Consider the following 277,675-nt stretch of genomic DNA (forward strand, 5'->3'; position numbering starts at 1 on the left):
AACAATATCTGGGAAAACATCACGACAAAACCCATTATTTTACACAAACAAAAAAATCATCTGATAAAAGAAAAATTTTTTAAAGATTTATTTATTTATTTTATGTGTAGGAGTACACTGTTGCTGTCCTCAGACACACCAGAAGAGGGCATCAGATCCCATTACAGATGGTTGTGAGCCACCATGTGGTTGCTGGGATTTGAACTCAGGACCTCTGGAAGAGCAGTCAATGCTCTTAACCACTGAGCCATCTCTCCAGCCCCTAAAAGAAATTTCTTAAAGTTTACATGTCAATGAAGAGACATGAAATGCCGGTTAGCCGGTTCAGCCTCTTCTGAGAGACCCCCCGGATGTTTGACGATGCCCCAAAGGCTGTTGCCATGGGCAGCAATCAAGACCCTTTCCCCCTCCTTGATCTGGGGGACAATTTCTTCATTCCAGAAGGGCAGTGCTCTGGCAATAGTATCCTTCAGGCTCTCACAGGAGGGTAGCGGGTCCTCAGTAAGGTCTGCGTACCAGCGATCCTTGCTGATGTTGCTGTGGAAGGGATGATCAGGCTCCATTGGAGGTGGCGGAACATTGTAAGATCGTCTCGGATCTTTACCTGTGCCTCACCACACTTAGCAACAGTCTCTGCTTGAGACCTGCTAGACCCCCATAGTGTCGCTCATTGAGGCACCAGGTCCTGACCACTGGCAACCACATCTGGTCAATGGCATCCAAGACTGTCCAGAAGGTCCGGATTGCTCTCTTCTGCACAGAGGTGAAGCAGATGTCAAACTCATAGCCAGCATCTCACAACGCCTGTCCGCTGCGCTTTGCCTCCTTGTGGCCGGCTGGGCTCAGGTTGGTGTACCAGCCACTGAAGTGGTTCTCCAGGTTCCAAGCGATCTCGCCATGCGGGACAGCATCAGCTTGTAGGCAGCCATGGCGACGGGGAGAGGATGCAGCAGCAACTCTGTTGTTGTTTTAGATGTTATAGATTCAGAATTAAATTACTTGAATGTATTTGGAGAAAGCAGGAAATAGAGTTCAGGCTTATAGATCTGATTAAATTTAAAGGTAAAGGGTTTAAGTGTCTGCACCCACTCACTTGGCCAAGGGCATGTGATATGGGCTGCAAGGAATGAAACCAGGGGCTACAGAAAGACTGAGGCTATAATAATTTTACTGAGAACAATCAGACTTCTTATACCTTTATCAGAAACAAAATATAATGGCAGTTGTCATGATCAATCCAGTTGTAATTGCCAGGATACAATGACATTTGCAAGTTACACAGGGTACACGAGGTTAATATCCAATTGTTCTGTCAAGCCTCCGTGCTTCCTTGACTTCCAAGGTGACAGACAAACACAAAGTGATCTGCATGCTTCACTGCATGAGGGAATGCAGCAGTCTCTTGGGAACTGGAAGGCACAGTGTGCCCCAGGAGCCCAGCCTCTAACCTGTAAAAACCGATGACACATGCCTCTCAAGGCAGCAAGGCCAAGCCAACTCCACCTGGAGTTGAGGAGAAGAGGCCCAAGAGATGACTTGCGCTCTTGCAGGGGGCTAGAATTTGGTCCTCATATTAGACAACTCATAACCAGCTATAAATGCATCTCTAAGGAATCCAGGCATTTCTAGCCTCCACAGGCATCTACAGTCATATATACATAATTTCCCTATACACGTAATTTTTAAAAATGATAATAAATCCTTAAAGATGTTGTTGGTTTGTTTATTGAGACAAGGTCTCTCTAATGAAGTTCTGGATGTCCTGGGGTTTGCTATGAAGACCAGGTTGGCCTTGAACTCACAAAGATCTGTCTCCTCTGCCTTCCAAATGCTGGGGTTAAAGGTTTGCACAACCACACGTGGCCTTGGGGGATTTTTAAAAATCACTATTGGGTTGCCATCCTAGGCAGTGAGCTTGTATAGATAAGAGTAGCATGTGGTTCTGAGGGTGAACTCTCGGGGCTAAATTGCCTGAATCGAATCCTGGCTTTTGGTGCCTGTTTCTCATTTCTAAAATGGGAAGAATGCCCACAAATTAATCTTGAGTTTTGAATCAGTCTATCTTTGTATCTATAGCAGATTAGGAGAATATCAGACGTATTCTAGGGGTGTTTTTTCTTTTATATAAAGACTATATGATAGGAGTTCTTTTTACAGTGTATTGAGTCTTAGAAGTCTCCATAGTTGGAAGGACCCAGTTTCTTGGTTTTTAACTCTTGATCCTTGTTGTCACTGTATAAGCCCTGTCTCAATGACTAGTTAAACCCAATAATGATCTAAGGAAAAATGGAAGCTGATGAAGTCATTCTAGGCCTCCAAGAGACCTCTGCAAGCAGGATCCAGGGACTCCGCCAAAAGACCCAGCTACTCCTCGTTCTCATCTGTCTGCATCTCTCCTTACCTGAAACTTTCCTCCTCACCTCTGTGCTCTCTTCCCTTCCTCGCAGTTCCTCCCTTTCCTTTGTGTGCTCATGGCCCATCCTGACTCTAGCAGACTTGCTATACCTCATGACTTTTAACCCTGGCATCACTGCCAACTGCCTCAGCTTCAGACTGTTCATGTAACCTCCTCAGGAGTATGAGTTATAAAAACAGAGCTTTGGGGCCTGGAAGCGTCATAGACCAGTGGTCATTTACCCCATCCTAACTACTGGGTAGGAAAGCCAAATGATACCTGCAAGATCACAGCCTGGGGCTTTATTTTCAGTAGGATACACTAGCTGATAGGAAGATGTGCTGTGAAATGTACGTATGCAATAGGCTACTACAGAAGGTGGGACCTGTGAAGAGTTTTCACGGAAGTAGAACCAATAGGAAACTGTAATCGACAGTGGATTTTCATAGTGGGCCCACAATAGGTCTGACTTTTGAGGCTCACAAATATAAATATAGAAGTCCCACTCTCTGTGGTTTGCAAACCACTGGGGGAACTAGCAAAGGAAGGGAATTTAGTTCAAGGCTGAGAACTGGGGATTGGGGTACTGAGAACTGGCAGCTTTAATGCCTCGGAGCAGGAAGACAGATGTTCCAGGATAAGAAGGGAGCTTGAATCTGTCCTTCTGTTGCCTTCTTTTCTATTAGGTCCTTGTCAAATATGATCCTTCCAACAATAGTAGAGGTGGGTCACCTCTACTCTGCCTACTTCATCAGACAATCTCTAAAACGCTAACAGATGTGACTACTCCGATGGCTAGAATGAGTTGTTCCCCCGGAGTCTCAGGCATTTAAACACTTGCTCTCCAGTTGGTGGCACTGTTTGTAGAAGCTTAGAAAGCATGGCCATGTTGGAGAAAGTGTATCACTGAGGGTAGGCTTTGACATAAAAAGCCTCCTCTGTAGCTAGTTTGTTCTTCATGTTTGCAGTACAAGACATGAGCTCTCAGCTGTCTGCACTACCACAGGAGCCTCTGCTCCAACATCATGGACTCTCACCCTCTGGAGCCATAAGTCCAAACTACTCTTATATAAATTGCCTCGAACCTTGTGTTTTACCCTGTTCCTTATAAGAAAGACCTGCCCTTTGACATTGTAGAGCTCATGGAGGAGACTGAAATAAAGGTGAGATGTGTCCTGCCAGTGGAGACTTGCATTGGCCTCAGGGTAATGGCCAGTACTGCTTGCCACAGTCTGTCTACGCTTACCACTGTGACTAGACCCTTCCTGGATCAGGTACCTTAGTCTGTGTGCTTTTAGGTGTAGCCTCCTGGCTTCTGTGGCTCTACTCTATCCCCTAGTCCTCTGACCACTGTGACTGAGGTGCACTCTGTATTTCTGTCTAGCACTATAGTGTAGTGTGGATATATATATATATATATATATATATATATGTATTTCCGTATAAAACTAATATACCACGAAGATGCATGCCAGCTGCTTAAGTGATAAGTAGCTTGCTCTTTCCTGTAAAAATCAAGCAGAAAATTAAAAATAATATGACTCTGTTGTATTCTGTGAGAATGTATACTTCTATATATTTTATTATGTTCCATTATTAATATTTTCATGCTTTCTTCCCTATTTTCTTTGTAAGACATTCATGTAAATTTCTTTAATGAAATTGCTACTTGAATATGTTTCTAGGTCAACACATAATTATTTTCAGTGGTGCCTCGTAGAAAGTGGAGGCCACTTGTATAAAGAGGCCGTAATTTATCTCAGCAGTCCACCAGAACTGTACCTGAGCCTGCGTGTATACGATACTGTGCATGCGTGTGTCTTTGTATGCGTATATATGCTTGTCCATGCATCTCTTTGTACATCCATGAATTGCTCTCTGATTATAGCTTAGTTCTGGTTGTTGTTACTCTTTTTTTCCCCCACTATAAATAGTTTTCCCGTTTGTAGAATAACATTGTAAAATCCACAGCATCAAATCAACTGCATTGCTCAAAACGATTCCTTAAAAATTTTGTAAAAGCATATTTTAATAAGACAACCAAAATAATGTATCTCTAAACATCCACGTAATGCCTTCTGTATAAATCAATACGCGATCTGATTTTCATCTTAAAGGCTTTCGACTCTGCATATATCCAAGACAGATTCAGTCAGTGCTTTAAGGTTCCACTGTAGAAACAGTTACGATCCTCGCAAACCAGAAACAGCAGAATATACATGGCGGGAGTCTGACCGTATAGCTCTGTAGCATTTGTGTGGTGAAGCTCTGAGAGTAGCTTTTAGTAGCCTGTGATTTATTTGGCCAAACTCTAAGCTCTTTCTTAAACATAGGCATTTGTTCTAAACTCATATTTTTCAAACTAATATTGCCTTAATAGGACCTGTTATATAAAGCTAACAACATGGCTGCCCTGGTAAAAAAAAAGCCCCCCTGCCCCAGCTCTTTCTTCCTCCCATCTGGTGTGAATGGTCTTCACTTGGGGTCTTGCAGACCGTTAGTGACTGTGTAGTGCGGAGTGTGTTAGCTGCTGTCAGCTGTGGGTTGTACAGGAAATCCAGGTCACTGGTCTAACAGCGGAATGGTGGTGTGCCTCATTTCCCTCAACTTCAGAGGTAGAATGATGTCCGGATTGTGGGGAGGGCATGCTGTTGTCATATCTCTGCTGGGGAGCCATACAGGCCCCCTTCATTTCTCATTAGTCACGTTAGTTTCTTTTCGCATGCTAGTCACTGACAAGTGAAATGCACTTATTACCAAGATTCACTTAGACCAGCCAGGATCCCTCCACTAGAGTTCCAGCGACAGTTTGGACTCTTTGAGAAACCATTTTCTGTGGTCAGAGGAGGAGAGAAGAAACTGAAAGTTGTCTGCATTCCGTTGTGTTAGAAAATATAGAGAAAAGCATAATGCCAAAACCTCTAGACTACTCTTCACTTCAAGAAATGGCCTTGAGGTAGCCACTCAACTGGCTCAGGACCTCTATGTCTTTATCTCTGGGGAATAATATTACCTGCCTTAGCTACTTTATAGGTTTATAGATACGGATGAGATTGAATGTATGAAAAGAAAAACTTTACAAAGTACTTTACCATATCAACCTTACCAAAGGGAGTTACTGATTTTTTTTAGGGTTGTTGTTGCTGCTGTTGTTGTTGTTGTTGTTGTTGTTGTTGTTGTCGTTGTTGTTCTTTCTCCTCCTCCTCCTCCTCCTCCTCCTCCTCTTCCTCTTCCTCCTCCTCCTCTTCCTCTTCCTCCTCCTCCTCCTCCTCCTCCTCCTCCTCCTCCTCCTCCTCTTCTTCTTCTTCTTCTTCTTCTTCTTCTTCTTCTTCTTCTTCTTCTTCTTCTTCTTCTTGATATAGTGGTTCACTATGTATCCCAGGCTAGCCTTACACTCACAGCAAGTTTCCTTCCTGGGACTGTAGCTATATGCCACTACCATTGGCCAGGACGAGTCATTTAATTCTAAGAAGATGATAAAGCGCACTAGCCCTTCTGTGAGATGGCAGGACCTATGCTGGGGAACCATTTGATCTGTGTTGCAGTCTCTAAATCTCAGAATGTGAATCACCAAACGCTATCATATACACTTGGGAAGTAACATGCATACACTGAAAGGTGAAGGATGTGTAGGAGGGGACTGTAGTCTCCCCGGGGCTACATCTGGCCTCTAACCAGTTAGGAGTGGTACCCAGTTACTGTTGCTTATTCTGCTTCCGGTTTTGGTTTTGTGTGACTCTGTCTTTTTTTCCCCTGCAGACGGGATTTTTAGCAAATGTATTTATAGTGCTGTCTTACTGGCCATCAGAATCCAGAGCTTTCTTTGCCTCTTTCAATGCCATGTGTAATAAAGAAACAGGTCACTGAAAACGTGGCGCTAACACATTCTTGATTGAAGCCCAGGTGCTTGGCTTCTGCTGCTAGCAGTTCTTTCCTGGTCCCGGGTCACTATGTCAGGGAGCAGCTCAGCTTCTGTGACATCTCTTGGTTCCTGTTTTCTAGTTTGTTTTGTTATTAATGGTAGTAGGGGGCAGAGGGGAGAGGGGTAGGAGGAAGGGAGGAGGAAAGAGAAAAACGAATGTGTGTGTGTGTGTGTGTGTGTGTGTGTGTGTGTGTGAGAGAGAGAGAGAGAGAGAGAGAGAGAGAGAGAGAGAGAATGATAATGAATATGAATGCCTAATTATATAGTCCTGCCTGGCCTGAACTCACTGTGTAGCCCAGGCTGGTCCTGAACGCATAGCTCTCCTTCTACATCAGCTTGCCAAATGCTGAGATTACAAGCATACACCACCACATCCAATGGCAACTCTAGATATTGAAGCCAATGTCTAAATGCAGCTTTATGACTAGTTGTCATAAATAAAGACATATTTTCTTTAATGTTTCTTAAATAAAGAAATATTTTTTCTTACTTAAGGAATAAAAGTTGTCCGTGGTTCTTTATAACCCCTGAATAAGGCCATGAGCCTGTAAGTCAAGGGCTTATTTCTTAGGATTCAGCTTGGCTTGCTACTACCCAGAGAGAAAGTATACATTGGTTTAAATAAGATTTTTCTCTTTCTCTCGTCTAATAGTTTCCATATGGGCTGCTGAGGGTTGATCTAGTATTTTTTTTTTTTAATGTTCGGAACTGCTCTAGCCTACAGGATAAATGTCACCAGCAAAAAGGAGTAGCAGTGGTGATCCCTTGTCCCTCGCCATAAGGTCAGGATGTAGGAGTTACACACATTGCTTTCACTTACATCTCAGGCCAGATTTTGCCCATTGCATTTAGCTACAAAGGAAAGTATGTGACCATGTGCTCAGCTGCGTTAGGAGATCCTAATTACTAAAGAAAAAGGGAATGGCAGCAATGGACTGTTTGGGTTTTGTCTGTCTGTCTGTCTGTCTGTCTGTCTGTCTGTCTGTCTGTCTGTCGAAACAGGTTCTCACTATGAGTCTTGGCTGGCCTGAAACTCACTACATAGACCAGGCTAGCATTACAGAGATCCCCATGCTTCTGCCTCCCTCATGCTAGGTTTAAATATGTGCACCATGGCGCCTGGCAATTAACCAATGAATAATGGATACTGGGAGACAGGCAGCAAGTGCGTCACTGTAGATCTTCATGGCTGTTCTCTAGACTCCCTTCCCAGCCATCTACAATCCCTGCTCTGTTCTGTTCGAGTCGGCAGAGGCTGCAGTTTATTCTCACAACGCAGCCTCTCATGGTTTGTCTTCCCGTTAACTGTGCTCACTTTGCTGTGACCCAGATGTCCCTTTGCTTATCCTTGCCTTTATGTTCCAGCTCTTTCCTCCAACGTCCACTTCCTTTGCTTCCAATGACAAGGGATCATTCCTCCCATGACCCATTACAGATGCCCGCTTTGCCTTCCCCGGGGCAGTGTAGCAGCTGCCTCACCTGTGTATCAGCAGCACAGCCGCTCTCTTTCCCTGGGAGAAGACCCATGTTTACTCAAATATGAATTTTGCTAAAAAAAAAAACAAAAAACAAAAAACAAACGAATGTTAGCAGGTTATTGTAATGGTTCACAGCCTTGCTTTTCTTCCTGGTGAAATGTTAAATACCATAAAGCTGGTGTGAAGAGAAAATGGGGTAGCATGTATAAAGCTCAGAACTGTGCCAGGGACACAAGTGGCTTTTCCTACTCTAAACTCTCCCTAGCCGTAGGTGGCAGGTTCGCTGAGGTTAGGAAGTAGTCTCTGTTCTTAAACGGTTAGCCCAGCAACTCATAAATTCACTTAGTACATCTTCTGAGGTAACTGCCATATATCAGTAGTCCTCTGGGATTAGAGTAGTTTTTTAAAGTCATAGAAGTATAGAGACTTTTACATAGTCTTTTTTCCAAGTGACTTTTTTTCACACAACATATTCTGATCATAGTTTCCTTTCCTCTGTTTCCTCCCAGACCCTTTCAACCTTCTTTCCCATCCAACGTCACGCTTTATTTCATTAGAAAACAAACAGGCAAATAAAGCCCAAACAGAATAAACAAACACAGGCAAAAAAAAAAAAAAGGAGAAATGCACATGCGTGCACGCACACACACACACACACACACACACACACACACACACACACTCATAAAAACACAAAATTATCAGAAACGATAATAAAGAAGCAAAAAACATGTAAGATGAAAAAACAAAAAACAAAACAAAAACCCAAACACTGCATTTGGAGACAAAAAGATCTCCAGAAGAACTGTTGAATTCACCTGGTGCTGGCCCTCTAAGGCTCAGCCTGGGGGCTATTCTTCAGTGTGATTTGTATACCCAGTGAGATTCCATTGGATAAAACCAACTCTACATTTGCGAGTGATTGACAGTTGGACCACGTCTGGCTTAGACCTGTGCAGGCTGTCTGCATTTTGCCATGCTCTCTGTGTGTTCATATATGTATCAGTCATGTTGTGTCTAGAAGTTTCCTTGTATTCCAGCCTTACTGGGTCTTAAAACCTTCATCTTCCACGTAGCTCCCTAAGCCCTGAGGGAAGGGGTTTGGTAAATATGTCTGACCCATTTAGGACTGAGTGTCCAAAGTTTCTCACTTGGCACATGGTCCAGCTGTGGGCCTCTCTATTAGTTCCCATCTACTGCAGAAGGAAGTTTCCGTAACGATGGCTGAATGAGACACAGTTCTATGGGTATAGCACAATATAGTCATTTCATTGTTATATTCCTTTAGCAGAACAATAGTATGTGTTTTGCCCTTGGTTCATGCCCTCTCTAGTCACATGTTCTTGGTTCCATGAGCAGTGCCAGGCATGAGTTCATCTCATGGGGCTTTAATCCAATTAGACAGTGGTTGGTTACTCTCACAACGTTTGTGCCGCTATTGTACCTGCGTATCATGCAGGTAGTCTCCATCGTAGCTGGAAGAGTTTGTGGCTGGGTTGGTTTTTTACCTTTCTCCTTTGATAGTATGCAAAGTACCTTCTAGTACCATGAACGCTAGTCAGTAGGGGTAAAAGCTTTAGCTAGGCACCAGTACAACTTTACCGAGTTCAATGCGAAATGTCGGTGTTTTCTTCAGTAGGGCCTTCCCAACAGTTTCACGTGCACTCTTGAGGGGAGAAAGAGGCAACAAAAGAACAAATTGACTTTAGAAAAAAAATCAGATGATACGAAGACAAGGAACTAGAATGAATGTGGGAGGGAGGTTAGGCAAGTAGGTAGATGGACAGATCTCTACAGATGGACACACCTGGGCTGGATAGGCTCTTACTAAGCTGCTGTCTGGGGTTGCTGGATGGGTCTCCTTTCTTCTCCAGGCTGGCTCAGCCAAGCTGACAAGGAACACATCGTCATAGTGACCTGCCTGGGTGAAAGGTACATATATAGCATGGTTGTCCACAGTGCCCTGTACTGGGTCTACTCAAAGATCCCAGTACTCTTTGACCAGGTTGGCACCCACCTCCCCTGTGTCAGTTTTAGGGCCTCTCTGTACCTAGGGAAGGCAAAGCTTAGGTCATTGTATGGCACAGGGCATACGCCTCAAGCTCTTCCCACTATCTGAGTTCCCTTCTGGATCCCAGCATTCTTCCTACCTGCTTATGTAGACAATGGATTTGGAGGTCGGGAGTGACCAAACCTCCCAGCTTTAAGCCAAGGGCACTGGTTGTTTGACCTTTATTCTCTTCTCTCTAAAGTGAGTCTTACTTTCATCATTCACACTCTCAGTGCAGGGGTGCACTGGACATGGAGTGTCCGACTTTAAGATGGCAAGGTATTGTCTCAAAGCTGTCCTTTTCTGGTGTGCTATACTGCGTGCATTTTCCAGGGTGGAATGGTGCATCCACTGATTATTCTTAGAGGCCCCAAGTCAGATGTCTTAGCTTTTATTTCTTAGTGCTGGCCAGACTTGGGTCCAAGCTGCCTATCTTTCTGGAATTGTCTCTGTCCTCTCTTATCACCAAGATTGATTATGAAATTGGCCCTGTTTCCCAGTAAACGACTCACTCTGCCCTTGATTCATCTCAGAGGTCATCCTAATTATTTGCAGAAAATGAGCTAAGGATGAAGACAGTGAATGAGGACTCGCCGAGAAGTTTCTCCAGGTCTGCTTTCTACAACAAAACCCCTTGTTTTTGGAGCTGGGGAACTGAAAACAGCAACAACAACAGCAACACCAACAACATCAACCCAAACCACTGAATTTATTCTAAGGTCGAAGTTTATCAGTCTCTCTACCCCTACAGTCTTCTTTCGTGACCTGACACGTCCTAGTCTACAGGTAACTTCAAGGTCAGCCCTCCCGCAGGGCCCCCGCCAGTCCTGGCTCCTCCTGGCTTTGCCAGGCAATGCCTCCTTGTTGCCATTAAGTAGGTTGCCATACTTCGTATGCTAAGTTGGTCTAATAGCTTTCATTTTTAAGTGCTTTTCAGTATTTTATCACCAGAGAAAATGGTTATTAGTGCAGTCTGTGGGACTTCATGTCCTTGGAACCTGACCTGGGCTCTGCAATGGCATAGCCACGTGACCTTAGGGAAGTTACTATGCTCCTCTGAGCCACAGTTTCTTCAATAAAATGGGGATAATAACAGTGCTGCTGCTTAGAGGACGAGACAATAAATGGGAAATGTCAGACACATTCTCAGTGCATCAGTGGCTAAGTGCGCGGGGGGTTTTGGTGTTATTCTTGGTTTTAGCTTCGTGAGACAGTATCTTGTGCTTGTAGCTCAGGATGGCTTAGGAGTCGTGTTGCTGAGGCAGAGTCAAATTCTCAGGGAACCTCGTGACTCAGCATGAGCCGACATACTTGGATACAATATAAACTACTAATTTCACAAATATTGTGTCCTGCTTGGGCTTCACTGGGGACAGAGGGGTAGCCTATGAGCTATATTATTGTCATCTGGAAAGCAAGATCTTCAAGGAAGATGAAGTCTCTGTTCTTGACTGTGAGATTATTCATCTATCTATCTATCTATCTATCTATCTATCTATCTATCTACCAACCCACCTACCTACCTGTTTGGTTTTCTGAGACAAGGTTTCTCTATGTAGCCCTAGCTGTCCTAGAATTCATTCTATAGACCAGGCTGGCCTTGAACTAGAGATCCACCTGCCTCTGCCTCCCAATTGCTGGGATTAAAGGCACCTGGCCCAACTCTGAGATAAATCATAGATGTTTAAAGGAAAAGGGAGACTTTGTTTTTAAGAGACAAAGTCTTGCTCTTTTGCCCAAACTGTTACTGAGGTGAATTAAGTAATCTTCATGTCTCAGGGTTGAGTAGAAGGGATAGCCACTTTGTCCAGGTGGAAAGAAGGAATTGTTTTCTTTTTTAAAGTTGTATGTATGTGAGCCTGCATATGTATATGTGCACCACGTGCATGCAGGGCTCATCAGAGGCTAGAAGAGGGTATTGGATCCCCTGGAACTGGGGTTACTGCAGGTGTGGGCCACTCTGTGGATGCAGAACACTGAACCTGGGTCCTGTGCAAGAACAGCAAATGCTCTTAACTCCAGGTCCATCTTTTTTTAAGTTTAGAATAAGCAAGACTCTTAAAAGTGTGTGTGTGTGTGTGTGTGTGTGTGTGTGTGTGTGTTTTGCCTGCATGCCTGTATCATGTGTATACTTGGTACCCTTGGAGGTTAGAAGAAGGTGTCAGACCCTCTGAAACTGGAGTTACAGATGATTGTGGACTCAATCTAGATCCTCTGCAAGAGCAAGTGCTCTTTTTTTTTTCTTTTTTCGTTTTTTCGGAGCTGGGGACCGAACCCAGGGCCTTGCGCTTGCTAGGCAGGCGCTCTACCACTGAGCTAAGTCCCCAACCCCGAGCAAGTGCTCTTTTTTTTTTTTTGGTTCTTTTTTTTGGAGCTGGGGACCGAACCCAGGGCCTTGCGCTTCCTAGGCAAGCGCTCTACCACTGAGCTAAATCCCCAACCCCACGAGCAAGTGCTCTTAACTGAGGTAGCTCTCTAGTCCTTCGGAAAGACTTCTTGGCAGACATGGTTTTGAACTAGATTTCCAAGTTTATATACCATTAGGCTTGACCAAGCTACTTATCTTTCTGGCCTACTTTGCTCCCTTTGTTCTAGAATAACCTTGAGGGCTTTTCCTCATTGATTTCATCAGACCTTGGATTTTATTACCCTTGTTATAATGGACCAAGATACTGATTGTGTGTTTCATTACAGGTCTGTAACAATCAGAGAAAGTCTGACCGCCCTGCTCGAGAAAAAGCAATGATAGAGTCTACACTTGCTGTTTCCCAATCTGATGGCATGACGGATAATCACCTCAAAAAGCTTGAAATGCAGGGTTTCAATAGAGAAGATGCCTGATGTCAGTGCTAACAGGGGATTTTATTCAGTGAACAGAAACAATGATAGTAAACAGACTGAGAATGAACTTACTGCTCTGAAAGCATCAAGGACTGACAGGAAAGGCCAGTGTTTATCATTTCAGTTACATTGCAGTAGAAGAAATCAGTTGCATAACAATTAAAAAGCACAAAACATCTAGTTATTGGATAGAGAAAAAAAAGTGTTCCCCACCTGCTTGATGAAATAGGTCTCGAGTGTCCACGGACATGAGATCACTGATGCTTGGGGACACATTCAGAAAATCATTTTGTCATTTACTTCCTTTGTGATTCAAAAAGACCAGAAAGCCATAGAGTTGCAATGATGCTTTAAACGTGAGCAGACATCTAACTGAATTTTGGCTACTAAGGTTGAAGATTCTTACGCTTTCCAAATGGCAATATTGTGTGGAAATTGGTCAATGTAGATTGATTTGAAGTTAATTCCTCATTAACATGGTTGTGAATAAACTCTCAAAGGTAGTGTGTCAACAGGAAGAGGTACGGCTGAATTTGGGTGTTATTTTTGGTGCCTTTTCATTTTGTTTTGTTTTAACTGATGTTATAGAATCATAGCCTTAATATGCTCTTATTTTAGGTCTCAGTAAAAAATACTTGGAATAAGTGAACAGTCACATACAAATACAGGCATTTTTAAAACCACATATTACTAAATGGCTTATTCTGAGCTACAACCATTGCCTTGAATTTATTTACATTTTAACGTTTTGAGAGTCATCATGACATGAACAGAGAACATGTAAACTTATAAACTCCTTCTCTACTCCCATTTTGTTTCCTTACATTATCAGTGAACATGATTGGCTTTTTTTTTTTCTGCAGTACTAGGGGTTGAAGTCAGGGCTTCACACATGTTAGACAAATGTTCCACCACTGAACCATATCCTCAGCCCAGTGAACAGCTCTTCAATAGCTTTGGGACCTTGGTATGCTTTTCATGTTGAATCCCCTGCATTGTGAAATCTGATTATGTGGAGCCAATACAAACCGAATGACAATTTCTTGATGTTCTGTTTAAAGTTCAACCATTGGATATCTAATTCCCTTTCTCCAGACATCTTCCAAGTCTATCACCATAGGCTGGATCATCCTTCAGGTTTTTATCAGTCACCAAATGTGAGCTCCCTACAATGCTACAGACCTAGAAAATTGATTAGTTCTTTTACCTATTTGCCTTTCCTTTTACCTCAAGCTATCCTGTTTGAGGACTAAACTTCCCTGCACTGAAAATCCCCATTCCCTGTCTATGCTTTCCCTGAAAATAGGTACTAGGAACACAAAGGAAAGTCCTCAGGGACCGTGCAGTGCTTGGCAGATGCAGTGTGAGCACGGCGGTGGACAGTGGGCTCTCGCTTTGTGGATTTGAATTGGTTCAGCTCTCCAGCTCCCCTCAGTTACTTCTAGCCGCATGTATGTTCTTTTTGCAGGGAAGAGAAGAAGGCTCTGGCCTTGATAAAAGATTTACCTTACTGCGCAGCAACCAAGATTTGGGCAGATATTTATGACGATAGGTTCCTTGAATCTAGGCCCTATACAGTCCAATGCTTTTGAAATTCGACTGCTTTCGAATCTTTAGACTTCGAGGTTGAGTAGGCAGTGTGCCAAGAGATTTAGTGTGTGACCTACATATAATACAGTAATCACCCTCCCTCCCAACCCAACTCAATCTCAGTGTAAGAACAGCAGGTAATCCGATCCAGTCTTGTCAGACTGGTCCGGCGCACAGCCAGCCAGTGCTCACTGACAGCTGAGGGCCGACTCTGCTGCTTGTAGTCGGGTCCTTTGCGTCTTATATTGCACGCAGAGGGTTAGTGGCTCCTGACTTCACAGTCCTCTGAGGTTGTGGCGCACACGGCGGTGGTGTCCCTGCTTTTACGTCCCCGGAGGAGGGCAGACTAGCGGCGGCGCGGGTTTCCCAGCCGGCGGGTTTAGGGCGCGACACCCGGAAGTGGCGGCTGGAGCGGGAGCGCTGAGTTGTCGGGCGGCGGGACAGCGGCCCGGAATAGGGGGCGGGGGCGTTGGTCATGTTTCCCTTCGGGCCCCACAGCCCGGGCGGGGACGGGGCGGCTGGAGCTGAGGAGCCGCCGCCTCTCGGAGGGCCGGCGGCAGCTTCCAGACCGCCCTCTCCAGCTCCGCGGCCGGCGTCTCCACAGCGAGGAGCTGACGCGGCCTCTCCCCCGCCGGCCACCGGGAGCCCTCGCCTCCGGGGCAGCCCGGCAGTGTCCCCAGCCGAGCGCGCCGGAGAGCTCGCGGCCCCCGAAGCTCTGGAGTTGTCCGCTGCCGCGTCGCAGGCAGAGCTGTCACCCTCCTCCTCGCCCCGCAGACGCTCGAGGCCAGACTGTAAGGCGGGCAGTTGGAGTCGGCAGGGCCTCAGCGCCGGCCTGGGCGGCCCTGGTGCCAGACTGTTCGGGTGGCTGAGAGAGCGAAGCCTCGGTCGCGGGCTGTTCGTGGACCCGGCTCGGGACAATTTCCGCACGATGACTAACCTGTATGGTTCCATCCATCCCGCAGACTCAGTGTACCTCAGCACCCGCACCCACGGTGCTGTCTTCAACCTCGAGTACTCGCCGGACGGGTAAGCTCCTACACCCCAGCGGGCTCCCTGCAGTCAGGTTGGCTGCAGCTGCTGGCCTTCGTGTCCCTGCTACTTTCAGAAGCACATTGTCTGTCGCCTGTGAGCCCTGTCCTGGCCTTTTGAGGTAGGCAGGCCCAGTGCTTTCCTTCGGGTTCCTGGAGGCTGGGTGAAAGAGAAATACTTTAAGCAGTCGCTGCAGGTCTGTCAGAGCAGTACATAACTAGGGCGTTCTAGTACACCGTAGGTCCCCAGCAATTATGCTTTAAATAAATGCCCATCATTTTACTGTTATCCTCGGTGGGCTTTTTTTCCCTGATCTTGAGTTTATGTTAAAAGGAGAAAGATTGGAGAATCTTTGGACCTTGTGCCAGATCATGCTGTGAGGAGACAAATGAAAGCTTTGGAAAGATACTAAGACTGCAGAAATACGTTTCTCAGTGTTTGGTCCATTTGTGGGATAGTCTGCATGCTTAAACTGATAAGATGTTTGCTCTCGGTTTACTTCAAGATATAGGGAATTTTCAAACTATCCCAGGTCTATTTGGTACTCTATCTTGTGAGTGCACAAGTTTAACAACAATCAGAGGGACATACTGGTTGTGGTTCCACCATAAGATGACATAATAACATCCTTATCACATCTGGCCTCTGGGTTACTAGTCTTCGTTTAGTTGCTGCATTCATTCATCCAATACCTCATTTACCAGATGCTCCTGGAACTCTTGATAGGTTGCAAAGGTACAGCTACCTGTGGTGAGTAACACTAGCTAATGACACACTCCTTTTACTGAGCCTGACCTTTGTTAATTCAACTGGATATGAGATTTTAAGTAATGCACAGTATATACCTACAAATTGAGATACCTACAAATTGAGATAAAGGCTTGAAGCCTGTTGAATGAGGGTATTTAAGGTTACCGTGAGAAAGTGACACTTGAATCAAGATCAGAAAAAAAAAATTGCAGGAGATAAAGGAATCAAGATTGCTGAGTAAAGAATAGAAGTATTTCATATGACTGTGAACTAATGCTGAAGGGTCATATTAGCATATCATGTTGGAGGAGGTGGAAACGATGAAATGAAACTTTTCAAAGAAGAAAGACCTAAGACATGCTGAGAGAGAAGCAAGGGAACAGTTACTGAGCGAGTAAGACCTGTTCTAGTTTATTGACGGAAATGCTTCTTCCTAATTAGACCTGGTACAAGGCTTCTCTTCACAGCAGTCAGCTGGGGTTTTAGCAGTGGGTGCATACTTGAATTTCTAAGAAAACTGATGAGCAGAGAAAGTTGAGTTAGCCAAAGCTTATTCACGAAACCTTTTTCCTTTATGCTCTATTCTTAAAGCTTTCTCGGGGCTGGGGATTTAGCTCAGTGGTAGAGCGCTTACCTAGGAAGCGCAAAGCCCTGGGTTCGGCCCCCAGCTCCGAAAAAAAGAACAAAAAAAAAAAAAAAAAAAAAAAAAGCTTTCTCCTCTCCCCAAATTCCGTCTGTGCCTCTCTTCTCTATAGTTCAGTCTTTTATCAGACTCCTATATATACTTTCAGGGTTTAAGAAGTAGTTGTGTGCATTCTCTAGGAGTAACTTTTTTAAATAGAGAATGATGATTTTAGAATTAATTATGAAAAATTTAATTCAGATTGTCCAGAGCTATTAGAATGAGAGATACATTGCACATAATTCTTATTTGAGTATGGACTGCATTCTCCCAGAGAAATTTATTTATTCTTCTTCTTTTTTTTTTTTTTTGTTCCTCATGATAGCCCTGGCTGCCCTGATACTTAATATGTAGACCAGGCTAGCCTCAAAGTCTCAGATCCACCTTCCTCTGCCTTCCAAGTGCTAGCATTAAAGGTATCACATTCATACAGGCTCATGTCATGTCATGGCTTACATGTGGAGGCACATGTGTCGTGTATGGAGATAAGAAGATAACCTGCAGGAGTCTTTTCTTTCCATCATGTGGGTCCCAAGGATGGAACTCAGGTAGTCAGCCTTGGTGACTTGCCTCTACCCAATAAGCCACTCCGCCAGGCCCCAGAAGCATTTTTAAAAAGTAATTATTCTGGTATTCAGCCAGTGAAATGGTTCAGCAAGTCAAGGTACTTTCTGTACAAGCCTGGTGATCTGAGTTCTGATCCCTGGAACCCATGTAAAGGTAAAGGAGAGAACTAACTCAGTACTAAGTTGTCTTCTGGCCTGCACATATACCCATACATATCACACACACACAGACACACACACACACACACACACACACACACACACACACACACCAATAATTTAAGAGACTTTAATAAGTATATATATCAAATTTTCAAGAAAGCAAAAGAAAGAATAATTTCCTTCAAAACTAGTAGAGAAAAAGTATGAAATAAAGGGGAAAGATTACAAAAGGAAGAATGTGATTATTCTCGGTGGGTAAAGAGCTTGCTGTGCAGTGAGGACCTGATTTTTGCATCCCTAGCACCCAAGTAAAGGCTGGGTATAGTATCTCATATCCCTAGCCCATGATTCCTGGGGTTCACTGAGTAGCTGTTCCAGCCCAGACAGTGAGCTCCATGCTCAGTTAGAGTAGAGAGGCTGGAGAGAGAGCTCTGTGGTTAAGCGCACTTGCTGTTCTTGCAGGAACCTGGGCCATAGCACCCACAAGGCAGCTCTCAACTGTCTGTAACTCTAGTTCCAAGGGGGTCCATCATGTACATGTGTAGTACATATACATACAGGCAATACACACACACATACACTGAATAAGTAAATTTTAAAATAACAAGGTAGAGAGCAATAGAGGAAGACACTTGATGAAAGCCTCTGGTCTACACACACACACACACACACACACACACACACACACACACACACACAGAGGTTTATCCACATATGCACAGATATGCAAAGGTAAGAAAGGAACAGAAGGAAAAAACTCTTGATACTAGTTGATATTGTTTAGTGGTAAAACATTTGCCTGACATGGGAGTTTAATCTCAGTACCCCCCACACAAAGAAAAAACATAGTTAAACTGCCAGGAGTTTGAGGGTAGGAGCACCACTTGGACCCATTAGCTTGAAACAGCTTTCGAATATATATATATATACACACATACATACATACATATGTATATATATATTATATAATGTAATATATATATATGTATATATATATATATATATACACACACACACACACACACACACACACACACACTATAAAATACCTGGTAAACTATATTAAAAGGAGAATAAAATAGGCTTGAAGGGGAAAACATGACTAAGTTACATCATAATGTGAGAACTCAGCTCTACTTGAATGGGTATCTACATAAAAATTAAACAAGTATTAGATTTAAAATATAACAGTGTTTAACACTTCTGGGAGAAAATGGCAGATTTATCACCATAGGGGAAAATTTAATATGCACAATATACCTCTGTTAATTAGACAGACCTAAACAGAAGAATACAGAAGGTAAGACCAAAGTTACCATTATTTTTTTTCAGTATCACTTCAGATCTTTACAGGGCAAGCACTCTGTACCCCCATGACATTCAGCCACTACACACTGATTCAGCCATATGAGTGGTTAAAATATTGAGTCAGTCCTGGTGACTGAAGTTCCCAGATCTGTCATCATTGCAGTGCTTCAACACATTCCGTGACATTCCTTGAGTTACCATTATATTAGCAATTACACAATTAATAACTAGCATAGTGAGAGGCTGTTAACAATAATCTATTTGGAGAATTAGAACCCTGCATCTATTCTAATTGACCCTCCCCCACGTATAGTATCCTCATGTGTGCCCACCATACACCTGAGGGTAGAGTTGTGTCCTAGGGTTTCTATCCAACAACACCACCAAAAAGCAAGTTGAGAGGAAAAGGTTTATTTGGCTTTCACTTCCAGATTATAGTTCATCATCGGAGAAAGGACAGGAACCCAAGCCAGGCAGAAACCTGGAGGCAGGAACTGATGCAGAGGCCAGGGAGAGTGTGTTTAGGGCTTGCTTCCCTTGGCTTGCTCAACTTGCTTTCTTCTAGAACCCAGGACCGTCAGCTCAGGGATGGCACCACCCACAGTGGGCTGGGCCCTCCCCCATTGATCACTGATTGAGAAAATCCCTTACAGCTGGATTTCATGGAGGCATTTCCTCAACTGAGGGTGATGACACACAAAACTTTGTCAAGTTGACACACAAAACCAGCCAGTACAGGCTGCCTAGTTTTCTTAGGCACATTCCTCCCATAACTTTCACAAGGTCATTTTGGGAACTACAGCTTATACCAAGCTTTTTACGTGGATAGTGGGCATCCAAGGTCAGGTACTCATACTTGGACAGCTGAACTATCTTCCCAGTGCCTATTTTGTTTTTAAAGCTAGCATCTCACTCTGCATTTTTAAGTTAGTAAAATGGAGTCAGTAAGATAGTTCAGTGAGTGAGTTGTCATTAAGTCTCACAACCTGAGATTGATCTCCAGGGTCCACATTCTGGGAAGAGAGAACTAACTCTTTCTAATGGTTCTCTGACCTCCACATGTGCACTGTGGCACACGTGTGCCCACAAACATTGCATGCATAAATAGATAAAAATAAATGTAAATTTATTAAATTAGCAAAGCAGAAAGGAATGGAAAATTATGAAACTATCACAAGGAAAAAGAGTTAACATTATTTATAAATAATATAAAAATAAATCTGAAGAAAGCAAAATGGTAGGAAATATAGCTTAAGGGTTTGATTTGGTTATATTTATTTATTTGTGAGTATGGAGGGTCAGAGGTCAATTTGAAGAAGTTGGTTCCCTCTCTCCTTACACCAGGGATGGAATTCAGGTCTCTAGGCTCAGGCCCAAGCACTGTTATCCACTGAACTATCTTACTGACCTGAAAATAAAGTTTTTTTACTTTATTTTGTTTCAATTTTTTTCTAGACAGGTCTCTCTGTGTAGCTGACTGTCCTGGAACTCATGGTAGACAAGGCTGGCCTTCAAATCAGAAATCCCTGCCTCAGCCTCCTAAATGCTGGGATTAAAGGTGTGCTCCACTGTCACCTGGCTTTGGAAATAAAGTTTTTTAAAATGTAGAAATTAATAAAATGAAATACAATAATGCAGACATGTGGCATTGATCAAGAGGTTACACCAACAGCATTCAGGATGAAAGGGGAGCATTTATCAATAATCCTTAACTAGGTCTGGTAGATATAAGAGGTAAAAAGTTTAACTTTCCAAATATAGTAGATGAAGTGGGTTGACAGCCTTCCAACAGAAAATAATCAGAAAAGTATATAGTAGTTAATGTAAAGTATGAAAAAGATTATTTTTGAAGAGATTGTAAAATTACCAGAATAGTAAAATTGCAGACCCAAAATCTAGAGAGGTGAGCTCTGTGTTTGAAATTAACTTTTCTCTGAGAGGCATCTGTAAATTCCAAGAGCAGCAGCAGAGAGACTAAAAGGGTTTGTAATGGACACATGGCTTAGAATGAATGGAATGAAATACAGTTTAAAATCTGGCAAGATGGGCTTGGATGAAACTGTATAAGAATATACCCTAGGACTAAGGCTTGATCAGGGGTAGTTTCCATAGCACTAAAGCCAACTTCAAATTATCTCATTCCTTAGTGGATTAAGAAGTTCTCAGCCAGGTATTGGCTCACTCCTGTAATCCCAACATTTGGGAAGCTGAAACAGGAGTATCATTGAGACTTCAAGACCAGGCTTGCCTAGTAAATTCTAGACTAGCAGGGACTACAGAATGAAACGCAAAATTTTAAAAAAGGTGGGAGTGGGAAAAAAGGGTGTGTGTGTGTGTGTGTGTGTCCAGGGCCGTAGGTTAGAAAGTGAGTTACAAAAACCCAACTCAGAATTTTTTTTCATTGAATTCACTTGCTGTAAGCCAGTGCTTTAAATTTTCTTTGGTATGTGTCTTTTCATGTTGGGGAAAATGTGCATGTATGTGGGGACCACAGGTCATTGAGTGTCTCTTTTCAATTTCTTTTACTTTATTTTTCTCTTAACCTGTAACTCACAATTTCAGCTAGATTGGCTGGTGAGAAAGCCCTGTCTGCTTCTTCAGTGCTCAGGCCCTCCTGCTTACCTGGCAAGCATTAGGTTAATGGAGCTGGCTGCCCAGCCCCAATTTAAATATAGAACATTATTATGTGCTAAGCAATATAGGAGGGTCCAGCCCACTTTGTGGGCCGTGTGTGTGTGTGTGTGTGTGTGTGTTTGTGCGCGCGTGTGCGTGTGCGCACGCGCGCGCCTGCCTGTATGAGTTGATGTGTACCACATGGGTTTAGCTGCCTGAGGAAGGACAGATGAGAGTTGGGAAGCCCCTGGAGCTATCATGTTGGTACTGGGAACTGAACTTAGATCCTCTTTGAGAGCAGTAAACTGCTAAGATCTGCTGCAGGATATATTTTTTAGAGCAAGCACACTTGTGTAAGTTGCACCACAATGTAACTGTTGAAACTGTTATTGTTGAAACTGTTATGTTTGATTATTAATCTTTTTTTTTTCTTTTTTCTTTTTTTTGGAGCTGGGGACTGAACCCAGGGTCTTGCGCTTGCTAGGCAAGCGCTCTACCACTGAGCTAAATCCCCAACCCTATTTGTTAATCTTTACTGAGTCTTGCAGAAAATCTGTAGAAGAACTTTATTGTAAGTATTTGTAGGAGGGAGGTAGTATGTATAGGACTCCTTACTAGTTGGAGTTTCAGACATCCACTTGGGGTTTGAGCTATTTCCCTCATGAATAGGACAATTACGGTGTTCCATGGTTTATGCAGTCCTCATTCTCTCATGTATACTTAGGTTGCTCGCTCCTCTTCACAGTGAAGCATGTCTTTACATGTTTCTCTATATTCACTAATCATTATTTCACTTTACTACATCCCAGAAAATGTTCCTGAGTCAGACAGTTCACATGTTTAAAATTCTAGTAAATACTTGAGAGGTGCTGCTTGAACATGAGCGGCATCAATTCACACACTTGTTTATGTGAGAACTGCACTCCCTAGGACTGCCAACATGAATAGTGCCAACCTTGTAATGTCTGCTACTGACATAAAAACCTGGGTAAAAAAAGCTTATAATATGTATGGTTATAGATAAGAGGGCATTGGAGAAGTAACCAGAGAGGTGTGTTCTTTCTTTCAGGTCAGTGCTGACAGTTGCTTGTGAACAGACTGAAGTTCTGCTTTTTGACCCTATATCTTCAAAGCACATAAAAACCCTTTCTGAAGCACATGAAGACTGTGTGAATAATATCAGGTGAGTGTGTTGGTGAATAGGTGAGCCTTTAATGTGACTCAGAATCTGGTTCTCCAGTTAGTGAAAATATGTCATGCATGATCCAGTTGTAAAACTTACCTTATAATTATAAATTTTACCATGAATGATTTTTAGATTGGAATCTTTCTGCAATCTGTTGTTCACTTCCATGTGATTTTTTTCTCCCCTCTGTATATCAAGGTCATCAGTATGAACCTTAGCCATGTGCTGTACTACCGCATTGGTCACATCTCTCACAGTCAGACCTCACCCACATCCACAGTAATGCGATGCATACAGAACATCTGTAACACCCTTGGGTACTTGCTCCTTCCTAGTGAATGATTTGAGAAGTAAATTACAAGTGAGCAGTTTAGTGGGTTAAAATGCAGTCCTTAAGACTGTAGAGCCTGTAGAGAGCCTAGACAAGGGTTAGGACTTTGTAAGTTAAAGTCATACAAAGTAAATAAATAGAAATGATGAAGAAGAAAAGACTAAACGATGTTTTTAACTCTTAGTAGCAGTTTAGAGTGGGTAATTTGCTGTTTTCTATTTTCTAACATGAAATTATGAATATAAAAACATGAAGTTGTGTTAGTTTTATAACTATTACTTTCAGTGTTACCTAAGAAAAAGGAATGTGGAAATTACTTGTAATTTAGGTGGTTTGCTATACTCTGCACCTCCACTGACCCACACAGACAGAAACAGAGATTAACAGTACAAAGGTGCAGACAGGTTCCAAAGCAAATATCGGAGAGGTTAGACTGAGATCTGGACAGGGCCGAAACCTGGTCCTGGTCTTTCCCTCTAGCATTGTCACCTGGTTATGGTCCTATTAGTTAAAAAGATCAAAGCACAGAGAAGTTTCATGTAAAGAAAGAACCCAGATCACCACAGAAAGCTAGGGCTCTAATTGAAATGTGTTTCATTTTTGAAAGGCTGAAAGAAGAAAAGGCTGTTTTGCTCTCTGGGCTGTAGGTTTTAGCTAAGTAAGAAAGACACAGTCTCATGAAAGGAACTGAGTGAAGGCACTTGCTGGTCAATGACTGAGTATGTGTGTCATTTCCAACATTATCATGAAACTGAAGCCCTGAAATATCATTATAAACCCCAGGAATAGACTAGGGGTTCAGATGGCCAAGCAGAGGCAATTTTAAAACCTTTAAATAGGAAGGAAGAGGAAAAATTTAACTTCTCCCACTCAAGCCTATCACCAAAATTTCAGACATCTAATATTAAGACAACAAATTCAAACCACCAGAAAAGGGATTTCTCTGGATGAAATTAACTTTATGGAGTAAGTAGTCCAACAAAGACTTTATTTTTAAAAATTATTTATTTTTTTTTTGACTAGGTAATACATGCACGTGGTACAAAATTCAAAGGTACAAAAGGGTAAACAGTGAAAAGTAAGTCTATTTCCACCTCTGTCGCCTAGCCACCCAGTTTCTCTCCCCAGAGGCAACCACTATTACTAATTTGCTATCTTTTCTGAGATAGTTTATGCATGTACAAGCATATAAATACACACCTATACCACACATACCCCACATATTCTTTTATATAAATGGTAGCATTCTACACATACTTTAGTATGCCTGGCCTTTTTAACTGAACATATTCCGAGATCATTTCATATTAGTATCCATGGGATGATCTTACTCCTTAATGGCTGCATAGTATTCCATTGACTGGGAGAGACTTTAAGACATTTTTAGGATGCTTAAGGAGGTAAAGAATACTCTCCCTCAACAAGAACAGAGAATATGAATTAAAATAGATTAGATGAAAGGAACAGGTTTATATAGTAAAGAACTAACTTGAACATATGAAATTAAAAATGTTGCTATATAAAATGTATTTTAAAGGGGATGGATAGGGCTTACTTAGCATGTGCAAGGTCCTGTGTTGGATCCTACAGCATTGCTAGGGAAGACCATGACATGTAAAGGGTATAGTTGCAGTTTGTGAACATAGCTTGATTGAGAGAGTTCTTGCTTAGCATATGTGAAGCCCTATAGTCAGTGCTACCCAGAATTGGATATGCTGACTCAGGCCTGTAATCTGAGTACTTGGGAGGGAAACAGGAAGACTGGGAAGGAAACAGGAAGACTGGGAGGGGTTATGCTGGGTCAGAGGTCAGCCTGGATTATGTGAAACACTATCTTAAAAACAATAAAAAATAAATAATATTACAAATTTTAAAAAATAGGCAAAAAATTTAAATTTAATTGATCAGATAAACTTTATTTCATCATTAATGAGTGAATTGGAAGTTGGAAAATAATAACAAAATATATACCCATTACATGCAAAAAGGGTTAAAAAGTATGAGTGTATAGTTAAATCACAGTATTAACTAGAATAGATAAAGTATTGCAAAATTCTAGACATTGGGCTGTACACTTAGAGCCCAAGTACCTGGGAGACTGGAAGATCTCAGGTTTAAGACCAGCCTGTCCCTCAAGTGGAATATTATTCCAAAATTAAGTTTATTAACTAATTATAAATAATAAATTGCAGAGATTTCTGGGAAATTGACTTGATAATTGCTCAGACTATCTAGTAATGAGAGAGAGCCACTTATATTCAGAGTGTGAAACAGGTTCAAGGTGGATCTATATCTGGACAGGTTGTAGTAAAACTCTAGATTGAAATCTTAAGAAGTAGAGGCTGTATAGATGGCTGAGTGTTTAAGAGCACTAGCTACTCTTCCAGATGGCCCGGGTTCAATTCCCAGCACCCACATGGGGGTTCAACCCTGTAACTCCACTTCCAGTGGATCCCACATTCTCTCCTGGCCTCTGTGGGTATCAGGCACATGTGGTGCACAGACATACATGCAGGCAAAATATCCATACACATATACTTAAACATATTAAAATTGTTAAAGAGCTAGTAATGCTAGAGGCCAGTTACATGTGGGAATATGATAAATAAGCTGTCACACGGGTTCTTCTCAGCTGATAATGGCTAAGGCAAGGCCATGCACCTCACTACGTCAGGTCAATAGAGTCTAGCCTGAAGCATTTTAATTAGGTGAAGTGTTTTTATTAGTTGAACACTGTGACTGTTAATAGTATAGAAAATGTAATGGTGAGGGTTGTTCCTTTGTTTTGCATTTGGTACGTTTAAAACAAATCTAAACTGAAAGCAGTAAGCTAGGTGCAGCGGTGTGTGCAGTGTTCCTATAGACTAGCTACTTAGGGAGCTAAGTAGAAAAGATCACTTGAAGCCCAAAGCTCTAGGGACCATACAAACCTCATCTACAAACAGATGAACAGTGCTAGATGTAGCCTAGTGGTCAGTGCTTGCCTAGTACCTAGCCTGTGGAAAGCCCTGGGTTTTACTGTTAGCATTGCATCCAAAACAAGAAAAGAACAAGACAGGAAGACCTGTGGATAAGCACTGTTCAGAAGAAGTGGAATGCTAGCCACACGTAATTTTTATTACTAAAGAAAGAAGCAATATTAATTTTAATATATTTAGCACAATATTCCCCAAAACTATAATTTTAACATATAATCAGTACAAAATTTTTGAGATATTTTACTTTCATTTTCTAATGTTGCCTTTCTAATGTTATACTTAAAACACTGTGATATTCTAAGTATAAAACTAGTCACATAGCAAGTGTTTGAAAGCCAAATGGGGCCTATATATACTACATTTGACAATGTGGCTTTATACAGTGGTAACAAATTTATGTTTCTATAGTGTGGGGTAGTGAAATATAATATAGGGCCCACCTCATGTTTAGAAAGTAGAAGTGTTGAGCAATTTTAGACATTTTTTAGATTGGTACATAGTTAAATGTGTGCATTTTTTTTAATTTAAAGGAACAATTAAAGTCTTGTAAATATAGTTTATAGCTTTCAGATCATCAGAAAGGAAGGACATATGACCAGTTCAGTATAAGTAGGAATCAGTACAAGTAGGAAAACTTAAATCATTTCTTTTTGTTGTTGTTGTATTTTAATTTAAACCAAAGGAAGGGTAAGAAATAGAAGTCCCAAATAAAGATTGTTCACAGAAAACATCCATAGATGGATATTAACTAAAAGACATTCTGGAGCTGAGCATGGTGGTGCACACCTCTACTCCTACCACACAGGAGGCAGAGGCAGAAGGATGTCAGAGTTCTAGACCAGCCTGGCCTGTATAGTGATTTCCAAGACAGTCATGGCTACACAATGAGATTCTGTCTCAAAGACACAAAGCAACAGCAAAAAAGACAATCTGCAATTTGAATGATAACAGGAATTATGACTTACATTTGTGTATATATGTATATATTTTAACAGTGGTATCACAAGAAAATAAATGAGAAAGCTAAGATTTAGACAGATAAAAGAGCAAAGGCATTAAGGGTAAAATGCAATAATATTTGTCTTAAAAGGGAAACTCAAGATAATCATAAACTTTGTATGTACCTTAAACCCAGCCCTGACATCACAAAGCAAAGCACAGGGCCAAGTCCATCATGATGATGACATTTGATAGCTGAGTACAAAACTAGACAGTGTAAGCCATGCTGTTGAAGAATTAAGACTGTATAGTTAAGGGGCTGGGGATTTAGCTCAGTGGTAGAGTGCTTGCCTAGGAAGCGTAAGGCCCTGGGTTCGGTCCCCAGCTCCGAAAAAAAGAAGCAAAAAAAAAAAAAAAAAAAAAAAAAAAAAGACTGTATAGTTAAAATGTCCTTAATAACATTTCTAATAAAACAGGTGCTGAATAAAGTAATTGTATACCTGTAGATATTTTAATACAGAGCTTAATGAACAGGAAAGGCAAGAACTTTGGCCTGCAAAGGAAGTAGAAGCAGGAACAATGAGAAGTAACAAATTTCACCTTTTACCATGTAAGATCTGTGTGACCCTAGTGACCCTGAGCTTTCGTTTTGATAGAAATGAGTACAGGGGAGAGGAGACTTGATTCTAGGGCCCATTTCATATAAAGGTTCTTTTAGAAGATTGTAAAATCTAAGATCCAAAAGATCTCACTTTCAGCATAAAGGTGACCTAGAGATAAATTACTCTAAATCTAGACTACCATCCAGGAAATGGTTAACCACAAACCACAAACCAGTCCTCATACATGCTAACACTGTAAGCCAACAACTGTAAGTTAAATGCAGATCAAAAGGACTTTCTAAATTATCTATAAAACAAAAACGTGTAAATCAGCCAGGTGTGGTGGCACATAGCTTTTAATCCCCACACTCCAAGGCAGAGTTAGTCAGATCTCTGAGTTGGAAGTCAGTCTGGTCTACATAGTGAGTTCCAGGCTGGCTGGGTCTTCAAAACAAAACCAAAAAGCAAATGCCAGTTGAAGTGGCACATGCCGATAGGATTTGCTGAAGGAGGTGGAGCCAGGAGGATCAGAAGTTTGAGGCTATGGTTGGGGATTTAGCTCAGTGGTAGAGCGCTTGCCTAGCAAGTGCAAGGCCCTGGGTTCGGTCCCCAGCTCCGAAGAAAAGAAAAAAAAAAGTTTGAGGCTAGCCTGGGCTACACATTTAAACAAAACAGTACCAGGCATGGTGGTGCACACCTTTGGTGCCAGCACTTGAGGCAGAGGCAGGAGCATCTCTTGAGTTCAAGGCCAGCCTGGTCTATAAAGTGAGTTCCAGGACAGCCAGGGATACACAAAAAAGCCCTGCTCAGGAAAAAAACAAAAATACCCACAAACTTGTAAGTCCTCCCTTAAATAAACTCAGTACCATACTCATCCCAAATTAGTCTTTTAATTCAGGAATTTTGACTAAGATGCATCCTATCAGAGGTTGTAAAACTAAATTTAAACGTTTGTGTTGGGCAGTCTGGCATTGACAGCTGAAGTTGTTTTGGAGAAGACTAAAGTATAGAAGTAGCAACCCTTCCCGAGATGGAATAGAGAAGAGTAAGTGACGTGTGGTGGAACAGGTCACTCGGAAGCAGCCCTGTGAAATAGGAACATTTCACAAAAGAACAAAGGCATTGCAAAGCAGTGCAAAGAATATGGACAAGATGAAATTGATCATGTACCTGAAAAATAAAACAAACTCAGATCCTTCTCACACCGTGACTGAAAATAACTTCCATTTAAAGACCTAACTATGAAAACAAACCTTTAAAGTTTTGGGAGAAAGTAGAGAATATTTATACCTTAGTGTGAGAAATTATTAAAGATGGGTGAAGCTCGACTGAGTAAAAGAGAACACCATTGCAGTTTTGTTATAGAAGCTCCAGCAATATGGGAAGATACAGGCTGACAGAAGAGACTTCCAGCCAGGACCAGAAGGATCTTGAATATATTAATCCTTCTAACAAAATGTGCAAAGAATCACAGTGAGCATTAAGTACGGAAAGGTTTTCAAACTAGTCAGTAGTCAGTGGAGAAATAAAAGCACCAGCAGTGAGGAGGAGTAGGGACCCGAGGTGTATTGATACAGTCTAAATAGGCAACAGTCTCAAACAGTTCAACAGTGTTTGGCAAATTAACTATCATTATAATTAAAAAACTTAATACATAACCACATGAATTAGATGCATGAAGAAGGAAGGATTCGTTATAGCATTAGAGTAATAAAAAGGAGACTTGAATGTCTATTAAGAGGAAGTAGATAAATTTTAGTCTCAATGGAATACTATACATCAGCTGAATGAATCAAAAATATCCCAGAAGTGTAAGAATGAGACAGAAAGGCAAATTGTAGAATGAGCTGTACGGTGTGATACCATTTATATAAAATTTTAAAATGTCACAAACACAAGCTCGATGAAGGCATGCACTTGCTCTGTTTTCTCTCAGCACCTGGAACTGTGCCTTATACATGGTGGGTGCTTGTTAAATATTTCCAGAGTAATTTGGATACAAACAGTATGAAAAAGTGGTGATGTACATATTATTAATTTATGGTATTAAACACGTGCATGGGGAAATGACAAATTCTGGATAGTGGTTCCCTCTGGAGAGGGAGGGAGGGGAAGGGGCTTGGGGAGGGACTCACAATATACTTCAAATATGTTTGTATTTTCAGACAATTCTGAAAGATAATGAAATGTTAAAATTTGATAAAGCTGGGTGGTGGGTATCACAGGTGTTTGTTATATTTGTTCTAATTGTCTCTATTTCTAATATTTTACAATTGAAATTTTTATATCTCAAAAAGAATAGACTTGTGTCAAGTTGTTTGCCCCTACTCAAATGACCTTTGACTAACCTGTTTGAATTCTTCATCAGTGTCAGCTCTCATGTGCTGCTGTCACTGTGCTGCCACAGCACCCAGGCCTACAAATTTGAGCCTCCTCCTTCCAATTTGTTGACTAGGACATGGATTCTGAAGTTTGTTTAGAAGCACAAGTAACCTAAGAGGTTAAGAATCCTAGGTGTCTGGGTGCATGAACTTAAGTATGCACTGCTTGGTAATACTAACTTCGTTTCTTGGGTTCTTACTGTGTGTCAAAAACATGTAAAACACTTTTCATATGATACATGGTTTAAGATTTTTTAAATTTTTTGGTGCATAGAGGACAAGGTACTTTGCTGCTGGACAACCTGGGTTTAAACCCTTGGACTCTGACCTTTACATGTGCATCACACACACACACACACACACACACACACACACACACACACACACACACACACACACACACAGGCCCAGCTGGCCTTAAACTCACTGTATCATACTGGCTGGTCTTGAACTTGTCCTTCTGCCCCAGCTTGTTTAATGATTATCATGTCTTTGTGTAAGATAGATGTCATATCTGTTTTAAGATTAAAGAAACTCACGCTTCCAAAGAGACTTTTTCCCAGGCTCATATATAGGAAGTAATAGAAATGGAGTCATATGTGGTTCCCCGAGACTGCCTCAAGCATGGCTGTCCAGAGGTGTGGACATACATTTTCTGGGTTCATTATTCTGGATAGTCATTTTGTACATTCTTGGTACTGTCTTTTAGTTTGTGTTTTAGTTTTGTGAATTGTAAAATAATAATAATAGCTGAGAATATTTTCTGTACATGTTTTAAGAAAGAAAAATGTTTAATTGAAATCCATCTATTTAATAGGCGTACTTCTTAAGATTTACTTATTTTTATTTTATGTGCATTGATGTTTTTGCCTACCATGTATGTCTGTGATGGTGTCAGAGCCCCTGGAATTGGAGCTACAGACAGTTGTGAGCTGTTATGTGGGTGCTGGGAATTGAACCTTGGTCCCCTGGAAGAGCAGCCAATTCTCTTAAACCGCTGAGCCATCTCTCCTGCCCCTAGGCTTACTTCTTATTCATGAGAACTTTATATTTAGATGTAAGAGTCCATGTAGCAGTCCAGGTCCCTATAGTTATAAGGTTGTAAGGAGAAAGCCCCTAGGTAACTATAAGAATATTCAGTTGGTGATACAACGAAATCAATGTGGTACCTCCTTACTAATTCACGTCTGTTTCTCCCTCTTTTGTCGTTTGTTGTTAGGTTATTTTGTATATTTCACACAATATAAGACAAGTACAGTATTTGCTAGTTATGGGGAAATACTATATATATATATATATTTGTATATGAATATATATGTGTATTTCTATTTTACATATATATAGTATTTCCCCATAACTGATACATATATATATATATATATATATATATATATATATATATGTATACACACACACACACATATATTTATGTATAGTTCCACAAAACCCTGAAAGTGATTTTGGAGAAGTGGTCAAGATACATATAAATCCTTGGCAATAGAGAATAGATAGAAAAAAATATCAGAAAAACAAGGTGATGGAAATACCAGTACAAGAGATGCTTTATTTTGTGAACCATCTTACCTGCTCTTGAGATAGTTGATGAGATCTGAGGATTTATGGAAAAGTGATTTTTCTTATTATAGTACAAAACTCAAATATAAAGTGAGAATATCATATTCTATTATAATTTCATTGCAAAGATTATACCAAAACAAAAACCAAAAAAAGATTTAGTCTATTCTAAGAATTTGCATATAGTTAAATACATGGAGAAGGGTTTCTTTTTTTTTTTTTTAAGATTTATTCATTTATTATATATAACTACACTGTAGCTGTCTTCAGATACACCAGAAGAGGGCATCAGATCTCATTACAGATGGTTGTGAACCACCATGTGGTTGCTGGGAATTGAACTCAGGACCTCTGGAAGAGCAGTCGGTGCTCTTAACCGCTGAGCCATCTCTCCAGCCCCCCGGAGAAGGGTTTCTTTTTGTGATTTTTTTTTTTTTTTAGTTTAAATCTTTAAAAATATACAACATTATTCTGACTTGGACGTGAAATGTAGATTCTGAAAGAATTCTCTTTCAGTTGCTTTTACACTTTACCAGTTTTCTTCCAGTAGAGAGCTTAGCTCCTCCAGACAGAGAGCCACCCAGAGCTTTTATACCAACTTAGAGTTGTGCGGAAACAGTTGAGGGGTTCTCATTCAGACACAGATGTCATTGTTTATGCAAGAGGACTCCTCTTTGTCAGAGAATATAGAGTTAGAAACATTTCACAACTATTGTTTCACTGTAGGCCTGGCTGGCTTGGAATTCACTGTATGGCCACAGACGACCTTGAACTGTTTCTCCTACTTCACATGACCCCTGCGTGCCAGGAATGCACTCCCGGGGCTTCCTGTGTACTAGGCTAGCACTCTACCAACTGAGCTACCCTAGTCCAGCAGCTTACACCCTTCTGAGTTGTCACTGGAGAGGAGTGGGCCACACAGCCAAGGACTTACCTAATGCTTTACATTCTGAATATATACATATTTTGGGATAAAAATTGCTATAGATGGTATCTTCTTCCACCTCCACTCTTACTATTGTATGGTTTAGTCTCTTTACCAATATAAAAAGTTTATCAGTTAAAACTTTGGGGGAAATGAATGAACTAAAGTGAAAGGATTGAATTTTTCATTAAACTAAATTCAAAATTATTAGCTTCTACTCCAAGATTCTTTGTATATTTTAGATATTAAAATATCCTTTATGCAATAATTTTTAGTTATTTTATTAACAAATACTGAAAAACTGATTTTCTTCATCTCATTTTAAAATAGAAACCCAAAATTTGGGGACCTGGCCATCTAAATGATGTTCCTAAAACACTATATAATCATCTTTCTTCCTTAAGCCTTGAGGTGGCTGGGAGTACTGATACATACTTTTTATTTATTTATTTATTTATTTATTTATTTATTTTTTGGAGCTGGGGACCAAACCCAGGGCCTTGCGCTTGCTAGGCAAGCGCTCTACCATTGACCTAAATCCCCAACCTGATACATACTTTTAATCCTAGCACTGTGTGAATTCCAGGCCAGCATGCTCTGCGTAATGAATTTGAAGTCAACCCAGGTACATAGTGAGATCCTATTTAGAGGAGGCAAGGTTGGAGGAAGAGAGGAGAAAACCATTGGGAATCACTGGAATAAGTCGATGACAGTTCCCCATTTGTCTCCTTGCGCACAACAGTCTTTTATATAGCTGTTTGTTTCTTAGGCTCTGGGAGCTCCTATTCATTCTCAGTCAGTGCTCACTGTATTCTTTCCTAGCCACTCCTGGCTTATTCCACATGGTTATTTTACATAACAGTATGTTTTTGTCTTCTGGGTAATGAACCCCTTTAATTCATTCATTTCATAAATATCTATGATGAAACTGGAGGTATGGCTTAGTTGGTAAAGTGTGTCCTTTGCATGCATCAAGCCCTGGGTTTGGTCTTCAAAACCACACAAACTGGGCATGGTGGCCCTCTCCTGCAGCAAGATGAGTTCAGTGTTGTCCTCAGCTCTGTCTCAAGTTTGGGGCCAACCTGAGCTCTATGATACCTTGTCTCTAAGTAAATAAGTACATAAAGAATGAATCAATCAATAAATAAGCAAGTGCATGTGCTCAGCACTGCCGCTCTAATCATGTGGTGATAGGTCCTTTCTCCTGTCTCCAAGGAGTGTATAGCTTTATAAAGTTGCTCCTTAGCAGCCTGGTCTACCAAGTGAGTTCCAGGACATAAACTGCCCTGGACTAGATAGCAAGGGAAGACTTCCTGGGGGAAATGACAGCTACATATTAAAAGTAAACAAAATAAAGGAAGAAAGTAGACCTAGAACTAAAGCATGATAAGTCTACGACCATACTGCCCTGAATGTGCTAGGCAAGTTCACATGTAGAGCTTCAGAGCACCAAGCCTGGGTGGGAGACAGCCTGGGGATACCCGGTGCTGTGTGCTTATGAAGAAGAAAAAAGCAAGCAATGATAAATCTTAGGAAGGTCATGATGTTGTTTGTGGATATCGGCATTTATTTTGGAAAGAATTATATATAATTTTATATTGGAAGAAGATCCAGTGTTTTTGTTCTACTGGAGACTAGGAAGTTATATGTAACCAAATTTGCTAAAGATTCTATTAAATTAGACAGAAACGAAAGTGTGAGTGGTCAGTTATAAGTGTTTGTATAAAATATATTGTTATTAAGGATTGGAAATTAGTAAAACTGGCAAAAAAAAAATCTGTATTCTAACCTGTCTGTCTTACAGTCATGACAAACTAGATGTTGTTGTGGGAGATTATTTGGGGGATGCTTTTGAATTAATAGACTTAAGTGATGGTGATTTTAATTGTAAGTTTTATATGTAAATCTGTTGTAAGTAGGAAGAGACACAACATGTAGCAGATCTCTTTTATTAGAATCCTTTATCTAATACAAAATCCCCTAAGCAGTCAAGCTCTTAAAATCTGTTGTCTATTCAACTTTCTCTTTTCAATTCCTGGGCAGTTTCTGGAGTTCTTTCCTTTCTACCAGCTGTACTCTAAACACCTATTAACAATTTCTAGTTTCAAATAAAATTAGCAGTGACATAGGCCAGTTACAGCATATCTAATTATTCGTCAGCAGCTTGGCAGTATGGCTGTATGGACAAGGGGCACTGTTTGTTGTGTCAGAATTGCTGGGGTTCTACAGGGAGGTTTCAGTCTTTTGTTTCCTGATGGTAATATAGAGATTGTTCTAAAGTCATATTGTCTTCCAGTAGAGATTAAGTGAACCAGTTTTTCTTTTCTGCTTTTGTAGATTTCTTGATAACCGGCTATTTGCTACCTGCTCTGATGATACCACAATAGCACTATGGGATCTGAGAAAATTGAACACCAAAGTATGCACTTTACATGGTCACACTAGCTGGGTGAAGAACATCGAATATGATACTAATACAAGACTCTTAGTAACATCAGGATTTGATGGAAATGTCATTATTTGGGACACTAACAGGTTTGTAAGTAGGAGACCATGTTAGGAATATAATACTGTAAAACTTTATTTTCTCTTTAAAAGATGGGGAACAAGTTCAGTGTTCTTGCTCTAGAGTTGGGGAGTGGGGTATCAAAAAATGAGCTTTTGGGGGGAAAACAATCAAAACAACCAAGTGATTCCCTAGGCTGAGGATGTGGCTCGACTGAGCCCTTACTTAGCAGGCATGAACCCAGGCATTTACTCATTACAGCATAAAACATGGAGATGTAAGTGGGTGATCCCAGCACTTGAGAGACAGACACAGAAAGATGAAGCAGTCAGGGTCATTCTCGGACTGACCAAACACCTGCGGGAGAGCCTGGGCTTGATGAGATGCTCTTATCTCAGAGGAAAAGACAGAAAAAAGCAGTGGTGGTGGTCCATGCCTTTAATCCCAACACTCAGGGAGGCAGGGGATCTCTGTGAGTTTGAGAGCATCCTGGTCTATCTACAGAGTGAGTTCCAGGGCAGACAGGGCTATGTAGAGAAACCCTGTCTTTTTTTTTTTTTTTTTTTTTTAGAAGAAGAAAAAGAAACAAAACAAACCCAAACAAACAAACCATGACTCCTTCTTCCATTACATTTAGTCATGTATTGGAACCAAGAGTGTGTATAACTCAGTGGTGGGATGCTTGGCTAGGCTCACTGCTGCAAAAGCAAAGAAGATGGAACATACATGGGCAGGAGACCAAGGCATCGATCTAAGAAGGAAAACTGGTTTATAAAATGAATATCCTAAGTATAAGGGAAATTTCCTATGGAAACAAAAATGTTTCTCATTCTTTGATCCTTTGATTCTAAATGTACCTATTTTGTAATTTTTAGATTTTATTTTCACGCATTAAAAGATCATGTCTCCTTTGGGATGATTCTAATCTAGAAGCAGTGTTTAGAAATAATGCATGGGGTCTTTTAGGTTGTCTGTGGGTTTGGATCATCTGTGGAAGAAAGAGGACAGCAGCTGCTGGTCGCAGATTGGCCTGGACCATAGTTTCTCAGCATCCTATGGTACACAGCACAGTTTACACAGTGACCTCAGCTGTGAAACATTGCAAGAAAATGTTGCCTTAGGGAGAAATTGTTTGCAGAGTTGAAGCTTGGAAAATACTTAAAGTGTGCCTTTTGCTAACTATGGTATGGTGAATTGTTAATATAGTTGACATATTAGAGCCTTCAGATGTTATATTAAAAAGGAGATACTCAGGGTTGGGGATTTAGCTCAGTGGTAGAGCGCTTATCTAGGAAGCGCAAGGCCCTGGGTTCGGTCCCCAGCTCCGAAAAAAAAAGAACCAAAAAAAAAAAAAAAAAAAAAAAGGAGATACTCTGAGTAGTTTAAAAAAAGATTCTAGGCACACCCAATCATTTGAGTAAAGAACAGACTTACTGTCTTTCAACAAATGCAAACAATACACCTTTTAAAATGTAGACCTAAACGCAAGGAGTGGGGCACGGTGTTAAGGAAGGAAGGAAATTGAGTAGAAATATAAGTAATAATCTCCAAGTTAGAAGAGTGAGAACTTAAGCAGTCAGCCAATGAGTCATTAAAAACAAACAAGCCATGGGCACATGCCTGTGATCCCAGGACTTGAGGATCCGAGTCAGGAGGAGTTGAAGGCCAGCCTGGGTTACACAGTAACCCTTTGTCTCAGAAAAACAAAAACAAGCTGTGTCTGTAATCCCAGCTACTTGGAATATTTAGACAAAAAAAGAGCTGTAAATTAAGGCTAATCTAGGCAATTTAGTAAGACCTTGTCTCAAAATACTGTAATAAAAGGGTCAGTGATGTGGCTCAGTGGCAGACTACCTGCCTGGCGTGTATGAAGACCTAGGTTTACTCTGTAAAGTAGCCAGTTAACAGATAGTGGTAGATTAAACAGTAAAATCAAACTGCGTGTTCTCTAGATAAACATACAAAGCCAGTCAATAGGATAGGGGAAAAAACAGATAACTGTTCATCAGAAGAAAACGTTGTAGACACATAAATAGCAGACAAAAAGAAATGTAAAGCAAGAAGCATTATAATTCAATAAAAAGGTACTATATTAAAAGGCTAGTTTTACTAGAATATAAGTGAATTCTTAAATGTACCTAAAAATAAAACTCATCATTGAAACAAAACTTGACAGAATTACAAGAAAAAAATTTGGAAGAATTACAAGGGGGAAAAAAAGCAAAAATTTGTAGAAAATATCAGGCCTACTCTTTCATTTTTCTAACAAATAAGGCAGACCTTTAAAAAAGGCCAGGGAGATAGATTAGTAGGTAAGGCATTTGCTCTGCATGCCTGGAGGCCTGAGTTCCATTCCCAGAACCCATATAATGAAGGAGAGAATAGACTATCTCACTCTCTTCTCTCTGTCTCTCTCTCTCTCTTTCTCTCTCTCTCTCTCTCTCTCTCTCTCTCTCTCTCACACACACACACACACACACACACACACACACACTCTTTTTTTTTTAAGGACTTTAAAATTGAGTAAGGTGCTTTGGAAGATTTAATAGTATTACTTTTTTAATAATAATTCTGCTCCTCCAAACAGTGTGTATGTGTATGTGTATATATCCCTTCAAACAGACCTAGAACCAATGAAAACAACAACAGCTTGTATTAAACAGCACAGTAGGTAAGAAATGCTATCACACAAACCATTTTCTCTGAACTCAGTCCAGTTGAGTTGGCACAGTTATTAGAAGTTTCCACATTTAGCTTAGCATTGTAATTCAAGCATTTGAGAAGTTGGGGCAGGGGGAGGATGAGACTGATGCTGGACTGTCTACATATAATGAGATTCCATCCAGGAGGGAGAAAGGGAGAGGCAGTCCCAGATGTAGGGAAATTATAAGACTGAAAGTTTAGGAATTTATTCAGAGAAATTGAAGGAAGTAGTGGAGAAACTCAGCAAAAGATGTATGGAAATAATAAAAAATAGAAATACAAAATCAGTATTGAAAATACAGAGCTAGAGAGATAACTCAGTGGTTAAGAGCACTGGCTGCTCTTCCAGAGGACCAGGGTTCAATTCCCAGCACCCACATGTCAGCTCACAACTGCCTAACTCCAACTCAAGGGAATCTGACACTCTCAGACATACCTGAAGGCAACACACCTCTGCACATTAAAAAGGAAGAGGAGGAGGAGGAAGACAATGATGATACAGACAGGCATAATACACAACTTTTATCTCAGCAATTGGGAGGCAGAGGCAGATGGAGCTCTGTGAGTTCAAGGCCAGCCTAGTCTATATATTGAGTTCCAGGACAGCCAGAGCTACGTAGTGAGAGCCTGTCTTAAAAACAAAACAAAAGTATAGTAAGATTTTTACAAGTCTATTCTTTGAAAAAGCTAATCAAACAGAGGAGGGGGTAAGATTTATCAAAGAAAGGAAAAAAGACAGTCCTAGCAATGAAAAGGGAGATATGATTAAAGAATGAGTCAGATGTAGTGATATGTACCTGCTATCCCAGCACTGAGCCTGAGATAGGAAGACTATAGATTCAGGGCCAGGTCAACTACATAGTGGGACTGTATCTCAACAGAGCAGCACTGTGGCCAGTGAAATGGCTCAGTAAATAAAGGCTCTTCCCACCAAACCTGACAACCTGGGGGAGTCTCTTACCACCAGAGCACCCCCAGGCTCACATTATAGAAAGTAAGAATTTACCTCTGAAAGTTGTCCTCTAACCTCTACATGTGCACATATACCCACACATTACATACATATAAAATAAATATAATTTAAAAGCTAAAAAATGTCAGCAACAACACATTTATACCAATATACTTAAAACTTTGATGAAATAGACATCTCATTCGATATACATTAGAAGCTAGGTCTATGGCACATTCTCCTGTAGTCCTAGCATTTGGAAGATTGAAACAGGAGGATTACAGAGTATTCTAGGCCAGCCTGGACAACATGGTGAGATTCCGTCTAAATCAAATAAACACAAGCAAACAAACAAGCTCCAACAATAACAACAACAACAAAAATCCAGCACCTCAGTAAAACGGACGAATGAAAATTGACCTCTTACCAAGTCTGATATTTGATCAACATGTCCTAGCTCAACAAAAGCTGCTGTGTTAGAAAATTGACCTTCCTTGCGCCTCAGATACATCGCTATACTGGGTTCTAGGTTTGATCCCACAGCACACACACACATAGTGAACTTCTGCCATACTAATTAACAAATATTCATGCTCTAAATCTTACTCTGTACCTTCTGGTACCCACTCTTCTTCCTCTGGATCATCCCATGACCTAGTATCTGAAGCCCCGTACAGTAGTGTCATCCAGAGACCCTGCTTCACTCATCAACTCTGACTATCCAGTGTTTAGTAATGAACACTGTAATGAACATTATTTTTGCTATGACCGTTACAAAACAAACATTGAGGCCTAGAGAAATGTCTCAGTGGTTAAGAGCTTTTACTCTTTCAGGAACAGTTTGACTTCCAGCACCTACAGTGGACAGCTTAAAATGGCTTGCAACCACAGCTTCAGGGGAGTCCAGAGCCAATCTCTTTAGGCCTTCTTGGGCACCTGTACTCACATGAGCATACCTACACGGGATAATGTGTATATACATAATTTTAAAATAAATCTTAATACAACTAAGTGATAAAAATCAATTAAGACTTAGCTACTAAAAATTTAAATAAATTAAAACTTATCTACTAATAAAAAAGCAGTACAGACTGTTTTATAGGTGACTTTTACCAAATATTCTAAATAACATTTAAATGAAATTGGTCAGGTTCTAGAAGGGGGGTTGGTACCTCATGTATAAGGCTATTATAGTATGATTTGAGTAGCCAAGCATAACAAAGATAATGTTAGAAGGAAAAAAGAAGATCTAGTATATAATATGAATGCTGATATAAATAATATTCTAAATAAAAATTAAATCCTAAAAGATATTACTCAAAAGTATCAAAATCAAGTTGGATGTATTCTAAAAAATAAATAGTTATTCTATTAATTATACTAACATAAGCTAGATATACTTATGATTCTGTTTTATAAAATTTAATATTTAGTCGTAATTAAAAAACAAAATAGTATAGAACCAACAACTTAACAGAAATTGAAATAGTGGCACCTACATGCCAGCTGAAGCAGGAGAATCATAAGTTTGAGGATAGTCTGTGCTACCCACAGCAAGGCATTGTCTCAAAAACACAAAAAATGGTTAAATAAAAGATACTTAGAAACTAACGGATCTAAGGGAGTAGTGTGAACATCTTTTGGCAACTAGACAGTTTACTCAGGTAAGCAGATACACACAAGAGCACAGACTACCAGAGTCAGCAGTAGACTTTTTAAATGTAGACATACAGACTTGTAGGAGGTAAAGACAGTATTTAAAAAGGACCAGGCCCAAGTGACTTTACTGATGAATTTTACCAGCTAGAAAATAGAACACTTCCCAAACCAAACCTTTGAAGAGCTCAGAGAGGGGAAGATAAAATCAAAATATATTATATGAAGCTCTCAATATCTCTCTCTCTCTCTCTCTCTCTCTCTCTCTCTCTATATATATATATATATATATATATATATATATACACATATAGTATATAATATGAATGCTGATATAAATAATATTCTAAATAAAAATTAAATCCTAAAAGATATTACTCAAAAGTATCAAAATCAAGTTGGATGTATTCTAAAAAATGAATAGTTATTCTATTAATTATACTAACATAAGCTAGATATACTTATGATTCTGTTTTATAAAATTTAATATTTAGTCGTAATTAAAAAACAAAATAGTATAGAACCAACAACTTAACAGAAATTGAAATAGTGGCACCTACATGGTGCCATGGTGGCATATACACCTCTCTCTCTCTCTCTCTCTCTCTCTCTATATATATATATATATATATATATATATATATATATATACACACACACACACACACACACACACACACACACACACACACACACACACGTACAAACATACATACCAGGGCTTGCCTAGGAAGCGCAAGGCCCTGGGTTCGGTCCCCAGCTCCAAAAAAAAAGAACCAAAAAAAAAAATAAAAATAAAAACTCATCAGTAAAGCAATAGAATATCAAATTTAGCAACATGTATAAAGATCAAATAGAACTTATTCTAGGAATGCAAATTGGCTTAATGTCCAAAAAATAAATATAATGTATCATATTCAATGAACTTCAAAACCCATCTACTCATGCTAGCGAAGACAGAATAGCACTTGATAAAACCTAACAGCTCTTTGTGGCATAAATAGGAATAAAAGGACCTTGATGTGATAACACCTGTGAAAAACCTGTGGCTTAAGTCACACACACCTAATGGTGAAAGCCTGGAGGCCCCATAAGATTGAGAACAGATCTAGCAGCACTTTTCTCCACAGTGTGGAGGAACAGCATAGCTTTGGAGGTGCGGACAGACAGAAAAAGTAAAATGCATCCAACTCGGAGAGAAGTGCTTCCATTGAAAAAGATCTGCACTCTGTGGAGGAAGTCCGATGAGGCCACAAAATCCCTAGAGCCAATTTCAGCAAGTCTTCAAGATAGAAGATTACACAAAGCCCAGTTGCATTTTTTTATAGATTTATTTATTTTATACATGTGAGTACACTGTAGCTGTCTTCAGACACCAGAAGAGGGCACTGGATCCCATTACAGATGGTTGTGAGCCACCATGTGGTTGCTGGGAATTGAATTCAGGACCTCTGGAAGAGCAGCCAGTGCTCTTAACCTCTGAGCCATCTCTCTAGCCTTCCCAGTTACATTTTTATATATGAGCAGATATACAAGATTAATTAATATACAAAATCCAATCACATTTCTACCGATGAGCAAATATACAAAATTAACACACAAAAACCAATTGTATTTCTACCCTTGACCGCATCCATAAGACGAACACACAAAATTCAATTATATTAGTAGAAACAATCCAAGGATGACTAAAAAAAATTTCCACCTCACAATGGAACCAGAAAAAATAAGATACTTAGGAATAAATTTAACAAAAGTAAAAGACTTAAGCAGAGAGTATAGGTCAGCAGAAGAGCACTTGCCTATTGTTCATGATACCTTGGGTTTGGTTCCCTAACATAGTAAAAATATATTATTTATATATGTGTACACATATGTGTGACATGTGTATGATTTTTTAATATATTTTTTAAAGATTTATTATATATAAGTACACTGTAGCTGTCTTCAGACACACCAGAAGAGGGCATCAGATCTCATTACAGATGGTTGTGAGCCACCATGTGGTTGCTGGGATTTGAACTCAGGACTTCTGGAAGAGCAATCAGTGCTCTTAACCGCTGAGCCATCTCTCCAGCCCATGTGTATGATTTTTAAGCTAGAACAGTGCTGAAAGAAATGAATAGCTACTACATGCTTATGGATGAAAAGGCTCAATATTATTAATAACAGTGACAAAGTGGGAAACTAGAACTCATTATTAGAAGCATCATTATTAGAATTCTTACTACTGGAATTAATAGTTTGCTAGCTTGTTTTTATTTCATGATTGTTTGTTTTTGTTTGTTGTTTTGTTTTCTTGAGACAGGATCTCTCTACATAGTCCTGGCTGTTCTGGAGCTCTCTATGTAGAAAAGCTGGCCCCTAACTCAAAGAGATCTGCCTGCTTCTGCCTCCAGAGCTGGTATTAAAGGTGTGCACTACCACACCTGGTTCAGTTTGCCAACTTTATAAGATATTAACCATAGTTAGTCTATGACACAGCAATTTTACCTCGTGGGTATGTCTACTCATGAAAGTGAACATTTATGTGCACACACAGAGACTTGTACATGAATGTTTACAGTAATATTCTTCATAATTGCCTCCAAAAGTAGAGCCGATATGATTTCTGTCAAGTGGTAAATAGGTTAACAAAAGGTAGCGTATCTTCTGGGCATGGTAGTACAGGCCTTTAATCCTAGCACTTGAGAGGCCAAGGCCTACCCGGTTTACACAATGAGTCCAGAACAGCCTGGGCTATGTAGAGAGACTGTCTTACAACCAAAAAAGACAAAAAGTACAGGGGTTGGAGAGACAGCTCAGCAGTTAAGAGCACTGGCTGCTCTTCTAGAGGTCCTGAGTTCAATTCCCAGCAACCACATGGTGGCTCACAACCATTTGTAGTGGAATCTGATGCCCTCTTCTGGTGTGTCTGAAGATAGCATCAGTGTATTCGCATATATAAAATAAATAAATCTTAAAAAAAGAAAAAAGTAAAATTCCTGAATGTAAATAAAGTAATGCATATTTCAAAACTTGTTGCCAGCTAGGAGTGTTAGCTTAGTGGTAGAGTACAGGGTTAGCATGTACAAGCCCTAGGTTTGATTCCTAGCACCACAAAAAAAGAAAAAGAAAAATATTGTATACCAGAAGTATGCACAATATGCAATTTAATACAATGTTATAATTAAAAGTAAATAAAGGTTAATATGTGTAAGATAATGTACAAATCAATCATGTTCCTATTTTGTTGTGAGTGTATCCTAACCAATAGTTAAAAGGTTTGTTTCTTTTCTTATTGTGAGACAAATCTCACTTTGTAGCTAATTTATCCTTGAACTTGTTATCTTTCTCCCAAAGTTCAGATTATAGGAATAGACAAGTACTTTTGAAATAACGTGTATATGTGTGTTTCATATATAGACTTAAAGTATTCACAAATATGAATACTCTCTTAAGGACTGAACTACAGGTGGGCTTCCACATATAGCTAAAGTATGTAATTTTAAAGAAAATATATAACCTTGATAGTAATTATGGGACCTACATTTAAGTCTTTACAAGATTTAAATAAAATCGATAAAAAAAGACTCAAAAACTACAGTAATCTCAGAAGCAGGAGAATCTCAATAAATTCTCTTCCAACTTGGCCTACATAAGAAGTTTCAGGTCAGTCGAGGTTACATAATGAGATCCTGTCACAAAAACCAAAGTGCGGGTAAGGACCAGAGATTAGACATAAACTTAAAAAGACAGGAAAAAAGAAGAAACTTGATAATAAAAGTTTAGAAGCTGGCAGTCAGGCAGATGAATGGCAACTGACTTCAGGCAGCTTCACTCCAGATGTTTAGAAAGCTAATTCCTGGTAGAGAGAGGTGATTTAGAGTTTATGGCACTCACTGCTCTTCCAGAAGACCCAAGTTCAGTTCCCAGCCCCTGTATCAGATGGTTTAAAGCCTCCCTCCTGTAATTCCAGCTTGAGGGGATCCAATGCCATCGTCTGGCCTCTCCAGGCACCTGGTCACATGTCATGTACACATGCACACATATAAACACAAGCAATTGAAAACAAACCGAAATCCTCAGTCGCAGAGGGAAAGTAGTAGCTAGAGGAGACTTGAGTGAGAGATATTTAAGAACTTTAGCTCTACTCTTCACCCCGTCCAGTGGGCAGTAGATCATTTTCCCAGAAGTTCCTAACTCTGTAAAGATGTAATATAGAAAATACTGCCATCTTGAAGGATGCCAGAAACAGTTGGAGGCTTCACTGCTCTGCCAAAACCAAGGGGCTGAGTAGTAAAATTCATACAGTTTTAGCTTCTTTCAGTAGTCACCTCACAGATATTAGCACTAAGGGGCTCTTCAGAAATGGCTTCATCCTCCTTGTACTCAAGAGTTCCCATTCAGCTTGAATTCCTTGCTCTCACCTAAATGAGCAAGCACACAATGATAGTCAGACAACTGAGAAAAACCTGACGGAGGACGCATACTACATAGGAAGATTGGGGGATAGAGAGACAACACAGGGAGAATAAATCATAGTAACCATTTACCCATGTTCTCTTAGATATAAACTTGAATGCTTGAAGCAAAATTAAGATCTAGTAGGATGAAGCCTTTAACTGGCTAATACTGTTCAACCTCTGGGTAATGAGTCACAGCTCTTCATTTATAAAGACTAACTATGTTTTATGGGCTGCCAAGATGGCTCAGTGGGTAAAGGTACTTGCTACCAACCCTGCAACCTGAGTTTAATCTCTTGTCTATAAAGTTGAGTTCCAGGACAGCCAGGGCTAAAAAGCATTGTAAAATATAAAATATGTGTGTGGCTCTCAGTTCTTTAAGAATAAAATAGTTTGACTGGTACTGGGAGTTGGTATATTTGTGGTAACACTGGGTTTGTTGGTCTGATTTCTGTAGGTGCACAGAAGATGGGTGTCCACACAAAAAATTCTTTCATACACGTTTTCTTATGCGAATGAGATTAACACCAGATTGTTCCAAAATGTTGATCTCAACGTCCTCTGGATATCTCTTGATTTTGCATGATCTGGACTTGACTAAGTCTTTAGAAGTAGGCAGCTATCCCATTCTGAGAGCAAGAAGAACTACTTCAAGTTCAGGTAAGGTTTTTTGGTTGAAAGCATCTGAGCCACGGAGGGGCAGGTGTTTCTGGTCTAAGTATGCTTTCAGAGACAGGAGGTGAAGCCATTCTCCAGAAGCTGACTCACAGCTTTCCACTGAGGTGTGATGATGACTTTCATGTATCTCTGACAATGTTAACTTGTGCCTCTGGAATGACTCTTAGCTCTAAAAGCTCTTTCGGATTTCTATTAGCCAGAGAATCATCATCCTTGCCTCAAGCTTAGTGATGGCCCAATATGATACCTGTCTTAGGGTATTAAATTATAGTCACTTCAACAGTTCTAAGTGTGTAGTCTGTACTACACTTCTGATGTCCACTCACAAGCTGATGCCATCTTGGAGCATCCTCTTGCTGGAGCCTTTTTTATTGTTCATTGCTGATTTCATTAAATGTAAATGAAGTTGGGCTATATTAATATTAGCTGATAGGCATCCTATTGCATCTACACATCGAAATTAAGAGACTGGCCTAGAAACATATTCATTATTGATATTATTTAAACAAGAGCCAAAGTGAAAAAAAGACCTTTGGTTAAAAAATAACTTCAAGGGGTTGGGGATTTAGCTCAGTGGTAGAGTGCTTGCCCAGCAAGCGCAAGGCCCCAGGGTTCAGTCCTCAGCTCCAAAAAAAAACCAAACAAAAAAAAAAAAAAAACTTCAAGTGGTTGGATTCTTTTATGTGCACAGGCTTCTGAAAATTCCTTTTGGTGCTGAAGTGATGGCTCAGTGGATTAAGCCACTTGCCACCAAGTATGACAACCCGAGTTCCATCCCTGGAACACACGCAGTTAGGAGACCCAACTTCCACATCTTCTAACCTCCCTATTTATGCAACAAATAGATAATATAGGTTTGGATTTGGTTTTTTGGTTGGCTGATTTTTTGGGTTCCCCCACACACAACCCTTCTGAGACCCCTGTGTAGCCCTGGCTGTCCTGGAACTCACTGTAGACCAGGCTGGCCTCGGGCTTAGAGATCCACCTCCTGCCTCTGCCCCACAAGTGCTAGGACAGAGGTGTGTGAATGATGGCTCTCAAGTTGTCCATTTTTGACTGAAAAGCCAAAAAGCTGTTCAGTCTCCTAAGGATGACTCAAGTTGTAGCCGATGTCTCAGGGGGTCCGGTGGCCAGGGTCCCTGTGTTAAGTTAGGCTGCCAAGGACTCCTACGGAAGTGTGCAGCTGCTAGAAATGCAGTGTGAAGCGTACTCTGTGGACTGACTTAGCCTGCTCGGGGTCTATCCTCATTTTCCCCAGACGTTAATTTGTCCCTTCTGTTTTAGACGGGAGGGGCAGAGGTGCCTATGTGTTTATTTGGCCTTTTCTCTTATTTCACATGAGACATTACTGTGGAAGGTTTAAGAATGTAGACCTGAAACAGCCAAGAGCTGTCCTGTCTTCATCTCCATTATCCAGTTTACATGAGATTTTGTGTACATGCTTTAGAAGTTTTAAAAGCTTAAGCAGATAATTAAAAAATTAAAAGAAGATGCAAGTGTTGTGTTAATTTTTCAATTTCCTTTTCAAGATTTGACCACTTCATCAAGTTCTTCTGGTTCTAGAGTTTCTGGTTCACCTTGTCATCACAATGATTCAAATTCAACTGAGAAACACGTGTCACGAGCCTCTCAACGAGAAGGTAGGTTAAAAGTTGGGTTTGTAGTCTTATAGCAATAAGTTCTACCAAATAGCTTTCTTTGGTCTAGTTTTAACTCATAAAAACAAGTGCTTAACAAGTGTTATCCTTGGATAACAAAAATCCAAAATCTTTCATTTATTTTTTGTATCTCAGGAGTTTCACCACGAAATAGTCTTGAAGTCTTAACCCCTGAAGTTCCTGGTGAGAGAGACCGGGGAAACTGCATCACATCCTTACAGCTGCATCCCAAAGGCTGGGCCACCCTCCTCCGGTGCTCAAGCAACACTGACGATCAGGAGGTACAGGCTGCAGGGCTTCACATTCAGCAGGGCTCATTGGACAAATTGCTGCTGCCCTGTGTGCAGGCCTTAGGCTGATAACCAGGCTCAGTCCCTGCCCTCGGGGCATTACTACCCAGCGCCTGCTTCTCAACTCCTCCACCCCTTCTGTTGCTTTATCCTTTGCAATCTGTTTTTCCTCTTTTGCCTTGGTACTGTGAGCTGGGAAGTACCCTAAAGACCACCATCAGCTCACAGTCTGCCTAGCTTCTTCATTCTTACCCATCACCTAAGGAAACAAACAAAACCATATATTAAACATTACACTGAGCTGTTCAGCTAAGCTAAGCTAATATGAGGTTTGGGGTTTAGTAAGACAATTATCACCACTGTCTCCTTAAAAGCCAGCAAAACTGAGAAGGAGGGGGCTAAACTGATGCCTGGGGGAGAGTTAAAAGACCTGAGGTCCCACCACTGTGCTAGGCAGAACTGCAAAGAGCTCACTGGCTCTGCAGACTGAAGGAAGGGTGAAGGACCTTTGAGGTGCAGAGACATATACTCTGGGTCCTGAATTGTCCTGCCCTCAAAAAAGTCATAGCTAGCCTCAGGAACAAGAGGTCTTAAAGCATCATAGCACACAGTGACCTTAGTTTATGGAGATGAAGTATGAGGGGTGCGTGTCTTGGTAGTTCAGAGAGGGCTGGTATTCTGATTGATACGCTGCAGCATTCCTGTGGCTCTGGCTCTCTGTTGAGCTTAGGATGAGGTGTGTCTCTGCAGTACTTACTATTTGGAAATCTAACCTCGCTTTGCCTCCTTTCTCCTCCAGTGGACTTGTGTCTATGAATTCCAAGAAGGAGCTCCAGTGCGACCTGTCTCACCTCGCTGTTCCCTGCGGTTGACTCATTACATCGAAGAAGCAAATGTTGGCAGGGGCTACATCAAAGAACTTTGCTTCAGCCCTGATGGACGAATGATTTCTTCCCCACATGGCTATGGGATTCGCTTGTTGGGATTTGACAAACAGTGCAGTGAGCTTGTTGACTGTTTACCCAAAGAAGCCAGTCCCCTGCGGGTGATTCGTTCTCTGTACTCTCACAATGACGTGGTTCTGACAACAAAGTTCTCTCCAACACATTGTCAGATCGCCTCAGGGTGCCTTAGTGGACGGGTCTCTTTGTATCAGCCAAAGTTTTAGGCACAACTTACATCAAATGAGGAACTCTTCTGGTGTTTGGCTTATAAATTACTTCAATTTAGGTGAAGTATTTTCTTTTTTAGAAGATCTTATAAGTTTGGATCAAGCTCTTGGTTCTTATGGGTCAGTGAACAGATGTGTGACCTGAGTACTTGGCCTTCCAGCATCATCCGGGCATCACCATTTCAACCACACGGCCCTGTCCTGTCAGCATTCCTTTGCCCTGGTCTGTGCCCCTGAGCTTGGGTTTTCTTGGTCGTTTTGCATGTGGCTTATTCTCCTACCCCCGTCTCCACTGTTCCCTGCCTCTTTCCTTCTCTTTGATTTTGAAATGAATTTTATGGACATTTGGCAGGAGCCTTGGTTGGGATGAGAAAACCCATGGCACTAGTATTAAATAAAACCCAGAAGTTGGATGTTGGCACACTGGTTATTGAGAAAGTTCATCTGCATCTATCAGTATACTTGGCCTTTAGAGTTACTGTCAGATACTGAGCACAGGGATGGCGTTACTCTCATAACTGTTAGGAACTCTTGCAACAAGGTATCTTTTTAAAGTTTCCTGTTAAAATTATACACGTTATCTCATGTGAGATTTGTTGTGAAATTCTAGAAAAACACTACAACCTTTCTGTATGATTTATGTCGCTGGTATGAATTTACAGTCTCCAGCATCATGTCTTTACTTGCTATTTTGTTCAGTCAGCAGCATTGGAGAGGAAAGGAGAAGCAATAAGCTTGGTCATTTCTGTTGTACAGAAGATTTATTCATTAGGTTGGCACAGTATCTGGCCAAAGAGTGAGGAGATTCATGTGACTTAGATTGGCTATGATTCTTTTAATCACACAGATGATGTGTTTATAGTCATGGGGTGGGAGGGAAATCAAGTAAAGATTTTATTGTGTTTGTTCCTTCAACCAGGAATCAGTTCTCAGTGTTAGTAAGAAGAGAGCTGCAATCCTCTTTAAGCTGCTGTCAGACCTAGAGTCAGGGACCTGACTGACACTGCTGTCTTGTGTTTGGTTATGGAAAGTCTGGGAGACAGTGTGTAAGCACAGGCTGCTCCTGTTTGAACAGACCATGTTCTGCCAGGCTCTGCTACGTTGGCTGGCTGGTTGGCTGGCTGGCTGGCTGGCTGGCTGGCTGGCTGGCTGGTTGGCTGGTTGGCTGGCTGGCTGGTTGGCTGGCTGGCTGGTTGATTGATACTGTGTTGAGATATATTAGAAGCTGGAATTTAGGCCATGCAGTAGCAACTTTGCTCTCTTTGGTTGCATGCCCTTTCCATTGTTTCTCTAGTATTAGGATGCAGATCCCAGAAGGACTTGTAAAAAATGCAGGAATCTGGGCCAGACCTTAAAACTGATTTAGGTAGGGAAAGGACAGGACTCTTTGTAATAAACGGAACCGCATATCTGCATCCAGGTGGTCTCTAGGTCATAGTTTAAAATACAACTTGAAATGGCAGTAGATATTTCATTATCCATTTGGTGCTTAACATAATTCCCACAAGATGTTTCATCTATTTAAATAGTAATAATATAGCAATTTTAGAGTAGAAAATAACTTGAAGTGATATCCAGTTCATTGTTGGACAAATGAAAGAGGTCACATGATTTGCCTATGGTCATACAAAGTTAGTGGTAAAGTCAGGGCTTTGATTCAAGTCTCTTAATTCCTTGCTCAGGGTAGCTTCTTCTGTATATGCTGGCTTTAAAAAAACATCAGTGCTTGTGGGCATTTTGTCTTTAGGTTATATATTATTGTAAATAAGATGGTAAGATTGAAGAAGGAAGAAGGCATGGGAGTAGATGCTGAGAGTTTGATCCATAGGAAAAAGTATTTCAGTACTTACAGAAATGCTTAAGCGATCCAAACATGATGAACACAACAGTTCTCTCTGGTTCACACACCTGTAAGAGCTTGAGTCTCACTGAGAACAATGCTAACTCTGGGACAATCTTTAACACTAAATCAACACTCCTTATCATAGATGTTGGAAAAGCTGGAAATTTTGTACTCATTGAAAAAAACCAAACAAGCACAATGAAAATCCTAGGCTTGCTTGCCATAGCTTTTGACAAAAGTTTTTTCCCCAAAGAGAATAGTTAGAGAGGAAATGCAGCAATTAAGACCTCACAATTAAAAACTATTTTGTATAAGGATTAAATTGATACTCAAAAGAGTCCATAAATGATATCAGTTTGGAAAGAGTTCTGTGTCAGATGTTATACCCACATGTCACCTAACTCAAGCCAGGGATCCTTGAATCAACTGTCTTTGAATACCTACTATGTGTCGAAGAATGTGTCTGCTTTAATATACCAAGGGGCCCCTACAAAGGCCCTTACAAGGTAGGTGGGATGAGCGTCAATCATGTTGAAAGTAGAAATGTGTCAAAAAAATGGAGTGTGACTGGCCTAGGGGCAGCACTGGATTCAGACTGACATTTGCCTGTTGATTTTACTGCTGAGTTCTGTAGTTCATGTTAGTCTATGTGCTTGCTATCATCTGCACATCTTTATTACAAGGCTGGCCTCCTTCCCTTCAGTACTGCATAAAAGATCATTTCAACACTGATGTTTCCATGAGATGGAGATTATAAACTCAGGCCATTTCTAACAGAAAAATTACTCAGATGAGCACCCATGGTGTAGAAAAGGTGCAGGGGAGTCAGCCTTGTAAGGACGCAAAACCACACAGATGAGGGCTGACAAGAGCCAGCAAACTTGGCAGGGAACCTTTGCCCTCTCTGAGGTCTAGTCAGGATCAAGACAAAATCAGACAGTACTAGCCAGGGAATTGAATGGCCGCCCTTTTTGGTTTTGGTTTTGGCTTTTTAAGACAGGGTTTCTTTGTATAGACCAGGCTGGCATCAAATTCACAGATGTCCACCTGCTTCTGACGTCCAAGTGCTGGGATTAAACACATGTGCACCCACAGCCTGGCCTTAGGGTCTCAGTCTAAAACTCTGGTGTTTTTTACTGTTTTATGTAGTCATTTTTATTATAATTGGTAGAAATATATTTTAATTGATAATGAAGCTATTACTGTTGGTAAACCTTGGTAAATAAATCATTCTCCTAAATAAAAGCTTCCTTTGGAAGAGTCAACAGGAATGCTATGTTGAATGACTTGTATAGATGTATCAAACACACAGTAGTTGCTTATTTTCAATCATGAAATGAAGAGCTAATGTAAGAGCTAGCCAGTTATACAGTGAAACCCTGTTATTAAAAACAAATTCTCAGAACCCAAAGCATATGTATATTTTGTTTTTTTCTCCCTATTGTATTCCCAAGAAGGCAGCACAGCAAAAAAATTTTAAGAAAACAACACAAGGAAAATATAAATTTCATATTCCCTACTCCTGCATCGAGGACCAGATCATGTCACAATTTTCAAGGCTGTGCCCTCTAGAAGGTGAGAATAAAGAAAACACATCAAGCATCTTAGAAGGTGGGTGTTTCTCACCCTGGAGGACAGAGCAGTGTCTATAAATGTCTGTTACACGTGGCTTTTATCTTCATTATTTATTTTTTTCTAGAAAAAGTTTCTCTATGACACCTTGGCTGTCTTAGAACTCACTTTGTAACCCAGGCTGGCCCACAATTCAGAGTTTCCCTTGCCTCTGCCTACCGAATGCTGGGATTAAGGGCATATGCCAGCACACCTGGCTTTCATTTGGCCTTTGAAAGCAGGAGACATGGCCTGATAACTTCCCGATGACAATCATCTTTATTCTGTGACCAGTGGTCTTGGAGTGCTGTATAAGTCCACTTAATAACACCTTCTGTTGGTCGTGAAGGAGTCCATATATATGACTTCTGTTTGGATAACTAATGTATATCTTTTAAATGCCAAACTTTTAAATTTTCAGTTATTTTTTTGATGCAAGTCTCCTTAGGGATGGTAGTCTACCTCCCTGCCTTTTTAAGCAGTGTGCTCAGTCTAGTTGACTTCATCATGAAGTTATATTCATGATGTTTTATTGCAAATCCCCAATGAGCTCTGATGCCCGTGAGACATTTCAGAGAACAAAAGGGCTATAACAAAAGGGAGGAATGGCTCAGTGAGGGATTCCTGCAGCTGTAACTGTTTGCCTCAGTTTTAGCGTTAAGACGAGTTTCATATCTGCAAAGTAATGTGTTCTATTGCTGTGCCTGTCTCTAACAGGTTCCCATTTTCTTCTGTGCTGTCTTCAAGTTATGGGCTGTGACATGAACTAACCAGTCCTGTAGGGCCTGCAAAGGAACTGCACAGAAAGCTCCCAGTTAAAGGTGGGGTTACTTCAGCTTCCGCCGAGTAAGGGAAGTAAAAACTGGCTGCTGCTGGATTAAGAACTAGCCGAACCGAAGTCGGGTATGCTGACACAAAGGCTCTGCCTCTTCAGGGACCCTTCATGCCTTTAAGAACACAGAACAAGAGGGAGGAAGGAAAAGGAAAATCTAGGTAGGCTAGAGAGGGAGGTGACACTGAGTAACCATGAAAAGGTACTCTAGATCATCACATTAAAAGACAGTTTAGTTGGGGCTGGGGATTTAGCTCAGTGGTAGAGCGCTTACCTAGGAAGCGCAAGGCCCTGGGTTCGGTCCCCAGCTCCGAAAAAAAGAACCAAAAAAAAAAAAAAAAAAAAGACAGTTTAGCGACACTGTAGAGTAAGACTGCACTAACATTACGTTCTCCAGGGAAGTCCAGACTGTGTATGTCCTGAGACCTGCTCCCCTCCAAATGGTAGTAGAAATCAACAAGAGAAGTCTCCAGTTTGCCTGTGTGAGTTGCTGTCTGGAGTTGTAAATGACCTGAGAGAGGTTTAATCACAAGTCCCAGGGGCCGGAGAGGTGGCTCAGCCTTTCAGAGCACTCTCTGCTCTTCCAGAGGTCCTGAGTTCAATTCCCAACAAGTACATGGTGGCTCACAACCATCTGTAGTGGGATCTGATGCCCTCTTCTGGTGTGTCTGAAGACAGCTACAGTGCATTGACAAACAAATAGTTCTTTAAAAAAAAAAAAAAAAGAAGTCCCAAGGAGCACATGTCATTCAGGTGTCTTTTGAATGTATGTATATATAAATGTCACTATAAGTGATGCTCACCCCCAGGAATAATAAAATAATATTCAGGATTTAGATCTGGTCACAATCTTTAAGATAGGCCAATCTGTACTTTCCCTTACACAAAGAGCATATTTGAATTTTCTTTTAGATTTGACTGTATTCTTTATTTCCAAACTCTGCTTTTTAGGGGGATAAGGGGGACCAAACTTTAGGTTTGTATTTTTGGCAAGTTTGGAATATTCTAGTTACTATGCTGGCAACCAGAACATACCCAGCAGGTTCTAAGGTGCTATTGGCCCTTCTGCTAGACTGTACGCTCCTCGAGGGCAGGGCTATCTTCTTTATTCTTGTATCCACGGTGCCTGGGATAAGATCTGACAGAGTAGTTGTTCAATAAATATCTGTTGAATGAATTAAACCTTCACTATGTGTGGCCTCAAGTTCTCATGAACCCAGAATGTGATGGAAAATGATTAAGCCCCAGAGGTAGCCTCGGCTTGTTTTTGTTGATAACTGACAGGCCATCATCATCTGGGTATTCCTTAGTGATTTTGAAAACTAAATTAGGACTGTACTTTTCATTGGCCATGGATTTGAGTCCCTGCTCTATGGTCAGTTTAGGTATCGGAGACAGAGATAAAACTAAGGTCTCTACCGAAGCTTACGAAATAGACGTAGATTCAGGATTGGTGATACCAGGGAGGAGGAGTTAGAGCGGCTCCACACTTGCATCATGCCCTCGTGTGAACACAGCTCTACGTTTTCACATGGCTCTGGGCTCACAAATTAAGTACCTCTTACCATGCTGTGTGACAACTGAAAAAGTAAGAATGAATCTCATTCAATTCAGAATATCTTGCCAAACTAGATGAACTAACTTAACAAACTTTAGCTCTAAAATTCACATTACCTCTTTTGCTGACATGTTTAAAAATACTTAAAAATAGAACGTTTTAGCTGGACATGGTGGTACATGCCTGTAATCTTAGCACTTGAGGGGTGGAGGCAAGAGGATCACAAACTGAAGGTCAGTTTGTGAGGGAAAGAAGAAGGCCAAGAGCTCTGCATTCCAGTGCTCATTAACGTATATTGTTGAGAGGCGGTCGCTTCCTATTAGTGCTGTAGCAGGCTCTCGTAACCTTCGTGGTTTCAGCCAACACGGAGATGAGGTTAGATAATCGTGGGCAGCATGTGTAGGGGATCATTATTCTTGCTGTGTGCTGAGTGTTAGTGTAATATCATGTGCCAGGCTCAGCATTCAATCCTTATGAAGCTGGTACTGTTATCTTTCACAGTCAAAGCTTTCTTTCCCTCAGTCACATCCTTAGTGGGATAGATGTAGATCTTCTGCCTTCATGACCTAATGGCTGTACTTTGATAGCGTTCACTGGATTCAACCTGCATGTCGTTTTCATACAGTAACAACTTCATTGCAGCTTTGCTGTACAATTAAAATTTTTCTAGTATCAGGACAAAAAATGTGGAAAGATCCGGATATTTGTTTAGGAGCAGCAATGTTTTTAGAATTGGTGCAAGTGCTTTTCCCTTGGAGATATTTTTCTACTCAGGGTGAACAGCTGCTTCTGCTTTTAAAACTAGGAACGTCTGGCTTCCATCTGACCGGGTGTTCACGTTCCTTTATTTGTGAAACACATTTGATGTGTACGTGGTTTCTGCATCCCAGAGACTACATCTCAGAGCTGAAAAGAACACAGTGGTGGTGCTCAGGGGGAGAGGAAAGTCACTGGACTTGGCACAAAGCACCTTCACCTGCTAACCATCTCGATGGCTCCACATTTTACCTTTATTTTGTTAAGTAATGGGAAACGTAGAGAGGCCTCCAACAGCTTTCCTGACTCTTCTCACGATTAGAAGTCTGTTAGGGTTGTGTTGATTAGCTCTGACTTTATTCTCAGCAATGTAATTCTCTTTTTAAAGAAGCTTCATTGGGGTTTGGGATTTAGCTCAGTGGTAGAGGAAGGTCTCGGTTCAGTCCTCAGCTCTGGGGAAAAAAAAAGTTTCATACTCTCTGGCCCATCCCCCATGCTGAAAAACTCTGATCTGAATACTGAGGTAGACCAGCTGCCTTTTCTGCCATGTCACTCCCATAAGCAGAGGGCTCTCACGTACAGTAGGACCATCCGGACAAGTTAAGCCACAGGTGTTAGCCACAGCCTCGTCATCTGCCTTTGCCTGAAAACCCCATCCTCTTTCCTTCCCAGTTTACTGTTGTTGCTGCTGCAGGTCTGAGGACCACAGGTTAAACACAGAGACAATTAGGACTAAAATGTGTGCGTGTGTGTGTGTTTGTGTATGTATGTGCGTATACACACATGCGTGGTGCGTGTATCATGGATAATCCCTGTATAAAGTCAGTTAGAAAACTTAAAAATTTTTGTGTGAGATTTTTATTATCATTATTTGTGTAGAGGTCAGAAGACAACTTTCAGGGGGTCAGTTTTCTTGTTCCACCTTTACATGGGTGTGTGTATGTATGTATGGGTCTATCTGTGTATGTGTGTATATATGTGTGCATGTATATATTTTCCAAGGTTGGGGATCTGTCTCCAGGCTAAGTAGGCTCTCTACTTAAGCCCTAAACAAATGTTTTGAATTATGTGTTCCTAGCTGTTTGCTTCCTTTCGTTGTTAAAAGCAACAGCAGCGACAGCTACTTAATTTCCTTGGAAGTCATTTACATTATGAGTATGATAAACTCTGTGTTTACATTAACTAAATCCAAATCTCATTGAGGACAGAATGTGTTTGAGACATTAAATACTAAGTAACAAGGGCGAAAAAAAGAAAAACAAAGTATCAGTTCTTGTGAATCACTGATACATTGTACTTATTCTTAAGAGGTTAGGCCTGTTACCCTTGCTGAGCCTTCAGAATTGCTGAGCCAGTACTCAATGTACTAGAAAGACTGGCGGGCTAATCACACACACACACACACACACACACACACACACACAAGATTGCTTGTGGTAAGAAAATACCCAACCACAAAACACATCCCCAAAGTTTAACATTACTCAAACTCAGTCACAACTCGAGAGAGCAACTGAAGCTTTCTGTTTAGCTACTTTTAATAATGAAAAGGGGAAATACATGTAGACCCACTCACCAATTTGGCAAGCAAGGAACATTAGATTTATACAAAGAGCATTAAAAATGGAAAAATCTTTAGAGAGAACATATTCGTTTTTGATATGCATTTATTTGTATATGAGAAAAAAATACATTTGACATAGGGAATCCAAGTATGAATGCCTTACTGCTAATAGTCTGATTCAGCTGTGACCGCACCAACTCGGCTCATACCACCCCGGAACCAGGGTTCATTCTCTGTTAACCACTTACGCGAGAGGCCAGTCCTCTAAACCTTACAAGTTTATCTACATTGTAATTGAGCTTAGGAATTTCAGGTACCCAAATAGAACTATGTATGTACAATTCTGCTTTATTGCACAGGGTCACAATATATAGCAAGTGATTATAAGACCAACCACGAGATAAATGCTGATAGGCACACACATCTGTCTCTAACCACAAAAGAAGCCGAACACCAATTTGCCACAATGCAGAGGCTGTGTTGACTCTGCTGCAGTCCTGAGGGTTCACGGCACTGACATGTGTTAAATGCAAAACTCGTAGGTTCCTGGTGACATCAGATAGGACACACGGATCACTCGTGTCCTGCACTCATGAGCCACCCATGCCACGCATGTAACACAAAGGCCACTTTAAAGCTTTTCGGAGAGTTCTTTAGTCTTTTTGCCTTTAAAAAATATCACTGTACTAGTTAAGACTCTATTAATTACAGTCTGACATAAAAGTTCAAAGTGGGTCACAAGTTCTGAATTTTGTCAAAGTTATCAGAGACAAAGCCACCTCTGTAATACACTGCAATCTTGTCTTCAAGAACTCTAAGGGTGACAAAGTGTTTAAAAGTTAAAAAGCATTAGGAACGCCACATAATTAGGACAGCAAAGCAAAAGCACTACCCTTAAATGCACGTCACAGAGTGCTTTACAACTAACACAACCACCTGCATGGAGTGTAAGAGAACAAGGCCTCTTCCTCTCTCTGAAGGCCAATGACACTCAGGGCCAAGCAAGTGTAGTCCCTGATTAACTCACCCCTCCTCCCCCTGTGCTGCACTTGGACAGGCCATGGGTGCACAATACTGCACGCGGACACGGGGGTCAGGAACCGAGGCGCTATCTCATTAGTGAGAGTTCTCACCAACCATAACTGAGACACAGTACTACTCAGATGGATCTCCGTCAAATGCTTGTCTGCTGAGTCCTCACATTTGCCCCTTAATGTCTGCACCACACCATACCGCACCAACTCTTCCATCAGTGTTGCTCCAAAACCACTGACCTCCGTTTCTGCCACCCCAATACTTACTGGGCTCCCAACCCTTACAGCCGGGCGATGTTAGCTTCCTTTAACCAGCTTTAGTGGAGTTAGAGGTAAAGAGCTGTTTTGGATTACCTTCCCCAGAAACTCCAGTTAAGGGTCTGGTTTCAGCCTGAAGGTGCACGCACATGTACACACATATACATACACACACATACACACACACACACACACACACACACATACACACACACACATTTGTATGCAATTACCTCAAGATGAAAAACTGTTAGTAAGAAACTTATCCTTAAGGACTGGGGATGCCTTTAATCCCAGCACTCAGAAGGCAGAATGTTGAGAACCGGTCTCAAAATAAAATCAAGTAAAACAAAAACTGGGGAGGCTGGAGTGTAGCTCAGCGGGACAGCAAGTGCCTAGGATGTGCAAGGCCCTGGGTTCAATCCCTAGCACCATTAAAAAAAACAAAGAAACTGACTTTCTTGTGTCAAATCCTGGGAAACAAGTTTACCTGTGGTGTTTACAGACAGCCTCTTTAAGATTCTAAGCTACTTCTCCAGACATGTTATTTCAGTTGAATTGTTAGTCTTTCACAATATTTACTCAGAAAATAACTGTGGCTCCTTGGCCTGGTTCCTGCTAGTTGAGTCCTACCTGAGTGAGCCCTAGAAGTCAGTGCTGTTACTTAGAACAGACACTCTTTTTTTTTTTTTTTTTCTTTTTTCTTTTTTTCGGAGCTGGGGACTGAACCCAGGGCCTTGTGCTTGCTAGGCAAGCGCTCTACCACTGAGCTAAATCCCCAACCCCTAGAGCAGACACTCTTAAGTGGCACAGTGGTAACCGGGCTCCTAGAGTGTCAGAACCCTGACATCTTTCTTTTCAGAGACAGAGGGGGCCGGATGGAGGGGAAGCAGCCTCTGCTCCTTACCTTACTCTGCAACACTGAGAAACCAGAAAAAAAGACCTGGGACTATATTAAGACTCCCAAAGTAAAACTATATGGAAGTGTTTATTTTTTAAAGTCTAGTACCAGAGAACAGGACAGACATGACAGTTACTACTCACAAGGGACAGTGTCCCCACTGGTCGGCTGTGTCCACACCAGTAGCACAAACAAGTCAAGCAGAACAGTAGAGCTTGCAGTGAACCGCTTACAGCGGTGAAGCACACAATGTGTTAACTAGGGCACCCGATCTTTTGGCAATGAATTCAGTAAAAACAGCACAAGGACATTCTGGAAGGGCTTAAAGTCATATTCAGAATTAAACAGAAAATGTTCAAAGCTAAACAGTAAAATGGAAGCTTTCACTAGCTGCTTAATTCTATCAAAACTGAACAGAAATAGTTTGGAGAATGGCTATCTTAACAGCACGTCATTTCAAAGCTAACCCCAACAATTCATCATGGAGCCACAGCCATGGCACTGAGCGCCACCTCTGCTCCAGTCCTCCATGCAGAGCTCGGGTTTAATGACGATGACTCTCCTACGAGCAGAGACAAAATACATGAGGTGAGAGTGAGCCTGAGAAGCCCTGGGCCAGGAGCATGTGCTCTGGCTGCTGACGCCACAGTTTCCACACAGAAGGCCTAGCAACCCTTCCGGGAGGATGAGATCTATCCCGGTGACAGCTGCCCTGAAAGGCCATCAGGTACAGGCTGGTTCCCAGGCAACAACCTGAGGCTCTGGAGAAATGACCAAACCCTAACCCTGACCCCTGCCCACTGAAATCTGCACTGTTTGTCAAGGCTTTGTCCGTAATTAGGGCTTGATCTTAATGACACCACCTTATTTAAGCCAATTAGGAACAAAGCTAAATTGCATTTTCCTTAGGTCTACTCAATTGAGAATAACATCTCAGGTAGTGACATTATCACACAATCTTTAACAAAAACTCATAAGTTGCATTGATTATTCCCCAGGAGATGAGCGAGCGGTGGTAATTCAGATGTGCACCTCTGAAAAGATTGATCAGTTTCCTGTCCCGTTCTATCCAGATTGTCTTGAAAACCATGGGGAGAGACTGGAACGGCCCACCAATCTGAGACTGTATTCGAGCTTTTACAACATTAACGGGGAAGCTTAAGAAGCCCAACATGGCTCCGAGCACACCTCCACAGATGAAGTCGTTGACCAGATGTTCACTATTTGTAGTGGCAGTAGGCAGATGCTCCTTAATGGGCCCACGAAGGCCAAAGAAAAGGATATTGCTGAATCCATTTCGGAAAAGGATGGGCACCAAGCCTCGGTAATACTCTGCAACCCCATGGCATCTGAGCGCCCGGAAGGCCTGGTAAGTGTTTGTGAACTTATCATGATGCTTGTGGTCCTGAAGCAAAGTCTGAACCCTTTCCAATGGAGTGAGAATGGCTTCTGTTGTCCCGGCAAGCAGTGCTGCCACACTTCGGGTGGCAAACTCAGGAGCGTTGCTCACGTGCTTGCGGAGCAGGCGCGACAGGTCCTCATACAGACCAAACATAAGCGCCAGCGTGGTCGTCTTCTGCATCAGTGGGGGGAGGATTCCCCGGTACAAGTTGCGGAACCCATCCTTCCTCAACTGCAGGATGGCGTCCCGGGTTTTGATGCCGTACAGCTGCTGCCGGAAGAGGATCTTCTGAACAGGGTAAGTGATGGCCACGTTGTTGAAAGCGGCGCAGCAGCCACAGAAGTAATGCTTTATTTGCCCCACGTCCGCGAGGTGAGGTGACAAGTCCTGGTTTGATGAGGTCAACATCGGAGGCCTCTTGTCATGAGCTTCTGAGCCCATCATGGTGCTTCCAGCCGCTCCTCTCTGGGGAAGACTTAGCCTGTAAGGAACAATTGAGGTATTACAGAGAGCATGGCTCATGCAGTCTGCCCCAGCCCACTCCAATGTCTACACTCTCTATCTTCCCTTTAAAACTGGATTAGTAATACTCTACCTTTAGACAAAAAACTACTTCTACTAATTGTCCATATTAATGCAATTCAGTCAGTATGCTGTTTCTACACTCACAGTAGGAGTTTGCTTTCTGTGGCATTTGTTGTTGCTACTCTTGTTTTATGACAGTCTTGAGAGAGAGACAGAGAGAAAGAGAGACAGACAGACACAGACAGGGAGAGAACGAGCATGCTCAGGCTAGCCTTCAACTCACAATCTCAAGTTCTAGAATCCTAGCCCTACTCTAATGACTAGCATTAGACCACTAGTTGTTTAGAAATATTTCAGAGGTGTACAAGAGAAATCCTGGGTTCTCCCTTTCTGCAATCACTTTTACCGAAACAACCCTTACAACAGACTGAAGAAGCAGGCAGAAGGCTCCACCTCTGTGTTAGCCACGCAGGAGTAGAGAAAGTTATAAAACACGTGGGAGGCACAGAATATGCAAATTACTTTTCATAAAAATGTGATATCAACAGGCCATAGTTCATCGCTGCTTTTTTAACAGTAATTACTATTTCAAACTTGTTTTAATCCCTGAAACTTGAATGTCAATCCATGTAAGTGAAAGCTTTCTGAAGCACTGAGGTCACTGACCCAGTTTCTAAACAATGGCTATTCTACAGAACCAGAGAGTGGCATCATCCTACTGAAACAGGACTCACAGCTCCCCTAGAGGGGCCAGGCTCAGAAGTCCAACACTGGAGAAGTGGAGGCGGAAGACCGCAGAAGTTAAAAGGTCAGCCTGCAATCTACCCAGTCAAGCTCCAGGCCAGCTAAGGCTTCAAGTGAGACCACAGGGGAAAAGCAAAGTCTTCCCAAGAGATACAACAGCAAATTACACCATGCATTCCACTTGTATTCACACTTATTTAGTGCCTGTGAACTTGGCCTTCTGCTAGGCATTGGATCCTCAAAGACAATAAAGACTAGTCTAGTCAGCACGGTCAAGTAAGCAAATTGGTCACAGAGTCTCAGCGTCTGTGACACTGAGTGCCTGTTAGCGCAGCTGTAGATGTGGGATGCGAAGGTCATGGAAGAATGGGGTTAAGGTGTCATATATATAATTCTTCAAACTATAAAGTTATCCTTCTAGTTTTATATGAGAAAAAGGAGTTCCAGTGACACAGGGCCAGCCCACTCTGACAGGGACCCTAGTGTCCCCCACTGCTACTGCGCCTGGCAATGACTCGGGACAGTTGCCTGGGTCACAGGCAGGACGGCAGATACTGAGATGGAGATGCGAAGATACACTCACAGTCTTGCTCTCCCTGAGGAAGCAAGGTCTTAGTTTTTTTTTTTTTTTTTAAAGATTTATTCATTTATTATATATAAGTACACTGTAGCTGTCTTCAGATACACCAGAAGAGGGCATCAGATCTCTTTACAGATGGTTGTGAGCCACCATGTGGTTGCTGGGAATTGAACTCAGGACCTCTGGAAGAGTAGTCGGGTGCTCTTAACTGCTGAGCCATCTCTCCAGCCCAAGGTCTTAGTTTTATGTGTTTCCACAACATGGCTCAGCAGTAAAGGTGTCTGCCACCAAGCCTGATGGCCTGAGTTTGATCTCTGGGACCCACATTTGGAAGAGAGAACCAACTCCTGCAAGTTCTCTTCTGACTGCAACACGTGAACCATCTCCACACAAGATAAATAAAAATGTAATTTCTAAAAACTTAAACTAACAATAAAAACAGTAAAATATCTGGCTCTAGTCAGGCCTGAAGCCTTCCTGTAATAACAGCACTCAGCCAGCGGAAGACAGACAACTGCAAGTTGGGGGCCTGTCTTAGTTACAGACACCATGACCAAGGCAACTCTTATAAGGACAACATTTAACTGAGGCTGGCTCACAGGTTCAGAGGTTCAGTCCATTATCATCAAGGCGGGAGTATGGCAGCATCCAGGCAGGCCTGGTGCAGGAGGAGCTGAGTTCTACATCTTCACCCAAAGGAAGCCAGGAACAGACTGAGCATCCTCAGGCAGCTAGGAGGAGGGTCTCCAAGCCCACCCCCACAGTGACACACTTCCTCCAACAAGGCCACACCTTCTAATAGTGCCACTCCCTGGGCCAAGCACATGCAAACCATCACAGGGTCAGACTGTTTATAAAGCAAGATTCCACCTCAAGACAATCCTTTCATCCCAAGGACCACTCCTGAAGCCACCTTTTATTTGGTGACAAAACAGTAATCTTACTATAGTTTAGATTTTTAGGCAGTTTTGCTTTATGGAAACAAGGTTTCTCTGTGTAGACCATGCTGTCCTGGAACTTGTTCTATAGACCAGGCTGGGCCAAAACCCAGATGTCCGCAGGTCTTGGCCGCTCAGCTTGATTTTAGTTATTTTTTTTATCTTTTTGGTTTTTCAAGACAGTTTCTCTGTGGCCTTAGCTGTCCCAGAACTCACTCTGTAAACCAGGATGGCCTTGAACTCAGATCCTCCTGCCTCTGCCTCCCGAGTGCAAGGATTAAAGGTGTCCACCACTACCATCCAGTGACTTTTAGTATTTGTAAAGTGATTTTGTTTGTTTGTTTGTTTTGCTTTCCAAGACAGGTTTTCTGTGTAGCCCTGGCTATCCTGGAACTTGCTCTGTAGACCAGGCTGGCCTCAAACTCACAGAGATCCACCTGCCTCTGCCTCCATAGTATATATAGTGCTGGGACTAAACGGATGTTGTTACCTACGTGCAAGTATGAGCAGTTGCTGGCAGGTCCTGTGGAGGCCAAGTGAGGGCAAGAGGGTGTTGGCTCATTCCCTGGAACTGCTTCCTGAAAGGGCACCAAGCACTCTTTTTTTTTTTTTTCCCCCGGAGCTGGGGACCGAACCCAGGGCCTTCTCTACCACTGAGCTAAATCCCCAACCCCGGCACCAAGCACTCTTAACCGTGGAGCCACATCTCAAGGTCCTTGCATTTGTCAATGGACTGATTCTTCCATAGTAAGAGACAACGTTTAACAACTCAGCAGCAAAAGAGTAAAAAAACCCAGTTAAAAAATGAGCAAAGGACTTGAATGAACATGTCACAATAAAGACTACATACAAAATGGTCAACAGGCACAAGAAAGATGGCCAACTTTATAAATCATGAGAGAAATACAAATCGAAATTATCACTTTCTACCCACTTGAATGTCTAGTATCAAAAACAACAATAAAACACCTTCACTCACAAACACAACAAATAAACCAGGTGCCAGGGAGACATCTTAGCAGGCTTTCCTGCTAAGACTAAAGACCCTAATTTGAGGCCTGGAACCTACATAAAGAGCTGGCAGGCAGAGGCTGTGGAACCTGTTAGAGCAGTGTGACCTTTAATACAGTTCCTCATGCTGACCCCCAAACCTTAAATCATTGCAGCTACTTCCTAACTGTGATTATGTTGTTATACATTGTGTTGTAAATATCTGATATGCAGGACATGTGATATTTGCCTCCTGTGAAAAGGCTGTTCTACCTCCAAAGATATGGAGAACCTTAGGTTGAGAGCCATTGCCATACAAGTTCACGCAGCCTAGAGTAGCCATGCTGAAACACTGACGAGCACAAGCCCGCCTCAGAAAGAGGCTGGGAGGCTTCCCAGAAGTGGCATCCTGACCTCCACTGCACGGCATCACATATGCATGCACATACATGCAATAAAGACCCAACAATGACAAAACACAGGCACCAGCAGGACTGTGACGAGGCTCTGTGCACTGGAAGGTCTATAATATAGTACAATGCTCTCTGGGAGACAGTGCAGCGCTCCTCATCGGCGAATACAGCTGTCGACTGATTAGCCTCTCAGCTGTGGATACGAAGCCAAAATCATCACATACCACAGCAGCAGCACCAAAGGGGTGGGAAGTTATCAAGCTAAGCCACACTGCAAGGCATTCAGTGGGAAATGAAACAGGTCAGACAAACTATCTAGGCCTTCAATTCGAATAAAAACAAAAGCCTGTTCAATTCTTCAAGATTTTCCTACATTACCACACTATGCTATTGCTAACTGTCAGGACGACAAATGCTGAAGAGAGGGAAGATGGCGGAGCCCAGGCCCAGAGAAGAATCAGAAACTGCAGACCTTTAACAGAATACAGCACTCACAACCAGAGTTTTCCTTCTAAACCAGCACAGGGGAATTATGCAGTCTCCTGCCACAGCACGAACTTTAAGCTCTTCTGCACCTACCATTGGAACCATCTTGAACTTTGGTCAAATGTTCTCAGGAAGCTCAGCAATGGCCACAGAGATCCTGGAATCAGAGCCTGAGTGACACAGGAGCCTTAGAACCTACTAATTGCCTGAGGTAAAATCCCAGCTCTCTCACAGGTACCTGTGAGCTTCAGCAAGTCACAGTTGCTTTGTTTACAAGACAGGGACATTAACTATCTCAGAGGCTGGCTCAGTTAAGAGTGAAGAGAGCGTGCCCTGCGAGTGGTGTGGTGTACAGAAGGTGCTCAAGACTGAACTGTTACTGTTCTCTGCTTTAGTACTTGGCCAATGTTTAGATGTCCCTCAGGTTGCATCCTGATAAATCCAGTATGGGTGAAAATATCGTGTGAGAAATGCATGTGTTTCTCTTTGGTACTGAGGACTGAACCCGGGGCTCCATGCATGTTAATAGTATTTGTTGATTACCTGAGTCCCTGAGGAGAGTTCAGACACCTGATATACACAGGAGCACTGCTCACTGTGGTGTCACATCAAAAGAGCACAGCGCCCCTTCTGTCTGTCACAAGACAGTGAAGATTACTTAAGGTGCAGTTCCTACCAAACACACCATCACGACAAAGTCAAAACCAGGCTGATGATGTCACTCACCGCACACAGAAGAGACAGGCACAGCACTACAAATGGAGCTATCTGAGTCAAAGCCCGTCCTGCTAGCCTTAGAGCACAGGGTGACGCCTGGCTTCACCTAAGTAGCATTTGCTAGGATCTCGGTTTTGGTTTTTGGTTCATGACAAGCCAGGACCCAGCCACTGAGCCACCCTTCCCACCTCCATTCGGTATCATTCTGTGGTCTGCTTCCTACCACTATTCCCGAGATCCCTGCTTCTGACTTTCAAATCAAGCTCCAGTGTCTGTTCAACTGGCTTTAGGAGAGCCAACCTGTGTGTCTTTCCTTATGCTGTGGAACAACTTCAATGCTACCAACATTATTTGGTCCTTTATTTTAATTTATTTTGGTTTTCTGAGATAGGGTTTCTCTGTGTAACCTTGGCTGTCCTGGAACTTGCTCTGTAGACCAGGCTGGCCTTGAACTACAGATATCCGCCTGCTTCTCTCTGCCTCCTGAGTGCTGGGATCAAAAGTGTGCAACACCACGGTAGGACTTCAACATTACCTGTTCCTTTAAGTTTAGAAGACTTTACCTGTGACATCAACTGGGCCTGGCACCGAGGACAGCTTTCTGGTCACTTTCCCAGTGTTTTCCATCGTTAGCCTTCTCTCTTCTGAAGTCAATTTTGATAAGTGCATTTCCTTTAAAAAAAAAAAGGAAAGAAAATCTGGTTTAATTTTTATATTCTTATAAAGTGGGGGCCAGAGAAATGGCTCAGAAATAAGAACACTGACTGCTCTTCCAGAGGTCCTGAGTTCAAATCCCAGCAACCACATGGCAGCTCACAGCCATCTGTAATGGGATCCAACACCCTTTCTGGTGTGTTTGAAGACAGCTACAGTGTATTCATATGTAATGAATAAATATTTAAAAAAAGAAACGACACGATGGAGTATTTGCTCCTTTTGAGCACAGTAGCCGGTTGTTTAGTGTCCCTCTAGGCCCAACAAGGTTCTTCAGTGACTGCCTACAGTCCTCAGGAAATTTCTTTTTTTTTTTATATTTTTTATTTTTTATTTTTTTCCGAGCTGGGGACCGAACCCAGGGCCTTGCGCCACTGAGCTAGATCCCCAACCCCAGGAAATTTCAACAGTATCTACTGTGGTTGCAAGCCTCGGTAAAATATCTGAGACGATAGTTTTTTTCCTTTTTCCTTGTTAAACTGTGTCTGTGTGGGTCTGGGCCTGCAGCCTGCAGATGTGCTCTTGAGTAACCGGGTATAGTGCTGGGTGTGGTCAGGACCTCTGGCTCCGCACCGGAGTCTCTGCCGCCACCTGTGAGAACACGGGACAATGCTCTATAGGCACTGCAGCTCGCCAGATACTGAGCTTGTTAACCATTAACTGTTCAGTCTTCAACCGCCAGGCTTTTACTGCCTCAGCTGATGGACATGAGGTCAAAACTTCTGTGAGTTTGAGACCAGGCCTTGCTTTAGTTTGGCCCAGACTGACCATAAACTCCTAAGTCTCCTGCCTCTGCCTCTAAATGCTATAATTATAGGTACTATCAGGCCTGTCTAAAAATTGGTTTGTTTTTTATCTTGGATTTTTTTGTTTTGAGACGGGGTTTGTCTGTATAGCCCTGGCTGTCCTGGAACTCTATGTAGACCAGGCTGGCCTCAAACTCACAGAGATCTACCTGTCTGCCTCCCAAGTGTTGGGATTAAAGGTGTGCATCCCATACCCAGCTAAACACTCTTATTAGTACTATACTCAACAATAGAAAATTAATGTTTACCAACTAAAATTAAGTAAGCTTTAAAAAATTAAAACCTGGCACAGAAATGGCTGATACTATATGTCTTGTTCTTTTTTACTGTCATAGTTACTGTTATAATCAACGAAAACCCCTGGGTGTGGCTGCTCAGGTCTTTAACTCAGCACTCAGGCAGGAGGATCTCTGTGAGTTTAAGGACAGCCTGGTCTACAGTTCTAGGACATCAAGGACTACATAGAGAGATCTGCCCCACCTCCCTAACCCCTCTCCCACAAATCCCAGGAATCAACAAAAACATTTAATGTCCACAACCATACACTAGTCTAACAATTTACAAATTCAAAGACTACTTCATCTTTACGCTGTGAACACTTATGTACGGGTCGAGTCATCTGGCCATGACTGGCCTCGAGTTCCGTAGGTGCAGAGGATGGTCAGCATTGGCCAGTGTGCCCAGCTGAGTATCCCACATTCTAAAGTTACCATCTAGCAGTTGGTTACAGCTGTGGTCCTGAAGAAACTCAAGTCATTAGGGCCCTTTAACAATCACCTTGCTCAGCTCAGGGACCCTCAACAGATTACTTCCCTGCTGGGCTCAGTCCCCAACACCACAAAACAAAGGCCACATTTGCTTTTCCCTTCTACTGGGCTAGTTCTTCAGTTATTTTCCAAAACTTTGCAAGTTAAAGTTGCTCCACTCTGTTATGACTGTAATAATGGACCTTGTTGGTAAACGAATAGCCCAGGTAGTCAGTTATTTACAGACCTCTCTGCAACTGACCATAAGAAATTTAGGAATATTCTTGACCACTTACATTACTAGGTATTAAAGAGTCCTATACAGAAAATTTTAAAAAAGTACCTTTTTTTTTGAGACAGGGTTTCTCTGTGTAGCCTTGGCTGTCCTGGAACTTGCTCTGTATACCAGGCTGGCTTTGAACTCAAGAGATCCACCTGCCTCTGCCCCCTAGAGTACTGGGATTAAAGGTGTGAACCACCATGCCTAGCAAAAAAAAAAAAAAGGAATGTTTTGCAAACCTCCCAGATTTCAGACTTAAAAACATTCCTGTCAGCTGCACTCCACCCACCAGAGTGGTGTGACTAGCTTCTCTCTCTCTCTCTCTCTTTTTTTTTTTTTTTTTTTTGGTTTTGAGCCTAGCCTCTAACAGCTGAGCCATCTCTGCAGCCTGTAACAAGTTTCTTAAGGCAGCAGCAAGAAGGAAAGACAGTGTGCAGTGTTCTGATAAGAGTCTGGAATATGGGAGTGGGCAAGATGGCTCATCAAGTAAGGAGTTTACCGCCAATCAGCTCAAACTTACTCCGGAGGTGGACGGAAAAAATCTGGAAAGTTGCCCTCTGACCTCCATTCAAGCACCTTGGCATAATTTTTTTTTTTTAAATTTTAAAACATGGCATGTTTTTGGCTACTACACTCTCATCACTGACTAAACTCCGATGAACTGGTTTCTATTTAAATTTCTCCTTTGCAATTTACTATAAATGCATTTACCATGACTGCACTAGTTTGCTATAAGCCACCAAACCTATCACAAGGGAGCAAAATCCACTTGGATCCAACAAGGGTCAAACTTCTGTGATGTAAGAAACAGTGTAAATTCTAAATATTCCATGTAACTTTCGGCCCACAGGGATATGCAAAAGCCAGATATGACCTTAGTACAAAGGTCTTTGTCCAAAAACAGGGCAAAGGGTAACTGTAATTCTCAAAAGATGTGAATTCCCACTAGTCAGCAGGTCTGAGTCAGCATTCAAAAACAGGGTTAGGCAGGATTCAAGTGCTAGTTACAGCGTGACTTTACCACTGCAAATATAAAGCTACACCTGTGATGAAAATCCACTAGCTTGGCTCCCTTCTACCTGACAAGGGTGACTAGAGTCAATTCTTGTCAGAAGTGTCTTGTCGCCATAAGGAGAAACACTAACGGTGACTCTGATTTGTTTCTCATGTGCCCTGGACCTAAGTCTTCAAATACTTTCAAAGCAAAGACGCCAGAGGTCCATTTTGGTATGATCACTCCACATACAGTTCATTCTTCTGTTCAACAGACTACAGGTAAAAACAAAACAGAAGGTGGGCACTAGGACCAGCTGGGCAGACTGTAAGGGCCAAAACAAAGGTTAAGCTAAAAGTCGTAAACATGGCTGAGGTGCTGACACCCTCTACCTAAGCTAGATACAACAATCCGCACAGAATGGAACAATTGACGCCCGCCCACCCGCCCGGCTTAGACTGTTTACTGCGCGATGAAACATGGTGTCTCAAAACGAGCATTCTCCAGGCTTCCATCTGCCCACTCCCTGAGGTCCGAGAGGCCCTGGGCGGAATCGCCAGCACCACGAGGTACCACGGACCACCGCGATCCCGCGGGGCGCAGACAAAGGGAACCACGAGCCACGGCGATCCCCTGGGCCTGCAGATTCCGAGCTGTGGGCGCCTCCCTGCCGGAGCGCGCCGCAGCACCACAGGCCCCTGGGCCGGAACCCGGCCGCAGCCGCCGGGCCCAGACGTAATGCGAGCGCAGGACCTGGAACTCGCCAGCCCACGACCCTGCTCTAAGCCTCTCTTCTCTATGGCCAGAAGCTGGAGCACACGGGCGGCCGTTCCCTACCCGACACAGGACTCACCCATGGCCCCCGGCGCCCGCCCGCAGGACGGCCGGCGAGCGAGCCCGCGCCCGCGCAAGCGCAGACAGGTTCGACCCAAGCAGGGCCGGGGCGGGGCGTTGTCGGATCACGTGAACAGGGCACCGCCCTGCTCTGGGTGTGGGTATCGTTGTGGCTTCCCTGTACAGCGTCGGATCTGCTAGTGACTCTTGTCACACCTTTTGCCATGCTCTAAGGGTGCCGCTGGTCCCCCCCACCCCGTCCTTAAGCTGAGGTTATACGGTGGCTTTATTGTACCATAAAACAGCAAACGCGTCCTCTAGCTTGTAGTGAGATCTAAGGCTATAGATGGCGCGTGCGTGAAGGCGCGAAAGCTTCTGATTAGGTGTTCTCAAAGCTTGGTGGAGAGCTCTTTGTCACCGCACTTCACAGGACACCTGTGTGCACATGCGGTCATACAGCTAGCCTCTTTTTCCTTAGATGCTCACACAGTTTGGGGGGTCTTGGAAGAAGCACTAGGCCAGGTCACAATTATAGCCGTGTCATCCCTTGAGTGACTTTTGGCAAGTTATTCCTCTTTTCCGTGCATGGGTTCCCCGGTGTTGTGACATTCGAACAATGGTTCTGATTTGCAGAACCACAGGCGACACATGTCAGTGGACAGAAGGGACAAGGTGAGCAGGCTCTTCAGCAGACTCCCGGATGTGCACGAAGTGTATGCTATTTAGAACTGGGATTAACCTAACATCCCATACCTTCTCTAGGTGGGTGACCCAGCCTGCTCAGTGTTTACAGGCTTCTAACCGTGTCGGAAACCACGCTTCCCCTCCTAGGTCAGCAAACAGGAGAGTCAATCTTGGTGTTGCAAAGCATCCTTAAAGGAAGTTTATCTAGAGATTCATTTAATCAAGTTCCTAAGAGGAAAAAATTTACAAAACATTCATTTTTAAAAGAAAATAGGGGTTGGGGATTTAGCTCAGTGGTAGAGTGCTTGCCTAGGAAGCGCAAGGCCCTGGGTTCGGTCCCCAGCTCCGAAAAAAAGAACCAAAGAAAAAAAAAAGATTTACTCTACTGTTAGCGCATGTGTATAAGTACCCAGAGAGACCAGAAATAGGGCTTCAGGCTCCTTGATCCTCGAATTACTAAAGGCTGTGAACCATCCCATGTGGGTGTCAGACTCAAGTCCTCTACAAGAGCAGTATATGTTCTTAACAACCGAGTGACCAAGCAGCCTCTCCAGCACCCAACCCTCAATTTTTAAAATAGGTTCATGATTTTGTGTTGGGCCACAATGATAGTGTCCTCTGCCACACACACAGTCGTGGCCCCTTGAGGAGGTACCTCCGAGGGAGTTCAGAGTCTGATGGACTCAAGCCTACAAATGTGGGAGTAGGAGAGGCTTTCCCCCTTAGGAAGGAACCAGGGGCAGATTCATAGGTAAGAGGTGTTTGAACTGGACCTCAGGATGAGCGGATGGAATTTGGGCCAGTAACGGAAGTCACCTCAGCAGTGGGAGGGGATAAGACAGTAAATGTCAGAGAGTGGGCCTGTTAGTGTGAACCTCCCCAGTCACAGGCACAAAGGGACAGTTTTTTTGGATCACAGAATGATGACAAGGCCACATTATGGTTTAGAACAAATCGGGCAACAATTGGAGAAAGGGCATTTACCTCAAAATTATGTTTGCCTTGGCTTCTGTGAATTTCTATTCCAATGTATTATTCAAAAAGCAAAGAAACCAGGCGGGTATCCAGTGTGTTCATCAGCATAAATAATTAATTCCAGACTAGAATGGAAAGGTTATATAAAGAGAAGGGAAAACTTGAAATTAAACATGCAGGCAGGGTGTAACTGACTCAGAAGAGTGCCAATCCCTCATCACCAGAACACTCGTGTCTGAAGCGGAGCCAGCACGTTCCTGCTACAGGCCACAGCGCAGACCTCCAGTTTCTTGTCAGAGGCTTCTGGGGACTTTAGTCACTGTTCTCGAGTATCTGTGGAGATGAGAACCACCTGTTTTTAAATCTAGAATTCATCATCAGGTTATCGTTACATTTCCAGCCCCATTCATTATCCTTCCGTCTTTCGTTTGGATCCTAAAACTATTCTTCGGACCTGAGACAGCGTCCTCTCACCCAGGTATATTCACGTCATTGCTCAGCCGGGGCCTTCCCAGGCAACCCATTTCTTAACTGGGCACACAGGAGGGCCCACAGTCTGGCTCCTCTGCCTTGCTGAGACTTTCTCCCTCGATAACCTCCTGAGGTGCAGCGCTGAGCAGTCGCTCACATCTTGCAAATCCTTGTATTCCATAAACCTTGTCCTTGTCACCGTCCAAGTTCACGGTAACCTGGCAAGGTCCCATTGTGTCTTCCACCTAAGGCTTTCCCTGGTCACCCTGGGCAGAATTCACTGCTCTCGCCTGTCTCTTCGCAGTCACAGAGTGGCCAGGGTGTTAAGGTTATCCTTAAAGGTGTCTTTTCCTCACAGACAGATCACAAGCACAGAATGTTCTGACTCGTTCTTCCACTCAAAAGTTTGGCTCAAAAGGGAGCATAAAGGTTTGCCAATAAGCTGGAGGTGATGATGGAGTGCTTCCTTGATCCCACTTGGGAGGCAGAGGCAGGCGGGTCTCTGTACGTTCAAGTTCCAGGACTCTGCTAGGGCTGAACAGAGAAACTCTATCTCAAAAAACAACAAAAACAAACAAACAAACAAAACAACAAAAAACAAAAGAAAAAGAAAGGAAGGAAGGGAGCTGGAGAGACGGCTCAGTGGTTAAGAACACTGACTGCTCTTCCAGAGGTCCTGAGTTCAATTCCCAGCAACCACATGGTGGCTCACAGCCATCTGTAATGGGATCCGATGCCCTCTTCTGGTGTGTCTGAAGACAGTGACAATGTAATCATATATATAAAATAAATAAATCTTTTTTTAAAAAAGGAAAGGAAGGAAGGAAGGAAAAAGGAAAGAAAGAACAGTTTGCCAAAATAAAACACAATAAAATGCCTGTGGAGAGAGAGGTTAAAGAGGGACTTCTAGAGGCTAGCTTAGTGGTAGCATGCTTTCCCAGTACACTTCGGACCATGCAGCTGAGGCTTTGGGAGAAGCACATGAAGGTGCCGCTCCCCTCATTGTTTTAAGCACCCTTTAACTGCCCCACCCCACCCCCATGCTTTCTAGGAATCTGCCAGGTGCCCCCAGGGCCCATTAGCCCAACTTAACTTCTGCAAACTGCCGTTACTGAGTAGCTCTGCTTAGATAAAGTCACCTCTGGTCATCCTCTATAGGGGGTCACTGACCTTCCTCTCTGTTCCTCTCTGTATTTCCCACTTCCCTATAATCTTTTGGGCCACTCTGCCACGCCCCTTCACACCCCTCGGCTCTGTCACTAGGCCCCGATCCCTTCCCTGAACTGCAAACCATGCACATTTTGCCCCCTCTGCCCAGAAGAAAATATCCTGTCCCTTCTTCACCCCTTAGTTCCAAAAGCCTCCCTGCTGTCCCTGACCTGACCTCACTACCTCAAGCTGCAGAGTCCTGTGCACTGGCAGCCCTTCCCTGGGAACCACGCGTCCCGGGCTCTACCGTCTGTCTGTCCAAATGCTGGGTGTGCCAGGTCTGAGACCTGCTCCTTTCCTTGGTTCATTTTCAACTTTTTATTTTCTTTTGAGGAGCCGGAGCCCAGGGCCTTACACAAGTTGGGCAAGTGGTTTCCCCTCGGAGCTGCACCCAGGGTGCCCTGGCACCTTTCCAAGCCTGTATCTGTAAACAGGGGCCAAGGTTAACTCCTCAGCAGAGAGGCTGTTCTGCCTACTCACTTCTATTCATGGGGATGAGAGCCCATCAGATCAATGAATGATGCCCCCCTCCCCGCAACTGTGAGCACATTTGACATCTCGTAAAAGAATAAAGTTAATAAAGTAAAGAGCAGGCATGCTGCACAGTTCCAGACCATTGGCTTAGTATGCGCTTAACTCTAGGCACCCTCCCCAGGCACTGCAAAACAAAGCCCGGCCCCACCCGGAGAATCAAATCTGACTGCTTTGCAGTGGTATGGCCTTGACTTCGGCTGGGATCTCCCGGCAACTCGACCTCTGGGAGCCAGGTTGGTACTTAGCAGGCTCCTGGGATGATTGCTTGCACAGCGGAGGCTGAAGAGACTCCCTAGATTCTAGGTCAGAGAGGTGGGACCGGATTTGTAATCCCAGCAGTGAAGAATCTGAGGCAGGGTGAGAACTCCTAGGCAGCCTTTACATTTACTACAGATCAGATTCAAGGTTACTAGGCAAAGAGACACACGCCAATGTAGCGTCCCAGTCTCAAAGCAGAGTTAGAATTTCCGAGGCAAAACCCAACCAGCTGGTCTATATATTTGACACGAGTCTCCAGTGATCTTCATGGGAAACGACAACTCCAGATTGACATCCTAACCCATGAAAACGACTGGAGGTCCCTTAGGAATCAGGAATGTGTACGTGAATGAGCTCAGGAGAGAAAGAGCCCAGAAGAGAAAGAGTCCTAAGGAGGCATGAGGTGGGGCTGCTGCCAAACGCTGAGAGTAAAAGAAGCAGGTCCAGCTGCAGTCAGGGAAGGCTACCTGGAAGTGTTTAAGGGACGAAAGGTCAAGCTGCACCTTTGGCTGACCTCGGTCCATCCTTCAATGTTGCTTCTCTCTCAGGTACACACCTAAATGTCAAGCTTTGTCCCAGAAAGTTTGGTGACCTCTGACCTCTGAGAAGTACCGTCAGGAGACACCTCATTTGGTATCCGAGTGACACAAACTTGTGAAATTCAAACACGTTTTTATCTAGTAAAAGGCCAATCAATGCACAGTAAACATTTGCACAATGCTCTAGGATTTCCAAGCAGTTACACAATGGCTATGCCCTCCGATTGTCACATGTTTTGTTTATCGGGAGAAATCCCTTGACCTGTGTTTACCTGGGAGAGGTGGGGCGGGGCTGCACCACCTCCAGGCCTGGGCAGATCACAGACATACAGTTCGTTAGCAGTGACTGATAGCTCCTCCTTCCCTGGCACGAAAGGTGAAGATAATTCCAGGGCAAACTGTCCTTTACCCCAGAGAATGTTACCCAAACTCTGATGCCCCAGGGAAGCTGTGGTTCCTGGGACCAACCTCAGATCTGAATGGAAATCGCCAAGCACAAGGACCCAGGGATTTTTTTTACAAGAACCACTCGGGGATCCTGTGATCAGGGAAGCTGGGAGAAAAACTTACATACCACATAGCCTTCCGTGAGACCAGGCGATGGGCCTGCAAGCTTAAAGCCAGGACCTTCTGGATGTATAGTCAGGGGAAACCTTTGTGTCTGCAGCAGGACATGAGGGGTCCTTCCTGAATGGGAGAAAGGAAGGAAGGAAGGAAGGAAGAAAGAAAGAAAAGAAGAAAGAAAGGAAGAAAGAGAGAGAGAGAGAAAGAAAGAAAGGGAGGCCATGACTGCTCCTAAGGGGTTGAGGTTTTTATTATAGATACAGAGAAGAACACAGCCAGACACAGAAGCATCTGGCAAATTCTAGAGCAAACAGGACCAGCAGACTGAACTGATGAACCCTGTGAGGATGTGGGTAGGGCAGGGTTGGGGGGAGTGAGAGAGGAGGAGAGAGGAACCTGGAGCCTAGAGGCCAGGAGTGAGCCAGAAGACCAGGAGATAAAACCAAGAAACTAAGAGAGCGAACGACTTGTAGCCAAAACGACTGAGGTTATTATGTCAGAAAGGGGAGCTGGGGGAAGGAAGGGCAGCCCTGGGTTGGAGAGCCTGGGATGGCTGGGCAGGTGTAACAGGGATGTTGGGAAAGGCAGGCAGTTGCACCAGCTTTGGTTTGAGATCTAACACTTCCTGGTGCTCAGATTTGGGGCGCCTGGGGAGACTCTCCTAGAGGCAGATTCTCCTCACTGCGTGCGCGCGCACACACACACACACACACCCGCTTTCCTTCTTCTTACTCTTGTGGAACAGCGTGGCCCTACAGTTCCCACCAGACTACCATCACTTCTAGACTGCGGCCTTCTTCTGAGTCTCCACTGTTGGCTCCAGCTTCTGGTTTTCCTTTGTCACCGGTCTTTTTGAGACTCCTACCTCGGCACCGCAGAGGTCCCTCTCACAGTGTGCAGTGTCGAGTGTGCACACAGCGAGCATGCCATACCCGGGACCCTTACTCTCAGTCGCTGACCATCCATTCTCCTGTCCCCTGTGTGTGGGCTTGACAATTCTAGTAAGGAGGGGAAGATAAACAGGTGAGAAACGTGATCAATGGATATGATTTTAATATCCGTACATTAAAGATGCAGGGACATTTATATAATAAAGTGTTGAGAAATAAAAATAATAACTCTGGGAATTATTTAAACTGTAAACACAGGTGCTTACTACTTAGATAATAGCCAGGCATGTGTGTGCTGTGATACGTGCAGAGGTCAGGGGACAGCTGAAGGAGTTGTTCCTCAACTTCCACCACGTGTATTCTGGGGATTGACTTAGGTTGTCAGGCTTGGTGGCAAGCACCCTTACCCACTGAGCCATCTTGCTAGCCTCTTTTGTTTTTGTTTTGTTTTGAGACAAGCAGGGTCTCATGTAGGCCAGGTAAACCTCAAATTGGCTCTGTAGCTGAGACTGACCCTGATGATCGCACCTCCACCTATGGAGTGCTGCGATTACAGGCATGCATTCCTGTGGTGTTGGGGATAGAATTCATTGCTTCGTGCATGCTAAGCAAACATTCTACCAACTGAACTATATCCCTGAGTCCCTCCCCTTTTCTTAAAGCATTGAGTCTAGTAACCCAGGCTGATTCAACTCAGTATGTAGTCAAGGATGACTTTTATGTATGTGAGAGCACTGTTGCTGTCTTCAGACACACCAGAAGAGGGCACCAGATCCCTAAACAGATGGTTGTGAGCCACTATGTAGTTGCTGGGATTTGAACTCAGGACCTCTGGAAGAGCAGGTGGTGCTCTTCACTGCTGAGCCATCTCTCCAGCCCAAGGATGTCTTTGAACTCCTCACGCTCCTCCATTCACCTCCCAAGTGCTAGGATTACAGGTGCGTGACACGACAAGTTGGCTAAGCAGAGTGGTTTCAAACAACAAAGATGGGGTGTTGGGGTGTGCTGCTCTGAGCCTACATCTCCAGGAGGGCCTAGGCTGTCCCTGTTTCAGCTTGTCAGACATCAGGTGAAAGCATCTTTGATCTGTGAAACAGATCCCATACTGGTGGTTTTGAAAGTCTCTGTGTCTTGTAAGCCTAGCCATTGAGGTGACATGGCTGCCATGGCCTCTGCTGTTTACCATACCTCATCCCTTTTCTTTTTGTTACCTGAAGGCTGATGAGGACATTCTTGCAAACTGCATGTGGAACACTCCTGACAACGCCGTGGGCTCTCTGACTGGCTCATGTAGCTGCAGGGGCAGAGTGAGCCACAGGTGCTGTGTTTCCCCAAGAATAAGGAAGTCGAGGGCCAAAGTGATGGTTCTGGTTCACCTCATATCTTCCTGTACTGAGCACTGTATTCTACCAACGCCTTAACTGGGGACAGTCAGTCACCTCCACAGCCTAAGCCCAGGCCACTCCCACTCAGCACCTGCCGGAACTTTAGTTCTCTTTGTTGGGAGGAAAATGCTAAGCCTGTTTTCTCATGCTTTAAGCAAGCCTGGGTTACTAAGGAAAAGGTCTCCAGATGTAACCATGAAGCTTTTGTTTGGGGGCATTTTCAAATATACAGTGGAGAACCAACTGATGCCTCCCAGGACAGAAACACCTGGGGATGGGTCTGCCCCCTGATCCATAATGGCCTTCTGTACATTTCTCTTGGAACCACCACCACCACCACCACCACCACCACCACCACCACCACCACCACCACAACAACAACAACAACAACAAAAAAAAAACCCAAGCAGAACTGTGGGTGGTAATTTCTGAATGAAGATATTCCTCACAGGGCTGGCTATAACCAAAACTTGGATATAAGTTAATAAAGTAAAACACTGTATCATAGGCCGATGGGAAAGAAGACCATACCTTCAGGGATTTAATAAAGAAAAGGACAGGTTTCTCTTAAGTGGAAAGTGAAGGGTGAAGCCAGTGATGGTTTGCCTGTGCTTGGCCCAGGGACTGGCACTATTAGGAAGTGTGGCCCTGTTGGAGTAGGTGTGTCACTGTGGGGGTGGGCTTTAATATCCTCCTCCTAGCTGCCTGAGGGTGCTCAGTCTGCTCCTGGCTTCCTTCCAGTGAAGATGTAGAACTCACCTCCTCCCGCACCAGGCCTGCCTGGACACTGCCATGCTCCTGCCTTGATGATAATGGAGAACCTCTGAACCTGTGAGCCAGCCCCAGTTAAATGTTGTCCTTTATGAAACCTGCACTGATCATGGTGTCTGTTCACAGCAGTTACGACCCTGACTAAGGCACAGCCAGAAGCACAGATGAGCCTCATTTTGCTTAGAGTAAAACAATTCTACTTGTGTCTGGAAGATGGAGGAGCTCCTTCAGAACAGGAAACTGCATCAGTGACGTAAGTGTTGTCTTCTTTACATGTTTCTGAAATACAAATTTAGTTTGGTGAGAACATTTGAGTTTTATCATCAGAAGATTGGGAACTTGGGGGAAGTGGCACATGAGGATGCTATGAGCTGAGCTGTTTCTCAGGCTGCTTGCTCTCTCTCAGCCCTGCTCTTCTCCCCCCAACCCTGCTTTCCCCCACTCAGTCCTGTTTCCCACCCCAGCCTTACTTTCTCCATCTCAGCCCTGCTTTTCACCTTCAACCCTGTTCTCATCACCTCAGCCCTGCTCCCCTCACCTCAACCCTGTTCTTCCCTCCCAACCCTGTTTCCTCTCAGCCCTGTTCTCCCCTCCCCCAGACCTGCTCTCCCCACTCAGCTCTGCTTTTCCCCTTTCAACCCTGCTCTCCCCATCAGCCCTGCTCTCCCCACCTCAGCCCTGCTCTCCCCTGCTTTTTTTTTTTCCTCAGCAAGTGAATCCTCACAGCTTTGTCAGGGTGCATCGAGGAGTGCGGGTTGTAGTGGGAGCCAGGCAGCCTGTCAGCTCCACTCAGGACTTCCTGTACTTGTACGACATCCTCCCTCCTATAAGAGCCGGCTCAGATGCCTCTTCTTGTCTCTCCAGCTAGAACACCCGTCAGCCACCTCTTCACACTGCCGGTCGGCCACTCATCTGTCCACTCTGCCACCTACCTCTTCTTCCTTCCAGGGGATTAGTCTCACCTCCATTTTGCTTTTTCTGAGGCTCAGCTGTAATGCAAACAAGAGGCACACGAGGGCACCAGAGCCATGCTAGTAATGGCCACCCACTTAGCCTTCTATGGAAACTGTCCTCCAAAGCAGAGGAGTGGTAGGGTGTGTGTGTGTGTGTGTGTGTGTGTGTGTGTGTGTGTGTGTGTGTGTGTAGAAAAGTTGTGAGGGAGAAGGGGGGCAGCATGGCAAGCCTGAGCGGTTCCCCCTCAATGGTGAGGGGAAAAACCAAACCAAACCAAACAACCATCACCAACATCACTACCATTACCAACAAATAGCTCGCAAACTCGCAATGAATCCTTCAGTCCCATCCCAGCTGCCAAGAATGGCACTGGTCAAAGTGAACCTCCAAGCTCTTGGCTCAAGGATCCTGGAGGATTGCCCTGAGGCTTTAGCAAGCCTCTGCCTCTCTGGTCCTCTATTTCTCTCTACCCAACGCTTCCTTGAGGAAGATGCTCATCCCCCTCCCCTGCTGGCCCCACTGATTTACGTCTGTTTCATGCTCCATGTCTGCTACACACACACACACACACACACACACAATGTTTATATATATATGTATACATATACATACAAACGACCCCCCCCAGAGGCTACAACACACACATATGTATACAAACAAAAACAAAAACAAACAAAAAACCCTTCAGATAAAAACAGTCAGTGAAGTACCTTCCTTCTTAGGACTTCCTGGTTGCACTTAGTAGCACTTGGGTCCCGGCTAAGCCCAAGTACATTTTCTGTCTCCAGGTCCTTGTGCCAGGATTTGCCCTTTCCAGACCAGCATTTCCTGTCTGTGTGCATGGGTGCATGCTTGGGGACCACTACTGTGCTAAGGGAGAATGAGTCCCAGGGAGGTTTATTTTGGAGGGAAGCAAGGCCACACCCTTGAGTAGGAAAAGAAGGTAGGTTCCTCCTCCCTGTGGAGGTGAGGCCCCATCACACTAGGATCCTCAGGGCTGCTCTGTATGTGATGGAGGGAGGGGCTTTCTTGCTTCAGAAAGATTCTAGGCTGCAGAGTGATGCTTAGCATGACCATAGTGTCAGGGCCGGCAGCAGAGCACTTGTCTAGCATGCTCAAAGCTCCGGGTTCCATCCCAGCAATGCGCGTGAGCGCGCGCGCGCGCGCGCGCGCACACACACACACACACACACACACACACACACACACACACACATAGACACACACACCAGCATCCCTAGCACTTCATAAGATCAACCGTTGATTCTGGGGGAAATGGTTCCGCCCCTCCACCCACCCCCCTCTGGTTATTTACCTCCAATGACGAAGCCCCAGGAGACCTGGAGTATTGCTACAACGGTGTAATGGCACCGAGAGGCCTGTCCAAATCTCCTGTTGGTTCTGACACCTGATACCTCTACCTGGAACAGCCACGCCCTTGTGAACTCTTGCTTCTTCTCCTGGGTCCACCATGCCCCTGTCTGTTGTAAATAGACCCAGTTACCCACATGTCCCTGCCTCTACACCCCGGCTATGTATATACGGCCTGTACTACATGGAGTTATTTCTTGTTTGCCCCCTCCACCCCCTACACACACACAGGAAACCCCCTGAGGCCAGAGGTGGGGTCCACTCACCTCAATATCCACTAGGGAGCAAGCACTCAGTGGATGTCTGCTGAGCCAACTCTCTTTTTCCCACGTTAGAAGCTCATAAGGGACCCAGCTTCCTCATCTAGAGGGAGCTGAAAAGTTCCTCCTCTCCTGGACCCAGCCCTTTGAGGGATGGCATAGCTCTGCTTTGGCAAGCAGGCAGCCGTCTGCAAAGATTCCTGGGGCCTATGGCTACATTTGAGAGAAACTAAACACGGACCATGAGCTTGGGGTGTCTGAACAAGGCACTTACTTGTACATTCAAAGTGTCACATTAAATGGACCTCACAACCAGAGGTAGTTTACCAACCACAGTCAAAACTCAACAGGGTACATTTCAGCCAGAAGGGAGCCACTAGGGTCCCAAAGGTCCGTGCCCTTGAGATTTCAACAGATTTGCTTAGGAAGTGCAGAGAGCAGATGTGACAGACTGCTGGACTGCGCTGTCACCTGGGGCCCCTCCCTTCAGGGGCATCCATGGGTTAACTCTAAAAGCCAGCCTGCTTTTCCCAGTATTTCTTTTCTTTTCTTTCTTTTTTTTTTTCTTTTTTTTTTTTTTTTTGGTTCTTTTTTTCGGAGCTGGGGACCGAACCCAGGGCCTTGCGCTTCCTAGGTAAGCGCTCTACCACTGAGCTAAATCCCCAGCTCCTTTCCCAGTATTTCTGATGAGCTGTCCCTAGGCCCCTTGGGAGCACTTGTCCTTAGCCCCCTGGTCAAGAGATACCGAACATCTAAATGTCTTGGTCCTCTGAGGACTGGTGCTGCAGAGCCTCAGGTGGAAGGGTGTCTCTGCTTTTGATGCGAGGCCTTCCTGCTCATGATCTGGACTCCAAACCCCACAACCGGTTGCTCAGAGAGCCTCTCCAGAACATGCCGGAAGACCAGCAAGTCAACCCCCGCCGGCCCCCGCAACCCACCCCTATCGCCCCTGCCCTCTGCCCCCCTGCAAGAAAGTCTTTCTTTCTGCAGAAGCCTTATTGCTTTGCCAAAAGAAGCCTTATTGGGCTGCCAAAAGGGCTCATGATTCTTTGATGCTCAAGGACAAGCTGCTGAAGTGGCCCGGACATTGTGGCCAACAATGAAGCCAGCAAAAAGAAAGAAGGAAAAGCAGCCCTGTACCTCGGAGCCGCGAGGGGCCGGTGGGTGGCTGAAGGTTGTGCTCTCACACAAAAAACTGAGGTCGTGTAACAGCAGCTGCTTTTTTTCCTCCTCAAAGAACTCCAGCTCATCCACCCACCCTCCCCCCCATTAATTGGCAGCAGATTTAAAAAAAAAACAAAACCCAAAACAAAAACCCAATCAAGCCACTACCCTGAATGTGAGGGTTTCTGAGATGGAAAAGCCCTTTCAATTGTTAGGTGTCCAAGAAAACATGAATACACGCTGACAGAGGAAGCCGGCCACAGTTAGAGGAAAAGGGAGGGGTTCATAAAATTAAGGGGAAAAATTCCTTTTAGCATCTCCCATCCTGTAGGCTGGCTCCTTTGTATGCCTCAGCTCTTAGGGAGAGCGAGAGGCTGGGTCTGGGGTAAGCTTCAGGAAGATGAAGGCAGAATTGGGAAGGAGGCCTGGAGTCACCCAACAGGGCAAAGGCAGAGGACGTAGAACCCCTTGCCCCACCCACAGGGCCTCGTCTGAGGCAGTTCTGGGATGCGCCTCCTCCGGGGAGGACCTTGTGGCTCAGCAGCTTCAAGAAATGCCCTGGAGGCCCAACTCTGAACTGGCCAATGTGAAGCAGCCACGTGGACCCCCAGGCCTGCCTGCCACATCCAACCACCAGCAGGCCCCAGGGTGCAGGTCCTAGCAGCTGCTTGCTCGGTTTCCTCTTCTTCCTCAATGAGGGGACACAGGCCACGTCAGGTGCATTTGGGAAAATGCAAATCAGGGAGAGTCAGCTGTGGAGGCTCCAGGCAGCATAGCAGTTATGAGGGGGCTGGGGACACTGTGGCACAGCAAAGGGACTAGGAAGATGAAGCAGGGGGTGGGGCATACCGGGAAGAAATCAAGGAAACTGCTTGGCCAATGGCAGCTGCCCAGCGGTGGCTTTTAGTTCTGTTCTGCCCCAACCTGAAAGGCAGCTTTGGCAAGTCCAGACCTGCCTCAGGCCTCTGAATACTGGGCTTGAATCCATTGCTGGAGATGACCAAACTGTCATCTACTGTGCCCTGCCCACATGGACTGGAGACAATGGTCACCAACCTTCAGACCATCCAGGTGGCTTAGGAAGGAATCTGGGAGAGGCATTAGAGCCTTGCTGGAACCAGTTCCCTTGCACCTTGGTCAGCCAAGGACAGCCATGCCTTTCCTGTTGCCCATGGATGCAACAGAGCCAGATGCGATGGTCAACCTTCCTGGCTATCTTGCCTGTATTTATAATCACCTAGGAGACATAGCTCCTGGTATGGCTGGGAGGTGGCTTCCAGAGCAGCTTAACTGTCGAGGGAACATGGCCATGAATTTGAAGCAGAGCCAGGTGGGGTATATGGGAGAGTTTGAAGGGAAGAAAGACAAGAAGTGATACAATTATAACCTCAAAAAATAAGATGATTGATGCATTTATAAAAAAAAAAAAAAGAGGGGGATATGTTCTATGGAGGTGTCGTGAGGTGTGGGGGAAGGGGGTTCCTCTGCAGGCCCATGCTGAGGCATCCCTTCCCCAGGGACCAACCACACAACAATAGTATAGTAGAATAGAGTTTATTCAGGGCATGGGGAGGGGATTGGGGGGACAGAGACAGAGAGACACGGGGAGGGGGAGGGTGGTTAGAGGCTGGCCATGAGCATATGGAGAGAAGGGGAGGGGGTAAGGGAATGGGGAGAGAGTGGGGGCAGGAAGGCAAGAGCAAGAGAGGAGTGAGAGAGAGAGGGGGGTGGGACAAGCAGCCCCTTTTATAGTGAGTCAGGTCTACCTGGCTGTTGTCAGGTAACTGTGGGGCAGAGCTTAGACAGAATGTTAATGATGATGATGATGATGATGGTGGTGATGATGGTGGTGGTGATGATGATGGTGGTAATGATGGTGATGGTGGTATACTTCAGTATCACCCTATGGGCTGAGGTCCCAGGATGAATACTGAAGGCCAGGTGAGCAGGAGCAGTCACACATCTGCTTTCTACTGAGGCCCAACACTCCCCCACTGTGAACTGAATCATGAACTGTGAGAAGCCTAACTCTCCTTTAATCGTCCATCTTGTCATACAGAGCAAGGTGACCAACACACCAGTCTGCACGTGTGTGTGCGCACACAGACTTTCATCCATGTGGTGACCAAGAGGGTTCTATGTCCCCTGACATATCAGGAATTCACCCTAAACAAGGTGACTGTGGGGCCATTCAGAGGGCTGCTCATGAGCTGTGCCCTTGGGAGGCCACTTCCGCTCTCCCCACATTAGACTCCTTTCAAGACAGTGCACTGGGAGAAAGTTAATGGGGAGAAAGCCCTTTGTAGGCTTCTGGGCACCATGTAACTGAGGGGTTAATTCGGATTCGCCATTAGCTGCCAAGCGTAGGAGGGGAGTCCGGAAGCTCGGTTGACTTCGAGGCCACATGGCCAGTCTGAATACAGGTCTGGCTGCATTCTCATGCTGACTCACTCCTTTGTTCACACTGCTCCTGCACAGTCCACAGTGACCCCTCAAGTGTCCAGAAAGTTGCCAAGGCCTGACTGGCCTGACTCTCCTTCACAGGGCCTGCTATACCAGCCAACAAAACCAGGAATCACATGTTGCTTGGGAATTAAACCAGCAGGCCGGCATTTCCCTCTGCAGAGAACATCTCACATATATATTTAATTAAAAATAAAATGGCTAGTAATATATATTAAATGACTATTTTATTTACACACCCTATCATATCCATAAATAATTGCGCCCTCTTTGTCTGCACAATGGTTCCTTGACATCTAACGATTACAGAGTGAACATCTAAAAGTAGATGGGGGCTTACTCCGGCTTAGGACATGGTCTCTTGTGTACACTCAATATGCACACCCAGTAACACAGACATAGACCAGAGAGGGTGGCTCCCAGGGCCTCCTGGGCTCCCAGCACCAATGGGAAAACCTTGCCCATACACAGGTGAGTTCCTGACAACTGGAGAACAGAGAGATGCAGGCCAGGGCTCCGCCCCACCCACCGCAGGGCCCCGCCCACCTCTGGAGCAGCTCCACCTTTGTTCACCCTGGAAGGCATCTCTTTGGATTGCAAATACTTTAATTCACAGAGGGGATGGGGTAGGGGCTGGGGTGGTGTGGCAGCAGGCTGCCCCCCTTCATCCAGGCCTTCTCCAACCCTGTAAGTGGCGACAGCATCCTAAGACATGCAGTGGTGTGCTTGTACCATACACACGACACACACTGGACACGGCTGGCAGCACAGAGGGCTGGTCGGTGGTTGGTCACAGAGCAGGGTGAGGCTGGTCTTTTCACAGAGTCCGCACAGCCACTGGGTAGAGGAGGGACAAGTGCTCGGCCCCCTTGATGGGTAGCTTCCTGGTGGTGTAGTAGTGGATGACTTCCGGGACACTGTCGAAAGGGGGGCTGTTCTGACCCAGAACATACTTGTCTTTGGTCTTGGCCAGTTTCATGTGCATGAAGCCCTGGTTGCTCCTGTGAACAAAACACAGAGGTCAGAGGATGTGCACAGTGCCTAAGGAGAGGAGGCACTGTTCGGGCACAGCTTCCATATGCACATGCTCTCCCCAGGAGCCAGCCCTGGCCACTGGGGCAAGGGTGCAAAGTCTCCCAGCTGTCTAGGACAAGGGGTCCTAGCCACACCCTGGAGCACCATGCATTGGGGTCCAGGCATAAACCAGATAATATAAAGACTTGCCACCCCAAAGCTGCTGGGAATTTCAGGGGTGGTGGTAAAAACCAGCCCTTCTTCCTGTAACAAGGCAGGGACCTGTTTAAACCTTGCAGGTATTGAAGATGCTCCAAACTGACAGGTGGCCTTGGGCCAGTGTGGTACGTGGCAATGGCAGGCGAGATATTCTCTTAGACAGAGGGTAACTCTGTCTCAGGGAAGGGGCGACGGGGTTAGGAACATTTCCCAGCTTCCCTGGAGTACAGCTGGCCACAAGACAAGCTATAGCCAACGGAATATGGGAAGACTTACGCTCGCTCTCCACCAAGCATGTCTTAGGGGGTGCTCTTTGCCAGCAGTCTCCCGGGAACCCCAAGGCAGAGTTCCTTCCTTCACATGGCTACCTTAAACACGAGGAGTCTACCTGCACTTTCTAAGCTGTGATTAACATGTGCCAACCCCACCCCTCACACTCAGCTTCCCCCAGAGTCTATGTAAGCCTGGCAGAGCAGGCCAGGTTTCTGTGTCCACTCTATCTGGTTTCAGATCCGTCCTGGAAGGAAGACTTTGGCAAAACCTGAAGGAAGGGCAGTGGCAGATCCCAACTGCTGGGAGCAGATGTGTCTGGGTCGTCATAGCACACATCAGCATGCCAGGTGGGCACAGGTCACGGATGATAAAGGCCAGCGTCTAAGTGTCAGCACTGCACGTCCCAGAGACCTCTCCCATGTGGTCCTAAGCTCCCGCCGCTCTCTGACTCACCCACGTTCCCATCACCCTGCCTTTGTACAGGCTGCCCCGTCTTGTTCACTCACCCAAACCTAAGGTTTCTGACAGAGTGTGCTACCATCTCAGAGCCCATCCCTGGAAATTTGTGAACAGCCCTAGGGGACCCAGCAGCCGGGGCTACCAAGGGAAGCCAGAGTCCTGTGTAGACTCTGAGAGCCGTGGTCTTCCTGAGCCCCAGTTCCTTTTCTGGTTTCTATGTTCCAATGGGGGGGTCTTAAATTTTACCTGTCCTCTGGGTGTAACGCCCCCACCCTCCAAAATCTGTTACGCTCTCTAAATGGGTAGGAAAAAATGCTAACTGTGTAGGAGCAATGTGTCTGCGCACAATAGCATACTTAGAGATATTACCCTGGGATTAAAAAGATACCATTCAGAGAGCAATTACATTTCAAGAGAGAATAATTCTTGTGAAGAACTAAAATTTAAATCAAGAGTTTTAAGGCTGTGCTGTTCTAATCACAGAGCCTGTGCAAGCTGCGCCCTGCAGCGGAGGGTCACTGCTCCCCAGAATCGCCTCTGTGTTGGGGGAGGAGTGCTTACTGAGGACCCAGCATGTCACAGAAAACAAAACCCAGTGAAGCCAAGGGCTCACCCTCAGCTTTCGAAAAGGACCTGGAGCTGTAGTGAGAGGACACCCAGGAGCTGTCCAGGAAGCTTGCTCAGCCTGTCTGGGACATTGAGCAGGCGTACGGGAACATGAGGTGTGACTGTGACGCACCCTCCTCCCTTCCCGCAGAGCACTGCCTGCAAGTGAAGTTGATGGAAACCAAGCAACCTAGCGCTATGAGGGCTCCACAGCTGCATCGGAGGGAGCAGAGGAGGGCACCACAGCTCTTATAGGCTGACATAACAGCTCCCATTACACCTCAAGGGGGTCTGGGCAAGGCACTTACAAGGTTACTGAGACTTCCACACTAGATTTTTATGCCATCCAGTAGGCAGCAAGGGTGGGGATGGCTCTAACAGCCATAGGTAGAGAAGGGTGAGTCTCTACTCCTGGGCAGTGGACAGGGAAATTGCCACCTACACTTTCTATGGACACAGGGGACTTGAAGTCGATGACAATCAGTAGCAAGGCCTAATCCTCTCCCAGAACACTCTTCAGAGCAGCGGTGCTCCATGTTAAGCCAGGTGGGGGTGGGGGTGGGGTGCCACTAAGCAGATGTCTCCTCTAAGCAGAGCCTTCCCACCCCTGACCATGCAGTGGCAGGTCAGAGACCAGAGGGGCAGGCTGGAAGGCCATACACGAAACTGTCCCAACCAGTGAAGTCCTAGCCATGAAGACAGAACGGTAACCCACCCCAAGAAGTTCAGTCAGGGTGATCTTGAACTCACAGAGATCTACCTGCCTTTGCCTCCCTGGTGGTGGGATCGAAGCCCAGGCTGGGTACAATTGCAGCAACTGAAACCAAACTAGAGTAGAAGGGAAATATTCAAATCTCCGTGGGCAAGAGGCAGATGCACCAGACAAGGGCATGCACGAGGAGGAGGTGGCGTGGTTTTGCAGTGACGAGTAGCCTGTGGCTGCTACATCTTCACCTCTTCCATATGCTGGAGGAGATAGGTCAGAGAGGCACCCGGCAAGGGGGCTGCGGATGCTATCAGAGCCCGGGGCTTACGTTCAAGGCCAGGCGGGTGGGCTCAGGCAGAGCCTGCTCCTGTGTTCTTCAAGGCATGGCATAGCAGCAAGGACGCCTCGGTGGTTCTGGGACAGCACCTTTGCCAGGGAGCTGACAGGCTCCTGCCAACGGTTTCTTTGTTGGCTCCATCTCCTTTGATAGGACATTTTGTGAGAGCAAAGTCACAATCAGGGGTCTCTGGCGGGTGACCTGTCTAATGAGTCTTGTGCGGCCCAGGGAGGCAGGGTGCTGGGGCTGACAGGGCACTTAGATCGCTCATTACCATCACAAAAAGTACCTCCTTGTCACTGCCCCCGATCACCAAGCAGGCCTGGTGCGAGCTGGCCTAATAACAGGCCCCACCTCGCCTCCTAATCATGAGCTTTAATAAAACATCACTCAACCCACAGCTGCCCGCCGCTGAGCTAGGGTGCGAGGCCTCACCTCTCGCTTTTAGACCTAATTGCTTGATGCATATTTCATGAAGAATCCTGGGTAATAGTTATGTTAAATCGTTTCTTTTCATGATGAAATGACTTAAAAACACTAGCATATAATATTTATGTGGGACGAAGGAGGGGGTAGCCCTATGGGACTAGCATAGAGAGACTAGCCACAGGAACCTGCACGAGGGGTTTCTGCATTGCCTTGACTGGAGAGGTGATGGGGAGATGCTCTCTTGAGCAAACACCTCACATCCTTCAGCTCTGGACCGCCCGTGATCCCCAATGGCTATTCGGAATTCAAACCCCACCAGGCAGAGCTAAGCTGACACAACTAGTATCACTTGCAGATGGGGAAACTGAGGCTCGGAACACCCTGGACCTTATTCCATGGGGAAAGCTGAGGCCAGGATTTGGACCTGAATTCCTCCTTTCTTTCTTCCTCCAGGGACATGGCCTAGGCTGGCCTCAAACCTGGACGACCTATGTCTCTTGGCTGCAGCAGCCTGAGCTCCCTTCTCAGTCCTCACTCAGGCCTGCAGCCACCATGGGGACCTCATATTCTCTGATCAGTCACCCAGTTGAATGGATTTAGGTGGGTCTTAGAACTCTCCTGCTTTGTGAGACTCCAAGGTCAGGGACCTATCTGTGGCTGTGATGCTTCCCCGATGAACATACTCCCTGCTCTGGGCTCATAGCACCTGCTAGCCTGTGTTCAGGCTATGCCGGGTTTAACTATCCTTTCTCATCAGCTGCCTAGACAGGGTCTGCCTAGCGCAGGGAACTGTCACCCTCTGACTCCTCCCCAGCTGTAAGCTCTCAAGCGTAAGCTGGAGAGTGAGCCCAGAAAGGCTCCTGAGGGGAGAGGGACCTCTGAGAGGAACAACCCTGTAAGCTGGATATAAAGACCCATGTTTTCCTTTCTTTTTTTTTTCTTTAAGATTTATTTAATGTGAGTACACTGTCACTATCTTCAGACACACCAAAAGAGGGCATTGGATCCCATTACAGATGGTTGTGAGCCACCATGTGGTTGCTGCTGGGAATTGAACTCAGGACCTCTGGAAGAGGAGCCAGTGCACTTAACTGCTGATCCATTTCTCCAGCCCAACCCATGTCTTTCAAACCACGAGATTTTCAACATGGTCAGACTCCTTCCTCGGAGTTCAGACTTCCTGTGTGGGATCCCTGAGCTAGCCTCTGCCCTCTGCATGGGTTCACACGAATGAACCAGTTTTTGCCCATCTTCCTAAAGGGCATAGGTTTAAGCCTCAGTCAGGGCACTCCTACCTATCCTTGGGTCCCAAGGGGCTGCATTTCTTCTTGTTAGGCCTCCGTTAAACATGTGATTCTGACCACGGAACTCAGATTCGGGAGCAGATTAGTGAAGGAAAAAGAACGAGGCCATGCATTTCAAATGAACTCGACAACCAAGGAAGGTGGAGGGCACAGAGGCCTGTCCTGCCCAGCAGAGCAAGGACTATGCTCTGAGGCCTGAGAGGACAGGCTCTATGTTCAGCATGCAGGACATACCACCTGCCCACGACAGACAGGGACATTTGTGCTAACTTGATGGGCAGCCATCCTGCCTCTGCTCCCCTTTCCCCTCTCCAGCAAGGGCTTGCTATATAGCCCAGGCTGGCACTGAACTCATGATTCTCTCAGTGCTTGGATCCACCTACTCTGACCTTGAGAAGCATCATGCTAGGACTGCTTTCTCTAGGGAAACACTCCTCATACCTGGGAACTAGGTGCTCTAGCAGTATCTATCACCAGTGTGGCTGCCCTGTAGGGCTTTATAAACCCTCACAGCAATCAAAAGACAGGCCTCCCTAGTCAGTTCAAGCTACCTGCCTAAGTGACACTGAAGGAGGGAGTCCTCTCTCCTGTGACACCTTAGATCAAAGCAGCCTCCGTGACAGGATAATCTGACAGCATTCAGTAGATAAGGCCTCGGTGTTTGGGAAGCAGAGGGAACGGCCCGATCACCGGAGATGCCTGGGAAGACCGTGACTATTCTCTCGATTCACGACAAACGCAGGAGACTGGCAGTAGACACAGATGCCTACTGCACAGATGTGAAAAGCTAGTGTCGAAGTGAGGGAGAAGCAATTTGCTGGGTCACGGGGCAAGGGCCCCGGAGCTTCCCAGGGGTCGTGGACAGACCAGCATCCTTCACTGCAGACTGCTCTCCAAGGGCCTCTTTCAGCAGAGCTGTGCTGAGTCCCAAGAGGTGGGTGGACAGAACAGGTTGACAGAGCCACAGGGTGAGCACCTGCATCCCGCCACCGCCACGGAGCATCAGAGCGATAACAAAAGCTCGTCCACGTGGTGACCGATGTCTAAAAGTTAAGCCCTGCTGAGCCAAGCAGCCTGATTTATAGCCAAATTATCACACTTTTGGTAGACACCAGCAGGAACCAGGCTCAGGCAGGTGCCTGGTGTTCCTTAAGTGACAGCCCAGGGCGAGGGCCTTCTGTAAATCACGACACAGTGCCATCTTCACAGAGACAAACGGGCGGGTGGACACAGAGTAAAAGGCTTGCTTTCACAGACCGAGAGGAGGCAGGGCAAGAGGAGACCATGAAGGGCCGTTTTCTTAGGGGAAAAACTTGTATGAAGTGTCATCCTAGACGCTGTTAATGACAAGACTCAGGGAGAAGGCACGAGACTCTCACTGGCTGAGATATGTACAGGGCGGTAGTGTACGATTTGGTGGTGTCCCTCCCCGCCAGAGTCAATGTTTCCATCCATCCTGATTCAAGGGTTAAGACATGAAACCTAGAGAAGTACAAGTGGCAGTGGCATTGGTGGCAGTGGCATTGGTGGCAGCGGCAGCTGTGACTGTCCCAAGTGCTGACCCAAGTCACAGATGCTGGTTCAGTGTGATCCTGACAATGCCACAGGACAGCCTCCCTCTGTCCCTAGGCTTCAAGGTCCCCTCTGCAAAAGGGGGAGATCCCTCCGCTGATGCAATTTTAATTTTTTCAAACCCTACTTTTAATGATGGTTCTTAAACACTTTAACCTCTCTTGTAGCCCACCACCCACCAGAGATGGTGGGAAAGAAAGGGTGGAGGGTGGGGTGGGGATGGACCTGTTTAGAAAGGTTCTTTGGAGCAACTCTAGTCTGTGCTGTCTGGAAATCAGAAGTTCAGTTCACAGGTGAGCGGGCACTGGCAGCTCGATCTGCTCGCAAACACCTCACGGATACGCCAGCAGTCCTGTTTGGTAGTAGGATCAGCAACAGCGGTGACATGACCTAGCAGAGACTGCCAGGCCTCAGCCTCCGCTTGAGTCAGCAGGAGGGACCAACAGGACACCAGGAGAAGTTCTCTCATCTGTGCCTCTCTCAGGGAAGTGAAGATCAGCGAAGACTTGGAGACTCACAACAGCTGCACAGCTAGCTGTACCAGCAAGCCAAGCTCTGTCTCCGTCACTCCATGGAGTCCTATTTATTCCCTCCAAACACCACGTGTCCTCCATGGCCTTGCCTCAGCACGAGCATCCAATCAGCCCGAGTCCTTGGAAGCTGTAACAACTGCAGCTCACCAGCAGAAGCTGTCTGGTGCATTTCTCTCCATGGCGTCCTGACAAATGCAGCTCAACTACAGTGTAAGGTGAACGAATGCATGCGTGTCCTTAGCAAACAATCTTTCATCATGTGTCCTTTCACGTGCTTGCTTTAGCAGATCCTCCTCTCCTGTGTCTGTTTCAGCGAGTCTGCTTTTAGTCTTTCACACTTGTGTCCACTTTAATGAAACGTTCCCTCATGTGTCTGCCCCAGCAAAACGCCATCCAAGCGACTTTCCAAAGTCACACTGATGTTCTCAGGCCAGTAAGAGACGCTGCTGCACGGGCTGGACAGGGAAGAATGGGGACACCTCTGTTGAGCGCCATCCATGTGGCTCTCTGGGCTTGGAGAGACAGACACAACCTCAGCCTGGGCCAAAGAGGATGGACAGAATCCATCCAGGACAAAAGGACAGGTCTCTCCCAGCCCACAGTGTCCTTAGGAGACCGAGGTTCTCGACTGGGCCCGATGACCTTCCTTCCCTGAGAGGGATCTGACAATGTTTGGAGAGTTCAGGGCTTAGTATCTAGTGAGGAGCCGAGGATGATTCTCAGTGGACGGCAACACACAAAACAACTCCTTAGCCCAGAATGTTGATAATGTCAGGGGAAAGCCATACTCCTTAGTCACCAGCACAGGGGTTACAGCCAGCTGCCCTCCCAGACACTTTCAGGATGAACACATGAGCCAGCCAGCCTGCCTGCCTGCCTACCACCTGGCTCCTTGGTAAGGGCTTATGACACGACAGAGGACCTGCTAAACAGCTTGCTCCCCAGGCTTCTGGACAACTTCAAGAATCAATCATGGCCCTTATCCCTCCTGTTTTCATAACCAGATTCCAGGGACTGCACTTCACAGGAGTGGGGCATTCCTGGGCCTGGGACCTATATACATGGGAGACAAGGAGCTATAACCCAGGTCACTAGGTCAGCCAGTCCTGGATCTGAGTGAGGCCCACGCTGCCCCTCTGAGCAAAGGGCTTCTCACTACCTGTTGTAAAGGTTGACCTGAGCTCTAGAGGTCTGAGCTGGCAATGAAGGGCAGGCAGGCTCTCTTCTGGTGCAAATGCAGAGCCCAGGGCTGGGTCCCCAATATGGGCCTCACTTCCCCTGCTGGGAGGAAGCTGCCACACAACTGCTGTCCATCTGGTCTGCTGGCTCTGGTCTATATGGGCCCAGAACCAGCATGGACTCCCAAGCCTGTCTGGTCTGCTGTTCATGGACAAACTGGCAACCTCAAACCCTTGATGGCCAAATTGCGCTCTGACTCCAGCCTCCCTCATTAGGCTGGGTGCTGGCCCCAGCTCTGCTGAGTATCACTGGGCAGAGCAGGTGAGACTGGCAGTGTGTTTGTTTATTGGCCTGAGAATCACTTCCCCACATCAAGTCCTGTCTCATGGCACCAGGAACGTACACTGTTTCTACCTGGCTGGCGGTGCAGACCTGTAATTGTAGCTGTTTGGTAGGCCGAGACAGGAGCCTGCAAGCTTAAGGGCAGCCTAGGTCACAGTAAGTCACCCTAGGTAACTTCACGAGCCTGTCGGAAAGTAAAAAGTAAACAGAAGGGTATAGTTCAGGGTTGGAGCATCTGCTTAGCATGCCTGAGGCCCAAGGTTCAGCGGGAGGCATCCTAGTATACAAAGATGAAAATTAACTCACACTGCTGTGTGAGGGATCCACCTGAGAAGGAGGGAAAGTAGGGAAATCCTAGAACCCCACCATTTGGGAGGCAGAGACAGGAGGATCAAGAGTTCGAGGCTAGCTTGGCTACTCAGTTGAGTTTAAGGCCAACCCAGGCCACCTGAGATCCTGTTTCTAAAAGCCAAATTAATGAGTTAATTAATGCAGTTATCAGTAAACGTGGCCTGTACCAGGTCCTGAGCGCTCGCTGGGAGTTATTACTGTACTCAGAGCTTCTGGGACAGAAGGCACCACTGAAGAGATGATGAAGAGAGTGGCAGAGAGATGCGGAAGGTGGTAGGGGCCGAATCCCTCTACTAAACCTGTGATCTGTCCAGGCCATCCGTGGGAAAGACCTGTGACTTATGACCTGTGACCTGTGACCTATCCCTATGAGATCAAGTAACAGGAGGGTAGGAGAGGAAGCAGCCATTTTCCCACTCTGTCTGCAGTCTGGGTTAGGTTAGGTTCAACAGTCCTCAACACCACCAGGAGATGGTTTTCTCCTCTCTGGAATTTCAAAGGCACATAGTGGCCTGTCAACAGGTCAGACACAGGAACGACAGTGATTCCCAGTGGGGAAAATGCCCCTCTGTCTTCAGGAACCAGGCAGCAGTTCCTGAGCCCAGTGTTGAGAGCTGAGAGTCCTGGCCTGCTACAGTTTCCTACAATGGGAACAGGGGACCAGATGACTATGGAGGGGGTCCTGCATATGCAAATTAGAAGCCTGATCAAACACACAACAGGTGCCCAGAGCCCCAGGGCCTTTCTTAGGGTGGCCCTGAAGACACTTCCCAGGCTTGCAGCTCCCTGGGCCTCCGGGGAACCAGGATCTGCCTTCAGTGTGTTTTTCGGCTCTGCAATGGTAAAGTCTTTCCCCACTCTGGGCCGAAATATTCCTACTACACCTATCTGGGGGCAGCTCCAGGCTCTGGTTCTAGCAGACCTTGGGCATTCTACCTGCCCTGGGAAGGAAGCACAGGAGGCGACCCCTCTCCAGATATCCTTATGGGGCACAATGGCTTCCCCCTCACAGTAGTCACTCCATGTTTACAACCCAGTTGGCCTGACTGGTGTCCCTGGTGGGTTTGCCTAGCTAGGCCACTGGTCCTGACATCTGGGCATAAACTCCATCATTAATGGTGGGTGCCTGTGACCTCCTGAGGGTACCTCTCTCCTCCTAGTCTCAAAGGAATTCTACTGACCCCCCACAACCATTAGGCGCAGAAAGCTCTCGCCTCCCAGCCCAAACCAAAGCACACACGCTCAAGACTGCTAACAAGCAAAAGCCACAGCTTATCCCACACTCAAAAGATTGACAAACTATTCCAGAAGGCCACGGTCACTTCTCAGTTGTCTCGGCTCTGGAGGGCAAAATCGCTCATGTTGGACATTCATTCCGGCAGCTGCCTGACAGCCTCTTTCCACAAGGTAGGGAATTTCCTCAAAATTAAATCTCTAGCTCTCTGCTCCCTAATGAAATTGATTTCTGCCTTGATACACAACAAAGCCTCCATTTTATTATTTGGCCAGGGTCTGGCCACATTAATTATGTTTTTCTTTTCCAGCATGGCTGCAAGTAATTAGCTACAGTTGCTCACCGTCAGAACTGACTGGCTGCCTGTTAGAACTCCAGTCCCACAAAGAGTCAAGCCTGGGTGGTGTTTGCGTTTGGAGCCATTCAGGACAGAAAAGATTACCTCCCCAGCCTGGAACTCGGAACTCGGAAGGGGCATGCTGCTCTGTGGAGGCAGAAGACGCTGGAAGCCCAGGTCACAGTCTAGGTCTGAGTGTCAGTCAGAACTCAGGCAGCATCAAGCCCGTAATCATGGTCACTGGCACCATTCCACCTCCCTCAGAGGACACCGTTCACAGCCTGTTCGAGTTGGTTCCCAACTCCAGTGACCAAGCACTGCACAGGCTCCAAGGTACACGGCAGGCACATCACTTCATGGAAGGCTATGTCTAGCACATTGCTTGGTCTTTGGCAAGCCGAGCTGTGGTGACAGTGCAAAGGCTGCAGGGCTATGAGTGCCAGAGGCCAGCACTGGCCAGTGAATAACCTGACTTTCCTGAGCTGATGACCTTGAAAGGCAAAGTGGGTGTGATGGGGGGGAATGGCTCTCACTGGGCGGGAGCATCGACTTCCCCATTTTCTCCTTTCAAATCTGTTATGGTTTGAGTCTGAAATCTGTTTCTCCCACAGGCACATGTTTTGAACACTTGTTCCCCAGCTGTGTTGGGATGCCATGAAAACCGTGTGTGTGTGTGTGTGTGTGTGTGTGTGTGTGTGGTGTGTATGTGTGTGTGTGGTGTGTGTGTGTGTGGTGTGTGTGTGTGGTGTGTGTGTGTGTGGTGTGTGTGTGTGTGTGTGTGTGTGTGTGTGTGTGTGTGTGGTGTACGTGTATGCTGAGCTGGAGAGGTATGTCGCTGGGAGTCAGTATTTGAAGCAGCACCTGCCTCAGATCTGCCTGGCTCTGTTTCCTCACCCTCAGTGGTGTGAGCAGCGTCCACCACACTCTCCAGCCAACACACACTGAGCTGCTCTGCTCTCTATGCCAGGACTGAAACCACGGAGACAAAATAAGCCACCCGTTCCTGCAGCTGTTTCTTTCTGACGCTGTGGTCATAGCGACAGGAAGGCTGACACAAGCTCTGTATAACCCACAAGGCCCTGTCCACACGCTATCACCTGCAGGAAGCCCCCTAACGCCCCCACCAGAATCCCTCTCTTCTGCCTGCTTGTTTGTACCCCCTATCCTAAGCATCTGGGCTGAGAACGTGGCATGAACCCCACACTTGGAGGCCATCAGCCACATGCGGATTTTCAAAAGGAAAACTCGCAAAAGGGGTGGGGAAAAATACTCTATTAAAAGGATTTTTAATAAGTCAGCTTTGCCAAACCCATCTGACTCTGAGTCCTCTTGGGTGAAGTCATCTTAGAAAGCAACGGGGGGGGGGGGGGGGAAGCTTGATTACAAGTGGCAAATGTTTTTTCGGGGCGGGACTGCCCACTGGGGGACCGACCTGGACATGAACAGGTTTGAGGGGAAGTGCCAGATGTGCACACATGCCAGGGACCCCACCTCACTTACACCCACACAAAGGCAAACGCAGCTTTTACAGCTCTGAGCTATGGCAGCAAAGATGAGGGCTGTAAAACCCGACGTGTGATTTTATAAATCTGCCTCAAATACCCAGAACATTTATCAGGAGAGCAGGAGAAGGAAACAGTGCTGGTGAGGCTCAGAAGGGTCATAACCTTGCAGAATCGGGAGGTGGGACAAGACGATGACAAGCTGCTGGCAGAGTCTGTGTGTCGCCTCCTGACTCTGCTCTCACTGACAGGGGCCCAGGGAACAGTTAAGCGCTGCCTATAACCTGGGGTCTTACAGTACGCAACTGTGGCTTTGAGATCCACCAGATGCCTCGAGTTAAGGCAGATGGGGTTTGTTGTGGGAGACCTGAATTGTTTACCACGGTCTAAGAGAAACAAACCCCTCCACCACACACCCCTCGCGGAGGTCAGAACCCAGGCTGCCGTGAACCCATGCATCTGTGTGGCATCTCCATGTGCACAAAGGTGGGAAGCCACTGGGGGCAGAGGGGTGCCTGACCCAGGGCTCTTCCTTCTCATGCAGACACGCTCTGCAGCTGTCCTCATGGATAGCATCCCAAGGGATGTCCTGAAGGCCCCAAGCAACCATTTCCTGGATGGCTCTGGCAAAATTTCATTAAATACATTATGTTAACAAACTGGTATGGGGTGATTAAAGGAAATGCTCTGGTTTGGAGAGATCGGCCAGCACCTCCAAAGGAAGTGTCCGGGCCATGGGATGTCCCTGGTGACGAATGGGCAGTTGGAATGCCTCCCCTGGTGGCTGAGCCACACAGGCAGATGAAGCAGGCTGATAGAGTATAATTAAAAGCCTGCTGGGAATGTAATCGGGGTAGGTCAGATGCTGGGAGGACCCAGGAGGAACAAAGGGAGGATGGAGCAGGCTGGGAGGAGACAGCCACCACCCCCCCCACCCCCCCCCCCCCCCCGCCCAGCACAAATCTTGCTGCTGGACAGTGCGAGGCAGAATCAGCATAGCACACACCGTTGGGGGGGGGGGGAGCTGCACGATCCAATCAGAGGGAAGCAGGGAGCCACGTCTGGTGTGTGTGTGTGGGGGGGGGGGGGCGGCGGCGGCGGCGGGTCATTTTCAAAGCCTGAAATGTATCTGATCCCCTAGCCACTCAGAAACCAGGCCTCAACTTTGCCCTTCTCTCCCCTTACTGTTTGTCACCCATCTACCAACTGTCCTTGTCCTTCCCTGAGCTGGTGCAGCTGCCTCCCTCCTGCCTAGCATCCATCCACGGGCAGAGGCCCATCTGCAAAGCTATGGAGGTACCCCACCCTGTGAGCTGCCTTGGGCTTCTGTCTGCTACCAGACACCACCCCAGGTTTCCATGACACACCCCGTGTGTGTGTGTGTGTGTGTGTGTGTGTGTGTCTGTCTGTCTGTCTGTCTGTCTATCTGTCTGTCTCCTGGGGTCAGGCAGAACGCCTTGCCTGCCCCTAGTCACACAGCCTAGCAGAACGGGTTCCTATGGAAGCTTGGCTTACTCACTGTAAAGAGGAAACAAGGAGGGTTGCATTTCCCCACTGGTAATGAGGACTGGACTCTGAGAAGAAAGCCAGACAGAGGAGCCCTGCCTTCAGGTCCATGTCTTCAGGCTTGTAACATGTCACAACTGCCTGGGAAAAGCTGCCAGAGGATGCCTGACCTGCGTCCTGTTAGGAACATCTGGAGAGTCCTGGTGGTAAGAAGGGGGTGCCTTCTGCTCTGATGGACCCGGCAGGGCAGAAAGAATGTCAGGCTGCATTAAAATCTGAGCTTCACCCACAGCTGTGGTGTCACATGACCTCTGCTAGCTGCAAGAATGAAAGCTTTCTGGTGGCGCTGTCACAGAGGGAGAGCTACACTCTAAGTGCCCACCCCCTTTGCTATCGGACATGTCCTCCCTGCTTCGCTGGGGAACTCAAACTGAGGTCTGTCTGAATCCCTTCCTAAAGGAAGGGCCAGGACTGCTATGTCCATCTACCCTGGAGTAGTGCAGGATTCAAACCCACTGTTCTGAACCTTCCTGAACCCTCTCTACCTACCACACTACCCAAAACTGTTGACATACAGGCTCTGGGGCCTGGAAGATGGCTGGCTGAATGCTGAGGGCAGTGGCAGGCAAATGTCTGCTGGCTGACCGGCACAGCTCAGCATCCTCTCACTCCGGAGGCCATCTGCACACTTCAAACTCACCATTCTCCCCCAACCCCTTCGAAAGAGCACTAGGGTCCCTTGGCCTAAAGCTGCACTCCTTAATTATCACACTTACTTTAACCTCCCAGAGTGGGGTGACACAAAGCACACTGGGTGAGCAGAAGGCCACCTTCTCCTTTAGCCGTCCTGAAAGCATAGGGATCCATTGGGTATCGAGAGCTGCATGATCTAGCCCTGCCCACGCTCACCTTCTCACATGCTGACTGAGGTTCAGGGTGAGCGTGGGGAACAACGTCCTGTTTCTGAGCCTTGGCTTCACCCACAGGGCCTCTTTCTGTCATCTGTGTCCCATGATTTCGATCACGGAATCATCAGCGTCCCGTCCACACACCCCACCCCCCACCCTCCCACCCCCCGACCCCCCGGGCATGCTACATGAGGGACCGGAATGAGACTCTGATAGGAAGGGACCTATGGTTCCAAGGCACAAGGGTATGATGGGAGGAGAGCTAGAGAGGAGGCGGGGCGGTGAGGAGGACAAGAGCCTCCTGAGATAGTCATGGCTACAGCCAGAGGAGCACAGGTCAGAGGCCAAATGATGTCTTGGAACAATCCAGAAGAGGGCAGTCTGAATGTGACCCCGGTTCTGTGAATCTCAAGTTCTCAGTCATGGGGGTGCAGGGTTTGCTCTAGTCACAGCCATATAACCCTTTTTTTTTCATGGAAAGGTTTACCTATTTTTATGTGTATGAATGGTTTACATTCATGCCTGCCTGTGAACCATGTGCATGCTCAGTGCCCAGAGAGACAAGCATCAGGTCCACCCGAACTGGGGTTACAGATGATTGTGAGCCACCACAGGGTACTCGGAACCAAACTCTCAACCACTGAGCCTTCTCCCCAGCCCCCACAGAATCCTGCCACCCTGTGACAGAGCGTGGGTATGGGCAGAGTCCTCTTTCCCTGTAACCTACGGCTTTCCAAGATTACAAAGACAGCTGTGCATTACACAGCAAGGCTCCGGCGCAAGTGTACATGTGTGAGACACTTCTAGATTCACTGTCTCTCCATTAACATGTCCATGAGACAGGTCACAGATGAGAGAAAACAGAAGCTCAGGCAGCCAGTCAGCTGTAAGGACCTGGGGACTAGGGCAACAGCCCTGAGCCAGGTTGAACCTGAGTTAGAGCACCTGGCCTGCACAGGGCCACCTCTTTCCTGGGGAGGGTGCTGGACACCGTGCATGGGGGAAGGGTGGTGCTTCCTCCCCTCCCAGGCTCCTGCCTGCTGCCCCTCACTCCTTTCCACCCTCGACTGTCTAATTCTCCTCATTAGGACAGAGTTTCCCTCCCTTCTCAGACAGGGCTATTGCTGCCGTCACCGGTATCCCCTACCCTCCAGCTTACATCCAGCTTAGCAGCTCAGAAGACAGCAAGGCATACAGAGACAAAGCCCAAGGTCCCACAGTCAGAGCTGGGTAGTGTGGGGTCCCCAGACAAGTAGTAGCTGTGTCTGAACCAGACACGGCACACATACCACCTTCCCTGGAAGGTCTGCCCTTACTGGGCCTCATCATACTCTCAGAGACCTGCTAGGGACCAGAGAGATGGACAGCTAGCCCGGATGAAGTTACTCTAGGGGACCATGAAGGGAATTCAACAGCTGCTGAGGAGCCCCGCTGTGACTGGGAGGGGGTGGCCTCAGTCAGAGCAGTGAAACTTCTGGAGCCTCCCACCTTTCTTTTTGGTTTTGTTTTAGGGCCCAGGGGACTAGAGTCTGGGCTTTGTACAAACCAAGTAGGCCCTACACCCCTGGAGCCCCCCATGTCAGCTCCACAGAAGGCAGTGAGACCTGGGCTCCCCGCTGTTGGATGCAGGGCTTCACTTCTCTCACCGCCCCCTCCCTTCCCTGCAAACATTTATTATTTCTTGCTCCTGGCTGTCAGCAGCAACAAACTAAGATTAATCACTCGCTCGCCTGGCTGGTCCCAGACATGCCTACTGTTTGAAAACTCTCTTTCACCGTACAAATCAATGAGGGGAGAGAAAAAAAAAAAATAATACCCCTAACTGAAATACATCTCCTAAGCTCTTCCTGGCTCACAACACATACCTACCCTCCTCTACAGCCCAGGGGGGATTTACTGGTTGATACTGGGCATCTAGCAGCTTGACACAACCCACTGCTCCAGGCGATGCAAAGGGACGTCCTTAAGCAATCAGAGGCCTTGCTTCATAAACTGCCCACCCCACAGCGCAGGAGGCAGTGGGCCCTCCTCCGTCCTCAGATCCAAAGGAAGCCTCTGGGGTCCACTGTAGGGCCACAGAGCTGGAAACAACAACCAAACCCCAGACCTTAATATCATTTGTTTGCAGTGTGGGAATTGGACCTAGGCCTTCATGTTTGCCACCCAGCGCTATGGCCGCCCACCCCTAGTCTAAGGACACTAATGTGAATGACACTAGCTCTAGTCTCTCTAAGAACAGGGAGGAATGGAAACTCAGCATCCTAAACGCCTACTGTGTGCCAGCGCCACAGTGGACCTCACCTGCCCAGCCTACTTCTTACCTATAGGCCTCGTCTTAAGGGAGGCCCGGGGGAACAACCCCTTGCCTGGCACCAGATGGTTGGTGAAAGATCTGGAACCAGAATTCCACCCAAGGTGCCCCTGGTTGAGCTTTAACCCCAGGGTGTTCTCATGTTGCCCCGAGTCCTCTCACAGCAGGTCCCCTGCCAGTGCAGGCTCAGGTGGCATGGGCGTGGAGGCCAGAGCTGTGGCCTTTCCCTTTGGCAACACTCACGTCTCTAGTTCACTGTTGATTGTAGGAGGCTCAGAGGTCACCACTGTACCATGTGTACACCCTGCAGGGCTCCCTCAACTCTCTGAGATAAAATCCCATACTTTAGCCAGATGACCTGGGATGGGTACACTCCTGGGCACAGCTCTCACCATGGGATTTGTTCTTCTAAGCGTACTTTGTGTCTGTCCCTCCCACCCACCACTGACCACCCTTTAAGGTCTATTGTCCCTCAAATCCCTCTCTGGTCCCTTCCCTCATGTCAGGCCCGGTGCGTTTCCAGCCTGTAAGCTCTAATGCCTTTAGTTTATTTCCTAGGTGTCTTCTCTTCCTTGCCAGGCTGTGAGGTCCTGCAGGGACGTAGCTCAGGAAGGAAGTGGGCCCAACTAGGACACAGCATGCAGGTCAAGGAAGGTGTCTAATGTTCAGGCTGAAGTTGGGGACATGATAGAAACAGGTCAATCCCCGGTGGTGGGCAATCTATCTCTGGGGATTTAAAAATGAAAGCTTATCTTGTGAGGGCTCTAAGGGGCCACTTGCCCTTGTGTAGTGGGAAGAAGTGGGACTGGGTCTTTGTTAGCTTCCTTAGGGCTTCAGAAGTGTGACTGTGTGTAACCCATCGCAGGCCCACAGGAATGGCCCTCACCTCCGCCCCCAATAGGACTCAGCCTACCTCTACTGCTCACTAGGACTCAGCCTACCCCTACTGCCCCACTAGGACTCACCCTACTGCCCCACTAGGACTCACCCCAGACCCAGGACCAAACATTGCAGTCGTTTAAGTCCTCTTTCCCCTCTCTTCTCCAGATCTTTTGCAAAATCTTTCAGAACTAAAACTCAGAGAGCCCTGACAGTCCAAAGTGCCTGAAGAATCCTGTTAAGGAGACTGCTCCTCACCCTTCCCCCTTCCCCTAGGCCTGACTGTCTTTCCGAGGGAAAGCAGAGTGTGTCTGCTTTTGATATTTTCTCACCAATGCCAAAGGCCCAACCTTTGCTTGCCTGGCGGAGACAGTGTGCCCTACACAACCAGGACCGGTGGGAGGTGGAAGGCTGGCTAGACACGTTGTCATGCTGACGGTGGCGAAAGAGACATCTGCAGCAAGATACTGTGAACGAGAATGCCATTTGGAGGCTCTCTGACTGGCTTCAAGGGTGGCTGTCGACCATGGGGGGGGGGGGGGGTGATGACACACCTGACTGTGATGGAGGATGCCATATAGACACTGATTTGGGTCACCAAAGACACAGGGAGCTGGAGGGGGCGGTATAGCCAGATCAAGCAAGTCACTGCCTCCATCGTAGTGGTCAAACATACCAGGGTCATGTCCACTGTGAGTCTCTACTGGGGCTGCTTCCTCACTTAGATAGATCCTTAATGTCACTTTTCACAGCTGATACACTAAGACCTCTGATCAAATATAAGGAAGAGAGTGTGTGTGTGTGTGTGTGTGTGTGTGTGTGTGTGTGTGTGTACGCAACATAGCTCTGCTGGTGGATGAGAGGACAGAACTCTGTATCTTGGCCTGGCTTCATCATCTACTGATGTCCTTGTTGCCAGGGAACACTTAATTCTCTTAAGAGTCATGTGTTGCTTCTGCCTTGCAGCTACTGGCTCTTGGTGATGGTGACTACCCACCCTCTGGGCTCCCAAAGCCCTTTGTACCACCCTGCAAGTAGCAAGGCAGTCAGAATGAGCAGGGTTGTGAGCCCTTGCAGCCTGGCCTGGCTGTCTGCCTTGTCTCTCTCTAGAGCCCAGTGCCAGGTACAGAGGGTTCCCACAAAACTCTTCCAAGGAATGGACCAAGAAGGCAGAGGGCCCTGTCTTAGGGGGATAGATAGGCTTCCCCAGGCACATTCTAGACTTGTCTCACAGAAGGACCCGAGGCCAACATGAAAATGGCCAGAGGCTGAGAAACAGCATAGCTGGGATTCCGATGTCAGCTTGCAACCTGAGTATGTGGGGGGCTGCCATCCCCCCGCCTGGCCACTGGCAGCAGGCCTGAGGATGTGAGAAACCACATCCTGCACACAGGCTGGCGAAGGTGGTGCTTCCCCGGGCAGCAGGGCTTGCAGTACCAAGGCTGCTCTGCTTGTGGGCAAGGGTCACAGAACGTGGTTGCTCTGGAAAGCGCTTCTCCCCAGTTCTCCTTTCTTCAAGCAAAGGCTACCTACGTGAGCGCACCCCTCTGACCATCAGGGGTGGCTCTAAACAAACACAAGTCCAACCCTTCAGCTCCAGTTCCTTGTGCTAGAAGAGTAGTCCATACACAGCAGTCCTGCATGATTAGATCAGACCGGACAGGTACAATGAACCAGACCTTTGGCTGGGCACAGAGTAGTTCATGTAGCCAGAGAATACACACCAAGCACTGAGTGGGGCTGGATCCACAGACAGGGATACATGCTGATGTGTACCCAGAAAAGGGAAGGGACTTGCAAAGTTAAGCTGCACAGTGAGCAGTGTGTAGAAGGGCAGGACAGTCTTGGACAAAGTCTCCTGACATACCCGAGCTGGCCTACAACTGCAGAGACCAGGTCGGCCTCAAACTCAAGACGCGCACTTGCCTCTGCTTCCCGAGTGTAGGGATTAAAGGGAAAGCCTGGCTAGGGCAACAGGTTCTGAACTGGACTAAAAGCAATCTTCAAGGTTATTGGCAGGAAACAGGGACAGGATGGGACTACATTAGGTCACACGGGCAAGGACCTGACTGGACTGATGCCTGTTGCTGAGGAACAGATCATCATCATCCCATTGCCCAGATAAAGACAGGGAGGCTCAGAGTGGTGAAGCCCACAAGCCAGGGAGGGCGGTGGACTCCCACTGGCGCCCACAGCATCTAGACCTGAATGATAAGCTATCGCCATAAAAGCAGAACCAAGGTACTTCCTCCCCTAGGAGCCCTAACCCAACAAGTACACAAGGCAGGGATAAAGGGGCCGAGCTTCTGGTGGAAACATGACCCTAGAGTCACTGGGTCAGTTCTGCAGCAACTGGCTGCAGACCCCTTCTGTCCTGTCTTGGTGCTCCAGCCCTGGCACATCACTGGCTCTCAGTAGACAGATTTCCACAGCCAGAGCTATGCTGAAGTTCCCAAGGGTCCCAGCACCCAGGAGACTGGTTTAGGGGAAGGCAAGTCTCCATGCGACAAACTGTAGGCTGATACCTGACAAGGCCCTGCCCTGGTACGCATGGCTTCTGTTCCTTCTACTGAACATTTAACCAGGTCTTTTACAGTGGCCTCTCCAAAGTCCCCAAACAACGGAGATTCTAGAGCAATATAATTCCTGAGGAAGTCAGAAAGAAAGATAAGGGGGAGTAACAAACCAGAGCCCCCGGTGCCCTTGATTGGCAGCAGGCTGTCTGGGACTTGGGGGATGGAAGGGGGAGGAGAAAGCTGGCCACGTGACAGGAAGTCCATTCTGCCAGCATGGGTGCAAGGTTTCCTGAAAGAAATTCGGCCAAGCCTACTCTCATCGTAAGCAATGACTAGGGAAGAGGGGAGGCAAGGTAGAGGTCTCCACTCCTACCCAGTATATCCAAATGCAGGATCTGGGTTTACACCCCAACTGTATCGCTAATTCTGTGCCCTTGGAGGATTCCCCTTTCCTCTGAGCCTTACGTCTCCTATCTCTACAATGGATTCTGGAAGATTTCTTGGATCCCATCATCTAGCAACAGCATCAAACAATGGAACACTCCAGCAGGAAAAAAAAAACAAACAAAAAAAAACCCAACAACAACAATAACAACAAAAAAAAACAAACAAAAAACCTCTTATTTCTAAACCTGTTCATTTTAACAGCTCATGGATCAGAAGGCCCTGAGCAGCTGCACAGCAGCTACGTCAGAGGGGGTCCTTCCGGTTCACAGCAGTCCCGCCCGAACTCTGTGGGGTTTATGAAAAGAAGATCAGTTCAGGAGACAACCTGGGGACTAGGAAAGGGTTCTCACAAGCAGCTACACAGCACCATGAAGGTCAGACAGATGGTCATCCAACACCTGCTCTCTGTGAGCCTCGGTTTCCCAGTCTGCAGGGTGGGACAACACATTCCTCACCAAAGGCCTGGTGTGAACCTGACGCTGGGCAAGATGCACCAAGAGCCAGGTACGAGCCTAGGCTCGCTGAACACGAGAGTTCTTCCGGCTAGTGGCTGTCCTTGTGAGGAAAGGCCTTGCCTCCCTGGGAGAGCAGCCGTGGAAGCCCCACCACTTCTGTGTTCCCAGAATGAGACCAAATTAGAAACCAAGGCTTGAAATAACTGGTAGGGACAATTTTCTCGGGGAACTGAGTGTAGCCTTTCTGTGGTAGACTCAGGCAGGCACGTTCCACTGGGCGGGGGGCAGGCAGAGAAAGTACAGTACTCACTTCAGGGAGAGGGAGTAGTCGTGTTTGCTGGTCTGGCTGTTCCGGACAAGGTAGCTGCACTCCTTACAGAGTCGCAGAAGGTTCTCGGCATCACTTCTGCTGATGGCTCCGTGATACCATCTGGGGAGGGAACAGGAGTGCAGTCAGAGATGAATGGGGACAGGGCCCCCAGGGTGACCTCTGAGGAGCCTCGGTGCCCTTACGGGACAGCTGCTAGCAGCAGTCTCCCGTGAGGAGGTTCAACAGATGCTCTGCCAGTGTCTGCCACATGTCAGATTCTGATGGAAACCCCTGGGTCCCTTCCCACGGAGGCTCACGTTCCCGCAGCCCAACACCAGATACTCCAAGCTCATCAAGTTTGCCCTGTGGTGACAGGTGCTAAGGGAGATGAAAGGGAAGCCAGGCCACAAGGCTGGGGCTATTTTAGGCACGGTGATCAGGAAAGCCTGTGGGGAGAGGGATTCATCAGTGCAGATCTGAGGAGGAGGGAAGAAGTTACAAAGAACAGTGGCTAGAAAGTACACGTGAGAGACTAGTCCGCACAGGGGAACAAGCTGCAAAGCATAGAGAGGTGGCAGGAGGGGGACAGGAGCAGGCGGCATGGCCCAGGGGTTCTTGAGCATTTCTCTCTACAAAATGGGTTCCTAGGACATGGGCAGGGCACAGGGCAGCTCTCTAATCCAGAACAGAGTGACTGAAACCTGTTCCTGCCAAATGGTCCTGACATTAGCTGGGCACACAAGAATCGCAGCATCCCGTTTCTGGATACTACGTGAGTCAGAGAGGAGGGAGAAGGAACATACAGCCCTGTTGGCCATGGGATGAGATGAAAACCATGTTTCTGTGACTGGGAAAGCTGGAGACGAAGTCTCAATGGGTCAGCAAGGGCCTTCACTGACAGGAGGAGGCAGTCAAAAAATGCCTTTGTGTTTACGCTGGGCACATGAAAGGAACACTGCAGCGGAAGCAACCGTAGGTAGGATGCCAGGCGTGTGTCTCTGTGTGGGGGTGGGGTGGGGGTAGGGCATGGGACACAGGGACATGGTCGCTTTGACTGCCTTTCTTTCTATGGTTACACTGACATAGAACCATGGATTGGGGCTGCCTAGGCTGTCATAGTGAGAACACTTTCAGAGATGCCAGGGCCCAAGGCAGTCACGGAGAGAACAGGCAAACTAAAACGAAGTTGGCGTCACAAACAAGTTATAACAGATCTGGTGAGAGCAGGCTCAGGAGGGGTGGCCTGGGTGACACACCCCCGGCAAGCTGACAAAAGCACTTTATTAAAAACACAATTTCCAGCCAGTTGACACTGCACAGTCCTCGGGGAAGGCAGTCAAGGGTCTCTAGGGAAGTGCTGCCCACTGTCCGCCCGCCCCCATACAGGGGCTGGAACAGAGACAGAGTAGGGCCTCCAGGGGTCTCCTTTAAAGGTAGTCCCTGGTGGCAAACAGGATGGCCTGCCAGGTTCTTTCCTGGCTACTTCATGATGAAGGAAAGGAGAGGCCTGGAGGGGAGGATCAAAAAAAGAGGGGCAAGGGGCACTGGCACAGGAGGCGGGAGGCCAGCAGGCAAGTGTAGAGCACAGGCTATCCTGGGTGGTCCTGTGGGGGTTGGGCCTACTGTGGCTGGGCCTGAGCAGGAGGTCATCCTGGGAACACGCTAAGGCCTGCAGAGACAGAGACTCAGGCCAGCCAGGTGGGACTCAGGGATCAGGGAGACTCAGTCACTGCCACTCTTCTCATTCAGTGGCAACTGCTCTCTCTAGTCTGTGCTCGCTGCACCCATGATCTCACGGGACTGACATGGAGAGGAAGGTCAGCAAAGAGCTACAAGGAGCTGATCCGGCAGGAATACAAGAGCAGTGAGGAGGCAGCGACAGGCGGGGCGAGAGATGCCTTCTCTGGCGTGAGTGGTCAGCGAAGCCCTGGAGAAGGACACTGCCTGCAAACCTGTGGAGCTGGTGAGAACTCACGGCACACAGAAGGAATGGTCCCGGTAAGTGCACAGAAGAGGGCAGAGCGGCCGGAGGAAGCGTCAGGGAACTTACATTTGTTTCTCCAGTGGGATGGTGGGATCCACTCTCTCTCCCAGAATCCCACAGAACTCAGGGCTGCCGTGTTTGATGGGCTTGAAGCCTCCTCCCGGGGCACGGAGCTGACGCCGTCGGTCTCGAGAAGGCGACGGGGAGGACTGCCGTTTCTCGTTGCCATTGAACTGGGCTAAGAACAGAGAGGAGAGGAGGCGTCGTCACCTGGGGCCCAGCCACACCTGGGGCAGCACACAGGGACACAATTTTCTGTTTGGCACTTGACACCGTTCAAGATTGAGAGGGGTTCCCAAAATGCTGGATTTTGCCATGGCTTAAGTGTGTCCCCCAAAGTTCCTATGCTGGATGAGTCAATGTTGGGTAGCAGGACACCCTGTAGTGTGGGCACCTCAAGAATGAATGCTAAGGAGGCTGGAGAGGTGGCTCAGGGGTTAAGGGCACTGACTGCTCTTCCAGAGGTCGTGAGTTCAAATCCCAGCAACCACATGGTGGCTCACAACTATCCGTAATGAGGTCTGATGCCCTCCTCTGGTGTGCCGGAAGACAGCCACAGTGTACTTATACGTAATAAATAAATAAATCTAGAAAGAAAGAAAAAAAGAATGAATGCTAAGTTCTCAAATTAGATTGGCTTCCATGAGCAAGATGAAACAAAATGACAGCTATGAAGTACCAACAAAATGCTTTTATGGTTGGGGGTCACCATACTCACTGCACCTTGTACTGAGGGTTGCAGCATTAGGAAGTTTGAGAAACACAAGCTCTAAAAAAAAGAAAAAAAGTGTGTGTGTGTGTGTGTGTGTGTGTGTGTGTGTGTGTGTGCGCGCGCGCGCGCACCATGCCTATGCATATACCCACGTGTGTGTATAGGTGCTGGATCCACTACAACCAGAGTTACAGTTGTGAGGCGCCCAGTGTGGGTGCTAGAACTGAACTCCAGCCCTCTAGAACAACAGCCAAGTGTCCTTAACCCCTGAGCCACCTCTCCAGCCCCGGGACTTAAGCTCTTAGGTACAGACACCCCAACACTTGGCTGCCTGCTCAGGTTCAGGTCTCGGGCAGCTCCATTACCCTTCAGAAGCCGCTTCTCCCAGGATGTCTTCTAAGAACTCCCTCAGCCATCCAAATCACCAGTCTCCCTCCTCGCCTGGCTCCCATGGGCCACTGAAAATGGGCCACAGCTTAGATTACCACTTGTCCCACACCTACACGGTACCTGCAGGGTAACAGGTCCCAACGCATGACTAAGCGAAAGCCTAATGAGCTGATATTTTGCTTTACTGGGGGGTGGGGGGATCGGTTTTCCTAGCAGATAAAACCTAAGACTGTCCTAGCCGACACTAATTCCTTACTGAATTAACTGATACATCCTCTGGCATGCTTAATACTGCGGCCAAGGATTTCAGGAAGAGCAGGTGGTGGTGAGTGACAAGCTTAATTAGGCAAATCATTTCACCTAAAACACAAATATACAAACTCCAAGTCCCCGAGATGAGATTCAGTACTGAGGGGAGGAGGGGGGACTCTGAACAAAACCTCCAAATTCGACTGCTTCCGTCTCTTCTAATTAAGTTTCTCTTTAATCTGCAATTTAAAATGGCAATTCTTTTAATTTAGTGATTTTTCTTCAAGAGATAAAGATGCAGTTCCTCCAAAGAATATCTGCATTCTGAGGAGAACACGCTGCCCCCGTGAGATGTCCAAAGGACAGAACTCTCTAAGTCCCACCGACAGGCGACTAAGAGCGAGTTAGGATTCTGAGATTGGGAGAGCGATCTAGCTATGTAGAACGAGGCAGGAGGGCGCGTCCACTTCGGGTCCCAGGGGGGAGACCAGCCCTGGGGGCAAGCAGAACAGGGTCAGCAAGTCTGCACCTTCGCTTGGTGGTAAAGGTCTACCCAGAGTCGAGGCCAGGGGACAGGGCTCATCACTCTAGTGCCCCACCTACTCTACTAGGCTTTCTACTGAAGCTTGGTCCCTTCTAATAACAGAAGAGTTATCTAAGGCACCTCGTGAGCGCTGAACTCCACAATACTACTGGTCATGATGTCCCTGGTAGGTAGGAAAAATACAGGGGCAGGGAGGTTGAGCCCGGGACTCTGGAACAGCAGGGGTCAGGCTTACCCCAATCTGCCTTCCTTCTTTACAAGCCTGAGCAGGCAGAAGCGGTGGTCTCCCTCACCTGGCCAGATGCTGCATCTGAATGGCATTGCAGATCCAACAGGCCTCCCAGCACTGGCACGAATGCTGCCCACAGCTCCCTATAGGAGCTCTAGTCCTTGGCAGTGTGTCTGCTGCTCCAGGACCTCTTTCTGTCCACTCCTGGCAGACTTCTAGTGTCCTATGGAGCAGCTCTTGGCAGGGTTTTCCTTCTGCCCTCTTCAAGTCTCATCTGCTCAACTATAGCCTGCCCTAGAGAGGACACTTAGAAAAGGCCACGGGCTGTTGCAGCTCACATAAGTACAATACACTCCATCAGTGTAATTTCCTTCCTGCTCAGAGCAGGCAGCCTCGCCAGCACTGTCCTTGACCACTGCCCCAGTGGCTCAGGTTCAAAGGCAAAAACCTCATCCTAGTGTTTAAGGTCCTCAGGAAGTTGGAGGCAGCTTGACCGCCTTCTTCACCTTATACTCTACTCACCAAGGCTGGCTGGCCCTAAACCCATCACCTGCTGCCCACCTTTGGGCATTTGCTTTGTCTTTGTACAGCCTTTGGAATGTATCTCCTGGATAGACCCCCAGGTAGAATTCCTTTAGCCTGCTCCAGCCCTAAAGTGCTTTGTCTACCATCCCAGCATCTGCCTCTAAGCCGGAAAGAATGCAGTAATTTCCACAGAACCAGATGGCCTCAGCCTAGTCCCTTTCGGCTGTGCATCTGGCTCCAAGGAGCGGCCCACAAACTGAAGCACGGTCAGGGAAGAAGAGCAGCTTGGTAGCCAAACTAGTGAGTCAGGGACACCTGGCTTTCACCCGTTGTTTTATCACTCACCATGACACCAGTATACTTCTCCAGGGTCGGCGGCCTCATCTGCTAATAACCACCGAGGTAGAGAAGGGCTGTAGTAAGTGGTTCAAGCAGGAGCCCGCCTGTGGCAGACGCCTCTTCACTGTCACACTCACCAGTGGGGAATGTGCCCTTCCATATAGCACAAAGATGAGATAACCCGTATCAGAACCGACTTCAGAATCTCAAGAAGTCTCATAGGACGGCCATCTGATTCTGTACTGTTACCTCTACATCACCAGTATCCAGAACGAGATCTGGTGGACAGGGATGGCTGAACTCGTTGAATCAGTAAGTCTCTGCCCAGCTCTGCAGGGCTTTTCCTCCGCCATCCCTTGAGAACGGACACCCAAGCTGGACTTTCTCCGATAGCTAGCTCTGTGCTGGGGTTCTGGGGCTGATCAGGTCTTCGGGCTTGGTGGCGTGAGTGCCCCTACCTACCAAACTGCTTCCCCAGTCCCAGTCAAGTGACTTAGAGTCCTCTTCGAAATGTTTTTATTCATTCTTATATCTTATGTTTCCCACAGATGGGAGGACACCACAGAAGGCCTGGGAGGCACATTTTCCTCGATGGCTCCAGAACCCCAACTACACACTATGCTTGGCCTGGGACGGGGAACGCAGGAGGTGCTCACCTCTGTTCTTTGATTTGTGACTGTGTCCCCAGAGAAAACATGGACAGCAGAGCTGAGTGCTGACTGCAGAGGACCCATGAAGCGCCAAGGGTTCCACAGCTGAGAGCAGCCATCTTTCCTACCACAACTCATTCTGCAGATGAGAACCATGGAGCTAGGACCAGGGTCTCCTCAGTCTGAGAGGTTCAGCACAGATCTCCTTACAAAGATGTCACAGCAGTAAGGGCAGGGTAACAGCTACCACCCACTGGGCACTCAAAGCCAACTTTAGTGCCTAATGTCACCCTCATCCTGCATGTGTGAAGACAAGGACAACTTGTCACACTGACAGCAAATGGCAGCTTTGACTGCAGACCCATGGCCCCAGCACCTGATCCCTCCCAGGGCTGAGGGCTGGGTTCACCTGTCACCTGTCACCAGGAATCGCTCAAGGCTAATAAGGCCCTTTCATCGACGAGACTCCTAGAGCCCGGGGAAAGTGATTACTCCTCCATCTGCTGGTCCAAAGAGCAGCCGCCCGGGCAGGACGCTGGAGGCTCCGCCCACTGTGTATGTCTACGTACTGCCCACTGTAGACAAAGAGGGAGGGAGAGGCACGCCGGTGCTGGCCACAAACACAGCTCTCACAAGGCTCTGGGCAGTGGCTTCCTCCGCAGACAGGAAGGACACACTTTCAGTTTCTTGGAGGGAATTCAGACATAGGCAGGAAGGGAGGAGGTCAGGCCAGTGGCCATGCGAAAGTGGTCTCATGTGGCCAGGAGACAGACATCCAGCACACAAGAGATGAGAGCACCAAGCATCTGTACCACACAGCCACGGGCAGAGCCTGGCCTGGAAGAGTGCATGGACTTCTGTGGCCAGGCCTGACCCAGTGACTACACAGACTTCCCGCACTCACTGGGCACCAGGCTCGGAGCTAGACGAGGACCCATCTGTGCACAGGGCAGGCAGAGCTTTGACCGCATGCAGTTTATAGTCCCCATCCCCAAGGCGATCTGACCTGCCAGGCACAAGGGCAAGGCCACTCACTGAACTCCACACAGGAAAAGAAGACATTTGCAGGGACCTCTCTAGCAGCACATACATGCTGATGCTCTCGGTTTCCTTTTTAAGATTAATAAATGAACTCATTAATATGTCAGATAGAAGAACCAACCACCTGTCCCTTAGTAATATTTAGCCAAAGGAGAAAGAGATCCCCACAGCACTCACTGACAGCCCCCCACCCCCAACACTTCCTTTGGTAGACCTGCACGTTAATCATTAATTATGGCTGTTACTCATTATACAGCAAAAAGCTCCCCGCGCAAACTCTATTGTTAATTTCCTCACAGGCCCAAGGCATTCTGGGAGGCCCTGAAGGAGACAGGGGGCATTCTGGGACTTGAGTGAGCCTGTTGAGAGGCAGCAGGCTGCTGGAGTGTGGGGAGAGCCCTGGCCAGGTCTGAGACTCCCCGTGGGACCTTCTGCAGACTCTGGGCCCCCAAGGAGGCACAAGGAGCAGCAAGTGAGAGCTGCGCTCAGAGCACACAGCACTAGAGTACTAACTTTAGCAGTGTCTGCACCTGTGGGGGCAATGACCTAAGGCCAAAGAGCAAGTGGTGCAATTGCTTAGGAGTCTCCCAAGCCACCCTGTATCAGGTTCAAATATACCCTTTCCAGGAGGCCAATGTGACGGTGGTGAAGGCAAGCACTTTTCATTCCGACGGGCCCAAGGTCACTGCTATGTGACCACAGGTGAGCCGATTGCTGTCTGAACTTCTGTATTACCATTTATGTGACCACGGTGAAACAACACCCACACGGCGGGGTTTGATAGGGTTAATTTAAACCAGGTTCGTAATTGCTATTCAATAAAAGCTAGCTTCCTGCCCATTCCTTCTTCCCCTCTTACCATACTGGAGTTCCTTTAAAAAGAGAAAAAAAATCACCTGAGTGAGCTGGCTCAGACGGCACTCAACTGTTAGGAAGCAGCCACACCTAAGACACCCCTTTCCCTTTCTCTGTCCTTCAAATGCCCTTGATAATGTTGAGAAGGTGTAACACTTCAAAGGGGCTACCAATGGGGCACAGCACCAGCACCCCATGAGATTACCATGACAACAGTGCATCTGGCTGTTCTTGAACAGACCACACACGGAATAGGACGGGAGTCTCAGGCCAATCCCGGAGGCTGAGAGGGGACTGTCATTAGGGAGGTTTTCGGGAAGGGCTAAGACTGGTGTCACCTGAGATGAGCTGTGACACCCTCCTGGGCTCCCTCAGCTCCTCACCTGATGCACACACAGCACGTCATGGGTGAACTGGAGGTTCTCCACGTGGAACCCTCCAGAGAACCTGTGACTTCTCACACCTCAACACAGTCAGGACCCCGGTGGCACCTGGGGCTGCTGTAACACTTTCTGCACCAACTTATTGGCTTATTGGCAGCTCAAGTTCAAAGTTCCTATTCTAGGAAGAGCAAACGTCACTTTTAACACAGGGAGGGCCTCTTTCACTCGGACTGCTGGCCCGAGCCTCAGGCAGGATGAACAGGAGTGAGGGCTGGGTAACGGAGGGACAGGGTCCCTACAGTAGAGCTGCTTTCCCCGGCCTGGTTTCCCACTGCCAGGCAAAGTTAGGGCCGAGCTTTGTAAACGAGGCCTCCAGGGCTGCTAAGCGCTTCTTCATGCAGTGCTGGTTTTTATATTAAATTAAACTTTATTTAATTTGGCAAGCCCTTCCAGAACTCCAGTAATAAACCTAATAGGCACAGCCCTTTAGGGCTCACAGTGTCTTTTCATCCGGAGATCTCTGCATGAAAATACATTGTATTTTACTGGGCTTTTCCAGGAGCCCATGCTACAAGACTTAAGACAGTCACTTTTCCGATGGGAAAACTGAGGCTGGGGAGGTGAGCAACCTGCCTGGGGTCTAAGCCGATGAGCTGTCGGGCAAGCATGGGAAAGCCTGCTTCCTGCCCACTGGTCTTAACAGATGAGACACACCGACCTAAACTTTCAAAGGCAGACCAACGTACCAAGGAGCCGGTATGGGGCACAGACAGGGGCCCCAAGTAACTGCCAAGTGATAAGCCCATCTGAGTCATGTGTCTGTTTTCCATCTCTGCCTCTGGCAGAGCCCAGGGCACTGTAAAGTACCTCAAAGGGAGACAACCGTGAGACAGTGAGTCACAAACAAAACAACTGTCTCTCCAGAGGCCCAGCGGGCCCCCTTCTTAGGCGTGCCCCCCACCCGGCGGCCGCTGCCAGACTCTACACTATCAGGTGCTTTGGTTATTTCTTAGTCCTAGCTGCAGATTTCTCTATCTGGGAGGTGAAAGGGTACCTGTCTCCCACATCCACAGACGGCCTGACTGGCTCTGTCACAGGGTCTTTTGTGGTTCTCTTCTCCTTTGCCTCAGTTTCTCCAGGACAAGGAGAGTGAGACCAAACAGCATACAAGGTTCTCCTTGTGTTGAAAGATGGAAACCTAGCCTGGGGCCACAGCAGGTCCCCAAACATAATTTATGTGACATTGCAGAGGCTCGGGTGCTTGCCCTGAAGTTAAGACTTAGTTTTGCTACTGACCAGGCAGAGGTGCCTCTACCTCCATTCCCCAAAAGAAGGAAATGAACCATGAAGAAGGTGGCCATGAGAATACAATGAGACAATGTATGCAGAAGGTGCATACTTGAGGCCAGCAACGAGACCATGCTTTCTGGATGGGAGGCTCTGCAAGCTCACCAAGGCTTCACAGGTCATATGCCAGCAAGGCAGTCAAAGTCCCCAGGCAGGTACAATCTCTTCAGAGGTGTGACAGCCTAGGGTGTCCGCCATCCACCCTGAGTGCGTCCTCGTCCCCATCCTTGGCCTTAGTCTCAGGCCACCTTCTGTGCAGGCCCTGCTCATCTTGCAAGGTGTCACGCCAGCCTCGCTATCTCAAAACGCTCAGAAGGAAAGGAGAGCCAAGGGCTCCCTAAACAACTGCTGGGATCCCGTCTAATTCCCCAAGTTCTAATCCTTAATGAGATGTGTGCCAGGCTGAGGGATGGGAAGACCCCCTGTTCCCTGGAGCTAGGGTCACCCCACCCTCTCAGAATTTTCTCTACACAGCTGCAGCACAACCATGGACTCCTCCTGTGGCTTAAGCTCCCAGTGAAACAGGGACAAGAGAGAGACGACAGACCGACTGTCCGACTGACACAGGGTATGTCTGCTGAGAGCTTGGCTGAAAAGGGCCTGTAGTCACCAGTTCAGAGTAGGGTGGCATCCTATAGGTTATAAAGCACCTCTGTTCCACAGACTGGGACCAACAGTCATCCTGCCTATACTCACTAGCATTGCTGGGGTTCCAGGGGCATGGTCATGTGCCCAGAACTGCCTACAATCCATGCTCCTGCGGTAGAGCGATTCTCTGCTCCCCACCTTCCTCACTGCAGCTATAGTGGCCTCTGAAGCTGAAAATTACGTCTCAACAGTCTGGTTCCTCCAGAATGCTGCCCAACCTCTGGGTCCTAACCTCAGTCTTTCCTCCTTCTAAGCCTTTTGGGAATTTGAAAACACAGAAAAGGGTCCCCACCAGGTTTCTCCACCAGGCCGAGCATGCGGAATCACAAACAGAGCAGTGGCAAGAAGACAGGGCGGTTTTGCTCAGCAAACTTCATCTTACATAGCTGTTCCCTAGCGAGCTCCTGAGACCTGAGAAAAACTGGGGTTATACAAGACACACAGTAACGGCAGGCCCTAGCAACACTGCCAGTCCCTGAACACCCCAGGGCCGCACCGAAGCACCAGTACACACTTGTACATGCATACCTGTACATGCACTCCCCGTGTGCATGCACACTGATACTACATATAACAGCCACTCAGTATGGAACTGTGCCCTTCATTCTATGCAGCCACACGTCAGGGCTGGCAACTGGAACCATGATGACACTCTCCCCCCCAACCAAGTTTCTGCAAAGCATCGTCTTCCTACTGGCCTCCACCCACTGCCGCCTGGATAGAGGAAACGGAGGGAGGCTGGTGTCACAGCACCCTCCTCCTTCATCCCACCAAGTAAGAAGGCACCCAAAGCTGCTTGGGACGGGCACAGATCTGCTCTGGCGTGGGACATGTAAAGCCAAGAGACTTGGTGGGAGACAGGCGGGACAAGAGTTCAAGTGACACTGACACCAACGATAGTAAGACAGTGACAAGAACCACGAACAGACTGGACAGTCGTGGGTCCTGAGACTTACTGCCAACTAGTGCTACCTGAGGCCAACCATACGGACAGTACTGTAACTGTCTCCAGGCATGAGTGGGCGGGCTCCAGACAGTAACCGGAGAGATGATGTCCTACTACGTAAGTGCTGCCCACTTGAACGTCAACACAGATCATGTAGGAGCTGGCAGAACGTGTTCCAACTGTGTGTGTGTGTGTGTGTGTGTGTGTGTGTGTGTGTGTGTGTGTGTGTGTGTGTATGTGAGAGAGAGAGAGAGAGAGAGAGAGAGAGAGAGACAGACAGACACACACACACACACACACACACACACACACACACACACACACACCCAAGGCCTATGTGTGGAGCTCAGAGGACAACTTGCGAGAAGAATTCTCTTCCTCCATCATGAGGGTACCCGCAGTTGAGCAGAGGTCAGCAGGCTTGGTGGCCATCACCCTCACTCACTAGCCCAAGGTGCTAGATTTCTGAGCAGCTCACAGGCAATCCAACTGCTGGTCTGAGACCAAGCTGAGGGAGGAGTGAGGTGCCAGACTAGCTCTCCCAGACACCATGAGCCCAAGCATGAGTCAGCACCGCAGGCAGGTGTTGGGGTTCCCCCGTCTTCGACTGCCTCCTCACAGGGGCCCTGAGGGCTGGGCAGGACCACAGAATGAGACTCCACGAGGCCCGAGGGAAGCAGCTCTGAAGGTGGTGAGATTGGACTGGAAACCCTCAATGCCAGACTGGAGTTTCACTTTGGCTTGGCCTCTTTTCTGTCACACTGCTCCTACCTGCCAGGGCGGGGATGGTGACCCGGTTCCATTCCCACGGCTGGTCGTACTCGTCGGCAGGCCTGTCGTCGTCCTGGGGTAGCTTGCTCTCCCGAAGCCGAAGGCTCACAGTGCTCTCTGAGTCTGAGTCCACGCTCTGGCCTTCCGGCTCATACGGGGTGTCATACAACTGGATGCCTTTGTGTTGTGACCGGACGCTCTCTTGCCTCTGGAATTCTGCAGGCAAAAAGGAGACAAGTTGTGGATGTGCGGTCCCCACCAGGAAACAGGCCTGAGGTCAGGGTCACCAGCCAGGGAGGTGGGTCCAGCAGAGATGACCTCTTCCTATTCCTGGCTGCCCTGCACTGAGTGCTTTCTCAGCTCTCTGGGCAAGAGCCGTCTTACCAAGACTGTACCGGTCAACCAAACAGCAGCTCAACCTAACAGACTAACCTTGCTCTCTCGCTGTCTTATATGTCTTCAAAGACTGGGCCAGCTGAGAGCAGGAAACAGCAAATGTGCTCTGGGTCTCAGACCTGACACACCTTACTGACCACTGCCATCTTTGAACCCCATTTGCACAGAGCCACATTGGGCCAAATGACCTTCCTGTTCCGGCCTGGCCCAGAGATTTACTTAGAGAGCCAACAAGCAAGGTCCTCCTGGAGAGGTCCTACCAAGCTCCTCTTCAACCCTGTGGAGCTGAGTGATGTTTCCCAGCACTCCACCCCAGAGCCCACTCACCCACGCAAGTGAACATGCGGGGATTTGGAGATGTGGGAACAGAGTTGGCTTCTTTTAGGGAGGGTGACAGGAGCCACCTGATCAGTCATCCCGGACCGCACACAGACATTACCAGTTGCTTTTTCTAGGAGATGACACAACTACAATCACCGTGATAGTGACTGGAGGGTAAGGGAAGCCAGGCACAGGGGCTGGGGAGGGCCAGAACAGGAGCAGAGAGCCTGCATTGCCAGCTCTGACAAGTGGAAGCAGAGGGGAATGTCACCAGTGTGAGCCAAGGCCTCATTACATACAAAATAAGCTGTTTGTTTGCCTTTCTTTTTAAGGGTCTCACAATGTAGCTCATGGAGCGTCTATGTGGTACAGACTAGCCTCGAACTCATGAACTGTATTAAAGGGTCCCAACTCCTCTGCCTCAACTTCCCCCAGGGCTAGGATTACAGGCAAGGGTCACCACACTCGTAAGTAGTGACAGAGGTAACAACTGTCCGTTCCCTTGTGCAGACATCGCTAGCATCCGTCTCTAAAACTCTCATCTTCCCAAACTAAAACTTGGTATCCTTTAAACACTGGCTCCCCACTACTCTCCCCAGCCCTTAGAAAAGTCTGCCCCACCTCTATCTCTGAGCTTGACTACTCTGGGCAGTACTTCTCATAAGTACACCGCCATTTGTCCTGCCATGGCTGGCTTATTGTATGTGGCATTGTGTTTTCAAAGTGGGATCATGGGGCAGAAATTCATTTGTTTTCAAGCTGAGTAACAACATGGACATTCCCCTTGTGCTATGGTCCCAGGTTCAAGGAGGGAGTGGCCGTTGGCTGCCTACAAAGGGGTGCGGGCAGAGGCAGGGATGTGCATACCCCAAACCGGAGGCTGGCTGTCAGAGCAGCTGCTAGAACACGTGAGTGACAGGGCCACTTCAGACCTCCGCTTTGCAGGCCAAGGCCCCTCACCCAGACGGCAAAGCCCCTGTCCATTGCCCTAATGAAAAATGTCAATGACTGTGCCCTGCTCTTCAGAACTGATTAGCCCGTATGCCAGTACTCACCAAGTCCCACCCCAACCTCATGGCTTTGGCTCTTTCTCGTACCACTGTGTATCTGTTGCTGGATTCATTTTAAAAGAGGAAGTTTCTGTAAGTACCCTAGAGGCCATTATCTTTCCAAAATAACAACTGTTACACACAGCAAGGCTGAACCCACTAGGCTGGCACCTCTCTGGTGCCCTGCGGAGGGGGCACGAGGCTAGCTTTCTCTCCGTGGAAAGGGGGTTTGTAAGTGTAGAGGAATGCAGGCACAAAGCACTAAAGGCAAGATTCTCATTCTCTAGGAAGGCAGAGAACAAGCAGAGAAACCTCTAACTGTGGACTGTAAGCCATGTAATGTTATCTCCCAAGAGACGACCCCACACGGGTAAAATGTGGCTTCTGAGGACTGTTAAGTTATGAGCACTATGCTTTCCTTTTTCACACACAAGAGGGGAGGGCACTGACCGTACAGCACCACAGTCAACTTTGAAATTATATCAGGAATCCACCACCTAGGCTACCCCTGCTCTGCGGGGTCCTTGACATCTCCCTATTGGCTCTGGGGAAGACGGAGCCTGGGGACACTGGGGACACTGGGGTGCAGCTGATAAAGCTGGCCCGGGAGGACCATTCTTCTTCACTCGCACCACCCACGTGAACCACCATTTACACTAAGGCAGCGGTCCCCAACCTTCCTAATGCCTTGATCCTGTGAGGTTCCTCATGCTATGGTGACTCCCCCAACCACAAAATTTCTTTTTATGAATCATATTATAAAATATCAGTTTATATTGGTCTTAGGCAACTCCTGTAAACAAGTCATCCGACCCCCAAAGGGGCTGTGACACACAAGTTGAGAACTGTTGCTTTAAGTGCACAGAGCAGCTTCTTGGGTTGCTCCTCCTAGAAACAACTGCAGGCGTTCCAGTGAACTGGAGGGCAGGGTGTGGGGGGTGGAGAACAAGAACTGACAGCCAGACACCACGCTGCACACCAAATTCCTGCTAACTTGTTAAAATTCCAGATTCCAGAGATGGCAGTGCCTGGCAATGCCACCATATAGTTAGTGAAGAAACAGGCACACTACCAGCCAATAGGGAGATGTGCCGAGGACGCATCGGCCATTCGGATAGAGGGGCTTGTGAGGCACATCTCCTGTAAGATTCTTCTTGAAGCATCTACTCCTTACCAAAGCTGGGTTCCTAATGGCATATAAGGCTGTTGGGCTGCCATTTTAAGCCACTGAAACCACGTTCCCTCTGTATTACAGGATGGGCTCACATTGTCATTAGGGCTCAACAATAGGGAACAGTTAAGTAAATCATCACATGTTAAGTGGATGGGATATTAAGCAACCATTAAAATGATTAATAGGAAGCGAACGCAGCTACATGGGAACGCGCATGTGAACTTATGTTGAGCTACAGAAACGTTTGTGTGTTGAGAAATTCCTAAACAATCCCTGGCAAGGTGAACACCCAGAACAGCCACAGAGGGAATTCCGCTCCCTGGTTGGGATTTACTCAAAACAGTTCAGCACACTGTGACCATAACATCTAAATTGAGATGACAGCAATGTCTCAGGCACAGACAGAGGAATGAAGAGATGAAAACCCCAGAAAGGAAGGCAAATAACTTCTGAGGAGAGAGGAGACCAGTGCTTAATTAGTCTTCAAAGTTGTTGTGAATAACGAAGATGTAATTAAGACAGGAACATGTGAAAGCCACACTGTGTGTTAAGTAGACTGGGGCTCTCTGGGGCTGGGCTGTCGTCTGTCTCAGAAGCAGCGACCAGTCCCAGCCCCCAGGAATGGACCCATGAGGAGCAGTCCCTCTTCTGAGAGGCTGCCAAGAGGACAAGTCAAGGGTCACCACACCAGGCCACATGGCAGGACATAGTGTTTCCTGACTAATGATCATGGTGCATCCCCCTTATTAGCCAGGCCCATTGGTGACAGTCCCCAGAAAGCTCTAGCAGGAGAATCAGTGCCCATATGTTCTAGGCCACAAGACATCTGACTCCTTCATCCACTCCTTCAAAGAAAATCATCTTCGACGCTGGGTGGCAGGCTGTGATTTCATGCCTTGTAGGCAGCAAACAGAAACATTAAAATTGACAGTGTGGGGATTTCTCTTGACCTCTGGAGTAGAAAGGTTTTCAAGTAGAACCAGAAAAAAAACAAAACAAATAAACAACAACAACAACAACAAAAAAAAAAACCAAATAGAAGCAAAACCAAACAGATCTTACATTCCGTAGAACCAGAGAATGTTAGACCTGGAAGAGACCCTAAGATAATTCACCTGCAGAGCTTACCAAGAGGGCTGAAGAAGCCAAGATCATAATTGGTGATCATGACAGGAAAGGAGAGGGGCAACCAGGACAGGCTGAGCTTGCTGCAAACCAGAAGCCTCTTGGAGTGGATGTGCTGAGGGTTAGACCTGAGAGCTGAAAAGAAGCAAGTTACACCTTGCTCTGAACTTACCAACTCTGCTTCCCTCTTTAAAATAAGAGCACATAGGCCAGGGGTGGGGGTGCACGCCTTTAATCCCAGCACTTGGGAGGCAGAGGCAGCTAGATCTCTGAGTTGGAGGCCAGCCTGGTCTACAGAGTATACTCCAGGACAGCCAGGGCTACACAGAGAAACACTGCCTTCAGAAAACAAAACAACAACAAAGGATTATGGTTTACACCAGTGCTAGGTTTCCACAGAACTGAACAGAAGGTGGAGAGATGCCCCGTGCATCCTGTCCCCAGTCACACAGCCTCCTCCATTACACTGATGGGCCTACACTGACACTGCACTACACTGGCACAGAGCACAGCTTATGTGAGGACTCCTGGTGTGGAACTGTGGACTTACACAGACATGTAATGGTAGCACCACAATACAGGTGGTATTTCCACTTTTCTCTGTCTGGTCTCCCCCAGCTTCTGGTAATCTCCTCCTATCTTTCCCTGTCTCCGTAACTTTCCCATTTCCAAGATGACACATGGCAGAATCAGGCAGTATGCAGACCCCTCGGATTAGCTTCTTTCTCTAAAACACATTTTCATTTCCTTTATGTCCCTTCTTTGATAGTTCAATTATAGCTTACACGTCCTTTTAAAAGAGATTTTGACAGAGAGAGAGAGGCGGGCACAGAGAGAAGGGCAGGGGTGGGGGGGCAGAGAGAACACATAAGTGTAGTTGCCTGTGGAGGTCAAATCCACAGCACCAGATCCCCTGAAGCTGGGGTTGCAGGCAGTTGTGAACTACCTGACATGGGTGCTGGGAACTAAACTCAGGCCCTCTTCAAACGCAGCAAGTGCGCTTTGCTACTGAGCTTCTCTCCAGCCCTCTTGTTTCTTTCTTTCTTTTTTTTTTTTTTTTAAGATTTATTTATTTATTTCATGTATGTGAGTACACTGTCGCTGACTTCAGACACACCAGAAGAGGGCATCAGATCCCATTACAGATGGTTGTGAGCCACCATGTGGTTGCTGGAAATTGAACTCAGGGTCTCTGGAAGATTAGTCAGTGCTCTTAACCACTGAGCCATCCCTCCAGCCCCCTCTTGTTTCTTAATTTTAAAAAAGCACTCTACTGCCTAGAGTTCATCCAGTTACCTACTAAAGGGTATCTTGCCTGCTTCCGGACTTTGGCAGTTATAAATAAAGTTGTTGTAAATATCCTTGTGCAACTTCTCTGGGTAATATGATTGTGTAAGGGAATGTTTACCTCTGGGGAAAAGTGCCAAAGTGTCTTCCAAAGTAGAGAGACCATTTTATACTTTCAAACTTCTGAGGAGAAGCTTCGGATGATCTGAAGGGCTAAGGAAGCCCAGGTCATAAGAGACAACCAAAGGGGAGGGGGGAGGGGGACAAGAGGAAAGAAGGCAGGACCAGGACAAGCCAAGCTAGGTGCAGACAGGACCTCCGTTAACCTTGGTGTGTAAATGTAGCCTCTGTTCCTTTAGGTGATTACGCCCATCTTTTCTATATAGATTTGATTTCTAGTATAGTCTTGACACATAACATTTCTTTCTAATACAGGCAGCCTTCAATATGTACTGAAAGTAGACACATAAAGAAAGAGAAAAACAAAGACAAAATAACAAAAAAAAAAAAAAAAACCACCCTATACAATACAGTTCGTAGTACGTTAGCAGAAGACCATAATAAAACAGTTTTGTTTGTGGGAGACAAGGTCTATGTAGCTCTGGCAGGCCTGGATCTCAGAGATCCACATGCCTCTGCCTCCCTAGTGCTGGGGGTAAGGACATGCACCATCACACCAGGCCTAAAATCATTTCACTTTTTCATTACCTCTTCCCTACCCTCCAGGGGTCTTTTCTCTTCAAAAGATTGAGTAGCTTCAATTTTGAGCTCCAGTCTCAGGTGCACCTCCTGCTCCAACAGTGCCAGCACACCCGCCTGTCCTCGGTGTCATCCTCGGTGTCTCTCGACCCCCAGTATGGGAGAACATGGTGTTCTTCAGCAAAGAGAGCAGAGGCCCTGTCTACAGAGGCAAAGCCCAGCTGAGGCTACAACCAAAGAGCAGAGAATCAGCTCTCGCCGGCCAAACTGTGAGAGCCTCAAAGAATTCAGATCATGCACAGTGGTATGGGAGAGAAAGTGGACACAGGGTAGAGACGAGCCCAGGGGGCTGGAGATCGACAGAAAAGCAAGGGTGGATGCAGAGAGGACATTGTCCTGGAGCCTCTGGGCAAGGTGGGCTGGATGGAGTGATGTAGGCTGCAGCCTCCCTGGAAACGGCAGTGCCGGCAAGAGCTCTCACCTCTAGCTTTTCCACCCAGGCCTGAGAATCCACAGCAATTCTCAAGTCACATGACGGCAGAGTTCAGTGGGGACGTGGTCCTGAGAGGCTTCCACTCCCAACCATTGCTGTCCCTTTGGCCTAAGAAGCTTTTCCTCTGCCAGAGATGGGTACAACCAGACCCTGTCACCCACATCTGACCTCTCTTCCAGGCTGTGTAGCCATGGCGACACCATGCCTGAGATGCTGGGGCTGCAGGTGCGTGAGACGGAGTCTCAGGTAAGGCCAGGAAAGGCTGCATTACTAGAATGATGTAGCTGCTATGAACCAAGCTGCCTCACATGGAGCTCTCGGAGACATCCAGAAGTAGGAAGACCGAGCGCCTAGGCCGGAAGACAAAACCAGTCAGACTGCTTGGTCTAACAGAGGCCTTGTTTCAGCACTTGCTCGACTTGGGGCAAGCTGCCTCAGCTTCCTCATCCTTGGGTGGGAGACAACCGCACAAACTTGTAAAGAGGCCAGGAGCGTGATGAAGCTACACACATTAAATGATGTCTGCTATAAAGAAAGTGCTTCAGGAGTGTGTGGTTTGAATAGGCTTGGTCCAGGGAGTGGCACGGTTAGGAGTCGTGGCCTTGGAGTGGGTGTGTCCTTGTTGGAGTGGGTGTGTCCTTGTTGGAGTGAGTGGGTGTGTCCTTGTTGGAGGAAGAGTATCACTTAGGGGTTGGGCAATGAGACGCTCCTCCTAACCACATGGAAGTCAGTCTTCTCCTAGCAGCCTTCAGATGAAGATGTAGAACTCTCGGCTCCTCCTGTACCAGGCCTGCCTGGACACTGCCATGCTCCCCCTTGATGATAATGGACTGAACCTCTGAACCTGTAAGCCAGACCCAATTAAGTGTAGCCTTGGTCATGGTGTCTGTTCATTGCAGTAAAACCATAATTAAGACAAGGAGTAACACTTTCTTCAGTTAGACCAGGCTCCTTTGGAGCCCCACTCCAAGATCCCTTCTGAGACTGCCCTTTGACCCCATAGCTCCATTGATCCACTTGCTGCAACTGGACATGTCAGTCCCACCACAGAACCTTGAAAGAAGAGCCTCAATACCAACCTCTCGACCGGTTTCTATTTCTGACTCCATCCTTCCAACTCCAGCTGCTGCTTCTTTGGCATTCTGAGGACCCTACCCTCTACCTGGGTGGCACTGCTCCGTGGCGCTGCAGTGAGTGGCCTGAGGTCCGGGTATGCCCAATCATCACAGTGCACACACACAGAATCTGAGGCCTGAAGAAGCAGGAACTGGACCAGGGTTCTTCCCGCCCCTCCCAGATGCTTTCTGACATCTCTTTCATCAGCCTGTCTTGTTCTAATCTCCGGGAAGCAGGGCAGGCCTCTGAGGTGTTAAAAGCACATCCAGCACCTCGACCAAGTGAACTCCAGGGGAGTGGCAGGCGGCTGCTTCTAATTAGACACACAGCTGAAACCCGGCCTGGTGCCAGGGTACAGCATCAGAGAGCTAGAAGGCCGCCTCCTCCTCCCCCCTTCCCCTCCCCTCCCTTCCCTTCCCCCCGCTCCTCCTCCCCCCTTCCCCTCCCCCTCCTCCCCCTCCTCATCTGAACTATGTAACACCTGCCAGAGAAAGACCCTCCCCATCAACTGAGGCACTTGCCCTGGCATTTAGAGTTCAGGTGCTCCTTGGAGGCTGCCGGTCAGAGAGCAGTCTGAGCTCTGGGGTGGTGATCAGATGGGACAGGCCAGCTCAGAGACAAAACCTGGAGGCAATCTAACCCTGCCCCAGGTCCCTTGTCCTCCTCCTTTACTGAGTTCCATTTCTAGAGCTGTACAGAGCCAGGAAGCTGACAACTAGGCTTCTTTCGGCCTCCTCTTCATAGGTGTGCACAGAAATACCCAAGCAGCAGAGCCTGGACTTTGTAAAGCAGGGGCGTGAACCAAACAGTGATCTCCGCGGTCAGCAAGCCCTCACTTGTTCTTCTGTGTTCATCCCGGGGGAGACAAAACAGCCCAGTCTGAAGTCAGGAGGAGGGCCAGTGTGCTGCCATTCCTTGGTTATTTGTCTGGTGACAGGGCCATCTTGTGAGCCCCTCTAGAGAGGGCCTGTGTCATGTGTACCAACATGCCTCCCCTGCGATTTACAAGTCCACATGATTCACCACAGAGCTTATAGGTGTCCTGTGTCATTTCTACCGTGTCCTCCAGCCCAGTCCACTGCTCTGCCTTGGAATGTCTATGCTCTGCATAATGACTGCCTTTATGTGTGGAGGCCTAGGGGAGATGCAGTGCTGAGAAGGGACACGAGGGATGGGTTTCCTAGGGACAAGTGTCGTTTTGTTTTGTTTTTCCAAGATATATATGTATGTGTGTGTGTGCGCGCGCGTGCGCATGCGTGCACATGCATGTCTAAGTGTCTGTGCCACGTGTGCATAAAGGTGCCGGTACCAAAAGAGGCTGTCGAATCCCTCTTGTACACACACCTCCTGTACTCCCTCCAACGCCTGTACTAAAAGAGCCCTTGGTGAACTCAAAGTTCAGCAGGAGAATCAAGACACCCCCATTGTGATGGCTATTCCGGGTAGTCAACTTGACTACATCTGGAATGAACTACAATCCAGAAATGGAGGGCTCAAATGTGATCTAGATCTTGAGGCTAGAAGACGACACAGGCTTCCTGACCCAGATCTTGAGGCACAGTGGCCATGAGAAACTTAAGGCTCAAGCAAGGTAGTACACCCCTTTAATCTCAGGAGACTGAAGCAAGCAGATCTCTGAGTTCAAGGCCAGCCTGGGACAAAGCAAGTCCCAGATCTAGGCCTGGAGGTACACACCTATAATCTGGACCACACCTTCTGCTGGAGAGCTATGTAAGGACACTGGAAGAAGGAAGACTCGCTCTTTTCTACCTGCTTGCACTTTCGTGCCAGCACGTCTGCTGGAACCCACTTCTACAGAAGCCCAGCTGAGACAGCTACGCTCGTGGGACTGAGTAACTACTAGATTCTTGGACCTCTTATCCACTGTTAGGTTAGTTAGACTACGATAAATTCCTTTCCTATACAGAGACATTTTATAAATTCTGTGACTCTAAAGAGCCCTAATACAACCATCTACCATCGATTTTATTTAATTAGTTACTTGCTTCTAGGCACTGTCCTGGGTTTTGGGTGAGTATTCCTTATCCCAAGACACAGACAAGAGTAATACATGTGCAAATCCAAAAATTCAAAGTCTAAAACCTTGTGAGTGCTGACATGAGTCCACAGCAGGCTTCATGTTACAGGCTACAGTCGAAATGCAGGCATGCTGAAGTTCCATATACAGCTAGGTTATTGCCATTAGGTGTGTATAATACATGTAACTTTCATGTTTATACTTGCATCCCAACACATGTAAATATCCCCCAAATCCAAAAAACATCATCCTCAGCCCAACCCTGAAAAGATGGGCCAGGCATCCCCGGGCTCCTGTGCAGCAGGAGGAGGCCGGAGCCCAGCAAGGACCCATCCGTCTCAGCAAAAGCACACAGAAGTCTCTCAGGACAGTCCTGGGGCAGGGCACTCTTCCAGTCTACTGAGCACAGTGAAGCCTGGCTTCCAGAGGAATCTAAGGCCATTCTCTAACGTGATAAAGCCATGGGGGATGGGCTACAGCCCTCACCCTCAGGAAGCAGGTCCTCACGGGTCCTCAAAGAGGCTCAGAGCCAGCTTTAGAAGAGCCACGGGATCATCCTGAGCTGACGAGAAGTCTATAGCTTACTGTTGTAAGGTAGGGTGTAGAAGACAGTATACAATTATACAGTATCGGGTACCAGGTCTGTTGATCACAGTACACCCAGTTTCTCTTAATTCCAACACAGACCTGCCCATCTGACCACTGCTACCAAGTGAGGGTAAGTAGAGACAGCCTGGCTCCAGAGCTCATGTTCCCAACCCTTGGTCATTGGTAGCTCCCTTTCAGCAGAAGTCAGTGTTCCCCCTGAATTCCACTAAGTGCAAAAAGAGCATGAACCGAAGTCAGCAGGAGCCACAAGCCCTGGAAGGACCAGGTCCTGCCTAGCTGAATGACCAGACACACTGCCTTCCTGCCAATCAGGACGATAGGATATCCCAGTGGGCCCTATCTGGCAAAGCCATATGGAGTGCCTACAGACATCATTAGGGTCGGTCTCTAAGGAAAGCAAGGACAGTGCCATGAGGCAGACCTGCCTACCAGGGAGCCATTCGGCCCATTCTAGATGCCACACAGACAGCCAACCCATGTGCCGGTCCTCAGTCCTGCAGCCCTAAGCTGGCAACTACAAACTGACAGCAGGCACAGAGGCCTCCTTCCAGAGTTGCCAAGATCCTCTTCTGGCTGCTGGTCCCTGTCACCTAACCGAGGCACCCTGCCAGGCTTCCCCGGCACACTGGTCAAACCCCAACTGTCCTTGGGCTCCTTATAGGGTCACGGACTCATGCTGAGAGAACGTGGCTGGCTTCATGCCCAGCACAGATGTCTGGTGGAAGCGACCTGGTGAGACCTGGCAAGAACTCTGCCTAGCCTTCCTCGTCAAAGAACTAATTCCTCCTGGGACTGACAGACAACCCCAACCTTCTGGACAGAAGCAGTGAGGCTGCTGGCCCAGGACCAGCCTGGCCCTCTTGTCTGCCAGTCCTTTGGAGCTGAGATTCCTCTTAGATGAGGGAAGAGTTTGGTTATGATGATCTTCCTCACTTTGGAGTCCCTCAGTCTGGTTTCTCGGGATACCCTGGAGGCTCACAGAGCACCTGTCGATCTAGAGCTGCAGCTTCAGCTCAGGAGACCACCGGCCTATCCAGTCAGGATCCTCACCTAGCTCAAGAATGATGGCCAGCCAAAGTCCAACCCAAACTTAGAAAAACAACAGGCTGAAGGGAGTCCCTTGTTCTACCCAACATCCCCCAGCTCAAAACACCCTCTGCACTGCTGGGTTCTTACAGCCACCAACCGCAGAATGGTCCTGGTGGGCAAAGCCACCTTGCCCACTTAGTGGATGAGGTCAGCTCCTGGGTGAGGGGTTTACTGTCCCTTACCTCAGCTCTTCCAGCTCTGTTGTTACCTCTTTTTAGTGTCACAGCACAACAGACCCAGTAAGGGGAGAGAGGCGTGGAACCAACCGCAAAGCTTCCATTGTCCAGGTTGGTTTCCACCAACAGCTCGCACAGACCACTCTGTGCACAGCCATCCCAAACTACGTCAGGGAAAGGGCTCGGCAGAAATGAAGCAGAAGAAACCAAATGACAGCCCTGCCTTAGGGTCCTGAAAAGGGGCACTGCAGAGACCTAACACGGAGAAGTATCGCCCATTTCTAGAACCCAAAGCAGGGAGGGGCTCTAGCAAATGGCAAGCAGGGGCGGACTTCTTCCCATACTTTCGATTCACTGGAGTGACTCCACCTGAAATGACCTGACCCTGGGACCAAGGGCAAGCGTCTGCTTAGTTTGGGATATGGAGAAGTGAACCCTATGTGTTACAGACAGTGAGGGACTCAAAGATGAATACACAAAGGCAGTGGAGTCTCTGTTACACCCACGGGGGGTGGGGGTGGGGTTGGGACTGTGACACCTAGCAATACAGAAGCTCAGATAGTACCCCTACCCCCTTCTGTTTCTGAGGACTGGGTTCAGTCTAATTCATCTTGATACACCCCTGAGATTCCTAACATAGAAATCCTGCTATGCAGTTGCTCCAAAAATACAAGTTGAGAGAACAACATTAAACAAACAAGTCTGCTACAAATTCAGAATTTAGCACAGGGGGAAAAAAAGATACTTTTAAGATGCTTGTCTAGAAAAGAAATAGTACTAAAAGACTGCTGGAGGGAAGATAAACTGAAGATGGCCTTTTCAGAGGCAAGCTTGATAGATTTAACAAGTTTTCAATAGCACATGGCCTGGAGTTTATTTCTGAAAATACCTACAGCCATAGGCAGAAATAAATGGACTTGGATGTTCACTGTGAACAGAATGGCAAAAAGCACTGTGCTCCAGTCACTTGATGGAGTCGTCCACAGGGGCTAATGACCCCAGACAAGATCTGGGACCAGCCAGCATGTCTGTAGAAAAGAATGCGTCTGCACATGTCAGTATGTGCAGATGCCTGTTGGAAGCACGTGAGGAAAAGCCAGAAGAATGTGTGAACTGGGCTGCTGAGGCAAAAGAGGATTGCCTCCGAGATTGACAACCGGGGTTTGAGTCCCAGGACCCAGGAAGTGGGAGAGAATCTCCTGCAGGCCGTCCTCTGACCTGCAAATGTGCACACGCTCTCTCTCTCTCTCTCTCTCTCTCTCTCTCTCTCTCTCTCTCTCTCTCTCACACACACACACACACACACACACACACACACACACACACACACACACAAAGCCATGCACCAAACACAGATGTCCAGACACGCACACACACAAATACTTTCTAAAAATAAAAGGAATAGGTTTTTTTTTTTTCTCTATTCTTTTTTTTGGAGCTGGGGACCGAACCCAGGGCCTTGAGCTTGCTAGGCAAGTGCTCTACCACTGAGCTAAATCCCCAACCCAGGAATAGGTTTTAAAAGAAGACACAGGGGCTGGAGAGATGGCTCAGTGGTTAAGAGCACTGACTGCTCTTCCAGAGGTTCTGAGTTCAAATCCCAGCAACCACATGGTGGCTCACAACCATCTGTAATGAGATCTGATGCCCTCTTCTGGTGTGTCTGAAGACAGTGAAAGTGTACTCACATACATAAAGTAAATAAATAAATCTTTAAAAAAAAAAGAAGACACAGATCACTGAACTGGGCAGAGAGGGAAGAGCATTCACTGTCCAAGTGTAAGGACCTGAATTAGAGCCCTCAGCACCCATGTGAAAACTGTGCGTGTAACCCTGGCATTAGGGGGCAGAGGAAGATGGACCCCAGCTTACTGACAACCCTCCCAGTCTCCAGGCTGAGTTTCAGTGACAGACCCTGTCTCCAAGGATTGAGGTAGAAGATGCCTGGGATCCTCCTCTGCTCTCTTCTTGTTACGCAGGAACGCATACACCATGCACAAAAGAGTATGCAATCATTAGCCATCCGTGTCCCAGGAGAGATGGTTTTCACTTTTCACTGTATGTTTGATTTTTTTTTTTTTTTTTAAACACCAGGCACACGCCATTCTTTGGCCCACCTTTCTCAGGGCCTCACTATGTAGTCCAACTAGCTTAGAATGTGCAATCCTCCTGCCTCAGCTTCTTGGTGCAGGAGTCTTTGCTTCTGGTCCTGCCGACACCTGCTCTTATCTATACTGAGATGGTATGATTAGTTTTTACCTTAGCCCTAGGGAAGAAGGAGAAACTGAGGTCAGGACAGGAAAAGATGTCTGGGATTGTCTGTGGGAGCGGGGATCTCCCAAATCTGCTTTCACCAGAGGACTCATTTCATCCTCAGCCACATTCTGCTGGGACAGAACAACAACTTCTGTCCTGGTATTCTTTCTAAGCGGTTCCTATTTCATGTGTTTACCCATTCGAAGCCTGAGATAAGAACCCTGAAGTAAACGGTTCTGTCTTTACTCACATTTTAGTTATTCTATGTGTATTGATGTATGGCCTAAATGCCTGTCTGTGCACCATGTGAGTGCAGAACCTGCAGATGGCAAAGATCCCTGGAACTGGAGCTACAAGCAGTTGTGAGCTGCCCCATGGGTGCTGGGAATCAAACCTGGGTCCTCTGCAAGAGTCTCAAGTGCCCTTAACCCGGATGTATTTTGGGAGACAGGCTCTCCCTGAACCTGCAGCTCAGTGATCTGGGCTGCCTGCCTGGCCAATGCACTCCAGGAGCCCACCTGTCTCCACCTTCCTCACTTCAGGACTGTAACAGACAAACCATGTCTGGTTACTCCATGAGTGTAGGGAATTCTAACTCAGGTCCTTATGACTGAGTGATAGGCATTTCAATGACCAAGCATCTCCCTGGCCCCTGTGCTTTATTTCATAGTCCAGGCTGGCCTATGTGAAGGTTCACTTTGACTGTCACCTTGACATAATGGTAGAAATGACCAGAAGAAAGAGAGTTCAAGGAGGGATTGTCTACACTGGTTTTGTATGTAGGAAACTGTTTTAATTGATGTGGGGAAATCCCAGCCTACTGTTGGTGGCACCATTCCTTAGGCAGGGTTTCTTTTCTGCATTGTGAGAGTGGAGAAATTACTGAGCAAAAGCAGGAGGGCAAGTCAGTAAGTGTGTGTATGTGTGTGTGTGTGTTCATTTCTCTCTGTTCTTTATTATAAATATCAAACAATTAGCTGTTTTAAGTTCCTGTCGCCTTGATTTGCTCGGGACTGACTATAACCTGGAATTAGGCTAAAATAAACATTTTCTACTCAAAGTTGTTTTCTGATCGGGGTATTTTATTACAGCAACAGAAACTACAACACTAATGCCTCAGCATCCCAGTACTAGGATGGCAGCACGGGCCACCACACCCAGCCCCACAACACAGACAAACTAAATGATACAATGTAATTAAGCCATCAACTGTGGTCTGATGGCAAATGTCATCTATGGAATGCCTTTCTGGCCAGAATCAAGTATCGTGAAACTGCAGACAGAATTAGGGCCCAGAAGCATCATCGATGCACATATGCACACACAGGCTCACATTCTCTAGGTTCTCTGGTGGCCTCGGTACACATTCCTAATCAGGTACGTGTACTAGTGTGAGTGTTGCAGACCCCCACCAGAGACAGGCGAGGGTCGAGTGAAGAGACTTTAATGAAAAGACCAGGAGTGTGTGCTACAAGCAGGTGCTCAAGATTAGCCGGAGCCACTGACGCCTCCTCTCTTCTGGTGTTGGATGGAGCTTAGCGCTTGCCTGGAGGATTGAATCGTGTGACCTAGTGAATAAGAACGAAGGGCGGGGTGGGGAGGAATGCCTATTTGAGTGTGTGTATGTGTGTGTGCTAAATTTGAAGAAAAGGAAAGTCAGGAAGGAAAACAAGCTATGCTAAAAATAAGGCGGCTACAGCACCATTGCCAGACAGAAAACATACGCTCAGCTTGGGGAGGGGGCAGAGCGGGACAGAACACAGAATAGGAAGTTCCCACCTAAAAATAACTAGGTGGCTGGATGTGGACTCAACACTGAGAAACAAGGCATTCGAGCTTCAAGCCTGAGGTGGAAGCCGTGCTAGCAGAAGGGAGCGCTCGCACTCTGGAAGCTCTGGTTCTCTTCCAGCTTCCTGATGACAGGGACCTGGGGTCAACTCTCAGTTCAGATCCCAAAACTTCAGGAACCTACAACACGAAGGCTTGTCTGAGGCTGAGAACTAGTGGGTGGAGGATGGGCTGGAGGTCAGGAGCCTGGCCAGCTCCACCAGCAGACTCCACACTACAGCACTGTCCCTTCTGGCAGCCTCCCTATCTGTCAACCTCGGGGCTCACTCTAATACTGAACCATCCTTTTATAAACTGCTCTCTGTGTCTCCGCTTATATGTGACTGTAGCAATCAATGCTATAACACAAGCAAGCAGAAGGCACCCTCGGCACACGGATCGGCCTTTTGGCCAGCTAGCTTCTAGCTGGTGACTTTGGCAGGCCCTCCAACCTCTCTGGGCTTCCAGTAGCTCTCAGAAAGATGACATCAGCAGGCCTCACTAAGCAAGCACTCCACCCCATCCCACCTCTCATCCAACCTCCGACCTTGCTCAAGACAGAACAGATTCAAGTGCAAATCAAACAACTAAGTTTTTTCAGCTACAGAATATGAAGGAGGCAACCCACATATCCGTGGGTACGCTCTGGAGCTGGATTCAACCCCTGGCTCTTCAAAATACCACCAGCTCATAACTCGAGGGGCCTGCCCCAGCGGAGTACTGCAGGCTCAGTTGTGGAGTGGGGAGAAAATTAATATCGACTTCATGGGGACTGTTATAAAATAAAACCAGACAAAGGATATAAAAGAGGCTTGTAAACCATCAAACCCCGTGCAGATGTTACACATTAGGGAGGGACAGACACACACGGGCAGAGTCCCACAACCTCGTTCCTAACTGACATCTGGTACACATGACTCACAGTCAGTTGGCTTGGTTCAAGTCCACAGGAGAAGGCCTGCCATTTTTTTTTTTTTTTTGGTTCTTTTTTTTTTCAGAGCTGGGGACCGAACCCAGGGCCTTGCGCTTCCTAGGTAAGCGCTCTACCACTGAGCTAAATCCCCAGCCCCAAGGCCTGCCATTTTATGTTGTTCAGAGCTCTTTTGATAAAGTCAACTTCAAGCCTACCAGTTGGCATATTCTATATCTGCCCTCCTAAAGGCAATCCCACTTGATCTTACCTAAGTTTTAAGTTTAAGAGGACACAATCTTGTCCCCCGGGTTCAAGAGCTTGACAGTTCTGCACTAAAGCAGCCCCCGAGCCCACGTGAAAGGAGCCCCTTGGCGTTGCATCTCAGACCTGCTGGTCTGGAGCCAAGCCTCTCTTCCTCAGTGCTTCGTTAAGTACATCATCTGCTGGCGCTTGGCATGTTTCCTGAGCTGGGAACCACAACCGCTGATGTGCTATGACAGCTGAGTGCTGCTGCCTGCTGCCAGACAAGTTTCCTCACTCCACACTGGGGGAGGCTGGGGCTGGCCAGAGCCTGAGGGGAGGGCAGTCGCTGTCATGGCACAGCTGCCGCCTCACAGACTCTCACAAGCTCACACTTTGGATTCCACTCACATCCCCCTGACAAGGAGGCCCCGCTCATCTTCCTCCTGCTGCAGAGACAAAGAGGTGAGGGAACCCCCCACCCAAACACACACCTCTGTCACCAAGAACCTTTAAATTCCTGGGTGCAAGGTGCCTTTTACCATGGATGCCTACTGCCACCAGACAGAACAGCTCAACCTGCCCTTGACTAAGTACCACCTCTGCTTTTCCAAATCTTACCTCCAGCCCTGTCAGAAAGCTGGCTGGGCACCTGCAAGCTGGCAGAAAGGCAGCGGTCAGTCACACCAGGTGCCAAGCTTTGAGGAATGACAGAGCCTCAGAGATCTTGCTGGGGAGTCTCCCACTGTCCTTCCTCCACTGGGGAAGGCTCTTGTCTAGTCTGCTTTTATCATGGACAATGTCAAATACATTAATAAACGAGAGCGTCACATGAGAAGCCAGGGAGCCAAGAAAAAGGGGAGAAGGAATTTAGAAACCTCACAAACCCCTGCAAGGGGCCCACGTTACAGGCTGACTGAACTGGCCTGTGCTATGCCACTCCTACACACCCCACAGGGGTCACAGCCATCACGAGCCTTGAGTATACTCCGCTCTACCTTCCAGAAGAACAGCGTAGGACAAATGACTCCAAGACCCAAATCTTCCTCTCAGGCAGATGTCTCTCAACATTTGCTTGGTCCCCATCTAGCAGTTCCATACACTAGGTCAGACCATTCTGGTTCCTGGGGCTTTAATTTGCAACTAATTCCTCTTACAGGTTCAGCAGGAAACTCCTGCTGTTTAGAACAGAGCCTACGCCCCTGCTACTTGCAGACCCTCTATAAGTCAGAGGACCTGAAATGTCTGCTTGTTAAAGTGTCCAAGCTGACGTGCAGTGTGCCCCATGCCCTACGTTAGTTAGGGGCCACAGGTGGGAGCAAGGCAGAGAGTCCGTCCACACCGCCTGACTGAACACCTGAGCTTCCAGGGGACTGAGCTTCATCTGATACCCCAAGTGAAGCTTTCTCAGTGTTGTAGGTTCAGCTGGGATCATGCTAAAGTCTGTTCATGGGGGGAAATCAGTTCCTACGCACTGTGCTCTTGAAGATTGCCTGATTCATACATGGAGGCTGTCCCAGATTCCAAGCCTCAAAGCATGCAGACTCCATGATCAGACTCCATGGGCCTGTGTAACTTCAAGGGCAATACTTATATAAAGTGAAAATAAACGTTAAGTCAGTAAACACTTGCATGTGGATCTACAGCCCTTATCTCCAGGACACTGGCTGGCGTCCCCAGCCCTTGAACCCTGGACAGATCCAGAGTGACAACCTCAGGGGAGGGTGTCCACTGATGGGTCTGCTCTAAGTCAAGGTTAGCACTCCCATCCAACACTGACATTCCCTCTTTCTCAACCTGTCAAGCTTCCAAGGCTAGCTTAGACTTCACCTCCAAGTGCCATCCCTGACCCTCCTGGAGAGGCCAACTGTCCCTTTGGTTCCAGAGCTAGCACTGAGCGCCGCTCCATTCTGTTATCACCGTACTCACTCACCCAAGGTTCTAAGATGTTTGAGGTGCTGGCTTTAAAAACTGCCACGTGACTGACTGTGGATGCAACTTCTAAGACTATTTCCGGAGAAGAGGCTCTGTGGTGATCCTGCCATGTGGCCCAGTGCCCACCTGCTATCACAGCAGGATTCCAATGAGCTTAATAATGCAATCCGGGGAAAGATGGGTTGAGTGAGTTTGGGGGGTGGGGTGCAGAAAGGTAAAGGTTCAGCAATTTCAGGTCACCTCAGGGTAAAGCCCAAACTCCTGTAAGTGGGATTAGGAAGTCCTGGTCACTGGGCATGTTGGCAGCCACAAGTCCTCATAAACTGTGGCTATGGCCACACTGGCTCCCAGGATAGGTGGCTTACTCCTCCTTTGGCTAGACTGTTGTCACTCTCTATACATCTGTCATTCTTCTTTTTTTTTTTTTTTTTTTTTTTTTTTGGTTCTTTTTTTCGGAGCTGGGGACCGAACCCAGGGCCTTGTGCTTCCTAGGTAAGCGCTCTACCACTGAGCTAAATCCCCAGCCCCTGTCATTCTTCTTAATACAATGCCCATATCCACATGACCTCCAAGACCCAGCTCTGAGGTCGGTTCAGTGCCTGTAAAGGCACTGGTAAATCCCAAGGGCCGACATGATGGTCCACTCCTTTGTTCCCCAAAAGACCCCTTCCCTTTGACCTGCTCACCTTCTGGGGTTTAACTCAAATTCTGACCACTTTTGTCTTTCATGTTCCCTCTTTCCTGAAACATTGGTAACCACACAACATCTCCACTGACCTCCATGTCCAGGAAACCAAACCAAGGGGCCAAGCTTGCCCACCTCCTCCTTCTACAGTGGCCTGAGTGTCATTTATACCAGTCCCTGGCGGCCTAGTACTGAGTGCAGTATTCACTGCTGAATGAATAACACCCAGCTTTAAGAGCTGCCAACCCCACCCCAAATCCTCTCTGTGGCCTCCCCAGGCCCCTGCAGTCCACTCCTCCATCCCAGGCCAGGCAGCCAGGCAATCAGAGAGCAGCATCCAACGGCGAGACAAAGGGGGTGAGGAAGGACAACAGACTGTGGGGTCTGAGTCCCACACAGAGATCCTTCCTAGAGAAAAGGTTTTGGAACAAACAGGATGGAGACGGAGAGGAGCCGGGCTCATAGCACCACTGGGGACAATGAAGCAGGTAGAGGCCCGGGTGACTTCTTTGTTGGCCTATAAAGCAGTTGTCTGGCTCATGTGCCCTCGTAACAGGGAGCGCAGTGGAGATCCGAGCATCCCTGTTGGTCAGAGCTTTTACTACTACAATTCCAAGGCCACAGGAGCAGTAGTGACCACCACCACCACCACCACCAGTAGCAGCAGCAGCAGCAGCAGCAGGGCAGCTCTCTCTGTGGGAGAGGTGATGGGAACCAGGAGCCCTGATGGTCAGACCATGATCCTGCTGGCCTGGGGTTTCTCACCACAGCTGTCTCCATCAGTGTAAACTCCCCAGAACCGCAGACGCCCCAGAGACTCAGGACATCCCTCAGAGCCAGAGGGATGGTCTCAGCATGGCCTGTCTTCAACCTCAGAAGAGCACATGCTTGGGCAGTCCCCCAACAGTGTGGGGATGCTTGTTTTTCCAGGACAGAGAGAGAGATCACACAGTTCACCTAGTTACTCTATTGGTAGCAGTGAAACAGAGTTCAGAGATAAAAGACACACATTCATCACGACTCAGGGAGAGCTAGGCCCTGTGCTGCGCTGTTGGGAGAGCTGAGGGTGGGAGGGTGACTGGAGAAGACCTGAAGTCTGTGGATCCATGGGACTGAACTTCTGAGTAACACACGATCGTGGAGATCAGCCAGACCTGGGAAACTCATCAGAGGACAATGAGAACCTGGAAGCCCAAGCTAGCAATGTGAGCCCCGCCCTCACTGCCTCCTTCCCAAAATCTCTCCTTGACAACAGGGGTGGGAGACAGCCCAGGGCAGCCAAACTCAGTGCCTTCACCCTTCACCTCCTCAGACGCTGTGTGTGCAATTAAATACAATTAAGTACAATTAAGGGACTCTTTAAAAAGCAGCTGGGCATAGCACATGTCTTAATTCCAGCAGTGGGGAGGGAGAGGAGGAGGAGGCAGAGAGATCTCTGTGCGTTCCAGGCTAGCCATGGCTAAGTGATGAAACTCAAAGGGGGAGGGGGTGTCTTTTTTTTTTTTTCTTAAGTAGGCTTCCATAGAAGAATATCTATGGTAAGCAAGCCTGTGTTTTTGTCACAAACTGGTTTCTGAGGTGTTGAGGGAAACCGCTGGAATCAAGCATCACATGTTGGTCGAAGAGCAGCCGGGCACCCTGGAGACCAAGAGCCAGCACGAGGAAGAAGGTATTTGGGAAACGGTGTTTCTGAGCTTGGTAGGACCTGCCTGTGTCAGGTATGTCCACTGCTACTACCATCAGCACAAGTCTCCTAATACTCAAGTCCCCTCAGGGTCAGACCAGATCAGACTGGAGACAGGGAAAACTGAGACCCAGAGATAAGGGATGTACTGTCCAAGTCAGACCAGAAGGGGGAGGGACCGGCCCGCCTGTCCTCCACTCATAATTCAACCCCCAATCTACTGCAGTCCTGCTCCCTTCACAGACTGGCAAGGTTCTCCTTGTCAGAACCACAACCCTGCAAGGCCCATGCACGGCTGGACCGCCCCACTACAACAGGTGACTTCCATTGTTCTCTCAGCTCAACTACGTCCTTGGGACATGCTTGGGGATAGTAATGGAGACATCAAAACAGATACACGCTCTCACCTGCAACAGACAGAAAACCAGAAAGGAAGACAAGGAAGGAGTCAGGGAGGAGAACTCCGAAGTTGCTGGCAGACCACAGCAGAGCCTGAGACCCTCTAAACATGGAATCCTGGCCTCAGAACCAGAGTCATGCTCTACCACATAGATGCTTGGGTACCAAGGGGTCTCTGAGGGACAGGGCCTCAAGGTAGCTTGTTCCTCACTATGACCTGGGGTGGTGATGGGCAGAGAACCTGGTCAGCCTTCCCCAGAGTGCCCTTCGTAATGTGCGAGTGAGTCCCTTGATGGAACTATTCCTAAGCCTACAGAGTCTCCGTGCTCCCTACCACCAGCGCCCAGCCCTCAGCAGCTTGGGGCCCAGGGGCTTTATTTGCCACAAGGCGGCCAGAGCTCAGAACGCTACTCAGCAAACCCAGCCTAGACCTCAGAGGTTCTGTCCTGGGGCTGGGCTCCAGTCTTGTTGGTTCTTTTTTTCTTCCCTCGTGTGACTTCCAGAAAGTCCTTTACTTTCTCAGACCCTTCAGGCCCTCACTATACAGAGGAGACGGCATCCCTGAGGAGGGGCTTTCTGCTGCTCCCCTCCCCATTTCTTTCTTTTCTTTTCTTTTTTTTTAAGAATTGGGAGGAAACGTTTCGCCCTGTTCTCATCACCTCTTAGACTGAGTCAGCTCACAGGTACAGCAGCACCAGCAGCAAGAGAGCACTTGCTTGGCTATGCAGCTCACCCTTTCTCCTAGCAAAGAAGGCGGGAGAGCCCTGGGGAGCAACTCTGAATGGCCCTTTTTATAACAGCAGCACCTCAAGAGAGCATGTGTTTCCATCAGTGCTCACACAGGGAGCTGGAGCCACCCTGGCAGGAGAAGTCACTGCCAAACCTGTCTCCCTGGCACGGCAATGCCGAGTAATTAAAGACGGTAATTACAGCCCTGTGTCTGGTGTCAAAGCCAGGGCTCTTTCCAGTCGGACTGTGATTCTCCTCTCCCTGAGTGCACAAGCATACAGGTCCTAGGGGCTGGGGAGCCCAGCTACTCTAAGCTATGGCTTCTGTTCTCCGGCTGCTCTCAGTAATTCATCCAGATGGACTGGGCTGCATGCTCCTGAACTGGGTCCTCGGCAGTCCCGCCTGATACATCCACAGGCAGCCCTGACAGTGGGAAAGTGGCCGCAGGCTCTGGGGGGGTTCCAGTACACGCCAGTGGAAGCTACACATTCCTGGGCCTACACACTGGGCCCAGCCTGCTGATTCCAGAGCTTTGCCTGCCCGTGCTTTATGCTGCGGCCTTGCAGACAGGAGGTGGGAGGAAAATGAATAGAAAAACCAACTGTCTCCCAGCGGCCTGAAGTGCTGGAGGACAGGAGTGGTGACAGGCGAGCCCTTAGCACAGAACCTGAGTACAGGCTTTTCTCAATTGTCCAAGGAGAAGCCATGGGGACTGGTGTGATACAGCACAAAGCCGCCCTAGTCAGGCTCCTTCTCATCTGGATACGTTGGCTTTCAGCACCTCTTAGAAAGGATCAAGGATGGTTTTAAGGACAAAATGAGATAGGTCTTCAAAGTGTTTAGCACTCAGGAAAAGGAAAATGATGACCCTCCCTCTCCCCCCAAAAAACTGGGTGCTGAGCTGCTGGAAGAAATTAGAGAATGGCCAAGCTGAGGGGTTTCCCCAAATCCACAGACTTCCTGAGACAAGCAGTTTCCCCCTCATACCCTTAGCCATGAGAGGAAAATGAATCCCTGGATGCAGAGTTGGGGGCTAGGTGGGCCTCTGGAGGGCCCCACAATGCACAAGGACAGAGGTGAGAAGCCCCAGGGTATCAATGAAGGACTGAGGTATGTATCATGGTAGTCATCCGTCACTCACAGAGAACTCGTTCCGACACCAGGAGGCATCAGCTGCAGGAGGCCTGAGTTACAATCATCCAAGTGCACCGGGAGGGGCTGGAGCTTGGCCTGGAGCCACACCCCACCTGAGGGGTGAGTGGGGCATTCCTGCCTTCCGTCTTCACCTTGAAAGCAGGGACCAGTCAGCAAGTGTACCAGACTAGTCAGCTCTGGCACGCTCACGCTGTGAAGGAAGATCTCCAGAGAGGGTGAGCTGCAGCTGCCAGTGACTCAAAGCAGCTCAGGTCCCAGTCAGCTGAACTGCACTGTGGCCCAGCACGAGGGCCCCACGACTCCTGGGCAATATGCCAAGTCCCCCACGGCAGAGATTACAAGGGCTCCAGGTTTTAAAAGCGAGGTTCTGCCCTGAGATATCACGAACATCCTCCAACTGAGCCCAGAGCATGGGGCTGGGGACTAACAAGGCAGCCAGAAGCACTAGAGGCTCAGTACCACAGTGAGTGTTAAATCTAGATGAAAAGGAACTCAGGGAGCAAACAGGCTGACTCTATTAAAACAAACAAACCTCTCTTAACATCTGGAAATAAATTATGAGAATAAAAAAACACACCACTTAGTTTGCTCTGGTGGGACAGCCTGCGGTGTGCTGGGATAAGGGTGAGGCCCTGGGGATGATGGTGAGGTGCTAGGATGAGAGTGAGTCTTGGGGGAGACAGACACTGTATAAGACTGAGGTCCTGTAGCATAACACAAGGGTTTCTGGGGTTGCTTTGCAGGACAGCCCCTCTGGTGGTCCTTCCAACTCTAGCTAGCATTACTACCTGCTCTGTCTGAGGCCAACATTTCTCATCGGGCACCAGAGTCTACCAGTATTCCTTCCACCACCAAGTAGAATGTATCACGTCAGGCCCTGCAGGCCCCATCCAGGTGAGGCAGAAGCCTATGTAGACAACTCTAGGTCAGTCATCCACTAATGGATCAGTTCCCTTCAGGCAGAGGGCCCAGGTAGGCTCCATCTTGCACCCCTGTGCTACAATTCTTGGACCTGGAGGATGGACACTCCAGAAAACTTCCTCAGCACTCCTGTGATGAACAGGCCAGGGGCTGCCAGCAGAGAGCCCTTCCTCTGTCTTACTTTACTGACACTGGCCCACTCCTGTCCCAACCGCAAGCTCTTGGAAGAAGCTCTCAGCTCCTGTCCTCAGCCCCAAGGGTCCACTCAGGCTGACCTCATAGTTGCCCAGCCCTGTCACCCCCACCCCCAGCACCATTAGCTTCCCTCAGCTCACTGCAGCCCCAGTGACTTGCTTCTGCACAACCCCTGGAACTTAACTCCCTGAGGCCTCTCTGGAACCCCAGCAGCCATGGCAGCCCGAACTCCTGGGAGACAAAGGAGGGAAGCTGGAAGGTTAACTCAGTGAGCACCTCAGGGCAGAAAATAGGGCAGCAGCTGCCATCAAACTTGAAAGACGAGGGAGTCTAGGGAAAGCTGCAGTTTAGCAGGCAGAGGGTTTCAAGTAAGCTGAGCTAGCTGAGCCAGGAATGTTGCCCCAAAACTCATGTTCAGAGTCAGGTAGAGTTTCTGCATATTTGCATATCTGCCAAGGCAGCGAATTCTCCCCCAGATTTCCCCCCCCCCTGGGGGGGGGCTGCAAAGGAGAGTTGCTTGGAAAGCCAAGACTGTCCATGTGGGGAAGGTAAGGACCAGGGAGAAAGGGTGGGGCTCACCAAGGACTGAAATACTAGATAGGTGGCTTCATGAAGGGGACACATAACTAGGGGAATGGGGACAGGAAGACATGTGCCAGTCCGTGCGTGCCTGCGTGCGTGCGTGCATGTGTGTATGTGCACTCGAGTGCACCCATACACTTAAAGTCTTGTAGATTAGAGGCCCCTCCAGAGCCACAAGCCAGCATCAGGAAGGCTCGAGTGAACACTAGGGGAGGGTGAGGTGGCGGGGAGACCAGAGGCCTCTTTTCAGGATAGTCTACTTTCCCATCATTCCCATGGAATTCCCCCTAAACCAGCAGGTTTTTACCAGGAGACATTTGTCACAGGAAAGCCCAGCCAGTATCTCAAACCCGGGTGCTGCCAGTCTGTGGAGGAAATGGGGTACGGGGTTGGGGAAATGGCTCAAGGTTAGTGTGCACTGTACCAAGCATGAGGGCTAAAGTTCAGATCCCCGGAACTCCCATAAATGCTGAGTGGGCATGGTAACTGCCCTGTAATTTTAGCCTCTGAAGGGGGAGATGGTACCTCATAAAGCAAGCTGGCTTAAAAAACGGCCATATTGAATCTGGCCAGGAGAGCGGCAGACTCTGGGTTTGACTGAGATCCTGCTTCACTGAATAAAGTGTAAAGACCAATTTTAGGACAGCATCAATCCCTGGCCTCTCCATGCACTCAGGTGTGTGTGTGAGCACATGAAAGTGGAAAGGGGTGGGCAGGTGACATTTAAGTGCCATTAAAACCTGCAGGGGTGCAGGAACGGTGACTCAGCAGACAGAGATCTTGCTAGTCAAAGGGTGTCAACCTGAGCTCAAGTCTCAGAACCCACCACATGAAAGTGGAAGGTGAGAACCGACTCCAAAGATGTCCTCTGACCTCCATCTGTGTGGTACAAACATGCCCACCACAGGGTCATACACACATATTTCAAACAAACAACAACAAAAAACAAAACCACCTGCAATGTAACTGAGCGGTAGGGAGACTCCCCAGCCTCCAAGTCCCTGAGGGAGACAAGCTGTCAGGTAAGTCCAAACAAAACAAAACAAAACAAAACAAACAAACAAACAAACAAACATCGTACTTATGTGTTCATGCCCAGGCTGACTGACTCAGAAAGAACCAGAGGCAGTGTGCCTCAGTGAAACACACTGATGGGGAGAGCCAGTACCAGAGTTTGCCAGTGTATCAAAACAGCCAAACTTACTGCCCTCGATTATCCACCCTCCACCAGACAAAGGGTCTCTCCATGAAAGGGGCCCAGAGGGAGGTAAGTAAGAGTCCCTGTGACCTGGCTTTCTCATCTATAAGACGGAAATGATCCTCCCAGCTTCCTCCCTTCCTAGGGACGTTCTTGGATAAATCTATAAAACACACCCTGCAAATAGAACTGTCACCTCTTAAGTTTTCAGAAAGACTACTTGAGCCCCTACTTTGGGGGTTGGAGGGAGCAATTAATTAGTCAAATGACAGGGTTCAGAGCAGCCACTGACCCCTTCCCCAGGCTTCAGAGGGGCAGAGGCAGACACTGGTGTTCTTGGTGAGCCCTGTGGGCCCACCTTCTCTCCTCAAACCAGGAACACCGTCCTCTCTGTTGGCCTAGGCTTCTGGGACCTGCCCTGAACTGAGCCTACCTCCTTCTCTAATACACCAACACAATCTGGTGTCTCTAATCCCCAAAGTCTCCTGTCAGGAGCCTCCCTCCCTCCTCTGTAGCCAGGATATTCCTAACAGGTAACTGACAGTTGCTTAGGGTCCCGCTGACGGTCATCAGGCTCCTCCTGTCCCTTAGACACTGTGCTGTCATGGCTGGTAATCTCTCTCAAGCCATCCTCCAGCAGTATCTGCACAGCCTCTGCCAGGCTCCTGCCTCAACTCTCTGACCTAGAAAACTGACTGTCCTGGCTGCAGAGCCACAGAACCAGTCTGCCAGCCACTCTTCCTTGCTGCTCTAACCTGTCCTGGTACCCAGGCAGACACCCTATGCTAAACAACTTCCGAAACGCGTCTCTCGGGGTGTGCTCAGGAGAGCAGGAACTGGGTTGCAATGAGCCTGACTTCCCGAGCCTATTTGAGAGCAGGACAAGTTTCCACTCTGCTCTCGATGAAGAAAAACCCTAAGTATCAGGCCTCAGGGACCATGGCCAGATGACAGTGCCCGTCCTTGGTCCTGAGGTGACTTCAAGCTCCCTGAGGTACAGGAGCTCTGCTCACCCATAAGCCCTAGGACTCAGAACAGTGGCAGCACACAGCAGTATTTAAAACTCCCAGTTGCTAAACTGAAGCCCTGTGGTTAAGGACAAGCAAGTCTTTACCAAATGGAGAAAGTTGTTCAGTATGTTTTTGTTTGTTTTATATTCTTTCATTTATTCTCCATACAGACTTGCATTCCAACCCTCAATCGCTCGTTTAAATCAGTGACTGTTTACCGAATCCAGATGAGAAATAAAGACAGGTTCAGACCAGCCCCAGCCTCTTCCTCAGAGGGGCTTTCAGTGCAGGGAGAGAAAGTCAGGGAGAAGAGATTAATCAAACCTTCTACACAATCTGCCAGATACAGAGACTAAATTGGCCAGGAGGTACCAAGGGATTCTGCTCTCTTCCTGTCTAGGAAGCTGAAGCCACCCCTGACCCTCAGACTTGGTAGACCTGGCAAGGTAGGTCCCACAGCGCCTGAGCGACACCCAGCACTTTGTAGAACAGCCCTGGGTCTCTTAGGTTAAGTTAGCACACACGTTCATTCAGCCAAGGAGGCAAACACCTACTTCAAGTCATACAATGTATTTGTACTGAGGCCCCTGCAGGGAACACAGATAAAATGTAAGTAAAAAGTCAGAAAATGCTCGATAATGCCAAGTGCGAGACAAAACCAAACAGAGAAAAAGATGGGTGAAATATCAGACAAGAAGCCCCACCGAGATCATAGCTTCCCCCAGCTCCACTCTCTCAGCCCACACCCTTTCTTTCAAGGGCCCATATCACCTACCCCTGGGTCCTTCCAAGACCACATTATCTCTCCAGTGTCATTTTTGGCCTGTTTCATACTAAAGACAGTCATGTGCTTGCAGGCATAGATACTTGCTGCCCACAGAAAGATAGGATCTTGCTATGTAACCCAGGCTGGCCTCAAAGTTGTGATTCTTCTGTCTTGACCTCCGGAAGCTGGGGTTACAAGCATACACATCTGGTTCTGCTGCGGCCTTGCTGCATCTGTCCTGAAAACCCCGGATGTCCTCAGAGTGAGGGGTTCCAGGGGAGAGGCAGGTATGGGAGGGAACAAACAACTCTGGAGGGCCCCATCACCATGGCAACCTAGCTTCCCACCTCCCTACCCACCCTGACTGTAGCTGGGTGGGTAAGTAGTACAAGCTGGGTGTGTAAGCTCCATTCTTTCTCAAGACCAGGGAAGTCATCGCTGACTAATACAGAATCTATTTACCCTTGATTATCTCCTTCCTATCCAGTAGGTAAGTTATTCCAGCAAACGACAGACCAACCTGGGGACTCTGTACTGTCCCTGATAGAGCTCTCTTGCCTGCCAGATGGGGGGAGGTCAGGACAGGCTTCAAAACATTTCAACACAAGGCCCAGGGGCTCTGGGTTGCAAGCCTCTGCTCTGATGCTTGTTCCAGTGTGACCTTGGCCAGCGCCTGCCCATCTGGGTCTCAGGCAGAAAGAATGCTAAGCCCAAAGGGCTGTTCTTCATCCTGTCACTACTGAGGGAACACTGTGACCACCAGGGCAGGCTAAAGCATGAACCACCTCCTGGAGCTGGAGACAGAGGGATATGAGGGACATGAGAGGCAAGTGTAAGGACATGTTGGGAGCCTGGGGGAGGGAGGAGGCCTATCCTCTGTACAGAAAGGGCTCTGTGCTCTCCAGAAACCAGACATGCTGCCCAGGATGTCAACGAACACAGAGACAGGAGTCTCAGGCAAGACCAAAGGCCCTTCTCTCAGAAATATTTCCTGGACTCTAGACTAGAAGTAGAGAACAGAACAGCAAGGCCAGAGAGTGCTGTCTGCCACCCACTAAGAGACTCGGGTTTTACGCAGGGAAGGTCAGGAGATTCAGGACTCCTCAGGGCACTCCCTAGAGATGACTCCAGAAACAGTACCCTAAAAATTTAGTCAAATCAGATCTGTTACTTTGTTTGGATCCTTCTTATACCTGGTCATAAAAAGCAGAATCTAGCTTTACAGATGAGGAGATCAAGACTGGGAGGGGAAGCAACCTATCCGGGGCTGCACAGCAAATCAGGGATAGAGCCAAGACCTGAAGCCCCATCACTTCCTCTTCCTTTTCCCTCACAGAGAGCACTGCTTTCAATACACTTGCTACTGTTTTGGGAAAGTATACTGCCACCAGAAGAGGCCACACAAGAGGAGACAACACATGGGGCATCCCTTCAGACCTCCGGACAGCACAACAGCCAGGTAGAGTTTCAAAGGGAGGAAGAGGAAGGTAATGGAGTCAGTCACATCAGGGCGGCCGGGCTGTGTGGAAGGACCTCTCTTAATCTCTCTTATTATGCTATAAAGCCGATTTAGTAACAACAGGCTAAGGAGCTTCTAATGTGTAATTGCTTACATATTAAAAAGTACGGGAAAATGCTTTCAATTAAACCCTGAGTGAGTCATCTCGACACTGAGTGCTTCTGTAAAGAACTCTGAAGGCAAAGGTTAGAAACGTCAGAAACCATGTGCTCTTCACATGGGTTTGGAGACCTAGCCTGCCTTCAGTGACTCAGTGCCAGCAGCGGCAGCATCACCAGCTGCCAAATGTGACACACATACCCTCCTCTACCATGGCCACTGTCTCTCTCTTGCCCATTTGCATCCCCCACCCCCACCCCGAGATCTGTTGCATGATGTGATGTCTGCAGCTTTTCTTGACTCCTAGGGTACTTCCATAGAAACCCTAACGAGAAACCCTGAGAGGGGGCCCAGGCCACAGTGATCTTCCCTTACTCCCTCAGTCCCCCTGGGAAGAGCTATGAGCTGAAGTTTTGAGTTAGGTGCAGTCTGCAAACACTCGAGGACTTCAGGGCGGGATCCTGGCTCTGCTGCTTCCTTCACTGGCCCAAGCTTGAGTATTCTCTACAAATGGAGAGTGCTCGTACCCTCCAGGCTCCCCCAAAGACGAGTGAGTGCAGGAAGTCCTCTGAAAAGCTGGTGGACAACTGTCACCCATCCAAGTCTTTTCTCCCACCAACAGGCGCCGCCCATCAGGCTCCCCATACCTGATTTAAGCTGAGCCACAGCCTTTTGCACTCTCATTTTTAAAAATACTTTATTCTCATTATTTTTATTAGGTAAGTAGGTATGTATAGGATTGGGGGGGCAGGGTAGTGCATGTGAGTACATGTGTCCACAGAGACCAGAAGAGGGTATCAGGTTCCCTGGAGCTGCAGTTACAGACAGTGGCGCCAAGGGCTTGCAGCCTGGGACAGAGACTTGAGGAAAGGAAGAGACTGAGCTGCAGCTGGCCTGGTGGCACCTTCCTGTCCTCCTCACTACTCAGGAGACTGAAACCTACCTGAGCTGCAGGGTGAGTTTAAAGCCAGCCTGGGCAACTTAACCAGACCACCATAAAATAAAATATAGAAGGAGAGCCTGGGATACAGCTGCTCACATAGACGGATGTCTAAACTGGTATGAGGTCCTAGGTTCAGTGCCATAGTAATTGGGCTCTGAAGCTCTCTGACCATTGGCCCAATAGGAGATCTGGTCTAAGGACATCAAATGTGTATGGGGGGCAGGAAGGAAACCCAGAAATATTTTAGTCTTTTTTTTTTGAGACGGAGGCCCAGACAGGCAGCAGAGCAGTGAAGGAGCCAATATGAGATCTGAAAGATGAGCCAAGGAGATTTGTCCTTGATGGTTCCCTTCTTTGAGCCAGTCCTAGAGAGCATATGAGAGAGAGATTGGGGGGAGGGGAGCAGATAGAGAGACAACAGAGAGACACGTACACACAGAGAGAGAAAGAGAGCGGGAGAGTGAGATCGAGACAGAAAGAGAGCGAGAAAGGGCAAGAGAGCGAGAGCGAGAGTGAGAGCGAGAGAGAGAGAGAGAGAGAGAGAGAGAGAGCGCATACTAGGCAGTCACAATGAAGCCTGGCACGCTAAGGCTTCAGTTGAGGGTTAACATGAACCTCAGGTCATCTGAGCCAATCACACATCTGAAATGTAACAACCCTGAACATTGTCTCCCCATGTACCACAGGGCATGGGTGGTTGGGGACTCATCAGATATCTTCCCATTTAATCACTGGGTTAAAAAATAAGTCTCAAAAGGGATTAACTTAGTCTCAATTTCCCAATTCAAAGGAAGGGTTGGACTGGTCTCTGGCTCTCCAGTTGAGTCTTCTGTTTTGAGGAACCGGGTGGGAGGGTGAAGCAGGCTAGGGTTCCCTGCACTGAGCGGCATCCTTTGACTCAATGTAAGGTTTTTAAGGAGGTGGTTCTGGAATTGGCTTGGGGAGGGTGGTAAACAAGACTCAGACGTCTAGAAGGCACTAGAACACAGAGCCCGTGGAGTTGAGCACTTATCTTGGGTCCAGGCACGGTTCTCACAGGTGAGGTAAGTATGGTGTCTGAGAGAGTCAGAGGATGCCAAAAGCGCTCACTTCTCCACAGGGCTGGGACCAGTTGCTCACAAAAGCTCCCCATCACCTGGAGTTATGACTGCAGAGGGGTGAACACCATCGATGGTGCCTGAGTTGGCAGCCAGCCCGGGGGAGAAAGTGCTAGATGGTCCTGACACAGGAAGCTGCCCTCACACCCAAGCAGCTGACTTGCCTGGGGCTTCAGTTCTCTACTGGTAACAAACAGTTGACTCCCACATCAACTACTGCATATGAGGACTGGAGAATTGGCAACCTCCACTGTGACTGTTTCTGTCACTGACACAGGGAAAACCAGAGGCACAGAACTTGGGCACAGCAGCCTTGAACACTGTAACTGCCTGATTTAAGGTTCTTGCTACATAGGGAAACTAAATCCCAGAGACTGCATGGGTGGTGTGTGTCCATTCCAGATGTGCTTGGCTCCAGCCTGGGCCCCTTGCAGGCCACAGACACTGCCCTGGTACTTGGTGCTGTACACACAGCACAGAAATTCCAACAGTACCCGGTAGGGATCACTCTCAAGGCTTACTTTGACAGTCTAGGAATGCAGCCAGGTTGGATCGTTTGCCTAGTCCAAGAGCTGACTCTCAGTACCACAGAAACTGAATATGGTGACTCAAGTTAGAGCCAGGAGGATTAGAAGTTCAAGACCATCCTTATCTACACACTTCCTGTGCTATCCTGTTCCATGGCTATCTTTAGCATTAACAAGTTTTGGGTCTGCTCATGGATTTGAATCCCTTCTTGGAGTGCTTACACTGACAGCTCACCCTGGGCCACGTCCACACTATCAGTCGCCATGGTGTCGGTACACACAAAGACGTCAAGAGTCACAAGAAGCCTTGGCAAGATCCTCACAACCAGAAATTGCCCTTTAGCTGCCCGTATTCTAAAAAAGGAAATGATGTGAGGTAACATGAGGAAGAGGAGGGGGCAACGAACACTGGGCTCTTTGCAAAGATACCACAGAATCGTTTTCTGTGAAAAATGGTTTCTTCTACTGGTTAACAAGTAGCATGAACTGGTCTGTTCCCACTTCTGTGCCAACTGGTAGATGGCTCCAAATAAGGCTTTATGCCTCCGTCTCTGCATTCAGGAGTGTCCGAACAAACCCTCCTCTAGCCCTTGGCATCTCTGGTTATCTATAGCTGTGTTCTAATCTAAAAGCGCCTCCCCCAACCCGATGTTGGTGATAGACAAACCAATAAAATGTGCGGAAGGGGCAAGCAAAGTGACTCCCCGGGTAAAGGCTGTTGCCACAGAGCCTACTGACCTGAGTTCAAAACTTGAGACTCACAGGGTAAAAGAATCGATTCCTTCCAATCTGCCCTCTATCCGCCACATGTGCATGTAGCATATAAGTTTTGCATGCAGGTTACACACACACACACCCTACTCAACCATGGGGGAGATAGGGGAGGGGACAGCTCAGTAACCCACAGCTATCACTGTGAACAAGCACACTTCTACAGAGAAGGTGGCAACATGTCCAGCAGACCCTTCTCGTTGAGCTGTAAGTCCAGGGTATTGTGGCTTGAATGTGCTTTGTACCCCCAGAACTGGTATGGTGCTCACTAGGTGCTCCACACAGCAGTGTCGGGGGTGGGATTTAATGGGAGGAGTACCTACCTATAGTAGAATCACAAAAACACGCCTCTTTCTGATACACACTTGTTATAAATCGCCCACTCCCAGGTATTCTGTCACAGTAACAGAGAACGAACCGAAACTCTGTGCCTGTGCCCTGCTCACCTGTCATGATCCTTTGGGCTTCGTAGGGCTCCATGTAGCCAGCGCTCTCACCCTTTCCTGCTTTGCTCTTGAGGTCGTTCTTGGCATCAAAGGGATCAGAGTAGTCATCTGCTATGGTCACCTGCAGGGGAGGGAGAGAGTGTGAGGCCATCTCTGGCTTTGTTTCACCACTGTGCACAGCCAGACATGACTCCAGCCAATAGAAACTGCTCCTGGGCTAGCAAGGCATGGGAACCGTGAGCCCACCCCGGGGGGAAGTCAGTGCAGAGGTGAGGTGGGAACAGTTACTGAGTTTAGGTGGATGGAGCAATGGGGAGAAGAAAGTTGGGAGATCACAGAAAGCGTAGAAACGCTGGCAGGCCCTTGGCTGCTGGCTGAGACCCAAGACCTCAGACAAGAATAGTTGCGTTCAGCACCCTGTTTTTCTCCAAATCTGGAACATAATCATGTTGTGGGTCATCACACAACAATTTGGTGAGATCAACACACTATAAAAGATGAGTGCGGCCCTAGACAGGCCTGATGAAAACACCAGACTGGGCAATGTACAGATGCCAGGGTCGAAGCAGGACAGGTCAGGAGTCTGAGGGGGTCCAGGGTGGACATCGGTGCCCCCAACATCCTCACTCACAAGGCCTATTCTGGTGCTCTCGCTTGGCAGTCAGCCAGAGCCCTGCCAGCCCACTGACTAACAACAGAGGAAGAGTGAGTCACCGGGCAGGTCTCAGGCTTTGTGAGGAGTGTGCATATCTGGAATTCTACCGCTCCACAGGAGAAGCACCACATTTCCTGGTAAAAAAGATGACAATTTCTAATTGAAAGATTTAGAACACAGCACCTCCTCTCTCATTTCTGACTGCCTACTCCTCACAGAGAAGAAAAGAACATAAGCCCTCTCAACCCAAACCTTTATTACAAATCTGCCTCACCCCAAACTCCCACCACCCTCCCTGCTCACCCTTCGGGTCAGGTGTCTAACAATGAGCAAATAAACCCTCAATCTCCCAGCTGCTGCCCCGGGGAGGGCGGAGGTTAGCATCCCCTTTGCTGGATTGTTATTTAAATTGTAGGTTTAATTAGAAACCACAGGAGCCGCTCTTCTCTCCCCGTTCCTGGAATGTAAGGCATTTGCAAGGCCTGTAAACTCAGGAAGAAATGGAGAAGACCCCAGTCTCTCTCTGCCCGGTGAATGGCAGCCGATGGCAGCAGCCTTGGCATGGTCGCACGAGAGACCACCGGCTACCTGGATGTAGTGCCTGAAAAGGGACAGCAGGCATTCCCTGGTCACTTAACTGCAGCACACGGATCAGGGAAGACCCAGGCCTAGAGCACCCAGCAATCAAGCAGACGAGGCTGGGTTAGGCTCCGGTCCCAGGGGCTCCTGCACATGGTGACGTGGTAATCAGTGCCTTTCAGTGAGCTCAAATGACACCAGGCCAGGAGAGGAGGGGCTGGGGAGAGCTGGGCTTGCTTTGTCTTTCATTTGATATTTGCACTCTACCATCTGCAGACTACATTAAGAGTCGTGTATGGGAAGCACCGTGGGTCAGAACAGTTCAGATGTGGGTCCTGGCGGGCAGGGCTGTGAGTTCCAGGGACCAGGTGTCCCCTCGGAGATCGTGAAGTACATAGCTAGCTGCTTCAGGTGACTTGCTAACAAGCTGCTCCTGCCCCACAGTCCCCCACCGTCTTAGCAATGTGAAAATCTCCTAGTCTTCAGTGAAAAGGGGAAGAAGAATTATTTGGGGTTTCTACTGGAGACCTTAGGTAAGGTGGCGCCTAGCCTAACTGTAGTCTACAAGGTAATTCAGCAATCAGCATTCCAGTTCCCTCTCAGAAGTGCTCTGCAATTTGCAAACACAGAGGCTTTCGGGATATAAACGAAATCTTTGTTCACCTTCCGATGGGAGCACTGGGAGGCCTGTGATAAAGCAGGCGTTGTCTATATTTTCTAATTAAAATGAGATCTGAGCAGGGGCCGTCGGCCCCACGGCTGCCTCCGCTGTTCGCTTCCTTTTTCAATAAGAACTTACAAACCCTAAAACCAGGAAAACCTCTGGTCTCGGATGACGCACGGTTCCAGTTATTCCTGCTGACAGCTGAAAATCCTTCCGTTTAAAAAAAAAAAGTTTAGATTCTGTTAGTTTAAGAAGCAAATCGGAAGGTTCCTAAAATGTATATTTAGTCAATTTGCTTTTGAACTTCAAAGTGAGGCTGGTGTGGGGGGAGGGAAACGGAGGTTCACGAAACCTGAAACTCGGCAAACACTGCACTGAACGGTCCAACCTTACGCAAATCACGTCGTAGTTGGAGGTAAAATTTTAACCAGGTGTTGGGGGGGGGGGCAGGGAGGCACAGAGCCCCCTTGTGAACAGCCATAGGCCCCTGGCCCCAGAGACTGAGTGGTGGGACAGCTTACCATAACTGTCCTGGTTACCTGGGGTTCGTGGGCAGGAGTTGTGCCTGAAGGCTGCCATGCATTCAAATAAAATGAGTAGTTTCCCACAGCCGTGGGCCTGCTGGGGTTGCTTGCTTGAGGATGCTCCAGTTAGCAGAAAAGTCCTGTACGTCTAAATGAACTGTTCAACCATGGGGACCAGCCAAGACTTCTGTGCTGGCTGCCTGATAGCACAGCGGCCTTACGCGGAAGCAAGGCCCCCCCCTGGTCCTCTGCAATAAGGGGTCCAATATAACAAAAGGGTATGGATCCAGACCACCTCTTCCTTGGCTCTCCCCTATGACTAAAGGGTTTTCACTGGCTCATAAATCAGCCACGGAGCAGCCCTGAGGCAGGGCCAGGTCAAGTCACCAAGCATCCAGCAGGGGGGCCCTGGGACCAGCCCACAGAGCCTAACTCCCACTCTAGGATTGGGAATCCACCATTCCCCAACACTCTTCTTCATCTTGGTTCTATGGGCTGCCTGCAGTTGGGAGGTGGCCCTACAGGCAACTCTATAGTACACAAGCTGTGGGTAGAGCTCGGTCACTCTCAGCAGCCAGAGGCGTGCAGTGGTTACCATGGTGATTAGCTGTGAGATAGGAAGCAGCCTTCCTGTCCATCCATCCCAAGGGAAGTGGGTGTGGCTACAAGGCTACCCTTCCATTGGTCTGGATGAGTGTTTTAGTTGCCTTTGTAAAATAGCAGCCCTAGTACAAAGAACTGGGACCTCTTGTGGGAAGTGCAGTGACTTTCACCAGAATCAATGGAATCCTCAAGTGTACACAGTCTGACCCAGCAATTTTACATCTCAGTATTTACTCCTGAATGTGTGCATGGAAGCATGGGCAAAAATGCTCACTGAAGTACGCCATAATGGGAAACCCCATACCACTTCTATACTCGCCGACAGGGGAACCACTGAGCATGCCATCCCACCCTGGGGTGTTAACCTGGAAGTCAATTCACGGAGCTAACAGCCTTCTCCATGAGCTGCCCGCTCTAAAAGGGAAGGTCATGAAGGGATGCTAAAAAAAAACAGCATGCCTGCTTATGAGAAACAAAACAGGATCCTGAGGTGATCAGCTGGAGAAAAGGTCTGCACAGAGCTAGTCCCTAGACTGATGGGAGTGGAGAGTCAGAGCTGCAGACAAGGAGGACCCATTACTTCCTGTGTGCCCTGCAAGCCCAAGAAGCGCCACAAACTCGTCTACCACAGGCTATTTTTGGAACAGCAGACAGACTGCTTCCCAAACCTGTCTAAGAAAGAAGCGGCCTGGAATGACTGTTAAGACAACAGACTCCTTGCCTCAACTGTGTATTTAACAAGCAGCCCAGGTGATTCTTATCGGGGATCAAAAGCGAGAGCCGGCCCCCTCCGTCCCTAGTCTGAAGGCAAACCTCCAGTCACTCTTCTGGAATTTCACTTTTTCCAGGAGATTTCTCAGCCCTGCTCACGAGGTCAAGCAACTACAGTGGCTCCTGCTGCCCTGAGGGTCAGCAGGCGTGAGAGCTGACCTAACGTGCCTTCGGCCTATCGTCTGAGACTCTGCTCTAGATGCAGAAGACATCCTCTGCAACCCTGAGGGCAACATGGACTGTGCGGGAGGAGAGGATTCACAGGTACATCCCCTTCCCTGTCCCCTCCCCACTTGCAGGAATCACAAGGCTCACCGACCAGGTGCTTTCAGGCCTACCAAGCTCTCAACACACAGATGTGCACCCCTAGGTCCAACCTGACAACAGAGAGAGAAGGGCAGGGCAGCTGCCACCTTCTAAGAAGGGGACACAGGCACCTCCCACCTATCAGCCACTGTGAGGTACCTGCTGCTTCTGGGAACTGGTGGCACAGAGGTTCCAGTTCAGCTGTGGGCTTGAAGGGCGGGGGTTGGGGGTGGGGAGTCCTCTATGCTGCTTTCCCATCCGTCCCTAGGAAGTGAGGGGACGGTACCCCATGAGGCTCCATGAGGCCCCAGACTTGGCATGCCATTTGGTTTCTTTACTCCAGGTGAAGGCCCCGAGTGTCTGCCTGCAAGGTCCAGCTGGATCATTTATTAACTCACCTCCAACACCAACCTTAGCTTCACTAACAGTTTGAGGCCATGGATCTCTAGATGCTGGGGAACCCCCCACCCACCCCGAGTTTACACATTCGAATAGTATACCATAGGTACAGGTGAAGCCCGGATTCATTCCACCCCAGACTTCTCCCATCAGAACCACTTTAACCAATGGTGAAAACAGACAGGTTTTTTGCTGTAATGAGGTAGCAGGTGAACAGCCACCAGGAGCTGGCCTTCATGGTAATTCACCTGTCTGAAGAGGCACAGTATTGTGTGACAGGGCCTGTCATTCACTGACAGATGGCGGGGGTGGGGAGGCAGCAGCACAAGCATTTTGGCCTTGGGCTCTTTAATCTTGCTTGCTAGCTTTAAGGTCAGGGGCCATGACCCCTTCTGTCACTGGGGGCCCAGAAGGGCTCCGCTGAAGGTGGACACAAACCTGTTAGAGTATTACGTTCTTACTGCAGTGAAAGGGCTCTGTGACAGTCCCCTGAGGAGGCCTAGACCCGCTTAGGGACCCACTCGGACACAGGACCTGGCATCCACTGGATGGAGGCTCCGTTGCCATACCAACAAAGGAACAGGGGTGTGGGAAGTACAGAGAGGACTGTGGGGAAGCAGCAGTGGGGAAGCAGCAGTGGGAAGGCGTTCTGTGTCCACCGAGAAGCTGTGCAGCAATGAAGGAGCAAGCTCTGCTACCGGTGCCGTCCAGACGGAGGCTCTGGGACTTCTGCTCTGGGTGGAAGGCTGGCTAACTGGAGGCCACAGGCCACAGCTCCTGGTGTGTTTTTTGACTTGGACATGCAGCTCTTGGGCAACTCCCAAGACACAAGCAGCCCAGCTTTTTTTTTTGGGGGGGGGGGGCGTTCTGCAACTTTATTTGACAATCAGCAGTTAGTTCTCATGCACATGGACCGTCTGTAGATTTCGGAATGTGGTAACAGGCACATAAGTTACCAATGTGTAGAGCCTGTTTGGTGAATCCTCATCCTCGTTACGCTTCCTGGACAGACGTACTTGGATGCGCCCTTGGCCCGCATGGCTTTCTTGAGCCTGGTGTAAACGCACACACCTGGAGTCCTCATCTTCTTCATGGCCAATTTCTGAATTTCTTTGAGTGCCAGAGGAGCACACTTCTTGACGCCCACTCCATGGATGAGCTTGTGAAAGTTGATGGTGAATTCTCGGGTCACCACCTTGTTGATGGCAGAACGACCCTTCTTCTCTCCGCCACCCTTCTTTGCGGGAGCCATTCTGCTGGGCCCACGTTGGAAAGGCCAAACAGCTCAGCTTTAGGGGCTGATCAAACGGGTGGGCTGTCCTTGGAGCCCCCAACCAGGGCTCCGGGGCTGAAAAGCACCTGCTTGGGACATTGAGAGGGGAAGGCATTGCTCCCAGGACACGGTTGGGCAGTGACAGTTCAGACACGCAGCACTCTGGAACAGGCTCTGCTAACCAGCTCTGGGCAACCTGCTTTATTTCTCTGTGCTCTGAGTTCCCCTGGGATCTGGGGCAGAGTGCTTGTAAGGAGCAAATAAGATGATTCTGGGATGTGTCAGTATTTATGAAGAACAGGCTGAGTGCTTGTTTCAAAGCAGGAGGCACCCTTCTGTGTGCTCAGCACCCATGAATGCTGGGGTGCAAAAAACCTCAAATGTGACCTTGGCCTAAGAGAAGCCGAAACCTAAAGGTGAAAACTGACTCAGGAACCCCCTCACCCTGCCTCGCTCCAAGCCCCAGTAATTACACACAGGAAATAACCACAATTATACAGGACAGCAGCTCTCATAGATCTCAGTCCCCCAAAGGGAAAGCCTTAAGGAATAACCCTTTCTTCCCCACTCTGCACATCCCTACGACTGGAGCAAACATGCAGAGGTTCAGGCCCAGCCTTGCCTGTGCAGCGTGCACCCCACGCCAGCCAGTGTGCAAGGCTCAGTGGTGCCCACAGATCCAGTTGTGACACCTACATAGATATACAAGTGAGTGTCCTTATTGGCCTCTCTCTGTCCTCTGGGGTTTTGACCAGCATAGACCAACCCCCCAGTACAGGCACGCAAATAAATCATTTCTGACACAGTAAGGAAATTAATTTGGGAAAGATTAATTAGCTGCATCCATGCAATCAGCCTCAGCTTCTGGAAATGAGAGGGTGAAAGAGCACTTGGACTTAGAATGGGCTCCCTTTTTCTCCCTCTCAAGATTTGGCTCAGTCTTGAGCACTCCAAGTCTGAGCCCCCAACCCCACCCCTTCCTCACATAAGGGTACCTGCTAAATGTTTGGCCCCGAAACTCCAGCAAAAGGAGTTCAGGACCTGGTGATTCTGATCTGCAGGACACCGTCACTATTGAAGTGATCTACCATCTACATTGAGCTGAGTTCTGCCTCCCCTGTGCCCTGTGTGTGACCTTTGAGCTGGCGTCCCACCAAGCTGTCCCTTTACTGACTGTCCATACCTGTTCCACATCAGGAGGCCAGGGCAACAAATGCAACACCCCCACCACACACGCTTTCTAGTCCCGCCTCTGGGATAGCCACAGCTGCTTGCCTAAATACTTGCAGGTTCCAGCTTGTCAGGAGAGACATTCCAAACCAGCCTCTGCTGGCTCCTGTCGGGCCCACTCACAGCCCTCTTTTTCTCTCTCACACACCCACCGCACTCTTTCTGCTTAGCACCCTCCACCCAGGCTGTTAATCTGGGTAGGAAGCTGGGCTATAGCCTGGCCCAACCCTGTTTACCCAGAAACTTGCTGTCAAATGCTAGGGACAGGCCTGTCAGCATCTCTCTAGAAGTGAGAGGTTCTACTTGAACTCAGAAATAACCCAGTCCTAGAGCTTCCCATCTGCTTGCTGTCTGCCAGGATCTCTGTCAGGACAGAGTCAGCCAACACCAGCAGTGTTCCGCACTACAGAGAGGGCCGGAGGAGGTGGCCGTGTGTAAGATTTGCACAAGGGAAACCGTACAGTGTTTACATATGCCACTACCTGAAGAAAGAAGGCGGTCATCCAGTTTGGAAACCCGGAATCCACTGAGCACAGGAGGCCCAGGGAGGGGATGAACTAAGTCAATGCCAGAGACAGGAGCCAAACACCTTTCCTAACTTCTGAGTCCACACCGCTCCATTTCTGCAATTCCAATAGATCAAAATAGTGCTTTAAAAAAAACCATCAATAAATATTTCACAGAACTCTCACCATAACCACCTTTTAGAAGCCCACTGCCACACATCCACCTCCACGCCTCCACTTTAGCTTCTCCCACAAATAGCTCTCTGTGGGAAGGGACGCCAGGCTGGGCTGGGTCTGTGTTCTGTCTGACTACTGCTCCCTTGTTCTCCCTAGCAGCCTCCATCATGCTGGGCCAACCTATCAACCAGACAATCCTTCCTCCCGGGCTCTTTGCAGGGGTGAGGTGGGGGTTGTGGAGGTGTTGGATAGGGTAGCAAGCACAGGGCCATACCCTGGTCCACAAAACCAAAGTGAGTGATGTCACAGAGCTGAAGCTGGGAAGGGAGGGATGGAGGCGCTGGGAACCCTCTGTCACGTTTTGTAATTAGACAATTGGCAGAACTAACAGCTTTGCCAAGGTCACCTGAACACCAGAGCAGGCCTTCTCTGTACTGACCAGGAGCAATGAGAGAAGTTTCCAGGCAGCCAGAGGGAGACAAAAGCAGAACCCCTAACCCTGAAGGACAAGAGGCATGGCTAAAGTCGGCTGTTAGTGTGGGTATCTATAAACCGTCTGGACTTCTAAAATGCAGTTGACACTTCCGGTTTTCTGAGCATTTCCCCGGTCTTGATAGGCATGGTCCATCCACCACCACTCCCTTCACAAGGAAACACCAGGACTGCAGTGTGGCGCGGCTTTCTTGTGGCTCCGAGAGCAGTCCTAGGAAGCCCTCTGGGACAAGGAGGCTGTGGGCCTAGTGCAGCTCCTGGGCGCACGGTGCATTTCAATAAGCAGCAGCAGCAAACTACCGAGTGAAGGGTCATTTCTCTCCGAATGGGGTCCATTAGGATGATTCATGCACAGTTCCTCTCCGAGCCCAGAGGCAGACCAGGGCATCGTTAGGCACGAGCAGCAATAAAGAGCTGCCCTCCCCCAACAGACACTTTCTTTTTATGGACGACACACAGCATCAGCCACAACTACGCCACCGAGAGACTCCCAGTTATGTTCAGCTTAATGCTGGGTGCTTGGTGATGGCTGATTCACTCTATAATAGTGCTGTCTTCTCGTCATGCCCAGCAGCCAACCCCGGACAAACTTCTTCATGTACAGCTGTAGTTAACAAATTGTCCTTACACCCAAAATGCTGTGTCCCACACGCCCTTGGTACATTGCACAGGCCCGGGCTGCCTGCCGTTCGAGCCTCCCTCTGCTCACAGGTTCTGGCCCACAACCTCTAATAGGCTTGTCTTTTCCTACTTCCCCTAGGATAGAGGTTCTGAAGAGTGCCCCTTATTTAACCTTGTCACAGCTCGGTGGACAGCAGGGTTCCAGCACAGTATTCTGGGCTAGAGCCAGGGGAATGACAGAGATGGCCAGTGGTGCCGGTCTGAGCCCTAAGTGCCACTGATTACAGGCTGCTGTCAGCTGTGGGCTCTGGGCAAGCAGCAACCCTTCTCTCAGCCTGAGCTTCTAACTCTCTGGGAAGCCACCTTCCTCCTGTGTATGAAGGAGACAGGGTAAAGGAACCAGAGATCAACACCGTGCTCAGCGCACTGCACTGGCAGAGCAAGGGCCCTCCCTGGAGGATACATAAAGGATGCCACCATCTTCCTTTCAGCCCACAGTCCGCAGGCCGGTGTGAACTTCCCCAGACACAGATCTTCATCTGGGACTGCCATTCAAGCGGCTTACTTGGGAGAGGACACCTCTGAGAAGACAGAGCGTGAGAAGGGAAGGTAGAGAAACTGGGCTGCAGGGTCAGCTGTGTGGATGTGTTCTAAGAAAGCAACAAGAAGAACCCTCAATCGGAGAAGGAGAAGGAAATCACCAGAGGGGAGGCAGGAAGGGCCCCCTGGAGAGAGACTGACTGGACCCAAGGTCAGTTGATCCCGGCTGACCCAGAAGAACACCAAACATACCATGCTGGGCCCTGGAGTCATTAGCTGGGCTCTTGCTTCTCCTACAATAAATACCTCCTGCCCCTTCACCCTCAAAATAAGTGCCTGGACAAAAATCACATGGGACCTGGTGGGCCCCTTCAGTCCCTGCAGAGACCTGCACAGCCTGCACAATGCATGACAGTCGTCCCCAGGGAGGTAGGGACAGAGGGGCAGGCACTGCTGGCTACATGAACATGGAGAGAGCCCGTCATCTCCTCCCCGGGGGCCTCACCTCTACAGCTTCCCTGCTTTGGCTTCTTTCTCACTTCAAGCATGAAGAGGTCTACAGGGAGCAGAGAAAGTGCTCTCTTGGGGATCTGGGGCGTCTAAAAGGCCTGGCACAACGAACTTCTTTTCTTGGGTTAAGTACTATGGGATTTTATTTATCAGGGATTTTGACGTTTATGGTCCCCAGGGCCAACTACGTGACACGTGGCTTGTGCAGTCACATAGGCCAGGGCTTGATTTAATGTCTTGCTGTCACCGATTTGAAAGTTCTTTTCCTCTAGTGTAAAGGATTGAACCCAGGGCTACACCTCTCAGCTACATTCCCAGCTCCCGGGAAATTTAATGAAGTGATTTACATTACTCTGGGAGAGGGCGGCCCTGCAAACGAAGTCGCTGATTCTGATTTGGCTTCCACACCCAGAAGTTCACACCCTTGAGGCTTGTCCTGGAACTTGACTGTGTAGACCAGGCTGGCCTCAAACTCAGAAATCTGCCTCTGCCTCCCAAGTGCTGGGATTAAATGTGTGTGCTGCCACCACTGAGAGGTTCAAATTCCCAAGGACCACCTCACCCCCACAGCATTTGCTAAATTGCATACTCAGTGCCTCGGTTTCCCCAGCAGGGGGGCAGGTGTCATTAAAAAATGAACAAAACCAAAACACAAATCAAAGTAAACCTCTCGAACCTCTCATTTCTGTGGCTCCACTAACACCGCCAAGCCTTGGGGAAGCATTGTAACAAATCCACCTGTGTGGATTCCACAGTGACAGTATCTGTGTGATTGCCTAAGGTCCTCTTCTGTGCCAGCCCTCTCCTCGGGGCCCGTCCCCCAGGGCTTCTCCTAGACTACCTGTGGCCCATCTCTAGAAACACCATCCCAATGTTCAGAGAGGAGTTCCCCATTCAGGCCTGAACAGCCTGTATTTATTAATGCACATCGTAAAATCTCCTTCCAAAGAGGTCACAGTTCACCAGCCACGGGGAACGTCTCATCCTTAAAGAGGGGCAAAGGCGTGCTGAACTGAATACCAGACTTATCAATTTAAGAAAACAATGCAGTCTTTGAAAGTGGTCTTGCTAGGTGAACTGAGCTGGGGAAGGGATGGCCTCTTGTTGATAAGTCAACTATCCTAATATGTCCCTAACCCAACACCTACTTCCTCTCTGCTGAGACCAGGCCTGACTCACAGGGTTCGAGTCCTGGAAAACATAAAACACTAGTGCGAGGACACGGGAACCTCAGAGCAGACCTTTGAGGCACAAACAGGATGGGAAGCGGCCATGGGGGAGCACCTAACACGGGCCAGGCTGTTGGCTCTGGGCTTCCGATATCATCTCAGTTTACCAACCTGACCTCAGAGCGGATGCGTCATCCCCAGTACTGGCTCTCCCATGCCACCTACTTCTTCCCAGCAACAGGAAATCTCCAAAGGAAGGTTTGACAGGAAGAGGAGGAAGCTTTGCCAATTTGGCTCACATGTGCCAACCCTAGGCAAGGGCCGCCCTGACACTCCCTAGTCAGCCAGTACTGGAAGTCTCTCTTCCTCAGACAACAGCCCTTGTGACTTACTTCACACACCTGCCACCTGCCGGGGCCACACCTGGGGAAGCAGGGCTTCCTCCTGTGGCCTGTGCTAACAGGCTGCTGGCTTCTAGCTCTCACCTCCCTCCATCTCTACCCTAGGGGCCCCATAGCTCCACCCAAAGCAGCACAGGGACAAAGTCCTCATCCTTCAAGGGATGGATACTATCACTGTTATGACACCACTCACAGCACTCACAGCCACTCACAGGAGAGGCCTCCTCTCCTGATCCCACACCTTTCATAGAAAAGTCCCCTGAACAGAGGAGGGGAAGAAAGCTAGAAGGAAACAGGGAACGGCCTCCCTCCCTGTGTGCGGAGTACGGAGGATAAAGTCCTGAGTGGATGTGTGTGTTTCAGACACACAGCCACACCCAATGCCTCAGGCCTATGGAGATGGCCAAGCCTTCCCCGTACAGGCCAGGTGAAGCAGAATGGCGAAGCTCTCCTCTGGTTCAAGCACTAATATCAGCAGTGTGGACAACAAAAATTAATAACCCCAGCTTCTTCCTCCTAGGACTGCTCCCCTACAAGAACCAACGCCCTCCCCTAGTGCTGTACAAAATGAAAGCACAGAGGTCCCTGGTTGTTGTGGGGTTGGTGCTACTCATCCAGGGCCAGGATGCCCAGCAGATCTCAGTCTTTCTACTCATGCGTCTACTTACTTCATTCCTGGCTGCCAAGTCCCAGGCAGGAGACATGGTGAACTGCTCTGCAACAGATGTCATCCACTCCCTACACATTCACTTAGGGCATCCTCCACCCCAGCCTGCTGAGAAGGTGTTCCTAGGAAGTGGCCGGTACCCACTGAACACACTAGCTTTTGGTATTTCGGCAACACCTAAACTCCATGGAAGCTCTATGCTCTTCCTGAGAGGGAAGATGTTACGTTTTCTAGTTAGAACTACCAAGAAAAGGGGTCAACAGTAAGGCAGAGTCAACTCACTTTTTTTTGGAGCCAAGAGTTGAACCCCAGCTGGGTTAAAAAGCCAAGGAATCGTGTATTTGTGGTGGGGGACTGTTAGATTTGAAAGGTGCCAGCCCCCCAGCCAAGGGGGGGAAATGGGCCTGTGAGAGCCAAGCAATGACTCAAAGCAGCATTCTCCAAAGAGGTGAATGAGCCCCGACATCCTGATGAATAGCCTGCTAGACCATTTACTGGGTATGGTGCAGGTGACCTGGAAGAGCCACGGGTCTTCTTGTAGACATGTCAGCCATTTTGGAGGGGTTTGGCCAACAGAGTGTGGCTCAGTGACAAATCTCTCTGCACCACTTTTGTCAGCCACCTCCAGCTCGAAATGCCTAATCGCAGCTGTGCCTCTTGGCCTATGGACTGGCTTGGATGGGCTTGCTTGCTAAGTAAAGCAGGAAGGGCCTTTTCCCCCTCTGAAGAATCACCTGTAAAGTCCAGACAACCCCTCCTGCACTTAGGGAGCAGGGGTTCCGGTTTAAAGAGAAAACTGGCTTCCCATTCACCATCTCCATTCAGGACAGCAAGATGCTAACAGGCAGAACAAGTTCTGCTGCTGCTGCTGCTGCTGCTGAATGAGCTCCAGTAATAACAGGGCTCACCCTTCGCCATTAAATATTAACCTTGTTCCCAATGATGTCATAAAGGCAAGGCCCAGGAAGCTCTCTCATGGCCACACTCCCCATCTGCTATGGGAGGGAGTCAAGTACTCACCCCTTCCCTGGTAGCAGGCCAGGAGGACCCAGGGCCCTTTGGTGGACACCCGGTGCCCTGGCTACCTGGGACCTTCATTAAAGTGACACTGCACCCACATGGTCTAACAGATGTGCCCAAAGCTGACCTAATCTCAGGCCGTGCTCACTTGGGGACTTTTCACCCACAGGGTAGTATCCCCATCAATTCTGTTCACAGAACTGGGGAGGGGGATCCCTGGAAGGAGCACTCTCTGCTCTGGACCCAACTCTTTTGGGAGCCATCACAATGATATGGTGTCTGGATTCTGTCTCATGGGCATCGGTGCGGGAGGAGCCATGGAATGTGTTCTGAGAGGACTTGATGTGTGGGGGTTGCCGGAGGAGCAGCTAATCCCCGACAGCAAAATGTTCTGTGGGGTCAGAGAGGGTAGCGTGAGCATCAGTAAGCAGAAGTTATGAGAAACATTCTGACTCAATTTCAGGATGGCCTGGCAGCTGTTCCACACAGAGCAGGATGCTTTGGGAGGCAGTGGGCTCTCTGCCAGAGGACTCCAAGCAGACAGTGGTCAGGACTGGCCCACAGCAACACCTAAACTGCTATCTCCCGACAAGGGAAGCTCTATGCTCTTCCTGAGACCTCCACAGCACTGCAGAGCATGGTACTGGGGACAAGAGAGCTGTCCAGGTTAAGGAGAGATGAAAGGCAGGGGTCTAGGCCCGATGTCTCTAGGGAGGCTTCAGGGAGAGTCCCAGCAGCATCAGAAAGGTTGGGTGATGTGGGAGATCCATAATCCCCCTCAAATCTGGAATTTTGCTATGTCCATGGTACACAGAGAAACCAGCCAGCTCAGTGTCTCCTCCAGGAGGGACAGACCTAGGAAGTAAGCAAACCTGTTCTCTGAAGAAAAGTAAAGCTTTGGGCTTCCTGTGGGGCATTAAAGGTGTGAGGTTCCCACATATTCTGCTAACCTACTCAAGTTCTTAGTCAGGACTGGACCACATTTGACCTACTCCTCCTGGTCCAGTCCAACGTTGGATTAGCACAACACGGCTATCCCCTGAAGCTTTCCACCAGATCTTCTGACTTAACTGCTACCAGGAAGGACCCGGGGCCCATGTTTTCTAAAAGCTCTCTGGGAGCTTTGGCACAAAGACTTGAGATTGAGAATCCCCAGTAGTAACAGATGTGAGCCAACACCTCACTATTAATCCCATGATTTCACAAACCCAGGGGAAGTGATTTGCTCAAGGTCCCACGGTTGAGTCAAGAGGCAGGGAATCTGAGCTTGCAGAATGGCAGCCCAAACCTTCACCTTGTACAGGGCAGAGCTTGAAACAACAGCCTTCCTGGCTTTGGGGTCCCTTCACCCCAGGAAGCGGAGGACCACAGAAAACACCAGCTATGTTTACTCCACCCCACCCCAATACAGGAGACTCCCCTGTCCCGGACTAAACCTTGATGACCTAGAAATACCATGGGAACAGAATTCTCCCAAACATCCCTCTTTCTTTCCAGAAGCAGCATTTAACCAAAGTTTGTAACTGTTTATTAGCATCTGGGAGGAACAAAAGGAGGCTGTAAAAACTGGGTCTCTTCAGTCCTAATGAGCACACAGCCACAGGAAGCTTTTCTCCAATGACACCACCAGAGACCTGCCAAAACGTGCTGCCTGCCCAGAGCTCTGCCCACACAGGACTCAGCACAAGGAACCTCCAGGGCCTTGGAAAGGTTGCAAGAGCTTGGCCGGGCGGTCTCTCAGAGCGATGACCTAAATGTCTGCAGAGCAAGGAGTTCCAGCAGACAGGAAAACCCTGGTGTCCTACTCTTGAGGGGACTCTACCGTGGCCAGAGAGCCTGATTCTACTCATTCTGGCTGGCAGAAGAGGGTAAAGAGCCGTGTGAACCCACAGCTCAGGGATAGGAACTGCTCACTGTCCCGGCCAGGCCAAACTCTACCCTGCAAACAAATCCCGAATCCTCAACGACATCTGCCAATGGGCTTGAACAAGAGGCCAAGAGCCTGCTGAACAGAAGAAGCCAGCTCCTAGGACTCTTGTCAGGCTGCATCATGTACCCACTGCTAAGGGACTAGTGCCACTTGTAGTGTACTCTCCTGGGGTCTTGGAACAGTATCCCCCTCTTGCTACTATGTCTTACTTACTTGGACTGCTCCTATTACTACACGTTCATTATCTACTAGGAACCCCAGAAAAACACCAGCCATGTTCATTCCACCCCACCCCAATACAGGAGTCTGTCCAGCACGATCCAGGAACAAACGCTTCTCGTGGGTGTATCACTGAGCACTTAAGTCATTTCTATACCTAGGTCCTCACGGCAGAACCCTGAAGATGTGCTAAGTTGAAATCCTTGTGTGCTGCCTTGAGAAGATCCCTTAACCTCTCAGGGCTTCAGTTTCTTCACCCACCAAGCCAGGATGAGAAGAGTGCCCAGCTCCAGTGCTGAGTAACAGCAAGGGCTTGACTGGGGTTGCCACCATTCCAGACTCTGAGACCCATTAATACGGTTTTCTGAGGACCCTCCAGCACACATAGAAGTGAGCCCATAGTTCCATTTGCTACTCCACATGGCCTCCCTAGCGCAGGGCTCATGCTGGGCTCCAGACACGAAGCAGAATGAGACAGAACTGTGGGCCCACAGGAGTTCACAGGCTAACCAGGGCACAGACAAGGATCCACAAGTGGGAGTGACCAAAGTGATCTTCCATGCTGTCATATGACTTTTTTTTTTTTTTTTAAAGTCTGGCTCTACTGTCACTAACTCCCAACAAGCTGTATGTCTTTTTAAAGAAGCAAATAAACGACTTTTAGAAATCCCTGTACAGCTCCCAGAATCCTCTTCTTTCTCTACGGCCTGAGCCAGGCTGTTTGCCTTGTGTTGCCCAACTCCAGTGTCAGAGATGCAGGCCTTGCCCTAGGTGTTCTACTTGCCAGAGGCTAATGGCCACATGACAGGGTGTGCACACGGGCACAATACTTGAGGGGGCCACTAGGCTTGAATGCCAACAAGGCAGACCTTGTTATACCAAAAAACAATGGTCCAGCAAGATCCAGGAACAACTGCTTCTCATGGGTATACACCACTGAGCACTTAAGTCATTTCTATATCTAAGTGTCATGTGCTCGTTCTCAAACACCCACCGAGTCACTAATAAGAGTCCTTGAAGTAACTATTCCAGGCAGAGTTTCATTCATCTGAATGGTTTCTGTCTGTGTCTAATGCAGGGCCTGACATAGAGAATATGGAAAACTGAATTCTGTAAGGAAGGAAATGGACTCAGAATCGCACCCAGGGTCACAAAGAAAAGCAGCAGGCACGCCTGACTCTTAGACTCCTTCTTGCCTCAGGCTGCTGCCTGTCATTTGAGACAGGGGCCACTGTCCCCATTGTTACCCACTCAGCAATTCACTAGCCAGCCCCTGCCAACCTGTGGCCAGCCTGGGCATGGGAAGACCAGAGACCAAGACTACCCACCAGGGAGGTGGCTGGAAAGTGACAAGGAGGGTGGGAAAGAACAGATAGGACTTAGAGGGGGGTGTCTGCTAAAGACAGAACAAAGGCAGGGATGGGACGGGCAGGATGGGAGGCTGAGGAAGTGGGGATGGACGCTTCTGAGCTGACCTGGCAACTGTGGAGAGCCCAGAGCTTATCAGACGTGGGCGGCAGGGCAGTCGGCGCCCGGGACATCACAGCTAGGGAAAGGGTCCATCCCAGGCTTCTTTCCTTTCCTGAAAACAGTGGGCATGCTGCCGGGGTGGCAAGGAGCATTCTTAAGTCCTCTGTCAGATACTGCTGCCTGGCCTTCCAGTCTCCAACACTTTCCCTGCCATGGACTGAAATCTTTAACAATCACAGCCCTTTCCTGATTCACCACTGCAGCTCCTTCTGAAGAAAGCAGATAAACTGGGCTTTTATAAACCACTGCTTTGGGAAACTCTAAGGGCAGGAACAGGGTGGGCACGGCTGTCTCCAGCTGGCTTCTCCTGCTGAAGGAGCAAGGAATGAAAAAACAAAAGAAAGGGGTGGGTGTGAGGGTTGTGGCTCCTGGTGGCACACCTTTACATGGGAATGGATCCCATGATTCCTGGGTTTTACTATCCTCTCCTTCTACCTGCTCACCCTGATCACCAACTACAGGACAGAAGCCAATTACAGAATAGAGAACTTGCCCCTGCAGCTTCCCCCTGCCATCCTATTTTCTGAAGGACCCTCCTAACCATACAACCAGCTTAATAATGGAGCAAATGGGTGACCCAGATGCAGCTCAGATTTAAGCAATGCTTCCTCCTGGAGGCTCAGCTCCCTCCCATGTCCACCAAGTGTCATTCCTGGCACTGCTGTCCTTGATTTCCTGGGGGAGTGGTTGCACACCACCCCAAGGACAACAAGGCCTCTCCAGGAAAAGTCAGCACCGAAAGGTGAGAGGAAGTTTCCTCTGGGCAGTCCGATGGGAGTCTGGCAGCCCAGGCTCTGGGCTCCACAAATCCCTAGACCAGAGCTTTATCAGACATAGGATCACAGCTTGGGACATTTCAGAGCTGAGGAGTTCACAGAGGCTTAATTCTCACAGCTCGGCTATTCTCAAAGGACAAGCCTTGTTATACTTCTCAGAAATGCACAGGCTACCCCGTTGCAGGGTGTGGCAGACCCTGGCTGCAAGGAAAAGCCACTTACTCAGAGCCCCGACCCCCCCACCCCCAACTGGCTCTGGGGGAGGGGCAATCAGGCTGAAAGAGGTACAAAGACAAGCCTAGATGAGGTAAGGCCACTTATGGTCCTGCCTGAGCCACCAGCTGGAATGTGTCTAATCTAGGCAAGTCTCAGCTGCCTCATGGTAAAACAGGTGACGTCCACTGAGGACACGGAGAGGAGGAATTGAGAACATGTGTGCAAAGTGATCTCACAGGGATCAGCTGGAGCCAATAAAGCCAGGCTCTTCGCCTGCACTCGAGGCACAGGATGGGATGCAGAGGGGACATGGGACCAACCTACAGGCTGTGCCACACTAATGGAGGTCAAGAGCCCCTGCTAGACCCAATGCCGAACACCAACGCTAGACTGTGCTACAGTGGTCCAAGGCCTCCCTGGAGGAGATGGCTCAGGGCGCTTCTCTCTCTTCTGGATTGAAGAGACTAGTCTGTGATGCCTGAGGGTTTACTATAGGTCCTAGGACCCTGCATACCAGGGCCTTTCAGGCTTGTTTTTAGCTCACTGGTTAGGCTAGCCAGTGAGCTCTAGGCACCCTCTGGGTCTCCACCCCCTAGCACTGGGATCACAAACGTGCAAGCCACCATGTCTGGCTTTTCTTTCTAGGGTTTGGAACAGATGCAGTGCAAGAGCTGAAGCGAGGGCCCACAGCCAATCTGTGGAGAGGAAGCAAGCAGGTAGAAAATACCGTCCTGGGGTTCTCAGCAAGGAGGTCGCTTCAGGTAGCTTGGTACCTAGGGGAGGGCATTTGTTTGCCTAAGGTCACTTTTCTTTAGGTGGAAAAAGTACAGTCTCCACCCAGCCAGCCTTTGTTCTTTGCAGAAACTGAAGAGAGTCCTCTGGCCGATGACTCTCGCAGCCCTCTTTCCTAACATAGAACCTTTCTTTGACTTCTTGCCCATTTGCTCTAGGTACTAGGCCCAGAACCAGCCCACACTGAGTCCACACAGTGGAAACAGCCATACGGGCATTGTAAAACTGTTAAGGCACAGGACGGGCTGGAGTCACCAGCAAGGCACACAGGCACACTACACACACGTGAGAGGGTGAGGGGGGCCAGTGTTACTAAGGGGCCTGAGTGAGGGGCAGGATTCACTAGGTGGCTGGGAGGACAGGCTGCCTCAGTCCAGAATGGGCACGGGTGGAAAGGCCAAAACCCATTTCTTCAGAGGAGAGTTGTTCTTTAGTGAGGCAGCAGAGTTCGAAAGAGAACGTGTGGGGCGGCGTGGGCCTTGAAAGTCAGATTAAAGGAACTCCCTGACAGTCCAAAGCACGGGCAGCTCCCAGGATTTGTGGCTGCTGTAGTACTGTGCTTTTACAGGAGGGATGCGATCTGTGCTGTCCTCGATAAGGGCTTCATGGCAAGGAGGACCAAACGCACAACAGAAGCAGCAGTACCTACAGTGGGAGCCTTCGAACAACCAAAGTCAGTCAAAGTCAGCTTTCATGCACTCCTCCTAATTAGGCCTTGAGCTCTGGCACACAGCTCCTCAGTCTCTGCCTTTTCTTCTTCAATTTCCTCCTGAGTTTCTGAATATTAATCTCGCAGTGATGTCATGAGCAGAGCTGCAGTCTGTTCTAATTATAAAGCATACTGGTGCGGCAAGACTGATGAGAGGCTGTGCAGCCACCAGGCACTCAGACAAGAGCTCAGGCCCTGGGGAAGAACCAGACAGGGGTCTGTCCCTGAGCAAGATTTCTGAGCAACTTCCTCAAACCTCCATGCTTGGGTCTCATGAGAACAAAATAACCTGCCTACAAAGGTTGTCCCAAGAAAGAAGAGACATTCTTATCATGGTCCCGGGCAGGCTTAGGATGTTTTAGAAAACCCAGCAGTGGGGTTGGGGATGTGGCTCAGTGTTGGGAGTACGCACTGCCCTAGGTTCTGCATACACCAAGCCTAGAGATGCATAACTGTGATCCAGTGATGGGGGCAGAAGGATCAGGTGTTCAAGGTCATTCTCAGCTATGCACAGAGCTGCAGGCAGGCCTGTGTTACCTGAGACCTTGTATTAAAAGGGGAGGAAGTAGAATCCAGATACCATCCAGTGTCTTCAGTTGTCCTTTAATTACAAACCTTACCTCCAAAGTGTGCTCACACCCTCTTAATTACCGAGGGGCAGTGCTCTATGAGTAATATACTGGGAGGGGGGGGGTCACAGCCTTGCTTGGAGTTTCCCTGACTTTGGGGTGACTTGAACCATCACTTCTCCATCCATAAAACAAATGGGAGGGGGAGGGAGGAGATCCCCTTCTGAGGCAGCTGAGTTGAACTGCTGGCTCAGGGCACATTAAAGTGCCCACCTGGGGCCAGCGAGCCCGGCCTCCACAAGAGAGCCATCTCCATTCTGCCCATATGTCAGCTTCCCTCAGAGTTCACTCGTGAGGGCTCTTGGAAGGCCAAGCCAGAGGAACAGCAAGGCAGCAGCAGGAACAACAAGGGCCCAAGCACTAGTTCTGCCAGCCTCTCTCAGTAGCTGAATTCCTGTTAGCTCTTGCCAAATGCCCCCAATGCTGTGTTTTCCTTGAGTCCCTGCAGAGACCACTCGCACCCACTTCTTACCACATGGTTGACCAGCTTTAGAAGCCACTCACGCTTCTCCCGGCCAGACGCCGGACTCAACCTGTCTTTGCCAATTTTCATGATGACAGGCTGTGCTCTGTGCCTGGCATATTTTATTGTCCCCCTAGTCACTTTCCAGAGTCAGACTGAAACTATCCCAATTCTTCCAAGGGGGTTGCTCACCCCACTGCAGTTCCCAGCCTGGATTTCCCTCCCAGAATCTGATTTCCATCTAACACTCCATGTTCCTTGGCACCACCCCACTGCCTGCCTCCATCTTCTCTCTTCCTGGTCCACATGGTCTGTCCCCATCCTCTACCTCAGCACCAAAACAGATGAGCGGCTGACTTAGCTCCTCCCCCAGTGACTTCCCCTCACACTTAGATCCTGGGACTGAAAACAGCAAACCATTATCGTTAGTTGGGAAAAGCCTGGGGTGAACAGGGTTCTGAGGAAAAGAAGCCAAGGGTCAGTGGAACCTGCCCTCCACGTGCTACAGGAACTACCAACTGTGTCAGCCAGTCCTGGGAAGGCCAGTGCTGCCTTCAACCCTGCAGAGTACATGGACAGCAAGGAAAACTCAGAAGCCCAGGCCTGAGTCAGGGCCACATCCCCAGGGCTGGAGCCAGCAAGCTGAGTGGTATTCAGCAGAGGCGGGGCCTGGCTCTGCCAGGCGGCCCACTCCAACCTGCCACAGCACATAAATTACAGGGAGGAGGCTGGTGGCCAACTGGCTTCAGGACTGGCCCAGCCTCTCTCCAGCACAAGGAAGCACTTTATGTAGTCCAACGCCTCATTATCTGGCATCTCGGTCACACCGGAAAGGGCAAATAATGGGCTAAGAGCAGCACATGTTGCGTTACGAAGCCCCTCCCTGCACAAACCTGTCCTTGAGTCCCCACTGCCTGCGTGGCAAAGGCTCAATTAACTCCTTACTGTGATATCTGCAGCCCTTCAGTCCGACCACAACAAAGCTTCCCCACCTCCCAAAAAAAAAAAAAAAAAAAATCTCTATTTAGCTTGGTTCATTCACAAAATATTTGCTGAATACCTCTGATGTGCCGGGCACTATGCTAGAACAACTGAAGGGTCTGTGTGTCCCACCCACTTGGAACTCTGAGTGGATCACAGCCAAGTCCCTAGACAATGCTTTTTCCCCCATTCAGGGCTACTCGGTAACTGGCAGATGTTACCTTCTCTCCCGCTTGCCACTGAGGAAGCTGCTTTCCCCAGATGCCTACCCGACACACTCACCCAAGTGTCTCTGCGCCATACCAGAAAAGCAGGCAGCTCAAGCCGGCCGGCTCCTCAGCCTGTGGAGCCACAGGTGCTTACAATGGGGCGTGTCTTGGCTCTTCCACAGGACCCTGGGTTTTTAGGTGTTTTCCCATGTTGGAGTTACAGGAAGACTGAGCACTGTCAAAATCACAGAGCACTCTGAGTCTGAAGACATTTATTTAACTGACAGGCAACCCTAGGTCCACTCTGGGGGAGGTAGGGGTCACCTTGCATAAGGTGTAGAGCTCTCACTGTCTCCTGCCAGAAACCCAGGAGTGACAATAGACTTAGGCGTAGTGACATGCTGTGACCTCTCCTACCAGGTCAGCAGATGTGTGCACAGAGAAAGGAAAGGAGGTGGAGGGTGGGTGGCAGGGCAGCTGAGCGCTGCAACTCTAGGCAAGGCCAGAGGTTTCTAGCTGGCTGGCTGGCTGGCCCAGAAGCAATGAGGCAACAGGAAGACTTTCTAAGAGGCAAGGGGCAGTTAGATGTCAAGCTAGGAGGCTGGGTGTAACAGAAACCATGGAGAATTTTAAGCAACGGCATTATCTACAGCCACGTTCAGAGGACAGGAGGTCTCACCAGAAGAATCAACAAGATGGCTCAGTGGGTCAGGCACTTTGCTGGGTAAGACTGCTGACCCCAATTCAATTCCTGGATCCCAATGGAAGGAGAGAGAACCAAGTTCCGAAAAGTGTCCTTCGACTCCCACATGTGTGCCACGGCATGCAGCGTGCACCTGCATACATGGACACACACGTGTACATTTGTGCATGCCAATGGGATTTGATTTGGGGTTTTTGTTTTGTTTTCCGAGACAGGGTTTCTCTGTGTAACCCCGGCTGTCCTCAAACTCAAAAGATCCGCCTGCCTCTGCCTCCCGAGGGCTGGGATTAAAGTCATGCACCACCGACTGCCCAGCTAATGGTGACTTTTTTATGAAGGCAGCAAGGGCCATCAGGAATAGGGCTTTTCTTCTCTAATATGTTAATGGTGCATCTGTTAATGCACCCGACTGTACAATGAGAGCTCTTACCCAGGACAACAGAGTTGCAAGAGGCCCAAAAGATGGTAGTTTAAAAAAACGTACTTTTGACATGAGAATGTGGGTAACCTACGTGCAACTTAGGAGAGATCAAAGACCTTCTGCATGCCTGGGCCAGAGGTGGCTTGCAAGAAGCTAAGGGGGTGGAGTGGGTGGAGTTCTCCATGAACTCAGAAGGTCAAAATGGGCTTGGCCAAAACCCAGCAAGAACAAGTCAATATGGGCCTTGATTCCAAAGAGGAGCAGTTCTTCTGTCTGTGTCAACGGTGTGTTACTGGAGCCCAGCCCCTCCTACTCGTTTAGTTATAGTCCACGGCCCCTTCTGCAGGGTCAGGGCAGAGCAGAGTAGCTACAAAAGAAACCGGGCTGCCAAAAGCCTAGAAGCCTGAAATTCTCCATTGTTAGCTTTGTACAGAAAGCCTGCTGACCCCCGTGTTACACAAATGAAAAACTAACACAGGCTAACAACATGTTGTCACCCTTGGGGCAACAACAGACTCATGCCTAAACACCCTGTTGGTCCCTCTTACCTGAGCAATTCCCCAAGGGGGCCCCACATTTCTTTGAAGCTCTTAGCCAGGTAAATTTTCCACCCTCTGCAGTTTTAGATATTAAGTGCCTAAGGCTTTTCCAAAGCCACTCAGGTGAGGAGGTGGGTGATCTACCAAAGAATGAGCACACAGGCCTTCCAAGAGCAGGCCGAGTGTCATCCACACAACACAGGAGGACTGGAGATCATAGTGAGAAATGTCGTTTCCTTATGAGGCTGCGAGACCTTACTTCTTGTATCTCCTTAGCTGGGGACAACAGTCACCTGATGACAGGGCCGTGGCCTGAGACTAAGAAACTCTCCCTCACTCGTGGTTTCTGAGTCCTTCCTTCTGCATCCACGGGAACCTGTCTGTGGTCTGGAGATGGCCTTTGGGAAAAGACTTCTGAATAAGAGTGACGCCTGGCCATCTAACAAATGTAGGCCCAGTGGCTCAGACAGGATGGGGCCAGGGCACTTGACTCTGGTGGATACTCAAAGTTCAACTCACCCCGAGTGGTTCCAGGTTCTGTGCCGGCTGCAAGGGGTCAATGAAAAATAAGTACGTGTTCTCAAGGAGCCCAATCCCTGGTGTTCAGATAACAGAGGAATGTCAATAAAAACAGAAGCTTGGCAGGCCTCGGGCATGGCCCTTGACCTCCAACATACCTCCCTTAGATGAAAAAGGGTTGGTTCCTTTCACATCCATACGGATCGCAGTGGGGCAATGCGTTAGTTAGTCCCTACCTAACTAACGCATGGGACAGAGTACAGCATGCCCCAGAGACCATAGAAAGCAGCAAATAAACAAATAAGTAAGTAAATAAATAAACAGAGACACACTTGCAGCAAGGAAAACACGGAGGCTCTGAAACCTCATTAGGCACCTGTCATGTGTGTCTGCCTGCCTCTCCTGAGAAGTTAAGAGGGGAAAACTGTTCCCCTCTCTAGTGCAGCAACATTCCACAGTTTGTTCACAGAGGTCACAGCAAGACAGACAGACAGGACAAGAGAAACAGAAGAGATCAAAAGGCAGGCCTCTTGCTTTGGCAGGTAGCCAAGAAAGTGCCTGCCCCTTCCTGGGCTAGGGATGCAGCCAGTCAGGGCCTCGGTGGTGGCTTCCCTTCACTGGAGGCCCGCGGTGCCTGAGGGAGTTAGGGAAGAGAGGGTGTGAACTTCACCTTCCTGGGCCTGACAGTGGGCCTCCCATACAGTGCTGAGCACAGGCTGTGCCACTCGTACAGACAGATGTGGGTAGGTCGTCCGGCACTGGCTAGCACGGAGGAGCAAGCCTGGCAGGCTTATGTAACAAAGGGTTTGTCACCACTTCCTGTGATCGCCAGCATTCCAGCACAATGAGACACCCTCAGCCCTGGCTTTGAAGTTCAGCAACTCATTCAGATGGCCCCAGTGCAAACTTCAGCTGGTCGCTGCCTAACTTCCTTAACCTTCCCATTCCCCTCACAGGGAGCTTTGAGACAGCACTGCTGTGGACACTGTTGCTTTGTCTTGTGTAAATTCACTTTTAAATTTGCTTTGGTGATGAAATAATCTGCCTTTATTTTTGAAATTGTAAAATAACCCAACCTTCCTGGGACAACCACAGTGAAGAGTCTGGGTCTGTTCCCTCCCAGCCCTTTTTCTGCAAACCTGTGTGAGAGTCGGGGAGGAGCAGGGACTACAAGCACAGGCTTTTCCTATCCTAGGCATTCTGTCCACAGTCTCTGTCTCTCTGTCTCTCTCTCCACACAGCCCCGCGGCAGTCACTGAACTGTCTGTTGGCTGCTCCTTCTCACTACGGGCTTGTGCCTCACATTAGCCATTTCCCGTGGTAGGATGCATGGGGAATTACCAGTGCTTTGTTTTTTTCCAATGCTTTAAAGTGACCTGTAACTAAATTCCTCAGATTCTTACAGCACCTCTCAACTGTGTCACCATGTTCTTCCCTCACTGTTTCTGGTCACTCTTTCTGACCCAAAGCAAGCCAACGACTAACATTATTTGTTTGTTTCCGGCAAGGTCTTGCCTAGAACTCCATGCCGTTGTGCGTCACCATACCACGCCCTGCTAGAGAGCAAAGCCAGGGCTTTATACCATGTGTATGTGTTGTTCAGATGTGTGCAGGGAACGTGGGTGGAGGCCAAAGGTCAATTCCTGGTGTCTTCCTTCTTTTGCTGCCTACCTTGTTTTCGAGACAGGAACTTGTCAAGTAAACTAGGCTGGCCGGCCAGAGAGCCCCAGGGGTGTGCCCATCTCTGCCTCCCTAGTGCTGGGACTGCAAGCACATACCACCACACCACACAAGTTCTGGGGATCAAAATCGGCACCCTCCTGCAGGAGCATTTTAAAATCAAGTACATGACACTCAACAATCTACAACACAGACTGCTACGATGTAATCTCTCAATTTTTAGGATTTGGAGTCTACCCACATACACCAGGTCAATGTTTGAACATCTCTGGATCGAGGCTGGTAAATGCCATTAGTCCTTACAGAACAGTGGTCTTTTATTACACAGGTAATTGTCACTCAACAGTTACAGAGGCAAGCTAAATATGACAATCTTACTTAGGGGGGGGGGCTGTCCAACTTCTAGACTGACTTCCAGGTTACTTGTCATGCCCCATTCATACAAGCCTTTGAAATTCAAATTCCTCCTAGGAAGGTAGGCCTCTACCAGGGGAGCTCTGGCTCCTATTTGAATTTTTTAAAAGAAAAGTCTGGGGAAGACACAAGAATGTATGAATCTGGTGTTCTCTTTCACTGTCTTTTCACCACAAAGTATAAAATAACTCTAAAAAGGAGAGACAGCATACCCACCGAAATTTACCTTCGTGGTACAAAAACTAAAACCAAGGGAAGCTCAAGTTGCTAAACTTTAAAGCAATCCGGGAGACGGGAGGCGATGCAGAAGACAGCACTCAGAAAGCGAAAAGGTTCCTTCCGTCCATGGACAACAAACTGACCACCAATCTACTTCATCAGCAGCCCACGGAGAGCTGACACGGTCAGCAGTTTCTGCTGCCAACCAGAAGCGTCATGGCTAAAACCTTTCAGTGATGCCTCCAAACAGAAAGCCTGCCTGAACTGAAGGTTCCTGTCTCAGAATCAGACCCACAGCCACCTTTCCCGCACAGGGACCCTGTCTGCTGTGAGGTAAGGGCACCGTGACAAGACTCAGTCACACCCCCAGTGTTCACTGTCTGCACTTGAACAATCTCCAGGCCCAAGTTCTGGCAACGTGATCCAAGCCATCCCAGCATTCTCAGCTGTCCTGCAGGTGACTGGCAAGTGATGACACTCACTGCCACCATCCTGTCACTGCACAATCACGCCACAGATGGGTTACAAATATATCCAGGCCCTCTGGAAGCCTACTGTGAGGTAGTGTAATTCCTCGATCTGTGAAGTCTTCCTTCTGGCTCCCTGGCTGGACAGAGTGGCCAGCTGTAGAACTACGAAGGCAAAAAGAACAGGCTGGGGACTCCTCAGGATCCCCCAGACCAGCAAGCATCTCCCAGGCTGCTGCTTTGCTCTGGTAACCCAAAGTGCTCTGAGCCTTACTGTTTTTCAAAGATCTTGTCCCTTGGGGGGGGGGGGGGCATAGGCAACAGGTCAGTATGAGCTCAGAATCCCATGTTCCGTTTAGAAGGCATTAAGGGCCACCTGCTTCACTGTGGCTGCTTCCTAGCAGACACCATTGGTCCTGACACCTGGGAATGCCTCCAACTCCATGTGATGTCAGATGAGACAGCAAAGCCTCAATCCAAGCCTCGGTGGCTAGCTCTGTCCACCTTCCGAACACATGTGGTCATCCCCACCAGCTCCTGAGCCCCATGCTGCTCCACCCTTCCTTGCTTCAGAGAAGCAAGGCCTTTACTTGCCCTGTGTTCTTTCGGAGGTGAACAGTTAAATTTGCTAGGCTTCTTCTGCCTGCTGCTTACCACCAGCAGTATCAAGGTATGATACACTCCCCCCTCTACCCAGACCTTGGGTCCCTGAGAGAACGTGGACAGCTAAAGTAACTTACAGACACCCACAGGGGGCATCTGGGCTATCAACAACAGCGATCTTGAAAAAACTACACCTTGAGACAAGTGCTTGGTCAATTTCCCTCCATTGACCTGTGTTGTTCGGAGAGCTGCCTGAATGGCCAGCCATGTGCTTCCCAGCTTAAGGGTGCATATTTGGGTCAGAACCTTGCTGCCCCTGCCTACAGACATAGCTTATGGACTTAGCTGAGGCCCCCACCTCTGGGTGGACTCAACTGAGGCCTCCCCACTTTAGGCTTCTGTGGCTCCCCTTAGGCTGCACAGGTTTTCCGAGAGCACAGATTTGACCCCGTCACTTCTTTGCTCCAGTGTCTTACTTTTGTCTCCCACAACATAAGGACTAAAAGTGCCCTGGTGGCCTCACAGCTCTGAGACCGGATGATACAGTGCTTTCCTCTCAACACCCCTGTATCTGTGCAGACAGGAGGTTAAGGGCAGACACAGGGACAAGGCTGGACTCAAGGCCCCGTCCACCTCTGCCTATCACTGGCTGCATCATCTGTATGCTTCAGTTTCTTCCTCAAAGGGGGATGGGGAGGGGCCTCCTAAGGAATGTGTGGGGCCCTGTGAGGTGCACACACACAGTTCTAGAACTCAGGTGGGTCCCAGGGAAAGTGTCTCCTTCTGCTCTTCCCTGACAGAGTAGGAAAAGGACATGTGAAAGCCCAAATGCTGAGCCTTGAGTCTAAAGCTGGGCTAAGGGCCGGGGAAAGGCATTGTCAAAGTCATGCAAAAGTCATCGGGCCCTTCCCACAGCTCTGTGCTCCGCAAGACAGCAATGGCTTTCTTTAACCCTTATAGTGATTGACACACTTCCCCTGAACAGCATCTCATCTGCCATCTGTAAAGTGAGACCCTCATATGGGTGTCCCTGTCAAAGACCCACTGTGAAGCCCACACACGCAAGTCACCTGCGGTGAGGGGTCAGGAAACCATCCTCATCAACCCCACGTGACAGACAGGACACTCTCAGCCCCGGGAAAGATAAACTAATTACTTACACAGCTTCCAAGCCCAGGGACAGCATTAAGATTACGCCTTCTGTTCCCAGTACCAATGCTTGTTTCTTGCCACAACCAGTGAACTGCCACTAGGGTCCTACAGTGTTTGGATCGACAGTGTTGAACCCCAAGGTATGGCCTTGCTGACTAGCCCCAAAGACAGGGAGAGAGAATGCCCAGCCCCTAACACCATGTCACTCAGCCAGGCAGCCTCTGCCTCCCATGTTGTCCACTAAGTGCCGAAGCCTCGTGGTTCCTCTGGATTCTAGTCCTGCCTGCTGCCCCCCTCTACCTTTGAGTCCTCTCCAAACCTTTGTCTTTTCTGAAAACTTCTTAGCACTTACCTTGGCCCGCCTACTCTGAACTTGCTGTGGCCAGTCCCCTCTTTATAGCAAGCACCTGAGTTTGAACTTCATCAAAGCCCTCCATTGTGATCCCAAAGGGTCCCTGTCCTTAGCTCTTGGTGCCTGGCTGGGAACCTGGCCCTGTAAGACAGTGTTAGAGCTTGCTTTGAGGAGAGACCGTCACACATCCACAGGTGGTGCAGAAGAACCAAGGTCAGACTGCTTGACCTCAGGAGTTTTACCAAGATGTACAAAACAGGAAGATCACCGACTGCAGCAGAAGTGAGCAGGCAGAAGACGGAGGTATTTCGGACAGCTAAAGCGCATATACACCAGTAAATCCAAAAAACCGCAAACTAAACCAAAATCCCAGTTCTCGACAAGAGCAAACAGGTCTGAAAACAAAAGTGCCTTTCTAGGGCACACTCTGAAAGCAGGTATCAAACACTTTAACCATCATACCCAACAACTCTCCTTCTCCTAAGCCAGGGACATAATCGCAGGAACTTCTGCTAAGAACTTAGTTAAGAAGGTGCTCATTCCTCAGAATCCTGCTAAGTTGGTGAAGACCAGTAAGCAAGAGAGATGCAAACAACACGTTGCAAGCACTAACCCCTGCTGTTGCATGTTTGAGACAACGTAGTAGGCACCATTCTGTGTCTTTGGGCAGAAAGAAACAATTTATGTGGGAAAAATAGATGTGCACACTGAAGATGTTGAGACATAAGAACACTAATAGGGGGCTGGAGAGATGGCTCAATGGTTAAGAGCACTGACTGCTCTACCAGAGGTCCTGAGTTCAAATCCCAGCAACCACATGGTGGCTCTCACAACCATCTGTAATGAAATCCAATGTTTTTTTCTGGTGTGTCTGAAGAGAGAAGCAATGTGTTCATACATAAAATAAATGAGAAGTAGCCATTTGGAAGCTAGTCTAATGACTTCTTTAAAAACAAAACAAAACACTAATAGGTTAATAATGGTGATTTTCTCTGAATTACTTGTTGGGGTCCAGGTCTGTGTTACTTTTCTTTGTATCTTCTGTATCTAACTCCAATCCTGTTGTAACAGGTAAAGTTACCACTGAGACTGATAGATAATACACTTCCTAATTCCTGCCTCTTTCTGAGAACTGGCTCGGGGCACACAATAGAAGGCAGGTAGGGGCTGCACCATCCCTGGAATGCCATGCATTCCCTAAATCACATGCTGTGGCTTAGAGTTTACCAGAAGGATTGTGGGGCTGTCTGGCTTTCTGAAGCGCAAGACACTGAGAAGGTGAAGTTTCACCTTTAGGAACGTTCTGGTCATTTTTATGTTTGGGTTTGATTGATCCTCAGTACTTCAAAAAGATTGCTTTGACTGACTCGGAGAACAGAGTAGAAGGAATGGACTGGAAGCCATTGGAACTTGGGTGCCCACAGACAGCTGATGAGAAGACATCCAGCCTGGAATGTTCTCAAGTAGGGACCAAGGCAAGAAAGAAAGGCCAACATGTCTGGTAGGTTTTGGCCTAAAAAGTAGGAAAGATGAGTGGTCACTGGCTTCTATAGAGAAGCTCTGCTAGGGTTCGTAAAGACACAGGAAACAGGGATGACCTGTCTGGGACTGCAAAAGAAACCAAGAATACTGGAACAAAAAGACTGCCAGATGAGGGATGGGTACAAAGACAGAGTAAGATGGCCTAGACAGAAGGGACCCATGCTCAGCCATGGGGCTGCAAGGTGAGCTTATAGCAAAATTCTAAAAGACGGCTCACTCAGTTCTCCACTAAGACAGATGTCAATCCTGACGCAATCTTTCTAAAACCTGCGTCCGTCCATGCAACAGCTCTGTTCAGAACGTCCTGCTGGCTTCCTACTTCAAGTCCTAGTGAAAGATCTCTCCTACACCCACAAGGCTCAACTTCTCTCCCTGTTCCACACCCCTCAGCGCCCACCTGCCCTGCCCAAACATGTGGCCCTCTACACTGTCCCTTGAGCAACGCTGCCAGCTCTTGCCTCCCTCCTCCTGCCTGGCCCTTCTCTGTGCTATTCTTTGAGAGATACAGCTCACACCACCTGGCCCTGTAGTTAAGTCCCTCCGATGAATCTCTTTAAAAGGGCATCCAGCCCAAACACAGCCACTTTAGGGTCCCTATCCTACATACCCCCAGGGGGAGTGAGGCATCCATGCTTGGTGCATGGCTCTGTTCCCACCATCTACACAGAGCAGTACCCAGCATGTAGCACCTCTAAGCAAGAGATGCTGAATGAATAAAAGAGGACACATCGACGAGGCCGTCATCATTCCAGTTGGAGACTTGGGGCTCAGCCAGCAAAGGTAGCTCAGAGGACTTTTCCACCTTCCAACACACACACAAACACACACACACACACACACACACACACACACACACACACACACACACCCCGTCATAGCTACCTCTTCCTTCTAAGCCTGGGGAAGCCACTATGTGACCATTAGTTACTGTAAGCACCTCCCCAGGGTCATGAATAACCCATCATCTCTGAGACCCACTCCCTAAGCTTCTCCTTTCCATCACGATGAGCAATCCAGAGCTCCCCTTGGAGAGAAGAGAAACTGAATGACCAAGAGGAAAAGTCAGTCCTTCCTGCCTCGGCATTGAGAAAGTTCACGCTTCTCAGGAAGTCAGCACCTCTGACTCTGAAAGTGAAACAGTAACAGAAATATTACTGGAAAATACCAAACAGGAAGCCAGGGAAAATTCCATTGTGGACACGAAGGCCCTCCGTCCATGTGCCTCAATCATCTCGGCAAAGTGTTTCAGAATCAAAACATAGGAAGAAACGGAGCTCAATCAGGCTGTCACCCTTCCTGCCGACTCAGGCTCTGGCCAAGCTGCCTCCACACCCTGACTCAGAGGGCACCGGACTCAGAGAGGCAGGGCAGGGCAGGGCAGGACAGAACTCCAGCACCTTCCAGCACCCCAAAGCAGATCTGAGAGGCCAGGGAGTTACAGGTATCAAAGCTGACTGTGGAATAATTACAAGAATGTAGAACCAGTCCTTGTGGGGGTCTGGGGAGATGGCAAAGGGCAAAACAAACTGCAACGCTATCAAAGCGGGCCCAACCAACAGGTGCCATCAACCAGCCTAGCTTTCAGCTGTAAAGCCATTAAGTCTCAGGCTTGGAGGTGGGATGGGTGCGGGGGGGGGGGGGGGGGTTGGGGGGATGTGCACTTGAGCACATACACACCTGAAAAAGTTGGTTTTTTTCCAGGGATCAAAATCAGGTTGCTGAGCCATCTCCCTGTTGTCCCCAAGTCCAGATTTATGTTGTTTTGTTTTGGTTGGTTTAGTTTGGTTGGTTGGTTTTTTAATGACCAAAGCTGACCTTTGCTTCAATGGTTCTGCAACACAACTTAAGCTCAGCAGGGGAGGGTTTGGCTGCAAGACCAGAGGAAGCCACACCTGCTTCAGATTTGCCTTTTAAAGCCAAGGTACAGCCCAGCAACACTTTAGGAGCAGGGAGAGGATGAGGATCAAGTCCTGAGGTTAAATCCTAAGGCCAAGTCCAAGGTTTAGTCCTGCTCCCTAGAGGGTCTAATCAGGGGAGGCAGTCACCCGATCTCCTTTTAGGAAACCTATGTTCTTTCTGGATATGGGCAGAGGTACCACTAGCTTTCATCTTAAAGCAGAGCACACACAGCCCAGCCGATCCCTTGGGGGAGGGAAGGTCTGGTGTTAGAATGAGAAGACATGACAGTTACAAGACACACATTCTTGTGCAGCTGTCCTGTGGGATGAGCCTCTTCTGTGTGCAGAATTTCTCTATAACTCAAGGGCAGCATTAACATCTCCTTCATGGAACTTGGCAGCAGACGGGAGAGAGTCCAGCTGTGGGTCAAAACAAGGAAGGAGCTAAGGAGAGCATTTGGTGGGGAGGGAGGGGAAACACGACAGCCATAGTTGTCAACAGCTGGGCCTTCTCATGGAGCAGCTAGTGGAAAGAAAGCACATGGGTGGCGGACTCAGAATGCACAGTGTGCACCTTGTCGTCATCCTTAAAAGCTCTGACATTAGGTTCATCACTAACGTCTCTAAACCTCAGTGTCTTTATCGGTAAGATGGGCTGACGGTCCCCACAGCAGATGAATAGCCCTGAATGCCAGGAATGTCTTGCCTACATCCCTTCCCCTTGCCCAATTCCGCCTTTCTTCCCGAATCTCGGCCTTGTGTTGTGACTTGCTGGGTCAACAGCATTCAAAGGAACAATGTCCTAGATTCAAACCTCAAGAATGCTCAAGGGCTCCTGCCTTTTCTTGGAACCCTGCCCTGCCATATAGGAGCACGTGCTGAAGAATGGGGGCCAATACTGAAACACAGCTGAACAGCACAGCTCAAGACCACCCTGGCCAGAGTGAGCTCCATCAAGACCAGAATGACACTGGGTGTTTGGTGCCTGGGTAGAAAACTATAACCCACAGGCAGGCCAGCCGCCTGGCTTTGAAAAATAAAGTTTTATCAGAATACAAGTATTCCTACTAAGACTGTCTTTAGATAAAATGGCAGAGCTAACCCGCTGTGATGGAGACCATCTCAAACCAGAAAAACATTTACTGCCTGGCTCTGGCCCTTTAAAAAAAAAAAGAGTTGGCTGACCTCTAAGGCTGGAGTGACATGACACCAAGCAACAGCTGATACAGTATCTGGACCTAGAACCTAGAACGGCTGTGAGGACTTTGTGACCAAGGAAGTGTTACAATGAAGCCTCCTGGGGAATTAACACTGGGAGCAGTTTTGACACATTTCTCTCACTCAAGGGTTGGGACATGGATGGGCAACCTGTCTTCCGCCATCAACTCTGGTCCTAACCTTTTCCAAAAAAGGACATTTTAAGGACTGGAGAAGATGGCTATCAATCAAATAGAAATGGCTGACACTTCGACCCAGGCTTCATTGATCCGGACTAGTGATTTTATGTGAAAAAGATCAATGACAGGTCAGCTCCCCTGCATCAAGCTTGCATCCCATTCTGACGAAGGTAAGGCCCTTGCACCTGCCTGTTGGGCCCAGCACTCAGCATGGGAGCCTTGCTCCTCAGTTCCCTGTGCAAGCAGTCAGGCCTTCCCTCACCAGTCAGCTCAAATGGCTCCCTCCTTCAACTGCCAGTTTTCAGGCTGGTCCAGCCTTCTGGATGCATGTCAGCCCTTCCTTAGGTTCTGATACTGCCTCAGGCTTGTTCATTTATTGATACCCAAGGGACGTTGTTTCCAGAACTTTTCTGGAATACCACAAACCAAGGGTGGTTATGTCTCCTATATAAAATAACACAGTAGACCAGGCACCGTGGCATACATCTTTAACCCAGACCTTAGAAGACAAAGACAGGAGGATCTCTGTGGGTTCAAGGCTGGCCTGGTCTACACAGTCAATCCCTGTCTCAAACTAGAATAAAAAGGGGAAAAGCACAAGGTTTTGGCTTTCACATACTTTAAATACTGTCTGGCTGACTTATAAGACCTAATACAAAGTAAAATACTACACAGTTACTCAATTGTTTCTGGCTTAGGAAATAAGAAAACACAAAACTCTGTATGGGTCAGTAATTTTGTTTCAATTTGGAGGCAAAGTTCTGGGGATTGCATTCAAGGCCTGGCAATTGTGTGTGCAAAACTTTCCTGTAAGATTGAAGCATTCTATCCTTCAGGACTCCTTATTTGAACTTGCTTCAGGAAGTCCCTGAAACAGACCAAACTCATTAGGCCCCTCCTCACCAGAGTAAGCTAAGAACCCCACCTCAGAAGAAAGCTAGCTTTAGCTGCAAAGGTTTTCAGAGAAGAAAAGCCTCAACGACTTGAGTTTTGAGTGTTGCGTATACCCGGGAAAGGTTTTGCCACGCAATATTAGAGTATACTAGACAAATAAATACTCTATCACTAAGCAACAACTCAGCCCTCTCTTTTTTCCTTTTTTTACTTTTTTTAATTTTCTGTGTTTGGCCTGTATGCTAACTATGCACTATGTATGTGCCTGAACCCCACAGAGGCCAAAAGAGGGCACTGAACCCCTTGAAAGTAGAGTGCAGATGTTCGTGAGCTGTGTGAGCTCTATATGGGTGCAGAGAATTGAACCTAGGTCCTCTGGAGAGCAGAGTACCCTAAACCACTGAGCCACATCTCCAGACCCAGTCTTCTTACATTTGACTTTGAGACAAGGTCTAAGTTGCCTGGACTGGCCTTGAACACGTTAGCCCAGGTAGGCTTTGAATTTATAAGTCTTCTGACTCAGCTTCCAGAGTAGCTGGGAAAACAGACCTGGCTTTCTCTGCCCCCATTTAAGTGGCAGGTGGTTATGGTTAAGACCACAGACAGCAGCAGAAACAGGGTATATAACCTGCTGTACCCTCCGTGGTCACACACTTGCTTTCCTCTGAATTCCCTGTGCCTAGCAAAGAACTCAGAAACTGCTAGGTGCTTTGTCGTGGTGGGTGTGTGTGAGTGTGTGTGTGTGTGTGTTGTTAAAAATTATTATTCACTCGGATTGGAAAATGTGTTATTTAACACAATTCTGTAGATGATGATAATATACCAAGTGTTGGTACACGTTAGCATGTATTAAAAACCTGGGAAAACTGAAGTCATGATGAATTCTTGACTTTCTCAGGTGTACTGGAAACACCACTTAATTATGACAAAAGAAACAAGACCAGCAGAAAACATAACTGGATGAGACCGGTTTGGCTGCCAAGGAGGGGTCAACTTTTTTCCCCCCAAACAGCATGTCTGAAGAAATATTAGCTCTACCTACAGAACCTACCTCTCCCAGGACTCGGGGGCTCCCCACCTCTCACCTGAAGTATATTACAATGGCCCTCTAACTGGGTCATTGCCCCCAGACTCCTAATTAAGGCTTTAAGTATCACCTTCCCTGGGTCAAAGTCTACATGGACTCCTCTGTTTAAAAACTCACTTGGAAGACCCAAACTGAAGCCCCCACCCACCTCTGCTATACACTGTTGCCTCTCCTTTCCCAAGCAAGACCCACTGCATATGAGCTCTGGCTTCCAAGGACACATCCCACAGTGAGGTTTTACCATCGTGAGCACAAGTACACACAGAAGTCCCCTTACAGCCTGAAGTCATCCCATCCTATTTAAATCCCACTTTGGTCTCTAGGTTCACCTTAAACCCCTACTTCCTAGGAAAAAACCTCCCCAAGTCCTCAGGACAAAAATCACCGTGTGGGGGTTGGGTGGGTGGGGTGTAGGAACGAAAACTCACATCCACTTCCTGCAGAATCTCAGACCTCCGCCTCCTCCCCAACTCCACTCACTCACGCCTTATCTCTGAGCACAGAGATGGTTACTAAGTTATATTAGGAGGAATCTGGAACAGTGAAAAGGCTCTTTTTCCAAGAACAACTGTAAAGGAAAACACCCCATTGGAGATGTTGCGGTGGTGGAGTGGGACGTGGCCAGGTGACATGTCCCTGGACTCTCACCTGGAAGAACAGGTGGATAACTTAAGTATGCAAGAGAGGAAAGGGTTCAAGTATACAGGGGCAGAAACGGGACCCCAAAGCTGAGTCATGGTATGAACAGCTCTGGAAGATGACTGCACTAGCCAGCAGCCACATTGCATGCCACAGGAACTCTCTCTCAGCTCAAGCCTGGGGTGAAAGCTAGACACTGGTGCTGGCCAATTCTCTGAGGGCTAGGCTGCCCCAGGGTAAGTGGGATTTTCCTGACGCTATTGTTGGGGACTGAAGACAGGTTCGGGATGTTCAGAGCTGGATCACAGTAGGTCTGGCTTCCCAAATGCTGTCTGCTAGAAATAATGTGAAAACCAGATTGCCATAGGACTGCCAGATGGGGAGGTACTGGCCACATACTGAGTTGGCAACGGGCACCTGCAGCCTGTATCCAAAGTGGTCTTGGCCAGAAGACCTGGGAATTAGGTGGAGAAGAGTGGGACCCAAGACCAGAAGGAGCAATCACCCAGACAGTTGTCAAAAGGCTAATTCTCAAGGCTCCCACCAGAACTGTGGGGAGTCACACGTTTCAGGGAATGAACGCATTAGGGTTGGAACAGTAAGAATTTAAGAGCTAGGATGGAGAAGCGCTGTGAAGTATTGCCTTCTAACCATGGGCGGCCATTGTACTCACAAACTCACAGCAACTACGGTCATCTACACAAGATCTACACAAGATCCATACAAGATCAAGCCTGTCAATAGTAATTCCGAGGGGAACCATGAGGCTCCACCCCTTGCTGGGGAGCTCTTGAGCTGGTAGTTTGCCCCATGCTATACAAGCAAACAGCATTAATTGGACACCAAAGGTGAATCTTACTTAAAAAAAAAAAAAAAAGATTAAGGTCAGAGCAGCAAGTGTTTGGGGGTGGGGCAGAGAGGGAGTGGGGAGCTAAGAGTGGACTCATCAAGATACATTGCATATATGTATGAAACTGTCCAAAAAATAGTCAATAAAACCAAATGTGCAGGGGTTTTTTGTTTTTTAAAGAAGTGGCAGAGGAGGGCTGAGGATGGAGCTCCCTTTGTAGAATTGCTTGCTTAGCATGTACAAAGAAAGCACTGGGTTCAATCTCCAGAAATGCATAAAACTAGACGTGGTCCATACTTGTAGTCCCCACAGTTGAGAGGTGGCAACACGTGCCTTTAGTCCCAGCTCTCAGGAAGCAGAGGCCAGCCTGGCCTATAAAGTGAGTTCCAGGCTAGCCAGGGCTACACAGAGGAATCCTGTCTCTAAAAACCAAATAGACAGTGAGAAGGGGGGGGGGGGGGCACAAACTCAAGCCCATCCTTGGCTACCTAGAGACTTTAAGGTCAGCCTTGTTTTCAGTCTTATCTCAGAAAATAAAGTACTGTCTCCACCAGCCTTCCAGGACACTTCGTGTCCCTCTCCCTTGCTGCCTCCCTTCCTCATGACAGAAGGAACATCTGGTAACTTCCTCCCTTGTCTCCCGGGAGAGACCACTTTTAAAAGATCAAAGCTTCAACATGAGAAAGGGAAACCAGCCCAGACAGTGTTTCTTTAAAACTGTATCCCCTTCCACCAGTCAACTCAGTTTACACATCCTTGGCCCAGGCCCTGCAACCCTTCTAGGGTCCAGTCCAACTCTAACATCTCAGTTCCAACCCCCAAAGCTTTATACCTGCAGGTCTCTCAAGCACCTTTCTCCAGTCTGAACACTACTGGCTCCAGCTCAACAATGGAGACCCCATTTAACACCAGGCCTCATCACAGGATGGCCTCTGTCACAGCACCCAACAGACATGTCCTGCACAGGATTCCCCTTCCAGCACCTGCTGGAGGAGAGCAAAGACCCATGGGAAATATGGTGTCAATGAAGCCAACTCTTGGGCACACTTGACATCCCAGCTACAAAATATGTTAACTAAGCACCTGTAAGTCTTAACTAACTGGGAAAAAAAAATGTTTACAACAATCTTGAAAGCAGCACAAAGACTTCAGAGAGAGCAGGCTGAACCACAAGCAGTAAACAAAGAAAGTCTGCCTGAGGGGCAGTGGTCTTGGGCAACAACAGGATGCTGAGTCAAGTGAGGTGGGCTGTAAACCTCTCTGGAAAGCTCTTTCCTCACTCTTACAGGTAAAAGCTGCAGGCTCTCCCAGTGAGCACACCAAACTCAGCCTGAGCCACATACAAAGCTGCAGGAGGCTTGCCTTCCGGAAACCATCAAACGGGAGCCCAATAGCGCAGCACTCATCAGGGACCTCTCTCTCCTATGGCCCCTATGGTGACTGTGTGAGTCACCAGGGCTTCTAGCTCACTGTTATCAGTATGCCATCTTGGGTACTTGGGAAGCTCGCAGAGTACGAGATTCCAAGGTGTGTGCCTACACCGTTACAGGGGACACACTAAGCTCCTTCAGGCTGCGCACACCATCCATCCTGGGTGGGCGACGCAGAATGACCCCAGGGAGAAGACCAGTCAGAAGACTTTCTCTGGAAGGCATCCTCCTCACCTCTCTCTCCCCCACCTCTCCCATAAAATAAAAAGAGCCCTTGCCAAGCACCCGCTGTGACAGGCAGAAAATGTCTCCCTGCTAGGATATCCAATCTCTATCAGTCCAGGCAAAAGTTTGAGCTCCCAAGGAGGGTGTGGGGGGAGAACACAGGCAGAGCAAAGGGGCCTGACAGCCAGGCAACCCTGCTCTAAAGCTCTCTCTCTCACACACACACTGGGCCTCAGATTTAATCAAAACACTGCCTCCAAAAGAAATAGGCAGAACAAGTATTTTTATGGGGGAAGGGATGCCAACTCCAGAGTGTGAAGGGAAGGAAGAGTAGAGGGGCCTGGCTGTAATTAACTCCCTTGTTATGAAGCAGGGAACAAGATGGTCTGGTAGATTGAGCAGGGGACTGTCACAAGGCTCCTTCTCTCCTGAAACAGTACTACAGGGATGGAATCAGGAAAGAAGTCTCTTAAGCAGACCGCCTGCGGAGCTGGGAGAGAGGGTAAATAGTCAGATGGCTAAGTTCTCTGGGAAGATGAACCTTTACACCGGAAAAGCCTGCGTGGGGGTTCCCAATACAAAAGGCCGCTTGGCTTCGGAAACCTGGCACGCAGAGTGGGACGTTTAGAAGCATTTACATACACACGGTCAGGGACTTCCAGTAAGGAAAACTATAACCCAGAGATTACCTTTCCGACTCTGGACTTCAATTCCCATCTGCATGTGGGAGGGGGGACCATTACTGGAACCCGGGGTAAACAAAAGTAAATGCTCTTTTAGGCCAGCCGCTGCTGACTTTACTAGGGGAGCTGGAAGGGCTGGCTGGGTATGTCTTCTGGGTAAAATTAGGCGGGGTGCTCTCGCTCTGGCTCTGGGATCCGTAAGGGTGCGTTTGGGGAGCAGAAACCAAAGAGACGGAGTCTAATTAACCATCTGGCAGAGTGAGCGCTGTAGCCTAGACCCCAGGATGCCAGAGCAAAGTTGGTGGAAGGGATGGGAAACGTGGCGGTGCCTCAGTTTCCCATGCGCACCAGTAGCTTTGGATCTTACCTTGTCTTTCTGACCAGCTCCGGTCTCCTCGGCGGCGCACTTGTTGAGCAATTTTTTGCCTCCGCAGGTCGTCGGGCTCCAGGTGCGGCCGCCAGAGCACACGCCTCCCGGAGGGTCCCCCGCAGCGCCCGCGCTCTCCACTTTGATGAGTCGGTGCTTAGGGGAGATGTAGCGCACCTCCGCCGGCGTGGCCGGCCGCCGCTCGCTGCTGCTCCGGTAGAGGTGCGGGGAGCCGGATGATGAGGATGAGGACGCGGCGGCGCCCGCTCCCGCCGCCGCACAGCAGCAGCCCGCAGCGCCTGCCGCCGCCGTGAAGGCGCGCTGGCCCCCGCCGGGGTCCCCGCCGCCGCCGCAGTAGTCCAGGCGGCACATGGCGCGCAGTTTGCGCAGCGACGAGCCCGGCCCGTTGTACGGGTCCTCGAAGTCGCGCTCCTTCTGCGCGCGGTAGGCGCGGATGAGGTCACTCGTGCTGCCGCTGTCGTCGGGCAAAGAGCCCGACGAGGCGGAGAAGCAGGCGGCGGCCGACCCACAGGACGCCGAGGACGCAGAGCAGGCCTGCGGCACGGCCTGCGGGGGCTGCTCGCGCCGCTCACCCCGGCGCCGCTGCTCGCGGTAGTCCGGCCTCGGCGGCTGCGGTGGACTCTTGGTCTTGCTGTTGCCTAAGCTGAAGTACTTGTTCAGCCACTTGGCCATGGCGAAGGGCCGCCTAGGGCCGCGGCGCGCGAGCCCCGTCCGCCGCCGCGGCCATTCGGGGGACAACACTGCCGCCCAGTCCCGCAGCGCCTCTGCCCCGGTGGGGGGCGTGCGGGGCACCGGTCGCCAAGTTCAAGTTCTCGCAGCCGCCGCCTCCTGCCGGCCGCCGCCCGGCTCTGGCCGCTGTTGCACAGCCCTCCGCCCCTGCTGCGCGCCGGCCGAGCTTCGGATCTCGCGCCCCTCACAGACGAGTCTCATAGGGCCCGGGGGCCGCCTAGAGCGGAAGGCCGGGCGCCCCCCGCCGTGCACACCCGCACCCAGCGCCCCCACCCTCGCGGAGCGCGCCCCTGCCCCGTGCGAGCCTCCGCCAGCTGCGGGCTTCTCGAGTGCACTGGGGCGAGCCCGGCCCCACCGCGGGTCAGAAAGCAAGAGAGCGAATGAGAGAGGCGGCCGGCGCCTGGCGGAGCCCGCGAGTCCCTGCCCGTCCCGGCGGCGCCTGGCGCTGCCGCTGCCTCTGCTGCCGCCTCCCGAGCCGCCGCGTGTGTGACACTCCGCCGCCAGAACCCGCCCTGCGCCGCGGTCCTGCCCCTTCCCGCAGGCCCCACCCCTCCACCAATGCCCCGCCTCCTCCTAGACCCCGCCTCCCGCGTGCGGTCAGGAACCTCCCCCCTGCTGCACGAGCCACCTCCTGCGGCCGCCTGGGCGCCAGCCCCTGGGTCGTGCCCGAGGGCGTCCTCGTCCTGCTGCTTGGCAGGCCCGGCCTCCCTCCAGCTGAGACTGCGGCTCCTGGAGGCCCGAACAGTCAGCACAGTCCTTGGGGGCCCGCGCGCCGTGCACTCTAGGAATGGATGCCCACCTTCGAGGTGATAGGCGGGCAGGACTAACGCACGACCTCTAGTTGACCGAGAGGACTGTGCAGGGGAGATACCCTTATTGAGAGAGTGCCTGTCTCTCTTCTCTTTAAAGGGACAGAGACTCCGGTTCAGCTTATCCGGTGCCGCGTCTTCGAAAAATTCTTTATGCTAATGAGTGTATTAGCAATCCAGATGACGGATGCGGACGCGATAGGTGGCTGGGACCAGGCGGGGCACCAATCCCGGAGCAAGGCTAAGGGGAGGTCGGAATGTTTGCTTACCTTTTCACCTTGTAGGAAGTGGGGCTTTAACCCTGTTCACTGCCAACTTAGTGGAACCAGCTATGTAAACATTTAACGCTTAAGGTTACCGGAGCTGGCGAGGCTCTATTTAATCCAGAGACAGTTTTACAGATGGAGAAACTGAGGCCCCGAGGTAAATTACATGAATAGACTTGGATACCCCCCTGTGATCTGGTGGCACTATAATGATGTACCTAAGACAATGTAGTTACTATTCCAAACGAGAAGAAACCCAGGCCAAAGAGGAGTGGCTTTCCTATGAATCTGCTCTCAGGGGGGTAGTGTGAGCCTTGTCAAGACCAAAATATTGCCTGAAAATGAGGTACTTGCCTTTTAGACCTAAGTTCTGTTTGGAACTTCTATTGGGCAACCCTCCCCCCTAACAACCCGCCACCGCCCGCTTTGAGTACCTCCTTTTGAGTACCTGGGAGCTGAACCATTCCTTTAGAATGCTGATTTGCGTAAAAAAGAGCACTGTGACCGTAATTTCACCTGTCACCTGTACATTATATATGAGTTTGGCACACTGGTTTTCCTGTGTCCTATAGGAGCAGTAACCTATTGAAATAGACAGTAAGTCCAGGAATCTGCTAGAGCTGGAGGTCAGGCTCTCATCCTGAGACTTCAGGACCTGGTGAGCCACAATGTACTTCTTCCAAGCTCCCCCTGGGGCCTACCAGGCTCAGGCCCCAGCAAGACTACACTGGAGAAAAACAGACCCAGGACTCTGAAGGCTCTGCTCTACCTACTCAGCCACGCACAGTCAGACTCCTTGCCTCTTGTGTTCCCTAAGGCCCCTTGAATGTTCCAAACCCCACTGTTAGCCCACACCCCAACAATCTCAGATAACAACATCACCACTTACTTCTACCCGAGACCTATTCATTTAGCATCCCTAGGAAACAGTCTTAAACTCTGCACACATGACAAAGCTGAACCTTTGGTGTCTGGAACACAGGGAGAGGCCCCAGAAGTCGATGCTAAGATGTTTATTTTGGGTATCCCTAGACTTAAATGTCTCAAATTACCCTTTAAATCCTCACTCTGCTGTACAAGCACTTAATCATCCTGCAGGGAGGGAGGCCCCAATTAAGAAAAAGAAAAAACCTGAAAGGCCAGGACATCCTTGTTTCAAGCCCCACCTCCAACCGGCTCCCTCCCTTCAGATTCTAGGCTCAGGAAGGAAAGGAGGCCAGATCCTGGCAGTAAGCCAGGCCACCTGGGCCAAGAACGCTGTCCCTAGGATCTGGAGGCCTGTTCCCCGTTCCCCACATGTGTGCTGCACATGGAAACATTATCTCGCTTTTCTGAAGGTTTAGGAAGAGAAGTTGTGTTTCACAACTTACTTTTCACATTCCGCTTTCAGCTGGCCACGGCGTCAAGAGTTGTCTCTCCTGTAATGCTTCTTCTGGGCTATAATTTGCAAGCCAGAATTATTGTAATGCTATAGTATTATGCCAAGAACTTCCAGAGTCCCTGGGTAACTGCCTGGCCCCTAAAACACTGTCTATAATTAACCCGAGTCAGTACCCCCGCAATCTGATCTTATTCCTGGCTTACAGATGGAGTGGCCGGCCTAAAGTGGTATTTACTTGATACAAGCAAGAAGTCTATGGGTGTTTTCCTCTGGGAACGTATAGAGACACACCTTCAGAGATGGAGTCAGAAATGGTAGTTCTGAAGAGAAACAGAGAATCTCCAGGAAGATGGTAAGGAAGCATCATGTCCAGTGTTTCGGGGGAGTCAGAATCTTGTGAGAAAATCATCGATACATCAGGGAGATGGACACACTCTCTCTCAATTCAGTCACAGCTTCTTGGGTTTACAGAGGGGAAACTGAGTCAAGAGGAACAGCTGCAATTGATAACCATTTTCAACCTATGTAATGCTGTAAATAAAGCCTCCCTTGCCCCCTCTCTTTGGTGTCAGAGATCCATAACAGGACTTCACATTTGGTGTACTACCGAGTTCTACTCCCCACCCCTGCTTTGACATTGTTGCTGTTCATGTCCCCCCTCCCTGCCCTGCCCCGGTTTTCATGGGGGCGGGGTGTGTAGATAGCAATGTTTCGGGTTCTGCCCTGTCTCAGCTTCCCCTATTAGACAGACCAAGGGCAACAGGCCAAACGTGGCAGCTGCTTTGTCTGTCCCTCCGTCTAGTACCAGGACAAAGAAATGGCATTTGTAGAGAGGCTCCAAATGATGTCACTAACTCCAGGGGTTCATCTACTCCTTATATAAAACACCATCCAGTCCACTGGAAGTCACCCCTCCAATCTTTGTGTTTGCAGCAGGGTCTCGGTTACCTCAAGCTGGACTCAGACTCATAAACTGAGTATGTTGGTGAGGCCAGCCTCAACTTCCTGTCCTCCTGCCTCCATCTCCCTGGCAGGGGGATAACAGGTGTGGACTATCACACCTGCCTTCTCTCTCTTTCTGGAGGGGAGCAGGGTCTTGCTATGTAGCCCTGGCTAATCTGGACTCCCTATAAGGATCAAGCTGGTTTTGAACTTGAAGCAGTCTCCCTGCTTTGGCCTCCCAAGTACTGGGTGTGCACCACCGTGCCTAGATAATGTATCAGATATTTCTGTCTATCTCCTGTCGGTATACCAGGCCTCAGAGGCACTGAGACAATTCAAATATCAGTTGTGTCTCTCCCTAGTAATTGATACAAGGCAAGACAAGGGCAGGGCAGGAGAATGGCTAAAGAAGACTGTGGTAGAAAGAACTTCTTTGAAAAGATACCTGGGATTACCTTGAATGAGTGGCATTTCATTTTTTTTCCCTTTAAGCAGGGCATCATGTAGTTCAGGCTGGCCTCAAACTTGCTATCTTGAGGAGGAGTCTGAATTGTTCTCTCTGCCTCCATTTCTCAAGCACTAGCACTAAAGGGATGCTGCTGTAGATGACCACTGTCTTGTAGGAATGGCTCTAGAGAACCCTCGCCCTTCCTTCACTTGGTCAGCGTGGAGCCTATTGTCTTTCCCTCTGTTTAGCTCATGTAGGCCTTCTACAATGGCTCTTGGCTGAGGAAGGCAGGAGGATTGAAAGCTCAAGGCAGTCCCTGGCTGCAAAGCGACCTTCAGGCCTATTTGAACCACGTGAGACTTCATCTCAAACAAAACAAAAGGACACCCAAAACGAAACCAGAAAGAGGCAGGGGGATTTAGGCAGAGGTCTCAGCTTCAGCAAGAGCAGACTCACGACGTGGGGGAAGCCCCTGGAGCAAATGGTGGGTGGTGTAGTGTGAGTTTCTGAGGACTCATGAGGGCTGGGATGTGGTGGGTAACAGGGCAAGGATGGGCTGCCCCTTAGAAAGAGCTCTGCTTCCAGACTAAGAAAAATGGAATTTCATCTTTAGGTAGCGTGTGTCATGGGGGTTGGGGGATTGCCACTTGTGATCTTTGCTAAAATAAGGAAATTCCTTAATTTTTTCTCCTTCATTGTATGATGATCATTTAGGGAGCTGCGTGCAGAATGATGCACTTTGTGGGGCGAGCCATTGCACAGCAGAGCAGTCTCTTAGCTGCTTCTCTTAGTCTGTTATTGCATTCGCTCATGCATTATTTTAAATATTTTAAAAAATGGCACCAGGATGACATCTAGTACACAGTAAGTGCTTCGTCTCTCTGGTTGAATGAATAATGTTGCAGTAATGGAAGAAAGTTAGGTAATGAACTCTGCATGACTCCCAAATGGCTGGCTTGGGCCACTTGTTAAACTCTGACCAGCCCTTGCCTGGTGACAGGTAATCCTGTAGCAAAAACAAAGGAGTTATTTGAAGGGAATGTGTGGCTAAGGCACAAATGAATTAGTTTCTTTTCTATGGCTGGGCTAAAACACCATGACCAAGGTAACTTATAAAAGGAATGAATTATTTCCTCTTATGATTCCAGAGGGGTGAGTCCCTGAGAAGGTGAGGAGGTGAGGGAATCCTTGAGGAGGTGAGGAGATGAGTCCTTGAGGAGGTGAGTCCTTGAGGAGGTACAACAGCAAGCAGCAGGCATGGCAGCCAAAATGGGAAGCCAAGAGCTCCTGTCCTGAACCACAAGCACAAAGCAGAGAGCAAAGTGCAAGGAGGCCTTTTATTCTCAAGCCCACCACCCATGATACTTCCGCCAGCAAGGCCTCATCACCTCCATCTCCCCAATAAACAAAACCAACTGCAGGCTAAGTGTTCAAATGCCTATGACTATGGAGGGTCGTACACTCACAACCTGCATAATAGACACAAGTTTAGGGCTGCAGTCTGGCTGGCTACATGGATCTCAGGCAACTGTTCAGCCTACCTGACCCTTTCCTTCCTACTTAGTTATCCCATCAGTTGGGAGTCTTTGGCCTGGATTACCGCATTGTTTTCCTACTTCTGTCTCAACACAAAAGCTGCCATCCTATAACATCAACCTAAGATTGTTTATGTCCCTCCTCTGTTCAAATCCCAGAGACTGAACCCCATCCCCCTAGTAGTAAACGCCAAAAATCTTTAAAGCGGGCCATGAGCTCTCACATGCCTGAGTTCCTGCCCTTACCATAGCCTCTCCTCTCTGCAGTAGCTTGCTCTGCTGCCTGGACCCTTCCTCTGCTTAGACTGTGTTCCCAGCACCACCCCTGCCCCCACCCCATGCTCACCCCTGGTGTCCTTCAGGTCTTTATTTAAATGTCATATGCTCAAGGAGGCCTTCCCTGAGAGCATTTTCTACAAGTGCAGTCCCAGCACTGGGTGTCCCCCCGACTCCTCGGTTAATTTGATTGTGGCTCACACCATCTCGCCCACTGCATATTTACCTAGTTTTCTTGTTTATATTTTCTCTTGCCCCACTATGGCTAGAGGATCATTGCCCTTCTGTTCATCTGCCATTTTCAGTGTCCAGAATAGTGTCTGACATTGCTATCTGTTGGATGAATGGGTGAATGTGTGCAGAAGAGGTATAGTTCAGTATTCCTGTCTGTGTCTGTCTTCTAGTGGCTGTTCTTAGCCTGGAGGTGGGGTGGGAACATGTCAAACTCAGGATGATACAGAAGATATATTTAAGATACATGACATGACGTCTCTAATTTCCCTCTACGACTGAGCTGTGTGCCTATTCCTTTTTTTTTTTTTTAATTTATATTTTAAGACAAGGTCTTACTAAGTTGTCCAGTCAGGGTTAGGATTTGTAATCCTCCTGCCTCACGTGAAACATTTCCTCCTTCAAGGAAGCTCCTTAAGCAGGAAGGTAAGCAGCTCAAAATAGCTTCAGGAAGTCCCTGAAACTGATCAGATTCACTAGGCCCCTCCCTGCCAGAATAAGCAATCAAACTTCAGACTGCCCCTCAGAGGAAGTGAAGATGAGCTGCTAAGAAGACTCTTATCCAGAAAAGTTGTGAAGACCCAGAGACCAGGCCAGCTGCCTGGAAGAAACAGAAACAGAAAGCAGTCGAGCCACCTAGAGGAGGCTTAGACCAATTGAGGCACCAAAAGGAAGCAAGCTGAGCTGCAAAGAAGACCCAGAGACCAGGCCAGCTGCCTGGAAGAAACAGAAACAGAAAGCAGTCGAGCCACCTAGAGGAGGCTTAGACCAATTGAGGCACTAAAAAGAAGCAAGCTGAGCTGCAAAGAAGACCCAGAGACCAGATCAGCGTCTGGAAGAAGCAGAAACCAACTAAGCTTCGTGGAAGAGGTTTAGACCAAAGCCACTTGGAAAGGACACTCTCCCCCCTGAAGAGCTGCCTGCAGGCTGTGTGGTGTGCTCCATGTTCCAGTTTCTGTGACCCGTCACCCATGCTAGGGTAGGCTTTGGTGATACAGCTGTCTTTGAGGTTTTTCTGCTCCTATAAGTAACCCCTTAGCCATGGTCCTGTAAATAATGCCAGTAGATCTTATTGGTTCACCAAATTGGGCTTTGGAGTTATCCAAACTTTGGTCTGTCATGCGTCCCCTTATCTGGAGTGTAGACATGTGTGTTGCACTTCCCTGGGGAGAGTTTTTTCACACAACATCCTTCCAAGTAACTTGGGTTACGGGTCTGCACCATTCAGCATCTCCAGCCTAGCTATTAGCTACCTTCAATATTAACCGTAATGCTCATACTGGACATTACATCTCCTGGACTTACTCTCCAAGGCAATTATAAATCCCCTCCGACAGCATCCTCCCACCACTATCTCCACCCTGCTTCCTGTCTCCATGGATTTTACTTAAAAAATTTTTTTCACATAAATGTGAGATCTTGTAATATTTGTATTTCTATGTTTTCCAGATTCATCTGTGTTGTGTTGTAACAGCTGGCACGATGAGTGTATTTCTCTGTATGTGTGTTCCTGTGTGTGGGCCCACATGTGTGTGGGATGTATGTGTGGTGCATTTGGAAGCAGGAGGTCCATATGGAGTGTCTTGTTCAATCACTCTCTGTTTTATCTTTGAGACAGGGTATCTCGTTGAGCCTGGAGCCAATCCAACTCCGTGTCTGGCCAGTGAGTCCCAGGGATCATCTGAGGTTTTGGGGATGTACTGCTAATGCCTGGCTTATTATGTGGATTGCAAGAATCCACAACTCAAGTCCTCAGTGTCTCCACAGCAAGCACTTTACAGACTGAGCTTCCTGTCCCCACACCTCTCTGAGACAGTCTTTTATGCACCCTCATATGTACCGTAAGCACCAGTGGCTGGTCTAGCTCTTACTATGTAGACCAGGTTAGGCTTCCAACTCCTAGACAATCCTGCCTCTGTCTCCTGGGTGCTCAGATTATAGGCGCATGTTATCACATCTAACTTTTGTTTTGTTTTTGAGACAGCATCTCATGTAGCCCGACCCAGCCTCAAACCTTGCTATGGAGCCAAAGTTGGCTTTGAACTCCTGATAGCTCCTGTGGCAGAGTATCTCACCCTGTGTCACAGTTTACTCATTGCCATCTTACTCGGGCTGCACCCACGCCACGGCTTGTTGTGAACAATACTGGAAATGGGCACTGGAGTGCAGATGTCTTTACAGAAAGACGATTTTATTGTGTTTGTGTATACACTGGCAGAGGAATTGCTTGGCCACATGATAGCCCTAATTATAATAAATTTGGAAGGACCCCTGTGTGTTTTTCCAGGATGGCTACACCAATGTCAATCCTATCTGCAGAGTCCCTTTTCTTCATAGCCTCTCCTATAGGATTTCTTATCTTTCTTATTATAGCCATCCAAACTGGTAGGAAGTGACAGCTCGCTTTGGTTTTAATCCGCATTTTCTTGTTGATTACTGACTTTAAGCACCTTTTCCTACTTACAATGGCCTTTCCCCCCTCGGTCTTTGAAGACACAGCGATTTGAGCCTTTTGCTCCTTTTTAATCGGGTTTCTTTTTTTGCTACTGAGTTGTGTCTGTTTTGTATACTAATCCCTTTACAGGTATATGGTTTGCCAACATTTTCACTGTGTGTGTGTGTGTGTGTGTGTGTGTGTGTGTGTGTGTTTGTGCAAGAGTGTCCACACGTGTATGTGGAAGCAGAGGTTGACAATGGGTATCTTTCTTGAATGGCCTCTACTTATTTATTTATCTATTTATTTATGGATTAAGTGATTTTGTTTATTTTTTATGTGCATGAGTACTGCCCTGCATGTAACTCTGAACACCACGTGCTTGTCTGGTGCCCTTGGAAACCAGAGAGGGCATCAGATCCTCTGAAACTGGAGTTGAAATTGTTCTGAGCTGCCATGTAGGTGCTCGGAACCAAACCCAGGTTCTCTACAAAGGCAACAGGACTCTTAACAGCTGAGCCATTTCCTCGGATCCCCACCTTTTTTTTTTTTTTTTTTTTTTTTGTTTGACAGAGTCTCACTGTGTTGATAAAGCTGGCCTTGACCAGTTTTAAGGGCCTTTGCTTCCCACCTTATATTCTGACACAAGGGTTCTCTTGAAGCCTGGAGCTCACTGACTGATTAAGCGGCTGGCCAGTGAGCTATGGAGAGCCACCTGCCTTTCCCCTCCCCCACCTCACGAACAGAGGAATTACAGAGGCAATCTGGTGGGCACCTGGCTTTTACTCTTGGGATTTGAGCTCAGGTCCTCCTGCTCACCAAGTGGGTCCTGCTGGCCGAGCCATCTCTCCAGCACTACCTTTTCATGGTGTTTCCCTCCCTGCACAATGGCTGAATTTTCAGTTTGATGTCATCCCTTTTGTTTATTTTTGCTTTTATGGTCTGAGCTTTTAGAGCAGTGGTTCTCAACCTTTCTGATGCTTCGACCCTTTAACACAGTTCCTCATGTTGTGGTGACCCCCCCAACCATAAAATTATTTTTGTTGCTACCTCATCGCTGTAATTTTGCTACTGTTATGAGTCATAATGTAAACGTTTCAGGAGATTGAGGGTTGTCAGAGGGGTCCCGAACCACAGGCTGAGAAATTGCTGCTTTGGAGTGGTATCCAAAAGCCTCATTACCAAGGTCAATGTCAATGACCTTCTCTCTTAAGCTTTTATAGTTTCTGGTCTTACATTTAAGCCTTTAATCTATTTTGAGGTGTGTGTGTGTGTGTGTGTGTGTGTGTGTGTGTGTGTGTGTGTCTAGTATAAGATAAGAGTTTAATTTCATTCTTTTGCCCATAGATATCTGGTTTTGCTAACACCATTTATAGAAGAAGCTGTCCTTTCTCCGTTCTGTATTCTCGATGCCCTTGTTGAAAGCTCCTAGAAATGCCTGGGTTTATTTCTGGGCTCTCCATCCTGTTCCCTGGTCGGATGTGTCTGTTTTTCTGCCAGTACCACACTGTTTTCACTTGCTGTGTTTCTGAAGCAGATGCGTCTGGGGTTCTGTTCCCAGACCCTGTCTCTTAAACAGAGAAAGCAGACTGTGAGTCATCCCTACCTCCCCAGCACTGGGAAGGGGCTCCAAGTAGCCCCTTCCATGGGACTCCAAGTCCTGCTGATTTGCAAGCCTGTCCCTGGTGATATCACTGAGCCAGCCACTTCTTCCACATCAGGTACAGCTAATCTTAGGAATCTCATTACGAGTCCGAAGATAATCCTCTATATCTAGATTAAAGGCTGTGTTTTGACCATTACTGTGCATCGAACATTGAGCCGACAGCTTAATTGAGCTGTTTATGCCGCTGCCTTGATCTCTTCCCAGAGAATTTACAACTAATTCCAAGTGTCTCTGTGAATTAAGTGGGCCTCTCCCAACATGCTTTGCCCGTTGCTTGCTTGTGCCAAATCCCACTTGTCCTTGTGTTACCTAATTATGGGCTCTGGCTCGCAGCTGGCTCTGGCCAGGGCCACTTCCAGCCGACTCCCTCCCTGAGATGACCATTAATGATACAGCCCCGCATAAGATCATGCCTCAAGACAGCGTAAAGGGGCGGAGGAAGTGAAGGCTGGGGTGTAGCAGAAAGGACATAAATCACACTGACCCCTTTGAAGTCACCTCCTGGCAACTAAATGACAGCAACCCTCCGTTGAAGAAGACTATGCAGCCCAGCACTGCTAAGTGTAATGAAGAAACGTATTCCAGGCTGGGTTAACACTCCCGAACCCTTAGCCCATATTCTGATTTCCTACGGGACTACTGGACCTTAGTTCTTCTATCTGTAAAGTAGAAGCTGACAGGCCATTGCCTCTGCCTCTCTCTCTTTCTCGCTCTCAGCCATGATTCCTTTTTTTTTCTTTTAAATATTTGTTTATTCATACGTATGAATGCTATTTGCATGTATGCCTGCATGACAGAAGAGAGCACCAGATCCCATTACAGATGGTTGTGAGCCGCCATGTGGTTGCTGGGAATTGAACTCAGGACCTCTGGAAGAGCAACCAGCATTCTTAACTGCTCAGCCATCTCTTCGGCCCCCATCGCCTCTTTCTTTCGACTTATTTTTACCTATGTGTGTGCATGTGTGCTTGTGCAGGTGTTCACAGCCCCAAAGAGGGCATCAGATCCCCTGGAGCTGGAGTTACAGCCAGTTGTTAGCCTAGCACTCAACATGGGTGCTAGGAACCAAACATGGGTCCCCTGCAAGAGCAGTATTTGCCCTTAAAAGCTGAGCCATCTCCCCAGTCCAGGTTTTTCATTCAGTAGTTGAGAGATGTCACAGAGTGAGGGGGAGGTAATCTAGAGAAGTAAGCAACAAAGAACTGCCATCAAGTGTTTGGGGCATGCTTAGGGTCACCAAGCATTTGCTGTTTGTCTGAACGTCAGGTTTTACTGGGTGTTTCTTAATTTTTCTTCTGACCCAACTCCAAGTCCACTTTGAGGGACAGAGAAGGCTCTGTCCCCCTTGACAGACTCTACTGAGGATGCAGACAATAGCAGAGATTCCCAGCGCTGGCTTAGGATCACCCACAGAGGGATTGGGGATTTAGCTCAGTGGTAGAGCGCTTGCCTAGCAAGCGCAAGGCCCTGGGTTCGGTCCCCAGCTCCGAGAAAAAAAGAAAAAAAGAAAAAAGAAAAAAGGATCACCCACAGAGCTTGTGAAACATCAAGAACCAGTTTTAATCCAGACCATGGGATCAGAGGTTGTATGGGCTACTTCAGGTGTGGTTTGTTTGGGTCAGATTAAGGTCTCATGTAGCCAAGACCACCCTCAAAATTACTATATAGCCAAGGATGACTTTATACTTGTCTATGTTCCATCTCCTGAATATTGAGATTACAAGCCTGTATCACCATGTCTGCTTGGCTTTGAGTGTATGTCTCTCTCTCTCTCTCTCTCTCTCTCTCTCTCTCTCTCTCTCTCTCTCTCTCCCCCTCCCTCCGTGTGTATGTGTGTCTGTCTGTCCTTGTTTTATACTTCCTAAGTGCATACAGTATATAGTCAAATTTGAAAAGAACAGATCAGATTGCATTATGGCTTCTGACTGAGGAGCTTGGACCAGCACATTCCCCAACCTGAGACAGATTAGAAAAGCAAATTCTTGAAGAGGTTTCCAGACCCCCTGAATTAGAATCTGGAGTCTCATGGTTCTGAAGAATCATTCTGATGTATGCCAAAGCCCGAAAGTCAGTGGGCCAAAATATATTGGAGGTTCCTTTTGCCAAAATGGAGTTCTTTACTTAAGGCTAGATCTTGAAGAGTTGGGGAAGCAAATGACTGACAGAGACTGTTGAGGGTGTGGGTCAGATAACCTAGAGGCTGGCACAAGTTGCTGTGGAGCCCATGGACCAGGAAGTGAGCATGCCCAGAAAAGAACCAGGGTTGACAGCGGTAGAAAGAATATAGTCCCAGGAAGTCGCAGGGCCAAGGAGGCAGACATCGCTCATTGTCCTGTTCCAGAGTGAGCCCAGTGGAGGCTGGCAACAAGCAGCAGTCAGAGCGGGGAGTAAACGGGAATGAAGGCTGTGCTTGCTAGATTTGTTTTAAGAAGTAAGTGGCAATCAGGAACAGAGCAGCTTTGTTCTGCGGCCGAGACTGACACCCACAACTACAGAGAGTGGTGCCATCAGATTTTCTTGTTCGGGGCCTCAGCCACAGATGGATTAGTCTGGGATACCAGGTGCCCAGACTAGGAGCCTTCTGTCCTCTAGAGCTGTCTGGAGGATAGACAGCGGGGGCTTCACGTGATTCATCTCCATCCACCCCAGGGATTCTCTCGTGCCTGCCAAATGCTAGGCCCTGAGCAATAGTGTGTGGGACTGAATCCCACCGAGAACCATCAAACTGCAGCTTCTAAATAGGAGCTCGCACCTTGGACCTCAATAAACCACACCGCCAAGAATCCAGATGTTCGGCATGTAGAAAAGTATTTTTTTTCCCTTGTAGAACCCTGCAGGCTTTCTCCCCTCTTCCTTCCCTCCCACATCCTCCTGCTGAACATCAAGAGTACCCCAGATATTAGGCCCTTACCACTTCCCACCCAAGGTTCCTCATGCATACTGTCAGAAACAAACGCAAAAGGACTCTAGGCATGATAGCGCACTCCTACAATGTCAGCACATGAGAGATAGAGTTAGGGGGATCCAAAAGTTCAAAGCTGGCCTGTGCTGCCCAGGCTGTCCCCAACTTGCTGGGTAGCACAGGCTAGCTTTGAACTTCCTTCAAAACATGGACTGTGACTCGAGACTTGTAAAATGTAATGAACCCTCTTCCTCCCCAAGCTGTTTTTGGTTAGTTTGGTTATCAGCCCCCGCTTCCCCAAAAGAAGCTAGAACAGATGACTCAGGAGTGAAAGTGATTGCCACCAGTGCCCATGGGCTGTTTTCAATCCCAGGGACCCACATTTGGGAAGGACCAGACCAACCTTCACAAACTGTCCTCTTGACCCCCACACTCATGTTGTGGCATGCCCATGCCCGCACTTATACGCTCACATGTACAAAATAAAAATAAAATATATTTAAAAATAAAAATAAGGATTGAGAGTGGTGGAGGAAAGACAGTGGCTGTCGACTTCCACACAAACATGCATGGATACCTGCACACACATGTGCGTGCACACACACACACACACACACACACACACACCCCTTTGGGAAAGTGATTTCTTCAATGTTTAACCATCTAAGTAAGTTCTTCTGGTGAGATTTCCATATTCTTTCTTTGGCCATAATTATTTAAAGACAATGTTTAAAAGTCACTTCTCATGCAGGATTTTATTCCACTGTTCTTTGCTATTTATTTATTTACTACTAAATTGAACTTTTTTAAAAACCATGTTACCATCCAAGGTATGGGATTGGAAAAAAAAAAAAAAACACTCAGAGCGAGTGAAAATTTCACGAGGCCGTCTGCTGGCCTTCTCAGTTGGGATGGGTAGAGATAGCCTAATTTATCTTCCTCCTTCTTTCTAGGGCTTGGTACTGGATACTGAGCCAGCCAGAATAGCTCATACCCTGGGGATAGGTGCCTCCTCTGAGTGAGAAGAAGCTAATCTGAAACTCACACTTTAGGATTCTGAGGGAACTCTCTGAGTCACATGGTCTGATGATGAGGGCTGGGACAGAGCGGAGCCTATCCACCTTCTGAACCAAACGTGCACTAAGAAGCTGGATGGTCTCCCTCAGCATCCCTCATCCAATGGCATCTGACATAGTGTTTATCCTGGGATCACTGTGAGGCTGCTGGACGCTGTGCAGAGGGTGGGGACCAGGAGCTATGCTAGGTGATCAGAGTTTCTGGTGCTGGGAACTTACGAGATGCTGTAGAGTGGTACTTGTTCCTCCCCAGAGAAGGCAGTTGCTATTTGTGTGTACTTGCTTGGATTTTGCTTTCCAGCCATGGTGGGTTGAGGGATTCCTTAGGCTCAGGCTTCAGTTTTTCAAAAGTTTATTAGAGAGAGAGAGACAGAGAGAGAGACAGACAGAGACAGAGGCAGAGACACAGAGAGACAGACATATGGACAGACATAGAGGCAGAGAGAGTGCAGATGTGCTGGGTTCCTACCACGATGCACAATGGAGATTAAAGAACAACTGTGCAGGGTCAGCTATGTCCTTTCACCTTCACGTGGGCTCCAAGAATCACACTGAGATCACCAGCCTTACAGGGCTCGTTGTTTATTTATTATGTTTTTAAAGATTCGTTTTTACATTATGTATTTTGTCTGCGTGTCTGTGTACCATGTGTGCGCGCAGTGCCCAGGGAGTCCAGAAGAAGTTCAGTGTCAGATCCCCTGGAATTAGAGTAGCATTGTTATGAGCTGCTGCGTGGGTGCTGAGAACTGAACCCGGGTTCTCTGCGACAGCAGCAGTGCTCTTAACCACTGAGCCATCTCTCCAGGACCGGTGCTTCAGACCCACTTCGATTCTCTGGTGTCCTAAGGTGCAGAAAGTAGCCGATCTTTAGATGTTGGGCATCTAGATGTTGGGTGACAAAACTTTTCCTAGAGAGACACTACACACAGATCTACTCACCCCAGGCAGGGAACCCATCACAGACCAAAGTATGGATGCAATCAAAATCCTGCTTGGCGGACCAATGAGTTTTACTGGGGATACTTCCTGGAATATGGATGAGGAGTTACTTACAGGAGCAGAAATGACTCAAAGACAACTGCATTATCAAAGCCTATCGCACCGCAGCAGGATGACAGCTCACAAAGCTGGGACCTGGAACACACGGCTCAGCCTACAGGCAGCTTAGCAGGCAGGAGAGTGTCCTTTCCAGGTACCTCAGTAAGTCTAAGCCTCATCCAGGCAGCTTGGTTGGTTTCTGTTTTTTCCAGGCTCCTCTCTGGGCATTGTAACTTTTTTGTAACTTTTCTCCCTGAGAGTCTTCTTTGCAGTTCAGCTTCACTCCCTCTGAGAGGGACTCAGCTTTTATTGCTTACTTTAGCAGGGAGGGGCCTAGTGAATCCGGTTGGTTTCAGGTACTTCCTGAAGCTATTTTGAGCTGTTTACCTTCCTTCCTTAGGGTCCTGCCTACAGGATAGAGCTTTCCAATCTCACAGGAAACTGTTACTCAACGAGTAAATGCCCTCTCTGGAAGCCTGGGCAGAATGTCTCTCTGTGCTTTGAATCTGAGTTCCCAAAGCACAGCTTGAAGCTCGGCTTTCTTGTTAAGTCCTAGTCTTTTATTAACATGTAAACTCCATGCTATTTCTACTTGCTCCCATTTGCAGACATTCTTGTGGTGGGTATAGTCGTTTTATGTTATTATTAGGCACTGACCTCAGGAATTTGCTTTCCCAATAGACCGATTTTGCTATTATATAAAGTGGCACATCTACCTCAGCCCACAATATAGGTCAGAGATGCCGAAACCACTCCAAGAAAGCTGGCTCAATGTAGCTCGAGGGGAACCTACATTTTCACATGATCCTGTCCCAGGTAATCTAGAGACAGAAGCCTGCTTCTCTCAGGCAACAAAAACAGATTCCATGAAGGAATCATTTGAAGCTAGATGCCTAGCTCATGTGGCCCCTCCCATTAATGGACAAGCAGCTCTCTGGTTGGGCCAGGAGAGCATGCATGAGATGTGTGGACTCCTTAGTGAATCCCTCAAGATGTTCACAAAACGCCCAACCCCAATAAAGAGCAATTTGGCATCCACCCTGTTCCCACCATAAGATCCATAAAAGCCCATGGGGCAGGGCTCCAAAGTTATTCTTCCCTTACAGCCACCTTGCTCTCTGCAAGTTCCTTTTCATCTTCTAACAAATCTGTGTTCATTCTGCTCTGTGTCCGTGTTGAATTATCTTACTCTTCTTGGGCATGATGCAACAATGTGGCCGGGATGATCTCTTAGTCATTGTTCTGCTGCTGGGAAAAGACCCTACAGCCAAGGCACTAGCTAGTTAGTTAGCTGTGTTTTTCAAGACAGGGTCTCTTTGTGTAGCCCTGGCTGTCCTGGAATTCAGTCTGTAGACGAGGCTGGCCTCAGGGATCTGCCTGCCTCTCGAGTGTGCGCCGCCACCACCACCACCGGCAACCAAGGCAACTGATATAAAAGAAAGTACATAATTGGGGGCTTACAGTTTCAGTGGGTTGGCCCATTATCATCGTGGTGGGGAGTGTCAGGTAGGGAGGCTATCTGAGAGAGAGAGAGAGAGAGAGAGAGAGAGAGAGAGAGAGAGAGAGAGAGAGAGCGAGCGCGAGCGTGCTGGAGCAAGAGCGCCTCTAAGCCTATTTCCAGTGACACACCTCCTCGAACAATGCCACACCATTAGGGGGTCATTCTTGTTAAAACTGCCACTAGCTTTGGTGTCTTTTGATTATCGGTCATCAGGACTTGAGCTTAGGTAAGCTCACTCACATTCGAAGGACCCATATCAAGTGGGCATGGGGTGTTGGTTCCTGCCTTCTACTTTCTTGTTTGAGGCAGGGTCTCTCACTGGGCATGGAACTTCAAGCTCCATAGCTGGTGAGCTTCTGACTACTCTCCACCTCTCCTTTCCCACAGGAGTTCTGGGGTTATAGATGTCAGTTCTGTCCCTTCCCCCCACCTCCCCACCCTCACCCCCACTCACTCCCAGTTATTCATGGCTTCTCGAGCCTCCTGGAAGAGGGATAATGTCTTTGCTTTTCTGATGTCCCAACTCTGCCTCACAGGTTTGGATTGGGTCTGGCCCTTCATACTGTTAAAAGGACCTGTTGTAGAAGAAGAGGGGTATGGGGCTGCAGTGAACGCAGGCTACAAAGCAACATTAAGTTCAAGCCCAGGCTCCCGTCTCTGGGCCGTTGAGCGTATCGATTACTGCTCCTAGGGCCTGGCTTTCTCCTTTGTTATTGTAGATGCTGTCAGCCTTGAAGGATCTTGCAGTAATGTAAGCCAAGGACCTCCCGATCACCTGACCAATAACCAGCATAATTTGGCAGCAGTTCTTGAGTCAAGGGCGATATACCAAAATGTCTTCCACTGCTCTCAGTCCCTGTTCCGGAAGGCTCTGCTGTCCCTGCCTCCCTTCGCTGCTTACCTTTGCCGCTGTTATTCATGCCCTCTGTGGAATGAGAGTTATCAAATTGTGGTTATCAATTTCTTTTGCATCTAAGCTAGTTGATGTTGGATTTCTGTCACTTGCAACAAAAAGGGCCTGAAGAATGGCAGGAAGAGGAAGAAGAGGAATAGGAAGAGGAGGAGAAGGAGGAGGAAGAGGAGGAAGAGGAGGAGGAGGGAGGAAAGAGGAGGAGGAAGAGGAGGAGGGGAGAGGAGGAAGAGGAGGAGGGAGGAAAGAGGAGGAGGAAGAGGAGGAGGGGAGAGGAGGAAGAGGAGGAGGGAGGAAAGAGGAGGAGGAAGAGGAGGAGGGGAGAGGAGGAAGAGGAGGAGGGGGGAAAGAGGAGGAGGAGGGGAAAGAGGAGGAAGAGGAGGAGGGGGAAAGAGGAGGAGGAAGAGGAGGAGGAGGGGAAAGAGGAGGAGGAGGGGAAAGAGGAGGAGGAGGGGAAAGAGGAGGAAGAGGAGGAGGGGAAAGAAGAGGAGGGGAAAGAGGAAGAAGAGGAGGAGGAGGAGGAGGAAGAGGAGGAGGAAGAGGAGAAGTGTGTAAGCCTTAGAGTCAAACTGAAGAGCAAATCATTGCAGAGAGGACTGACAAAGGGTTCAAATAGGCAGAGGGAAAAAAATCACAAGGAAGCCGTCTTCTTTTTATCTTCCATCTTGGGATGTTAGCTCCTTGGGGATGTGTAGCTTTAGCCATAATTGGTTTTGGTTTTTGTCATTCTGGGGAATAAACTCAGGGCCTGTGATGGTTTGTATATGCTTAGCCCAGGGACAGGCACTATTAGAAGGTGTGGCCCTTTGGAGTAGGTGTGGCCCTTTGGAGTAGGTGTGGCCCTGTTGGAGTGGGTGTGGCCCTGTTGGAGTAGGTGTGGCCCTGTGGGAGTGGGTGTGGCCCTGTTGGAGTGGGTGTGTCACTCTGGGTGTGGGCTTTAAAACCTTCATCCGAGCTGCCTGGAAGCCAGTGTTCCACTAGCAGCTTTCAGATAATGATGTAGAGTTCTCAACTCCTCCTGAGCCATGCCTGCCCGGACGCTGCCATGTTCCTGCCTCTACGATAATGAACTGAACCTCTGAACCTGTAAGCCAGCCCCAACTAAATGTTGTCCTTCTAAGGGGTGCCTTGGTCATGGTGTCTGCTCACAGCAGTGAAGCCCTGACTAAGACAGGGCCCTCCTCGTGCTCGGCAAATGCTCTGTTGCTGCGCTCCGTCCCTTAACCACCCCTTCTAACTGCCTATGGGTTTCCTTTCCTTCTCAAATGTGCTTTTATCGCCATTTGTTTTCACACTACTTCTTGCCCTGCAAAGACTGTAAAATATGTTCTCCCTAGGGGCCTACTGCCTTCACCCCCGCAACCCAGCTCTGAATTCTTAAAGTTCTTGGAACGGCACAGTCAAAGCTCACTCACACTAATTAATTTATTAACTTACTTATCTTTGACCCAAGTCTTGTGTAGCCCAAACTGGCTTCACATTTATCATGACCTTGAACTTCTGATCTTTCAGCCTCCACCTCCCCACTGTTGGAATCACAGGCGAGGGTCTTTGTGGTACGCTCATATAGTACTGGGGTTCCAACTCAGGGATTTGTACCCGTGGGAGTGTTACGATTTCTTATCGTGAACTATGACTTACACCCCCTCTGTGTTCCCGCTTCCTGAGTTTATCACCCTCGACTGGTGCTCACTGCTTAGGAATTGATGGATTGACTGCCCCATGGGGAGGCTGAAGTTGCCAGGGGCAATTAATAAGGAGGAGTAGGAGCGAGGAGAGGGATGCCACTCACATACCATCAACTGGAAATAAGGAAACCTTTCCAGCAAAAAAATAAACACGATAACTCTAAATGTGTCTGGCATAGGTGGGCCGGCCCAAATCACAGGCCATGCTGCTCTCTTGGACACAAGGGGGAGGCAGAGGGCATGTCCCAGTGCCAAGTGTCCTGTGACAGCTGTGAGGGTCATCCAGTAGGCTATCTGTGTCCTGGAAGACAGAGACTTTTGTTTGGGTGATTTACCCAGGACATAGGTAAACCTCTAGTCAGAGGCTTGGCCACGGGTGCCTGGTCAGTAGTTATCAAGAATGAGAGCTAGACTCTAATAACCAAGCAGCGTAGGGCGGTGGAGCCAGCTCAGTGGGTAACAATGTCACCTGTGGAAGCAAGAAGACATGAGTTCAAATCCCCAGCACCCGTGTAAAACGGATGCAAGACCATATTCGCCTGTAACCCTAGCACTACAGGAGACAGGAGAGTCCTAGGAGCTAGCTCTGCAAAACCAGTAAGCTTTGGGTTCAGCGAGAGACACCAACCCCCACGCCCCAAATAAGATGAGAGAAATAGAGAAAGGATGCCCAATGTCCTCTGACCTCTGTGTTCAAGACACCTGGGTATGCTTGCCAGCGCCTCATATGTGACTACATCACGTACCCCAAACTAGTTCTTAAAAAGCAGTAAGTGACCTTCAAAAGACTCAGCTAATCTTTAAAGGCAAAGGGATGATGCCTCCATGCCTTAGTAAAGCAGAGGGAAGACCTCTGTGTCTACAGTGGGGAGGCCAAAGCCTGAGGTGTAGGCATCTCGGAGTCTCATTCCTAAGCTTGAAGGTCCTGCACCCCATGTCCCTGCCCCTCGTTAGTGCCTTGAATGGGACCTAAGCACTGACCTCATCTTCTCTGAGCCTCAGGTGTCTTATCCCACTTACACGAAAAGGATTGGTGTCTGGAGACCCAGAGGCCCGCCCTACCTTTGCTTGGGACTCAGTGATAATCAGGGTCCTTCCAGCTTAAGTGGTCTCTGGGGTGGCTTGAATAAATCAATTCAGTTGCTCACAAAAGCCTTTTTTCATTACCCCTTCCTGGGTGCAGCTGCTCTCGTTAAAACTTCTTTTTTTTTTTTTTCCGGAGCTGGGGACCGAACCCAGGGTCTTGTGCTTGCTAGGCAAGTGCTCTACCACTGAGCTAAATCCCCAACCCCTTCGTTAAAACTTCTGATGGACCCTGACCCGTTGGCCCAGTGTTGTTCAAGAACCTTTGTGGCAGCCATGACAGTCCAACTTTTAGACACTCTGTAGCTCAGCAGTGCCCCACAGCCTGCTGCAAACGTGATTAATTTTTCTCTCACACAGGTTTGGGAGCATTTTTGTAGTTCACTTCGAGACACGTTTGCTAATTTAATTACCAGTGGATATGATTTCTGGGAAGTCATCGCGCATGCTTAGGAATTCCTTGATGCAGATGAGTCCACTAATTGTTTTCAAATATAACAGCTGCAAAAAAAAAAAAAAAAAAAAAAAAATGCTTGCTAAATCGAAGTTTCTAGAGCTGACACAAGGTGGAATTTCCCGGATTTTGGTTTCCATTTCATGTGGGAACTTCTGTTCTACAGAGTCAACGAAGGATGATTCTTGAGAGTCTTATATAGCCTCAGCCCTTAAAGGCAGCTGAAATGGGTTTTGGCGTGTGGGGTTAATCGTTTCCTTCAGCTATTGTGACTGGTGTTGTCTGGCCCGAGCCTGGAAGTTTTGAATGCACCAACAAGAAGAGAGTCCCCCTCCCTGCCTCCTTTAATCTCACAAAACCCATTTTAGGAGCGGTCACGCATGCAGGCATTTAGGTCCTTCCGCCTCTGGGATTTTTTTCCCAAAGTTACCTTGGCCTGGTGCTTTCAAGCATTCTACCGAGAGCCAAATATCAGCCCCATGGTCAGGGCTTCCACAGAAATAGATATCCCACAAAAGGCAGCGTCTCACCTGAGAGCTACTTTTCTCCTTCTGATGATGTTTCTCCACAAACGTTTCTTTCCCCATAAACATTTTTGAGAGAGATGAATAGGTGTACCTTTCTGGAACAGTGCACAGATGCTGGGGCATGAAATGACTTTGCCTGACATGTTTTATGGATGAAGGGAGGACCTTGAGCACCACCTTCTATTTCCCCAGCTTCTGACTTGGCTGTAGGTTGCCAGGTCCTTCTATAAGCGACTTAGCTTGCTGTGGCTGTCCTGGTCTTAATGGTCCAGTCCAGCCTGGGAGAAAGCTAGAGAAGGCCAACCAGTTGTCTGGTGGGTGGGTGGGGGGCAGGTAATGGGAGAGTGTAGCTCAGTGGTAGAGCACTTACCTATGAGGTATATGAGGCCCTGGCTTTGATCCCAGCACCACCCAAACCCACAACGACCAAAAGTAAACATGAAACGCTGACAGCCTGTAACCTCTCTGGGTCCACCCTTCAGGGCCTGCCACCTCAAGCATTCTTGTTTTTAGATATTTGATTAAGCTGGTGTTTCTCACACATACACACACCAAGCCTGTCTCCACTGAGGCCATGAAGAGAATGGATTCCTCTCATCCTGATGCTAATCAACGCCAGGGTTTGTGTGTATGGGGAGATTTGACCTCAAAAAGATAAAGAAGCCAATACAAAAATGGAAGACACTGTCACCTTCCAGAAAATGAACAAAGGAGAATTTCACTTTTCATCTCCGTCTGGGGGATGGGGAGGGCGATTGTTAGTAGCACAGTGGCACTTGACAACCTGCTGGCATTCCTAAGGTCCTTCTAAACCCAAAGTCAAGAATGCCAAACGATTCTTGAAGGTGACAACCCAGAAACTAGGTCAGAGGGGGCACAGAGTTTGGCCTACTGTCAGGCAAGGAATAGCCCTCACCTCCGGGGAGGGTGAACGTGTAGGAGCTCATATATGCTCAATTCCTTGTATGCAACTACTGTTTAGTGCATCTGGGAAACAGTAATGCTAAAAATGCACTTGGTGCTTACTTGAAACTCAAATCAAACTGTCCTCATCATGTATTTTCTCCAGGAATGTAGCCTAGGCACTCGGTGCCTCCTAATTCCCAAGGGCTCGATGACTTTGGCACCCCCTGGAGAAGGCATGTTCCAGCCTCAGTCTTACCTATTGGGATCTGGAGGCAGCCCATATTTCTGGGATGATTATTTTTTCCTCCCACAAATCCCTTCTGTTGTCATTCTCTGGGTCTTTCCATGTTGGTTTATGTTTAGTTACGCGAGGCTTGTTCCTCCTCCTAGACTGGTAACAACTCAAATCCACTAGCTATCCCAAATATCTATCTGTCTGTCTGTCTATCTGTCTATCTATCTATCTATCTATCTATCTATCTATCCATCTATCTATCTATCTATATTGAGGTCTCGGTTTGGATCCCGAGCACCTTGAAAACCCACAACAACCAAAAACAAACACGAAACACTTCCAGCCTGTGGCAGCTCTGGATTCACCCTGAAGTTTCCCTCAGAGACCATGCATGTGTGTGTGTGTGCGTGTGTGTAGTTGATAGGGGGTCTCATTAGCCCAGAATGGCCTTGCATTTCTATGTTTCAAGAATGACTGAACTTCTGATTCCCTTAACTCTGCTGCCCAAGTGAGGAGATTATAAACCCATGTAAGTACACCCAGTCTCCAGGCTCCTGCACCCTTGGCCTTCCTTTCTTCATCATGGACTGACCCCATCTTCCTCTGTATAAAACTTAGACCTCCAAAGCTCAGAGGCTACGGTTGTCTACTAGGGGCTTCCAGCCAGGAGTTAGAGAGTCTCCATGGGAGGCCACTTGGTGGGGGTCTCCTTGTCCAATGACTCCGTGGTCTTGCCATAGGTGTGACTGAAGTAACTGATGTGCCACTAAAGCCATTGGAGAACTGTAGTCCAAGTTCGTGGAACGAGTGTACAATGGCTGATCATTTATTCAACTTGAACTTGTTATGGGTGGAGATTAGAGAGGCCAAAGTCAACGCCAAGGCCTCTCACATGCCAGGCAAAAGCTGTACCCTGAGCTGCATCCTCAGCCTTCCTTTAACATTGTGATAGAAACTACATAATACAATTTCAAACCATTTTGGGTGTGTTTGTTTTTTGTTTGTTTGTTTGGGGGTGTTTTGTTTTGTTTGTTGAGACAGGGTCTCACCATGCAGTTTTGGTGAGAAACTCTTTCTGCGGGCCAGGCTGGCCTGGAACTCAGAGATTCTCCTGCCTCAGTCTTGAGAACACTGGAAACGAGGGCGTGCCCTACCACACCCCACCATCCCAAACCTTCTTTTTTTTTTTTTTGTTTTTTTGTTTTTTGTTTTTTTTTTTTTTGGAGCTGGGAACCGAACCCAGGGCCTTGCGCTTCCTAGGCAAGCGCTCTACCACTGAGCTAAATCCCCAACCCCCATCCCAAACCTTCTTAAATGTATGATACAGTGTTGCTAAATGCCCCTTCTTGTACCTTGCAAGGGTTTCTTCTTGCTAAGCTGCAATAGTGTATCCATTAAATGGCAGCTCCTTCTTCCTTTCCCCCAGGCCTCCCTGTAACTACCAGACCCCTCTGGAAACTACCACTCTAACTCTGCATCTATGGATTTGTCTACATAAGCAGAGCCATGTAGACAAATTTTTCTCTCAGCATAAAATGTTTACTATGTTACTGCCCCCAGTGTGAACCCGAATCTCATCCTTCCTCATTTTCCTTCTTTCCCTTTTCCCCTTTCTTTTGATTTTTGAGAACAGGCTACAGCTGGGAACTCAGTGCATAGCACAGGCTGGCCTGAACCGAGGGCAATTGTCCTACACAAGCCTTGCAGGCGCTGAGGTTACAGGTGTGCCCACCATGCCTAGCTTTGCTAGGGCTGAGTGACACTCCGGTGGGTGTCACCCTCAATAGACCTGTGGCTTGATCCCATCTCTGGGTGATTGTGAAAACAGCCTCTGTGAACATGGGTCCCATCTCTTGAGACCCTGCCCTCAGTTCTTTGGGAAATATACTTAGAAAAGATATCGCTGGATTTTTGCTATTTCTGGTTTTTAATTTTGGAGGGGAATTATGACATCGTTATTCACAAGGGCCAAAACATTTTACATTCTCTTCAGCAGAGCACAAAACTTTTTACATCAGAACCCTAACCCTTCCTTCTCTCTCCTCGTGTGTGTGTGTGTGTGTGTGTGTGTGTGTGTGTGTGTGCGCGCGCGCGCGCGCGTGCGTTCTTTTTTCTTCTTCTTCTTTCTCCTCCTCCTCCTCCTCCTCCTCCTCCTCCTCCTCCTCCTCCTCCTCCTCCTCCTTCTTTTTTCAGAGCTGGGGACCGAACCCAGGGCCTTGCGCTTGCTAGGCAAGCGCTCTACCACTGAGCTAAATCCCCAACCCCATGTGTGCATGTTCTAATAGCCATCTCAACATGGAATGTGAGGTTGTTGCCTTGCACTAATTTTTAAATCAGGAGGAGTGTTTCTAGAATGGCTCACAGAAGTCTCCAATTCATCATAACTGAGCAGTGTTTCCAGAGAACATTCTAAGGACAGAAAACCAGATATCCTAGAGCCACACACAACAGCTGTGGTTTTTGTCATGATTGTGACCACGGGCAAGTTGTGCAACTTCTGAACTCCCATCTGCTGATGGGGCCAGCACCTCAGGGACAACCCCCTCTTCCCTCTGCTCTGATGTCTTTTCCAGGGAAAGGGGAGGGGGTGGATAAGGTGTTAGATGTGGAGGAGGTGGATAAGGTGTTAGACGTGGCTCTTAACCCCATCATTCACCATCCTCTGTACTTTCCCCCTTTCTATATAAAAATAATACATGCTTATATTTTTAAAAATAGGATGTTTGCTGGGTTTGGTGCCAGATGTCTTTGATCCCAGCGTTTGGGAGGCAGAGGCAGGTGAATCTAAGTTTGAGGCCAGCCTGCTCAACATAGCAAGTTCCAGGCTTTTAAAAGACCCTGTCTTAAAAAGGAAAAGAAAAAAGTTCAGAAGAGTGTTAGTCCCAGGAGATATTTGCCCATAAATCCATCATCCAGAGGCATCCTGAGAACAGGGTCGCCCATTTATTGAATGGCTTTCTTTTTCAGTGAAGCAAACATCGTTCATCATGGAGACCAATGTTTTCTTTAAGATGAACTATGCGCTCCTTAGCAATCGGGAGCAAAGTTAACTGAGCTCGGTTCTTAAATATAATTTTCTTTGTATGACTTTATGTCTTCACCAGGTCATTTTGGGCAAAAAGCAATTAATTACAGTGAAAATGCTGCTTGGAGAATGCTGTATACAGTTATGTTAATATTTGGAGAGAGGGAGAAAGGAAGGGGACTGTCCTGCTGGGTACACAACTGATGAATAGTCCCCTGACAAATTTCTGAACAGTGGGTCTGTATACGGGGAGAGAACTGGAAGACTATGGTTCTGACCCAATTTGTCCAAATCAGTAAAACACAGCTCAAAAAGTGGAGCAAACAGAAGCAGGGAGAAAAAGCACTACTCCGGTAAATGTCACTTAATTCTTCTTATTTATTTATTTATTTATTTATTTATTTATTTATTTATTTAGACATGCTCTCATGAGGTGGGACTTTCTGCGATGTTTCCCTGTAAGCTGCCTTGTGAGAGGCCATGTGATGTTTCGCTGAAAACAGACACTTGAGAGGGCCTGCGATGTTTAGAAAAAAATAGTAGAACCCCACAAACAGTGAGAGGACTCTCTTGCATTGTTACACTGGGCAATGCTTTGCTGGTCTTTGCCAGTCTTCACTTTGTAGAAGAAACTCGCCAAAGAACTTCTCATGGTATTCCGGTTGACTCCGGCCGCTTCTGCTGACTCAGGCAGATTTGGAGGAGCCTTGCTGTTTCTGCTGGATCTTGCTACTGCTACTGATTTATGTTTGGTGTTTGCTATTGAGCTGAACTGCTGGTAACCTAACAAGTAAGAGTAGAATCGCCCTAAGAAATTTTTAAACAGGTCCGCAATACCCTTTGCCTGTTAACCTTCTTTCCCCCCCTACCTCTCTGGTCAGTGGGCTAGAAGGGAGGTTGAAGTGTTTAAGAGCCCTAAATAAAGTAGGTTTTTAAAAAAAGCCTACAGGGGGTTGGGGATTTAGCTCAGTGGTAGAGCGCTTGCCTAGCAAGCCCAAGGCCCTGGGTTCGGTCCCCAGCTCTGAACAAAAAGAAAAAAAAAAAAAAAGAAAGAAAGAAAAAAGAAAAGGAAAAAAAAATCCTACGGTCTCATGTAGCGCAGGATGACCCCATAGCTGCTTGATCGTTCTGTTTCCAGCTCCCAAGTGCTGGGCTTAAGGGGGAATGCTGCCATGTTCAGTAAACCATGTTCTACCAAATGACCTATAGCCCCCGGCTGCTATTTTCTTTTATGAATACTGCTACATCAGTGTGAAGGAACTAATATTATAATCCAAAGATTGAGAAACATGCTTTGTGGAAGAGTATTTGACATGAAGACAGGCTTAGAGGAAACAATTCTTGAGGTTCTTTGGGACTAGGATTCCCTAAGGGGTGGACTTTGGGGGCATAGGAGCCCCAAAAGGCTCCATCTTCTTCGCTTGGGCTGGTTGGGAACCCCTGAGTATGGCCTGACCACCTTCCAGGCTGGGGGCTGGTCTGAAGGCACTGAGCACAGGGCTCCAAGGAAGTGTTTGATGGTTATTTGGTTTATTTGTCATGTTCTGGAGCACGGGTGAGAAGGGCTTCTAGACTACTCTGGGGGTCTGGGGGACAGGCTTAAGGAAGGATCACATGTAGATAGAGAAACAGGACAAAGGGGATTTGTCTCTGAATCTGTTCTGTAATTCCTGTTTGATCTAAGCTTTCTGGGTCTTGGCTAGAAAAGGGGAGTGTGTGTGTGTGTGTGTGTGTGTGTGTGTGTGTGTGTGTGTATGTGTGAGAGAGAGAGAGAGAGAGAGTAGTGTGTGTAATATGTAGGGTGTGGGGAGTGTGTATGTGTGTGGTGTGTGTGTGGTCTGTGTATGTGTGTATGTAGTGCATGTAGTGCGGGTGTGTACTTGCAGGAATGGATATGTGTATGTATGTGTGAGTTATGTGTATGTGTTGTGTGTAGGGTAGGTAGGTGTATTTGTGTGGTGTGTTTGTGTGTAGTGTGTGTATGTGTGTCCATAGAACATGGGGAGATAGATGACTGCATTAAGAAGAGTCAACTAACGTATATTAAGCACCGACTGTAAACATTTAAGAAAAAAACTTGAGAGGGAAGATAGGTGCCCTCACTAGGTATACAGACCAGGCTCCCTGCCTGAGCCCCAGAGGTGAGTGGAGAACCTGTCCATCTCAGCAACCCCACAGGAAGATTTTTCCCCACCACTGTCCCTTAGAGCCAAAGGTCCAGCTTTGCCTTAGGCATGGTTTCAAGAGACAGTGTTTCCCAAACCATAAAACGCAGAGAGATTCCCTCTGGAGTCCTGCTGTGGCAAGACATCCTCCCCCCTCCCATGCTCCATTTGGGACTTTAGAAGGACACCCTGCAGGTGCTCAGCTGGCCTCGGCAGGCACTCTCCAGCCACTCATAAGTTCAGGAAGCCCCATGATTTCTGCCTGCTCTGACGTAAGTCCTGGGTAGGAGGGAAGCAAGCTCCAACCTGCAGGTTGACCCTGGCAAACAGTGGGGCTGAGGGCAGACTGCCATCCTTGGCACCAATGGGATTACATTGTCCAAATGGACTTGAGTTTGAGCACGTGGGAGAGCAGAGAAGCCTGTGAATATAAAGCAGCCATGCGGGCCAGAGGGGATCCCAGCGGCCAGCAGCCGAGCAGATGGGGAGATAAGCATGAATGCTGGGCCTAGGAAGGAGCACCCTGCGGAAAAGAGGGCATCCTGTCTAACACTGGGGGGCCAAGCTACAAGCAGGCACTGCACAGGCTGCCCAGGGTGTGGAGACGAGCCTTCATCGAGTCCTTCCCTCTGAGATCTCAGGACTTGGCTAGAGAGTTGCAGTCAGGGTCACCTACAGTAACCGACTCCTTTGACTAGATGGCAGAAGGATAGAAACAGGGGACTTTCCTGGAGTTCTGTGTCAGAGCCAGTGGTGGAACCAGACTAGAACCCAACGCATTACTCTTCCCATTGCCCATATTACTCCACTTTCTTGGACAACTACGAAAATTATGAAAGGTCTGTGGTACTAAGGGAATTGTTGTCAATGAATTCGAGCCTTTCGGGTTTTCTTTTTTTTTTTTTCCGGAGCTGAGGACCGAACCCAGGGCCTTGTGCTTGCTAGGCAAGCGTTCTACCACTGAGCTAAATCCCCAACCCCTCGGGTTTTCTATTAACCAGGGCGCTAATCAACCTTATAATCCTGAGAGTAAATAGACAAGGTCTGCTTTCCTTCCTGACCAAACCCTTTCTTACTTCTAGGAAGTTCCTTGAAACTGCCAGGAAGAGTGACTAGAACCGTATGAGCCAAACCCCCACTGTGCCCCAGAGCATCCCCACTTATCCTATGGCGTTTGTGTGCCAGGACCACCTTCTCCACGATGCTTCACATTTATTTCATCTTTCTGTCTCATACACGGGCCTTTCCTAAGTCATTACAGCCCCTCTGCTGTGTGCCACAGACTTCTCCATTGGAGGCACACTGAAGTTTAATTAGTAATCTCCAACAGGAGTCCTGAAATATTTCCATTCACGACCCCTTTCTGCCTAAGACAATGTGTGTGTTTAATTTGGTTTTTGGTCTTCTGAGGCCATATGACCCACACTAGTCTCAAACTCACTTGTCTAGATTTGACTAGCCTTGAGCTGCTGATCCTCCTGAGTGCCAGGATTATGTGTTTGCTGTCTTGCTCCGATTCACTTGAGAAAAAAAAATTATATTCTCCATATATAGTTACCTTTCTATTTTTGTGATAAGACACTATGACCAAGGCAACTTATAGAAGAAAGTATTTAAGCCAGGCATCTGCCTGATTCTACAAAGTGAGTTTTAAGCCAGCCACAGCTACGCAGTGAGACCCTCATGAGAGAGAGAGAGAGAGAGAGAGAGAGAGAGAGAGAGAGAGATATCAAGCTAGCAGCTCAAACAGCAATTTAAAAATCATTCTAGCACAATGTGATTCGAAGTTACCGTCATTGGACACGTGTGAAAGAATATGATGGTAGGAAATCCTGTCTTTGTTGTTTGTAATTAAACCATCATAATTTCATTACAAGTAGAGGACTTGGTCTGTATGGAGTAGACATTACAATTGACTGCATAGGATCATCTGAAAGCCGAGCTGAGTGTTTCTGGGAGCCTTCGTTGATGCTGCATGGAGGGAAAGCATTCCAAGAGCATCAGGCAGAATCAAGGCTATAGTCTCAGCATGCAGCATAGTAAGTCCGGCCAAAGATACTTCAGTCTGTGCATACTGGACTTTTAATTAAATTTTGCTTGCTGCAGGCCCAGAAACGTTTTACTGTTGCCAAGTTTTTCACAATCCCCAAATTCAGTTACGCGATCCCATATGGGGTTGCAACACAGAATCGAAGACGCTGAGATCTGGAGTCAGTTTCTTAGACTGTTTTGCAGTTGTTGGCTGCACTCAGTAGGTCCTCCAACCACAGTGTTGGCACACAGCAGAAAGTTTCCTGAGTGTAAATCTCAGCCCATAGTTTTATGGCTAAATTGAAGAAATGACATATCCCTTACCTCGTTAGCAGCTATCGGCAGAGCCATTGTCTGAGGGGCCAGAAGTGCCCGGCAACAGCTCTACAGTGAGAGGGGAGCTATACTCTGCCCATTACCTAACGTCCTGCTGGGCTTTGCTGGGTCAGCTCTTGAGCCCTGAGGATTCAAAACAGGGAATCTCTCCAGCAGGTGGACCCACGGTGGAAATGACTGTCAGGGTTTCTGAATGAGTTCCACATGCTCAAAGTTGTTCAAGGAAGTAGGAGGACTAGATTTTAAAAAAAAATCTGTAGTGTGGTGATTTTAACAAGAATGGCCCCTGTAGACTCATGTGTTTCAATGTTTGGCCCAAAGGCACTATCAGGAGGTGTGGTCTTGTTGGAGGGAGTGTGTCACTGTGGAGGTGGGCTTTGGGGTCTATGCTGAAGATACACCAGTGTGGTACACAGTCTCCTTCTGCCTGCAGCTCGAGATAAAGAATTCTTAGCTCCTCCAGCACCATGACTGCCTGGACGCTGCTATGCCTCCTGCCATGATGATAATGGACTGAACCTCTGAAACTGTAAGCCAGCCCCAGTGAAATGTTTTTCTTTATAAGAGTTGCCTCGGTCATGGTGTCTGTTCTGAGTTATAAAACCCTAAGACACTTAGGTTGCAGAATTTTCCTCAGAGTGCAGAGTTAGCTAAACCCCAAAACCATTTGAAGACGTCATTTGCTGGTGAATAGCGACATGGCTAGATATTTAGCTTTTAGTTTATAAAATTTTCCTTTCAAACCTTTAAGTTTTGCCACTGCTGCAGATGTGGCCACTGGCTGTCTCTTCTTCCTCTTCCTCCTCCTCCTGCTGCTGCTGCTCTACTGTGAGTCCAGCCTGGCTTTTAATTTGCAATCCTCCTGCCTCAGCCTTCAGAGTATACTGAGATTATAGAAATGCATGCCCTATACACAGCTCACCATTTTTTCCCTTTGAGTTTATTATTTTGCACAGTGAAGCAAAGTGAGCTTCTTTTTTCCCTCTTTAAACCCAATGCTTTTATCCTGCTCTCGGTTGCCTATAGTAATTTTCTCTTTCTTTTTTTTTTTTTTTTTTTTTTTTTTTCATTTTAAGCACATGCCTGGGGCTTAATACAGCTCTGTCAACTTAACTAGTTGAGAAACTTCGCTGGATTATATCAAAGCATGTATCTCATTTATTTAATGTTGCCTGGTATCCCATAAGCCCGTTTGATCTGAAAGCTGCACTGTTTGTTCGGGTCAGGACATTGTATTCTTTCTTTGATTACTGCTTCTCCATCTGCTGCCTTCTCTCTTTGATAGTAATATCTGTCTCACCATGCCTGTCATTTTTTTTATTTCCTCAGTTCTTTCCCCAGGAGCTTTGAAGAACGCCTTCCATTTGTCTCCAGCTTCGTCAAGATAGACTCTCTAGAGATTTCAAACCTCACGAATGTGTTTTCCATCCCACAGCAGCTGACTGGCTTCCCTGCTTGTGGACGCAGCCATTTCTCTGTTCCTGTATCAGAAGGCTCTGTGCAGACTGTGACCACAGTCTTCCTGAGATTAAATGTTCTCTGGATGCTCTGACGTCATGTCCTCCTGGCTCACTTCTCAGCTAATTCCCTCGGCCTCCTCCCCTGCTCTTCCCAAGCTTGTCTTTGGACCAACGAAATGCCTTTGTCTTGGGGTCTCTTGTTTTCTTTCTCTTATCTGAGCCTTCGCTCCAGGTGATCCAGTTCACAGCCATCTTTCTGCTGAGCTTCTTGAATTTGTATCTCTCACTTGAGGGTGATACCTGTTAGCATTCTGTCTAAGCTCCACCCTCATGGTTACCAGGCAACAGTCAGGTATGCCTGACACTATAAAAGGGGCTGCCTGCCCCCTCCTCACTCTCTTGTTCCCTCTAACTCCCTCTTGCCCCACTGTTTTCTTGCTCTTACCCTCTTCCCCCTTTGTCCCCTCTCTCCTCATTCCCCTCCCCCTTCTCTCCACGAGCTCATGGCTGGTCTCTCCTCTCCTCTTCTACTCTTCTATTTCTCTACTTCTCTCTCTGCCCTTCTACCCTCTTAACTCCCTTCCCCATGCCCTGAATAAACTCTATCCTATACTACACATCGTTTGTTGGGTCCCTCAGAGGGAAGGGATGTCTCAGCATTGAGGCACTCCTCCCCCCCAGACCCCCATGGGACATATCCCCCCCTCTCTTTATCCTTTTATAAACACATCAATACCCAGTTACAACACTTCCCTAGCATGGTTGAGGCCCTGAGTTAGATCCCCCCCAGTGCCAGGGGGAAAAGTCTAAAGGTAACGCTGTATTTCCTCTTGCTCCTAGACTTCTGCAGTTGCTAGACTTGTAGATTTATACAGTTCAATTCCTCCTGGAACCTTACGGGTGCATCTTCTGTGTACCACAAATAAAACCAGTATCAGATTCTCTCCCTCAAATGGATTCCTTTCCATGTTATTTCTGTTTTCATTAAGGGCCTATAAATATTTCATCATTTAAGACAAAACACAAGCATTTCCCCCTTATTTCTGTCTTTTCTTTATTACCACAGTTAATGCATCCTAAGACCTGTTGATTCTCCTTTCAACGTGGAGCTGAATTCATTCCCTCTTTCTGTGTCCCATCTTTGTAATAGCTACCTCACAGTACCCTCCATCAGTACATTTGTCCAGTTGTAATCTGAGGAAGGTTAGGCAGAGAGAGAGAGAGAGAGAGAGAGAGAGAGAGAGAGAGAGAGAGAGAGAAGGAGGAGGAGGGAAAAGAGGGAGGCAGAGAGAGCACACTTTGAAAGGTAGGAACTGATGTAAAAAGCTAGATCATGAAAAAATTCCAGCCAGTCGGTGGTGGCTCACACCTTTAATCCCAACACTCGGGAGGCAGAGGCAAACAGAGCTCTCTGAGTTCGAGGCCAGCCTGGTCTATAGATCAAGTTCCAAGATAGCCAGGGCTACTCAGAGAAACCCTATCTCAAAAAATTAAAAAAAAAAAAAAGAAGAGGAGGAAGAAGAAAAAGAAAGAAAGAAAGAAAGAAAGAAAGAAAGAAAGAAAGAAAGAAAGAAAGAAAGGAAAGGAAGGAAGGAAGAAAGGAAGGAAGGAAGGAAGGAAGGAAGGAAGGAAGGAAGGAAGGAAGGTGGATTCCAGGAAAATCACGAATACCTGGAACTGACTCCAGGAGTAGAAGATCCGAACTGGCTGTGACAAAAAGTGTTCTGAGTTAAAAACAAAAGACCTGAAATAAAACTTTCCCATTAAAAAGCCAGATGGCGGGGCTGGGGATTTAGCTCAGTGGTAGAGCGCTTACCTAGGAAGCGCAAGGCCCTGGGTTCGGTCCCCAGCTCTGAAAAAAAAGAAACAAAAAAAAAAAAAAGCCAGATGGCTTTACTGGTGAATTCCACCATATAGTTAATGATGAATTAACACTAGTACTTCATTAATTGTCCCCACATGAGGACATTCATTCCCAACTCACTTTCTAGGACCAGAGTTACCAGAATCCCTAAATATGACAGCTATAGATGAAAGCTGCACATAATGTCCCTTACTGGTGTAGATGCAGAAACCCTCGAGAAAATACAAGGAGGAATCTAGCAACATATAAAAAGGATTCTATACCATGACCCAGTGATTTTATTGTGGGAATGCAAAGTTTCTTCAATGCATAAAAACCCATCTAAAAAACCCTCAGTCATCTCAGATGCAAAAAAGGAGTAGACAAAAAATCCCTTTCACAACAACAACAACAACAACAACAACAACAACAACAATAATTAATAATAATAATGTCACTCAAGAAGCTAAGGATTGGAGGGATTTTTATCAACTTGACAATAGGCAGCCACGAAAACTCACAACTAAGATACTGCAATGGTGAGAGATGTCAGGCTTTCTTCTGATATCAGGAACAGGATAAGAATGTGTGCTCTCAACATAATAACACTGGATGTTCCAGCCAGGAAAACTTGGCAAGAAAAGAAAATAAAAGGCATCCAATCTAGGAAGAAAGTAAACCTCACATGATTTTAAATACAAACCAACATGAACCAACATGTAGGAAACCTTAAAGAAGCCATTAAAAAAAATCTATTAATGACAATAAATGAATTTATCAAGGCTGCTCTCCAGATAGAAGATCTAGGTACAGCAATTCACCCACATTTTATACGCTACCAAGGAAGAATACAAAACTAAAAAAAAAACAAACAAGACCCCCATTAAACAAAAAAACGAAAAGCAGTTTGCTTTATAGTAGCACCAAAAAGTATAGAATTAATAAATTTAGAAATAATGTCTGGGCTGGAGAGATGGCTCAGTGGTTAAGAGCACCGACTGCTCTTCCAGAGGTCCTGAGTTGAATTCCCATCAACCACATGGTGGCTCACAACCATCTGTAATGGGATCTGATGCCTCTTCTGTTGTGTCTGAAGACAGCTACAGTGCACTTATATACATAAAATAAATAAATCTTTTTTTTAAAAAAGAAATAATGTCAACAAAAGAAATTCTAGTACAATGATAACTGTAAAATATCATTGAATGAAAACAGCCTGTGTTTGCGGGTAGGAAGGTCACCTATTATTAAGATGTCAATCTTCCCTATGGGATCTATAGAGTCAATAGAGTCCACCTTCAAAATCCAAGCCAGCTGTTACTCAGAACTGGCAACTGGATCCTAAAGTCGATGTGGAAATGCAAAAAGATCAACATAGCTAAAACAACCTTTAAAAGAGTAAAAAGTTGGGGAAATGACATTTCCTAGTTCTAAAGCTTACCAGGAAACTACAGCCATCAAGATCGTAGAGCAGGGAATGTTGGCACACGCCTGTAACCCAAGCATGTGAGAGCTAGAGGCAGGAGAACTGGGAGGCTTCAGATCCTTCTCCATGACTTAATGAGTGAGAGGCCAGATTGGGCTCTGTAAGACTAGTAAAGGATAAGACATAGCCATGAACTATAATTGGTGATGCAGAAATAATTCTCAATAGTCATACTGATCGATTCTTTTAATTATATTTTTAAAACTTATATTTGGGTGTGTTTGTGTGCATGTATGTACCACAACATGCAAGTGGAGGTCAGAAGACAACTTACAGACTATTTCCTTCCTTCCACCATGTGGGTCTGGAGCTTGGTGGCTGTCTTAGTTAGGGTTTCATTGCTGTGAATAGACACCATGACCAGGGCAGCTCTTTTTTTCTTTTCTTTTTTTTCGGAGCTGGGGACCGAACCCAGGGCCTTCTGCTTGCTAGGCAAGCGCTCTACCGCTGAGCTAAATCCCCAATCCCCAGGGCAGCTGTTATAAGAACAACATTTAACTGGGGCTGGCTTACAGGTTCAGAGGTTGCAGTCCATTATCATCAAGGCAGGAACATGGCAGCATATATCAGGCATGGTGCTGGTGGGGCTGAGACTTCTACATCTTCTTCTGAAGGCAGCTAGGAGAAGACTGACTTCCAGGGATCTAGGATGAGGGTCTTAAAGCCAACGCCCACAATGACACACGTCCTCCAACAAGGCCACGCCCACTCCAACAAGGCCACACCTCCTAATAGTGCCACTCTCTGAGCCAAGCGTATTCAAACTGTGGCAAACTCCTGCTGAGCCATCTCCTTGGCTCCAATTAGTTAATTTTAATTGGCAAACTAAAAGTGGGTATATTTAATGTTAATTTGAACCCACATCAAATTAAAAAAGTAGCTCAAATTAAATGGAAGTTATAAAACCATAAGATATCTATTTATGTTAACTTATTTATCATTCTAAAGTCATGTGTGTGTGCATGTAGAAGTGCACGCACATATGTGTACATATGTATGGCAGCCTGAGGTCTATATCAAGTGCCTTCCTCTGTCACTCTTCATGTTATCTTTTGAGACAGTTGGCCCAGAACTCACTGATTAGCTAGGCTGGCTGGCTGGCCAGCAGGGTCTGCAGAATATACCTACCTCTGCCCACAGCTGTGGCATTACAGATGTGTATCACCAGCCCTGGCACCAACATATGTGCTGAGGATTTGAACTCAGGCCCTTGTGTTTATGTGGCAGGCCCTTTACCAACTGAACCATTTCCCCAGCCCCCATAAGACTTTTAGAAAAAAAAAAAAGTCTAATTCTTGTGACCTTTTTTGGTTCTTTTTTTCGGAGCTGGGGACCAAACCCAGGGCCTTGTGCTTCCTAGGTAAGCGCTCTACCACTGAGCTAAATCCCCAACCCCTAGTAATTTTTAATATAAACGCATGCGGTAAATTACTACAATGACTGTTTTTCTTTATCCTACACAACACAGATTTATTTAAACAAGCTTTACCATAACACCTGGGCAGTCATTGATCTATTTTAATCCTCTAAGCTAATCTGGCTACCTCCCAACCAAAATCCCCAAGAAACCCTCATTTTAGTTTTGGTCTGGCTCTCTGGATTTTCGATATATTTTCCCATGATGTCTCCTCTTGCTGTCCTTGTGACTTAATCTGCCTCTCTCCCTCTCTCCCTCTCCCTCCCCTCCCCCTCGCTCCTTCTCCCTCCCCCTCCCCCTCTCCTCATCCCCAGACTAGAGGAAGTTCTACCCTATTCTCTCTTCTGTCTAGCCATTGCCTGATCAGCTTTTATAGACAAGGCAGAGAATAAATGGTAAGCATCATTTACACAAACTTGAGACAGGAGATTCTTGACATAGCATTACCACGGTCCAGAGTGAAACAAGATACAAGGGCAGAGAAGTCAGCATTTGAATAACACAAGGATGATCTTTTCAAAGTTCACTAAAACATCTCACTTACATAGTCCATCATCTAAGGAAGGCAGGGCAGGAACTCTCAAGCAGGAACCTGGAGGCAGGAACTGATGCAGAGGCCATAGAGGGTGCTGCTTACTGACAGGCCAAGCTGGTGAGGTCATCCTTCTCAGTTGAGAGTCCCTCTTCCCAAATGACTCTAGCTTGTGTCAAGTTGACAAAACCCTAGCCAGAAAAAAAAAAAACCCTATATTAATATAAAATGTTTGCAGTGTACAAATCCACAGTGATTTTTAAAAGTGAGCAGCTTCCAGGGACTGGGGAGAGAAGGAAGTGGTAAGAGAAAATTATCAGGTGTTGTCCAGGGGTGCTTAACAATCCAGAGAAAGATGACGGATGACAGTGATGACCACATGGCCTTGTGGGTATATGAAACCAGAGCTGTGTACTTTAAAAGATGAGGTTTTGGATGTGTGAGTTATATCTTAACTTAATTTTTAAAAATGGAGTTGGCTAGGGTAGTGGCCCAGTGACAGAATACTTGCCTCGGACATACTTGACCCTCAGAGCGGCAAAAGGGAAAACAGGAGAATGACCCCAAAGCAAGAACACAGGGAGTGAAATCTGAGAGTCTGGAAGCGGCATGCAAAGCCCCAGATATAGGAGCTCACAGGAGAAGGGGTTTCCATTTTACAGAGCCAAGTGCCCTCCGGGATAAAAGGACTAGACAGAGGCCATGGGGTCCCACCCCAGGACTAGTCCCTCTGCTGAACATCCTTGCCTAGTGCTCCCCAAACTTGAGCTTGTTTACGCCTTTGCCTTTGCCTAGGAAATCTTAAGGCTCCTTAGGTCAACCCCTTGGCCTTAAGCTCAGGGGTTTTGTTTTTTGGGTTTTTGTTTGTTTGTTTGTTTTTGCATTTATTTATTTATGTATTTATTTATAATCTCGTGGTACAGGGGATTGAACTCAGAATCTTATATATTCTAGACAAATGTTCTTGCCACTGAACTACATCCACAGTCCTGTAGAGCAGTTCTTTATTATGAGGGAGGAAGGAAAGAGGGAGGGAGGGGGAGAGAGAGAGAGAGAGAGAGAGAGAGAGAGAGAGAGAGAGAGAGATTTCCTTCTGGTTCCGGCACTGCCCTAGACACAGAACATGTCCGTTCTCTTTATGGTGTGACAGTTTCTCAATCACCACAGTCCCATGACTAGTCTTCATGTTCAAAGTGATCTCACTGCACCCGAGAGCCTGAATGGCCTTCGTCAAAGCCAGGGATGATTGCACATTGATGTGGATGCACTTTTAAAAGCAGAGCAACCGTGTGTGTTCTTGTCTAAATCCTCCAAATCAGGAAGTGCCCTGTGCCTTTCAGTGTGAGGTCTCAGCCCTGCCCACTTTTCCTGAAGGGCAGACCCCGCCTAGGTCTGCACTCTTTGTTTGCTTACTTTTTTGTTTTGTTTTGAGACACGATCCTTTGTATATCCTATGCTACCTTGTAATTCACTCTGTAGCCAAGGATAACCTTCACCTCCTGATCCTGCTGTCTCCACCTCTTGAATGCTGGCATTATAAGCATTGGTGGCCACACCCAGCTGTTTCTATAGAATTCTAACATATTAGGTTGCTAGAAGTTTCTAGAGGACTGTCGTTATAACCCTTTAAATAGACTTAGCTCACTGCACATTAGGCCTCCCAAGGTTCTGTGCGCTGTCTCTGAACTTGCTCCAGCCCCCTCCAAATTGACTTCCTTAGTCCTCCATCTTCCCCACTGCCCTGTGTCCACCCTACCACTGCCCAGCATTTTGTCTATAGACCTGGTCTGTTAGTGATTTTTTTTTTTTAAGACAGGGTTTCCCTACATAGCCCTGGTTTTCCTGGAACTTGCTCTGTAGACCAGGCAACCTTTGAACTCACAGAGATCCACCTGCCTCTGCCTCCTGAGTGCTGGGATTTTAAAAGTGTGCACCATCACTGCCCAGTTCAGGTTTTGATTTTTTTTTTCATTTTTTAAAATGTGCATTGGTGTTTTGCCTCCATGTATATCTGTGTAGACCTGGAGTTACAGATAATTGTGAGCTGCCATATGGTTGCTGGGAATTGAACCCAGGTCCTATGGAAGAACAGTCAGTGCTCTTACCCACTAGGCCATCTCTCCAGCACAGGTTTTAAATGTTTAATTTATATACATTTATTTGTGTGTGTATGTGTGTGTGTGTGTGTGTGTGTGTGTGTGTGTGCATGTGTGTGTGTGTGCATGTGCATGCATGTATGTGTGTGTGAACATGGTGCCTGTGTGGAGGTTAAAGGATAATTTGTTAGAATGGGTTCTGTGGGTTCTGGGAATCAGATTCAGATTGTCAGGCTTGGAGGCAGGCACCTTTTATCTGCAGAGCCATCTCCCTTACCCATGACCAGGTTCTGAGCAAGCAGTTCCAGCCCTAATCTTAATATTCAGACTTTCCTGGCACTGTTACCACCCACAGCAGTCAGCCTTCACCCTCTGCTCAGCTATGGTTTCTTTTGTACTGTGGGCATAGGGGATTCCAGTTTCACACCGCGTGTGCACCTCAGAAGTGACTCAGTGTGCCATCCAGCTCTGTTTACACCACCACAGCAGCCAGGTTCCAAGGTCCCCAGGGGATCTGCTCTCAGATCTCAAGGTCCAAGGGTTCAAAATCAAGTCTTGTAGGGACAGTGGCATCTGGAAAGTCAGGGTGGAGAAGGGGCACCCTGAAACTCTTGCACTATCTGGGTCCATCCATGACAGGCAAAGGCTCAGCCTCCCTTTCCGACCTTGAGAGCATCCCACTGCATAGCCTCTGGGACTTCAACGCTTCCTGGGTGCTGGCTTTGTGCCAGGCCCTCCCCTGCCTGCTGGGAAGTAGCACTGAGTCAGAGAAGGAGGATCTGCCCTCACGGGCCCCCAAGCTCAGGAAGCCTAAGCCAAGAGAGAAGGCCACCTGTAGTTAATAGATGCCACTTAAAAAAAAAAAATCAAGACACTTCACAGTGTTTTAGAAAGTTGTACACTCAAAGGGATTATAGCTCTTAATTTACTTCAGAATAATTATAGTCTTAAAACACGTTGGCCAAGGGGAAGCATTGGTTGACTTTCCATTTCATTTCTGTGGAATGGAGTGTTCTGTAAGCTGACAGAGAGGCACGGCTGACATCTGGACCAGCACACACCTGGCCACAGTCCAAATGCTTCCCTCCCATAACCCCTTGGAACACAGAGAGTCCAGTACCTTGCTTGAGGTCACACAGCCATGAGTGGCAAACTTGGATTTTGTACAGAGTAAGAACAGTTCCCAGGGCCTCATGTAGTACAGGCTAGCCTCCAACACCCTATGTGCAAGGCTCTGTGTTCTAGCTGACCCAGATGGCATAAGTGCTTTCTTTGATATGCCCTCTCTTCCTCCATTCTTCCTTGATTCTTTTCCTTCTCTTTCCTCCTTCCTCTTTCTGTCCCCTTCACTCCCTTTCTCTCCAACAGTATCACATATGGTCCAGGCTGGCTCCAAACTTGATATGTAGCTGAGGATGGCTTTGAACTTCTGATCCTCCTGACTTGGTGACGGTCATGTGCCATGGTACTGGCGGTCAAACCCAGGGCTTTGTGCACGTTAAGCAAGAACTCTGTCAACTGAACTATATCCCAGCCATCATCTTTGATCTTGAATGTCAAGGGTCCTTTCACTACATCATTATTTCTTTTTTAAATATATTCAATGCTGACTCAATGTTCTATTTTTGTAAATCTTTGTAGCTACTCTCATTGGATGCTTCAGCACTGTCTAAAGGCATTGCTTCTATGAGTGATGCTCAAATGGGCATCTCATACTAAAACCTCTGAGGGCATCTGGCCATTCCGTTCAGAGATGGTTCTGAATTGATGGTGGGTGTGGTTCTTGGGTATTAGCTGATCTCATTCCCACCAGCAACAGGAGAACTGGTTTTTGTTGTTTTTGTTTTGTTTGTTTGTTTTCCTTTAAGACAGGATTTCTCAATGTAGCCCTGTCCTAGAACTTGATTCATAGACTAGGTTGGCTTTGAACTCCCAGAGATCCACTTGCCTGCTGAGTGCTGGCCACCACTTCTTTCTGACTTCTTTCTATTTTCCTTTTCTTTTCTTTTCTTTTTTTCTTTTCTTTTTGTCTGTCTGCCTGCCTGCCTGCCTGTCTGTCTGTCTTTTGTATTGTTTGTTATGGTTTTGTTGTTATCCAGGTGAGGACTCTCTCAGCTCACCCTGTTCTCTTAAAGGATGAGTATCCATTATGCCGATGTTCCCCTGAGACAGAAGTCTACGTCCATCTCCATGAAAAGTGACCTGTGCTGGCATGGCTTCAGCCATAACAAGTTCTTCAAGAAGTAGCCTTCAGCAGCCAAGCAGGGTGATGCAGACACACTGAAATCCCAGTTCCCAGGGGGCTGAGGCAGGAGGACTGCCATAAGTTTGAACCTAATTTATGTTCTATAGTGAGCACCATAGTGAAACCCTGCTCAAAAATCAAAACCAAAACAAAGGAGAAAATAAAAAGGCCTAACAAGGAAGCGAAACAAAACAACAAAACAAACAAACAAACAAACAAAAAAAACCCCACAGCCAAGTTCAGAACTTTGCATGTCACTTTTTCATGAAGCTGACTTAGCCTTTTTTGGAGGACGATTGGACGAGCATGTCTCAAGCTGTAAAGTGTGGCTCCTCCGTAGTGTTACTTTAAAAAAAAAAATGCACGTGGGCCAGGCATTGTGGCACACTCCTTTAATCCAATACTAGGGAGCCAGAGCAAGATGGGTCTCTCTGAGTTAGGGCTAGCCTGCTCTACAGAGCACGTTCCGGGACAACCAGGGCTACACAGAGAAATCCTGCCTTAATAACAAAACAACACAAACAAACAACAACAAACAACTGGAAAGTATCCAAAAAGATTCTCTTGCCAACCGAGGAACATCTTTCTCCAGCTTATGGTCCACACGCAGAGAGCAAACATGGCTGCCACCACCCAGGGCTGCATACAGTCTAACAGGACACAGGACAATTCATTTGGGTCCCAGGTAAGGTTTGGGAGTGGTGGTGTCGTGTTCTGGAGACTGCGGAGGTTTTGTGAGAAGGTGGTTGGTCAGAGGATTGCTGTGAGGTATTTCGAGGCCTCTGTGAGAGAAGGCTGCTGCACCGTCTGGGTTGGCAGTGGCACCTTCTCCCAGGTCTTGATCTGTTCCTGATCATTTTTAAAAAGATCCGTCTATGTTTGTTGCTTTATTTGTGAGGGTGTTTCACATGTATGTCTGTGCACCATGTGCTTGCAACAAATCCTCCGGGACTGGAGTTAGAGATGATTGTGAGCCACCAGGTAGCATCTGAGAATTGAACTCAGGTCTTCTGCAGGACCAGCGAGTGCTCTGAGCCATTTTGCTTCGAGTCATCTCTCCAGCACCACCCTCTTTAAAGTATTTATTCAGCTTTTTTTTATGTGCGTGTTTTGCCTGAATATATGTCTTTCTGGATATTTTCCAGGTTGGTGTTTGTTTTGTTATCAAGGCAGGGTTTCTCTGTGTAGCCCTGGTTGTCCTGGAGCTCGCTCTGTAGACTAGTCTAACCTGGAACTTACTATGTAGACCAAGCTAGCCTCCAACTCAGAGAGGTTAAACTGCCTCTGGTGTGTGCTGAGTGTCCGAGGAAGTAAGAAGAGTGCATAGGGTCCCTTGCAACTGAAGTTACAGGTGGTTTCAAACTCTGGGAACTGAACCCCAGTTCTCTGTAAGAGCAGCCAAGGGCTCTTAACTGCTGACTCATCTCTCCCGCCATTCTCCTCAAATTTATAATAAAGCACTAAGGCCCTGAGAACTCCTCAGCCATCATGAATGTCCAGTGGGGGTGGATACAGGCACATGACCCTCAGTTTAATACTGAAATAACCCCCGGGCTAGCCCTGAGCACGTATGCTTGGGCTCAAGTCTGTAGATGGTGACCAACATCTCTCCCCTGAGTCCTAAAGGGCCAGGTCAGAGGGATTCCAGAACTCGTTTCACAGGGGCACACGCTATGATGTTCTCTTAAAAGCGTGTTGCAGCCGGCCAGGTCATCATGTCTTCAGATCTGGTCCTCCTTCATTCCAGGTCTCTGAAAGAATGGATCTGCCACCCACAGAGCTGGGAAACAGAAACCTCAGCCTTCCCCAGACTCCTCACCCACCCCCATCAATCAGTTAGCCAATCAATCACCCAACCACTCACTCACCGGTCCTGTCCGAGACAGCAGGACCTCATCAGCATCTACTCCCTCTCCCCAGTCTGCTGTGTGGTGCTAATTCACATCTTCACTTCTTCCTGCCCTGTTTCTTATTACTGCTTTGGGTCTGACTGGTGACAGACACTCTCTTATTCTGAGAGTGGTGGCACCTATTGAAATACCTCCCCTGGCCCCTGGGTAAATCACAGATGCCCCTGGGTTCACTATTCTCCCAAACTGGGCTCTAAGCATCCTGTCACTGTTGTCTTGGTGACTTCCCGGACCAGCTTTGTCCACGTGGAGAATGCAAATATTCTTTCCAACATTCTGCTCTGTTCTGATGTGGCTTTTTTCTTTTTTTTATCTGAAATTTTATTTTAGAGCCACTTTTATTTTGTCAGAAAAATTGATAGAGGACTGAGAATGTCACTCAGTAGTTGAGTGCTTGGCTGGGATGTACTGTCCCTGAAGCCAATCCATAGTACCTCACACCCAAGCGAGCCAACAAACAACACAAAACGAAAAGCAAGCAGCCACCCACACAAATGAACAAGGCAGAAGAAAGACTCTAAGGCAGTTCTCAGACCCACCAGGTCCACCTTGTGTATTATGTCAGAGAGAGCTGGAAAGCCGATGTTGGTACATTGTTACTAAGTCTATAGTTGTATCAGAATGGTGTACACTCTGTAACTTGTACCCATCGTTACTGTGTCATACAGAATAGTTTCAAGGTCTTAAAAATACCCCTGGCTCCACTCTTCAATCTCTCCCGTGTCCTAGTATGGCTTTTCACCTGTCAAAATGTATTCCTTTAGTGTAGATTTATATCGATCATATGTAGATGCTGCCAACTACTAGAGGCCCCCATATCTTCAATCTTCATATTTTCCCTGTGCTGTGCACACTCTCTCCCTTTCTTCTTCTTTTTTTTTTTTTTTTTTTTTTTTTTTTTTTTTTTTGTTCTTTTTTTCGGAGCTGGGGACCGAACCCAGGGCCTTGCGCTTCCTAGGCAAGCGCTCTAACCACTGAGCTAAATCCCCAACCCTCTCCCTTTCTTCTTTTATTCCTCCCTGCCTCCCCATTCCTTTCATGCACCAACCCTGACATAACAGCGAGGCTCACTTAGTCCAGTGACCTCCTTAAGGCCACACAGCTAGCAAGAACGGGGACTGAGATTAGAATCTAGGCCTGGCTTGAACTTGCTGAGATTCCTTAAGAGTCTTTGGCCCTGTTCTCTGTCTTCCGTCCTGGTCTGGACTTGGGGACTGAATTAAAAGTCTGTTTTTGATTCATAGCTGAATTTTTCAGAACCAGGAGCTGACATAGCAGATCCCTGATATAAACATAGATGGATGGAAAAAATCTAGCGCTTTTGGAATACTAATGAACCGCTAGCCAGAGGGATCAAAGTGGGGAGACATGAGAAGCTCTGCACTGCGTGCAGCAAGAGATACCTAATATGCATGTGCCTCAGACTCTCCAGGCTCAGGCTCTTGGTCGGCTTGTGAATTCTCACTAAACGACCTGAGGTGTGATGTCTGCTCCAGCCCCAGAGCAGCCAGGGCCCTATTAGGAGAAAATAGCTCCTTTCATACTTGTCTGAAGAAGCTTGGAGAGGTTGAGCAAGGCCCACCCCTCTGCTCGACTCCCCTGGAGCGGGGCCAGGCCTGAGAGTTATCACGTGTGCACACTTGAGGGCAGCGCCTCTTCTTCCCGGAGCACACCACGAGAAGCGTGGCTCTCCTCTCGGCTAATGCAATTTATATGTCTGAGCATGAACAGGGGATTTGTGAGCCTTCCAGGTGCTGGCTTTGGAAATTACCACGGCAGGCTGGGGCTGCCCCACAGAGGCCTGGGGTTTTAGAGGACTTGAGAGGAGTGATTTTTACTGTGCTGAGCCTCTTCCAGGAAGGGAGGAAGAGTCTCATTGCCCATCCCCAACAATGCCCCTCTCCCACAATGCCCCTCTCCCACAATGCCCCTCTCCCACAATGCCCCTCTCCCACAATGCCCCTCTCCCACAATGCCCCTCTCCCACAATGCCCCTCTCCCACAATGCCCCTCTCCCACAATGCCCCTCTCCCACAATGCCCCTCTCCCACAATGCCCCTCTCCCACAATGCCTCTCTCCCAGGCCCTTCTGTCCACTTATTTATTCATGTGTCTGATTTCTTTTTTGGAGACCCAATTTTGCTATGTAGCCTAGGCTGACCTCCAACCCACTACCCTCCTGACGTATGAATGTTGTGATTGCAAGTGTTTGGTAGCATATCTGGCTCCTGGGTTCCCTTTAAAATGTGGTTAGTCTGCTGAGCAAGATGATACACTAGAGAGGTTGAGGCAGAAGGATTGTGTGTTTTAGGGTAGCCTGGGCTATACAGTAAAATCATGTCCAGTAAGCAAGCAAAAGGCAGCATCCCCCTTCGTCTAACCATAAACTAAAAGACCATTAGCTGGAATAGATTGCATTTCATTGAAGCATCTAGGGCTGTAGATGATGTGCAAAGGCAGAACACATTGCCTATCCCATGCAAAAGCCCTGGGGTCAATCTTCAGCATCACAACCAGCCAATCAATCAGCCATCAAAGACACAACCCATAGCTCATATTTAGAGTCCCAGTACCCAGGTGTCAGACACAGGAGGATCCAGAGTTCAAAGCCAATCTGAGCTACATAGGGAGATCCTGTCTCAAAAGTGAGCCAACCCAAGCAGTAGCCAGTGAGGCTTGGTGTTAGGGCATTTGCCTAGACCTTACGAGCCCCTGAACTCCCACACCAAACAGCCAAAGTAGACTTACCACCTTAACAATGAACGCCAGAAAGCTAACACAGCAGGCTCCCTTTCCAGGATTTGCTGAGGTGGGAGTGAGAGCCTTTGTTCAGACTTAGATTCGTGTCTAGACTTGGGCCCTCATGAGCTGGTGTGACCTGTGTTTTAAAAATCTCTGAACCCCACTCTCTCTTCAGGACATTGGGAGGGATAAAACGGCACCTCACAGCGGCTTTTCCTCCCAAGCCTGTCTGCTGGCACACGGATACTTGGAGTGGAGATTCTTAGTGACCCCGGGAGACTGTCCTGAGGCACTAAGTTAGACAACAAGTAGAAATTACTTCAAGCAAGGGCAGGCAACATAGCTTAGTGGTTAAAGGAGCTTGCTGCCAAGTGTAATGACCCAAGTTCCATCCCTGGAGTTCACAGGAGCTCACAAGGTGGGAAAGAGAACTGACTCCCAAGAGTTGTTCTGTGATGGACACATTTGTCTTGTGGTGCTCAACACCACCACATAATAAATAAATGTAAAACTTTTTTTTTTAGAAAAATAAATTTATCTCTATATATTTGAGACAGGGTCTTAGTTCCAGCTGTCTTGGAACCAACTGTGTAGTCCAAGGCTGTCCCTGAACTCACAGAGATCTGCCTGACTCTGCCTCCCGTGTGCTGGGATTAGAGTCGTTCTCCATTACACGTGGCATTACTTAGGAGCTCAGCAGTCACTGGTGGCTTTCTTAACTGTCCTCTGAACCTGCCCAGAGAGACTCTTTAATTTTGAGACGAGATTTTATGCAGTCTAAATTGGGTTTGAACTCCTGACCCTCTTGCTTCCACCTCCTGAGTGTTAGAATTTCTGTCATATATCACACCATGCCGGGCTTGGGAAGTGCTGGGGTTCGAACCCAGAGCCTTACACATGCCAGACAAGCACCCTGCCCACTGGGAGCTACAGCCCCAATTCTAAAAAACGTTTGTTTTGAAACCCACTCTGGCCATGTCATTTCTCGCTTAGAAAACCTCTATTGTGGCCCTTGGCCTATAAGATCAACTTAACTTGACTGACACCCACCCTTCCAGGTTTGCCTTCTCTTATCCTAGACCCTACCCTGAGGAATCTCAGGCCAAGGCAGCAGCTCCTGTCTAAGTGCCTCTTGTCCATATTCTTGTGTCTCATAGCTATTCCCTCCCCTCCAAAGATGAAGATGGCTTTCAAAATGAATTTTGAGAAGGAGAGCTTTCTGATCTCATTCAATTCTAAGAAAAAACAATATTGCAAATTGCCCCCTTCGTGCCTTAGAGTCTAGCGGGAATTCATTCGCTGTTTCCCTATGAGCCGCTGACATAGAAAGCTCAGAACATTCTATTTCTTTGTAATTTCCCTATATTGGGTTGCAAGGCTGGAAAATGATAGATGCCTGAAATTGATCAGGGTAATCGATGCTGTGTGAAGTATTTACACGAGATGGATGTATGATGTGAGTGCTGGTAAAGGCTTGCTTGTTTGTAAAGCCCCCGAGATCGCATTTGTATCAGTGACTAATGCCTGGGTACCACATTGCTCACCACGCTTCAGAAACGCCTGTTTATCCACACCACCACCTCGCTTCTTTACCTCCTCATCCATCACAGGCCTGGTGCTCTCTCCTACATAACAAAATCCGTGTTTTATTCAATCCTCCTCTCTGTGACCGCCATGATATATGGGGGTGGTTTTATTTTGCATTTGCAACTGGCCTCTAGTCTCACTTCCCCTGTAATCCAGAGCTTATGTGATGCTGGTGTTCGGTCCTGAGGCTGTGACTTTTCATATACTAAGCCTGTAATATAAGCCCTGAGCCCCTCAGTCCAGCTTCGGCTGATCCCCCAGTCCTGTGTCTTACGAGACGCCTGGCACCAGACAGGGATATTCTTGCCACTAAGAAAGAAATCCGAGTATTAGACTCACAAAGGTTTTACTGAAAGATCCCTGCATAGGACAGGAGTGAACCAGCCCAGCTCTAGGAACCTCAGAGACTGGAACAAGGGGCTTCAGAACTACTGGCAGCTGCCCCTCCCCCTCGGCGGTTTGAATGTGAAACGCACCTCACCCCATGCTCACGCATTGGAACATTTGTCCGAGGTGGATGGTGTTTGCTCTGGAAGGTTGTGGAACCTGTACAAGGGGGAACCACCGAGGGAAGTGGATCACTGGGTAAAAAACCTGAACCTTTTATACCTTATTCTCCCTCTCTTTTTTCTTTTTTTTTTCCTTTTAAAAAAGATTTGTTTACTTATTATGTATACAGTGTTCTGCCTGCATGTATGCCTGTGGGTCAGAAGAGAGCATCAGATCTCATTACAGATGGTTGTGAGCCACCATGTGGTTGCTGGGAATTGAACTCAGAACCTCTGGAAGGACAGTTAATGCTCTTAACCTCTGAGCTATCCCTCCAGCCCTGGTTTTGTTTTTTGAGAGAGAGTTTCTCTGCGAAGCCCTGACTGTCCTGGAATTCTCTCTGTAGACCAGGCTGGCCTTGAACTCAGAGATCCCCCTGCCTCTGCCTCCTGAGTGCTGGGTTCAAAGCCCCCTTGCCTGGCTCATTTTCATTTTCTATCCACTCTGCTTCTGACAGCTGTCACAAACTGACTAGTCCCCCTCATGCTCATACCATTATGGCTTCCAAGCCACAATCCAATGTATCCCTTCCTAAACCATGCACCACAGCAAATATTTTCTTCAATAAACTGATTTCAGCGATTTTATCACAGCAACGAGAAAAGTAACGAAAGCGTCTCCTATCTGCTTATCCTGCGGGATGGCTTCATCCTCCTCAGAGGCTTTCTTCTTGTTGGTTGGGGACAGACCATGATCAGCATAGGATAGACAATGGTTAGAATCACTCCTAACCAAGGAAAGTGCATTTCCTATGGCCCACTAGGCACATCTGGGCGTAGGGAGCTCTGACTGACCCAGCAACACTAGCCCAGCTCTTTGGTGAGGAGGAGGAGGAGGAAGGATAGGGTCCCACTGCATTAATCTACGCCCTCTCTGAGCAGCAGCCAAGCCCTGGGACAGCCCCTAGCCTCTTGTCAGCTGCTTCACAAAGCAGTGAAGGGAACACACGCTCCAACTTGCAGCTGCAGTGGCAGGGTAGAGCTTAACAGAGGACATGGTTCAGAGTTGCTGCCCAAGTCCCGGCACGAGCTTTGACCCTGCCTGTTCTGACAAGGGTTCCAGAAGCTGAGGTTCTAGCCTCAGAGAGTAGAGGGGTAAGCTGGGGGATGAAAGACGGTGAGGCTGTGCAGGTGAGCCCCAGTGAACGTGTGGAGCTGCACATCTGTATCTGTATCTCAGTAGCCCAGGAAAGTCAGGCCTGACTGTGATGTGAGGAAGACCACAGAGGTTAGCTAGGGTCAGAACAGCTGCACGCACAGCCTGGGCTCTCGTCTCTTCCCCTCCTGGAACTCCCCTCAATTTCAAGGCCGAGTTCTAAAGCTCGACATTCTAAATCCCTCAATGGCCGATCAGAGCTTCCCTCGGGATCCCACCGTGTCTGGCAGCATCTCTGTCCTGGGCTTTCATGTTCCTCCTTGCTCTTGGTTATTTATTTACACACCTCAGATTCTTTCCTGCATCAAAGGGCCTGGAATGCAGGACTCGGGGCCTAAACGTCCTTCGAGCTCACACAGCTTGGCTCACACAGGCTCTTGGTTAGCGATCAGAAGGGAACTGAGTTGTGATCACTCGGCTAATTGGACACTTTTCCTCCCGGGAGCAGCCAGCGAGATGACATTGGTTTCATGTAGACAGAAGTTTGAAAATCACCTCCCATTTCCTCCACGTGGCCAATTATTTTCTTTTCGCCAAAACAAAAAGAGCTTTTATAGATTTTACTGATTATAAAGTTGATAACTACGCACACAGCCAATGCAAGGGAGACATAAAAGTACCAAGAATAAAATTTAAAATCACACAAGCTACATTCTCCCAGAGGCAGCCTGTTAACGTTACAGCTAACAACCTTCCAGACATTTCTCTATAAATCTAGCTGTTACTAATATGTAACTTAATAAGAAGGCAGTAAAAACGCAGCATAAGGTAACCCTCGGAGAAATGCATTCAAAAGAATTAACTGTTAAGTAAAATGTTGTTTTCCTTTTAGATGATCTAAGTGGGTTCTCTGATGTTCCCAGAAGGATTTAAAACAACTATTTTCAGTCTTTGCATAGAGAGTTCTACCTGCTCTCTCTCTCTCTCTCTCTCTCTCTCTCTCTCTCTCTCTCTCTCTCTGTTATTGGGATGTACTTGACATTCTATAAAACTCACCTGCTAAAAGTGTATACAGTACAGTGGTTTTAGTATACCCAGAAGGCCATGCAACTATTACAACTACCTAATTCCAGAACATTCCAGACCACCACCACACACACACACACACACACACACACACACACACACACACACACACACACAAACAACAAAAAAACAAAAAAACAAAAACCTGATACCCTTTAAGTAATCGCTCTTCATTCCTCTCCTAACTGCTCCCTGACAACCACTAATCTACGTTCTGTCACCACAGACTTGTCTACTTTGGACCTTTCATATAAATTGGGTCACACGGGGCTGGAGAGATAGCTCAGTAGTTAGAACTCATGTTGCTCTCGCAGAGGACCTAAGTTCAGTTCCCAGTGCCCATGTCAGGCAGTTCACAATTGCCTGGAGCTCTAGCCCCAGGGTTTTTTACACTCTTATGGCCTTGAGGGTACCTTCACACACTTCACACACACACATACACACTACACACTACACACACACACACACACACACATTTAAAAAAATGGCTCTTTAAACAATAGCACCTATCTGCTCGAGCATACTAGATATAAAATATAATAAAATAGGAGACCTGCCAAGCACCATGCCACATGGGGCCAGTGGGGAAAGACACCCGCAGACCTGCCCCCACCCCAGGCTGTAGACACACAGAGCCCCACCTACCACCATTGAACTCGGTGAGGGAGGGGGAAGATATCCACAGACCCATGCCACACTGGCTGTAAACACCTAGAGGCCTCCTAGCTCCCGGCACAATGTATCACAGACAGAGGAGGGAGGAGGTCACCCGGAGACCCGCCAGCCACGTGGCCCACCTGCAGTGGGAGCCACCACAATGTGCAAGTTCATGCTAGACAAATGAGAGAGAAAGAGAAGTGGTGCGTTTTCAGCATTAAGAAAAGAGCTGGAAACTGGACACACCAGGTTGGAAAGGAGCAGCCTGCTGCGAATAGCCTGCCCCACCACCTGAGGTCATGGTGAAGCCCCAGTCTGTGCTGCCTCTGAGAGACAAGTCTGGGTCCGTGGCCATGAAGCAGCAGAGGTCGTTGTCAATGTCTGCTCATATTACCACTAGAGATTATGGGACGTCCCTGGTCAGAGTAGCCACTTAGGTTGACGTGAATGTCTAGAGGCTGTGCAGAACTGGCCCCACCCCTCCCTGGTGATCTGGAGAGATGGTACCACATGTCACCAATGGCAACACTCGGGAGAATAGACCCTGTGCTGGGAAGGCACACTTGAGCTGGCCTTGGTGGCTCAGCTTGGGGGCAGGTGAGTTGGACTGAAGGTGTGAGTGTGGGAAAGTCAACCGCACCTCATCTGTTGTAGAGTGACACAGGGGTGAAGGTGACACCTTTCCTGCTTACCCCTCACCATTTTCAGCATTTGGCAGAGCTGGCCATGGTGGGGAGGTCATGAGAGTGGGGAAACTGACCCTGCTCCTCTCTGGCTGTAGTGTTTGGGAGAATGGGCCCTGTACCTCATCTGGGCAGCACAGTAGAACAGAGACATGGATGAGCCGGCACAAGAGAGCTGTCCCCACTACTCATCACAGGCTGTGAGGTAGCCTGGGCATAGGGAGATGCCCTCTGCCCCTTGCTCCTTTCCCCGTGAGGCAGTTGGGAGAGCAGGTGAGCTAGCCCTGCCCCTCACTGCTGCAGCACTTGGGAGAGCGGGGTCTATACCTCTCCTGGGCAGCACAGTAGAGCTGGCCCTGGTGGAGAAGGTGTGAGTGAGCCAGCCCTGAGAGCGAGGAAGAGCTGGCCTACCACTTGTCTGCCATGAGGTGGCATGGGTACAATGGTAGGTCTTCCCCCTTCTTGTTCCTCACTACCTGCAGCAGTCTGAAGAGCTGGTCCCAAAGCGATGAGAGTGGGAGAGCTGTGCCTGCCCCTTCCTGGTGGGAGAGTGGGCCCCCTACCTCATCTGAGTAACACAGAGCAGCTGGCCCTCAAGGCACAGACATGGGTGTGCCAGCCCCAAGGGTGTGAGAGCAGGAGAGCTGACCCAGCCTCTCAATGGCTGCAGCATTTGGGAGAGTGGGCCTCATGCCTTGACAGGGCAACATGGTGGAGCTGGGTCTGGAGGCATGGGTGCAGGTGAGCTCGCCCTAGGGCGTGACAGCAGAGCTGACCCTGCCTCCTGTTGATGGTGGCATTGGGTGGCTTAGCCAGAGCGGTACTGGAGAGTTTGCTCTGGGGGTGAACCTAAGGGAAAGCCAGCGAGCTGACCAGCTCAGCTACACCCAGGTCCAGGTCCAGGACTCGAGTTGGCTCACCCCAAAATCTACAGCATCGGTGAACTGTTGGGGATCATGAAAGGGCCAGTCCTGCTGATCCAAAACTGCTGGATCTCTGTGACACGGTGCAACAACAGGATAACCCAAGAGGAATCTCTGTGAGGATCCAATATCTATGCTGTCACAGAAGCCAGAGACCCTGAAGAGTGACTCATTGCAATGAACATTTGTGAGTGAAGATGTGTGGACACAGAGACATAGTATGGGACACACTGTGACAGATCCCAAGCTTCCATGGTATTTTCTATGCTCTGTGTGTGTGTGTGTGTGTGTGTGTGTGTGTGTGTGTGTGTGTTTTATTTGGGGAGGGGGATTATTGTAAGGGCAGAGGACAGACCTAAGGAGACAGGGAACGGGGTTGCATGGTATGAAACTCGCAAAGAGTCAGTAAAAAGTTAAGAGAAAATAATGAAATAAATGGCGTCATACAGTGCGATGGTGTTTGTGACTGGCTTTCATTTAGCATGGCATCTGTAGGTTTCCTAAGCCAGTATGTGCCGGAACTGGCTTTCTTTTATGAATGAATGATAGTGTGTTGCCTGGAACAGCATTTTTTTTGCTCATTCATTCATTGACTGGTAGATGTTTAGACTATCATAGTTGTTGACTCTAATAAATTGTGTTGCTGTAAACACTAGTGTAAAAATTTTATTTGAGCAAATGTGTTTTTTTTTTTTTTACCCCTCTTGGGTATGTGCCTATGAGTGAAATATTTGGATTATATGGTAATTCTATATTTAACTCTGCAAAGCTGCCAAACTATCTTCCACAGTGGCTACCCCGTTTTACATTCTCCCTAGCAGTGCAGATGGCTTCCACCTTCCCACCCTCAGCTGCAGTTATCATCGTTGTTGCTGTTTTTCTTATTATAGCCTCCTGGAGTGAAGTAATATTTCAGTGTGAGTTTGGTCTGCATTTTCCCAGTGACTAATAACATTAGGTAATCTCTCATGTGTCTGTTGGTCATTTACATAGCTCCTTCTGACAAGTATTGTTTTTTCCAAATTCCTTACCTGCTTTGTAACTAGGTTAGTTCTTCTTTTGTTTTAGACTCACTTGTACACATTGGCTTTCCTTAGTCTAAATTCCTGAGGGGTATGGCAGACCTGGGGTCCTGTTTAATGGCCTTCTCAGGAGGTTGCTATGGTGTTTTATGGTCCTTGACAGTTTCCAGGGGTCCTAGTAACTTTTCCTTGATTCTTTAGTTTTGTTCTGTTGGCCACCAGGAGTCACGTGTGTGTGGCGTTGTTGTTGTTGTTGCTGCTGCTGTTGTTGTTGCTGTTGTTGTTGTTGTTTTGGACATGAGCCCATCTCTTGCCCAAGCTGAGTTTGGTTTCACTCAGTCATAAACATCTGCCTTCCTTCATTCTGGAGACCTGCTTATAGGCAGCAAGGCAGCCTTGCCTCACAGACTTCTATACATGTTGGCCCGTTAGAAGTCCTGTTCCCTGCAGGCCTACATGGGCTCTAGATGCTGAAAGGAGGGTTCGTTAAAAAAAAAAAAATTGTTGATTTTAAAATTCCTTAAATATACTGAGCTTAGAGTCTTATAAGATTGGCAAAGCCATTCCTTACCCCACATCTTACTTTCTTACTAGGGATTGACATCTGACCAAGCTCACTTGCCCATTCTTCATCTTCTGTGCCAGGGCAAGCCTCTTGATCTGCCCTACGATCATAGATCTGGATTGTGAGTTTGACTGGATTGAGATAAGCAAAGAAGATGCTTCTGTAGATGGTTAACTAAGAGAGGAAGACTCACCCTGAGGCGTCCTGTACTACCTGCTAGGCTGGGGGGCTTAGATGGAAGGGAAGTGGGAAAGGGGGGAGCAGGTCTCTCTCTGCCTCCTGGGTGTGGGCTGTGCCTTTCCTGTCCTGACAGCTGCATGTAGGCTGCTGTCTCTTGGATGCTTTCCCTGCCATGCTAGGCTGAAACCTTGGAAACTGTGAGCCAAGTGAATCCTTCTGCTGCTAGGCTGTGTCTCAGGTATTATGACCCAGCCACAAAATGTCCGCCCATGCTCTCATAGATTTAACTGCTCTCCTTCCACTGCAGTGGGAACCCGACCTGCCTCCTGACAGTTTGTTCTGGCGGCCTGTGTCCTCAACAAACTCAACAATTTCTTGTTACCCAAGATGCCTCTGTGTTTGACTGACTTGCCAGTTGGTTGGTTTGAGACATTTGGCAACTTTGTGAAGGAGGCTCCTCTTCCCACCTCCCTGTCTGCTCTGAGCTTGTTATCTGGTTGACTGTCCCAGCTCCCCACTCTTCTCTTGACTCCCATGTTTATTCTGTAACCCTCCCAACCCCCACTTTCCTTGGCTCCTTAGTGATGGATAGTAACAAGACTAGTATCGCTGAGCTGCAATCTAGGTCGGACATTTACAAGCTGAGGAGCCTTGGGCAAATTTATTGACAGCTCTGTTACTCAGCTGGCTCGTCTGTCCAGTGAGGCTCGAGAGGATCCTGATGTGTATCCTTTCAGAGTATTTGTGCATTTCCAGTGAAGCCCTCTGTGCCAGTGATGGGGGATGAGTGACTGGCTGTTGCTTCCAAGTCAAGCTCAGATCTTCACTCCAGGCCAAGTCTTTCTGTCTTCTGCTACCTCTAGCCTTCTAGCCTCTCATGTTGGAACCGTCTCCTGTCAGACCTGTTAACTATCAATAGTATTCCCTGTGTGTTCGCTGTCACCTGAGGCCCTCTCCCTCTGTCTGTCTGTCTCTATGCTCTGTCTGTCTTTGTGTCTCTCGCTCACTCAGGGTCTCATTCAATCCTGTCGGACCTTGAATTCCTGTTCCTCCTGCCTCTACTTCCCAAATGCTCAGATTATAGACCTATGCTACCACAATTGGGTTGTGCAGTACTGGGAACTGAACTCAGAGCCTCATACATGTTAGGTAGGCACCCTACCCACTGAGCCACACCCCTAACCCTACCACAGAGCCTTCAATGCCCAAGTTACTCCTTTCTTCCATCTGGAGCATCGTTCATTTGTTCTTGCTAACTTTTCTTTTGAACTCTTTCTCTCTCCAGCTTTCTACACACTCTGCCTCAGCTCTGTCCTCCTGGACCCTGCATGGATGTCAGGTCTGACACTGCCTCTCTGTGATTCCTGCCTTCTGAGTTTGGCCTTCATAGAAGCTAGGATTCTGGGTCTCGCCCTGCAGTCCCTGTGACTCTATCTTTCCTGACAAGATGGTGCTACACACAATCCTGGGAATGTGTAAAGTCAGGGATAAACAGTAGGATTTCAAGGCCAGAACTCTGGATTCTTTCCTGGGCTTTCCAGGGGACCCAGGCAAGCCCTTCTTGTTTGTTGATCTCCATTTCCCCACTCACGTAGTATGGAGGAGGAAATGAGCAGTTCCAAAGGTCCCTGCCAGCACTGCTGCGAGGTAACCTGACCGCCATGTGTGATGTGTTCCAACACAGGCTCCTTCACAAGAATTCTGAGACATTCTTCTTTCTCCACCTTCTCCTACTTGACTGTTTTGTTTTTTAAGGTGAGCGTCTCCTTTGACAGGTTCTGCTTAGCCCTCACTTCCTGCCTCTGACTCACTTTGTAGGCCTGTTGCCCTCACCTTAGAGCCTAGGGTGTGTTGTTGCACATATGAACTCAGCTACTGACTCAGCTTCTAAGATGTGTTTTCTCTGAGAGTTTCCACCTTTGGTCTCCCACTGCTCCATTTCAAGCCCTTACACTGGTAACCTGTGAAACTGTCTCTCAAAAAAGCAAACCAGAAAGACCTTGAATTTGAGATTCTTCTGCCTCAGCCTCTCCAATATTGGATTTACTACTGCACACAGCTCTCCTGTGGGATCTTTCTAGAGTCTGCATCTGAGCATGCCACCCACTAGGGAGCTTTCCAGACAGGGAAGTCTTGTCTTTGCAGCCCCCACTCTTGCTCTCCTCAGCTGCTACTGTAGAGAGCTCCCCTGAATCTCTTGCTCCTTCTCTCTCCACTGTTCATCCCCCCTTTTCTCACTTCTTTCCAAAGTGAGACTCTACTTGCTCACTGGGCTTCAGAGCCATGGTGACTTTCTCAGAAGCCTTTCTTGATCTTCTCATTCAAAGAAAAGCTTTATCGAGTCTACACTGCCACAGAATCGGCTGTGTTCCCTTGGGAAGACTCGTTCGCTTTCCTTTCCTCACTGTGCAGAGGACCCACAGTGTGTGATTGCAGCAGATGCTTCCCACAAGGCACCATTCTGTAAACATTTGTTGTCTAAGGGACGTCTTGGTTCTGAGTTTCTGGCTTTTGTCTCCCTCCCTAATGGGACCACTTAAAAGGTCCCATCCCACCCAGCACCCCAGATAGGGTTTTCTGAAGGGCTCACACGTGCTGCCAAGCTCAGAGCACACTCAGAGTTTACACAAAGGAGCAGCAGGAAGCAGGGATTAGTGCAAGATCTTAATCAGCAATCGCTGAGACACCTGCTGGCACAGGCGCCTTGGGGAAGTCCCAGTCAGTGCCCACAAAGGCAAGAGGTGGATGGCACCCGCAGACAGGTTCCCGGTGGTTGGGCTAGGCAGTCTGAGCATCTGGGTCCTTTCCATCCCAATGTGCTAGAGCCGGCTAGTGGTGAGATCAATAGGTCCCAATACCCTCTGGTATGGGTGCTGGAGTTGACACCTAAGGAGGCTGCCAAGATCACCTAGCAAGTCAGGGCAAGGTTAAGGAAGAAAGCAGGATGCTCCCTCCCAGCCCTGGGAACACCCTTCTCCAGCAGGCTGTTGGGGCTTCAGAGTGTGGTGGAAATGAACATGGACAAGGGTTTTCCTAGAGCATCTTGGGGTAGGCACCTGCCTTTGGAATTACAAGGACAACATCACCAACCGAGGGATGATGAGGGCTGTGGAAGAGAAGGAAGAGACAGCAAAAGAGTATGATAGAGACAGGGAGAGAGGTATGTGCACAGGAAAACATGGAAAAGGATTTTAAAACAACAACAGAAAACAAAAATGAATTAGAACAGAACTCAGGGTATGTGAGAGAAGAGGAGCCAGTGTAGAATGTAGGGCCCGAGTGCCACCTCCTCCCTCTGCTGCCTCGGGACCATGCTTCGGTGGTGGGTGCCGCATCTGCTCCCGCCTTAGGACTCTGAAGCACGCAGGATGCATGGCTTCAAAGCCTCTGTCCTCTTTCTTCTCTCCTTTCTATGTGTGTCTTTGTATGACATATGCCACAAGTATGTGGGTGTCCAAGGAGACCAGAAGAGGGTGTTAGATTCCCTTAGCTGGAGTTGTGGGTGGTTATAAACGCAACATGGGTTCTGGTACTGCTCAACTTGGGATTCAGGGAAGAGTTTCCCTCCAGAACTTAAACCAGCTGCTGTCCAAGGACTTTCTAGCTTTGGATTGCTGACTACCTGAGGTGATAGGACCTGAGGATGAAGGGTTTTGACATGCTACTTTAGAATCCTGTCTGCTATCAAGTACACAAAGGAATCATCCAAGGGGAGTAATTCCACTATTGGTTCCTCCAGCCCAGAACTCTCCTCGGTGTAAATGCTAATGTTCTGCCCAGTGGACCTGGAGTGGGGCTGGCACTTCTTGTCTAACTTCCTCATTGCCCAGAATGGGAGATAAACACAGAAAGCTCACTCTCTTTCTCTTCTTTCTTTTTTTTCGGAGCTGGGGACCGAACCCAGGGCCTTGTGCTTGCTAGGCAAGCACTCTACTGATGAGCTAAATCCCCAACCCGGAAAGCTCACTCTCAGAACAGGAGCTAGAACGTGAACTTGAGACCTTCATGCTCAGGGGCAGGAAGGGAAGTTGGGAGGGATAGACTGCTTCCAAAGATTTGTTTTGTGTGTGTGTGTGTGTGTGTGTGTGTGTGTGTGTGTGTGTGTGTGTGTGTTTGCCTGCATGTATGTATACCCTTTGTTTGCAGTGTCTATGGAGGCCGGAAGAAGGCATCAGATCTTTTGGTTACAGGCTGCCGTGAGATGCCTGACTTGACTTGGGTGCTGAGAATTGATAGCCACCAAACCCTCTGTTCCGGCCTCCGGAAATGCAGTTGTCACAGCTTGTTCTTTGGCTACAACCTCCTCTGCCCCACCTTTTCTAGTTTATGGAGACCTCAAGTCTCCAATTTCACAGCCTCTCCACCCTCTCTCCACTTTCTCTGCCACCAATCTATAAACTCAAACTAGCGACCTCACTGGCTCCTAAAGCTAGGACCACCATCACACCAGTTTCCATTTGACCCAAGAAGCAAGCTGCTCATGTGAATGCTGGCTGTGTTGGGATCTTTTGGAGGCTCTGAAGAAGTGTTCCATGAAAAACGACTCCTTAGTTTTATTAAAGCTGCTTTGGGGACCTTTAAGTGAGGCATGGTGGGCAGCTCGGGATAGGACAGCTGGAGAGCAGGGGAAATTGCTGCCACACCCAGAGCCCCCACCCACCCTGCTTTGGGAATGCAGTCTTTGGGGGCTTAGCATGCTATTAGTAGGTTCCACCCTCCCCATCCTCTAGTAAGTCTCTTAGCAGGGCTGACCACAAAAGATGCTTTCTAACTTTCCCCTAGAGTATGAGAGGGAGGTTACAGCCGTTCTTAGCATCTTCATGCACCTGCAAAATGCGACTCAGAGTCCTTACTTTGGGCTACAGGGGGCCCCCAGGCAATCTGTTTTTCACCTCTTCAATAATTTATTAGCCAGCAGGAGCTCAGTATACTGTCCACACCAGTTTCTCTGCTCAAACAGCAAGCAAGATCCAGCCCCCACACCTGCCTCTGCACCTGCTCCGCTCCCTGCTGGACGCCCTGCACATCCCATCTCATGCACCCCAGCGGCCTGTTCCTTTTGACCTTCATCTTCAGCCCAAAGGTCACCTCTGCAGAAAAGCCTTCCCAGACCGCCTCAGTAAAATTGCATACTGTCACTCCCTCTCTCTTCAATCTGCTTAAATTTTCTTCATAGCCTCGATCATTACTTGATGTCAAAGTATAATTTCCAAAGAGTCAGAAGCACAACTGTCATCTAGCATCTGCCAGGACGTCAGTGATTTATTCCATTCCCCAGTGAAGGGCTCAGCCAGTCCACAATGCTGGCTCTGAGGGGTAAGAGGTGCTGATACACGTAATCAGTGAGAACGGGGATCCAGGTGGGAGTGCCAAGCCATCCACTAAATTGGTGTGTGTCCTACAGGACAGGAAAACTGCAGCCCTCACAGTCCTCTTTTCATCCAGACAGAAATCATTTGCATCTCTCTTCAAGAACCACTTGAAGCTTATCAGTCTGTTTTAAGTTGACCCTCTCACTTCTAAGAACTGGAGCCCTAACCAATAGTGAAAATAAAAGGCAACAAAGTCCCTGTCCTGGAACAGAGGTGTCCAAAGGACTTTGCTACAGAAAGAATCATTCTGTGAAAGCCACTCCACCAGACAGCCCACACCAAGGGGCCATACAGCTCTTGATATGTGGCTAGTATGGCTGGAAAACAGAATTTTAATTGTTTAAATTAATGCTATAGTATTCATACATTAATACAACATGTAACTTAAATTGTGATGGCTAATGTTATACTTTAAGTTTAAATTACTGTGGTTAAGAGATTTACAAAACGGGGTTGGGGATTTGGCTCAGTGGTAGAGCGCTTGCCTAGGAAGCGCAAGGTTCTGGGTTCGGTCCCCAGCCCCAGGGGGGGCTGGGAGGGAAGAGATTTACAAAACAAAATTGCCTCTTACCTATAAGGCTCACTTGCCCAAGGACATTAACTCCCTAGAATGCCTGGGGGTGGGGGGGGGAAGAAGCTGTTGTTCATGTAAGGTCACAAACCACATGTTCTCACTTCTGTAAACAAGCTTGGTTGTCCCAACAACACAGAAAGGGCTTGATCACACATAGGTGGGATAGAGTACGGAGGTAGGAAGTGCATCTGGTTGTATGCTTGCCTCTGATTGGACAAAGGCAGGAGGTACCTTGCCTTGTGAGCTTTGCCTTTGTACATTTCCGAGTGACATAATTTGGTGCCATTCTCTGGGACTCCCCGGTGGGTCTGGCCAGTGGACAGTAATTAATAAAGCTTGCTTCAAATTTGGCTCAAAAATTGTATGATGGTCATGTTGGGAGCAAAACAAAGAAACTTGTCCTAGGTACTGCCATTTTGTTTCAGACTGTATTTAATCATAGGGGGAAACTAAGTTCAAGGTCCCAGGTGCTAGGGGAACTGTGGACTTCCCAGTAGCTGAACAGCTTCTGTTATCTTCTGTTCCAGAACATATTGCCTGTTCCTACCCACAGCTCCTGTTATTCATCCTTTGCTCCCCCAAACATAATGACTGTTCTAACTACAAAAGAACAAATGGATCTGGTTAGTTGGACTGTAAAACCTACATTCCAGGTCAGTTGACATAGATTTGCCACATAAGGAAAGCTCTTAGCCCAAAAAATCCTCATTGGTGAAAAAAATGTAACGATAACTTCGTACAGATGTTTGCGGTTTGTAAGCTGAAATATTCTTTGATAGTCTGGTTCAGGGGCCGCAGTTGTTATGAAATATAATACGGTGAGGGAGGTACCTGGCGGGCCCATGTCAAGGTGTGTCCCTGAGAAAGCCAGTCATGCAACAGACCTGGTATAAGAGGGTATATTTGGGGGAAGGGAAGGGAGTAAGGGCCTGGAGGAGGTGTAGAGGCAGACAGACCGGAGCAGAGCCATAAGGTCAGGGAAGGGGGAGGGGCAGAAAAGGACAGAAAGGGGAAGAGAGAGACACGTGGGAACAAAGAGAACTGAGGTGGCAAGCAAATTTAATACCTGCACCTGGCGGCGCCGAGTATTGGCGGTAGATGATGATGCATTGGCGGCAGATGATGACGCAAGCCGTTTTTAGGTCCCCGGAAGGAGCCTAGTGGAATTGCCTGTAAGCCAACAGTACTCAGCTCCCGAGTCTGTTCCTCGGCACTGATCAATCAGTAGTGGCTTGATTACAATAAATTTCTGTCATCTGCATTGACCTGGTGTGTGAGTTGATTAATAAGTTGGATCCAAGCAGACCCCATAACAGTCTTATTCTCACCCGGCGGGATTAGCAAAATACGTTAAGATCAGATGTCATTAATTTAATATTATGTTTGCATAAATTATGGATGTGCACATATATAGATGTAGATGGTTATTATATTTTACCTATAAAGGTAATGATTAAATTTAAATGGCCAGCTGTGCCTAGTGGGTTTCATATTTAGCAACCCAGTTCACCATTAGGCCACACGTTACTCACTTTTCTTTGCTATGACCAAAACAACTGAAGACAATTTGGTAGAGGTAGGGTTTATTTTGGCTAACGATTATAAAGGGCTTAGTCCATGACTGCTTAGCCTTGTGTGCTTGCGCAGGGCATCACAGCAGCAGAGGAAAGTCTTCACTGCATGCTGGTTAGGAAGCACAGGTTGCAAAGGGAAGGGACCCCAGATTCCTCCAGAGAGGGGCTTCAAGTTTCAACAGCATCCTGTCATAAAGCTACGAGCTAAGGAAGAAGTGGTCAAACATTTCCCCGTTAACCTTACCAGGTGGCGTGTGAGATGGTGTTATAGGGGGTGGGGCCTTGTTTTTTAGAATATTTTCTTTCTCCTTGACATCACGTTTGTGTGTGCATAGAGAGGAAGGGAGGGGGCAGCTGTCCTTTTTCCTTACAGGAAAGCAAAACTTGTGCTAGCAAGAACTTGTCTTTGTGTTGTTCTCACAGCACTTAGGATGGGCGTTCTCAGCAGGTACACAATCGATAATTGTTGAATGAATAAATAAACACAAAGCGACCAGGGTCTTGCCAGAAACCAAAGGGTAAGAGACTCCCTGCGGTAAATTTGGCTGACAAGCATCAGCAGGAGGAGCGCCAAGTCCCTTGCTTCAAATGGCTTTCATATTCTGCAAAGTGCTCCCCTGCTGCTCCCCAGCCCTTCCAGGGAGCACCTGACTGTGGTTAATTATTCTTTGGGGAAAGTGGGTGGGCTATGAGGAATTGTGGGAAGGTCTGGGGGTGGCTGAGAAGCACTGGGGCTGCAGAGGACTGAGGTGAGTGCAGCCCCACAGACCCAGGGTGGAGAGAGGCCTTGCGGGAGGGAGGCCTGGAGACTAGAAGGGTCTGCACACAGCATAGACAGTGGCAGAGCCGAGCCCTGAAGCAGGGTCTTCTGTCATCCATGAATTTCCTTCCCCCACTAGTTCTGAGCTCCCAGCCTCTCTTGGGCCCTTCCTGCCTCATTGTCTACCACCCAGGGGAGTGAAAATGAAGTGGGAGGGAGGGAGTGGGTGCCAAGAGGTGGGTTGAGAGATGCTCCAGGAACTTCCATTCTGGAGGTTTCGGCAAAAGACTATATCAATGAGGTCCCCATTTATGGGGGTGACCCTTTATCACCCGACTGTCTGAGGGAGGGCTTGAATGGGGTGAGCAGGGCTGGTAGGTGTGGCTGTGCTGGGGTTGGCTGTACTTCCCTGAGGTCTAAGACACACTCCCCTCTCATCCCAGGAATTCCCAGCCATTCTACCTCCAACACTAGGGCTGGAAGGGTCCTCTTCATGCTCCTATTGGGGTGGCCCGACAGAGTTGGGAGGTATCCAAGGCTTCCTCACAGATGGGGACGATTCTGTGGTCCCTGACAGGGCCTCAGCATCCTATCTTATCCTACTTATTTTGTTTTGGTGCATTAGGAATGAGGGGCTGGAGAGACAACTTCCAGATCCCAGGCTCCATCCACACATTGATCTTGAAGCTATGTGTGGTTTGTCCAGTGTGCCACCTAAAAGAGATCCCTCTCACTCAAGCTCAGGGGACGGAGGTGAGGGGGGGTGGAATGAAGGGTTGGGAGAGATGGTATGAGTTGGGAGGGAAAGACTCCATTGGGCCTGCATTCCTGGATGGGAGGTTAAGAGAATAGACAATATGGTTGTCTAGAATAGACAATTGGCCTATAAGGGTTTTACTGAATTCTCTGGAATGGGACAGAATTTCCTGACTGGAAACAGAAGCTATGAAAGACAGAATAGACCAACAGCTGGGGCTCTTCTTGCTCAGGTGCTTTTCCTGTGTTTGGGGCCCTTCCTACATGTAGTTTAGTCTATCACAGCTAATCTTCACTGTCATCTTGACTGGATTTTTAACTGTCTAGGAGACACACCTAGGGCCATGTCTTCAAGATTTAAAAGAGGTGGGAGAATGCACCATCCTCTGGGCTGGAGGCTGGGACTGAATAGAAAGAAACAAAGGAGAAAGAGAGGGGACGTGCACATTTATGGCTTCTCTCCACCATGATGGGTTATCCCCTCCTTAAAACCACAAGCCAAATGCTACCTGTCAGGTGTTGGGTGACAGTTTGGGCTTTTTCCAGGCTTGGTTGCAGGATTCCTTATGGCAGAGGCAAAGCATGGGACACACTTGGTTCACATGGTCACTTATGGTTAGGATGTTACTATTGAAACCCAAATCTGATGAGCCCCAGAAGACTTGTGAAGATAGTTGGGGGGTTTCCTGGGCCCCTCAACCAAAGGAACACCTTGCTCAATCAGTCAGCCATGTTCCTGTTGAGGAGAGCAGTCTGGATCCCTCCTCTCTTCTTCTGTTGTGGTATCAACTGTCTTCTCTAATGGCGTCTCCACCCCAGGACACTGTCTATTGCCCATAACTCAGAGCTTTGCCTTGAGTGGTGGGTGGCTCCACTCTCTCTGTGGACTGACTCAAACCGATCTTGGCCTGCACTGTGGGGTTGGGAACTGTTTCCTGGCAGGAGTTCAGGTAGCCAGGATGCCTTCTCTAGGAAGCGCCTCCTCTCTACCCCCTGTTTTATTATTTCTTCCATGTGAGGTATCAGCAAACCTGACCTGTGAGCAGTCTCCAGTTTAAGATCACAGATTAACAATGGGTGGTGGGTAGCAGCGAGGGGGAAAGCCATACACAGCAGGGGAGCCACCTTAGATTTGTCTGGCTCTGTGCTACAGAGTCCAGAGCTTTCCGATGTGGAGCTCTGCCCCCACTGAACACTAATTCCTCACTCCTCTCTGCTCCCAGCTCTTGGCCACCCCGATTCTACCTCCTGTCTCTGCGGATTTTAATAGAACAGTAATCCCACAATGCTTCCCTTTCGTGATTTAGCGTAAAGTCAAGAGTTACCAACGTTATAGTGGTATGGGAGGATTTCCTTCCTTACCGAAGGTGGATAACATGCTATTGTGTACATATCCAACTTTCTGCCTGTCCATCTGTCTGTCACCACAAGGGGGAGGGGTCTCCCTGCCCCCTTGACTTAGGGCACAGTGCTGCCTTACACCTGGTATACACACCTCTTTGAGTTGCTGCTTCTGGGTCTTAAGGGCGCATTTAGAAGCAAGGCTATGGGGGTTGGGGATTTAGCTCAGTGGTAGAACACTTGCCTAGCAAGTGCAAGGCCCTGGGTTTGGTCCCCAGCTCCGAGAAAAAAAAAGAAGCAAGGCTGTGGCATAGCTAGCGACTTAGTGTGTGGTATCTTAAAGAACTGCCAGTGTTCCTGCAGCAGCTGAAGGTTTCCTAACAGGATATCAGGGCTCCAGTTTCTCCAGATCCTCACCAACAACTTGTCTCTGTTTCTTCAAAAGTTCTCATCCTAATAGGCATGAGGCTTGCTTTATATAGTTTAGCCAACTGATTAATCCGTTAATCTTAAGCATCTTTTAAAAAATAAATTTTAGGGGTTAGGGATTTAGCTCAGTGGTAGAGCGCTTGCCTAGCAAGCACAAGGCCCTGGGTTCGGTCCCCAGCTCCGAAAAAAAAAATAAATTTTAAAATATTTATCTAACTATGTGTGTGAATTTGTGTGTGTGTGTGTGTGTGTGTACTACAACAGGCATGTAGTGGCTGGAGGACAACTTTTGGGGGTCAGTTCTTTGCTTCCACCACAGGGGTTCCAGGTCTTAGGTGGGCAGATTGGGTAGCCTCCTTTACCCACTGAGTCATCTCACCTGCCCTGAACATACAGTCTTGTTATGGTTTTTATATGCTCAGCCTAGGGCGTGGCACTATTAGAAGGGGTGTCTTTGTTGGAGTAGGTGTGTCATTGTGGGTGCAGGCTTTAAGACCCTCGTCCTAGCTGCCTGGAAGCCAGTATGCTGCTAGCAGCTTTCAGATGAAGATGTAGAACTCTCAGCTCCTCCTGCACCATGACTGCCTAGATGCTGCCGTGATCTCGCCTTGATGATGATGGACTGAACCTCTGAATCGATAAGCCAGCCCCAATTAAATGTTGTCCTTTATAAGACTTGTCTTGGTCATGGTGTCTGCTCACAGCAGAGAAACCCTAAGACAGGTCTTGAAAAGGAAGGCAACAACTCATCATTGATAATGGCTTCCATCTCATCCTCTTAGCTTTCAAGCATCCAAACCAGAAGTCAGAGAGCAGCCATGCCAATATATGACACACAGCAGGCGTGCTTGAGTTACCTCTCTCCCCATTTCAGCTGTCCTCACAGCCTCCAGGAAACCCTGCCATTAAGAGTCGGAGTTTTGGGGCTGGGGATTTAGCTCAGTGGTAGAACGCTTACCTAGGAAGCGCAAGGCCCTGTGTTCGGTCCCCAGCTCCGAAAAAAAAAGAACCAAAAAAAAAAAAAAGAGTCGGAGCGTTGTGCTTGGAGCACAGGATGGGCCTCTCCCATCTGGGTGTGTCCGGAAGACAGCTTCATGGAGTTTCAAGCAAGTAGTAGAGGGGAAAAGGACTTATAGCTGGAAGAGATGGTCTTAGAGGGGAAAGCTCATGTGGACCAGGCCTTACAGGAAATGAGCCTTTATTGGGAAGGGTGTTGATTATTGGAGATGTCAGTCCAGGATCAAAGCAGCATAACGTGGTTGAACAAAAAGCTGCTTATGATGTCCAGGATATGGGTCTGGGAGAGGAGAGAGAGAGAGAGAGAGAGAGAGAGAGAGAGAGAGAGAGAGAGAGAGAAGAGAAGAGAAGAGAAGAGAAGAGAAGAGAAGAGAAGAGAAGAGAAGAGAAGAGAAGAGAAGAGAAGAGAAGAGAGGAATGAGCTGGAAGGCCATGCAGTCAGTCACCTAAGCCCTCCCACTAGGCCCATCTCTCCTAGGCTCCATCACAGCTCAGTACCACCAAGCTGAGGACCATGCTCGGAATACATTGACCTCTACGGAACATTCCAGATCCAAACTGTAGCAAGAAGTGTATGATTTCCTCTGCTGTTAGTTACACAGCAGATCTGAGGGGTTTCACTAGGTCTATAGCTTACCCACACCTGTCTACCTACTGACTACATTGTACCTTTGTCTTGTTCAGGTCTCTGCTGTCTTCTGTCTCTTCCGTCCAATCCTACAGACTCACCCTCCTTCTCTTGATATATGGTCCCCGGATCCTTCACACTGAGATCTTTGGGTTTTTCCCCTCTGTTCAGTCATCCTTGAGTGTCTTCCTTGATACTTCTTCCAGATTTTAAAATAAATACTTGTTTTATTTTATTTGCATTTTGTTTTATTGTATGTGTTTTGTCTGCACGTATGGACATGTCCCACTTGTGGTAAGAAGAGGTTGTTGGATCTTCAGGAGCTGAAGTTGTGATGCTGTCGCTGTGGGTGTTAAGGTGCAAACTCATGTCCTCTGCAAGAACTTCATGTGTTCTTAAACACTGAGCCATCTCCAGTCCCCCTTTTTCCAGCTCTTGACAAGTTCTAAGGGAGAGGCCTTGTCAGCCCTTTGCATGAGGTGGACTTGTACAAACCTGTGCTGACGGAGAATGGCTGTCAGTTCAGAAGTTAAAGAGATTACTGGCCTGGACTGCTGGTGTCCCCTGGAAGGGGGCACTCTCCTCTCTCCTTGCCTGCACTATATAACAACAGCTGCCCTATATGGCTAAGCTGGCTGATTCAAACTCTCAGAGGGACATGGGCATTATGAGATAGTGTCAATGAGGCATGACATGAAGACATCCGAGGCCTTTGAGATAGGAACAAAGATGGGCCCACCTGGCCTCTGTACAAATAGAGGAGAGGTTGAGGAAAACACTGTCACCATGTCACCGTGAAAGGCAGTATTATTGGGGGGAGTTTAAAAGAAGGGAGACAATGTAGCCTCAAGTTCAGAGCACCTTAGACTCTATAGCCTCTCAGGGGTGGTGTAATCCCTATATAGAAACTAACCAAATACAGTATGCCCTCTGGGACCCCAGAAACATGGATAGGAGGAGGAAGGCACCTTTCCTACCAAGAACAGAGTTTGATTCACACTGGAGCAGCCAAGATGATGCTGCAATAGGAGGATTGAGGAAGAGAAGTAGTGAGGCCCCCAAGGCAGGAACCTGTCCAGGAACTCACAGATGACTCAGGGTGGCTGAGGGCTCTTGGGGAGTGAAACGATGGAATTGGGGATGGGCAGTGACTAACAGATTTTTAACGATCATATTGAGACTGCCATTAGCTGAAAGTGTTCAATTAGGAAGAAGTGAAATCCAATCTGTGTGGACTGGTGAGCAATGGATTCCTGAAGCAGGGCAGGAAGAACTCTAGGTTCTTAGAAAGCACTAGCTTCAGGCTCCTCAGCACAGCTCTTGCTAGCAGGGTCGCAGTCTTTCTAGAGGTAACATTGTAACCTAGTTTCCCAAGGCCCTACAACTGAACATCTGTTATTTTAAACAATTCCCAAAGCAATGAGAAAAGCTATTGTTTCAAGTGTTCTGTTGTTTCAGCGTTAACTTGTGTCTAGTAACCAGACAGGCTGGAAAAAGATGGATAGAGGAATAGGTCAGCTATGGCAGAGAAGAACGTGGGTTTAGTTCTGTATGAGTCTAGGTTCAGTTAGGTTCATGTTGGTTCACAAGGAGACAACCCCCAGGTTGCTGTGTTTATGGACTTGAAACCTCTGGTGCAGCACCTGGAGATGTGGCTTAGCTGTCCAAGGCCCTGGATTCAATCCCCAGCACCACATAAACCTGGCATGGTGTCATTTGCCTGTAAGTCTATCCCTTGAGAAGTGAAGGCAAGAGGATCAGAAGTTCAAGGTCTCCTCAGCTACATAAGGAATTTGGGGTCAACCTGGGCTAGAGATCTTGTCTCCATCAACCTATCTATCAACCAATACCAATAAAAATATGAAGTCTCGGGCATTGGTTTGGCAGAGTGCCACAATGTTTTTCTGGTGTTAGGAGATGTGAGTCTAGGTGGATGGAAAAATGGCTCAGTGGTTAAGAGCACTGACTGTTCTTCTAGAGGTCCTGAGTTCAATTCCCAGCAACCATGGCTCACAACCATCTGTAATGGGATCTGACACCCTTTCTGATATGTCTGAAAACAGTGACAGTGTACTCATATAAATAAAATAAATAAATCTTTCAGAGAGAGAGGGAGAGAGAGAGAGAGAGAGAGAGAGAGAGAGAGAGAGAGAGAGAGAGAGGTGATTCTAACTTTGAAGGGTTGGAGTGAAGGAGGCAGCTTATGGGTTCATGGAAGTGGGAAGTCTGTGAGCCATTAGGCACGACATTGAGAGTGGCTCTGTGGTTAGTGATGTTCAGTGATGTCAGATAGCATCTGCCTGGAGGACCAAGACCTAGGAAGAGACAGCAAAGAAGACACCACCATGCCAGGATAGAAAGCTCCAGGGAAGGGGCAGTGGCAAGAGTCAGTGGTTTACCAACACCATGGAGAGCTTTTGAAAAGCTAGGTTAAGTAGATTGGAACCCACCTTCAAGGGTCCATACCAGGAAGGAGAGAGCACTGGGGCCAGGAAGGTTCACCAGGTTCTTGTCTTAATGGGGGAGGAAATACACCTGTAGCAATCACGGGAGGCTAATGCTCCCGGACAGAAGCATCAGGGTTATTGTTGGGTCTAAAGACCCTGTCCCATGCACAGCATGCAGAGCACAGGGCCCATCTTGTTTTATTGTTTTGATTGCAGAATGTTGTATGTATTTCCCACCTGCCATGTTGCATAATATGTAAGTATCATTTAAAATTGGATTTTTGAACCACTCAATAACATATGATAGCAAAACCAGAATACGAGCAACTCAGAAGGATAGCAGATGGAAACGGACAGTTCTCTGCATCCTCCTCCATGGGAATTCTTCTAAATATTTTTCATTCATGGATAGTTGCATATGTGGTTGGATTTAAAAGAGACCAGTGTGGGAAGTCACCAAGCACTGTCCTGCACTTTGCTTCTTGACCTCATTGCGTCCCTAGAAGCTCATCAGCATGGATGGAATCCATTTCCTTTCAGGAAGAAGACGACTTCTGTTGTGGGGATACAGCGAGCTCTGTGGACATACTGTTGTTTCTGATCTGTTGCTGTTAAAAGTACTATTCTAATGTGCTAGGGATGTAGTTCAGTTGGGGAAAGCATGAACCAAGTCCTCTCTTGATAAGACATGCTGGGATATGGTATAAAACCATGTGGTGGCACACACCTGTAATCCCAGCACTCGGGTGGTAAAGGCGGGAAGGTCAGAGGTTCGAGGTCATCTTGGGCTACACAGAGTCTGAGGCCAGCCTAGGCTACATGAGACTCTGTCTCCAAACAAACCAACCAACCAATTGGAGGGCTGGGATTGTGGCACAGGTTTAAGAGGGTGTGCCCAACACTTGCAAGGCTTTGGTTTGATTTCCATCACTGAGTCAAACAAAACAAATAAAACAAAAATGAAATGCAAACAACTTTAATATACTTTCAAAAATAAATTTGCATTTATTTATTTATTTTATATAGGAAAGGGGGCTCTTCCTTATACATGAGGTGTAAATGGAAGTCAGGAGAACTTGTGGATGTCAGAGGACAACTTATTAACATATCCTTCAATACGTTCACACTTGTACACGGAAGGAATTTTTTTGTACCTTCAATTCCAAAGAATAGACTTATTAAAGAGTTTGTGTGTAGGGGCTGGAGAGATGACTCAGCAGTTAAGAGCACTGACTGCTCTTCCAAAGGTCCTGAGTTCAATTCCCAGCAACCACATGGTGGCTCACAACCATCTGTAATGAGATCTGATGCCCTCTTCTGGTGTGTCTGAAGACAGCTACAGTGTACTCATAACATAAAAAGAATAAATAAATTTAAAAAAGACCTTGCTCCTTAAACTATGATAGTTTCACTTAGCGACTTCTCCTTTACCATGATGCAAGCATGACATGCATTCAAAGGAAACTGGATCTTCAGGTTTGAATCTTGACCTTTTCCTGGACTAGTGTGTGGTGCCGTTCTCTCAGGGTGCTGGATTGCCGTAGCAAGCTGATTCCAGCCACAAGACCATGACGCAAAGCAAGCTGTTGACCCAGTGTGCTGTGTTGCTACTCTGTGGTGGTAGGTAGGCATCATTCTTAGGATATTTTCAATTTATGAGGGGCTTCAGGAGACATAACTCCCATTGTACATTGCGAAGCATCTGTGTACTTAAAAGTGTGATTGACAATGCTAGACAGGCCTTCAAAGAGGTCATCTGAATGTTATAGTTACAGAGGTTGAGCCAGAATCACACCTGTCATTTGCTGCTTTTTTTGTTGTATGTGTATGTGTGTGTGTGTGTGTGTGTGTGTGAGAGAGAGAGAGAGAGAGAGAGAGAGAGAGAGAGAGGGAGACAGAGACAGAGATAGAGACACACACACAGACAGAGACAGAGAGAGAGACAGAAGAGAAACAGAAACAGAGACAGAGACAGACAGACACACACAGAGAGAGAGACAGAAACAGAGACAGAGACAGAGACACACAGAGAGAGAGAGAGAGAGGGAGAGAGAGGGAGAGGGAGAGAGAGGGAGAGGGAGACAGAGACAGAGACAGAGAGAGAGAGGGAGAGAGAGACAGAGACAGAGACACACACAGAGACAGAGACAGAGAGAGACAGAGAGACAGACAGAGAGAGACAGAGAGAGAGAGAACGTGTGTGGAGGTCAGAGGAGTTGTTTTTCTCCTTCCACCATGTGGGTCTGTCTGTGGCTATCAGGGTAGAATTCAGGTTGCCGGACCTGATGGCACCTTTACTTGTTGAGCTGCCTTGTTGGTCCATCTGCCTTTTAATATAATGTTGGACAACTACATAATGCTCAGAAAGTCACAGAATTTACATATATCCCCACAAATGATAAACAAGCGTACTATCATCTTACCAATGTGACATTAATGAAAATACTAATCTTCGCTTGAAGAATGAGCTGGTATGACCTTTCTACCTTAACTGCATTAATTTAATCATTGCTGTGGCTGATGGCTTTCCCCCTGGGAAACTGGTTCGCTCAAGGCGTACTTTTGTTTCTGAAGACAGGAACTCAGTATGTAGTTTAGTATGTAGCCCTATCTGGCCTTGGAACTTACTATATAGAGCAGGCTAGACTAGAACTCACAGAGATCCTCCTGTTTCTGCCTCTCAAGTGTTAAGGCTATGGAATATTTAGTTTTGTTTGTGTGTTTTAATTCATGTATGGGTAACATGTTACTTATATGGCTTCCTAATCCTCTTCTTGCTTTAAGATTTATTTATTTAATGTATATGAGTACACTCTCTTCAGACACACCAGAAGAGCTCATTGGTTTTCATTATAGATGGTTATGAGCCACTGTGTGGTTGCTGAGAATTGAACTCAGGACCTCTAGAAGAACAGTCCGTGCTCTTAACCACTAAGCCACCTCTCCAGCTCCTCTCTTGCCTTCTTAGCTAGCCTTCTCTAGTGTACTGCTCCAGAAGAGGGATGCCTAGGTCAATGACATGAACATTTTTTATGACTAATAGCCTTCTCACGGGACAAAACAATGTACAGCATTTGGCATTGTTAATAAAAATTGTCTTTTGCTAATTTTTTTTTCTTTTTTCTTTTTTTCGGAGCTGGGGACCGAACCCAGGGCCTTGCGCTTGCTAGGCAAGCGCTCTACCACTGAGCTAAATCCCCAACGTCTTTTGCTAATTTTATAGTTGAGTCTTAGTTTCCTTTCTATTTTAATTACCAGTGAGGTAGAATGTCCTAGTATACATGTATTTGCTTATTAATAGTACTTTTGCTTCTCAGACCTTTGTATTCCCTCTTCTCTCACTTGATTGATAGTGCATACCTTTACAGAGGAAATAAGGGATTGTCTTATCTGGGAAACTTCTATCTACACAGACCCTGTGACCTTCTGAGATATTATCGACCACCACTAGATTATAAAAGTCAACCTTGTGCGTGAGAACCTGGGGGAGAAAGCTGTGGGGAAAACATAGATTGGGTATGGCATGGAGACACGGGAAAACAGAATGAAGGGTGACTAGACAGCAGTGGGGTGCAGAAATGGAGCTGGGAGCCAGGGCAAACACCCCCAGGCAGCACAGAGGTAAATATGCCCCGGGTGTGTTATCTTTGGGCTTCTCAATGGAGCCCAGTGTCTCAGCTTAGGTGCCTATTGATAAGATACCCTGAGCAGCGGTATCTTAGGGAGGAAAGGGCTCGCTGAGGCTGACCCTTCCAGGTTACAGTCTATCATTCTGGGGATGTCAAGGCAAGGACTGGAAACAGCCAGTCGCAGCTCCAGCAGTGAGCAGGGAATGGATGTACACATGCATGAGGTCAGCCTGCTCCCTCTCTTCTTACCAAGGCCCCCAACAGAAAATGGCACCGTTCACTGTCAGGCTCCTTCTGTCCACATCAGAGAAGTAATCGAGATAATTCCCCATTGGGATTCTCTTTCCACTATGACTCTAGATTGTCTCAGGCCAACAAGTAAGTAAACATCAACGCTGGAGACAAGTGTGTCCTGGTTGTGCTTTGAAGTACCCACGTGAGTGTGTTAGCACTTTCACCAGGGGAGTCCTATGGGCAGATAGAGCAGAGATAAGGGAGGATTATGTCTAGTAGCCATTGAGGGCCAGCCATCTCCTTCAACTAGACAGTGATCAGATTTCACCACAGTTAAACCCTCGGTGAACCAGATCTATTTAGCGTTGCATTTCTTTTTTTCTTTCTTAGAAAGATTTATTGTAAATTATGAACGAGTGAGTGGGATCTGTGCGTGTGTGGGGTGCCTGTGGAGGTTAGAAGAGGGTGCTGGAGTTACAGGGTACTTTCACTGTAGCCACCCAGCATGGATACTGGGACCGGCAAGAAAAGTATGCATTCCTAACCACTGAACCATCCCGCCAGCCCCTGATCTGTATTTCTCTTATTATTAATTTCACATATAGATTTTATTTATGACTATCCATACATGCATATGTGTGTAGACATACATATGTGAGTGATTGCATGGTATTGATCCAGAATATTTGTTTGTTCTGAGACAGGGCCTCCCTGTGTAGCCTAGATGGCTTCAAACTCAATGAATCCCCTGCCTCCACCTTCTAAATGCTGGGATTACAGACCTGTGCCTCTACATCTGGTACATCCAACTTATCACGAGTTTCTCTCCTGGTGGGGTGTGTGTGTGTGTGTGTGTGTGTGTGTGTGTGTTCACCTCTTGCAGAGAAGTTCGCATTAACTTTTTGTCTTTTAAATGTTTATTTGTAAATTGATCCTTGATAATCCTATATACTCAAGTTACCAGACTTTGTTACATCTCCCCCAAATTTACCATTTATCTTTATGTTTATTTAGTTTATTTAGTATCTTGCTGTTGCTGGAATGCATAGAGCTGAAGCCTATGGTGAGTTCTGGTCAGCGTAGATCCCAGAGCACCCCATGTTTCTATCAGGACATGGAATTGTTTGTTCCTGTGGCCCGTTTCCCTTTTACCCAGTCTCAGCCTGCCCTGGTGAGCCAGAGGCAGATTCCTATCTCCATAGGTCAGCCCTGCTGCTCTAACACTTCACATAAAACCAGCCGTGAGGCTGGTCTCCTCTGCGTCTGGCTTCTTTAACTTGACATAATGTGTTTGAACTCATTCATGTTGATCCTGTTGAGACACTGTTTCTTTTTATTGCTTAGTGACATTCCTTTGTGTGAGCACAGGCAGAGTTGTACATTCTTTCTCTTGTGGATGGACACTGGAGATATTCCTAGCATTTTTGCTGCGATGAATAACACTCAGGTGGATTTTGTTGTGCCGACTTTTTTGAGGATGTTCGTTCTTATTTACCTTGGGTAGACACCAGAGCACAGGCAGCCTAGGTCCCACACAGCGTGCATATTTAACTGCTTTGGAAACTGCCGTATTGTTTTCTAGAGAGATGGCAGGCACCATTCCATACCGCCACCAGTAGTGTGTGCACTTTCCGTTTCTCCACAGCTCTGCCAGCATATGGTTTTAAAAAGGTTTTAAATTTTAATTACTCTGGTGGGTTATAGCCATGTCTCATTGCATTCATAATTTCCATGTTTGTCCAATGACTTTTGATGTTAGACACTTTCTCTTGTTCTTATTGTCTATTCATTCTTTACTACATTCAATATAAAGCCTAAATAAAACCTTTTATGTACTCAAGTTTAGCAATTTTTCTAATATAAATTTTTTGCATGTACGTATTGTATGTATATACATATACATCTATACCTACACATACACATATACATGTACATATACATCTTATATATCATATACACATACACATGCATCATATACATTATATACATATATACCATATACATACACATACATATATACATACACATCATATACATCTACATCTGTATCGACATCATCATCTACATCTATATCATATACTCTTACATATATACATACATACACACATCATATACATATATATATACACATACATACATATACACCATATACATATATATGTTGTTTTGAGGCCATGTCGTACTCTGTATCCATGCTATCCTAGAAACTCACTATCTAGCCCAAGCTAGCCTCAAAATTGCCGCCATCCTCCAGCCTCAGTCTCCCAAGTTCTGGGGCCAAAGTATCATGAAGTATCATGCCTGGCAATTTTATTGCTTCTAAACTGAGAAACCTTTCCCAACACTAAAACACAAGTAAACATTTGGAGTACGTATTTGGGATCTAAGTTTAGTTTAAATTGTGAAAACTCTATAGTTCCCTTTGTGCTCCAGTGATGCGAATACCTGACAGAAACAATTCACGGAAGAATTATTTTGACTCATGGTTTCAAAGGGTCTCAGTCTATCACAGCGGAGAAGGCATGGTGGTGGCCAGAGTGGTGATGGCAGCTGAGATGGACCCAGGGAGACAGTCTAGCCTCCAGAGGCCTCCCCTCCACTTGTCTCCCATGTCCATCAGACGGGTGCTACCTCCTGAACTCAACAGCCTCCTTAGAGATCATGACAGCTGGGGAACAAGCATGGGAAACCTGAGCCTCTGGGGTCCACTTCAGACCACAACCACAGCAGGAATGAATTGTCTTTGAGTAGTGGACTCACTGAGACAGGGGCTAAATAAAACATAACGCGTTTCTATCCCTATGTGTTTGAGCTGCTGCACTTACTTTAAAATGGCTTTCCCATATAATTGGATCAATGTCCGTTCCACTGCTACTGTTGGTATGTTTTCCCACATAGTGTGTGCTTTCAATTATCAGGATTATAAAGTGCGGAAGCTCACAGAGCTACCTTTATGCTCCTTAGTTTTCAAAGATGCTTTGGATAATTTTGCTCAGTTATTTGTCTGAGCTGATGGCAAGGGAGGTGAATAAGGATTTCTCTCTCTCTCTCCCCACCAAAGATGTCCACATCCTTATACCTGGGGCCTCTGCTACTTGCAGGGCAGGAGGAACTAAGCAAGGTTTTGCAGTTATGGCTAACGGAAGGACCTTGAGACCCGAAGGCCTTCCTGGCTTATATGGATGGGACCACAGGATCCTTAGAAGAGGGAGACAGGAAGACGGGATTAGGAGAGAGAAGACCACTGGGGGTGGGAGCAGAAGTTGGGGTCAGGTGGCCACATGTCAAGAAATGCTGACATCCCCCCTCCCTGCAAAGCACACCCCCTGACAAAGTAACCCTCCCTCCACAAAGCTGGAGCAGACAGGAGTTGCTCTGCTAGAGCCCCGGAAGGATCCAGCCTGCAGCTCCCTAAGATCCATCTCACACTGCTGACCCTCCAGACAGGCTGTAACAGCAACAGGAAACAATATGGTAACTAAAAGATTGCTTTTAAGTGGTGCATGGCTGCCCTCTGCAATTCCAGCTCTTTTCAGGCTGAGGCAAGAGGGTTGCCCTGAGTTCAGGCCAGCTCTGATGCAGAGGGACACTTTGTATCTAAAAACCCAAAAGAAAGAGAAGGTAAAGGTGGAAGGCTTTGCAGGGCCATGGGGAGTGGCTCATGCCTTTAATCACAGTGCTCAGGAGGCAGAGGCAGATGGATGCCTGTGAGTTCAGGTCACTGGGCTTCAGAGTGAGAAGCCTGTCTAAAAGGAGGAGGAGGAGGAGGAGAAGAGAGGAAGTGGGAAGAGAGGAAGAAATAGGGAGGAAGAAGGGCTGTAGCTGAAGTATTTACTTGTAGTCCCAAGTACTAGGAGACCCAGGTGGGAGCATTGCTTGTGTCCAGGAGTTCAAGGTCACCTGGTTACCATAGTGAGACCGCCTCATAAAAGATATCACATATGTGTTGTGATTTTGGTTACAACTGAGTTGTTTTGGTTTGCTTTTTGAGACAAGGGTTTCTTGGTGTCCTAGATGTCCTGGAACTCACTCTGCAGTCCAGAGTGGCCTCGAACTCACAGAGATCCACTGGCCTCTGCCTCCTGTATGCTAGGGTCAAAGGCACACGCCACCACAGACTGGTGATTAGAACTCTCTTAAACAGAAGATCTGATTTGTAAGGAGCAGCCATCTTTGCCCTCATCTGTCTTGCATCTGACTTCTCCAAAAACAGGTCCAAAAGTGTTGCTATGCGTTTCTGCTTATCACTGTGGATGGAGGTCAGCTCCTTAGAAAGGCCTGGGGCTAAAGTTTGAAGACAAGCAAGGGACAGGCAAAGAGAGTAAGGAAGAATAAGAGTAGGCAGGAATCAGAGGGCAGCTAAGGAAGCCCATGACTGGTTGGCTCTCTGCTTCGGGGTCTGAGGTGTGGTGGCACAGTGTGCTGAAGATTGAATCTGGAGACAAAATGCAGCAGAGCAAAATTATTCAGCCCATGGCCAGGAGCCAGAAAGGAGAGAGAGAGAGAGAGAGAGAGAGAGAGAGAGAGAGAGAGAGAGAGAGAGAGAGAGAACCTTTCCATGATCCCCTTTGAAGGTGGGCCTCAGAGGTATTTTGTTGGTGGTGGTTGTTTTTGTTTTTGTTTTTTAGATTTAATTATGTGAGTACCCTGTTGCTGTCTTCAGACACACCAGAAGAGGGCAACAGACCCCATTACAGATGGTTGTGAGCCACCACATGGCTGCTGGGAATTGAACTTAGGACCTCGGGAAGAACAGTCAGTGCTCTCAACCACTGAGCCATCTCTCCAGCCCTGACTAAATACTTCTAAGTCTTGTCTTTATGATCAATATCTGGAAAAGTCCAAGCCAAGATGTCAAGCACTAGACTGGAATGACCAGAAACAGATGCTGGAGTTACTCTGAGCACAGAAACCAGAGGCAGAACTGCTGAGGCAGCAGGGAAATGGAGAATTTTGCATCCCATATAAGCTGAGAAGAGCCTGGCTCCTGTCCACCCTCTGTTCTCAGGGCTCCCAAACTGTTCCCTCCGGCTAATCACCACAGCCACTTCTCTGGGGACTGAGCCCAAGGCAAAGACTGTATTCATGGTTCTGACCCTGTGAATCCCTAGGAGGAATAAGGACCTCTCCAATGGGTGTGCTCAGCCTCAAATAGGAGGGTCTGGGCTTCCGGGTAGGAGGATAGCTGAGAAGCAATGGTTCTCCATGGAGAGCTGAGTGCCTTCCTGTGAGGGGGCAACTGTCGTATAGACTCCAGGGCAGCTGTTTTGCTAAAACTTCTCTAGTAACCATGGAACGGAGGAAGTAGAAACTCTCAGGATTCGTAGCCCGTAAAAAACATAGGCCCACAACACACGATGAAGGGCCCGCAGATGCCCTGACGCTGTAACTTACAGCGAGACAGAACTTTGAGAAGAGCTGCTGAGGAAGACACTGTGATTCAGAGCCTGAGGGGCTTGGACATCTAATGAGGTACCAGGAGCCCATAAAGATTTAGATAAGAATGATTTACCCATTTAGGATGCCCAATCAGTCTCGGCACCTCCTTCAAAGGGATGCTTCTTCTGCTACTTCTCTGAATACCTCTGAGTTGATGCAGACAACAGCCAGTCCATGGGACGCAGAGTCCCCAGACTGTCCAATTAGAAACCATCAGCCCTTTGCCTGTCTGAAACTCAACTTGAAATTTAGTCTGCACGCAGTACTGGGAAGGTGATTAGGGCCCTGTCCGCATGAATACATCCCCCCATGTGTGTGACTAATGGATTTATGGATTAGCAGGCCCTCATTATCTCCAAAACAGATCTTCAGTACAAATCTGTTGGCCGGGTCTCTCAGGAGCATCTTTCTTCTCACTATGTGGTACCCTGGGCCACCTTGGAACGTTACCAGCTAGAGGGCTGTCAGCAGATACCTCGAGCCATGAGCCACAGGCTAAAACAAAATGAACTCCCTTTCTTTAAAACTTAAGTTTACCCACCCTGCGGTTTTCTGTTGTTGGTAACAGGGAACAGATTAAGAAGCTAGCTACCATAGGGAACTGGGATGCTATGAATAAAGAGTTGGGAATGTCTTTATGGAAGGGAAAGCTGGAGCCTAGAGAGACCAGTGACTCTTTTCAAAGTCCCACAGTGTTTGGGGTTGAAGAGATGGCTCGTTGGGGTAGAAATCTCGGCTTGTGTCCAGACAAAACACAAAGGGCCAACACTGTTTCACATGGAAAGGTTTAATGAGAGAAGAAGAGTAGAAGAGGAGAGGAGTAAAGGCCGGCCATGCGCATGTGGAGGGAAGAAGGGAGGGGAATGGGGACAAAGGGGAAGAGGGCAAGAGGGCAAGAGCAAGGAGCAAGAGCAAGAGAACAAGAGGAAAGAGAAGAGAAGAGAGAGAAGAGAAGAGAAAAGAGAAGAGAAGAGAAGAGAAGAGAGAGAAGAGAAGAGAAAAGAGAAGAGAAGAGAGAGAAGAGAAGAGAGAGAAGAGAAGAGAAGAGAGAGAAGAGAAGAGAGAGAAGAGAAGAGAAGAAAATGAGGAGGGGGCAAGGAGCCCCTTTTATAGTGAGTCAGGCATACTTGGCTGTTGCCAGGTAACTGTGGGGCAGAGCATACTTGGCCGTTGCCAGGTAACTGTGGGGGTGGAGCTTAGACAGAATACCAACATAGCTTAGTGGTTAAGAGCATTGGCTGCTCTTTCAGAGGACCCAGGTTCAATTCCCAGTATCCACTTGGCAGCTCATAACTGTCTCAGGGGATCTGATGCCCTCTTCTGACCTGTGTTAGTACCAAGTACACATATGGTGCACATGCATGCATGAATACATACATACATACATACATACATACATACATACATACATACAGGTAAAACACACACACACACACACACACACACACACACACACACACACACATACGCACAGTGGGTTGCCTGGGATTATTAGTGCCACTGATGAGTCTGGTGGGAAGGGAAGAGAAGGGTAGGTCTCTTCCGGAAGAAGATCCCACACATTGCTTGCAGCTAGAGAGTGTGAGAACACAAATAGTATCTTCTGGGGCTCTGGCTCCCTCGCCGTTTTGAACTTCATTTTCCTAAATGCAAGGATGTATTAGGATATCTTCAGAATCTTTACTGTCGTCTCAGCAATTAAGAATAAGCCTATTAGAACGTGGTGACTGAGTCGTGAGAGGGATTAAAAGCTGCATTTGTGTTAAGCTGTGACATTCCCGGGGGTCAGGAAACACAAGGGCGAGAAAGAAGACACTGTGTGAGGATCTAAAAAACAAAGGGCTTGGTGTGGCTGGGACCTTTGGCCTGAGCAGGGAATCTTAAATTCTGTTACACTCATGGATTTATGTTTATTGTAAATCATGTTTGCTTATTATAAACAGCAATAACGATAACAGAAAAATAACAAACCCAGGAGGAGGCAGACCCTCATGCAGGACAACAGTGACTGCCTATTGCACTGCCCCAAGCCTCCCCATAGTAACTATTTTAAAATCGGGGTCAGCTTTTCCCATAGCATGTGTATGCGCGTGTGTGCATGTGTGTGTGTGTGCATGTGTGTGTGTATGTGTGTGTGCGTGTGAGTGTGTGTGTGAGTGTGTGTGTGAGTGTGTGCATATGAGTGTGTGCGTGTGTGTGTGAGTGTGCGTGTGTGAGTGTGCATGTGTGCGTGTGTGAGTGTGTGTGCGTGTGTGTGAGTGTGCATGTGTGTGTGTTGAATAGTCTCCAGAGACATGAACTTGGATGGCTCCGCAGTCCACAGAAAGCCTGTGGCATAATTTATGAGTCTGTTGCTGGGTCATTTCCAACTTTTCAATATTACAAATCGCACAATGATGAATGTCTTGGTGTGTAAATCTGAGGCACCGCCTGACAGGCTGCGCTCTGTTCCCAGCAGTGGGAGCGCTGAGCGAAGCCTGGCTGTCCTACCCTTTGGCACTAGGCCCCAGGCCCTGCCCAGCTCCGCCCCAGCTCTTGGCCACAGCCTCGGTATCCTGGACGATGACCTAACAGGGCAGAGGAGGGGACGCCTGGATCTGGGATGGCTGCCTAACTCTGCGCCTTGACCAAGTGCCTCTGCCTTTATTGACCTCAGTTTTCCCAGCTCATTGGGTTTGGATTTTAGTTAAGAAGTTTTGTGATTAAAAAGAGAATCCATGTAGAAGCTCATTATGTAAAATGACTGAAGGGCTGGAGGGGAGGCTCAGTGGGGCGCACTAGCCTCAGGCCTGTGAGGCCCTGAGGTTAATCCACAAGAAAAGAGAGGAAAGCAGATAGATAGACCACACATTTGAGGTTAGCCTGGGCTACATGGCAAGACCCTGTGTCAGAGCAAATAAACGACGATGACAAAAAAAAAAAAAAAAAAAAAAAAAAAAATCTAGCAGAAACAAATAAAACCAAGTGAGCAGAGCCAGGGTCAGACCTCCGCCTGAGCAATCATCCAAACAAAATGATGGTCTTACGCTTCGCACTGGATGCTGGGGACAGCCTGAGCAATATGTTTAAATACATGGGTTGCAGTGCCGCAGGGCCTTGCTGACTTACCTCACTAAAGCTGACACCATCCACCGGCTGCTTTGTTTTTTATGACATCCGTCATTTATATTCTCCGCTGTCTGCTCCCATGCTGCCTGAGTTGCCCCAGGCTCTGTCTGTTCTACTCACGGGCCTGTCTGATTCAACCTTGACCAGTGAGCATCCCCCAACCCTAGCCCTTGTGGCTCTCAGGCCCTTTGCATCCTGTCTGGGACCTGTGGCCTCGGTCTACTCTAGAAAGTCCCTCCACTGTGGTCACTGTAGACAGCCGTCAGCTGACGCCGGTGCCGAGCTCCTAGGGTGTGTGAACAGCACACTCAGAACCTGGTCCTGATCTTCCGCTTGGTCCTTACAACCCAAACTGCCATTTTACAGAGGAGAAGACTGAGCTTGGGTGCTAGGCTGTGGTCCACAAATACTCCTGTATTCACCTAAAGCCTCCATGTGCTGGAAAGACCAAGATCCCTACCTGGTACGGGAAGTTGAAGTATTGTCTACTATTGACATGTGGCTTCCTGTGTGTCCCCGAATCTGGGACCCAGCAAGGTATCCACAAGCCCCCGGAGGGAGACCCCATAATGGAGAGGCAAGCCATGATTCTGACCCTCTGGGGGACCCATGCCATGTGCCTCTCTGTAACTCCAGGTCCTAGACTGAGCTGACTATCACAGTCATGGCTGATCCAGAACGGAGGTGACTGTCACTGGGAGCCTTGTGAATGAGGTCATCAAATCACTTCATCTGCTGCCATCCAAATCCGAGCAAGTGCCAGAGAGAGTAGGTGCTCATGAAGTTATCATGGGTTCTGCCCTTCAAACTGAAAAGGGATGAGTATGAAGAGGGTGAAAGGGAGTTCTGGTCCCCAGTCCTGGCTTTGCTACCCACCGATTGGTGCTATAGACATGACCCCTTTCCCTCGATGCTCAGTTTCTGTACCTGCGACATCGAGGTTTGGTCCCCCATGTGCTTGGAAGCTGTTATCTGTCAGTCTGTCTCCCTTCTCCTGCATTCGGAAGTTCAGAGTGTCTGTGGGCTATGACTGCCCCTGTGGTTTACCTTGCCTACCTGCTCGTGAAATCTTTGTGCCCAGGGACCATGTCTGAACCACCTGCCTCTTCTAGGGTGCAGCCTGCACACCTCAGCTGGCTTCTGACTGAAGTGGAGGTGAAGAGGCTGTGGTGGGGGCTGGCTGCCCAGCATTTCCATCTGCCCATCTGTCTATCGTGGTGGACTTCAGTTCTGGGAGGGGGGCTGTCAGGGATACTGTCTGTTGTGTGTGACCTCGATAGCATTTTCCTGTGTGAGTCAGGGTTTGTCTGGGCTATGGCAGACAGTGGCACCCCAGGCTTTTGTAATCAGCTTTGAGATCTGTCAGCTCAGACATCCTGGGCTTTGGGGGCTCAGGGGACTATTTACAGTTTATCTCTGCGTCTGCAGAGTCAGGTGCAAAGCAGAGGCAGTGATCAGTAAGTGGGCCTTTGCTGCCGACTTCCTTCCCTCCCACCCTATATAAAGCTTTGTTTAATCCAGTACTCGTGGTTACTAATAGCCACTAATGGTTACTAAGAGTAAAGCTGACCCACTGGCTTGCCCCACAGGGGCAGGAATAAACCACCCACAGTCCTCAACTTCTAGGGCAGTCTGATCAGTCAGCCTAGATTTCTAGTACAGAAATACAGTATTTGGGACATTATAACATCAACAACAACAAACTTGCAACAATGTAAAAAACAAAAAAAAAATGCTGATCATTGGCAGATTACTTTTTGAAGGAGGGTGGTTCTCTCAATGTAGCCCCTGGCTGTCCTGAAACTTACTGTGGAGACCAGTCTGGCCTCCAACTCGAAGAGATCCTCCTGCTTCTGCCTCCTGAGTGATAGGATTAAGCTGTGCACCTCATGCCTGGCTCAGCAGAGATTTTTTCCGTTTCATGGACCAGGAGGTCCAAGATGATCAAAGTGTTGGCAGACACTGTTTGGTGAGGTCTCTCCTGGTCCACAGACTGCATCTTGCTGTGTCCTCCATGATGGGAAGGACACATGAGCTCTCTGTGTGTCTTTTGAAAGGGCACTAACGCTACTTCAGTCTCGCCAAACCCATTCTCTCCCCAGTCCCATCTCCTGATAATGGCTCTGGGTCCACGGGCCTGGGAATGTCTACCCTTGGTTTTGGGGGATGGGATGCAGGCATTCACAGCATCACACTATAGTCATAACAGAGGAAAGCTGGAAGGCCTTGGGAACACTGAAGAGGAAGAGAATAATGGGGCATACATGACATAAGATCGAGTCCCAGACCCTGGAACCAGACTGTTCAAATTTCAGCTCTGCCATTTACCAGCTACACAGCTTTGAGCAAGTCTTTTAGTCCCAGCACTTTACTTTTCTCATTTGTAAAGTAAGTCACAAAAGCAAGAATCTCGGACCAATGCTTGGCAGGTGTTGGATAGTCAAGAGATGTGAGCACCAAGAAGAAAAACGGCTCCCACATTTGAGCAGGCTACAGGGAAGCAGGAGAAAGAGCCTCTGTACACTGGAGACAGGTATGTCCCTGGACACTTCTTCAGAATTCAGTTTCTCTCACAGTTTGGACTTGCTGACGTAGAGGCAGGTGGAGGTAGAGGGGATGAGGATTTCTCAAGACTACACAGCGGCACGGTCCTGTTCCAGGTTGAGTCTCCCTGCTTCCTGCTTGTCCTTTAAAGCCCGGGTAGCCTTGCCTCAGTTTACCTTCCCATTCACTTCTCTCTTCTTAGATACAGACTATTTCTACAACCTATAGAGAGGGCGGGAAGCACCTGCTGTGTTTGGGGTTCCTTCAGCTGCTCTAACAATCTCCCTACTATAATGACCAAAGAGGATGAGGTTGATGCCCTTGTAGCTTTTGAAGTCTGAAGTCTAACTCTTCTGACTGATCTAAATCTTATCCACACGGGATGCCTGAGCAGGGAGCTGCCTCCCTGCCTCTCCCTTTCTGGTAGCTGCAGCATCTCTTGGCTTGTGCCTGTATCATTCCTGTTAAAAATAAATCTATTTTTTTTCTTCCTAACCCCGCTCCTGGAATGATGACTCTGGGACGAATTATTCATTAATAAATGCCCAGCCATAAGTTTCGACTTGTTCTCTGGCTTGCCCTTAATTTGTTATCCCTTTTATTTGGACCTGGGTCCAGCTCTGTGGCTGGTTTCCCCTCCTGGTCTTCTTGTGTGTGTCTCCTCAGCGTTTCCGGAGAATCTCGCTTTATTTTAACCTGAGTTCAGCTGCCCGGCTGGTTATGTCTGCTCAGCTCCCATGCTGCTGACCTCCTCTATGCTCCCAGGTGAATCCTTGCACCTCTCACTGTTTCCCAGAATCCTCTCTTCCTGCCAGTGTCCTGCCTCCCATTTCCTGCCTCAGCTCAATGGCCACAGGCTTTATTTATTTATTTTTTAATTGACAAGAGATGTTTATAAGAGATTCTCTCTACACATGCCCATCTGCTCTGGCCTCCTCCTCTGGGGACAAACCTTCTTCTGCTTCCTTTTTTAAGGATCCTTTTTTTATCACAGCTCCATTCAGATAACCCCAGGTCATCTCCCTATCTCAAGACTATCTTGACTTGATCCCAACAACAAAGTCCCTTTTCCATAGAATGCAACATTCCCAGGAGTCAGATAATAGCTCAGGGATAGGGCTGGAGAGATGGCTCAGTCATTAAGAGCACTGACTGCTCTTCCAGAGGTCCTGAGTTCAATTCCCAGCAACCACATGGTGGCTCATGACCATCTGTAATGGGATCAGATACTCTCTTCTGGTGTGCCTGAAGACAGTGACGGTGTACTCGTATACATAAAATAAATAAATAAATCTTTTTTTTTTTTTTGGTTCTTTTTTTCGGAGCTGGGGACCGAACCCAGGGCCTTGTGCTTCCTAGGTAAGCGCTTAAATAAATCTTTAAAAAAAAATAGCTCAGGGATAAAGACAGAGTACCCTGCCTAGGGTCCCCAAAGACCTGGGCTCAAACCCCAGCACCTCCAAAACAATCAAAGCAAAGCAATGTCTGTAGCTCCAAGAATTAGAACTTGGATACCTTTAGTGAACCACAGGGACAATAGGAAGGAGACCGCACCCCATAGATGTGGGCTTCCTCTATCCAGGGTCTGTGGCCAATATTCACAAGTACCCATGAGGCAGTTACTAGTTCCAGTCTACTTAGTCATTACAGTGAGCACTGAGAAGTCAGTAAGCACTGAGAAGCTGAATGCCCCGTTGTACTTACTGGTCACTTCTGCATCGCTGTGACCAAAGCTCATGACATAAACAACCTGAAGGAGGCTTTGCTTTGGCTCACTGTTTCAGAGAATTCAGTCCATCACATGGGCAATGTATGACAAGCAGTCAGCGTTATGACGGCAGGACTGTGTTCGGGGGACTGTTCACTTGATAGTGGACCAGGAAGTGAGAGGAGGAGGAGATGAGAGAGAGAGAGGAGGGAAGAGGGGGAGGAAGGGGGGAGAGAGAGAGAGAGAGAGAGAGAGAGAGCGAGAGAGCATAGGGGATATGAATAACCAAAGGTCTTCCCCTAGTGACCTACCTCCACTAGTTAGTCTTCAGACCTTCACAACCCTTCAAAATGGTATAACTCAACTCAGGAGTCTCTGGGGACATTTCAGACTCAAATCCTAACCCTGAGCCTTGATCTACTGGCTGGTGAGGACCTCATTTGTTTGTCCAGGCACCTATCCCACTCAGCAGAATAAGAATTAGGGTCCTAGCGACCACCTCCCCTGACCCCTATCTTCCCACAGTACA

The 277,675-nt window shown here is 47.7% G+C and overlaps 4 protein-coding genes, 2 long non-coding RNA genes and 2 pseudogenes across 14 annotated transcripts; 4 read left to right on the forward strand and 4 right to left on the reverse strand.

The window, feature by feature from the left end:
• Positions 1-225: 225 nt before the first annotated feature.
• On the reverse strand, positions 226-929 carry Pgam1-ps8 (phosphoglycerate mutase 1, pseudogene 8; annotated as a pseudogene).
• A 2,539-nt stretch (positions 930-3,468) lies between these two features.
• Positions 3,469-12,849, forward strand: LOC148005769 (uncharacterized; annotated as a pseudogene). The gene is made up of 4 exons (XR_015621479.1): positions 3,469-3,558; positions 6,155-6,254; positions 9,670-9,800; positions 12,540-12,849. The product of XR_015621479.1 is annotated as an uncharacterized LOC148005769 (transcript).
• A 1,875-nt stretch (positions 12,850-14,724) lies between these two features.
• Positions 14,725-51,590, forward strand: Dcaf10 (DDB1 and CUL4 associated factor 10). The gene is given in 7 exon segments (NM_001107935.1): positions 14,725-15,302; positions 22,456-22,569; positions 34,641-34,838; positions 45,023-45,225; positions 46,773-46,883; positions 47,037-47,182; positions 47,991-51,590. Coding segments are annotated over 7 exon segments (1,692 nt in total). The 5' UTR covers positions 14,725-14,751; the 3' UTR covers positions 48,360-51,590.
• Positions 51,591-56,611: 5,021 nt separating this feature from the next.
• Positions 56,612-69,973, reverse strand: Slc25a51 (solute carrier family 25, member 51). Of its 8 annotated transcripts, none has more exons than XR_015619704.1 (5): positions 69,908-69,973; positions 68,124-68,264; positions 66,078-66,186; positions 58,571-60,602; positions 56,612-58,230 (listed from the first exon to the last, which is right to left on the reverse strand). XR_015619704.1 is itself a non-coding variant. In XM_087548949.1 (4 exons), exon 4 carries the CDS (start codon positions 60,563-60,565, stop codon positions 59,669-59,671), a length of 897 nt encoding a protein of 298 aa, XP_087405075.1. In that variant the 5' UTR covers positions 60,566-60,602; positions 66,050-66,186; positions 68,124-68,264; positions 69,908-69,973; the 3' UTR covers positions 56,612-59,668.
• Positions 68,380-96,580, forward strand: LOC148005770 (uncharacterized). The gene is made up of 3 exons (XM_087551591.1): positions 68,380-69,975; positions 78,295-78,421; positions 95,249-96,580. Exons 1-2 carry the CDS (start codon positions 69,475-69,477, stop codon positions 78,307-78,309), a joined length of 516 nt encoding a protein of 171 aa, XP_087407717.1. The 5' UTR covers positions 68,380-69,474; the 3' UTR covers positions 78,310-78,421; positions 95,249-96,580.
• Positions 74,674-79,166, reverse strand: LOC148005771 (uncharacterized). Its single transcript, XR_015620855.1, has 3 exons — positions 79,101-79,166; positions 78,157-78,447; positions 74,674-76,120 (listed from the first exon to the last, which is right to left on the reverse strand). It is a non-coding gene; the product is annotated as an uncharacterized LOC148005771 (long non-coding RNA).
• Shb (SH2 domain containing adaptor protein B) lies at positions 84,591-192,131 on the reverse strand. The gene is given in 6 exon segments (NM_001427398.1): positions 84,591-85,381; positions 106,110-106,229; positions 108,160-108,331; positions 117,783-117,998; positions 151,252-151,372; positions 190,894-192,131. Coding segments are annotated over 6 exon segments (1,506 nt in total). The 5' UTR covers positions 191,587-192,131; the 3' UTR covers positions 84,591-85,197.
• Positions 106,548-113,689, forward strand: LOC148005772 (uncharacterized). The gene is made up of 3 exons (XR_015620856.1): positions 106,548-107,085; positions 107,878-108,107; positions 111,690-113,689. It is a non-coding gene; the product is annotated as an uncharacterized LOC148005772 (long non-coding RNA).
• Positions 192,132-277,675: the final 85,544 nt, after the last annotated feature.

This window comes from Rattus norvegicus, chromosome 5, assembly GCF_021556685.1.
Source record: "Rattus norvegicus strain SHRSP/BbbUtx chromosome 5, alternate assembly SHRSP_T2T, whole genome shotgun sequence".
Lineage (NCBI taxonomy): Eukaryota > Metazoa > Chordata > Mammalia > Rodentia > Muridae > Rattus > Rattus norvegicus.

Excerpts from the sequence above, each read along its gene's own strand:
- LOC148005770 (XM_087551591.1), top strand. The coding sequence starts at position 69,475 with ATGGAACAATTGACGCCCGCCCACCCGCCCGGCTTAGACTGTTTACTG.
- Slc25a51 (XM_087548948.1), bottom strand. The coding sequence starts at position 60,565 with ATGATGGGCTCAGAAGCTCATGACAAGAGGCCTCCGATGTTGACCTCA.